This window comes from Diceros bicornis, chromosome 13, assembly GCF_020826845.1.
Source record: "Diceros bicornis minor isolate mBicDic1 chromosome 13, mDicBic1.mat.cur, whole genome shotgun sequence".
Lineage (NCBI taxonomy): Eukaryota > Metazoa > Chordata > Mammalia > Perissodactyla > Rhinocerotidae > Diceros > Diceros bicornis.
This window is the reverse complement of record NC_080752.1, coordinates 14,995,171-15,239,051: the sequence shown is the minus strand read 5'-3', so window position 1 is coordinate 15,239,051 and position 243,881 is coordinate 14,995,171. Positions and strand designations below refer to the sequence as shown.

The 243,881-nt window shown below is 40.6% G+C and overlaps 4 protein-coding genes and 1 long non-coding RNA gene across 16 annotated transcripts; 2 read left to right on the top strand and 3 right to left on the bottom strand.

Moving 5' to 3' along the window:
* Nucleotides 1–391: 391 nt before the first annotated feature.
* On the bottom strand, nucleotides 392–22,808 carry LOC131412632 (uncharacterized). The gene is made up of 3 exons (XR_009221819.1): nucleotides 22,627–22,808; nucleotides 8,768–9,034; nucleotides 392–808 (listed from the first exon to the last, which is right to left on the bottom strand). It is a non-coding gene; the product is annotated as an uncharacterized LOC131412632 (long non-coding RNA).
* On the top strand, nucleotides 4,169–28,038 carry ECHDC2 (enoyl-CoA hydratase domain containing 2). 2 transcript variants are annotated; one of them, XM_058552443.1, is made up of 10 exons: nucleotides 4,170–4,631; nucleotides 12,952–13,019; nucleotides 13,102–13,189; nucleotides 15,689–15,775; nucleotides 16,624–16,716; nucleotides 18,477–18,533; nucleotides 18,752–18,939; nucleotides 25,008–25,058; nucleotides 26,493–26,540; nucleotides 27,388–28,038. In XM_058552443.1, exons 1-10 carry the CDS (start codon nucleotides 4,499–4,501, stop codon nucleotides 27,463–27,465), a joined length of 891 nt encoding a protein of 296 aa, XP_058408426.1. In that variant the 5' UTR covers nucleotides 4,170–4,498; the 3' UTR covers nucleotides 27,466–28,038. The 2 variants fall into 2 exon arrangements, with proteins under 2 accessions (XP_058408427.1, XP_058408426.1); XM_058552444.1 differs by lacking the exon at nucleotides 16,624–16,716 and having other exon boundaries at nucleotides 4,169–4,631.
* On the bottom strand, nucleotides 22,824–95,008 carry ZYG11A (zyg-11 family member A, cell cycle regulator). Of its 10 annotated transcripts, XR_009221818.1 has the most exons (15): nucleotides 94,781–95,007; nucleotides 81,581–81,746; nucleotides 64,311–65,062; nucleotides 52,817–52,957; nucleotides 50,772–50,948; nucleotides 48,247–48,311; nucleotides 46,961–47,060; nucleotides 46,820–46,873; nucleotides 41,922–42,083; nucleotides 41,802–41,846; nucleotides 37,486–37,680; nucleotides 34,721–34,782; nucleotides 34,258–34,355; nucleotides 29,810–30,317; nucleotides 22,824–22,936 (listed from the first exon to the last, which is right to left on the bottom strand). XR_009221818.1 is itself a non-coding variant. In XM_058552433.1 (14 exons), the coding sequence occupies exons 1-14, from the start codon at nucleotides 94,868–94,870 to the stop codon at nucleotides 30,139–30,141; spliced, it is 2,286 nt and encodes a 761-aa protein (XP_058408416.1). In that variant the 5' UTR covers nucleotides 94,871–95,007; the 3' UTR covers nucleotides 26,231–30,138. The 10 variants fall into 10 exon arrangements, 9 of the variants coding, with proteins under 9 accessions (XP_058408416.1, XP_058408419.1, XP_058408418.1 ...); XM_058552433.1 differs by lacking the exon at nucleotides 22,824–22,936 and having other exon boundaries at nucleotides 26,231–30,317; XM_058552436.1 differs by lacking the exons at nucleotides 22,824–22,936; nucleotides 41,922–42,083 and having other exon boundaries at nucleotides 26,231–30,317; nucleotides 94,781–95,008.
* Nucleotides 95,009–118,758: 23,750 nt separating this feature from the next.
* On the bottom strand, nucleotides 118,759–200,572 carry ZYG11B (zyg-11 family member B, cell cycle regulator). 2 transcript variants are annotated; one of them, XM_058552430.1, is made up of 15 exons: nucleotides 200,430–200,567; nucleotides 178,206–178,371; nucleotides 168,896–169,650; nucleotides 161,232–161,372; nucleotides 158,709–158,885; nucleotides 157,760–157,824; nucleotides 149,882–149,981; nucleotides 149,577–149,627; nucleotides 145,850–146,011; nucleotides 145,697–145,744; nucleotides 136,840–137,037; nucleotides 136,657–136,709; nucleotides 135,433–135,530; nucleotides 133,696–133,740; nucleotides 123,707–123,754 (listed from the first exon to the last, which is right to left on the bottom strand). In XM_058552430.1, the coding sequence occupies exons 1-14, from the start codon at nucleotides 200,430–200,432 to the stop codon at nucleotides 133,706–133,708; spliced, it is 2,052 nt and encodes a 683-aa protein (XP_058408413.1). In that variant the 5' UTR covers nucleotides 200,433–200,567; the 3' UTR covers nucleotides 123,707–123,754; nucleotides 133,696–133,705. The 2 variants fall into 2 exon arrangements, with proteins under 2 accessions (XP_058408415.1, XP_058408413.1); XM_058552432.1 differs by lacking the exon at nucleotides 133,696–133,740 and having other exon boundaries at nucleotides 118,759–123,754; nucleotides 200,430–200,572.
* Nucleotides 200,573–222,608: 22,036 nt separating this feature from the next.
* LOC131412627 (cytochrome c oxidase assembly factor 7) lies at nucleotides 222,609–238,879 on the top strand. Its single transcript, XM_058552429.1, has 3 exons — nucleotides 222,609–222,757; nucleotides 225,734–225,874; nucleotides 238,134–238,879. Exons 1-3 carry the CDS (start codon nucleotides 222,652–222,654, stop codon nucleotides 238,580–238,582), a joined length of 696 nt encoding a protein of 231 aa, XP_058408412.1. The 5' UTR covers nucleotides 222,609–222,651; the 3' UTR covers nucleotides 238,583–238,879.
* Nucleotides 238,880–243,881: the final 5,002 nt, after the last annotated feature.

Here is a 243,881-nt window from a genome sequence, read left to right as displayed (position 1 = left end):
TCCTATTTCTGAAATTTCCTCTGAAAACCCAAGGAAGTTTCTAAAGGAATCTAAAAACAAAAGCAAGTTGCTGGATTCCCAGCCCTGATTCCAAAAGTAATCTGAAAACCAAAAAATAACTCCTAGATTTTCAGCAAGCCCGAGCTTCAAAAGGAACTGTACTACTGCTTCAGAAAATAACAACTGAGTACTCACTAAGGATGAAGCCTTGAACCTAAGGACAGAGCCTTGAACCGCGAAGGACAAAGTCTCTCCTCTAAGAAGACAAAAGCTCTCCCAACCCCAAATAAAGTCAGAGAGCTCAAAATGCAAGGAGAGCTTGGAATCTGAGAGAATACTTACCAAATGGAAAGCAGGCAGGAACTCAACAGAAGCAATGAGCATAAGGGCTCAGTGTGGGTACCTCAACTGATTCTGGGGGTCACAGTCTCTCAGGGGGGTCACCTCCTTTGGATCCCACTTCTGACACCATATATGTCAACTTAAAAAGCAAATTTGCCAGTTATTTTACCCTCAAAACAAGTTTATTCGGGAATAGCCAAAAGAATTGCAATCGAGGTGTGCATGCTACAGCAAATTCCGGGAGACAAAAGAAGGGGCTTGCTTTCATAGAGCAAAAGAGGGAGTAGGGAGGGACTTTTTTGAAAGTCCATTGGAGGAAAGTAACAGTTCTGGGTGGTAATGGCTTCTCATTGGCTGAGCTCCGGTGTTTCTCATTGGCTGGGCTGTTGCCAGATGTGAAGAGAAATCTTCCTTCAGTAGTAAAGTAGTTGTACTTCCTGTGGGAGATGCAAGTGTAGGTGTCTTCCTGTTTGGAGCAATTGATGATGTATGTTAGTGCATGAGAGCTCCCCCTATAGGCCTTCCTGACTAGAATTTAGTTGAGATTTTGTTTATTCATTTCACAGGAGAATGGTAGTTTTTCTTTTAATTTTATATCCATCTGTACTGTTTGAATGTTTTGACCTTGTGTATGTATTAGTTTTATTTTTACTATATCATGTCTTTAATTTTTGTCATTGTGTTTTGTTTTCATTTTAATTATTTTTTCAGTAGATAATATTGAACACATGAATCAAGATTCAAAAAGTACAAAAGGTCAAACTGTAAAAATTCTCCCTCCCACTTGTATTCCTAGCTCCCCAATTCCTCTCCTCCATCCTTTCAGAAATATTTTATGTAAATACCAACAAATATATACATGCATACCTAAGTAATGCTATCCCCCTTTGTAACACAAATTTTAGTTTTCTTTACACATTATTCTGCCATCTTGGTTTTTTCATATTGCAACAGACTGTGAAGATCATATCAGTGCATAAAGAGCTTCCTATGCTTTTTCATGGCTGCATAGTATTCAATGTATGGATGTACCATAACTTATTTAACCAATCCCCTACTGATGCATATTAAGACTGTTTCCAGGCCGGCCCCATGGCCTAGTGGTTAAGTGCGTGCACTCCACTGCTGGCGGCCCAGGTTCGGATCCCGGGCAAGCGCCAACACACCGCTTGTCCGGCCATGCTGAGGCCGCGTCCCACATGCAGCAACTAGAAGGATGTGCAGCTATGACATACAACTATTTACTGGGGCTTTGGGGGAAAAATGAATAAAAAAAAAAAAAAAAAAAGACTGTTTCCAGTCTTTTGCTATTATAAGCAATGCTGCAGTGAATAACCTTGTACATGTGTCATTTCACATCTGTGTGGGTATATCTGTAGGTTAAATTCCTAAAATTGGAATTTTGGCGTCAAAGAGGAGATGATTTATAGTTCTGACAAATATTGCCAATTGCTCTCCACTAAAGACTTTCCCATTAGCAATGTGAGTGCTCTACATTTATTGCTTTTATACTAAAACAACGGTTTTTCAAATTCCTATTATAGTTCAGAGATTACTGAGGGATTATTTCTGCTTAAAACCAGCAGGATTAAAAAGGAGAAAAAATGTTCTTATGAACTATAGCCATATTGTTACTACTGCTGCTTGTGTCCTACCTCCCTTGCTCTTTTGCTAAGCTTCCTTGGAGTCCCAGGAACAATAATAATATAGAGAAGAGAGGAAGCACCTTGTTATCTTAAGAACCAGACACTAGATTTCCTCTTAGGAAAAGAACTTTCTTTATTTGGTGTATTGGTTTGCTAGGGCTGCCATGAAAAAGTATCATAGACAGGGTGGCTTCAACAATAGAAATTTACTTTTTCACATTTCTGGTGGCTAGAAGTGCAAGATCAAGGTATTGGCAGGGTTGGTTTTGTCTGAGGCCTCTCTCATTGGCTTGTAGATGGCCATCTTCTCCCTCTGTCATCACATGGTCTATCTTCTATACCCATCTGTGTCCAAATTTCCTCTTCTTATAAAGACATCAGTCATATTGGATTAGGGCCCACCCTAATGACTTCATTTTAACTTAATTACCTCTTTAAAGACCCTATCTCCAAATACAGTCACATTGTGAGGTACTGGGAGGTAGGACTTCAACACATGAATTTTGGAGAGACATAGTTCAGTCCATAACAGCACTAGTATCTTTAACTATGAGAGGTGAAGTCTACAGTTGCTCTCCCACCTTCTGTAAAAATCTTTCTCATGCCGTCTCGTCTCTGTGATTCTTTAAGGAGAGAAGGAATTGGAGTTGTGTCCAGTAATATAATAGAAAAGGGACATGGAGGGATGGCCAGATGATCCATAACCTGAATTAATTCATTGGAAGCAACAGTGAGGGGTCAGAAATGACCAGGATTGATATAAACCCCAATTAATCTTGATGGTCACAGAGAGGAACTTACGAGTTTCTCACCAGACCCAGGAAGCAAGTTAGAGCCTTTTTGTGTGTGTGTAAGACTGGCCCTGAGCTAACACCTGTTGCCAATCTTCCTCTTTTTGCTTGAGGAAGATTGTCGCTGAGCTAACACCTGTGCCAATCTTCCTCTATTTTGTATATGGGACGCCACCACAGCATGACTTTTTTTTTTTTAATAATTTTTATTTATTTATTTTTCCCCCAAAGCCCCAATAGATACTTGTATGTCATAGTTGCACATCCTTCTAGTTGCTGTATGTGGGACGCGGCCTCAGCATGGCCGGAGAAGCGGTGCGTCAATGCACGCCCAGGATCCGAACCCGCGCCGCCAGTAGTGGAGCGAGCGCACTTAACGGCTAAGCCACGGGGCCGGCCCACCACAGCATGACTTAATGAGCAGTGGGTAGGTCCACGCCCGGGATCCAAACCTTCAAACCCCAGGCCGCCACAGCGGAGCACATGAACTTAACCACTTTGCCACTGGGCCAGCCCCTAGAGCCCATTTTTTTTCAAATCTTAATGGACATAGTGATGACCCCACCAAGCACCAGCAACTTCAAAAAGAGAGAATTTTATTTCTAGATTGCATAACACTGCAGCCATTGGTTGTAGGCCAGGATCATTAGTGGCTTTGGGGTCTACAGCAAGTGGAAGGTGGGGGAGGGGACTGCATTCACTGAACACTCTTTATTGATCCACCCAGAATGAACTAAAGAAGGCCACCGATGACCTCTACAAAAGCAGTTTGGGTGGACAGTGGGGGCAGAAGCTAGGGATTCACATTCACAAATATTTTTGCAATCATTGAGTATAAAATTGGGATGAGTTGAGGTGCAAATGGGAGGTGAGGCAGTGAAGTCCATGAATGTAGACAATGCTAGAATGAACGAAATGACATTTTAAAAATGACATAACATTTATTGAGCATACATGTAAGCAAGGTTCACACACCCCATTCAATTGTTATAATACCACCATGACATAGTGACAAAGATTCTCTCCTTCACCAAACTCTAGCCAGGCTCCTCTGAACCCTCTTCACTAGGCCTCCACCTTGGCCTATAAAGACTGAAACACTAACATATTTTCTAACAGCTCAAGGGCACATCCCTAGGATGACCCTAGTCCCACTTAAAGTGCCTACCTGAGAAAACTCCAGGCTGCCAAAAGAGTTGACTGTCTGTTCCAGCCAACACCTGGCTGAGACCTGCCCGTCTCTGTGGGAGCCTAAGCTTGGATAAGCACCAGTTAGCAAACCCAGATGGGTTTCAGATGGACTGACCCCGCCTCCTTCCTGCCTTTTGGAATGTTTCACTTCCCTTGACACTATACAGTCCCCACTCACCCACCTCCCTATCCCCTCTCTCCCTTTAAAACTCCCAGTCACCTCTGTACAAATCCAAGTGGAGTTTAGGTCCAGCTTTCTTTATCGTTGGCAGTAGTCACTACTATTATCCCTGCTTTACAGATTAAAGCATTGACGCTTAGAGAGGTTGACAGTCTTGTCCAAACCACACAGCAGAGCTGGGCTTTCCTCTACCCAGGTCTCCCGGTCTCCAACAGGGGCAGAGAGCGGCATGGCCTCTCGGCCCATAGGTGGAGCAGTTTGCGAAGGCCTCGCGGCCGAGCAGCGAACTTCCAGCCGGAGAGGAGGCGGCGAAGGGGCCCATCGGCACCTTCCCAGCCTGCGCCCCGATGCTGCGCGCCCTGACCAGTGTCCTGCGCCTTCCACGGCCCTGGAAGCCCCTTCGGACCCGCGGCTGCGCCTCCGACGGGGCGGCCGGGGACCGGGAGATCCAAGTGCGCTCCCTGACGGGTCCGGAGCAAGGTAAGTGCGCCCAGGAAGCGCTGGGACGCACCCGGGCCGCGCTGAGCAGGATACGCCTGGCGCCGCCGCCAGGGCCAGCGCGCCCATTGCACGCGGAAAGACTGAGACCAGCACCGGGAAAGCGGGTCGCTCAGTGCGCTTGAGGATTTGATCCCAAATCTCCTGCATCCCAGTCTAGGCTCTCCAAGCCTCCTGAAGGCCCGAAAGGTGGGTGACCACCTACTGGCCACTCCGACCCTTGTTGGGGTGGGACTCTGTGTCAATATTGGTCCCGTCAGTCCCCTATTCGGTGGTCTGGGGCTCTGAGGAAGGGGAGAAGAGTCGCTCAGGGGCAGGACTAGGTACTAGCGCCTCCCATCCCCCAACAGGAGCTTTAAAAGGCCTCTTGGGCCAAGAGGGAAAAGTTCCAGGGGGCCGAGGCGGCGGAGCCAATCCGGCTTGCCGTGCAGGGCTGCGATGGAGGGGAGGGCAGAGGAGGAGTGGGAGGGGAGCCTCCTCTCGGAGCGCTGGCCCTGCGGCTTCTGGCTGACTTTTGCGTCCCGCTGACTCAAAGGGTAAAGTTCGCACTGGTCACTAGCAGAAAACACCTTCGATTGCGCATTGTGTTGCTGGGTTCTTCTGGGACTTCAAGTGCATTCGATGGGGTTCCTCACGCTCCTCAGTCCGCAGCGCGTTGCCATCGTGGCAAAGCCCTTCTTTTGTCTTTACTTTCTCCCCAATCCGAACCCGTCTCTGCGCTTGATGTAGCTTCCTTTGTGTCCGAGTTTTAATTTACACAGATGGCAGTCCATACATCTCCTATTTCTTCCTTTTTTCCCACTTCATACTAAATTTTGAAGAGCTGCTTTGCCATAGAAATCTAGTTCCTTGCTCCCTGCTGTTGCATACTATTCTCTAATGTGCATCCCCACTTTTGATGGATGTGTAGGGGCTGCCAGCGTCCCACTACATCACTTGGTGAGAATTTCTCTGGCCATGTGGGATTGCTGGGTCTTAGAGAATTCCCCTTACTCTCATGCTTAGTTCATTGCCAAACTGGCAACAGCACTTGCCTTGAGATAGTTATAATTATTCTCCCCACTTTACAAATTAAGAAACTGAGGCACAGAAAAGTTATGCAATTTGAACCAAGGTCTGATTTCAAAACCTGTGTCCTCAACTATTAGGTTATCACTGTCTCTTCTGATAATTCATTGACTCATAACACAGACTTGTACATCAGTAAAAAAAATTATCACAGGTCATAGACCTTAAGGCTCCCTTGCAAATAGTGGAAAGTTTTATCCAGAAGTAACAAGGATCAACAGATTACGCCTGTACGCCAAGAGACTCCCACACGAGGACCACACCCCACCCCGACCCCCCAAATGCTTTGGGGTCATTTGATGTTCATGTTCGAAGCCACAGGTTCTGCCTTCCACTTGGGCTGATGGCACCAGAGCACTGTCACATTTTACCTGTTGCCCTTGTTAACCACTCTTTTTACCTGTTGCTTGTTAACCACTCTTCACTCTTCTTTATGGCTTGACTCCACTCCTTGGCAGGGCATTCAAGGCTCTCCACCACAACCCAACCTTTCCATTTTCTCTCTTCTACCAATGGGTTCATTTTAAGCTGCCCCAGCTCTGTGTTTTGTTCTAGCTATGCCCAACTTGGGTCACCTCCTTTCCTGCCTATGGAAATCCTCCTGGAATTACCATTCCCCACTGTCCCTTTACTTTCAATGTGTCTGGACTTGTCTCCCTCATGGGTTGTTAGCTCTTTGAGAGTGAGGACTGCTAGCTGGGTTCAGCTGTTAACTTAGGCAAATTCTCTTCTTTTCCGGGCCACAGTTTCACTTCTATATGGTAAGAGGTTGTTAAACTGGTTGGTCTCCTTATTACCTTCCAGTGGTTTCTGTTGACTCCCACCCACATCACCTAGCCTGTGATCCAGGCCATGCAAACAGAAGTCACCCTAGGACAGCTGCTAAGGAAATCATCAGCCAGTGGCATGGTGGGTTTGGTAAGAGGAGGAGGTTGCAGTGCAGACCCATCCCCACTGCTGGGGCCCAGAAAGGGCAATGTTCCCAGAATCAGGGCTCAACTAAAAAGTCAGAGACCATGGCTGAACCCTTTCTATTTCTCCAGGGCCTGGCATGTGGTAGTGCAAATTGAATAGTGTCAGATGAATGAATGAAAGCCAAAGACACCCTGCCTGGCTCCTCAGGGCTCCCAGCTTGGAGTTCATACCTTGTGGGTCGTAGACTTTCCCCAGCATCTGTGCATTCTCCCTGCTCACTGTACCCACAAACTCTGGCTAAGCACTTATGTGCGTTATCTCTTTTAATCCTCATAACAACCTTCTTCTTATTTCTATTTACTGATCAGGAAATTGAAGGGCAGAAGGGTAAATATTTGCCCAAGGCCATGGAGCTGGTGTGTGGCAGAGCTGTGGTTGGAGCCAAGCACCTTAAGATTTGGCAGCTAGTATTCTGAGAGGGAGATAAAGATGGAGAGAGGAGATAAAGATGAAAGATAGGAGAGAATTAGCCAGAGAGAAAGGCAAGACAGAACAGGAAAGCAAAGACGAGAGAAGAAAGTTTCTGTCAATCACAGACGTCATGACTGTATTAGTTTTCTATTGCCACATAAGAAATTACTACACACTTTGTTGTTTAAAATAACACACATTGATTGTCTCATAGTTTCTGTAGGTCAGAAGTCCAGGCCCAACTTAGCTGGGTTCTCGGCTTCAGGGTCTTACCAGGCTGCAATCAAGGAGTTGGCTGGGGCTGTGGTCTCATCATAGGCCTGACTGGGGAAAGATCTGCTTCCAAGTTCCTCATGTTACTGACAGAATTCACCTCCTGTGTTTGTAGGACTGAAGTCCTCTTTTCTTGCTGACTGTTGGCCAGGCCGCTCTCAACGCCTACAAGCTAGGCTGCCCACAGATTCTTGCCACATGACCCTCTCCACAGGTCCACTAGTTTCTCTAGTTTGTGCTGGCAAGACAGAGTCTTATGCACATCATAACCTAATCACAGAGGTCACACCTCATCACCTTTGCCATAGAATTGAACCTTATTTTGGAAGTGACATTTTACAACCTTATCTGTATTCTGTTGGTTAGAAGCAATTCACAGGTCCTGCCCACACTCAAGGTAAGAGGATTATTCAGCATGTGAACATGGGGGCCACTCCAGAGTCTGTCTGCCACAGTGACCTAGGGCCTAGACTGTTTTCCTCAACCCCTCTGATGAGGTTTCCATCTACCAGGTTCCCTTCCCCAAAGTTGTAGCATTTTCTCTTCTGGAGCACCAGAGCTGGAGAAGACCTTGGGGACATCTGAGTTCCTCTGTGGGACTTCTAGACCTGCTGGGCTCAAAGAGCTCTTTAAAGGTTTCTGGGGAGGCTAAGGAAGCCCACCTAGCCTGAATGTTACAGTTCTCTGTCCTGGACCACAGTTCTCTAATTCCTGATTGAAAACTCTGTCCCTTGAGAGCCCTGAAATTTCATTGGCCCTTCTCTGTGTCACAGATCAACTCACACTGAGAATACCATCTTAATAAATACTGCTTGTTCCACAGACAAAGCTGAGAACTCTGGGAGAAAATAATAACGGGCCTTTGAAGGCAAAAGGATTGGTAAATACTATTCTAGTCCATCCCCGACATTTTACAGGAGGGGAAATGGCTGAGAAGGGATAAAAGTATTTGAGCCCCTGCCCAGAGCCAGTCTCTCTTCCCCAATACCTGGCCCAGATTAGGGGAGTGAGTTGAGGCCAGAGTGGAGTGTAAGGGTCAGATTGTGGAGGGCTTTGTGGGTGGTATTAAGGATTAGACTTTATTTTGATGAAAAGGGGAGAGGAGAGACATGGTAGGATTTGGGTTAGAAAGATGACTCTGACCCAAATGAAGGAATGAATGTGGAGGGAGGAGGGGGAACAAGACTGAGGGCAAGAGGGCCAGTTGGGTGATCCACGTAATAGAGGAAAGAGCCAGCACCAGGTTAGTGGCTGCAAGGAGGAATGTGAGCTGAAAATCTGAGATCTATTTAAGAGTTGAATTGGCAGGCCTCAGAGACTGAGTAAATTTCAAGGGTGAGGAAGAGGGAGGCAACAGGACGCACTTCTGGGTCGATAAGTCATTCACTCACCAAGGGAGCAGGACAAAGACTGGTCATCTTCGGACACGTTGGTTGAGAAGTCAAGTGCGTGGCTGGATATTCAGGCTTGGAGCGCAGAGGAGAGTTCTGGGCTGGCCAGGTATGCAGGGCAGTCGTGGGTATACAGGAGGCAAACACACGGGAGACACGGGAGGAGGAGGAGAAGGGGCAGCAGAGCAAGTGCAGGCTCTCCTGACTCTCCTGCTTCACCTCACTCCACTCTGCCTTTGCTGTGAACTCCTCCAGTTCTGGAAGACACTGAAAGGTGGCAGAATATGTCCCCTCAAAATATACCACTTTGGCATAAGTATTATTTTGAGCTAAAGGCGCTTGAAAAAACAGCAGATACAAGAAGGGCATTCTAATCTCCCCTTTTATTCCTGAAAATAGAGGATAAAAACTCCCATGTGAAAGACGCCCTCCCCGTACCAGGAGAAAAGAAACATTCTTTGAGAGGCAATCCAAGTCAAGAGAATTCTGTACAAACAGAGCTTGTTAAAATAATTCTTATCTTCCTTTAGCCTCCCCACATAGTTTAGTTTTCCACAATTGCCTCTCTTGATCAACCTACTATAAAAGCATGTAGGTTCTACCATTTCTGGGGGGTCTTCATCTCCTTAGGAGGGCTACAATGTCACATAAAACTTATATAAATTTGTATGCTCTTCTCCTGTTAATCTGCTTGATATCAGTTTAATTCTCAAGTCCAGCCGAAAAACCCTAAGAGGCCCAGCTCTACAAATTTTGTATTTTGTAGAATCCTTCCTACAGTTCCCTGCTCTACCACACTCAGGGCCCTCACCCGTGCTCCCTCTATCTCGCAGCTCCTAGCTTAAAGGTCACTCACTTTCCCCTCCAAGAAGTCATCGCTGACCTTCTCCACTAGGGTTCCCCTCTGCCCATTCTATACCTCCCACCTTCTTGTCCTTGTTTTCTGTGCTCTCATCACAAACAGTAATTATTTGTTGAATCTCTGTCTTCTCTGCTAGATTGTAGGTTCCGAGAGGACAGCGACTGGGTCTGCCCTGGTCTCTGGAATCACAGTGTCTAGTACAGAGGCCAGCATGTGTTAAATACATAATTGTACAAATGATTGAATAAAGAGATACTGGATTGAGCTTTCAAGAACTTTGACATTAGGGGCCGGCCCCATGGTGTAGCGGTTAAGTGCACGCGCTCCGCTGCTGGCGGCCCAGGGTTCAGATCCCGGGCGCGCACCGACGCACCACTTGTCAAGCCATGCTGTGGAGGTGTCCCATATAAAGTAGAGGAAGATGGGCACAGATGTTAGCCCAGGGCCAGTCTTCCTCAGCAAAAAGAGGAGGATTAGCATGGATGTTAGCTCAGGGCTGATCTTTCTCACAAAAAAAAAAAACTTTGACATTAAAAAACTGGGTAGTCCCTTACCTGTAGTATTTTTCCCACCACACCTCATCCCTCAAATGAAAATTTTCACCTATTCTTACTTTGCTCAAATGCTTCCACCTATGAACTGCCATCTGTAATCCTATTACAGTACTTTATGTACTTAGCTTACCCATGGCCTCATATTATAATTTACCTGTATTAGGCTGTAGCACCTTGAGGGCAAGCACTGTTACATAACTTGTAACTCCCACGGTTTATTATATATTGGAGCTGTTCAATAGATATGTAGGGTTTTGGGTTTTTTTTTCATCACCAACACTTGGTTTTTATTTTCAGTCTTTTTAGTTTTAGCCATTGTACTGGGTGTGTGGTCATATCTCATTATGCTTTTCTAGAACTCTCATTTATTTGATACTAAAATTAAACATCTTTTATGTGCTTATTGGCCATTTGTATATCTTCTTTTGTGTTATCTTACTTTTGTAAGAGTTGGTTTTTTTTTTTATTGAGGTATAATTGATATATAACATTATATTAGTTTCAGGTATACAACATAATGATTCAATAACTGTATATATTGCAAAATGATCACCACAATAAGTCTAGTTAATAGTTAACATCCATCACCATAGAAAGTTACAAATTTTTTTCCTTGTGATGAGGACTTTTAAGATCTACTCTCTCAACTTTCAAATATACAAAACAGTATTATTAACTGTAGTCACCATGCTGTACATTACATCCCAAGGACTTATTATAGATATGTGTTGAATAAATTAATTAAGAATTTTAAAAAACAGGTAGAAGAAAACCTAAAAAAGAAGTGCAGAGGTATCACCTGAGAGGTAGGAGGCAGGCCAGGAGAATGTGGGGCCACAAGGCAGATACATGTTATTATACATTTGTCAAAACTCATCAAATGCACAACACTGAGAGAGAACCCATGTAAACTATGGACATTGGGTGATAATGACATATCTGTGTAGGTTTATCTATTGTAATAAATGTACCACTCTGGTGCCTGATGTTGATAGCAGGGGAGGCTATGCATGGGGTGGGGGGTGGCAGGAGAGCATATGGTAAATCTCTGTACTTTCTGCTCAATTTTGCTGTGAACCTAAAATTGCTCTAAAGGAAACTGTCTATTAAAAAAAAAAAACCCAAGGCAGAGTATGTCCAAAGAGAAGCATGTGTATGGTTAGCACAGTTGATTGTTTCTGAGGCTAGGACCTGGATGGAAACATGTTCCTTGGTTAGTGATGTGGTTGCGTTGGTCACTTTGGTGAGAACAGTTTCCACTGAGTGATGGAGGTGGGAGCTAGACTGGAGAAGCTTTAAGTTAATGGAAGGCAAGAAAGTGATTTATTTTTTTTTCAGGTACTTTTTTTTTTGTGTGTGTGAGGAAGATTAGCCATGAGCTAATACCCATGCCAATCCTCCCTGCCAATCCTCCCCTTTTTGCTGAGGAAGACTGGCCCTGGGCTAACATCCGTGCCCATCTTCCTCTACTTTTTTATGTGGCACGCCACCACAGCATGGCCTGACAAGTGGTGTGTCGGTGCACGCCCAGGATCTGAACCCAGGCTGCCAGTAGCAGAGCGCACACGCTTAACCACTACACCACCACGGGGCCGGCCCCAAGAAAGTGATTTAATGAGTACAGAAAACCCTTTCAAGAAGCTTGGCTGGGGGCCAGCCCCGTGGCATAGTGGTTAAGCGCGCGCGCTCCGCTACCGGCGGCCCGGGTTTGGATCCCGGGCACCACTGGCGGCCCGGGTTCGGATCCCAGGCATGCACCGGTGCACCGCCTTGTCAGGCCACGCTGTGGCGGCGTCCCATATAAAGTAGAGGAAGATGGGCATGGATGTTAGCCCAGGACCAGTCTTTCTCACAAAAAGAGGAGGATTGGCATGGATGTTAGCTCAGGGCTGATCTTCCTCACAAAAAAAAACAAAAAGCTTGGCTGTTGCTGGTGAAAGAACATCACGCAGGAGGGCGAGCGTTATCCTCTTGCCAAAGGGTACAGAACACGAGTGTGATCAAGCCTCTGGATTTAGTTGCTAAATTCCTATGACAGAGGAACCTGGCTGACTTGCCCCATGAATGCGCAAAATCCAGGCAGCAGGAAACCCTACAGGTCAAATGGCCCAGGCTCCTTAATAAGTAAGTTTTGAGGGAAAGACACTGCTAAAGGCAGAACCTGGGGATTTTAACAAGCTTTTAAAAGACACATCAAATTTTTTAAAATTAGCAAGTCTAAACTATATGTCTAGGGATTCACATTTGAATGATGAAATTGTAAAGAAATGCATGGAAATGATTACTATAAAAGTCAGGAGAGTTGTTACTTTGCGGGGGAAGAGGGAGCTATGATTGAGTCAGAGCATGTGAGATTTCCAGGTGGTGGTTATGAGGGTGTTGGCCTTTTATATCTATATAACTCATTAAACTCGAGGGGAAGAAGTCTGGCTATGAAGGGAAGAATAACGGAGGGAGCCATGACATTGAATGTGTGTGTGTCTAACAACGGCAGAAGCACGCGGGAACAACTGCGGTGGGCATTCTTGTCCCTCCTCATGTTGCTCCATGGTTCATAAGCCCTGCCACTTCTTCTTTGAGACAGGAAGGGCAAGGGTTATTCTATTTTATGGCTGAGAAAACTGAGGCCTGGGTGTGTGTGACTTGCCCCAAGTCACACTGCTCACCAAGGCTAGAGGCTGCCCAGAACTCAGGCCTCCTGCCTCCAGGCCCCAGCCCAGAAGTGAGCAGGCCAGCTTGCTCACCCAAGGCTGCCTTGTCCCCTGCAGGAATCACTGAGATTCTGATGAACAGACCGCGTGCCCGCAATGCCCTGGGGAACGTCTTCGTCAGCGAGGTGAGAAAGGCAGGCACTAGGTGGGTGGGCTGGGATTGGGCTGGGCTGGGCTGGGCTGGATCTGACCGGGTCTCCTCTGCAGCTGCTGGAAGCTCTGGCCCAGCTGCGGGAGGACCGGCAAGTGCGCGTCCTGCTCTTCAGAAGTGGTGTGAAGGGTGTGTTCTGTGCAGGTGGGTTTCCTCCCCTGCACCTACACCGGGGCTCAGCAGGGCTCCCACCAGCCGGCAGAGGTTAGGGGAGAACTTAGGTTAGCTCTAGCATAGGACTCATTATTCCCATTTTACAGATGTGAACTCAAAGACTCAGAGGTAAAATTCCTTGCCAAGGGTTACACAGCTAGTTAAGAGGTAGAATAGAATTCAATTTGAACTTGGCCTCTCTGACCCCCAAATCCTTTTTCTTTCTGCTACACTATGCTCTGTTCCGACTCTTCATTGAGGAAATGAGAAAACTGAGTCTAAAGCTGTGCACATGGTCAGTGGCCAAAATGGGACTCTGTGCCCCTTTGCATGCCCCCCCATCTCAGCCCCTCTCACCAAAGCTCCCCACTGTCCCTGCACCATTTGGTCCTCACAACAGGATATGCACCATGAATTTCCGTTTCAAAGATGAGAAATACCAAATCCCAGGCCCACAAAAAGAAGCAAGTCAACAAGAGCTGAGCTGAGCTGAGCTAAGAACCAACTCTGGGGTGGCTGGGGAGGGGCAACAGGGGTCACTGGGGAGGCGGGAAGAGGTCGTGGAGGGATAGGATGAGAAGCGTGATTTTCAGGAGTTGTCAAAGGGATGTGGCTCAGTGTCGAGGTCTGAGCTGTTGGGATCACAGTGCCCAGCTTGAGGTCTGCCTGACCCAGCTGCCCTGGCTGAGGCCCTCACCCTGCCCTAGCCTCTTCCTTTGGCTCCATTTCTGTCTGACCTCTCGATAAAGGTCACTTCAGGCCCTCTGTTAGCTCCACTCCTCACTCTCCCAGCCAAGCAGGGGGAAGTAAGGGGTCTACAGGAGGTCTGGGTCTGCCCTTGACTTGCTTGGAATCCTGGGTTACTGCCTGCCCTTCTCTGGGCCTCAGTTTCCCCATCTGTCACTGAAGGACTAGAACTAATCAAAGACTTCCAAGGGCTCTCCCAGATTTGACTTCCTATAGTCTAAGACTTGAAGAGACTATATTCACCCCTACTCCCTCCTCAGCCCCCTGCCATCTGGCCTCGATGACTCCACCATGGTCACTACTCTCACCAAGGTCCTTGGCCACCTCCACGCAACTGTATCCTGCGCTTGCTTCTCAGCTCTCATCTTACGTGACCTCTCAGCCTCCTTGGACCCCAAGGACCCCACCTTTTAAAAAATAATCAATTATACAGTGATGTATGTCAATTATTTCTCAATAAAACTAGAAAAAATAAATTTTTGTTATTTTATATATTTTAAAAACTATGGTAAATATATACATTTCACAAAATTTACATTTTAATGATTTTTAAGTGTAAAATTCAGTGGCATTAAGTATATTCACAAGGTTATGTAACTATCACCACTGTCCATTTCCAGAAATTTTTCACCATCCCAAACTCTGTACCCATTAAGCAACTCCTCCCCTTTTTCCTCCCCCGCTAGGCCCTGGTAACCTCTGTTCTGCTTTCTATCTCCATGAATTTGCCTATTCTAGGTACCTCATACAAGTGGAATCATTCATTTGTCCTTTTGTGTCTGGCTTATTTCACATAGCATGATGTCCTGAAGGTTCATCCATGTTGCAGCATGTATCAGAATTTCATTCCTTTTCATGGCTGAATAATATTCCATTGTGTGTGTGTGTGTGTGTGTGTGTGTGTGTGTGTGTGTGTATACACACACATTTTGTTTATCCATCCATCTGTAGATGGACACTGGATTGTTTACATCTTTTGGCTATTGTGAATAATGCTGCTAGGAACATTGGTGTGAAGTATCTGTTTTGAGTCCTTGCCATCAATTCTTTGGGGTATATACTTAGGAGTGGAATTGCTGGCTCATATACTAATTCTGCATTTAACTTTTTGAGGAATCACCAAATGGTTTCCACAGCAGCTGCATTATTTTACATTCCCACCAGCAATGCACCAGGATTCTCCACCTCCATGCCACACTTGTTTTTTATTGTTGTTGTTTGTTAATAGCCATCCTAATGGGTGTGAAGTGGTATCTCATTGTGGGTGTGATGTCCAGTTCCCTAAAGACTAATGATGATGGCCCTTTTTCATGTGCTTATTGGTCATCTGTGTATCTTCTTTGGAGAAGTGTCTACTCAAGTCCTTTGTCCTTTGCAGGTTTTTCTGTTGAATTGTAGGTTTGTATACATCCTAGATATTAATCCCTTATCAGATATGTGATTTGCCAATATTTTCTTCCATTCTGTGGGTTGTCCTTTCACTCTCTTGACAGTGTCCTTTCATGCACAAAAGTCTTTAATTTTGATGATGTCCCATTTATCCTTTCATTGTCATGATTGCACCTCTCTTTTTCTTGACCCCCACCTTCCCTTCTCCTCCCTGGTTTCCTTGACCATGCTTTCCTAGTGTTTCTCCTTCCCGACTGCTTCTCCTCAAGTCTCCTTTGCTGGATCCTTTAACAGCCCGGGATTCAGTAACGGGTTGTTTCCCAAGAGCTGTCACCAACCCCTCACCATCTGCAGGTGCGGACCTGAAGGAGCGGGAGCAGATGAGCGAGGCAGAGGTGGAGTTCTTTGTCCAGCGGCTCCGAGGCATGATGAATGAGATTGGTGAGGGTCCTGGAGTGGGGCAGAGGAGGGCATTCAGGGGCCCTGCTGATCCCCCACTATGCCCACCATCCTCTACTGTAAGAGAGGACGGTTTTTATTGTGAGCTCTGTGAGAGACAGATGACTCTCCCAGGGGGAATGGGCACAAGGATTGTACAAAGAGGAGGGTGACAAGAGTTCAGAGGGCATTTCTCCAGCAGGGAGCTCTGGCTCTTCAGCCTTTGCGCCCTTCTCGTACTGACCCCCTACTCCCGTGCCCTCAAGGTTCAAGCCTGGCCATTCCAAAGGAGTCAAGTTTCACGAAGCATTCTTTCAGGCTTTGACAATTGCTATTCCTTTTGCCTGGAATATCCCTCCTTGGCCGCTTGAACTTTTTACTCAAAGATCCTTTAAGACCACCAGTGCCGCCTCCTCCAGGAAGCCTTTCCTGACCCATCGTCCTAGCTTCCTTCATCAGAGCACTGATCACCCTAGGTCATCACTGCCTGTTTACAGGTGTGCCTTCCCCACGTCCGATTCAATTCTGTGTTCCCAGCACCCACCACAGGGCTTGGCACATAGAACGAGAAGGGAGAACAGAAAGGCCAGTCCCAGGGAAGAGAGCAGGAAAGTGGGCCTGAGCAGGGATCATCCAGCCCATCTCCCCACTCTGGTTCCCCAACTGATCCTGCAACTTTCCTGGATGGGAAAAGTGACTTCTAAGATAACCCAGCTGAGGTACCAGGTGAGGTCCCCAAACTTGGGACCAATGACGCCCTCTGTCCCAACCAGCTAGCCCCTCTCCAACCTAGAGTCCTTGTCCTGGTCCTGCCAGGGCCTTGCAGGCTGAGCCCTTCTTCATCTCCACAGCAGCCTTCCCTGCACCCACCATTGCAGCTATGGATGGGTTTGCCTTGGGTGGAGGCCTGGAACTTGCCCTGGCCTGTGACCTCCGAGTGGCAGGTACTGGGCAGGGGGAAAGGAGGGACAGGGTGGGGAGGGAAGGGTGAATGAAACAGGGTTAAGTCTGGGCATTCTGCAAAGACAGCCACTGCCCTTGGCTTTCTTGGTTTAGTTCAACAGCAGAATTAAAGACAAAGAGGAGTACACAGAGGGAGTTCAGGCGGATGCTGGTTCCCCTCCTCGCCCAGCCACCCACTGCTGTAGTACCCATCCATCACCTCTCAGACCCAGCTTCCCTCATCTCGGGAATGCTTCTCCCAACCCTAGAGCAAGTGCTGACAGGAGAGCAAAGAGCGCACAGAGAGAGAAGGCTGAGGACGGCAAAGATTAACGTGCAACCTTCCAGTTCTGTCCAAGCCAGGTTTATCTATCATGTTTTGAATAAAGGGGAGCTGCAGGGGCAGTCTGGCACCGGCCCAGCTAAACACAAACATGCTCAGGCAGGAACATTGTCCTCTGAGTCACTGGCACCAGCCAAGGTCTGCATTACTTGTTCAGAGCAACTGAGCTTTGAAGAGTGGAGGGAGGCGAGGAAGATAATTGACCACTTTTTAACCTTACTAACCTAACCTTGTTCCAGGTTAGGTGTGCCCTTCCTGGAGGCAGTTACAAAGAGTCTGAGTGCCATCATGGTGCTACTCTGATCCCTTCACTGCTTTCTCCTGCCATCCCAAGAAGAACATTTAAAAATGTGTAAATCCGGGGCTGGCCCGGTGGCGCAAGCGGTTAAGTGCGCGCGCTCCACTACAGCAGCCCGGGGTTCGCTGGTTCAGATCCCAGGCGCGCACCGACGCACCGCTTGTCGAGTCATGCTGTGACGGCATCCCATATGGGGTAGAGGAAGATGGGCATGGATGTTGGCCCAGGGCCAGTCTTCCTCAGCGAAAAAAGGGAGGATTGGCAGGTGTTAGCTCAGCGCCCATCTTCCTAACAAAAAAAAGAAAAGTGTAAATCCAAGCAAAGAGGTCACTTATATCTACACAGTGCATATCAAACAGAAAGCATCAAAATACCAGGTCAGGGGTCAGGCCATAGCCCCAACTCTGCTTCTCACCTGCCCATGTTTAGGGCAACCAACTTGCAGGGTTTTGGTGGATGGGACAGAGTGACTGTAAAACCCCTCATTGGCAGGAGTAATGGCCGTTCACTCCTGCCCACACCGCATGGCTCAGATGGCCTGTGCTGAGGAAATTGAGGAGAGAAGCCTGTGAGGTGGGAACTCAAGGAGGAAGTAGAACTCGGAAGGAAGATGTGGACTGGAACATAGGGAAATTTCAGGCTGACGAAAAGCTAGGAGGAATAACTGTGGCGGGAGCAGAAGTCATTGACACTCTAGGCCAGGCCAGAGCTAGGGGTGCATGAGACAGAGAATCCATTAACCCACAAATAGGTATTGGGAACCTTCCAGGAACCCCTTCCTTGTTCCAGGAACCATTACTTCACTTAATCCTTAGCAGCTCTCTGCAGCAGGCAGAAGAAGAGTAATCATTTTTACCACCTGTGAGGCTCAGAAAGGATAAGAGCCTTGCCTGGTGATGCACACCTCCACCAGAAGGGGAGGTAGGATGAGGGCCCGGGCCTTCTGACTTCCAGGCTAGGGATCTTCCAAAAGCAGAGTCTGCAGAGGTCTGGTGGTGGCCAGACCATGAGGGAAGTGGTTGGCTGGAGGGTTAAGCACAGCCCAGAGGCGGGTGTCTCTTCTCCCCGGGGATTGGCATTGGAGGACGGGGTCAGGGCTTCACTCTGTTTTGTTTAAGCAGCTTCCTCGGCTATCATGGGGTTGATCGAGACCACCCGAGGGCTCCTCCCAGGAGCAGGTAACCTCACCCACAGCACCCCTCCTTCTCTACCTGCTCAATTCCACTCTACCCAGGGTACCTCCCTGCTTTCCTCTTTTGCCATGTGTTCTGGGCTACGCCTTTCCATCCTAACTCAGAATCTGCTCCTCTGAGAAGTCTTGGCTAACACCCAGGCTGGGCCTTCTCTGGGCTCCTATTTCCTGTGTGGATTCACCATGCTGACTCTATCCTGGCAGGAGGGACTCAGAGGCTGCCTCGATGCCTGGGGGTGGCCCTGGCAAAGGAGCTCATCTTCACAGGCCGACGACTGAGTGGGGCACAGGCTCAGGTCCTGGGGCTGGTGAACCATGCCGTGGCCCAAAATGAAGAGGGCAACGCTGCCTACCACCGGGCACTAGCACTGGCCCAGGAGATCCTGCCCCAGGTATGGTGATAGCACACACAGGAGGGAGGGCCTGTGCCAGGACGGATGCACATGTGGAGAGACCAGGGGGTCAGGGTGTCCCGTGGGGCTGCACAAGATCCATTTACCCAGACTTATAAAATTAACCCTGTCTGGAGTTTTTGCCTCCATTCAGCCATCCTGTACCCAAAATTAAATCAAATTTTAAGTTAAAATGAAAAGTGAATTCTGAGGGACTGGAATAAAATGGGCTTGAAAATCCTCAGAACAACACTGTACAACAGAACTTTCTGAGATGATGGAAATGTTCTATACCTGTGCTGTCCACGCCACTAGCCACATGTAGTTATTTAAATTTAAAAATTTAGTTTCTCAGTTACACTTCCCACATTTCAAATGCTAATAGCCACATGTGGCTAGTGGCTACTGTATTGGACAGTACTGCATTAAAATGTCCCCAAAACAGAAAAAGCAAGACTCTAAAGCAGATAAAGAACTACCAGCCCATCTTTCCAACCATATTGCATGGTGGAGAAATTCTTGAAATACATCATGTAGGACTTGTGTTAAACCCATTAATTTTTTAAAAACCTCAAACAGCCTCTGCGTATAGTCTCCCAAAAGTTTTAGAGACCCAGGGAGTGCATTTAGGCCCTGCCTAGGTGTAATTCTACCAGCTGCCAGGCCCAAAGCCTTCAGCAGGACACCCAGGATCTGGCTGAAGGGGTCTCCAAGGACCTGAGAGGCTTTGCCAGCTTCTCACTACTTTAAGAGGACCCAGAGGGAAGTCCTAAATTTCCATAGAGATCTGAAAGCAGAGCCAGCCCTGACGGCCTAGTGGTTAAAGCTCGGCGTGCTCCACTTTGGGGCCTGAGTTCAGTTCCTGGGTGTAGAACCACACCCCTGGTCTGTCAGTAGCCATGTTGTGGCAGTGGCTCACACAGAAGAACCAGAAGAACTTAAAACTATAACTCTTTTTTTTTTTTTTAATAATTTTATTTATTTATTTATTTATTTTTTTCCCCCAAAGCCCCAGTAGACAGTTGTATGTCATAACTGCACAGCCTTCTAGTTGCTGTATGTGGGACGCGGCCTCAGCATGGTCGGAGAAGCAGTGCGTCGGTGCGCGCCCGGGATCCGAACCCAGGCCGCCAGCAGCAGCAGAGCGCGTGCACTTAACCACTAAGCCACGGGGCCGGCCCAGAACTTAAAACTATAAACAACTATGTACTTGGACTTTTCAGGGGAAAAGGGAAGGAAAAAAGGAGGAAGATTAGCAACAGATGTTAGCTTAGGGTGAATCTTCCCCTGCAAAAAAATAAAATAAAGATATGAAAGCAGCTGAAATGGAACTAGGTTTTACTAATTTATAATAAATACTGACTGACTTAGCCCACACATGGAGCACCCCCCACCCATCAGACACAATCCTAAGTCCTTTAATAGTGTCTCAATTATTAGAACAATCCAGTTGAGCTGATTATCCCTGTTGTATTTGTGATATAACAGACCCAGAAAGGTTAAGTGACTTGCTCATCAAGGTCACAAAAAGTGACTGCAGTACCAGAAAAAAAAAGACAATACTGGTGGGGCCGGCCCGGTGGCGCAAGCGGTTAAGTGCGCGCGCTCTGCTGCGGCGGCCCAGGGTTCGCTGGTTCGGATCCCGGGCGCGCACCGACGCACTGCTTGGTAAGCCATGCTGTGGCGGCGTCCCATATAAAGTGGAGGAAGATAGGCACAGATGTTAGCCCAGGGCCGTCTTCCTCAGCAAAAAAAAAAAAAGAGGAGGATTGGCGGATGTTAGCTCAGGGCTGATCTCCTCACAAAAAAAAAAAAAAAAAAAGACAATACTGGTATTTGGCTTTATTTTGCATAATACACAATACAATATAAAAACTGGTATTTTATTCTAAAGAGTGCAGAATATGTACAAAATTTTTAAAACTGTGAAATTAAATATTTAATGTATTTCAAATATAAAAATTTACAAACATGTTACATAACACAGTTAAAATATAAGTCTATAAAAATGTTAACCATGCATTGTCATTTTAATATTAACAACAAACAAAAGTATTTGAATTAATCATAAAAATAAGAAAAGAAATATTTTGGAAAAAAAATTCTTTCTCTGTCTCCCTTAAATTTAAATAATCCTACCTCATATTTTTATAACTTTCAGGTCTTCTTTGAGAGCAGGGGCGACAACTTTTAAAACCTGATAGTGAGTTTGGTTTAAAAGAAAGCACCTGTTTGTCTTCATGGTTTTTTTTTTTTCGTTTCATCACATATAAATGGACAGTGTGATGCTGATACCTGGACAATTGTAATGCTGTCAGGTTTCTATTACACTTGGTCAGAAAGTCTCCGAACTAATATAAAACTGAGTGACTCAAGGTAGTGGCTGACTGCACTTCCACAGAGGAGGCCTATCTAGCAAGACTTGTAGACTGTAGGGTTTGTCTTTTTGCAGAAACTGAATAACTGGGTCTTTGAGCTTGATGTCAAGATGATTCAGATTTCAGATTTTTGAATATACCGAAATAATGGTATTCCACTAATATAATCACTAGTACTTCAGTACTTAAATGTAGCTTTGTATACCAAAACACCAGTCTACCAAAACCTAGTACTACAATCAGCAATCCCGATGGTGGGACATTCTGATGCAACCTGAAAAACAAATCTTCAACTTCCGGCAGAGTCACTAGGTGCCCAGGATGAGAGGGTTCCCAGATGGGGTGAGTGCCAGGGATGGTGTGGTAGATGGCTGCCCTCTAGTGGACAAACTACCAAGACTAGGAAATCAAATGGTTCCAGAGATTAGAACCCCAAAAAGATTGTCAATAAAAGCAAGGTCTGCAACTTAACACTCAGATTTTCCCCTTAAATAGTAAATATACATTATCCTTTGAATATGGATTTGGTTCTGTTTTGTATTTGAACACAATAGGGATAGAACATACTGTGGCCACAGTGTGACCCACTGTTCCCATTTCCAAATAACATGAAAATTATGAATCATATTCCTAATAATTCTCATATATATATCCATGCTCAAAGATGTATGTTTTCAACACACATAAAACATATCTATATAGTTTTTAATTTTCTTTGGTGAGAAATCATATTAGGTGGTTACCTAAATAATAATAATACATATTCATAATAAGCAAATCAAATAGAACAGAAGAAAAAGAAGGACATAAGGTAAAAATCAAAAGCAGAGTAACCCAGGTGACTCTGTTTACCTGGGGCTGTCCTAGTTAAAAGCAAAAGTCCTATGTCCTGATAACCCCTCATCACTAGCAAACCGGGACTGCTGGTCACCCAAATAGCTCTCAATTCCCCAATCCCTCTCCAGAGAGATGACCATTGTTAACAGTTTGCATACTCTTCCAGAAATTTTCATTGCATATATAATACACATTATACACATATACAGGTTTTCTCCACTATCCAAAAGTAGAGCATTCCTATGAAACCTTTTGTAAGCCGAAATGGTGTAAAGCGAAGAAGCAATTACCATTAATTTATGTGGGAAAAATTTTTAAGCATTCCCAGACCCAAAAAATAACCTACCAAATCATACCAAATAACACATAACACCCAAAATTACGCTAACATATAGTGAAAGCAGGAATGATATGATAAATACACAGCATATAAAAGTAGAAATAACGTTATGTACAGTGTAGTTTCACTTACCAGAATCAGAAGACACCGAGTACGCTGGAAGGCTGAGAGGTGGTGGTGGTGATGATGGTGGGTTAGGCTGAGTCACTGGAGGTTGCGGTGGTAAGAGGTACAGGAGACTGGGCGCAAGAGGAAGAGGGTCATCTATTAACATCTCAATCCATCGGGGCAGGCAGGTCATTAACGTCCACGCCTTCTTCTGGCCTTCTTCTGTGTCTGCTTGCCTCGCCATCGAAGGTCAAGGTTCGTCATCTGCTGTGGCTGATGTGGAAGGCTTGAAATACAACAGTATGCTTGACTGTTTAGCCTCTGTAACAGCTTGCTGCAAAACAAAAGCTGAACGCTACTTTCGCTTTCATCGAAAAAACAAAAATCCTCTTTGGATTTTTTCGGTTAGCAAAAACAGGTACTAATGTAGGTCTTTGGTAAAAGCCAAGTGGCATAGAGCGAACTTTCAGATAGTCGGGGAAAGGTGTACTCACATATCTAAATAACTCTAAATTCCTTTTAAGGATGGTTTAGGGGACAAGGAACACACCTGTAGAGACTAATCCAGTTCTAAAAGACATTTTAAAACATGAAATTAAAATATGCATAAAGAATGCAAACAGCATGGAAAGATATAAAACAAAAAGTAACATTGTCCTGACCCCTCTCCCCAAAGGCGTGTCATACCAACACCTTTTAACAAATGGAATAATAATATCCAGACTAGTATGTACCCTGCTTTTTTCACCATCTTGGAGAGTTCCCCATTTCAGCATATACTTATCAACCTCACTCTTTTAAACAACTGCACACTTCTCCATTCGCGGTGTGGATGTGCTGTCATTACTAACCAGCACTCTAATGATGAAAATTTATGTTGCTTACATCTTTTTGCTACTGCAAAATAACTAGAGTGAATAACTTTGTACATCTTAGTGTACTTCTAGAAGTGCATCTGTAGGGTAGATTCGTACATGGAGTTGCAACCTCAAAAAGCAAATACATCTAACATTTGCCAGTTCTTGCCAAATTACGTTCTGGAAGCACTGTACCAATTTACTCTCCTATCAATAATGTATGCAAATACAGTCATGCGTCACTTAGTGATGGAGATATGTTTTGAGAAATGTGTCATTAGGCAATTTCATCGTGTGAACAGCACAGAGTGTACTTACACAAAACTAGACGGTACAGCCTACTACACACCTAGGCTGTGTGGTACTAATCTTATGGGACCACTGTTGTATATACATGGTGCGTCATTGACAGACACGACGGACACGTCCTTATGTGGCGCATGACTGGACCTGTTTCCTAAATCTCAGCAATAGTGGGCATTACCAACATTTTACTATTTACTGAGTCTGAGGTGAAAAGGGGCCCCTCAGTGTTTTGATTTGCATTTCTTTAAGAGTAAAGCTGAGCATCCCTTGTGTTTATATTTTTTTCTGTGAACCACCTTTTCATACCTTTGTGAATTTTTGTTAAATCAAGGAAATTCATCTGTCATAAGTATCAAAAATATATTTTCCCAGTTTTTGACTTTCGCCTTTTATTCATGGTTATTTTTCCCAATCTGAAGTTCTTCATTTTTCATTTATGGCTTCTATACTAACAGACTAAAACCATTATTTTTCCGATAAAGCCTTATTTACAAAAACTTCAAATAATACAATATAAATAATATAGGAAGTAAATACATTCCTTGCCTGGAAGTGGGGCTGGGGATGGAGTGCCAGGCCTGCTGTGGCACAAGTTAATTGGAAACTAGACCAGTGAAGTAAAGACAGCCACTTTGATTCCCTTGATTCCAAGTGGCCGGGCAAAATGCCCCCTTGAGATTTCAACCCAGGCCTGTCAGACTCTAAAGCCCAAGTTCCTAATCTGGACCTTTTGTTACTCTGCTGGGGTGAAACCTGTTTGCAGTGGAGGCTTCCATTTGCTGAGATGAAAGGGGTAGAGGAATGGAGCAGCAGTGGGAAAGGTAACTGCAAATCAAATTCAAGCTTCACCACTGACTCACTGGACAAACGTGGCTTTCACCTCCCTGAGCCTCAAAGATGGCACCACCCTGGAAGGGTGGGTAGCTCCATCAGACAAATCTGTGAATGGGATTTGTAAATCGTAGTATGTTGTACACGTTGGAGGGAAAGAATAAATGACAAGAACCCCAGATGGTCAGCTTCTGGGGTTTTCATTACAGAAAATGAGTATCAACTGAGAAGTAGTAGGTACTAATACTAAAGAAACAACACTGTCGGTAGAACAGCTAGAACTCAACCGAGACCTCTGCCTCCCCGTCCAGACTCTTCCCCCACCATGCAGCTATGTGCCTCTCTGTATTTCAACCCCCCCTAACTATTAGCACTGATCCTCTCCTCAACCAAGCTTTTTCTTTTTCCTAGGCCCCCATCGCTGTGCGGCTGGGCAAAGTAGCCATCGACCGCGGAATGGAGGTGAGAGGGTTCTGGGTCAAGATTTGGGTCCACTGAAGTCAGTGGGGTGGCTGGGAGGCAGTGCTTTCACAGCTCTCACAGACTGACAGCACAGCTGGAAAGAACTCAGGAACTGGACTCTTCTAACAGACTTTGGCCTCCCCCTTTTTGTACCTTAGTTTACACTTATGTACAAAATGGAAAGTTTGGCCAGGTGACATTCCGAATTACATTTTATCCTCATCTCTCTCTTGGAGGGAGAAGGAAACTGAGGTTCAGAATCCAGGGTCACAAAGTGAGTAATAAGAACCCAGGACTGTGTGGCTCTTGGGTTTGTGCTGGTGGTCAGTAATGTGGCCTCAAGGACAGGGCTCAGGGTACCTTGGGTGCAGCTAATCTGTCCCTAGACATCGGTTCATTCATCACACACTGAACCTAGACATGAGCTGCGAACTAGGACACAGAGATGAGTCAAGTATGGTCACTGCCCCCAAAGTGGGAAGGGGGGCAGATAGAGACAAAAATCACTGATAAAAGGTTAAGGGTACCAAGCAGACACTCTGGAGAGGCTAGATCTACACTGTCCATGTGGCTAGTGGCTATGGTATTATTGGGTAGTGCTGGGTCAGAGAATGTATTCTAGAGTTGGGCCTCGAGAAAAATGAGAATTCCAAAACAAATGGAAAAGTATGAGCAAAAGCACAGCAGTGTATAAATTAAGCAACTCGAGTGAATGGGAGTAAGAAGTGACTCAGATATAACATGGAGGTTAGGAGCATGGGCTCTGGTGCTGGACTGTCTGGGTTCAAGGACCTGCCGTTCCCCATGCTGTTGTGACCTCAGACAAATCACTTCACCTTTCTTGCTAATGCCTCAGGTTTCTCAACTGTATAGTAGGGATAATAACCCTTGTTGTGAAAAGTGACATTTACACACACGGTCGGTACTTCTCTTGCAACAATGTTTGTTGTAAGTGGTAGTAACAGTAAGCACTGGGCAGTAGAGGCTGGCAAGGTGCAAGGGGCCAGGACATAAAGGCCGAGAACTTTATTCCTGAGGGCAAGGAAAGCCTGCGAAGTTCACTAACAGGGGTGACAGGAGGCACAGTGAGGCAGCCAGATGGGGAGGAGCGAACACTGGCTGTGCAAGCACAGCTCATGCACGCCCTCCTCGGCTCTACAGGATGTGTGCAATCCCCCCCATTGTTCTCACGGCCCCCATCTGTCCCAGCACTATTTTATCACTGTTTCGAATGGTCTTCCCCCTCCAGGTAGGGAATTCCTTATCATATTCATCTCTGTTCACATGGACTGGCATACAGTAAACCTCAGTAACTCTTTGCTGGAGGATCCACGGAACAATAAGGAATGGTGCAGGCAGTAGGGCGGGCTGGTTCCCAGTGCACATGGAGTTGGACAAGGTCAGGCTGATCCAGGCACTACTTCTTTCTCGCAGGTGGACATTGCATCAGGGATGGCCATTGAAGGGATATGCTATGCCCAGGTATGTGGCTGCTGCCAGTCCCTGCTTGCTTTAAGCAGAGGCTGGGGTCAGAGTGGGGGCCTTGTGCAATATATGACCAATTTAGTAGGTTCCTCCCAACCCAAAAAGTCAGATTCTATGCCATTTCCTCCTCACAGCTGGCCTAGGGTGATCCCAGGGAAACCACACTGCTTCTCTCTGGGACTGTTTCCGCAGCCATCCAATGGTGGTGCATCCTGCCCCACTTAGTGCCCAGAGAAATCACACTTGACAGAGAAGAAGAATGGCTTCTGCTGTCTCTGGCCCAGTGGCCACTGTACAGGCTAGGCTGGAGCTGGGATGTCAAGGCCTTGGTTACAGCCTGCAGGCTGTGTGAGTTCAATGGTGGGGCAGTAAATCTGGAGCTGACCTATTTAGCCCCTGACTCCTGGGTGAGTCAAAAATACTGATCTCCAGGTTAGCAAATATCCAAAATACTCCTAAACAGGGGGTCTGGGACTCGTAGGACCAAGCGTAAACTAGCTACACACCAGATTCAAAGCCATTTCTCACTGCAAAGCCTAATCTTTCTTCTCTACTGAGCAGCCTCATATCAGACTGGTACAAGAGACTGTGAGCTCTCTGGAAGCATGTAAACAGTATGCAAGTAGAGGCTAATGTGACAGGCTACAGATGCTCGAGAGACAGCCTGCCTTCCCCACAACAAGGAGCCACTGAGGCCCCAACCTTTGCATGGCCCAATACCAGAGTCCAGAGACAACGGAAAGACGTGGACTCTGGCCTTGTCATGGGCTGGACAAGCTTGAACAAATCTTTATTGGCCTCTGGCCCTTCTCCCCCGAACCTAATACTCTGTATGTTGTTTCAGAACATCCCCACCCGGGACCGGCTAGAGGGCATGGCAGCCTTCAGGGAGAAGCGGCCTCCCAAATTTGTTGGCAAGTGACTCCCATTTAACCTTAAGGGAGATGCAAGCCTTAAAGGGCAGGATCCAGAAGGAAAATTTGCAGCGCAACTGCCTTCATCATTTTGCCTCTTTGGGCTTCAGTTTCCTCACAAGGACAATGATGGATATAAAATGAGTGGCATGGGCCTGGTATTAATGTGCTGACCATGCCACCTACTGCTTCCTTCATTATTCCTCACCCTGTCTAGATAATTACTGGGGTCGAGTTTGCTTTGGAGAGTACCCGCCTCTCCCTACTCGAATGATAAACTAAGGATTAAGATAGACCCCTCTGGGCTTTTGTACTGTTGGCTGTTAGGCCTGACCTCTGCCTCTCAGTTGTCAGGTGCTCACCAGAGACGGCAAGAGGTTGTAAGAAGCCCCCAGTTCCTTCCTCTGTAACAGATAATAAGGAAACCCTGGTAGTGCTTGAGCAGGCATCAGGAATCAGACTACAGATCCCAGCTCTCTGCCACTTACTCACTGCATGCCTCAGCTTCCTCATCTGCAGAATGAAACTGTAGTGAAGGTTAAAAAAAATAAACACCTCATGTTCCATAAATGTTATTATTAATGGAGTGTTCTTGTGAGAATCCAATGAAATCATCGCTGAGAAAACCTTTCATAAACTATAGGGTAAATCGTTGATGGCCACATTAAATAGCCTTCAGGAGCACTGAGAAGGGACTGATTAACCGATGGAGAGAATGGAGGGTCAGGAATGGGGCAGGCAACATTAGAGTTGAAGCCTAAAGGATTAATAGGCATTTGAGGCAAAGAAGAGGAAGGCTGAGGGGAACAGCATGAGGACAGGTGAGCAAAAGGATGACACACTCAGAAACAAAGCAGGGTTGACATGCACATATGCACGCTAGTCTCAGTGGCCCTCCTCCTGTACCAAGGCAGAAGAGAAGGCTGCATCTTAAGCTGTAGCCTTGTGGTCATTCTTCAACTGATCTGAGCTTCCTGAGACGACCCCTGGCCTAGAGTCACTAAGCCATGGGCATGGATACATGTCAACAACATTGCTGATTTGCTGCTAAATGCAAATGTGCCCCAAGGTTGTGCTCATTTCCTGGAAGGGAGAGTAATATAGAAGAGCCCAGGCTCTAGAATCAGCACCAACCGCATGAGCTATCACTATTCAGGAAAGTAACAACCTGACTGAACTTCCTTCTTCTCACCTGTTAAATGGGAAGAATAAAACTTACCTACCCCAGAGGATTGCTGTGAAAGACACAAAGCTTGGAGGAGTGCCTAATATAGAACTGGACCTTAACAGGCGCTAGTTCCCACCACATCCTCACATTAGCAAAAGCTAGTATCTGGTAACAGAATGTTCCAAAGTAGTAGAACCCAGGGCAGGAAACTAAGACAGCCTTTTGGAATCATGAAGAAGAGTGAATGGGAGAAAATATAGTGCAGTTTCAGGACTGCAGATGGAAGTAGGTTACAAATTCCCCTTATCCAGTGGGACACTTGGGAGCAATAGTTTTGAATATGGTTTAGAATAACAATAAGCCTCTTTTAATTCCAAAAGGTGGTATATAGCACTCCAGTTAAGGGTCTGGCCAGCTAAAAGCATAGAAATATAGTCCTAAAATGTGCTAAAATGATCAAAAGGAATGTACTTTGGTGCTTTGAAAAACTTAAACATATGAACGGCAAAACATCTTTTCACTAGTTGTCAAAAATAAAGCAAGGAAGGAGTTCATACTCTATTCCACAGAGGTTTGCAGAAGGCACAGACAAAAGCTTCTGATAGTCTATATTGTGGTTGAGGCTAGTTCTCAGAAAAGCCCATATCTTTCTTGTCTCCATGCTAGTTAAGAGTACCTCCTGAAATGTTTAGCAAAGTCCTTCTCTGGCCCTTCCTCTTCCTCTCCGTTTTGATCACCGTCCCAACTCAAATTAAAAATTTGAGGGATTGAGATTTACAATCCCCAAATAATCTTTCATTAAACACTCAGTCCTAAGTCCCACCATGCCCCTCCAGTATACCCATTATACAGAATGTTATACTCAGTCTAATGAGCAAAGTTGTAAGAATAACAGGCCAAAGGTAGAATATCCAAAATTGTAAAAAATATATTTCTCTTCCCTCCACCCCACAAGTGAAAGGTTCTTTGGTACCTATAAAAAAAAATTATTATTTTCTTTTTCCTCCCCTCCAACAAAAGTTCTGCTTTCCAAACAACACATTTATAAGCATAAACTTCTCAGAACTTTTTTCATGTACTTCTTTTCCAGTGGTTTCACATAACCAGGAATAACAACTTGGGAGATTCTTTCATATAGGAAATTTAACATAAATACCAAGGTCTCCCTGTAGGTCTTTTTTTACCTCTTCCTCTGACAAACTCCCAGAGTCAAGAAATTGGCCAGAGCTAGAGAAAAGTAACTGGTATGACTGTTCCAATGCAAGCTCACAGGTCTTCCCACGAGTCCAGGGCTTGATTTTTCAAAACTGTGGAAGCGGTGTTCCCAGAATGATTCCAACTTGATTTGGGATTATGGCTATCATACAAATCCAATCTTTTGTAACTTGTAGAAAATTAACAATAAAAGGCTAGTGAGGCGGCCAACTCACAAATTCCAACGACAACTGGTTTCGACATTCAATTGCTGACAGAAGACCTGACATTGAGGAACAGAGAGCACCTCTTAAGCCTCTTATGTTAAGGGCATTGAACATAGAGGGTGTCTCTGATAATTCACAAAATGCATTCTGAAGTCATCTAGAATGGAGATTGCAATCTTCTGTGCTTGGGGATCTGCCTCACTGTGCTCCCGGATGTCACACAAAAGTGGCAATCCTTCTTCTTCGACTAACATTTTGCAGTATTTGCTGGCTGAAAGAAAATCAAGCAAAGAAACTTGATGGAGAAATTAACATTTTAAATATTCCCAACATCCATTCACCTTTTTAAAGAAAGGGTACAAAGGTTTAAGCTCTTTGACACAGGAGTTAACAGATAAAATGAGTCAATTCAAAACCTAAATAATGCTTGGCTTGTGTAGTGAGAAGAGATGATTATTTTAGTATGTCTACTTCCAGACAACTCTATGCTTCAAATATCTTTTATCACAAAAAACACACATTTCAAGTTTAGGCAGTATGTTGAGCTAGATAACCTGAAAACACCAGAAAAAATTTTAAATGCACAGTTGAGTGTACAAAGCAAAGGAACTGTCCAGGAGCCAAACACAAAGAACATAAAGCACCTAAACTCATGTAACCTACCCTGGAGCTATCCTGGGGCAGAAAGCAACTGTCAGTTCCAATAATCTAGGAATTTAGATTTTAAACTTAGGAAGTTAGAGGAAAAATCAGTGCATAAAGCTGGTCCCTCAAAGGGCTAGGCAAAAGAAGGAATTAGGCAATGAAACATCTTTACCTTGGCCTGGGTTCTAGGTGGGTATATAGGAGTGGGGAGGAGAAGTCTTTCCTGAGAATTCATAACCACAGTCCCAATCGGGTATAGGGTTTCAATTTACACTACCTACATTTTCTGGGAACCTTTGAGCTGAGAAACTAATATAAATATTAGTCCAATCCCAGGGAAACCTCTAGAGCACTTGACAGAAGCAAATACAAAACTGTGTTGAAGGGACATGTCCACAATTCAGTCTAAAAAGGATTCTCTTAATCATTAGACACAAAGAGAGAAATAATGATTCAAAAACACATTTAAGGCTATTACCAAGAATAGAGCACAAAGAAACAAAGACATGGAAACTACTTTTTTAAAAAAGGTTACAGGATGTGTAGGATATAATGAGAGAAGGTACAAGATACTTCTGATAGATGTTCCACAAGAAAAGAATAGAGAGAATAGGGGAAAGGTAATATTTTAAAAGAAATGGCTGAGAATTTTCATCAATTTTGGAAAGTGTAACCATGACCTGAAATCCAGAGGCCATATAGCAAAAGCTTGACTTGTAAACACAATGAACAAAGTGAAGACAATAAACTCCTTCAAATTAGAAAGAAAAAGACCAACAGCAGACAGAAAGTGAACAAACAATTCAAGGAAAGGAAACGACTCTTGAAGAGAAGAAAAGATGGTAACCTCACTTATAACACACGTCAAATGAGACTATCACTTTCACCTGACATTGGCAAAATCAAAAAGTTCAATTAAATGTTTCTGCAAGAATGTAAGGAAACTGGCAAGCTCTCATACATTGCTGACGGGAATGCAAACTGGTAATCGACTCTAGTTGAGCAATAGCTATCAACATTACATATGTTCATAACATTCTGACTCAGCAATTCTAAGTATTCTGCAAATTAACTCATTTGCAAAATGATGTATTTTATTTAACAAATGCTAGGTACTGTGGTTGTATTAATACTATGCTATGTACAAATGCTAGTACTATGAGCCAAGCAATGTTTTAAATGCTTAACAAAAATTAACCCACTTAATTCTCATAACACCCCTATGAAATAGATATTTTTATTCTCATTTTATAGGTGAGAAAACTGGAGCACAAAGAGGTCAAGTAACTTGCTCAAGTTCCCACAGTTAGTAAGGGGCAGAAACTGGCAATAGAGCACAGATAGTCTGGTTCTGGCATCTGTCCTCTTAATTACCACACATGTGCACCTTTCCCTTTCTATTTTCACTTTATATATATATACGTATATGTGTGTGTGTGTGTGTGTGTATATATATATATAAGTCATTATTCATTGAACCAGTGTTGGTAGTAGAAAAGATCAGAAACAATGTCCATCTAAAGGAGACTGGTTAAATAAATTATTATATCAATATAGTGAAGAAATACTGAGCAGTCTAATTAGTAGTGGTGATCTGGAGTCAGATCACTAGGTTAGAACCCTGACTGTAGTTCTAGAACCAGCTGCTAACTTTTAAGTATGGGCAAGTTACTTAACTTCTCTGTGCCTCATTTTATCATCTGTACTAGGTGGATAATAATAATAGTGCTACCTCCTTCTAGTTGTTGTGAAGATGAAATATGAGTTACTCGTAAAGAGCTTACAACGCTGCCTGGCATACAGTAAGTACTCAACTAAGTTTTAGTTGTTGAGTTACTGCTGTTGTAACTGAATATACTGACGTCTATTTCAGGGCTATTCTGACCAACTGATCTGCCTATATCTATTCATATACCAGCACCATTCACAGTACTTTTTTATAATTTAAAGAGAAGTGTTAGGGCAAGCTCCTAAAAAAACATTTTTCAGGCCGGCCCCGTGGCTTAGCCGTTAAGTGCGCGTGCTCTGCTGCTGGTGGCCCGGGGTTCAGATCCCGGGTGCGCACTGACGCACCGCTTCTCCGGCCATGCTGAGGCCGCATCCCACATACAGCAACTAGGAGGCTGTGCAACTATGACATACAACTATCTACTGGGGCTTTGGGGGAAATAAATAAATAAATAAAAATTAAAAAAAAAAAAAATTTTCTTGGTCAGTTCTTTCCTGTTTATTCTGCCAGATTAACTTGAGAATAATTTTCAGATCCCTCATCACTCATTCACTTGAATTATATTATACCCATAAACTGAAAAGAATTGACATCTGTATCTTAATAAGTCTTTCTATCTAGAAATATAGTATGTCTCGTAATTATTTCAGGCTTTTAAATCATTTCTCACAGTTTTCTGCATATAGGTCTCATTACTTGTTAAAGCTATTTTTAGATATTTTATACTTATGTTGATAGCTAAACCTTTAATTCTAAAAGTTATCTCTCGGGGCCGGCCCTGTGGCTTGGTGGTTAAGTGCGCGCGCTGCGATGCTGGTGGCCCGGGTTCGGATCCCGGGTGCGCATCGAGGCACCACTTCTCCGTTCATCCTGAGGCCGAGTCCCACATACAGCAACTAGAAGGATGTGCAGCTACGACATACAACTATCCACTGGGGCTTTGGGGGGAAAAATAAAATAAATAAAATCTTAAAAAATAAAAGTTATCTCTCGGGCTTTTTTTTTGTTTTTTTCCCTTTTTCTTCCCAAAGCCCCAGTAGATAGTTGTATGTCATAGTTGCACAGCCTTCTAGTTGCTGTATGTGGAACGCTGCCTCAGCATGGCCACAGAAGCGGTGCGTCGGTGCGCACCTGGGATCCGAACCCGGGCCGCCAGCAGCGGAGCACGCACACTTAACCGCTAAGCCATGGGGCTGGCCTCTCTCAGGCTTTTTAGTATAAAATTATAGCTTATATTTCTTTTGTAATAAAAGTAAAAATTTTTACAATAATCCTTAGCAAAGGATATATGCCAAAAATTCTCAAAGGGTAATTTAAACCAGCAAAACATGCAAAAACATTTAATCTTGCTGGGAAACAAGTCCTGACCCCTGGCCCCCCAACCTCCCACAGACCATTACAGAGGCAGAGCTATGTATTACTACAGGAAAAGTATTCATGATAAACTGTTGGGGTGAAGAGAGCAAGCTATAGGATAGCATGCATAGAATGAGACCATTGTGTTTAAAAACATTATCATATTCATATACAGTATAAACTAACTATGGTATGCACGTATACAGAAAAGTATCTGGAAGGATAGTTCTAGTTATCAAATTATTAACAGTGCTCGCCTGTGGGGGATAGGAGTGGAAGCAAACTTTCACTCACTATGTTGCCTGACATCCAACCCCAGATATATTATAATTCTGCAGCATTTTTTAAACTAACAAAAACATTTTTTCAGTTTTGTTTTAAAAAGAGCTAAATTCAGGAAACAGGAACAATTTTTAAAAATTCCATCTTGAACTTCATCATTACACAGAAAAAGAGCTGGAAAACGGTTTTGAATACATACGGTTTTTACTGCAGACATGATACATAGCCCATAGTGCCCAGAGCTGAACCTCTGGTTGAGAGAAGTTGCCAAGAAGCGGGAAAAATGCCTTGAAGGATCTAAAAAGGTACAAAGAAGATTCAGAACTCAGGCTAACGTCAGGGATATAATAATAATTTTCAACCTTTTCCCCACAGGGTTAATTCCTCACTGAGACAGACATATTGTTGAATGTATAATGGGAGCTAGCATTTAAGAAACTGCATTCTGTGTTAGACACTCTATACATTCAACATCTCATTTCATCCTCAATCCTGCACACTGTCAGCCTCATTTTACAGCAGAACTAAACTGAGTCTCAGACATTTTCTAAAAGTGATTTTCCCAATATCACAAAGAAATAGGATTTGAACAGAAGGCTATTTGACTCTAATATTTTATCATGTACCATGTGTAAGAAAAGCACGACACCATCATGAAATACCTGTAGGTCACCAATGCTGTCATCTTACAACTTGAACTTGGCCAATTCTGGATGGTTGCATACTGTACAAAAAAAGAAACCAGGATTCTAGTATTGTATTCTATCATTTTTGAAAAATCATAATAGGCTGTTTCATGTCATTTATAATTATATATATATATGAAACAACATAAATTTTCAAAATATGGGAATGATTACGCAAATTTGGGTATACCTACTTGCCAAAATATCAATTAGATAACCATTATATATGTAGAATATGAACAAAGTCATGTGGAAAACAATGCAATAAAAAGGGGCTTCTGTTTAAAGATGGAGGACTGAGCATGCACCTACCCCTTCCCTAAATCCCATGAACAGAGTAGTATAAATGGTTTAAAAGAAAAGAAAGCAAACATACAAAGAACAAAGCAGAAGGAAAATGGTAACTGATTTAATAGATCCACCACTGAGGAAGGTTAAAAAACAAACCAATTTGAACAGAACCCCCAAGAGACTTAAAAATTTGGCACACTAGGTACTTCAGAAGGTGAGATTAGAGCTGGGGTTGAAAATAAGAGGACTGGTTGAAAGTACCAAAGAATCAAGACTCCCAGGTCTCCTTTTCCACCCCTAACAAAAATTTCTGGACTGGGCAACTCCATGAACAATTGAGGGTGAGAGTACCATGCTAAAAACAGAGGGCTGAAGTGAAAACCTAAATACTAAATGCTGAGACTCCTCTGCCCCCACATCTCTTCCTCTAGTGGGCTTTCAGACTGTTAGCAGCCAGGCTGATGGTTTTCAATCAGGAGAACAGAAGATTCTTCTTCAGGTACATTCCAACCAGTAGAGACAAAAGATCTAATGACACTGATATTGAGGGACAACTAGTCCAGATCACTTTGTAACAAAGCCCACAGTTGACAAGTTCTACCCATCTGCACACAGCTTCCAAACAGCCCCACTCTTAGATATGAATGGACAACTGAGGATCACCATACACTTAAAGAAAATCTGCAACATAAAGGAACAAAACAAATAGGAAAAAAAAGCAACTTGCAGGAAACAGACCTTGGAGGAAGAGGAAAACCTAAAACAAAGCAAAACTCCCAAACTATCATTAATACCTTTAAAGCGATAATAGATAAAACTACCATGAAACAAGAAAAAGATGCACTCAGAGAACAAAAATTGAGTTCCACAGGGCTGGCCCGGTGGCGTAGTGTTTAAGTTCACACGCTCCACTTCAGCAGCCCAGGGGTCACAGGTTCGGATCCCAGATGCGGACCCACACACCACTCATCAAGCCATTCTGTGGCAGTCTCCTACAAGCAAAATGGAGGAAGATGGGCACAGATGTTAGTTCAGGGCTGATCTTCCTCAGCAAAAAGAGGAAGACTGACAATGGATGTTAGCTCAGAGCCAATCTTCCTCGCCAAAAAAAAAAAAAAAAGAGTTCTTAGAAATTAAAAATATAATAGCAGAAATGCAAAATTCAATAGAAGGAATGGAAGGTGAAAAAAACTTAAAAAGGAAAACAGGGAATAGATAAGAAAAGATGAGTCTGGGAGGGCCAAGATCCCAGAAAAAAAGAGGCAGGAGGGAGGGAAGGAAGGGAGGGAGGGAGAGAAGAAGGCAGGCAATGATGCGAGAAGGAAAGAGGAAGGGAAGGAGGAAGTGAAGAGAGGGAAGGAGGAAGGGACGGGAGAGAGGATAGGGAGAGAGGGAGAAAAAAATTTCCTAGAACTGAAGGTAAGGAGCTTCCAGAGCAATAAGTAGCTAACGTAACAGGTGAAAATAAATCCACATCAACACCAAAGCATATCACTGTGATTTCCAAACACTAAGGATAAAGATCTTAAACCTTCCAAAGAAAAATGGCACAGCGTTTCTCAATAGTGATATAGAGAAGTAAGACAACAGAGCAATGATTTAAAAATTCTGACAGGAAAATATTTCAAAACTAAAATTCTATACCCAGCCATTTGATCAACTACATATGAAGGTAAAATAAAGGCTTTTTCAAACAGATAAGATCTCAAATTTTCTCCTTCATGCTTCACCTTCTTAGGAAGCTACTGGAGGCTATGATCCAACAGAATGAAAGAGTACACCAAAAAAACAGGAAGGCACACAAATCCACGCAAATCCAGGAAACAAGGAATCCAACACAAGAGCAGCAGAGAATCCCCAGGATGTCAGTAAAGGAATATCCTGGATGACAGCGGTATAGCAGATGTACAAAGAAAGCAGACCAGATGGCAGACAGACAGATGCTCTAGGAAAGACAACTCTGAGAAGCTGAAGTGGACAGCACATGCGTGAATGTACTAAAAAATTTACACTGGGAGTATAGGGAAGGGTGTGCATAGGAACAGTGAGAAAAAGAATCTTCATTTTCCAGAGTGGGAAAATGAATTAGTAGATAAGGCCTAAAACTGAAAAGTCAAGAAGTAGCAACATTTGTTATTTAGGGATATGGAGGTAAATAGCTTAGAAAAGAGCTGAAAGTGGGACAGAGAATTGGAATAAGCCATATACAACGGTTTGCATGTATAACTTTTACGAAAGAAAAATATCAGAAGGAATGCAACTAAATGTTAAAGAGAGGTTAGCTTTCGGTGGTAGGGTATGCATGATTTACAATATTTTCTTTACACTTTTCTGTATGTTTCCCATTTTCTACAATGAACACATATTTCTAAAACTCTTCTGATCTAGAAAAATAAGTGTTCTGCAAGAAGAGGTTACTCTGGATTTTGTAAAGAGGATAGTTCTTATACCAGATCTTGGAGAAGAGCAGTCCTCTGAAGGTCACGGGACATCCAGGGCTGGCTGTCAGATGTCAGGTGGGCTATGATGCCTGCAGCAAAATAGCTGACTTCCATTTCTTTGCTATGGAGCAAGCTGCTGACATGCTTCACCACGTCTTCTGTCACCAGCTTAGAAGAGAGTTCTCTGACTTCAGCTATGTTGTTCTACAGGTCAGATGGAGCAGAGAATATCAGGGACAGGAAAGGAGGGGAGAATCAGGAATTGGTTCCTCTCCCTCTCCTACTGCTCAGGTCAGATACATTCAGAACACTTAGTCCCATCCTCCTCCCTCTCAATTAGCCTAACACCCACAATTCCACCCCTTGATGATGAGGATGATCAGTAATAATAAATCACTGAGGAAGCACTTACTAAGTGCCAGGCACTATACTAGATAGACAAAAATGTCTTTATCTGCCTTACCTCATTTAATCTTTAAAACAGTCAAACAAAAAAAAAAACTCAGCAAGACTGACTTGTCAGATTCACACTGCTAATAACTGGTTGAACCAGAATACAAATCCAGGCCTGACTCAAATACTTAACATTCCTGGGGGCCTAATATATGTTTCATTAGCTTGAAATTTATCAGTAACAACGAAGGGCAGGTAGTATTTTCTTTATTTTATGTATGTATTAGTTTTCTATGCTGTGTAACATATCACCACCAACTCGGTGGCTTAAAACAACATACATTTTTTCCCTCACAGTTTCTGTGGGTCAGGAGTCCAGGCATGACTTAGTGGGTCCTCTACTCTGAGGTCTCAACAGACTGAAATCAAAGTGCTGGCTGGGCTGCATTCTCATCTGGAGGCTCCACTGGGGGGGAATCTACTTTAAATTTCACTCAGACTGCTGGCGGGATTCATTTCCTCGTGGCTGCAAGAATGACGGTTTCAGCTTCTTGCTGGAGGACACCCTCAGCTCCTAGAAGCTATCCATAGTTCCCTGCCATGCAGGCTTCTCCCTTCTACAACCACGTACTTCATGGCAGCTTGCTTCTTCAATGCAGCAAGAAAGAGTCTCCATCTAGAGTGTCTGCTAGCAAGATAGATTTACATATATATTGTAATATAATCATGAGAGTGATATCATATCCTCTTTGCCATATCTATTGGTTAGAAGCAAGTCACAGGTCCTGCCCACATTCGAGGGAAGGGGATTACACAAAGACATGAACACCAAGAGACTGAAATCACTGGGGGTCAACTTAGGATCATCTGTCTACCACATAGATGAATAAACAAAGGTTTAGAGGTGAAACACACAGTCAAAATGAACACAGCAGCCACTGCTCCTCCTGAAGCAGCTTTCAGAAAGTATACCCTACAGACTAGTATATTGAAGAAAGTATATGGCACTACACAGAAAATTGTACTGTTTTGAGATTCCCCACACACACAGTTTTTCCGACGACCAGCTATACCGCTCTTGTCAATAGCATGATTTCAGCAAAAACTGCACTGTTTTGAGGCCCCCCCCCCCCAATTTTTCCCACGGCCAGCTACGCACTTCATCAATAGCATGATTTCAGCGGTAGGTCTATCAGACGGTATTCCCAAACAAGGCGAGACAAGATGATAGATAGCTTCCTTAGCATAACTGAGACAGACACCTCAGTTGAGGCCCAAGACTTCTCTTATAAGCTTGGCAGAGGCTACTTTTATATTAGCTTTTTCTTTTTCTTTCCTTTTTTTTTTTTTTGTGAGAAAGATCAGCCCTGAGCTAACATCTATGCCAATCTTCCTCTTTTTGCTGAGGAAGACTGGCCCTGAGCTAACATCCGTGCCTATCTTCCTCCACTTTATGTGGGACGCCTCCACAGCCTGGCCTGACAAGCGGTGCGTGGCTGCGTGCCCGGGATCCAAACCTGAGCCACCAGCAGCGGAGCGCATGCACTTAACCGCTATGCCACGGGGCCAGCCCCTATATTAGCTTTTTCTTTCCAAGAGTCTATGGAACAAAATGTTGAGAAGATGGGAGCCACAGGAAAATGTGGGTCTTCTTCAGAGAAAGAAACAAAAAGGGCAACCTCATAAACCCTCAGCATTCTGAGAAGCTCTCAAAAAGATAAAAAGTAAAAGATCTCTTAGGTCAACTAGTAGGATACTTAGCACTGTACAGGATATATGAGGCGTCAATCCACCTGTCTCGTCTGGCCTGATTTCCCATTGCTTTTCTTCTTTCCACCTTCTCCCAAAATTCAAGATAGTCTGTTATTACAGTGTCCCTCAAATGATTACACTTTCTCATCTTCCCTAGCCAAAAATGACCTTTGTCCTCTACTTTCTTGTCCCTTCCTTCTACTTTTCTGCACCTTCCAGATTTCCAATATTAATCATGTATTCCTCTGTGTTCCAAGTCCTGTATGTGTTAGGGATACAAAGGAAAAGACATAGTCCCTGCTGTGAAGGAGTTCACGATCTATAATCAAAGGCTCCCTCTGGACTTTGTGCCTTTTTTCTAGTATTTACCATAAAGTCAATCTTAGAGAACTATTTGTATACATGTCTAAAATCACCTCCCCAACGTAACAAGCACCATCAGCTTGAAACATTTCATGCTTCTGTGTCTCCCAAAGCAACACCATGACAAACTGCAGGGGCTTATAGCATGTTTTCATTATTTTTTGTGAATCTTCACCTTTATCTTTAGGAAACAAAGAAATTCCTCAGTAACGAATACCCCGATTGAGAGGTAGTACAGAAGTATAAACAAACAAATTTCCAAAAAATTGATTGCCTTGTTAAAGAGGAAGTATAGTAAAGTGGTTAATAACAGAGGGTCTGGAGCCAGACTGCCTGAGTTTGAATTCTGAGTCTGCTTCTTACTACCTAGGTGACATAGGGTAAAAAGCATCTCTGTGCCTCAGATTCTATGTCTATAAAATGTAGATAATGTGTGGTAGAGTATAGAACATAACACAATTTTTCCTATCCCTGTGTATATGCCCATTAGCAATGTGACTCTGCTGCTCCTCCCCTCAAGGGGTAACCACCTCTTTTAATCTGGGCTTAACTATGGGCATAATAAGTAATATATTTGGTCTTTGTCCCCAGTTCCTGACACAGAGCTCTTAAATCCCTTGCAATTTCTGGAGTGATAGGAGCATCTTTATACGAACGAGGCGACTCTTGGCAGGTACCTAGCTAGCTTCAGAATGGGGGCTGGTTGCCAGAAATGCCAAACCTTGATTACAAGCCTGGAACTTTCAGCCCCACTCCCCAATCTCTGGGGAAGGTGGGAGGGGCTGAAGAGTGAATTAATAATCAATCATGTCTATATGATGACCCCATAAAAACCCCTAAATGATGGGGTTTGGAGAACTTCTGGGTTGGTGAACACATCAAGGTGCTGGGAGGGTGGTGTGCCCAGAGACGGCATGACGGAACTGCGCGCATCCCTCGTTCCTTGCCCTATGCATCTCTTCCATTTGACTGTTCCTGAGTTGTATCCTTTATAATCAATTGATAATAGTTTCAAGTGCCTTCCAGAGTTCAGTGAGCCATTCTAGCAAATTATCAACCTCAAGACAGGGTCGTGGAAACCCCCAATTTATAGCCAGTGAGTCAGCAAGTACGCATGGCCCAGGATTTATGACTGGCAACTGAAGTAGGGGCACAGACTTGTAGGACTGAGCCATTTAACTTGTGGGATCTGATGCTAACTCTGGGTAGCGTCAGAATTGAACTGACTTGAATTGTAGGACACCAAGCTGGTGTTGGAGAGTTAGAGTAGTAGTTGTTAGAAAACACCCCATGTAACCTAAGGCTTTGGACAATGAGACATTAGAAAATGTGACGTAAGCAGAGGTTTAAGAAGCTACTTGTATAGTGAGACTTGCCTCCTATTGCTGCCCTGAAACTGCCGAGTGAAGAAGCCCACAGAGACACAAGGCCCAGCTAACAACCTGTACCAACTGTCAGATATGAGAGTCAGGCCATCTTAGAGCATCCAGCCCCAGGTGAGCCACTAGATGACTGCAGCTACATGAGTAACTCCACATGAGACCAGCAGAAGCACTGTACAGCTGAGCTGAGTTCAAACTGTTGACTCACAGATTCATAAGTAAACAAAATGGCTGCTGTTTTAAGCTGTAGTTGTTCACAGCAATAGATGACTGATATATAATGGTATTTACTTTATAGGGATGATGTGAAGATTAAACAAGTTACTACGTGTAAATTGTTTACAAAAGTGCCTAGCATATAGTAGGTACTACGTAGGTGTTAGTTTTCTTATTTTTTTTAAGTATTTAGAATTAACTCAAAACAATTCACCTTACCAAAAGACCAAGTACTTTGCTTTGTATTGCTGACTCTGAAAAAGTCTGTCAAAAGAATATATAGGTTACTTTATCATGAAGACAAGAACTTGATATATAAACTCAATCCTATCTTCCCACCTCCAAGACTTGGATGAAGATTGCCAATCCTTGATTTTCAATAAAGTGCTTGCAGGCAGCTGGAGACTCATCTGTAAGATTCCAAAGTGCTTTCAAAGTAAACAAGAGGGTGACATCATCTAAATTCTCAGTAGTCTTTTGTTTTACTATTGCAAGAAGTTCCTAAAAACCAAAGAGACAGGGAGTTAGATGTCCTAATGACTGACTCAATTCCAGTATAAGGAAAGCAATAGTTAAGAAAAGTTTTAGAATCAAACCTGGATTCTAAACCCAAGTTCTACCACTTAATTGGCTTGTGATCCATTTTCTATGTATAAAATTAGTTGTACCTATCTCCTAGGGTTTTTATCAGGATTAAATTAAAAAAAAAGTTTAATGAGCACTTAATCAAGTTCTTGGTACTTGTTAATAAACCTCATAATCAAGTACATATCAGCTATTTCATTATTCATTTATTGAGAATGTTTAGTCAACACTTTCTGGAAGTCAGGCACTTAATTCAGGTAAAAGATATAGCATATAAAAAAGAGAGTTGGTTTTTCTTAACTAAATAAAAGAATTATAACTTTTGGTAAACACTGTGAAGGAAACAAATTTGAGAATTTACTTTAGAAAAGGTGGGAGACGGAAACCTCCATACAAAGGTAATATGTAAACTGAGACCAGAACAAAAAGAGGACAAGCCAGCCAAGCAAGGAATTGGGGGGGGCAGGATATACCAGGCAACGAAAAAGTCTGCTGTTCTGGGCCAATGCGCAGGTCAGTATAGCAAGAGGATATCACTAGTATTATAAGGATATGTCCTAACAGCTTAAAGAAACCACTGGCTCACTTTAACAGAGATTCCAACTTGCTATTTCAGATCAGAATATCTCTGGACACAAGTTAAGCTAGTATATATGCTTTCTTTCAGGCACATTAGACTGTCATGTGAGACTAAAAAGACAGCGAATTTTCACTTAACCAGCTAACGAAAGATACATAAAATATACCAGCACTAAACAAATCAGATTATGTCTATTTTCAGGAGGAATGTTGTTGTTAGTGCCCTTGAATCGATTCTGACTCCTGGTGACCCGTGTACAGCAGAGCGGGACCCTGCCCAGTATTTCTGTGCCATCTTCTTACATTCCAGTGCTATAGCAGACAATGGTGTTCATAGGGTTTTCATGGCCAATTTTTGCAGAAGTGGGTGGGGCCAGGTCTTTCTTTCTAGTCTGTCTTAGTCTGGAAGCTCTGCTGAAACCTGCCACCATGGGTGACCCTGCTGCTATTTCCAAGTCTGGTGGAAAGCTTTCAGCATCTTAGCAACAAGCAGCTGCCACAGTATGACAAGAGACAGACAGGTGCTGTGGTGCCCTGACTGAGAAATGAACCTAGACCACGGTGATGAGAGCACCCAATCTTAACCACTAGACCACAAGGGTGGGCTTCACGAGGAATGAGATGACCTCAAATATTTTACCCAACCAAGAGAAAATGTATCAAGAGATACATCACAAAATATCATCACAAAAATATAGCTGTGAGAGTCAAAAGGAGAATATAAGAGTGGTACACAACACAGGTAGCAATCATCTAGACAGCCAATAGGGTGAACGGCGGCAAGGCAAGGGAGGAAGCAGAGGAGGTGAGGCAGACCCTGAAAGTAACAACCACTCTGGCCAGGGCCAGGTTAGATGCTTTACCTATTTTATCTTAATGACACTCAAAATAATTGCCAAATATTACTCCTATGACAGATGTCTGTTTTTCAGGTGATGCCAGTTTTTCAGATGAAGAATCTGAGGCACAGAGGAGTTAAGTAAATTATCTAAGGTCTTACGGCTAGTGGTTGAACCTGGTTTGTTTTAATCTAAAGCCTGAACTTTTGGTACCACCACCTAAAATTGTTTCTCCAAGAACTACAGTGCTACTCTTCCCTCCATGTTATTTTCAATACTTGCTCTCTATATCAATATCAATATCTCTATCTCTACATGTATTCCTGTTAACATTCCCAGCAACCTCAATGTTCCTTCAACACATTATCTTGGCAAAACTCCTGCCTTAGTTAAACCCTACTTCATGACCCACCCCCAAACATCTGAATACTGAAAAGGACTCTGTCTTGTGCTTGAGTCTCACTTTCAATATCTGCCAAAAAATTTCAAAAGGGCATTCAACTGTACTTGGCAGTCCTACTATATTGCTCGATAAATTTGCTCCAGAGACTACTATTTCAGAATTCTCTCTCCTCAAACTTTAATTGCCATCTTTTTACTCCTCTCATTTGATCACTTCATCTAACTTTTCACTGAGAACTATAGCTATTCTTCCTAAAAATATCTACCAACCTACTTGCACTTGCATCATTGTACTCTGCCTTCCTTTCTGCTCCAATCAAAAGCCAACATCTTTACTTCTACTCCATATACAATTCCTGTACACACACAAAGATTTGGCACCAAAATTATTTCCCTCTGTCTTGCCTATTGCCATAAATTTTTCCCTCTTTTCAGAATTATTTTCATGAGCATAAAATACATCTTAATGTAATCTATCTTGAAAAAATAAACTACTGGCCCCACATAGTATCTTTATTTCTCTTTCTTACTTATTAAAATATACCAAAAAGTTATCTCCATTTCTCACCTCCCATTTGCTCATCATTGTACTCCAACCAGGTTTTGCCCCACTACTCCACTAAAATAACATAAGATGATGAATGATTTCCATCTTGCCAAATCCCATGGTTAACTCTCTGTCCTCATCTCACTCAACCACCCAATAGCATCTGACATGACTGCCCAATTTATATTAAAACATTTCTCTTAGATTCTAAGACACCACTCTCTCTTGGTTTTCTAATTCCTTTTGGATGCTCCTTCCCTATCTCTTTTTCTGGCTCCTCTTTCTCTTCCTATGTACCTATTTCAGCCCTTTTCTTTTCTTTCTATATACTCCAGATTTTCTAGATGATTGCATCCCACATCAGAACTAGGGACTCAAATTATTTCTCTAGCCCTATCCACTCCTCTGATATCAAACTGCCTACGTGACATCTCAAGCATCTCAGAAATGAACACGTCCAAAATCACTCTTGATTTTTATCCCCCAAACCTACTCACTAGATATCAAATACTCATTCTGCTTATAACTGCAAGGCAAAGGTAAAAAGCCTTAAGAATAAATGTAAGAAGTATACAATATCAACATGAAGAAAACACCCACATACTTCTGGGGGACACGAAGGACTGAATAAATGGAATAAATAATAAACATACACTGTTCTCAGAAAGGAAGAATCAACATTACAGAGCTGTCAATTCTTCTAAGTCAATCTATAAATTTAACACAATCCCAAAGAAAACAGGGTTTCTTTGTCCAGAAAACCAGACAAGCCAATTCTGGTGTTTACACAGGAAAAACAAACAGACAAAAAAACTGAAAGAAGGGGTCGGCCCGGTGGTGCAAGTGGTTAAGTGCGCGCGCTCCACTGCGGCAGCCCGGGGTTCGCCAGTTCGGATCCCGGGCGTGCACTGACGCACCGCTTGGCAAGCCATACTGTGGCGGTGTCCCATATAAAGTGGAGGAAGATGGGCATGGATGTTAGCCCAGGGCCAGTCTTCCTCAGCAAAAAGAGGAGGATTGGCAGATGTTAGCTCAGGGCCGATCCTCCTCACCAAAAAAAAAAAGAAAAAAAAACTGAAAGAAATCCAAGGAAATATCTTAACTATTAAAGGATTCATAAAGCCAATAAATAAAAAGTGTGATATCAGATGTAAATAGACATACAAATTAAGGGAATAAAGGCCAGAAATAGATGCAAATATATATGTGAATTTAATATACGATAAATGTGGCAATGCATAACAGTGGAGAAAAGATAAATCATTCAATAACAGCTCAGAGGCAACTGGGCAGACATATGAGGAGACAAAAGATCCCTAAACCACAAAAAAAAAAATCCCAAGTAAATCAAATATTTACATGTTAAAAGAAAGAAAAAGGAAACCATAGGTAAAAAAAAAATGAGGAATTTAAAAAAATACCCCATGGAGTAGGGAAATACTTTCAAAGTGTGCCATCAATCCCAGAGGCACAAAAGAAAAGAATAAATTGAACCACATAAAAATAAAAAATTATTGCATGGCAAAACAGTCCATAAATAAAGTAAAAAAACACGACTGAGGAAAAATACATGCATCTCATATCATAGTCAAAGGCTCATTTCCGGGCCGGCCCGAGGCATAGTGGTTAAGTGCGCACACTCCACTGCTGGTGGCCCGGGTGTGGATCCCAGGTGCGCACCATGCACCGCTTGTCAAGCCATGCTGTGGTGGCGTCCCATATAAAGTAGAGGAAGATGGGCACGGATGTTAGCCCAGGGCCAGTCTTCCTCAGCAAAAAGAGGAGAATTGGCATTGGATGTTAGCTCAGAGCTGATCTTCCTCACAAAAAACAAAAAAAGGATGGCTTAAGTCTCATCTCAAAATAAGAGAAGTGCAAAATAGAACGATGTACATTTTTTAGTGAGCAATGTTAGCATAATCACATTGTAAATACTGATTACTGATTTATCAAAAGTTGTGAGAACCTGTTGGGGGTTGGAGAAGGAGGTAGTTTGTAGAGACACATGTAGGACAGCTGGGTTCTTATTTACCATAGCAGCAGAATCAACAGATAACATCTAAAACAGATAAATTAAGAAATCGCAATTATAAGCATTTTATTTAGAGATGTGAAGGTAAATACCAAAAGAAATAGCTGTAAGATTAGAATATAGTTCCTTCTAGGGAGCAGGTCTTACAGATTTTTCATTTTATAGGCCTTTTAGGATGATTTGATTTTTTTTAACTATGGTCATAACTTACTTTTATGGAGGAAAAAGGTTATAAAAGTGACAGTCAACCTACTTTCACTGCCATAAAGAGCTCTTCTTGAAGTTGTGCAGTTTGCTCAGGTGAGAGCTATAAGCAAACAAAAAGCCGAGAGTGAAATATTAGACCTCCATCAAGACCAGGGAGAGAGAAATCTTGCCTTTAGCAATCACATACCTGCAGGGCTAGAATCGAAGTGATGCTCACTGCCATCGTTTGCATTTTGGGGTTTTCATGCTTACAGAGCCATCTCATAACAAACTTGGCAGCATCGAACCTGAAAAGCAGTACTTTTCTCACAATGAAGTTCGTGAAATTGTACATGAGGAGAGAAGTCACTTAGCCTCCCCAACAAATCCTGTAACAAAACTAGTCTTGGACTTCTAAAGTCTCAGCTACGAAAACCAAGAGCATTTGGCAAAAGGAAGAGAAGATCAGAAGAGGAAGAGGGCAGCACGCAAATGTGAGCACAATGAGCAGGATTCAAAGAAAGATGGACAGATCTAAGAAAGACTTATTTTTTTTAGCATTCAGTTTCTACTATGATGGGTCTGAAAAAGGAAAGAAGTTCCCTGAGAGGTAATTTGTAAGCTGAACTATCGATAGTGCTAAAATGCCACAGCAAACAAATCACTTAGCTAGAAAGAATTTATGCTCTTTTATAGGGGCAGTTGTTACTCAGCTCCAACTGATGACTGCTATGCAGAAAGGAAGACTGAGTTGAGAAAGATCTTCAAACTTTTCAAGAGAAGGTGGAAATACAGACTTTTTTTAAATGAGGAAGACCGCCTTCCCTATTGTATTTTTAAAAGTCAACTCCCATTTTAAATACACATTTTAATTAGATTTGAGAATGGCTTAGTCTACAACCCTGCACCCACAAATCATAGGCTTTGTTCATGTCGGCCTGTGCTTAATCTTCCTGCTGTCAGAAGCAACTATTATAAATGTTTTTGAACTCATGAATATGGGAGATTACAAAGGCCTCTAAGAGGAATCCCTCTGGAGTCTAGGATAATGATTTTTTTTAAATTATTATCAATGAAATAATAACAAAAAGAATGAAGAATGTTTAGAACAGCCTGTACTTCTTAAGCTGGGCACTGTGATAAGTACTTTACAAACATTATCATATCTAATCCTCACAAGAGTTACTATTTTACAAATAAGGAAAGATGCACAAAGGTAATGTAAGGGCTAGAACTTGAATCCAAGTATGTTTGACTCTGGAGCCCATGTTCTTACCACCCATTGCCCTGAACTAGAATCACACTTTGGGAGACAACATTTGCAAGTAGGGTACTTCCAATCACGTCTGTGGAAGAGGCTCAACACAGCATTCTCTCCAAATACCTTATCCCAGCCTTAATCAAGCCCTTGCTAAGCTAATAACCAAAAACCAACAATGCTCAGAGTAACACTGGTCAACACCCCAAAACCACATGACCAAGTTTTATACTTGCCTGTCAAATGGGACATCCACAAGAATCCTGGAATTGGTTAAGGAGAGAAGACAATTCTTCTGTAACTTTAAGAGGATAAAGAAAAATAATTTTGAGCAAATGTATACTCCACTCTAAATAAAAGTTCTAAGCATTTGGAAGGTGCTACCAGTAAACTTTTCTTATTGAAAGCTCACTGTGTACCTGGCCCTCTCCAAGTTCTCCACTTAATCTTATTAATAAACTTTGTCTCATTCACCTCTGCCTAAAGAATAATCTTCCCCTTTCTTGGCAAAGAGGAGGTCTCTTCCTCCTGAACCCTAGAAGGATCTACATGGAGAGAGCCTGTCTGTGTGTCAGTCCAAATCAATTACCTGAAGCCTGGCCCATATACTGAAAGACAAATGTCCTTACCAGATATCTCATAACTAACTCTGTGACAGAGCTTCCTCTACATTCTACCTAAGATTGGTAGGGGTTGAACAGGACCTTTACAGATAAGAAAGAAAGAAAGAAGGCCTCCCGGGAAAGCTATAGGAATAGAAAAATCTCTCTTTGAAAGGCTATGAGTAAGCCAGTATGACAGAAGTATAGTGCATGGGCCAGGGGCAGCAAATGCCAACAGGAACTATGCGGTAACATAAACAAGTGAAGAGAGCTGAGTGTGAAACAATAGGAGAGAAGTAGGAAGTATGGCAAACTGAAGAATTCATGCCCTTTTATAGGAGGAGTTATTACTCAGCTCCAACTGATGATTGCCATGCAGGTATTAAGACTGAACAGAGAATGATCTTCCAACTTTTCAAGAGAAAGTGGAAATATAATTTTTTTTTGATGAGGAAAGATCACCTTCCTTATTGGTTTGTTTGTTTGTTGGTTTTTTCCTGAGGAAGATTCACCCTGAGCTGATACCTATTGCCAATCTTCCTTTGTTTTTGCTTGAGGAAGATTAGCCCTGAGCTAACATCTGTGCCAGTCTTCCTCTATTTTGTATGTGGGTTGCCACCACAGCGTGGCTGATGAGTGATATAGGTCTGCACCCGGGATCTGAACCCATGAACCCGGCCTGCCAAAGCAGAGGACACCAAACTTAACCACTATGCCACAGGGCTGGCCCCTTCCTTATTGTATTTTTAAAAATCAATTTTCATTGTAAGTACACACTTCAATCAGATTTGACAAATTTATAGTTGTATAAAAACTACCACCACCATCAGCACAATCAAGATAAAAAATATTTCCATCACCCCAAAGAGTTCTACTGTGCCCCTTACAGTCAATCCTGACCTTGCAACTCCAGCCCCAGAAAATTACACTGTCATCATAGATTAGTCTTTTCTAAAGTTTTACATAAATGGAATCATATAGTATGTACTCTTTTGTGTCTGGCTTATTTTGCTCAGCATATAATGTTTTTGAGATTCATCCAGGTTGCTTCTATCAGTACTTCATTTCTTTATTACCAATAGTATTTTCTTATATGAACATACCAATTTATCTATTCACCTATTGTTGGACTTTTGGGAAGTTTTCAGTTTGGGGGCATTATGAATAAAGATATTATGAACATTCATATATAAGTCTTTATATGGATATATGATTTCATTTCTCTAGGATCAGAATGATTGGGCAGTACCCGAAGGTTTATGTCTAACTTTAAGAAACTTTAAGTTTCTTTAAAACTACTAAACTGTTGAACTGGTGGTTGTATCATTTTACATTCTCAACATCAACATATGAGAATTTCAATTGCTCCACATCCTTGTCAACACTTGGTATTGTCAGTCTTTTAATTTCAACCAATCTAGGGGGTGTGTAGTGGTATCTAGGTGTGCAGTGGTATCTCACTGTGATTTTAACTTGCATTTCCCTCATGACTAAAGATACTGAGCATCTTGTGATGTGCTTACTTGTCATCTGCATGTTTTCTTTGGTGACATGTCTGTTCAAATCTTTTGCCTTTTAAAAAAATTGGTTTGTCTTGTGTTACTGAGTTAAGAGTTCTTTATAGTCTCGATAAAAGTCCTTTGTCACATATATAAAATGAACATTTTTCCAGGCCCATGGCTTACCTTTTCATTTTTTAATGTTTTTGTGTATGTGTGTGTGTGAGCAGACATTTTAATGTTGACGAATTTATTATTTTTCTTTGATGACATGTACTTTTTGTATCCTAAGGAAACTTTGCCTACTTGGAGATCACAAATATTTTTTCTATGTTTATTCTAGAAGTTTTATGGATTTAGCTTTTATATTTAGAACTATGATCAATTTTCACATACGATGTTAAGACTATAAGGATGTACCGAAGTGTTAATAGTAGGTGTTTCTGGGTAACTGGCTTCTGAGAAACTTAAAACATTTATACCCTATTGCTTATCCATATTTCCTATTTTTTCCACAACAAACATGAATTCTTTATCTATTCTCTCTCTCGTTCTCTTTTTCTCTCTCAGGTAGGATGAAAAATCAGAACTAAATAATACATATTTTTCATATATTTGTCCTGAAGTAAAAAGCATAGTCAAGTATTCAATTCAAATTACCTGCTGATAATGGGGGAAATTTTTCAGAGCCTTGAAAAGTAGACAGGTGACTTCTGACAACAGGCGAACAGGCATCCCCCTGGCCAGGCCCTGGCGTGTTAAGTTGAGGGCGCAAGCACTGGCTGTGAACTGCACTGGCAAATCCAATGGATGATTCCTCATTCCTACAGCCACAAGCTGAAGATGAACTTGTTTTTAGTGGCATATGATGACATTAGCATTCTTTACACCATCTTATTTTTGTGTTAGTTAGCAAAAATATTTTCTCTGGGTGAGAAAATAGAAGATTTTCCTTATCCTCAGCATATATTTTTTTAGGACATCAGCAATACCTTCCAATCCAAATGCAGCCATTAACTAGCTGTCTGACTAGGTTAGTCACTTCCCTTCTTTGGACCTCCATTTCCTCATCTGTGATTTCAAAATCATTTAGTGAGCCTGACTCCATACAAGGCATTGTGATAAGCACTGCAGAGGACACGAACATGAATCACTTATACCCTATTCCTTAGCATAAAACCTTGTGAGAGAAATAACGTATGTAAACAAATAACATTGTGAGGGATGTCAAAACATGAAAATGAAAAGAAGCACCATAAAAGAGGTAAAGTGCTGCCTTTATTTATAGGTAGTTATGGAGGGAGCAATCATTTCTCGTATGGAATCAAAAGGCTTCATTCAGAGAGCACATTTAGGCAGGGTCTCACACAGGATATAGACAGAGGGGGTGGAGGTGGAGGTGGAATGAAGAAGGGATTCCTAGGGAAGGGAAATGTGATAAGGAAAAACACAAGGTGGACAAAAGGATGGGATAAATCCACCCAAAGAGGAAGAAAAAATTTGAATTTGAAAGAATTTAAAAAGGGGTAGAAAATAACATTAGAAAAGTAATTAGAAGACAGACTGTGGAAGACCCAGAACACAAATGTAAAATGAAGGTATCAGATTAGCTAAGACCACACCTCCTCTAACGCTAAGGGACAATGTGATTTGTTCCATCTATCAAATAGGGGTAATCATCCTTACCAACCTCAGAGACCAGTCGGCTAATACTTGCATGAGCCATGATTTTAAGAGACCAGAGCCCCTCTGACAGCTGCATGAACTCATGGAGCCTAAAGAAAGACCTGAGATATACTTCTCCCATGGAAAATGATTTTTTTCTATATTGCTAAACTGCACCATAATCTGCAATTTAAAATGCTGAAACCAAAACAAAGATGATTTTCAAAAAACACAGAATCTTAGTTATGAAAAGGATTTTTCAGAACATCTAATTCAATCTCCTCATTACAGATGGGAAAGAAAGGTCCAGAGTTTTTTCTTTATACGGTATTTAAGTTATGAATAAATCTAATCTCCCATGGTGCAGAAATCGCCATATTTTTAAGGAACTGCAAAGAATTACAAATAATAAAGACAAGGTGACTTTCAGACTCTTCATTTTCATGTTATATTTAATTTTATATAATCATAGCTTTTTTCCCCAAACCACTTAATACTTCCAATACAGTTAAAATAAATTCATCCTTCCATAAACCAAAGCAAAGTCTGGCCTTATCAATACTGGTAATTTTACTTTATTCACAAAATACTTTATAGGGTAGATTTGGCCACCTTCAATTATTGCTATTTTGTTCTGTTCTTGTTATGGACACTATTGTTGTTTTCTTTCAGAAAACCAGATGTTAAATTTTAAAAAGAGTAAATGAATGAATAAACAAGAAACAACATTTAGGGCAAAGTGATTTCATGTTTATAGATTACTATGTCCTGTTTTAGGCAAAATAGTGAAATGGTCCTATTATCCCCTTCTCAGACCAAATTCAAACAATCGGATGATTCAAATTGATTCAGATGCTCACAACAAGAGATGAACTAGCAGTTAAACCTAACTAACACTGTTTTCCTTTCTTTATGAGGACACTTTGACTCGGTGTAGAATAAGGCATGTAAGTTACTGTATTCGGTGTGTTCAGTGAACAACTGTAATTGAACCAAGTAAGAAAGTAATAATAAAAACTACCTTTCTGAGGTGTAATTACCTTTAAAACTGCAGGCATGGTTACCTGCATAGAAAATGTCTCTGTGAATAGCCTGTAGAGGGCCTCCTTCATAAAACATGACCTATTCCTGTATCGGCTCAGTGCTTCTGAAATCTGTCTCATGTTGACTCCTCCAGCAACCTAAAAAACAAAGATATTGTTACCAATAGGTTTCACCATTCATCTTTGAGCACAGGCTTTTAGGGGCCTTAAGTGTTTGAAATATTAACAGGTGTTCAATTAAAGGTTTCAGGTGCTTTACAAAGTTGTTCTCATTCAATCATAATTCTAACAGGTAAATGTTCTCCTCAACCTCATTTTTACAATGGGTCCAGAGAGGCAAAGTAACCAACCAATTAAGTGGTGGAAGCAAATTCAAATACCATGTCTCTACAACTATATTGCAGTTAAGACCACAACTGAATAACAGAAAACATGTTAATTTTTAAACAACCAATAACAATAAATGTATTTATCTTCTAAGTACTCATACAGGACAAATGAGATAATAAAAGATAGGAAAAAGGCCACATAAAATAACTAAAATGAAAAAGGAGTTGACCTTTTCTAGTAGTAGTATTATTCTGTTTATCATTCATTTAATATTAATATAATTCTTCCCTGCTACCACTGAAGTAATAATCTCAAAGTCTATGTACAGACTTTGAGTCTGGAAGATAATGGTACCCTCCTGATCCAAACCATAAAAATCAACAAGGAAATGTAAATAAAACGAGATCTGACCAGTTTTCAGCATTCCTGGCAAGTGAAGGAAAAGAAGAAAATAAAGGGCAAAAATATAAGATCTTGCAAAATGAAAAGAAAAACCCCTTTTCCACTCCACCCTGACCAGTAACATCAACCATCATCTATTAAAGAAACCTCCCATAATTAAATTGATGAGTGCTTTTGAATTAGGAACCCTGTCAGTTAAATGCCAAGAAATAAAAAGATACAAACCAATTCCATACAAAGCTACTATAAGAAATTTTAAAAAAGCAAATCTACACATTTCAGCTGAGAAAAATTCTTCCTATAAACCAACAACAAATCAGAAGAAAACTGTAACACAGTACTTTAAAATGAATTAAATGGGGCCGGCCCGGTGGCACAAGCAGTTAAGTGTGTGTGCTCTGCTGCGGCGGCCCAGGGTTTGTCAGTTTGGATCCCGGGTGTGCACCGACGCATTGCTTGTCGAGCCATGTGTGTCCCATATAAAGTAGAGGAAGATGGGCATGGATGTTAGTTCAGGGCCAGTCTTCCCCACAAAAAAAGGGGAGGATTGGCATCAGATGTTAGCTCAGGGCTGATCTTCCTCACAAAAAAAAATAAATAAAATAAAATTATAAAAAGTAAAATGAATTAAATATTTTCAATAAGCATTTTGGGATATAAAAAAATACCTTCAACAAAAAGATGAAACAAGGAGTGATTAAACTCAAAAAAGACAAAATCACATCAAATATAAAAACTAAGTTGCAAGGAAGGATAGATTTGAATAAAAATTTAGTAAGGGGAAGAAATGCAAGAAAAGAAACAAGAGACGGAAACTTAAAAAAAGAAATTAAGAAGGATCTAAAATCAAGTGTTGATATGGAAAGAAGACAAAGACCCAACATACATATACTTGAAGTTCCTGGGGGAAAAATATTTAAAACTACTACCAAAGTGGGGCTGGCGCAGTAGCTTAGTGGTTAAGTTCGCACGCTCCGCCTTGATGGCCCAGGGTTCATGGTTTTGGATCCTGGGCATGGACCTACACACTGCTCATCAGGCCATGCTGTGGCGGCATCCCACATGCAAGGTAGAGGAAGACTGGCACAGATGTTAACTCAGCGACAATCTTCCTCAAGCAAAAAGAGGAAGACTGGCAACAGATGTTAACTCAGAGCCAATCTTCCTCACCAAAAAAAAAAAAAAAAAAAAAGAACTACTATCAAAGGAAAACTTTCCAGAACTAAAAAAAAGACATAAATCAATACACTGAAAGAACCCACCAAATACCTGGGAAACCTGACCCAGATCAAGTCTGAGACATATCACAGCATAATGAATAAATTTAAAGCTAAAGAAAAAAATCTTTACAGCCCCCATGTAAGAAAATAAATAAATTACACAGAGAATTAGATTGTCATCAGAATTAATAAGCAATATACAAAGCAAGGCAACAGTGGAGAAGCATTTTCAAGAAACAAAGAAAGAAAAGGGTAAGCAAAGGAGTTTATATCCAGCCAAGCTATCCTTCAAATATCAAAGCTATAAAAGACTGAACTCTAAGAACTTAGAGAATATGGACACAAATCCACGTCCTAAAAAATCTACTAGAGGATGAGTTTCACATAATCAAGAGATGAGTGGGGAAACTGGCAAAAGAACAGACGATGAGCATTTAATGTATTTAATTTTAGATCTTTCCCCCACTCCCCAGCCACTAGCATGTGCTCCTAGAACAGCTTGCACTTAGCTTGTGGGAGCCAGGGTGGGGAAAAGGACTCTATCCTCCAAATAGAGGGATCTGTATTCTGACCGCTGAGTGCTGCTTCTGATAACAGGTGCAAAGAGGTGGGCAGCTACTGTTGTTGCACCTCCTCAACTGTTCAAAGCCCCTCTCCCTCCAGCTAAAGTGACTTCCAGGGAATTTAAAGGACCGGTATCCCTCCCGCTCCCCCTCATCATTTTACTCATTTTCCCATTTGAGGAGCCAGACATTAAAACCTAAGACATTCAAAACAACTGCATATAAAGAGGAAACTCCAAAGTGACTGCACTTTGTGCAGTCCACTCCAAAGTGAATGCCCAAGAAAAGGCTCAGAAGAGACCTAAAAAGACATTCAAGTTTATACCTCAGGCTGATCCTCAGCACAGATCAAAAAACCAAAACAATAACCAAAACAGCAAACTCTAGGGAAGGGAGAGAATCTGATATTCAGAGTTGCCATAGTATTAGTTTCAAATGTCCAACTTTCAACAAAAAAAAAATCACAAAGCCTACAAAGAAATAGGAAAGTATGGCCCATTCAAAAGGAAAAAGAAAGCACCAGAAACTGTTCCTGTAAAAGACCTGATGGCAGATCCACTAGACAAAGACTTCAAAACAACTGTCTTCAAGACGTTCAGAGAACTAAAGGAAGACATAAAGTCAAGAAAATTATGTATGAACAAAAGAGAATAATAGAGATAGAAAACCTAAAAAAGAAATCCAAGAAAAATTCCGGTGCTGAAAAGAATAATAACCGAAATCAAAAATTCACTCCAGGGATTCAAAGGCAGATTTGAGCAGGCAGAAGAAAGACTCAACAGACTTGAAGATAGGACAATGGAAACTGTAGAGGAATAGAAAGCAAAAACACCAAAAAAAAGTGAACAGAGCCTAAGGAACCTGTGGGATACCACTAAGAAAATCCACACACACATTGTTGGAGTCTCAGAAGAAGAAGAGAGAGAGAAAGGGGCAGAGAGAATATGTGAGGAAAAAATGACCAAAAATTTCCCAAATTTGATGAAAGATATGAATATAAACATCCAAGGAACTCAAGGAACTCCAAGTAAGATGAACTCAGACTCACACCAAGACATGTTATAATCAAACTTTCAAAGGCCAAATACAAAGAGAGAATCTTGGAAGCAGCAAGACAGAAGTGAATCATCACCTAAAAAGGGATCCTCAATAAGATTATCTGCAGATTTCTCACCAGAAACTTTGAGGCCAGAAGACAGAGGAGCCAATATATTCAAAATGTTAAAAGAAAAAAACTTAAACTAAGAACCCTATATCCGGCAAAACTGTCCTTCAAAAGTGATAGAGAGGGGCCGGCCTGGTGGCATAAGAGGTTAAGTGTGCATGCTCCGCTTCGGCAGCCTGTGGTTCGCAGGTTCGGATCCCGGGCGCACACTGACACACCACTTGTCAAGACATGCTGTGGCAGCGTCCCATATAAAATAGAGGAAGACAGGCACAGTGTCCCATATAAAATAGAGGAAGACAGGCACAAGACGAGAAATAATAAGTGTTGGAGAGGATGTGGAGAAAAGGGAACCCTCATACACTGCTGGTGGGAATGCAAACTGGTGCAGCCACTATGGAAAACAATACAGAGACTTCTCAAAAAACTAAAAATAGAAATACCATATGATCTCGCTATCCCACTACTGGGTATTTATCCAAAGAACATTAAATCAATAGTACAAAGAGATCTATGCACCCCTATGTTCACTGCAGCATTATTCACAATAGCCAAGACATGGAAGCAACCCAAGTGCCCATCAACTGATGAACGGATACAGAATATGTGGTATATATATACACAATGGAATACTACTCAGCCATAAAAAAAGACAAAATTGTCCCATTTGCAACAACATGGATGGACCTTGAGGGTATTACGTTAAGTGAAATAAGCCAGACAGAGAAAGACAAACACCAGATGATTTCACTTATATGTGGAAGATAAACAAACGCATGGATAAAGAGAAGAGATTAGTGATTACCAGAGGGGAGGAGAGTGGGGTCGGGCAAAAGGGGTAAACAGGCACCGATAAAAACTAGACTATTGGTGGTGAGCATGGTGTAGACTATACAGAAACTGATATATAATAATGTATACCTGAAACTATACAATGTTATAAACCATCATGACTTCAATAAAATACTTTAAAAAAAAAGATTTGTTCAGGTAAGAATCATCAATGGACGCTAAATCTAGATCAGAAAGCCTGATGAGGATCAAGATATGTGACAGCCTTTGATTATCTTATATATTGCCTATTAGTTGCAAGAGGAAAAATATTATCTATATAGTGTAGAAACAATACTATATAGATAATATTTTATGTATACCTGGATATTTTACCTAGTATCTGAACAATACTTTGACTATGTGATGAAAAGTACCATGACTAATGAGGGGGAGTATCTGCTTCAGGATGTGATATTCTTTTTTTTTTTAAAGATTTTATTTATTTATTTTTCCCCCCAAAGCCCCAGTAGATAGTTGCATGTCACAGCTGCACATCCTTCCAGCCGCTGCATGTGGGACGCGGCCCCAGCATGGCCCGAGAAGCGGCACGTCAGTGTGCGCCCGGGATCCGAACCCAGGCTGCCAGCAGCGCAGCGCATGCACTTAACCGCTAAGCCACGGGGCCGGCCCTCAGGATGTGATATTCTTAAGAAGGACACAGCATCCCTTATATGGTATACCAGCTAGAGATGAAGAACATGAATTTAATTATGAGGAAACATCAGACAAACCCAAAATGAGGAACATTCTTGAAAAAACCAACAAAACAAAGCTGGTCTATATTCTTCAAAAATATTAACCTCTCAAAAGACAAGGAAAGGAACTCTTCCAGATTAAATTATAAAGACAAATGACAATTGAATGCAAAAATGATCCTAGACTAAAAGGAAAAACATTTTACAAAGGGCATTATTGCGATAATCAACACTGCAAATATGTGGAGTAGATTATTTTTATAAAAGCATTGCATCAATGTTAAATTTCCTGAAATTTGATAACTGCACTGTGGTATTAAGAAGAATATCCTTGCTCTTAGGAAATACAAACTCAAGAACTAATGAGTATAGAGGGGCATGATGTATGCAACCTACTCTTAAATGGTTCAGAAAAAAATTGTGTGTATGTAGAAAGAGGTGTATGTAGAAAGAGGATATGATAAAACAAATGTGGCAAAATTTTTAAAATTAGCGATCTGCAAGTTAAAGATTATTTCAAAAATGATTTTTAACTACTATACATAGATCAATTGCCCAAGGACCTACACATTATTAAGAATCTAAGGGGGGCTGGCCCAGTGGCATAGCAGTTAAGTGCACGCACTCTGCTTCAGCAGCCTGGAGTTTGCAGGTTCGGATCCCGGGCGTGGACCATTGCACCACTTATCAAGCCATGCTGTGGCGGCATCTCATATAAAGCAGAGGAAGGTGGGCCCAGATGTTAGCCCAGGGCCAATCTTCCTCAGCAAAAAGAGGAGGATTGGCAACAGACGTTAGCTCAGGGCTAATCTTCCTCACACACACACAAAAAAGAATCTAAGCAAAGCATATATTCTAAAATTTAAAAAAGTTCTGTGATCATCCAGATGTAAGAGCTGAAAGAGAAACAAAGGATAAGCCACAGCAAGACGAAGCAGAAGACCAGACAGCTGCTTGCATCACCCTCTCTCTCCTTAGCTTCCTGCAGATGCCATTACAAAACAGTCCTCATAAGGGATTCTTACTATACCCCACCGGTGGATCAACAGGATTTCCTAGCAAATGAAAAACGTTGCATGGCTTTTAATACTAATGGTGGGTGCCCTTTCCACCCATTTTAAAGGAATTAAGTACATGCTGCCCATTACAATTTGAGGTGCAAGAAATAACAACTTGGTTGAGTTTGAAGGTTATCGCTAACATTTCATTTTATCCATTTTAATGTAAGCAAATTTTTGATCAACCCAAACAACAAAAATACCTAGTATATTTTGCATCTGATTTGAAAGATATACATATATTCCTATTAAATAAAAGGTTTTCTGAAAATGCACCTTTTAAACTTACCATACCTTACACTCCACATAAAGCCAGTTTAAGATCTTTAGTGTTTATTAGTACTGGGAAGACTGTGGTCTCTCCTCTCCATCCCATAATATCCAACACTGTACATAATCCATAATTTTAAATTTTCAAAATAAACTAAACTTACATGTATACTAGGCAAGTTTACTGAAACAAAACTTCCCATTTTCTTTTGGTGTACTTGCTTTGATAGCATCTTAACTACACGCATAACCCCTCTATAGAACATTCCAGCACTTGTCCCACATTATTGTATATGCCAAGAGTTTGTGCTAAAATCTTTTTTTTTTTTAATCACTGTGGTCTTTTGATCATTGTGACATTAAATGCTCTTAATCTGAAACAGGTCTAGGTGTACATTCCTGGTAAACAATTCTCTAATACACAAATTGAATCTGAAAGTTCAAATTATATCTCTATTTCAAGACTAATGATGTAACTGATGGTTTCCACATTCGTTAGAGATGCTAGAAAATTAAAAGGGCTTTAAGAAATGATGGCTATTTTCAAAGCAAAAGAATAAAATGTAAAAGCAACTAATGATCGCAAATCACTTTACTCTCTCACTCTAGGAAGAATTACATGGGGTATAATTATAAAGAAAGGGTTCTTGTAAAGCAGTGGTTCTGAACCTTTGTTACAAATTAGAATTACTGGAAAGCTTTTAAAATCTTGATGCCTAGGCCAAGTCCCAGAACAGTTAAATCAGAATCTCTGGGGGATGGTACAGAGGTATGAGCATATTTTAAAACTTCTAAAGTCATTACAATGCACAACTAAGGTAGACAATCACTGTTTGTAAAAATATTCAAGTGATGACAGAATCACGGCAGAGTGGGCTCTTTCCTTAGACTCTCCCTGCTAAGATACAAGGAAAAGGACATTCATATACCAACAGAGGACATTCACACAACACAAAAGACGTCTGAGAGACCCACTCAGCCATACATCTGAAGGTGGAGGTGCTGGACAGCCCCTAGGAGGAAGTGGAAGGAGGTAAGGGGATCTCCTCTCCCTCTCCCAACGACAGTGACCCACGCTGTGGGACTGCGGGCAGCTTTGGGAGAGGAGGGGGCAGCCCTCCACGGGAACACTGCTGCTCTCCAAGTTCCCTCACAGCCCATGGGAAAATCCCACACAGATGTGACTAAGCTACTGTGGGAGTATCTTCATCAAGCCAGCACCCCAGGAGAGCAGATAGCAAGGGCAGAGCAAGAATGCCCCCGGGATCATGCAGGCGAAAGAAAGCACCCCTCCTCCCACCCGGCACACTAGTTCAGCCGGTTGGCCAGAGTGCCTGCACATGCGATAGAAAAGCAGCAGCTGTGAGCGAGGGAGCCAGCGACTGTGGCGGGCTCAGAATACACAGCTCTTGAACCCGACCCAGTGGCAGCAGGTGGAAGCTGCCACCAGATACTATCACTATGCGGAGGCACAAATCCATGCAATCAAACAGTATGCAGAAATATATTAATACTCCACACCAGAAGGAAAATAACAAGGACCCAGAAATCAATCCTGAAGGCACAGAAATATATAATCTAAACGACAGAGAATTCAAAATAGCTATCATAAAAAAACTCAATGAGTTACAAGAATATACAGATAGTTCAATGAAATCAGGAACTTCAAAAAAGAGATTGAAACTATAAATAAGCAACTATAAAGCAGAAAAACACAATGAATGAGAGAAAGAAAAATCTGGACTCCCTAAATAACAGAGCTGATATTATGGAGGAGAGAATCAGCAGTCTGGAGGACAGAAATACAGAAATGCTTCAGATGGAGGAGGAGAGAGAACTAAGACTAAAAAGAAATGAAGAAATTCTCCAAGAAATATTCGACTCAATTAGGAAATGCAACATAGGGCCGGACCGGTGGCTTAGTGGTTAAGTGCGCGCGCTCCGCTGCTGGCGGCCCGGGTTTGGATCCCGGGCGCACACCGACGCACCGCTTCTCCGGCCATGCTGAGGCCGCGTCCCACATACAGCAACTAGAAGGATGTGCAACTATGACATACAACTATCTGCTGGGGCTTTGGGGGAAAAATAAATAAATAAAATTATTAAAAAAAAAAGGAAATGCAACATAAGGATTACAGGTATTCCAGAGGAAGAAGAGAAGGAGAATGGAGCAGAAAGTTTGTTCAAAGAAATAACAGCTGAGATCTTCCCAAACCCAGGGAAGCAGGTAAAAATACAAGTGAAAGAAACTAATAGAACTCCTAATTATATCAATGTAAAAAGACCTCCTCTGAGGCATATAGTAGTAAAGCTGGCAAAAGTCAATGACAAAGAAAAATATTAAGGGCAGCAAGGCAGAAGAAAATAACTTACAAAGGAGCTCCTATCAGGCATTCAGTGGACTCTTCAGCAGAAGTCCTATAGGTTAGGAGAGAGTGGAATGATATATTCAAAATTCTGAAAGACAAAAACTTTCAGCCAAGAATACTCTATCCAGTGAAAACATCCTTCAGATTTGATGGAGAAATAAAAACTTTCCCAGATAAACTAAAGCTAAGGAAGTTCATCACCACAAGACCCCTCCACACACAAGAAATGCTCAAGAAGGCCCTCATACCTGAAAAAAAAGAAAGGGGTTAGAAAACCTTGAGCAAGGAGATAAACAGACAGAATCAGAAAATTGCAGCTATCAGGACAGGTTAGCACACAATTATAACATTAAAGATAAAGGGAAGGAAACATCATAAAAAAATACAATCTCATTATTTTAACCACAAATTCACAACACAAGATGGAATAAGTTGTGACAGTAATAACTTAGACAAGAGGAAAGGGACAGAGTCAGCTTAACTCTAAAGAAATAAGAGACCATACAATGGAGAAAAAAAATTCTATTCAATAAATGGTGTTGAGAAAACTGGACAGCCACATGCAAATGAATGACAGTAGACCACTATCTTACACCACACACAAAAATTAACTCAAAATGGATCAAAGACTTGAAAGTAAGACCTGAAATGATAAATTTTCTCCTAGAAGAAAATACAGGCAGTATACTCTTTGACATCAGTCTTAGAATAATCTTTTCAAATACCATGTCTACTCGGACAAGGGAGACAAAAGAAAAAATAAACAAGTGGGACTTCGTCAGACTAAAGAGCTTCTGCAAGGCAAAGGAAACCAGGACCAAAACGAAAAGACAACCCACTAACTGGGAGAAAATATTTGCAAATCATATATCTGATAAGGGGTTAATGTCCAAAATACATAAAGAACTCACACAGCTGAACAACAACAAAACAAACAACCCCATCCAAAAATGGGCAGAGGATAGGAACAGACATTTTTCCAAAGATATACATATGGCCAACAGGCACCTGAAAAGATGTTCAACATCACTCACTATCAGGGAAACGCAAATCAAAACTACACTAAGATATCACCTTACACCTCTTAGAATGGCTATAATCACAAAGACAAAAAATAACAAATATTGGAGAGGATGTGGAGAAAAGGGAACCCTCAAACACTGCCGGTGGGAAAGCAAACTGGTGCAGCCACTATGGAAAAGTATGGAGATTTCTCAAAAAATTAAAAATAAAAATACCATATGACCCCACTATCCCACTACTGTGTATTTATCCAAAGAACTTGAAATCAACAATTCAAAGAGACTTATGCACCCCTATGTTAACTACAGCATTATTCACTATAGCCAAGAAGTGGAAGCAACCCAAGTGTCTCTCAACTGATGATTGGATAAAGAAGATGTTGGTGTGTGTATATATATATATATATACACACAATGGAATACCACCCAGCCATAAAAAAAAGACAAAACTGTCCCATTTACAATGTGGATGAACCTTGAAGGTATTATGTTAAGCGAAATAAGCCAGACAAAGAAAGACAAAGACCGTATGATTTCACTCATATGTAGAAGATAAACTAACACACAGACAAAGAGAACAGTTTAGTGGTTACCAGAGAGGAAGGGGGTTGGGGGTGGGATCAAGGGGTGAAGGGGCACATTTATATGGTGACTGACAAATAATAATATACAAGTGTAATTTCACAATCTTATAAACTATTATGACCTCAATAAAAACAAAGAAATATTCTAGAACATAAATATTTAAATATATGCTGCTTTAAAAATAGCACCATAGGGCCAGCCCCACAGTCTCGTGGTTAAGTTTGGCATGTTCCGCTTTGGCGGCCCAGGTTCATGGGTTCAGATACCAGGCACAGATCTACACCCCTTGTCAGCCATGCTGTGGTGGTGACCCACATACAAAATAGAGGAAGATTGGCACAGATGTTAGTTCTGGGTGAATCTTCCTTAGCAAAAAAAAAAGGAAAAAAAAAAAACACCATAAGCGCCTACAAATTTATTCTGGCAATGTTCAAAACTTCTTTCTTAAGGGTTTTTTAAAATTGCTTTTTGTCATATGTTAACCAAAAATGGTGTTAGCCATGTTGATCACCTGCCTGATTAATTATATTTAGCTGTTAATAGGGGTAAAGAGCACAAGTGTTAAGAGTCACAAAGACTTGGATACCAGTCCTAGCTCTACCATTTAATAGTTAGTTCTATGATTACAGATAAGTAGCTTAACCTCCCTGAGCTTCCATGTCCTCATTTGTAAAATAGGAGGATTAAAGTAGAAAACAACATGCACAACGTGACTCCTGGCCCATAGGAGGTAATGTATAAATGGTTGTACTTATCATTATCAAGTAGACTAGAAGTCACAGAGGCCAGGACTGTATCTTGTTTAAGGTTATATTTTCACAACCTATCACATAGTAGCTACACAGTAATTATTGTTAAGCTCCTCAAGGACTTTTTATCTGTCTTTGTAACCCTTATACCTCATACAGATTCTGACAAAAAACAAGAGCTTAATAACGTTCTGAACAAACAAAACAAACATTTCAGATAAGAACAAACCCTCAAGCCTTGCTTTGTAGTAAAGAAGTCAGAATAACCAGCATCCGTAGCCAAAAGTCCCACAAACTGCATCGCAGGCCGCTGCCGTATAAACAGTTCTACGGCTCCATCGGTGATGTAACTGCCACCCGAAATATCCAGTGACACAACATTAGGCAGAATATCCTTCTGCTGCAGCAAATGAAAAGCCAGATCTGATTTGAGTTGCCTGTGATCAGAAATATCAAGGTGAAGCAGACATTTAAGTTCTCTAATGACTGCGAGAATTTGCGATTTGGTCATGGTCAGGCATTTTAGATAGTGCATTGTGAGAGATTTGAGTCGATTCTTACAGGTAAGGAGGGCAGAGATGTTAGTGACTAGAGTATTAGAGATATCCAAGCTTTCCAGTTTTGGTAACTGAGAAACATTAGCCAGGTCTTCACTATGAAAACAAACATTGAAAACACTTAAAATGCGAAGACCAGTGAGCTGACCAAAGTATAGCACTCTTGAATCTCGAGGGATGCTTGTTGAGTCCAACAGGAGACACCGGAGGTTTTGCTGGATCCAGCTATTGCTGCAGAGTCCACTTATGATGTCTGGGACTGGGAGGTCAGTGTGCACTGCAGTAGCATCCAGTTCAATGAGTCTGTGATGGCAGAAGGCTTTTATGAATGCAGCTGTAGAGATTTTAGCTTTCTGAATATTGACCAGCTTCAGTTTCATTTGGTTGCCCCGGAAAATGCTCGCTGTTCTATCAGTCAGCTTTCCTATAAGAGAACCAGAACCACCTTGTAATAACAACTAAATCTCATGTCTTTTCCAGGAGGCATTGTGGCCAATTAACTATGACAGATGCTAACAATAACAATAATGACTACATTTACTGCTTACTCTGTGCCAAGCATTGTTCTAAACCCTTTACTCAGATTATCTCATTTACTCTTTGCAATACTACTGTAACAGAACTATTATTATTACTATCTTATAGCTGAGGAAACTGAAGCTTAAAGAGGTTAAGTAACTTGCTCAAGGTCAAAACGTGGCAGAATCAGGAATCAAAGCCAGTTTGACTTCAGAGCTCACAGTTTTATCCGTAGTAACCCTGTTCACAGAAAAAAAGAAAAGAAAATGGATGAGTACAGGATATATAATATGCAAGTAACACTACTATATAATATGACAAGTCACCTCTCTGGGACTCTTTTTCCTCACGTGTAAAATAAGTAGGCTGTACTAGATTTCATTTAGAAAAGATTTACCAATGCACCTTCTATGTGTGAGATCCATGTTAAATAATGGGCACACAAGGTAATTAAACACCTGTGACCACAAGGAATTCACAAGGAATTGTGTCTAGGAAGACACATCAGGTAAATAAATGATTACAATAGTGTATTACATCCAGTAGTGATTTGTACACACCAGGTACTGAATTAGTACAGATGAGATTAACTCTGGGGAAGGTCTATTTTTTAGGTGAGGAAGATTGGCCCTGAGCTAACATCTGTGTCAATCTTCCTCTATTTTTTGTATGTTGGATGCCGCCACAGCAAGGCTTGATGAGCAATGTGTACGTCCACACCCAGGGTCCAAACCCACAAACCCCAGGCCGCCAAAGCGTAGCATGAGAACTTAACCACTAGGCCACCAGGTTGGCCCCTGGGGAAGGTTTTGAAGACTAAATATCAGTTTGCCAGGGGGAAGGTGAAGGGTGGAAAAACATGTCAAAAACATGGAGGCCTATAACAGTAGATTATTCGAAACAACCCTGAATAGATCAGCACTACTGAAACATAGTGTACAATGGGAGGCAAGGCTGGAAATGAGAGTGGAGGGAAAGGTAAAATACAGATGGGGCCCGTACACACAGCTAGGAAACTCAGACTTCTACCCTATGAAAAACAACTCAAAATTTTTAAGCAAAAAACGAATGGTCATAATTATATTTTTAGAAAGTCCAATTATGTGACAATGTAAAAGAATTAGGATGGTGTTTGATGGGAGTGAGATGGGGCAAGAGATTATTAATGATTTTAACGATGAGAGATGAAAATTTAAACTCAGGCTGACAGAACATGTGGCTGAACAGGCTGAGGGAAAGGGCTGAGGAAAAAGGTATATAAACTGATTCCCAGGTTCCCAGTTTGAGTTGGGCTGTGCTACCAAGACAGGAGGAAGGAAGCCCCCATACTTCAGTCTTTGAGGAGGAACTTAGTACACTCATTCATACAATTATTTAACAAACATCAAGAGCTCACTGTACACAAAGTGCTATGCTAGATGCCAAGAATGGTGAATGAGACAGATATGGCTCCTGCTATCATGAAGTTTATTTACATTCTAGAGGGAGAATACAGATACAAGAAAATACAAAACAAACAGAATGCTACCAACATTAAAAATGTAGTAAGTGTTCTAATGGAAACAAACAAGAACATAATATAGGGGTGGGGAGAGGGAGAAGGAAGACAAGAACCTTCTGTCTCTGGGGTTTGAGGTGGTAATATTTAAGCTGAGACTGAAAAGATGTGAAAAGCAAAGGTAGTTGTCATTCCAGATAGAGAGAAGAGCTAAGATCCTGATATGGGAAACAGCTTGGCTTTTTCTATGAAATGAGAGAAAACCAGTATGGCTGAAGCACAGCTGGTGAGGGGATACCAGCATCTGACAGGTTAGAGACAGAGGCAAGAGTCAGCTCTTGCAGACCAGGGTAAGTAAGAGGCATTTTATCCTAAGTACAAGGAGAAGCGTTTAAAGAGTGACAGAGTAGTGGACAGATCTGATTACAGTACAAGAGAACTGTTCTCTGCTGTGTAGCAAGCAGAGTTGGGCGAGGGGCAAAAAAGTGAACCACCTGAGAGGCCAGGGGACAGGAAAGAAAAAAGGTGTCACTGACGGGCTAGGAAGAAAAGAATGTTTGAGTTATATATTTTGAAAGTAGAAAATGTTTCAACAGAATCAAGGGGAGAGGGAGGAGGCATGAAAAATGACTCCTAAGTCATTGAACAACAAGGTAGATAGTCAAGCCATTTTGGAGACGGGGAAATGGCAGTGTAGTGGGTGCTTTAATGTGACACCCAGACCTCCTTTAGGAACAAAGGACTTAGTACTTGAGCTGATGGAAATGCCTCCAGATGACAGCCCCCATCTACGTGGACTGCATCAGCTGAAAAGAGTTGCCTCACCCAAAGTCACACCACTTTCCCATGGAGACCCACAGCCAAAGACTGAGTTGGGAAATATAAAGATCCAGCACTCACACCCCAACTCAACACAGGTCTGAGTAGTTATTCCACCTTCAGGACTCCCCAAAAGATCAGCCAAGGTCTTCTAGATACTATATACTTTAAATCTACAATGAAGTAAAAACATCTGGAATTAATTGGCATTGAGACAGTGTTTAAAACCATGGGAAGGGATGACCTATAAGAAGAAAAGGAGCAAGGACCAAGTACTGTAAGCATCTACATTTAAGGTCAGATAGTAGAATGAGGATTAGTCATGATAACAACTAACAGTTACTGAATATTCTAAACATTTTAGATATATTAACTCTCTAAATCCTCATAAAACCCCAATAAGGTAGGTATTATTATTAGTCACATTTTACAGATGAGATGAGGCATAGGGAGTTAAGTAACTGGCCCAAGGTAACATATCTACTAGTCAAGACAGTGTACAAACCCAAAGAGTCTGGCACCAGAGCCAAAGCTCTTATAACCTTTAATCTGTATTGCCTTTCAAAGGGAGCTGGATAAGGAGATAGATAAGCAGCAGTCATTGAGGGAGAAAGAAAACTAGAAGAACATGATGACTCAGCAGCCCAGAGAAGAGTTACAAGATACCCAGGAGGCACCCTGGATAGTGGTTCTGGAGCTTAGAATAAAGTCGTGCACTAGGAACTCTGGGGAATCCAAATATAAGTGGTAGCTAAACCAAAGAAAATTACCCAGGGAGTGTACAAAGTGAGAAGGGTACCCAAGATGGAACCTTACGGAACATAAAACATTTAAGTGCATACAGAGAAACAGAAGCATACAAAGGAAAGTGGGAAAGAGTAACCAAGAATACAAGAAAAAAATAGTACTCTAAGCCAGGAAGGTCAAGAGCAGCAGTCAATACCAAAAGTCAAACCTACAAGAACACCTGATGATTTAGTGAATCTAAGTAATCACAAAAATCACAAAACCAACCAGACAACCAGACTTTATTAACCGCCTTAAGGAAGTTGAGGGCACTACCAAAAAAAAAAAAAAAATCAAACATGAATCTGATCAAGCCTCTACCTCTAACTTCTAATCTATAGGAATTACAGGGATCAGAGGAACACGCCAAAATTATTGCACAAACAATGGCAAAATCCAGGTTCTGGGAAACTCTACAGAACAACCAACCACAGTTTCTTTAAAAAAAAAAAAAAAGAAAGAAAGTGGAAAATCCCCAAATACGTGTAGATTAAACAACACGCTTCTAAATAACACAAGTCGAAGAAATCTCAAGAAAAATCTTAAAATATTTTGAACTAAATGAAAATGAAAACACAACTTTATCAAAATTTGTGAGAGGCAGCGAAAGTGCTTAGAGGGAAAATTATAGCACCGAATGCATACATTAGAAAGTAAAGATCTAAAATCAATAATCTAAATTTCTACCTTAAGAAACGAGAAAAAGAAGAACAAATTAAATCAAAAGGAAACAAAAGAAAAGAAATAATAAGAATTAGAGGGCTGGCCCCGTGGCTTAGAGGTTAAGTGCATGCGCTCCGCTGCTGGCGGGCTGGGTTCGGATCCCCAGCGCGCACCGACGCACCGCTTCTCCAGCCATGCTGAGGCCGCATCCCACATACAGCAACTAGAAGGATGTACAACTATGACATACAGCTACCTACTGGGGCTTTGAGGGAAAAAAAAAATAAATAAAATTAAAAAAAAAAAAAAGAGTAGAAATCGATGAAATTGAAAATCTGAAATCAATCGAGAAACATCAACAAAACCAAAAGCTGCTTCTTTGAAAAGATCAATAAAAGCAATAAGCCTCTTGCCAGGCTAACTGAAAAAAAAAAGGAGACAAATTACTAATATCAGAAATGAAAGAGAGGACATCACTACAGATCCCATGAACATTAAAAGGATAAGAAAGGAATACTAAGAACAACTCTATTCCCACATATATTGATAACCTAGGTAAAATGGACCAATTCCTAGAAAGACACAATCTGCCAAAACTCACATACGAAGAAATAATTATCTAAATGGGCTTAATAGATAAGAAATTTAATCAATAATTAATAACCTTCCAAAAGAGAAACCACCAGGCCCAGATGAATTAACTGGTGAATTCTACCAAACACTTAAGGAAGAAATTATAGCAATTCTCTACAATTTCTTTCAAACGATAGAAGCAGAGGGAATACTTTCTAACTCACTCTTTGAGGCCAGCATTACCCCAACAGCAAAACCATATAGATACTACAAAAGAAAACTACAGACCAATCTCTCTCATAAACACAGATGTAAAAATCCTCAACAAAATGTTACCAAGTCGAATCTGACAGTGTATAAAAAGAATTATAGGGGCCAGCCCGGTGGCGCAAGCGGTTAAGTGCGCGCGTTCCACTGCAGCGGCCCGGGGTTCGCCGGTTCGGATCCTGGGCGCACACCAACGCACCGCTTGTCAGGCCATGCTGTGGCGGCGTCCCATATAAAATAGAGGAAGACGGGCACGGATGTTAGCCCAGGGCCAGTCTTCCTCAGCAAAAAAGAGGAGGATTGGCATTGGATGTTAGCTCAGGGCTGGTCCTCCTCACAAAAAAAAAAAAAAAAAAAAAGAATTATAGGGGCCACCTGGTGGTGCAGTTCCACTTCAGCAGACCGGGGTTCACAAGTTCAGAGCCCGGGCACAGACCTACGCACTGCTCACCAAACCATGCTGCGGTGGCGTCCCATGTACAAAACAGAAAAAAATTGGCACAGATGTTAGCTCAGGGCCAATCTTTCTCAAGCAAAAGAAAAAAAAAAAAGAATTACACACCACAACCAACTGGGATTTATCCCAGGTATGCAAGGCTGGTTCAACATTCAAAAATCAATTAATATAATCCATCACATCAACAAACTAAAAAAGAAAAATCACAGATCATATCAATAGATGCAAAAAAAAAAAAAAAAGCATTTGACAAATCCCACATCCAATCATGATAAAAACTCTCAGTAAACTACAAATAGAGGGGAACTTCCTTGACTTGATAGAGACTATCTATAAAAAATCTACAGCTAACATCATACTTAATGATGAGAAACTCAAAGCTTTCCCACTAAGATCAGGTACAATCAGCCCTCTCTGTCTGCACCTTCTGCATCCATGGATTCAACCAACCACGGATCAAAAGGCCTACAATGGCTGCATCCGTACTGAACACACACAGACTTTTTTTCTTGTCATTATTACATTACCTAAACAATACAGTATAACAACAATTTACATACCTTTTACATTGTATTAGGTATTGCAAGTAACCCAGAGATGATTTACATTATACAGGGGGATGCATGTAAGTTATATGCAAACCTATGACATCTTATATAAGGGACTTGAGCATCCTCGGATTTTAGTATCTGCAAGGGGATCATGAAAATAATACCCCACAGATACCAAGGGAACAACTGTTATAAGGCAAGGATATCTCCTCTCACCACTCCTTTTAAACAGTGTACTGGAGGGCCGGCCCCGTGGCTTAGGGGTTAAGTGCACGCGCTCCGCTACTGGCGGCCCGGGTTTGGATCCCGGGCGCGCACCGACGCACCGCTTCTCCGGCCATGCTGAGGCCGCGTCCCACATACAGCAACTAGAAGGATGTGCAACCATGACATACAACTATCTACTGGGGCTTCAGGGGACAAAAAAAAAGGACGAGGATTGCAATAGATGTTAGCTCAGAGCAGGTCTTCCACAGCAAAAAGAGGAGGATTGGCATGGACATTAGCTCAGGGCTGATCTTCCTCACAAAAATAAAAAATAGTGTACTGGAAGTCCTTGTTAATGCAACAAGAAAGGGAAATAATACAAAAGTCAATCACTTTACTACATACCAACAATGAAAAGTGGAATTTGAAATTAAAACCACAATACCATTGACATTAGGACCCCACAACAATGAAATACTTACATATAAATCTAACAAAAAATGTATACAAGATCTATATGAGGAAAACTATAAAACTCTGTAAACAAAATGAAAGAAGAACTAAATAAATGGAGAGATATTCCATACTCACAAACAGAAGACTCAGTATTGTCAAGATATCAGTTTTTCCCAACTGGATCTACAGATTCAATGAAATCCCAATAAAATTTCCAACAAGTTATTTTGTGGCTATAGATAAACTGATCCTAAAGTTTATATGGAGAGGCAAAAGACCCAGAATAGCCAACACAATATGGAAAGAGAAAAACAAAGTTGGAGGGCTGACACTACCTGACTTCAAGACTTACTATAGGGGCCGGCCCTGTGGCTTAGTGGTTAAGTGCGCGCGCTCCACTGCTGGCAGCCGGGGTTCGGGTCCCGGGCGCGCACCAATGCACCGCTTCTCCGGCCATGCTGAGGCCGTGTCCCACATACAGCAACTAGAAGAATGTGCAACTATGACATACAACTATCTACTGGGGCTTTGGGGGAAAAATAAATAAATAAAATTATTAAAAAAAAAAAAAAAAAGACTTACTATAAAGCTACAGTAATCAAGACAGGGTGGTACTGGTGAAAGAACAGACAAATACATCAATGGAACAGAACAGAGAGCCCAGAAACAGACCCACATAAATACAGTCAACTGATCTTTGACAAAGGAGCAAAGACAATTCAATGGAGCAAAGACAGTTTCTTCAACAAATGGTGCTGGAACAAATGGACATCCACGTGAAAAAAAAAAATCTAGACAAAGACCTTACACCCTCCACAAAAATTAACTCAAAATGGATCATACACCTAAATGTAAAACACAAAACTATAAAACTCCTAGAAGGACCAGCTCAGTGGTGTAGTGGTTAAGTTCAGACGCTCCGCTTTGGCAGCCCAGGGTTCGCAAGTTCAGATCCCGGGTGCAGACCTATGCACCGCTTATCAAGGCATCCTGTGGCAGGTGTCCCACATATAAAGTGAAGGAAGATGGGCACGGATTCAGCTCAAGGCCAATCTTCCTCAGCAAAAAGAGGAGGATTGGCAACAGATGTTAGCTCAGGGCTAATCTTCCTCACCAAAAACAAAATAAAATAAAAATTAAAAAAATAAAACTCCTAGACAATAACATAGGAGAAAACCTAGATGATCTTAGGTATAGTGATGCCTTTTTAGATACAACACCAAAGACACAATCCATAAAATAAATAATCGATAAGCTGGACTTGATTAGAATTAAAAACTTGTGCTCTGTGAAAGACAATACCAAGAGAATTAAAAGACAAGCCAGACTGGGAGAAAACAATTGCAAAAACATATCTGATAAAGGACTTATCCAAAATATACAAAGAACTCTTAAAACTCACCAATAAGAAAACAAACACCCCCACTAAAAAATGGGCCAAAGACCTTAACAAATGTCTCCCCACAGAAGACACACAGATGGCAAATAAGCATATGGAAAGATGCTCCACATCATATGTCATCAAGGAAATGCAAATTAAGACAACAATGAGATACCACTACACACCTATGAGAATGGCCAAAATCAAGAACACTGATAGCACCAAAAGCTGGAGAGGATGTGAAGCAACAGAAACTCTCACACATTGCTGGTGGGAATGCAAAATGGTATGGCCATTTTGGAAGATGGTTTGGCAGTTTCTTACAAAACTAAACATATTCTTACCATATGATCTAGCAGTCGCATTCCTTGTTATTTACCCAAAGGAGCTGAAAACATATCCACATAAAAATCTGCACAAAGATGTTTATAGCAGCTTTATTTACAACTGCCAAACCTCGGAAACAACCAAGACATCCTTCAGTAGGTGAATGAATAAACCGTAGTACATGCAGACAGTGGACTATTATTCAGCACTAAAAAGAAATGAGCTATCAAATAAAAGACATGGAGGAACCTTAAACACTTATTACTGAGTGAAAGAAGCCAATCTGAAAAGACTACATGCTGTGTGATTCCAACTATGCAAAACTATGGGGACAGTAAAAAGATCAGTGGTTGCCAGGAATGGGAGATGAATAGGCAGAGCACAGAGGATTTTTAGGACAGTGAAAATACTCTGTATGATATTATAATCCTAGATATGTCATTACACTTTTGTCCAAACCCACAGAATGCACAACATCAAGAGTGAATCCTAAGGACTTATGGACTTGAGGAAATTAGGATGCGACAATGTAGGGTCATCCTTGGTAAAAAATGTACCATTCTGGGGCTGGCCCCGTGGCGTAGCGGTTAAGTGTGCGTGCTCCGCTACTGGCGGCCCGCGTTTGGATCCCGGGCGCGCACCAACGCACCGCTTGTCAGGCCATGCTGTGGTGGTGTCCCACATAAAGTGGAGGAAGATGGGCACAGATGTTAGCTCAGGGCCAGTCTTCCTCAGCAAAAGGAGGAGGACTGGCATGGATGTTAGGCTCAGGGCTGACCTTCCTCATACACACACAAAAAAAAGTACCATTCTGATGAGTAATGTTGATAATAATGAGGAATACTATGCATGTGTAGGGGCAGGATTAATGAAAAATCTCTGTACATCCCTCTCAATTTTCTTGTAAACCTAAAACTACTTTAGAAAAATAAAGTCTTTAAAAAAAATACAGACACACACATAATAAACATATTGCAAAATAATACAAGAGATAGAGGGGAAGCCTATGGATAAGCCTATCAACAAATCACAACATACGGACCTCATCTGGATACTAATTCAAATAAAAGTTTTTAAAAGTTCTAAGACAATCAGTGAAAATGAACACTAACTGGACACTGGATAATAAAGAAATTAATATTAAAAATGTTAAGTGTGACATTAAAATTGTTACATATATTTTAAAAGTCCCCACTTTTAAAATTTACAGTTGAAATGATATCTAGGATTTACTTCAAAATATCCAGGGTCAGGGCAGTGATGGGTACAGGTATGGATGATACAAAATTGGTCATGAGGGCCAACCTCGGTGGCCTAGTGGTTAAGTTCAGCATGCTGTGCTTCAGCAGTCCAGGTTCAGTTCCTGGGCGCACACCTACACCACTTGTCTATTAGTGGCCAAGCTGTGGCAGAGGCTCACATACAAAGTAGAGAAAGATCGGCAACAGATGTTAGCTCGGGGCGAATCTTCCTCAGCAAAAAAAAAAACATTGGCCATGAGTTGATAATTGTTGAAGCTGAATATATTAAGGTTTACTTAGTTTCTCTAGTTTTGTATATTTAAAATATTTACAATAATGTTTTTTTAAATCAAATCTACAGTGAGATTAGAAGGTTTAAATTTATCTTCTTCTCTTCCTAAACTCTATGCCTTCACTCTGAAGAATACATAATGCTCCAGCGAAAATGCCACAAGCATAGAATGCACCTTCTTCTACTTAATTTTCTGTAAAATTTATTTAACTAGTGATATATAGCATCTTTATGTTAAAACTGAATATGAAAAATCTGGGGGAAAAATCAGACATGAAGCAGCACTCTCGGGGGTTCCTTGAGGGCAACAGAGCTAAGAGTTTATTTTCATAGCTTTAGCTCCTAGCACAGTGTCTGCTGAGTAGTAGAGACTTAATAAATAAGAAATGAAAACAGCTATAAGCATATAGTTATTTGTAAGAAATTTGCCACAAGTCTCATGAAAAGGTTATCAAATAGTCACCCAATAAAATTCTGGACAAACAATTCAACATATTAAGTGAACATATTAAGGCATAGCAGGGTAGTTAAAAAAAATACAGTCTCTGGAGCCAGAGTGCCTGGGTTTGAATCCTAACTGCCACTTCTGAGCTATATGAGTGTGGACAAAAAGTCACTTAATCTCTCTGATCCTCAGTTTCTTCATCTATAAAAAGAGATAATAGTATGTATGTAAAGTTCCTAGTACAGTTACAGTGTCTGCCAAAGTGTTAGCCATTATAACTTTAATGACTTTATTATTATTATATAAACTTAACATATGACTGATATATTGCTCATCTCCTCAACTGGGGAAAATTGATGTTTTCTTGGGTTTTTGTCCTTAGTTACCTATTAATCAAACCACAGAGCAAAAGTTTCCAGTCTCAGTGTGTTACCAGATCTCCAGGAGTTTCACCCTTGTGAGATTATCTTATGGATTCTCAAACACCAAACCTATTCTGTCTCCGCCACAAATAAACTCTTGAGTCAATAAACATTGACTTTACAAACTGGTTATCTCCAACCTCAAGTGGAAAAATAAATTTTATTTCCTTCTTTTTATCACCTCCCCTCAGGCAGCAAACAATCTAGAATCCTTCAGAATGACTTTCCTCCCCACCAACACCAAACACAGCTCTTCTCCCACCCTCACTACTCTCTTGTCTTAGTTTAGTTATCTGTCATTTATTCCTTCTGAGGCAAACCCTATTCACCAGGCTTATGATTCTAGTCCTTCAGTTACCTCCAGTACTTTGGGGCATCAATTTTCAGCTCTTATATTTTTAATATTTCCCTCCTCATTGGCCTTTTCCTTTCTGTATACATGCAGAAGGGTCCATGCTATCCCTTCCCCCACCTGCACCTTCATAAAAAATTACCACCTCATTTTTTTCTTCTTCTCAGTTAAATTTCTTAAGAGTACAGCTATATTCTATTTAGCATGAATAACAAAAAAAATTCAAAAACTTTTTCAATATAGAACTAGGCAAAAAAAACCCAAGGAAATAGAAGATTAGAACATTACAAGCCAACTAGATCTAACAGAAATCTACAGAAAACGTCATCCAATAACAACAGAATATATATTCTTCAAGAGCACATGGAACATTCTCCACAAGAGGCCACATATTAGTCCACAAAAAAAACTCAATAAATTTAAAAGAATTAAAATAAAACAAAGTATGTTCTCCAACTACAACGAAATAAAATTAAAAATCAGGGGCCAGCCTGGGGCATAGCAGTTAAGTTTGCGCACTCTGCTTTGGTGGCCTGAAGTTTGCAGGTTCAGATCCCGGGCACAGACATATGCACTGCTTATCAAGCCATGCTGTGGCAGGCATCCCACATATAAAGTAGAGGAAGATGGGCACAGATGTTAGCTCAGGGCCAACCCTCCTCAGCAAAAACATGAAGACTAGCAATGGATGTTAGCTCACAGCCAATATCCCTCACACACACACACACAAAAGTCAATAACAAAGTAATCTGGGAAAAGCACAAGTATGTGGAAATTAAACAATACACTCAAAAAACCAATGGGTCGGGGCCGGCCTGGTGGCGCAAGCAGTTAAGTGCGTGAGCTCCAATGTCGCGGCCCAGGGTTCACCTGTTCGGGTCCCGGGTGCGCACCGACGCGCTGCTTGGTAAGCCATGCTGCAGTGGCGTCCTATATAAAGTGCAGGAAGAGGGGCATGGATGTTAGCCCAGGGCCAGCCTTCCTCAGGAAAAAAAAAAAAAAAAGAGGAGGATTGGCAGATGTTAGCACAGGGCTGATCTCCTCACAAAAAAAACCAATAGGTCAAAGAAAAAAATCAAACAGGAAATTAGAAAATAATTTGAGATGAATGAAAAATGAAGACAACATACAAAAACTTATGGGATGCAGCTAAAGCAGTGCTTGAGGGACATTTATAGCTCTTATTACATATATTTAAAAAAAAAAATCTCAAATCAGTAACCTAAACTTCTATCTTAAGACACAGGAAAAAGAAAAGCAAACTAAACAAAGTCAGTAGGAGGAAGGAAATGATAAAGATTAGATAGAAATTAATGAAATGGAGGAAAGACAAGACAATAAAGAAAAAAAAAAGTGAATGAAACCAAAAGCTGGTTCTTTCAAAAGATCAACAAAATTGATAAACCTGTGACTCCACTGACCAAGAAAAAAAGCAAGAACTCAAATTACTAGAATGAGAAATGAAAGAAGAGATATAACTACTGACCTTGCAGAAATAAAATGGATTATAAAAGGATACTATGAACAACTGTATGCTGATAAATTATATAACGTAAATGAAATGGACAAATTTACAGAATAACACAAACTACCAAAACTACCCAAGAAGAAATAGACAATATGAATAGACCTATACCAAGTAAACAGACTGAACTCACCATCAAAACACTACCCACACAGGGGCCAGCCCCGTGGCTTGGCAGTTAGGTGCGCGCGCTCCGCTGCTGGCGGCCCGGGGTTCGGATCCCGGGCGCGCACTGACGCACTGCTTCTCCGGCCATGCTGGGGCCGCGTCCCACATACAGCAACTAGAAGGCTGTGCAACTATGACGTACAACTATCTACTGAATAGATATAAATAAATATATTGCAGTTGCAGGAAAAGAAATAAATAAATAATTAAAAAAAAAAAAAAAAAAAAACTACCCACACAAAAAGGCCAAGCGGGCTTCACTGGTGAATTCTACCAAACATTTAAAGAATACATACCAATTTTTCACAAACTGTCCCAAAAAAACAGAAGAAGAGGGACCACTGCTCAACTCATTGAGACCAGTATTATCCTCATGCTAAACCCAGATAAAGACTTCACAAGAACGGAATATTACAGACCAATATCCCTTAAAATAATGGATGCAAAAGTTCTCATCAAAATATCAGCAAACCTATTCTAGCAACACACAAAAAGAATTACACACCATGACCAAGTGAAATTTATCCCAGAAAAGCAAGGTTGGAATTAACATCCAAAAAGCAATTAATGTAATCATATTAATAGAATAAAAAACAAAACCCACCTGAGCATTTCAGTAGAGGCAGAAAAAGCCAACACCCTTTTCCTGATGAAAACATTCAATAAACTAAAATAGAAGGGAACCTCCTCAGCCTGTTAAGCGCAGCTACAACACACCCAAAGCTAACTTCATACTGAATGGTGAAAAACTAGATGCTTGCCCCCTAAGATAAGGAAAAAACAAGGACGTCTGCTTCAACACTTCAACTTCAATGTTCAATACTTCAACACTGTATTGGAGGTTCTAACAAGGGAAACTGGACAAGAAATAAAAGACCTCCAAATTGGAAAGGAAGAAGTTAAACTATCCCCATCTGCAGATGACATGATATTGTATATAGAAAATTCTAAGGAATCCACTAAACAACTATTAGAACTAATACACGAGTTCAGAAAGCTTGCAGGAGGGCCGGCCCCGTGGCTTGGTGGTTAAGTGCACGCGCTCCGATGCTGGTGGCCCGGGTTCGGATCCCGGGCGCGCACCGAGGCACCACTTCTCCGTCCATCCTGAGGCCGAGTCCCACATACAGCAACTAGAAGGATGTGCAGCTATGACATACAACTATCTACTGGGGCTTTGGGGGGAAAAAATAAATAAATAAAATCTTTAAAAAAAGAAAGCTTGCAGGATATACAATCAACCCAAAAGATCAATTGTATTTCTGTACACTAAAAACAATCCAAAACTGAAATTAAGAAAGCAGTTCCATGTACAATCAAAAGAAAATACTTAGAAATAAAAGAAATGTAAAAAGAAGTGTAAAACTTATAAACCACAAAACACTGCTGAAAGAAATTAAAAACCTATTTTAAAAAAACAGATATCCCACGGGGTCCGGCCTGGTGGCGTAGCCGTTAAGTGGGCGCGCTCTGCTTCGGCAGCCCAGGGTTCGTGGGTTTGGATCCCACGCACACACCAATGCACCGTTTGTCAAGGTGCGTTATATAAAGTAGAGGAAGATGGGCATGGATGTTAGCCCAGGGCCAATCTTCCTCAGCAAAAAGAAGAGGACTGGCATCGGATGTTAGCTCAGGGCTAATCTTCCTCACACACACACAAAAAAATAATAAATAAATAAATAGACATCCCACACTTATGAAAGATTTCAGATTGTTAAGATGGCAAAACATTGGTGAAAATAATTAAAGATGATCTAAATAAACAGACATCATGTTCACAGATCAGAGGACTTAATACTGTTAATGTGGCAATACTCTCCAAATTGATACACATATTTGATGCAATCCCTATTTGAATCCCAGCTGGAGTCTTTGTAGAAACTGACAAGCTGATTCAAAAATTCATATGGAAATATAAGGAATCTAGAATAGCTAAAACAATCCTGAAAAAGAATGAAGTTGAAAGACTCACACGTTCCAACTTCAAAACTCACTACAAAGCAACAGTAATCAAGACAGTGTGTTACTGACATAACCATAGACATATCAATCAATGCATTAGAATTGAGAGTACAGAAATAAACCCCGTGCATCTATGGTCAACTGATTTTCAATAAGAGTGCCAAGACCACTCAACAAGGAAAGAATAGCCTTTTCAACAAATAGTGCTGGGACAACTGTACAGCCACATGCAAAAGAATGAAGTTGGACCCTTACACCTCATACTATATACAAAAATTAACTCAAAATGGACCAAAGACCTAAATGTAAGAGTGAAAACAACAAAACTCTTAAAAGAAAATATAGGTGTAAATTTTTAGGACCTTGGATTGGCAATGGATTCTTAGGTATGATACTTAAAAGCATAAGCAACAAAAGAAAAAATACACAAATTGGACTTTGTCAAAATTAAAAATTTTTGTGAATCAAAAGACACTATCAACGAAGTGAAAAGACAGTCCACAGAATGTGAGAAAATAATTGCAAACCATGTAACTGATAAGGGTTTTGTATCTAGAATATATAAGGTGGCATAGTGGTTAAGCTCACACGCACCGCTTCAGCAGCCCAGAATTTGCGGGTTCAGATCCTGGGCGCAGCCCTACACACCACTCAGCAAGCCATGCTGCAGTGGCATCCCACATACAAAACAGAGGAAGACTGGCACAGATGTTAGCTCAGGGCCAATCTTCCTCACCAAAAATATAAATAAATAGAATATATAAAGAACTCTTACAACTCAATAATAAAAGACAACCTAAATCTAATTAAGAAATGTACAAAGGATCTGAATAGATACTTCTCCACAGACATACAAATAGCCAAAAAGCACATGAAAAGATGCTCAACATCAGTGATCGGGGAAATGCAAACCAAAACCACGATAGATGCCACTTTACATTCACCAGGATAGCTATAATCAAAAAGTCAAATAATAACAAGTTTTAGTGAGGAGAAACTGCAACTCTTGAACATTGCTGATGGGAACGTAAAATGGTGCAGCCACTTTGGAAGTTCCTCAAAAAGTTACAGAGAATTACCATTTGACTCAGCAATTCCATTCCTAGGTATACACCCAGGAGAAATGAAAACATATGTTCACACAGAAACATGTACATGAATCTTTATGGTAGCATTATTCAAAATAGCCAAAAAGTAGAAACAACCCAAATGTCCATCAGCTGATAAATGAATAAAATGTGGTATATTCCTACAACGGAATACTATGCAGCTATAAAAATTAAGGAGTGATTGAGTCTGCAAAATGGATGAACCTTGACTATATTATTGCTGAGTGAAAGAAGGCAGACACAAAAGGCCACATATTGCATGATACCAATTATATTTAATGTTCAGAAAAGGCAAATCCATAGACGTAGAAAGTAGATTAGTGGTTGCTTAGAGTTAGGGGAGATGGGTAAGGAGTTTCTTTTTGAGGTGATGAAAATATTCTAAAATTGACTCTGATGATGGCTGCACAAATCTGTGAATATACTAAAAAAAATCATTGAACTGTACACTTTAAATGGGTGAATTATATGGTATGTGAATTACATCTCAATAATTTGTTACTAAAGAAAAAAATTTTTTCATTAAGAAAAAACTGTAACATGGCAAATTAAACACAGCCCTTTGAAAGCCCCACTACAATGGAAGGTAAAGGAAAAAATGTTAAAGGCTCACATTCACAATGAAAAGAATGGGAGATGAGACTACAGCAACAGCACTTCCGAAGCTAGAGAGCAGACAGATGAGTGGCAACCTGACTTAGTTCTCCACTACTGTCACTCTGCAGGGCAAGCCTAGAAGCAAGACAATTTCCATCAAGGGATCCCAGAACTCTGAGACTCAACACCCACACAAATAAAATGGGAATAATTTCTATATTTCCCACCAGGTTGTTGTGAGGAGCAAAACAGGAACTATATGTGAAAGTGCTTTTCACATAGTAATGTGCTCAAAGAGTACGCTATACAGGAGCCTTATCATTACCTTGCCAAGTCATCACCCCAAGGAATCGATCAGCTACTTCCTGAGGGAAACTCCAATGCTCCGGAAGGCATAGTGTTCCATCAGATCTTTCAGAACACAGTTTCTCCAGGTTAGCAATCAGGACGTGCAGGCAGATGTTGACCAAAGAGTAGGGAGATGCCTCCTCCTAGCAAACAAATCCCCAAATAAACTTTGTTAGAATACATCCACAAAAATTCAACATAAAAGCAGCCATGCCATATATCAAACTACTGGATGAGGATATCTGAAGATACATTCTCCTCATTCAAATAATAATTTACATGTAACGAAACCACCTTATTCCAACTGTTAACTGAATGGAAGATTTTATCTGATGTAGCTTCTGTTGTATTTTGAAAAAAAATAAGTTCTCTCAATCCTTCACTTATCGCCTGTTCTGTGCCAGCCACTGAAAACACAGGGATGAGTAAAATATAGTTTTAATCCGTTTGGAGCTAACAGTTTAGTGGAGAATACAACCAAGAAATCTGACAACTCCAATACAACACAAAGGACTATTCAAGCAGAGATCACATGGTCATTCATTCAACAAACATTTATTCAGTGACTACCATGTGCCAGAGGATAAGAAGGCCCACCTAGTCTCACCCTCAAAAGTGTTCACAACGTAAAAGGTTGCCACACCCAGAGTGCTGAAGAGAGTAAGAACTGACAGAGAGGTGAGACTATCAAAGCATATGGTCCCCTTCTCCTCTAAGAGAGACTGGCATTTGTTCATTCAACAAATATTTGAAAGGCATGGCACTGTATTAGACACAAATAGAGAGTGACAAGCCAAACAAAGATTGCTATCTTTGTCCAACATTTAACATGCAATAATTCATTGTCCTCCACACTACTTTCAATTGATTAAATTCCTTCCATGGGCCAAAGTGTAAATTTTGTTGTTGTTAGTGCCCTCGAGTTGATTTCAACTCCTGGCGCCCCTGTGCACGGCAGAGTGGAACCCTGCCTAGTCTTTTTGCTCCATCCTCTCACCTTCCAGCACTGTATCAGACAATGCTCCACTGCTATTCACAGGGTTTCATGGCCAATTTTTTTCAGAAGTGGGTGGCCAGGTCCTTCTTCCTAGTTTGTCTAGTCTGGAAGCTCTGCTGAAACCTGTCCACGATGGGTGACCCTGCTGGTATTTGAAATACTGGTGGGATAGCTTTCAGCATGAAAGGAACACACAGCCACCACGGTATAACTGACAGATGTCTGGTTCCCAGACCAGGAAACAAACCAGGGCTGCCAAGGTGAGAGCGCCAAATCTTAACCACTAGACCACCAGGGCTGGCTCAGTATAATTTACTGTATAAAATAAAATATAAATTACTCCTTGCTCCCTCCTCCATTACACTCTCCAGACAAAACTCCATTCCTGGAAGAACTTCACTATCCACGTTTTTGTGGCAACACCCAGCAGCTAATCATCTACGGAAAGGGGGAAGATTCACACAACATAGTATGTCATGGCAAATTCATAATCGTGAACTTCAAATGAGCCCTCAGTAGCTGGAAATCCTACAAGATCTCTTCAGACAGAGCACTCTCCTGCCATGGGGCAAGAATTATGTCATGCCTTCTACTTGTTCCTCAAACCCATTTTACGCTGATCTTACTTCACTGAGAAAAGTGAAGCCAACTCACCATCAAATTTAGCTGGAAACTACAGGCATCTTTTCCTCATTCTCTTCTTATATGGAAAATGTGTACCTCCTTGCAAAGACCAACACTTCCACACTTCCTTGGCCTCTCTCCTGTTATTTCTTCATTCATATATACATCTTCAAACTCTCCTTCTCAAATGGGTCACTCTTAACATACAATTTATGCTCTATTATTTGCCTTAAAAACAAAAAACCCCGGGGCCGGCCTGGTGGCGCAGTGGTTAAGTGCCGGTGCTCCGCTGCGGAAACCCGGGGTTCGCTGGTTTGGATTCCCGGCGCGGACCGACACACTGCTTGGCAAACCATGCTGTGGCGGCGTCCCACATAAAGTGGAGGAAGATGGGCATGGATGTTAGCCCAGGGCCAGTCTTCCTCAGCAAAAAAAGAGGAGGATTGGCAGATGTTAGCTCAGGGCCAATCTTCCTCACAAAAAAAAAAAAAAACCCTCTGTTGACTGCCATATCCTCTTCAATTACTCTTCATAACCAAACTTCTCTGATAAGTTTACATACTGTAATCACTTTCCTTCTCTTCATTTTTGTTTTTGTTTTAATTGAGGTATAATTTACATATAGCAGAAAAAAATTATTTTGGTGTACACTAAGTTCTACGAGTTTTGATGAATGCATACAGTCGTGTACTACCACCATTATAAAAATAGAGAACAGTTTCATGACTCAAAAATTCCCTAGTGTCCCTTTGTAGACAACTGCTCCTGCTAACCCCAAGCAACCACTTATCTGTTCCAGAGTTCTGCCTTTTCCAAAATGTCATATAAACAGAATCATACAGTATGTAGGCCTTTAGAATCTGGCTTCTTTCACTTCACATAATGCAATTGAGATTCATCTATGCTGTTGCATGTTTTTTGTAATTTATTCCTTTTTATATCTGAGAAGTACTCCACTGCATGAATGTAGCACAATTTCTTTATTCACCAAGTGAAGGGCATTTGGATTGTTTGAAGTTTTTGACAATTTTAAAGAAAGCCCCTATAAATATTCGTGTAAAGGTTTGTGTGAACATAGTTTTCCTTTTTCTTGGGCAGTTACCTAGGAATGAGATTCCTGGGTCCCTGGAGTTCCACATTTCCTACATGTACGTGTGTACTTAACTTTACATAAGAAAATGCTAACCTCTTCTTGCAAAGTAACTGTACCATTTTGCATTCCCAAGAGAACATATCAGAGTTCCAGTTGCTCCAAATCCTCACCATGTCAGAACTCATGTCAGAAAAGAGGCAAGGAAGCAAAGAAATTCCCTGAAACAGTCTCAGCAGACTTCTACTTGGGTCTCAAAAGCCAGAAGTGGTTCATATGCCCATGGAAAAGGGAGATTATGCTTCCTGTGGGTAATTTCTATAGATCTATCTTCCGGGTCACTATTTCTATTTCTCTATTCAATGGTGTTTAGTTCTTCATAGACTAATTGTATACCGATCTTTTTTCATTTTTATTTTATCTTTTATTTCTTTAATAAATTTTAAATATATTTATTTTATAGTGCTTCAGTAATTCCATCTCCTGAAGTGTCTGGGAATCTAATTCTGTTAGTTGTTGATTCTGTTGACTCTTACTCATCGAGGTTCATGTTTTATAATTTAAAATTGTGAGCTGGTCTTTAACGAGAATTTATTTGTAGGACTCCTGTGAGGAGTGGGTTGAAGACAGGTCACATTAGAGAGATTCTGCTAAACGCTAGTTACCCCAGGGGCATTACCAGGGATCACTTTGATAATTTCTCAGCTACAGATTTCCTGTACCAAGCAAGAAATGTCAATTAAAACCCTAAATTTGTGTGAGGACAGGCCTGTGATAGCAAATTTTTAGGAGATATTCTTCTCATTCAAAATCCAAGCCAAAACTGACAAGGTTTCCTGTTTCCCTTTCCCGTAAGCAGATTTTTTTAGATCTATCATTTCACTGAAGTATAGTCAGCCTTTGTTAGCCCATATTAGTTATATATTATACATACAGTTATAGTTTATAGTCTCCATTCAAACTCCCTACCTGATTTTGGCAAACGCCTAGTCTCTAATCCCTGGTTATTGACAATGGTAAATGTCAAAACTTTAGGGCCTGCTTACGGACCTGATTTCTAGCTTCTTTGAATTGGGTGGGGTAGCTGGAGATTTCCTTTACTTTGTATTTCCAAGAATGTTTGTTACATTTTATCCAGAATATTTAGTTTTAAGACTTTATGATATTATTTGCCATATTATTGGGCATAGCAGCCCCATTTAAAAAATATAATACATTAAAGATTAAATTCACATAAAAGGTATTGGGAACATGTGTAACATATTTAAATAATATGATAATAAAATATAAAATATAATTATTTTAAAAACACCCTTGTATTCACCACATAGCTTAATGAATATACCAATATTTTTGGAGTCCTTTATGCGCCCCTCCCTGACGCTATTTCCCATCCCTTCACCCAGAGGTAATCATTATCCTAAATATTGTTTAGTTCTGCATGTTACTGAACTTTATATAAATAGAATTATATTAGAGTAGTCTGCTACTTGTTTTTGTTTTATAAATCAATAGTATGTTTCAGAGATCCTTCCTATGCCATTCATTCTTCAAATCACTCTATCTGGCTTCCATCCCCCACCAAGACCAGTAATGACTAATGACTCTGCCTCTGTAATATTTGACTACTGATTACATGACTCTAAATATTATCTATAACCCCAACAAATTCCAGATTATTATCTCCAGGTCAGATCTCCCTTTAAGCCATAGTCTTAGACAGCTACTTGCCTCCCTGACGTATCTACTTAACTGTGTCACAAATACCTCAAACTCACCATGTACAAAACTGAATTTTTCTAGTGTTTCCCCGCTCAGTAAATGGCATCACATCTATTCAGTTGCTTAATCTTGACTGAGACTTCCTTGTCATTAAGCAACACTGCCCCCCACACACACCCCTATCCAATACATTAGCAAATCATACTGGTTCTAACTGTGTCTAATAGCTTCCATTTGCCACCTACCTCCCACCCAGATCCACTCCTTAACCTTCTCCACCCTGCTCTCTACTCCTGGAGATGACCTGTGTGGATCCTATGAATAGGTTCCCTTGTCCTCTGGTTGTCAGTTTGGTTCCAACAACATGCAACTCTCAAAAAAGACAGGAGGGAAGAGAATGAAGTTAGAATAGAACATGTATCAGTTTCCTAGAGTTGCTACAAGAAATTACCACAAAATTGGTGGCTAAAAACAACAGAAATTTATTCTCTCACAGTTCTGAAGGACAGAAGTTCAAAAATTAAGGTGTGAGCAAGGCCATTCTCCCTCTGAAGGTTCTAGGGAAGAATTCTTTTTTTTTTTTTCTTTTTTGTGTGAGGAAGATCTGCCCTGAGCTAACATCTGATGCCAATCCTCCTCTTTTTTTTTTTTTGCTGAGGAAGATCTGCCCTGAGCTAACATCTGATGCCAATCCTTTTTTTTTTTTTCCCCGCTGAGGAAGATTGGCCCTGAGCTAACATCCATGCCCATCTTCTTCTACTTTATATGGGATGCCGCCACAGCATGGCTCGACAAGCGGCGCATCAGTGCACGCCCGGGATCTGAACCCACGAACCCCGGGCCACCGAAGTGGAGCACACGCACTTAACCACTTGCGCCACTGGGCCGGCCCCTAAGGAAGAATTCTTTACCAGTTTCTGGTAGCTCCTGGTTTTCCTTAGCCTGTGGCAACATAACTAATCTCTGCCTCCATCTTCACATGGGCTTCTTCCCTGTGTCTCTATGTCTCAAATCTCCCTCCCTTTCTTTTATAAGGACACCACCAGTCACTGGATTTAGGGTCCACCTAAAATTTAGGACCCTAAATCCAGATGATCTTCTCAAGATCATCAAGTTAATTAAATTTACAAAGACTCTATCTCCAAATAAGCTCAAATTCAAAGCTTCCAGGGGTTAGGACTTGGACATATGTTTTTGGGGGACACAATTTAACCCACTACAGATTATTTCCCCAGCTGTCTTTAAGGTTGCCTTGGGCTGGCTGTGTCCCAGCAATCACTCCTTTAAAATCAACCCTCCAGGGGCCGGTTCCGTGGCTTAACGGTTAAGTGCACGCGCTCTGCTGCTGGCGACCCGGGTTCGGATCCCGGGCGTGCACTGACGCACCGCTTCTCCGGCCACGCTGAGGCTGCATCCCACATACAGCAACTAGAAGGATGTGCAGCTATGACATACAACTATCTACTGGGGCTTTGGGGGGACTAGATAAATAAATAAAGTTAAAAAAAAAAATTTTTTTTGAATAAAATAAAATCAGTCCTCTGTCCTTGCTATAAACTGAAAGTTTGTGTTCCTCCAAAATTCTTATGTTGAAATCTAACCCCCAATTTGATGGTATTTGGAGGTAGGAACCTTTGGGAAGTGATTAGGTCATGTGGTAGAGCCCTCATGAATGGAATTAGTGCCCTTAAAAAAGAGAGCCCAGAGAGCTCCCCTGCCCCTTCTGCAATGTGAGTAAATAGCAAAAAGATGTCTATGAATCAGGAAGTGGGCTCTCACCAGACACCAAATCTGCCAGCACGTTGATCTTGGACTTCCTGGCCTCCAGAACTGTGAGAAATAAATCTCTGTCACTTATAAGTCACCCAAGTCTATGCGGTATTTGTTACAGCAGCCCAAATAGACTAAGACACTCCTTCTGGGAGGTCCACTGAACCTAGGGGTGGTAATAGATGCTGTTACTAGACACGGAGTACTGCATTATTGTGGTTTTCCATTCCTTATCTTTGGAAGTAGTCCCTTAATTAAACTCCTACTGAATTATGCCTATTCTGAGTGTGCCATCTGTTTCCTGCTGCCAGCATGATTGTTAAACGCCCCCAATAAATTTCTAGTTCATCCCCTTCTTTCTAGCTCCACAACCAATTTCCAATATAAGTCACTACCATCTTACCTAGAACACTGAAAAACTCCAAATTAGTTTCTCTAGTTTCTCTCCTAATCCTTTTCTAAGCCATCTCTACCCAGAGTCTAGACTTATCATTTCTAAAATATAAACTGTACTATATAACTCTCCTAATTAACATGTTTTAAGGGGTACAAGGTAAAAAAGCAAAACAAACAAAAGCTGTGTTTCTATATGCAACCAACAATTAATTGGAAAACTAAATTTTAAGATATTGACAATAGCCTTTTTTAAACATCAAATATAGGCCCTACTCAGGAAGATAACAAAAATCTAGCTACTCAAAGTAGCATCCATAAAGTTCAGCTTACAATAAAATATCAGACATGGTAAGAAGCAGAAGAAAAAAAAAAATCAGTCAATAGAAACAGATCCAGAAATAACTGAAATGACATAATTAGCAAAGACTTTAAAACAGATATTATAATTCACAGACAGAAAGGAGAACATGAACATAATGACAAAATAAATATGGAGTCTCAACAGAAAAATGGAAGATCTGAAAAAGACCCAAATGGAACTTCTAGAGTTGAAAAATGTGTTATCTAAAATAAATAATACATTAGATGAGATTATCAACAGATCAGACACTACAAAATTAGAGATAGTGAAGTTGAAGGCAGTGTAATCAAAACTAAACTGAAACAGAAAAAGGCTGGGGAAAAAAAATGGAGAGGCATAGAGCCCCAAGGGACAATCTTAAGCAGTCCAACATAAATGTGTAATTAAAACTCCAGAAGAGAGGAGTTATTGGAGAAGAAAAAATATTTTAAGAAACAATGGTCAACAAGGACAATGTCCTATACTTGCAATCTACGAAACTGCTTTGTAATTTAATATTTAGTGAATTACAGTTAATTCACTGGGTACAAAGAATAATAAAACAAATTTGATGGCTTTCTTAAAAAAAAAAGTCAAAAAATGTCCAAATTAGATACAAAATATAAACCCACTGATTCCAGAGCAAAATGTACCCAAAGCGAAATAAATAAAAGACACCACAACACAGCAAATTGGCTAAAAACCAATGATAAAGAGAAAAATCATAAGATGGGGTGAGGGGGCAGTGAATACAACAACTGACTTTTCATCAGAAGCAATGCTAGCCAGAAGACAACGAAATAACATTCTCAAAGTGTAGTAGGGGGGGCCGGCCCCGTGGCTCAGCAGTTAAGTGCGCGTGCTCCGCTGCTGGAGGCTCGAGTTCGGATCCCGGGCGTGCACTGACACACCGCTTCTTCGGCCATGCTGAGGCCGCATCCCACATACAGCAACTAGAAGGATGTGCAGCTGTGACATACAACTATCTACTGGGGCTTTGGGGGAAAAAAATAAACAAAATTATTAAAAAAAAAAAAACCGTGTAGTGGGGGGAAAAACTAAGTGGAATGAAAACATTTTAAAAAAATAAAGGTGAAATAAAGATATTCTCAGACAACCAAAAGTAGAGAGAACTTGTCACCAGCAGATCTACACAGAAGAAAGGTTAAATGTTCTTTAAGCTGAAGAAAAATAATACAGGATGGGTATCTGGGATCTAGAGAAAAAGGAAGAGTACTGGAAACAGGAACATGTGGATAAATATAAAACTTTTTTTAATAAGAAATATATGTAAGAAAACTAATTTCTTTAGGAAATAACTGATCAAAGCAAAAATAAAAACAATATATTGTGCAATTTATCACATGGAGAAGTACAATGTATTACCTCAACAGCACAAAGGACAGGACTAGAGGAGGGAAATGAAAGAATACTGTTCTAAGGTGAAGTGATATATTTAAAAGCAGACTGGTAAATCAAATGTGTATTTTAAAACCTAGAGCTGTGGCTCTCAAACTTTTTGGTCTTAGGACTCCTTTATACTCTTAAAAATTGGGTTATACCTACCAATATTTACTGCATTGTAAGTTAAAACTGAAAAATCTTTAAAATATGTATTAATTCATTTAGAAATAACAAAATTTAACAAATCACATGCTGACATAAGGAACTTATTTTTTTTTTTTTCGGTGAGGAAGATTGGCCCTGAGCTAATATCTGTGCCCATCTTCCTCTCTTTTGTATGTGGGACGCCGCCACAGCATGGCTTGATGAGCTATGTGTATGTCTGCGCCTGGGATTTGAACCTGTGAACCCTGGCCCACCAAAGCGAAGCGCATGAACTTAACCACTATGCCAGCGAGCTGGCCCTAAGCCTTCTCTATGTAGTATCTGTATAGCTATATAAGAGTTCTAGAAACTGTATGAAGTTCCTAGAAATCGGATATGTCCTGGTATATCAGTTAACCACTGTATTTTCAAAAAGAATTTTTAAAAAGTTTAGTGACAACAACAGCACTGTTTTACATTTTGGAAATTTCATTAACGTATGGCTTAATGGAAGAGAATGGGGTGTTAGGGACCCCAGAGGTCCTGAGTCCACACTTTAAAAACGGCTATCTTTGAGTGACCATGAAAGAGGGAAAGAAAAGGACAGAAACAACTAGTAAGTCAATAGAAGAGAAAAAATGAAACTTTAAAAATAATTCAAAAGAAGTCAGGAAAGGAATGAAACACAACAACAAACAAGACAAATAGAACACAAATAGCAACACACTAAACTTAAATCCAACAATTTTGATAACTACATTTACTCTAATTTAAAAGGTACCGATTGTCAGACTGGATAAAAAAGCAAGACTGCTGTTTACAAGAGATGTGCTTTACACATAAACACAACACAGGGTTGCTTAACACTACTCAGAAGGAAACTGGAGAGACTATATTAATGTCAGAAAAAGAAGGCTACAGGACAAGAATATTACCAGAAATCAAGATGAACGTTTCACAATGATAAAAGGGTCAATTCATCAAGAAGACATAATTCCTAAATGGGTATGCACTTACTAACAGCTTCAAAATTCATGAAGCAAAAACTGAATGAGTAAAAAGAAAAATCCACAATTACAGTTGGAAATTAACACTCATCTTCAATAACTGATAAAAACAAGTAGACGGAAAATGAGTAAGAATATAGAAGATTAACAATATCAACCAAGTTGACCTGACAGTCACAGAATACTATGCCCAATTATACAATACATATTCCTTTTAAGTGCACATGAATATGCACCAAGATAGATCATATCTAAGCCATGAACAAGTCTCAATAAATATAAATGGATTGAAATCAGAGTATGTTCTCTGACAACAATACAATTACATAAGAAGTCAATTAAACAAAAAGATTCACAGAATATCCACAACTCTTTGGGAATTATGCAGTACACTTCTAAATATCCCAAAGAAGAAATCATAACAGAAATTAGAGAATATTTTGAATAACACATCAAAATTTATGGGCGTTAACCAAAGCACTGTTAGAGGAAATGTATAGCTCTAAATGTTTATATTAGAAACAAGACAGGACCAGCCCGGTGGCTCAGCAGTTAAGTTCACGTGCTCCAATTTGGTGGCCTGGGGTTTGCAGGTTCAGATCCCGGGTGCAGATGTACACACAGGTAGTCAAGCCACATGTGACGGCGTCCCACATATAAAATAGAGGGAGATGGGCCCAGATGTTAGCCCAGGGCCAATCTTCCTCGGCAAAAAGAGGAGGATTGGCAACGGGTATTAGCTCAGGGCCAATATTCCTCACACACAAACAGAATGATAATAATTTTTGTCAATAAATTTGATGAGGGCCAGCCCCGTGGCTTAGCAGTTAAGTGCGCGCACTCCGCTGCTGGCGGCCCGGGTTCAGAATCCCGGGCATGCACCAACGCACCGCTTCTCCAGCCATGCTGAGGCCGCGTCCCACATACAGCAACTAGAAGGCTGTGCAACTATGACATACAACTATCTACTGGGGCTTTGGGGGAAAAAATAAATAAATAAAAATTTAAATACATAAATAAGTAAATTTGATGAACAATTTCGTTGATAAATTTGATAATTCAGATGAACTAGGATGGCACATTCCTTGGATGACAAACTACAAAAACCGACAATCTGTTAGTAAGTGCATACACATTTAGGTATGTTATGTCTTCTTGATGAATTGACCCTTTTATAAATATAAAATAAAATATATGAATAGCTCTATATAATTAAATTCCCTGCCCAAGAAATAGATATAATTAAAAACCTTCCCCCAAACAAATTGAAGACTCAATGGCTTCACTGGAGAGTTTTATTAAACATCTAATAAAGAAATAATACCAATCCTCCACAAACTAAAAAAATTGAATAGGGAACACTTCCCTATTCATTCTTTGAGACCAGTATTATCCCAATACTAGAACTTGATTAAATATTTCTACAGAGTAATTTCACTCATAAACATGGACATAAAAATACTTAAAATATTAGCAAATAGAATCCTGCAATATATAAAAATAATACCTCACGACCAGGTGGGGTTTATTGCTAGAATGTACAGTTAAATTTACAATCAATAAAATCCACCAAACAGAATAAACAAAAACATACGATCTTAATAAATGTTGAAAAAGCATTTGACAAAATTCAACACACATTTCATGATTTTAAAAAAAAAGCTCTCAGCAAACTAGGAATAGAATAAAACTTCCTTAATTTGATAAACAGCATCTACGGAAAAATCTATAGCCAGTATCACATTTAAAAGTGAAAGATCTAAAATACAAACATGTCTACTCTCACCGCTTCTCTTTAACAACCTACAAAAGGTCCTGAAAAATGCAATTCAAAAAAAGGAAACAGGGTCGGCCCCTGGCACAGTGGCTAAGTTCACGCGCTCCGCTTGGGAGGCCCAGGGTTCGCAGGGTTCACAGGTCCCGCAGGTCCCGATCCTGGGCAGACACCTACGCATCACACATCAAGCCATGCTGTGGCAGCATCCCACATACAAAATGGAGGAAGATGGGCACACATGTTAGCTCAGCGCTAACCTTCCTCAGCAAAAAGAGGAAGATTGGCAATACATGTTAGCTCAGGGCCGATCTTCCTCACCAAAAATAAATAAATAAACAAACAACAAATAAATAAAAAGCAGAGTGAAAGGGAACGAGTAAAGCTGTCTTTATTTGCACATGACACGATTATGAAGATATTAAGAAATCTTCAAAAAAAAAAAACCTACTAGAGAAAATAAGTGACTTGAACAAGGTTGTAAGAGCCAAGATCAATATACCAGAAAAAAAGTGTATACGAAGTTTTTAAAAATATTCACAGTAGTATCAAAAACAGGGATGAATTCAACAATGTAAAAGACCTTTACACCAAAAACTACAAAACACTGCTAAATAAAATTAAAGACGGCATAAACAAATGGAAAAATATATATTATAGGGGAAAATGTATTCACGCCTTGAGTAATGTAAAAACTAATTGAAAATAAAATCGTACAAAGAAAACGAGCATACATATAGTACACGATGGAACCGGACAGAAAAAATGGATTGGTCTGATCGCTTTTCTAAAGAAAATCTTGTGTTTCAATTGCAATCAACAGAAACAAAAAGTGTGCTTGACACACTGTGCTAGTACATCGTTAAAACCCAGCTTTTAAAAGTACGTCCAAAAGAGTACAAGGAGTACAGGCTAGATCTTTGCAGGGCACAAAAGCCTTCCAACAAGGCGTTAGTGTGTAAAGCACAACCTCAATCAGAGTATTTCCTTCCCTCCTTACTAATTTTGGGTTGAGCATTCACAGGATTTTGAGTTCCAAGAGGGTGGTCCTTTGGGGCACTGTAGAATGTGGACTGGTATCAGAACACCAGAGGTCAAGTTCAAGTTTATGAGCAAATTAACTAACTTGCAGTTTTCAACTTCACTACATGCCACTAAAATGGAGACTATCAATGCCTACAAAAGACCAGAGATGACCGGATTACTTTAGAAATGTGATGCTTAACGCACAGTAGGCGCCGAACACACACCACTTTACTCTGCATTTTTCTGAGTTTAGTTTAATTGGCATGGGGGGAGGGGGCGAACACGTGGAACTGAAGGAATTTCAGTCTTCAGTGTTCCAGTTCCCACAACCGGGCTGAGGAGGGTCTTTCTGTTCCGGTCCCCCGGCCCAATGCCTCGGGTAGCAGTGGCCGATGAGCCACGGCCTCTGGGGAGCACCACGTCCACGACGCACGTGGGGGAACGGTCGAGGTTTGGGGCATTTGGGTTCATTATGACAATAATAAGCGCCAGCGTCTACTACCGTCCAGGCTAGCGTAACGTCCAAACTTACACTACCCTGCAAAACAGCTGCTGCCTTTAGCAAGCACAGGTGCAAGTCAGAGACCAGAGGCGGGGACTGGCCCCAGGGCACGCGCGGGGCGCGCCCCGCGTCCACCCGGCTGCACAAGGTCGGCGCGCTCGGCCCTGAGGCTGGGACGCCCCGGGCAGAAACCTCTCCTTCAGCATGCACTTCCCCGGCGACGAAGGGAGCCTGGCAGGGCCTCAGCCTCTTCAGGCTTTACCCCCGCATCGACCAAACGAACCAACAAGAGCCTCGCACAGTCTCCGACGACTGGCTGCGCTCGCCCGGGACGGGGCGTCCCGCCGGGGTTCGCGTCCCCGACGCCGCCCCGGTGCTCACCTGCACCACGCAGCTGCCCAGGGCATCCTTCTGAGCGTCGGGAAGGGCGATGGTCCGGGGCGACAGCCCCGGGTGCAAGAAGTGAACCATGGCGACCCCCGCCGGCTGGGCGTCGAGGAGAAAGCCGGCGTCGAGCGGGAGCCCGGATCCCGCGAGAGGTGGAGTCGTCGGGCGCGCAGAGGCAGCAGAGCAGAGCCGGCTCCGTGGGCCGCGCACGCAGCGCTCGCACCGCCCGGTCCCGGCCGCAAAGCTTTTGAAACGCCCGGCGTGGCGACGCGCACGCGCCCGCGCCCGCCGCAGCCTCGCCTTCCGCCCGCGGAGGCCGGCCCGCCGCAGACCCCGCCCTCAAAACGGGCCCTCCCCACCCCCACCCAGGCCCACACCTACTGCGCCCCATCGATGCCGAGCTGTCCGATGCCCCAGAGACCGACGTTAGCCTGTCCAGCGACTCACCCAGCTCCTCCTCACCCTTCTGAGACCAACCTCTCTCAAGTCCACACGTCAGGGATGGATACCACGTTGCTGTCGCCCTTCAGGGGCATGCCCAAGGACCAGCTCTCTAGAGTTGGGAAATAGAATATATATTTTTAATACTTTAAAATATATTTTTTAAAGATCTTTCTCCTAAAAATCCGGCAACAGCACCTCTCATATCAGTGCTCTCTGTTTCAACTCCTACTGACATGGAATGAATCAAATGTCAAAACCACTTCTGGCCTCATAAGTACACAAAATGAACTACTCAGCTTTCTTGTGACCTGAAAAGTACCAAGAAGACCCTTGTAACTTGCTCCAAAAAAGAAGCCCTGAGAGAGCAGTAACTTAGTACACTTTAGCTAATTTAAGAGAAAAATATGTCTTGGGAAAGGGTAGTTAAGAATAGGAGCCTTGGGGGCTGGCCCCATGGCATAGTGGTTAAGTGCGCGCGCTCTGCTGCTGGCGGCCTGGGTTCGGATCCCCAGGGTGGCACCGACGCACCGCTTCTCCAGCCATGCTGAGGCCGTGTCCCACGTACAGCAACTAGAAGGATATGCATCTATGACATACAACTATCTACTGGGGCTTTGGGGGAAAAAAATAAATAAATAAAAATTAAAAAAAAAAGAATAGGAGCCTTGGATTTGAATCCTGGCTTGGAATGCTGGCTCAGCCATCCACTAACTTGTGAACCTTGGGGAAGATTCTTAATTTCTCTGAAGCTCTACTTCCTCATCAGTAAAATGAGATGAGAATGTGTTATCTCACAGAGTTAATGTAAGGATTAAATAAGATAATGTATGTAAAACACATCACAATGCTTGGCACAGAGCAGGTACTTGATAAGTGGATTCAAGTGTTAAAATTATTTTTCAAGTACAAATAACTTTGCAAAATGCTTCCCTTTCACCTTTATTCTTTTATTTAATCCTCATACCAAAAAAAAAAAAACAAATCCTGAGCAGCACCTATCATGTCCATTTTACTCAAAGAGAAATAGAACACCTAAGAGGTTGAATAGACAAGTTAAATTTTACCCACCTGATGAGTGGAAAACCTGGGAGTCAAAATCAAATTTTCTGACTCCAAGTCCAATCAACATCCTTTTTTTTTAAGCGGACTACTTCCTATCTTCTCTATCCTCAAACTTCCAACACCTCCTCCTCCAACCATACTCTCAGCTTCCTCTTTCACTGAGAAAAGAAAAGCAATCAAAAAAGAACATCCCAAGCTCCCACCATCACGTCTATCCACCCATCTGTATAGGCTCTCTCCCTTTGTTCTCTCCTATTACTATGAACTATTTATACTCTTATCGAAGGCCAACCCCTGGATTTGTACGCTAGATCTCACCCCCTCTTGCTTATTCAAAGACGTCATCCAGCAAAGTTCCTTCTTTCTCTTGCATTATCATTTTTCTCCTTTTTCTTGGATCATTGTCACCAGCATATAAATAAGCTGATACTTTTCACATAATTAAAGACAAAAAGTACTTCTTTTGACCTAATTTCTCTCATCAGGTATTGCCCCCATATCTCTTCTATCCTTTACAGTAAAACTTCTCCAACGTGTGTTCTATCCCTGCTGTCTCTAATTTTTCTCCTACCATTTTATTTCACCTCTACCACTCCACTAAACCATTCTTGTCAACTTCCAAGTTGCTAAACTCAATGGTCACTTCTCATTCCTCATCTTATTTGACTGTTTAACAGCATTTGACTCAAGTGATCATTTCTTTTCCCCTAAAATACTTCTTCATTTGGCTTCCAGGACATACTTCAACATGTCCAAAAGTAAACTCCTGATATCCTCTCCTTACCCTGCTTTTCCTACAGTCTTCCCCATTTCAGTGTATGGCAACTCCTCCCTTTCAGTTGCTTATGACGAAAACCTTGGAATCATTTTTAACTCCTCTTTTATTCTCGTATCCCATATCCTATCCGTTAGGAAATCCTGTTGGCTCTATCTTCAAAATATATGGACAAACTGTCTATGTCTTACCTCTTCTATCACTGCTGCACTGGTCCAAGTCCCTGTCATTACCCACTTGGATTTTTATGATATCCTCCTCTCTGGTTTCCCAGCTTCCATCCTTGCTCCTTAAAATCTACTCTCAACACAGCAGCTAGAGTGATCATTTTAAACATGTCACCCTTCTGCCCCAATTCCTCCAATAGCTTCCCATCTCACGCAGAATTTTAAAAGTCTTAAGTGGGCCGTCCCAATGGTGTAGTGGTTGAGTTCGTGTGCTTTGCTTTGGCGGCCCAGGGTTCACAGGTTTGGATTCCAGGCACAGACATGAACACTGCTCATCAAGCCATGCTGTGGTGGCATCCCACATACAAAAGAGAGGAAGATGGGCACAGATGTTAACTCAGGGCCAATCTTCCTCACCAAAAAAAAAAAAAACGTCTTAAGGGTGGTACTCTAGAAGGTTCTATATAATGTGTTCTCTCCCTGCCCTTCTCTCACCTCATCTTCTGCCACTCTCCCCTTTGCTTATTCCACTCCAGCACTATTGGACTCCTTGCTATTCTCATGGCTGTCTCTCTTACTTTGGCTACCCTCATGGCTGGGTCTCTTACTTTCTTCATGTTTTTGCTCAAGTGTTGCCTTATCAATAAAGACCTCCCTGACTGTAATACAGTAAATAGCAATCCTTACCACCATCACCACACCCTCCCAAAACTTCTTGTCCCTTTTGTTCTGCTTTCATACTTAACACTATTTGTCATGCTATATATTTATTTTATTTCTGTTTGTTTTCTGCTTCCTGCTACTAGGAAAAAATGTAAGCCACGTGAGTGCAAGGACTTTGTTTTATTGTATCCCTAGGCCTAAAACAGTGTCTAACTTATAGAAGGTAGTGTAGAGGAGGAAGACCTATCCTCTACCCACTCTGGGTCCCTTCTGGCTGGGCTACCAATTAAGTTGACATGAGACAGAATAACAGGAGAAAATCAAACAAAGCTCTATAACATGTATACGTGGGAGAGACCCAGGAAAAACTGGGTAACTCACAAAAATAGCAGAGGTTCTCATCTTAAATACTATCTTCAGCTAAAGACAAAGGAGGATGTTGGGGGTGGAGGGAGTCACCAGAAAAGTACACTAAACAAGAGTAAGGTTAATACACAGATTTAAGTCCTTGCCTTCCGCACTGATAAGAGTTTCTAGAGATAAGGTCATCTTCCCTTCTTCCTGGTACAGAGAGGGAGATACCTTTACAAACGGATTTCCCTTATAAATGTAAATGTCTCTTACAAAGGATAACTTCTTCCTTTACTTGGTTTTCAGAGCTTTGATAAGAAGGGGCTTAGCAAGGACCCTCCCAGTCTATCCATACCCAGAGTTATCTATGGTGATGGCCTGTCCTGGAGACAGGCCTTCTATCTTAAATTCTTTCAGGCAATTTGGGAGAAGGCCAAATTTTCTTCTGAATCTTCTGAGCCTTTATTGTCTTCAGCTCGAAATAATCCACACATCAGAGTGACACATCTTGGGGCGGCCTGCCCCACACCCCATCAGTAGTCAATGATATTTGTTGAAAAAATACATGAGGGGGCCAGCCTGGTGGCATAACGGTTAAGTTTGTGCGCTCTGCTTTGGCAGTCTGGGTTTCGCAGGTTCAGATCCTGGGCACAGACCGTCGCACTGCTTGTCAGGCCATACTGTGGTGGCATCCCATATAAGGTGGAGGAAGATAGGCACAGACGTTAGCCCAAGGCCAGTCTTCCTCAGCAAAATAGAGGAGGATTGGCATGGATGTTTGCTCAGGGCTGATCTTCCTCACAAAATAAATAAATACATAAATACATAAATACATAAAGTAGAGGAAGACAGGCATGGATGTTAGCCCAGGGCCAATCTTTCTCAGCAAAAAGAGGAGGATTGGCAACAGATGTTAGCTCAGGCCTAATCTTTCTCACCAAAAAAAAAAAATACATGAAATGGCTACCTGGAAAAAACAAGTTGTAGCCACACAGGGATTCTCTCTGAAATCGGAGTCAAGGTTGCAGCTATTTGCAGAGAGGCAAATTTGTGATAACCTTTTCCTCTACTCCTTCCTCTCCTAATCTCCTGTATGCCTATCCTCTACGTATTCTTCAATTTTCTGCTTCAATTTAACAGTTTCTGAGGATTTAGTCCATGCTCCTGATTAATCTGTTACCAGACTCATCCATTCCAATTCTTTATCCACTTACAGCAACTGCTCTACCCAAAATACGAATCTGGTTGCCTTTCTCCCCAGTTTAAAACATTTTCATGGCTCTCCATTGCCCTCAGAATGGAATCCAAACTTCTTAGGATGGTTTTACATGGTTCTTCATGATCTGGCTCCTGGGTACCTCTCTAATTTAAACCATCAGTATTCCCATTGTAACCTTTCCTTTGGCCACTATGTACTGAAATTGTTTCAGTTTTAGAAATGTACTTTTGCACATTCATTGTTGTTCACTCTACCTCCCCCTACTAAGTAATTCCTATTAGTCCTTCAATCTCACTTAAACGGCGCTTCCTCTAGAAAGCCTTCACTGACATCCCCTACCCATTTCCTGCCAACTCTGAAGAATAGGTAGGGGAAGGATAGTGCAGATACAGATAAATTGGGAAGTTTAAAGAAATTAAACTTCTTGGGGCTGGCCCAGTGGCATAGTGGTTAACTTCACATGCTCCGCTACAGCTGCCTGGGGTTCATCGGATCCTGGGCACAGACCTATGCACCGTTCATCAAGCCATGCTGTGGTGGCATCCCACATGCAAAATGGAGGAAGATGGGCACGGATGTTAGCTCAGGGCCGATCTCCCTCACAAAAAAAAAGAGAAAGGAAGAAATTCAACTTCTTTTTTTTTTGGTGAGGAAGATCGGCCCTGAGCTAACATCCGTGCCCATCCTCCTCTTTTTGCTGAGGAAGACCGGCCCTGGCTAACATCTATTGCCAATCCTCCTCCTTTTTTCCCCTTTTTCTCCCCAAAGCACCAGAAGATAGTTGTATGTCATAGCTGCACATCCTTCTAGTTGCTCTATGTGGGACACCGCCTCAGCATGGCCGGACAAGCTGTGTGTCGGTGCTCACTCAGGATCCGAACCCAGGTCGCCAGTAGCAGAGCGCGTGCACTTAACTGCTAAGCCATGGGGCCAGCCCCAGAAATTCAACTTCTGAAATGACATTAGAAAACCATAGTCAAGATTTCTTTAAATTATGGTTGGATTTCTTTAAGAACTTTGTAAAATTTCTTAGGCTTTGTTACCATGAAGTATAGGGGAAAGGTCATGAGCTTTGATGTCAAAAAAGCCTGAATTCAAATTCCATCTCCATTTCTCCTTTCAGCAGTTACTTTAACCTACGAGACTTGGTTTCCTTTCCTGAAAAATGAGATAAATAAATAAATACAAACTGGTAGAATTTCAAAAACTACAAGATTTTCTTTTTTGTGTGAGGAAGATCAGCCCTGAGCTAACATCTGCCAATCCTCCTCTTTTTGCTGAGGAAAACTGGCCCTGGGCTAACATCCATGCCCATCTTCCTCCACTTTATATGGGACGCCGCCACAGCATGGCCTGACAAGGGGTGCATCCGTACACGCCCGGGATCCAAACCCGGGCCGCTGCGGCGGAGCGCGCGTGCACTTAACCACTTGCGCCACCGGGCCAGCCCCAAGAAACTACAAGATTTTCTAACATCTCATGTGTTTTGTCTTCTCAAAAAGATGGGCTGCTTTCTAAGGGAAGGAGTCATGTGATGCTCTGTGACTTGGAGCAAGTCCTTGTCTCTGGGCATCAAAAACTAGCTATTAAGATTTGTGATTTACCCATACCTGTGTCTATTAGCTTTGGTTTATTTCTCTCATTGTAGGGATCAGCAGTAAAACCTTTATTAGGGAAAGAGCCAGCCCAGGAAATAAAGAAAGGAACTGGAATCACAGAGGAGTAGAAAGTGTCAGCAGCCCTGAACAGGAAAGGATCAGCCTGGAGTTAAGAGGTCTCCCTGGAAGATTATTAGTGAAAGGTGACACACTGAAGTAGTGAAATTGGAGAAAGAGAAACTGTTCCTGGGGAACCAAATTAACTAGGGAAATGGTTCTCTAAGGCTGATCCATAGACACTTGCTGTCCTTTTTTAAGTTATCACAGGTAGGCAGAAAATGAGTAAAATAGGGCAAATCATACATATAAAACTAAATGCATCCATTTAAAGGACTGTCCTTGGGCCGGCCCCATGGCTTGGCGGTTGGGTGCGCGTGCTCCGCTGCTGGCGGCCCGGGTTTGGATCCTGGGCGCGCACCGACGCACCACTTCTCCGGCCATGCGTTCCACATGCAGCGGCTAGAGGGATGTGCAGTTATGACGTGCAACTATCTACTGGGGCTTTGGGGGGAAAAACAATAAATAAAAAACATCTTTAAAAAAAAAAATAAAGGACTGTCCTTGGGGCCAGCCCAGTGGTGTAGCAGTTAAGTTCTTGTGCTCCACTTTGGCGGCCCGGGGGTTCACAGGTTCAGATCCCAGGCACGGACCAACGCACTGCTTGTCAGGCCATGCTGTGGCGGGGTCCCATATAAAGTGGAGGAAGATCGGCACAGATGTTAGCTCAGGCCCAGTCTTCCTCAGCAAAAAGAGGAGGATTGGCATGGATGTTAGCTCAGGGCTGATCTTCCTCACACACACACACAAAATAAATAAATAAAAGGGAAGTTTTATCATCACATGTACTAGCTGGTATAAGCAGGTATTAGCTGGCACCGGCTCAGTCTGAAAACATGCTCTCACATACCTCGCATGTTATGCTAATCAGCCCTGGGCTCCTCCTAGGGCGGAGAGGAAAAGGGCATCTTCAGGTCATCTGCGCAGGCGCTGCTCTTGCAGTGGAGCTCGATCTGGTTCAGGCCAGTTGATGCTGGTATCTCTTCCCGACACAGCTCTGAAAAACAACCTTGAGGGAGTGTTAAGCACCTTTAAACTTCCAGCTGCTTAGGGAATGCACCTGTGACAACTACACTTGCACTTTGGGGTCATTATTAAGTAAAATAAGGGTTACCTGAATACATGCACTGCAATACCATGACAATGGATCTGATAATCAAGATGGCTACTAAATGACTAATGGGTGGGCAGGTAGTGTATAAGCATGGATACGCTGGACAAAGGGATGATTCATGTCCAGGGCAGGACTGAGCTGGAAGGCTTGAGATTCATCATGCTCCTCAGAATGGCACTCAATTTAAAATTTATGAATGGTTTATTTCTGAAATTTTCCGTTTAATATTTTCAGACCTCAGTTGACTGCAGGTAACTGAAACTGCAGAAAGTGAAACCACAGATAAGGGGGGACTACTGTACAATTATTTTGTAATGTCCTGGTACCCAAGGTGGGTGTCTCCCTGACTGGAGACCTCCTTGGAGGCGGGGTTTGTGGCAGCTGACTCTGTTAAAGCTCTATTCTAGTCAGATAAGGGATGTTTAAATAAGATCTCTTTCTGCATTTTCTGTAGCTCAGATGCTTTCACATTGAAGTAATCTCTATACCGGTTTGGTGGGTTGTTGGTCTCTTTAGCCCCATATTTTGGGGATGAAATTTTCTCCCCAAATCTGTAAAATCTTATGTTCTAGTGTAGGAGCCACTACAATAACAACACTGAGGGCCAGTGAGGTTGAAAATCATAAACTTGGGGCCGGCCCGGTGGTGTAGTGGTTAAGTGTGTGTGCTCCACTGTGGTGGCCCCGGGGTTCACAGGTTTGGATCCCAGGCACGGACCAACACACCACTTGTCAAGCCATGCTGTGGTGGCATCCCATATAAAGTAGAGGAAGATGGGCACAGATGTTAGCCCAGGGCCAATCTTCCTCAGCAAAAAGAGGAGGATTGGCATCAGATGTTAGCTCAGGGCTAATCTTCCTCACAAAAAAAAAAAAAAAGAAAGAAAGAAAATCATAAACTTGGAAAGCTGTCAATGGGCTCAATTCTTTGAGACAGGCCAAAAGAGTGCATGGGAATGGCCTAAATGGTTAAATTGGATTTGAGACTGGCCTTAATGGTTAGATTGGACTTTTCTCCTTTATAGCATAGTGATTAAGAGCATAGATTTCAGGGCCCAACAGACATGAGTCTTATGTGTGACTCTAACACCTACCTAATAGCTTGTGACCTTGGCAAAGTTATTTAATATCTCAAAATTTCCTTATCCATAGAATGAAATAATTATCTTCTTCTCAAGGTTGTTGCAAGGCTTAGCTGAGAAAATATACGTTAAAAAGGCTTAGCATAGTGCTTGCGTTGATATACATTCTGGCTACATTGGGATTCCAAGTCAATCATTGGAATCTACTGAATAAAGGGTGGTATTAATGCTGAACCTCTTAATCTCACGTTCATGTGCCTGATGCACAGTAAGCCAAATACTGAGACGTCAGTGCTTGGAGACAGAGAAAGGTTTATTTGAATTGGCCAAATCGAGAAGGTGGGAGCATGGGTTTGCTCAAATCCACCTTTTTTTATCTTGTTTTTGTTTTTTTTGCTCTTTTTTTGTGTGTGTGAGGAAGACCAGCCCCAAGCGAACATCTGACGCCAATCCTCCTCTTTTTTTGCTGAGGAAGATTGGCCCTGAGCCAACATCCGTGCCCATCTTCCTCTACCTTACATGGGACGCCGCCACAGCATGGCCCGAGAAGCAGTGCATCAGTGCGCGCCCAGGATCCAAACCAGTGAACCCCGGGCAGCCACAACAGAGCATGCGCACTCAACCACTTGCACCACCGGGCCAGCGCCCAAATCCACCTTAACAAGAGCAGAAAACAGGGTTTTATAGAGCTAAGGGGCTTGACAGGAGGCGCTTTGGAGAAACAAAAGGGTCACTCCCAATAAGTCCCTGGGCAATCTGACATCTGGGCTTCAACGGCTGCTGGGGGCCAGCCATCCAATGATTGCAACCTCCCCAAAGGCGTTCTCTTTTATCAGCAAAACAAGCTCACAAATCCTCAAGATCCCTGAGTCACCTCTCAAGTTAAACAAGAAAACAGCTAATTGACAGGATTCATCTATGTCTATGCTGGGAACAAGGTTGAAAGGCAATCATGTTCTTACTGAATATCCACAGTAACCCTCAGGTACCTGGCTTCAGTATTTGAAATTATAGACCACTTCTTACAATAGTACTTGGCACATAGTACTAACTGATTGACCCCAAATCCTAAACTATAGTTTATCTGTTTCCATAGGTCTTTAAAGGAGAAGACTCTTTAAATCCACTGCTAGTACCTGCAAACAATAGTGATGTGATTTATTTCATGAACCAGTTTTGGAGGGCTTTTAATTATACCTTGTCTTCACATTCAAAGACATTGATACCGGCTCAACACAAGGTTGACATGAGAGAAGCCATATTGTAGAAAAGAAGCCCTATTGTAACTTTGAATGACCTCTGACAAACTAACCCAGCTGGATATGCACCCTCCAGGAGATCTAACTGCTCTGTAGATTTTACGACCCCTGCTTATGCATGTACCTCCCAGCTGTGATAAGATGATAACTTTGTTCTTTTGAGTTCCTTAGGAATGTGATGACCCCCCAAACAGAGAGTCTATGCTGATAGCCATCATCAGTGAAAACTGAAAGATCTGGTGTGGCACTCCCAGTCTGTACCACCAGAAGGTCAACATTCCTAACCCCTCCCCCTATAACCCCATGGCCTACATAACTGCTGTAAGATTTTGTGTCCCCTTAAGATGGTTCTTTGAGACATCAGTCAGCCATCTTCCCCCTTGCTAGCAAGCTGTAATAAACTGCCCTTTCGGGCCGGCCCCATGGCTTAGCAATTAAGTGTGCACGCTCTGCTACTGGCGGCCTGGGTTCGGATCCCAGGCGCGCGCTGATGTGCCGCTTCTCCGGCCATGCTGAGGCCGCATCCCACATACAGCAACTAGAAGGATGTGCAACTATGACATACAACTATCTACTGGGGCTTTGGGGAGAAAAAAAAAAGGAGGAGGATTGGCAATAGATGTTAGCTCAGAGCCGGTCTTCCTCAGCAAAAAAATAAAAAAATAAAAATAAATAAATAAATAAACTGCGCTTTCTTTTCCACCATCTTCCCTCTTGACGATTGGCTTTTGTCTCGCAGCGAGCAGATCATGCCTTTTGTGTGATAACAACATCACTACTGAGATTGTACAAAGCAGCAAAGGTTCTACAAAGAGTGGGCATGCTGGTGTCAAAACAATGTCTAGGTTCAATCTACAGGTTCCTCTATTTGCTATCTGTGTGATTTGAGGCAAATCATTTGACCTCATTAGGCTTCCCCTCCTCTGTAAAATAGGGAATTATCTTCCCGTATGAGATGTTTGAGGGTTAGATTGAACAGAATACTTGGCTCCTTATTCGTATTTACAGTTTTGAAGGGCTTCAAGACTGAACTGACGAGAGGATAATCAGGTGGAAAATGTGTTTGGTAACTCCTTAATCTCCATATTCAAATATGACAATCACATTCTAGGTCTGTGATTGAAAATGTCTCCTTTTATAATGTGTGTTGATGTAAAGTGACAGGAGAGTTAAGGTTTCTTGTTCTTAGCTCTTATATTCACATCCCATGCTAGGAGAGACACTCCTTAGAGATGGTCCTTGACTGAGTTATTGCAAAACCATTTTAAACAGCTGTCCTATTGAATGCATGAGAGTAAGCCATTCATCTGCAACATCTGGCCACTGGTGTCATTTCCCCAAACCTGCTCCAAAGGCTGACTTCTGGAGGCCTGAGAGCTCACTGTGGGCACTCCCATCCTATGACTTGCTCTTTCATAGCGGCCTGTGTAAAAGCCGAATTTTGAAACTGCATTAGAATCTTAAGTTATAAGAGACAAAAACGATTAATTTTGAGTGCTCATGTTTTCTGTCATTCGCCCCCCTTCTCTCAATTTGATGAGTTATGCAGTTAGTCAGACCAGTTCATTGGACTTTTATGATGCAGATTGAGAACAGGGAATAGGAGATGGAAGCGTAATCAGGAGGAAAGAAAGAATTTAACCAAGAGAGACTGGATCAATCTACATAACAAAAACAGAAAATGAGAAAGGGTGGGGGGTGAGGAAGAACGGAGGAAGTCTTTTAAATTTTTGCTCTTTGAAGTATTGGCTATAGACAACACAGCTCAACAACTTGTTTGGTTAAATATTAGCCAAAGGTATTTATCTTCCTCAATATGTTCGGCTCATAGTAGTACCATGTTACTAGTAAGTGAATTATTGGACAGACAATGAAAGGTTAAGAAAAACTCATCCTGGTACCTGAAGCCCTTCTGGGAGAAATTGTTAATCACTATGGGAGGGAAGCCACCTTGCAGTGGATCCAAAAGGTATTTAATTGGTCTGAATTTGCAATAGACAATTCAGAAAGTTACCCAACAATGTGTTTCATCTGCACCAAAAAACAATCCCAGGACAGGGCCGCACTCCTCGGACAAGGGCATTTGACATAGAGGAGTGCCCCCCCCCCCCGGCCCCCGCCATGAGGACTGGCAAGTGGACTTTATCACGATGTTTTGAGCCTCTGGGAATGTCAAGATTCGTAGATGCTGTCACAAGGTGGACTGAAGTTTTCCCTTCCAGAAACGAGAAGGGCACTGAAGTGACCAAAGTTTCGCTAAAGGAGATCATTCCCAGGTATGGACTCCCACTGTTGATCTAGAGTGACAACAGAGCCACGTTTATCTCCTAAATAACCCAGGAAGTATCGAGAGCCTTGCGGATCACCTGGAAACTCCACACCTCATGGCAGCCCCAGTTGACAGGAAAGACTGAAAAGATGAACCACATATTAAAGAAGATGATTGCCAAAATTGGTCAGGAAACTAATTTAACTTGGGATAAGGTGTTACCTTCTGCACTGTTGAGGATCCACGTAGCAGAAGGAAATAGCAGTCGGGCAGCACTTAAAATTTTTAAATGAAATTCTAACTTTTGTTCATGAGTTTGCCTCACAGGTCCCTGTTCCTGTCAGATGTTCCACTTCACCACATCAAGGCAGGTGACTAGGTTCTCCTTAAGTCTTGGAAGGAGCGTGGACTAGAGGATCAACTAACCCCCAAGTGGAGCAGGCCTTATGAAGTCTTCCTGACTACCCATTCGTCAGTCAAGTTGGCTGGAGTCAAGCCGTGGATTCATCACACCCGAATGAGGCTTGCCCCGCCATGACCAGAGCACTCAGAAACTGAAAAGAAAAAAACTGGTCTTGTGAGCCGCTGAAAGACCTTAAGCTGCTGTTCCAGGTTAAGACAGCTGACACCAAACAGTCAGATAAGTAAAATGAATGGGGTTCTTGCATTTTGGGTTCTGGAAATTTGGGTTAGTCAAATATGGAATGTCAAGTAATGATAATGCAAAATGCAAAATATAGCCTGGTACCCGAGAGTATTTTCAATCCCAGGTTGAAAACTTGCCTTCCTCAGTTTCCCCATCTTCACCCCCTTTCAGCAGGAAGTAGCCAGAAGGATCAACACCTTGCTTCCTACAAGAATGAGGAAGGGAAAAAAGACAGTGGGGATTGAAGCCGGGTATCTGAGGAGTACTGTAGATATTAAACCAATTTGCTGTTTTTCCTGTTTAACTTGAGGGGTGACTCAGGGGTCTTGAGGATTTGTGAGCTTGATTTGCAGGAGAAAGAGAATGCCTTCGGGGAGATTGCGATCACCGGATGGCTGGTCCTCAGGTGCCACTGAAGCCCAGAAGTCAGAGTACCCAGGGGCTTATCAGGAGTGACCCCTTTGTTTCCCTGAAGCCCCTCCTGCCAAGTCCCTTGGCTTATAAAACTCCCCCCCCCCCCCCCACCGACACACACACTCTGCTTTCTGTTCTAGGGGAGGTGGATTTGAGTGAACCCAGGCTCCCACCTACTCGTTTTGGCCAATTTGAATAAATCTTTCTCATCTCCAAGCACCAATGTCTCAGCGTTCGGCTTGTTGGGCATCAGGCACACGAACTTGAGATTAAGAGGTTCGGTATCAGGGTCCCTCATTCAGGAAGATCCGGTGTTAAAATTCCTTCCCTTCCTCAGGAAAAAAGTTTAGAACCCCTTCATGAGGCCTGACCCGTGGCATAGCGGTTAAGTGCATGTACGCTCTGCTGCTGGCAGCCCGGGTTCGGATCCCGGGGGTGCACTGACGCACCACTTGTCAGGACATGCTGTGGTGGCGTCCCATATAAAGTGGAGGAAGATAGGCAGAGATTTTAGCTCAGGGCCAGTCTTCCTCAGCAAAAAGAGGAGGATTGGCATGGATGTTAGCTCAGGGCTGATCTTCCTCACAAAAAAAAAAAAAAAAGAACCCCATCATAAACGTTTAGAACATCATAAATGTTTAGAACTTTACTGTAAATACCTGAAGCCCAACAATCAAAACCTATCCCACCAGCACTTCCGTGTGCCAACCTGTTCTCCCTAATCTCTTAAATTTTGTCCCAAATCCTGAATCAGGGAGACAGATCTGAGCGCACATGCCCCCTGTCTCCCTGGAGATCGATCTTGCAGAATAAAAGCTGATTTCTCCCCTCAAAGGCTGGTGCCATAATTAATTGGCTTGTTTATGCACATTGGGCAGAGAACCCCAATTTTGTGTGGTAACAATTGATGACCATGAAAGGACTAGGTCCTGTGACCGCCCACCCAAGGCTCTGGAACCCCTGGCGGGGTGTGGGGTCTTTTCATGGACCCTGAGCAGCCGCCTAGACAATTTTTTCTAGAGGCTGGACTGATTGGATTCCAGTTTCCCAGCTCTGGCGTTCCAGGCCCAAAGGCGTTTTTTTTCCTTTGGGAGAAGAAAACAGCTCCAGGATCAGACGTCTTTTGGGTGAGTGACCTCGTTAAAATGCGCCTGTGCCTAAAATTGTCCAATATCTTGTTAGGATTGTGTGTTAGAGGCCCCACTGGTGAGATTTGGTTGCTGAGTAAAAGTCCCAAGGCTAGGATTGTGGGTTTAAGGGAGACAATATAAAAGGGTTACAGCTGCTGGGGCACTCAAAAGGATCCGGTTAGAGTCCCAAGCTCTGGGGTAGGGAACCGGAGTATTGGATTTCTGTGTCTATGTTTGTCTGTTTGACTGTGTTATTTGTTAAAATTGGCTGCTTGGGTACTGAATTTCTCAGTGACCATAACAAACTGCCTTTTAGACTAATCTTATGAGGGTCTTCTGACTCTGAAGAAAAGAGGCACTGTTCCCTCTGGTCCTTCGGGACGTTTCTAGGTGACTGAGGACTTAACAGAGGTGTCGAGGCGACTGCCCATGACGTGCAATGGCCTCATAGGGACCCCATCTGAAGAACATATCTTACTGGGCCCTTATTGTTTATGGTGAGGCAATCAGCAGCTGCAGCTTGTCCAGGGCTTAAATCACCTGAACTTTGTGGGTGCCAGAACACGTAAGAGAAAGAGCCGACCCCTTGATTATTCTTGGGGGAGCTGTTCCCACAAGCACACCTTAAACACCTTTCCCTAGAAAGACCTTGTTTGTTGCGGCCACCTTGATAAAAGCCCCCTCAAAATGGGAAATAAAAATAGTATACCAGAATGTACCCCACTGGGATACATTCTTCAAAATTGGGCAATGTTCAGTTATAAGCCCATGGAGAAAAAGAAAATGATTTTCTTTTGTAATACAAGCTGGCCCCAATACTCATTGGAGTCAGATGAGGTACGGCCACAGAAGGGGTCTCTGAACTATAATACCATCTTGCAACTAGACCTATTCTGTAAAAGAGAAAAGAAATGGGATAAGATCTCTTATGTGCAGTCTTTTATGTCTTTATATCAGAAGAAGAATTTGGAAAAAAGATGTAAGATCATGATTCAGAGGAAGGATCCACAGAAAAAACCTGTTCTCCCAGAATCAAAGTCAGATGATGACCTTGTCTTTCTGCATTTGCTGTCTCCTACAGCGCCCCCACCGTATGCCGGAGGCACAGTGGGAGATAACCAGGAAGGGCATAATGATCCCCCTGAAGCAGCTGGCTCAGCTTTATACTCCCCTTCATCTAATAGTCAAGACAGGAATGGTTTCCCTGCCTCATACCAGTTGGGGTATCCAGTTCGGCCCGGGGCATGCTCCACCCCAGGCAGGGCAATTCCCCCTAAGGCAAGTCCCTGCAGGTCTGATGAACAAGGCCAACCCAGAGGGTTTTTGTATGTGCATACTCCCTTTTCAACTTCGGACTTATACAACTGGAAAAACAACATGCCTGCTTATCGAGATGATCCCCAAAAGACGGAAAGTTTATGTCTATCTTTGCTACGCATGACCCCAACTGGGCTGACATTCAGGCCCTTATGAACACCCTCCTCACCATAGAGGAGCATAGGATGGTACTGGACAAAGTTCATCAGGAGGCTGAGAGACTCCATGAATAACAACCTAACAATTCAATCAGGGCTCCAGCAGTAGAGGCCATACACAGAGTTGACCCAGGCTGGGACTCCCAATGACCCCGGAGGCCAGGCAAGGTTAAACCATTATAAAGCATGTTTAATAACTGGAATGCAGAAGGGGGTCCCAAAGCTGAAAAGCTTAAATAAGGTCCAGGAGGTACAACAAGGGCCAAAAGAAAATCCTTCAACCTTTCTGGAGAGAGTCTTTGAAGCCTACAGAAAGTATACTGACATTGACCCAGAGAATCCAGATAACATGAGACTGATCAACATGACCTTTATCAGCCAGAGTGCCCCTGATATAAGGAAGAGTCTGCAAAAATTGGAAGGGGGATTAGGGATGCCCATCTCACAACTTGTTGAGATTGCGTTTAAGGTGTTTAAAAGCTGAGACCAAAAACAAGAGAAAGAAAAACAGCGGGAGATGCAGAAGCAAGCTACTCTACTCACTGCAGCCCTCTGTCGCAATCTGCCAGGGCCAATGAGAGCAGAGAGACAGCCATGGGTAAGACCCCTGGGGCCCCCACCTTCTAACCACAAGAGGTACTCAGGCCTGGGGCCAAGACAATGTGCCCTTCGTAGGCAGGAGGAATACTGGAATGTCCCAATCTTCCTCGGCAGGCCGGAAGGGAAAGAGGCTTGCCTCAAAGCCTCCTGCCAGATGCTGCAGCTTGCAGATAAAGACCAGGAATGACAGTGCCTGGGGGCTCCTTTAAACTCCATTAGCTCCATCGACATTTCCCACAAGGAACCCGGGGTAACAACAGCAGTGGGAAAGAAACTGATAGACTTTCTAATTGACACTGGAGCTACTTATTCTGTACTAAACACCAGGCAGGGGCCCCTCTCCCCCAAGACCACATCCATTACTGATGTATCTGGGGAAGTCTCTCATAAGCCTTTCCTACAACTGCTCGAGTGTCACATAGGGAAAATGTATCTAAAGCACAGCTTTCTATATATGCCTGAGTGCCCTATCCTCCTGTTGGGGTGAGATTTGCTGACAAAATTAAATGCCCAAGCAACTTTTTCACCAGAAAAAATAGACATTAAAGTCCTCCCAAATCAAGCTTGTGCCTTCCAAACAGCGCTGTTACAACTGGGAGAAGAACCTCAATCAGAAGTCCCTGAAGGGGCCGGCCCCATGGCTTAGCGGTTAAGTGCGCGCGCTCCGCTGTTGGGGGCCCGGGTTCGGATCCCGGGCGCGCACCGATGCACCGCTTCTCCGGCCATGCTGAGGCCGTGTCCCACATACAGCAACTAGAAGGATGTGCAGTTATGACATACAACTATCTACTGGGGCTTTGGGGAGGAAAAAAGGAGGAAGATTGGCAATAGATGTTAGCTCAGAGCCGGTCTTCCTTAGCAAAAAGAGGAGGATTAGCACGGATGTTAGCTCAGGGCTGATCTTCCTCACACACACACACAAAAACTAAGGAAGCTTCAGACCAAAATACAATCCTTACTTTAAACTTCCTGGCAGAAAGGGGATATAAAGCCTCTAAGAGAAAAGCACAAATTTCTCAACCGACTGCCAAGTACCTCAGATTTGAGTTACCAAAAGGACAAAGAAACTTACTGCCAGATCAAAGGGAGGCATTAGCTAGGGTGGCTGTGCCCACTACCAGAAGACAGTTGCGAGGGTTCCTGGGCATGGCAGGATTCTGCCGTATCTGGATCCCTAACTTTGGACTGATAGCCAAGCTCCTCTACGAGGCTCTCAAGAGTGGAGACAATGAACCCCTTAATTGGACTGGAGAATGCCATAGTGCCTTCCAAACCATTAAAGAAAAGCTGCTTACTGCACCTGTTCTAGGACTCCCAGACATTAGAAAGCCGTTTGACCTGTTTGTCCCTGAGAGGCAAGGAGTTAGCATCAAGGGTAACTCAGAATTTGGGTAACGTGAGAAGGCCTGTTGCCTACTTCTCAAAACAGTTGGATATAGTGACTAAAGGATGGCCAGGGTAGAGTTTCCATCAACCCGAATCAGGTGACAGTATAGACCAGAAGGCTCTGCCATCTCTGATGAAATAGCATAAGTGAGAAATAAACTTTGGTTTTGTTAATCCATGAGATTTCACGGTTAATATTACCACATCATAAAAATAAATAAATAAGTAAATAAAGGAAGGAAGGCTGGTCTGCCTGTGGGTAGTAGCAGCCACCTGTGACTTGTTACAGGTGGCAGAAAAGTTTACTTTGGGTCAGCCCACCACTGTGCACACTCCTCACAGTGTACTTCCTCTTTTGGAACAAAAGGGAGGATATTGGCTCACCTCTGGGAGGCTACGCAAATATCAGGCCATACTACTAGACAACCTGAATGTAAAATTAAAGGTGGTATCCACCCTAAATCCAGCCACGTTGCTTCCCAGTACAGCAGGAGAACTTGTCCATGAGTGTATACAAATAATTGAAGCAGTTTATTCTACCAGACCCGACCTGACGGACCAGCCTCTGGAGAATCCAGATATGGAAACATTTACTCACGGGAGCAGCTTCATGGACCATGGACTTTGAAAGGCTAGGTATGCAATAGTAACTCATCAGGAAGTCCTAGAAGCAGAAGCCCTCCCTCCAGGTACATCTGCCCAGAAGGCAGAACTCATAGCCCTTACGAGAGCCCTGCATCTTGGAGCTAAGAGAAAGGTAACCATTTATACTGATTCTAAGTATGCCTTCTCTGTCATGCATGCACATGGGGCCATGTGGAAAGAGAGAGGTCTACTAACTTCAGGAACAAAAGAGATTAAACACACAGAAGAGATACTGGCCTTATTAGATTCTGTTATGATGCCAGAAAAAGTGGCCATAGTACATTGCCTGGGCCACCAAAAGACTGATAGTTATATAGCTAAAGGAAATAATTTGGGCCAGCCCCGTGGCTTAGCGGTTAAGTGCGCGCACTCCGCTACTGGCCGCCCAGGTTCGGATCCCGGGCGCGCACTGATGCACCGCTTCTCTGGCCATGCTGAGGCCACGTCCCACATACAGCAACTAGAAAGATGTGCAACTATGACACACAACTATCTACTGGGGCTTTGGGGGGAAAAAAAAAGGAGGAAGATTGGCAATAGATGTTAGCTCAGAGCCGGTCTTCCTCAGCAAAAAGAGGAGGATTAGCATGGATGTTAGCTAAGGGCTGACCTTCCTCACACACAAAATAATAATAATAATAATAATAATAATAATAATAATAATAATTTGGCTGATCAGGCAGCAAAACAGGCAGGCAGAACCAAAACCCCAAATCCTAAGGCCGTAGCACTCATCCCGAGTATGGATTTGTCCCTGTTTAAGCCTCAGTATTCAGAAACGGATTTAAACAGAGCAGACAAATGGGGACTTCATACAGACTCTCGAAGAGCAGGTGGTAATCAGTACCAAACAACTAAAGAAGGCTGGCTTTATAATGAACAGGGACTAGTGCCTATATCCAAGCACTTAATAGAAAAAATCATTACTCACCTGCATCAGGGAACCCATTATGGGAGAGATGCAACCTATCATTGGCTACAAAAGTTTATTGTTGGTCCACAAATGCAAAGGACTATCCAGAAGGTAGTACCAAATTGCTTGATTTGTGCCAGAAACAATCCCCAAACTGGGCCACCACCAACAATCGAAGGGGTGCAAACCCGAGGGACAGAACCAGGAAATGATTAGCAAACAGACTTTACTGTTATGCCCAGAGCCATGAGAAATTATAGATATTTGCTGGTATTTGTGGACACCTTCACAGGATGGGTTGAAGCCTTTCTGTGTAGGACAGAAAAGGCTTCCGAAATAACACAAGCCTCACTAAAGGAAATTATCCCTCGTTTGGGGCTGCCTCTGTCAATTCAAAGCAACAATAGAGGAGCTTTCATAGCCAAAGTAACACAAGAAGTGCCTGGAGCCCTCGGGATACAATGGAAGTTACATGCTTCATGCAGACCTCAGTCCATAGCAAAGACTGAAAAGGTGAACCATACCTTAAAGAAAACAATTGCTAAAATATGCCAGGAAACCAGCCTAACATCTTGCCAGTTGCCTGGTTTAGAGTAAGAGTAGCCCCTAGAAGTAGGCTTCAATTAAGCCCTTATGAAGTGTTATATGGGAGACCCTTCCTTAAGACTAAGTATTATTGCAATCTTGAAAATGGTCATGTTGTAAAAGAATTGGATGCTATAAAACGTGTACAGTCTCTAGGTGCTACTTTATCTGCTATACATAAACATGCTTCTAGCCGATTAACGTTTCCTACCGACGTTCCCCTGCATTACATAAGCCCGGGGGACTGGGCTCTCCTCAAGACTTGGAAAAGTCAACACCCTGAGGACCAACTGCAGCCTAAGTGGGATAGACCCTATGAAGTCCTTCTGGTTACACATTCTTCAGTAAAATTAAAGGGAGTTAAGCCTTGGGTACCCCACTCATGAGTAAAAATAGCACCCACTCCCAGCCAGGACCTCCCTCGTCCCCTTTATAATTCTCAAACAGGTAGCACCCTTCGTGGACAGCAGGAGACGGAAGGACCGAATCATGTAAACATTGGGTGGGCACCGAGGCCTACAGCTAGCAGTTCTACCCAAGAGTATTCCTGTGAATCTCTAACTAATCTTAAGTTACTTTTCAGAAAAAGTAACAAAAACTGAGGAAGCTCTTGGGTCTCCAGGTACCAGGCAGAGTGGGTTTCAACTCCCTTTCTGACACCTGACTTCAACTGACCAATACAAATATCTCCAAACCAGAATGAGAAGACGACATCTGTTGTAGACAGCTGTCCCAAGACTCTGGACCAGGCCTGTATTCTTAACCTTATATCTCTTCATTTACATCCTTGTGACATTTAGACTCTATATAATTGCTAAACAATTAATTTCTCGATTGCCATACTTTTTACCTACCCCAATACCTTACCCCTCCAATTCTATAAGATAGATTAGAACCTGATTACAAAACCCTTTTTGATTAATCACAAAAATGCCATTTAAGATTTTCCTGATACTATGTTTTTCCAATCCACATCTGAATGGGCCTCTAATGGCAATGTTTTTTTACAATGGGCTCACTCCTTTGCCACACACAAAAATCAGTCCAATTGTTGGATATGTGGCCAACTTCCCCTTTCTAGTACATCTGGGGTTACGGTGGTGGATTTCTCCCTTACATGGTACGGACTGGAAAGCTTTAAAGCAATTTATTATGATGGAAAGATCTAATATTCATAGTACGTCCAATATTACTAATTATGATCCTGATACATGGCCAATAGCCCACACTGTTAATGATACAGGGCATGGCTACTCTTTCTCTCTTACTCGGACTATACAATTATCCCAACAACTTGCAAAGAGACGAAAGAAGATAGATAATACTGTGAGAACTATGGGAGGTTTTACACAAATGTGGAATGGATATGTTTGGCTTACTCCTAGTTATGGATCTTTAAATGCACTGGGACCCTTATGTGGGGAACAAAGAAATCATTCCAAACAAAATTTTCCAAACTGCACTCAAAATATGGGACGGATATCCTCCAAGTCATGTCAAAATACTCTCATACTTAAAGAAAGTGATTGGTTTGGAACAGACTGGTCTCAGTGGCCAGGCATTTACTGGGTGACTCCTAATAGAACTCAATTGTTATTGAAACAAACCTCTGGCCTTGGCTACTGCCTGGATGGCTAGGACACTGCACCCTGGGTTTCCCTTGGATGCAGGGAAGGTTTCACCCTGAGCTAACATCTGTTGCTAATCTTCCTTTCCTTAAGGCCAGATGGGTTTGTTCAGTGTTCCACTGGTATAATCACCTAGCGGCTGTATTTGCTCTTCCCTTGGGGCTAGAAGATGTCATAACACATGTAAAAGCTCTGAGTAAATTTACTCAACAAGCCCTAAACGATAGTCAAGCAGGAATAGCCTCATTAAATACTGAAGTGTCTTTAATGAGGAAGGCTGTCCTTCAAAACAGAATGGCCTTAGATATTCTAACAGCCTCTCAAGGCAGTACATGTGCAATTATTCAGACTGAATGCTGTGTCTACATACCTGACGAATCTTCCAATGTGTCATCCCTGTTAAAGCACATGAGAAAGTAAGTGAATGCCTTGAGCGATCCCACACCCAGTCTTGATTTATTTGGTTGGCTTTCCTCAGGTATCGGTTCCTTTTTGAGATCTAGATTACAATTTCTATTTCTATCACTTCTTGGAATTCTTGTATTAGTCATAATATTCAAACTAATTACTGTTTTCTTTACTCAGTGTTGTAAGACTAGTATGCAAGTTAAAGTAATGATGGCTCAACAACTCGAGATGGTCGATCAATTTTATGACTGGACGAATTTCTCCTTCTGATAAAGACTATTTCTGATAAAGCTTAAGAACTTATTTTAAAACTAGTCTTTTCTATAATTATAGGCAATGTAATCATAAAGAGTCGCAAAAAGCACATGTACAATGCTTGCACAATAATCTAAAATTAATTTTTAGGGGCCAGCCCCATGGCTTAGCAGTTAAGTGCGCGCACTCCGCTACTGGCAGCCCAGGTTCGGATCCTGGGCGCGCGCTGACGCACCGCTTCTCCGGCCATGCTGAGGCCGCATCACACATACAGCAACTAGAAGGATGTGCAACTATGACTACAACTATCTACTGGGGCTTCGGGGGAAAAAAAAAAAAAAGAGGAGGATTGGCAATAGATGTTAGCTCAGAGCCAGTCTTCCTCAGCAAAAAGAGGAGGATTAGCACGGATGTTAGCTCAGGGCTGATCTTCCTCACAAAAAAAAGTAATAATAAATAAAAAATAAAAAAATAAAAATAAATAAAATTCATTTTTAAAACATATGACAAGCTTCCTCTGTTAATATGTATATATACCTATGCTCGTCCACTATTTCCCCCCAATGTAGATAACTAGGCAAACCAATGGATAAAGGCCTAGCACCAAGGGACTTGAGGGACCACATGCCCCTGTCTCCCTGAAGATCGATCTTGCAGAATAAAAGCTGATTTCTCCCCTCAAAGGCTGGTGCCATAATTAATTGGCTTGTTTATGCACATCGGGCAGAACCCCGATTTTCATAAACAAAATCTCATGCTAGGGCTGGCCCCATGGCTTAGCGGTTAAGTGTGTGCGCTCTGCTACTGGCGGCCCGGGTTCGGATCCCAGGCGCGCACCGACGCACCGCTTCTCCGGCCATCTGAGGCTGTGTCCCACATACAGCAACTAGAAGGATGCGCAACTATGACATACAACTATCTACTGGGGCTTTGGGGGGCAAAAAAAAAAAGGAGGAGGATTGGCAATAGATGTTAGCTCAGAGCCGGTCTTCCTCAGCAAAAAAAGAGGAGGATTAGCATGGATGTTAGCTCAGGGCTGATCTTCCTCACACACACACACAAAAAAATCTCATGCTATTAGGCTACAACACGGTAGGGAGGGAGGATCCACTGGATTGGAAGTTTGGAAATAAGAATTGTAGTGTAGAGCCTGTCACTGATTTGCTGTGTGACTTGGGAAAGCTCATTTTACCTAAGACTTAACTATAAAATGAGGTTTCTGAAACCAAAATCACTAAGGATTCTTCCCACCCATGGGGTTCATATATTATACTTTGTTTTTTGGCAATCTCCCTCACTAAATGCACTTAAACAATACAAATTATATCAGTTAATTATCTCAATAGTTTTGTGAATGAATGTCAACCCAGATATTATGTTCTCTAGGAAGTCTTCTTGGACTGTCTAATGGGTGCCCAGTTTGGATTAGATGTGGTCTCTGTGCCTCTATAACAAGCATGGTGGAGTGTCTATTATTCAATGTTAAATAATATTTATCTGTTTACTTAATATTTCTTCTTCTCCACAAAACTGTAAGTTCCCTGAGAGATTTATAAAATATATAAGTTCCAACACTTAAACAGTCCCTAGCATACGTATTTAATGAAATGAATGAATGGAGTTCCAGTACTAGAAACATTTGTAGTAAAACCACTGGACTTTTTCAAAACGCAACTGTTACAAGTGGATAACTAAGTAATCTGAATCTTGCATTAGTATTAAATTTTAAAGCAAATGTCTAGAATCAAAGTAGACAAGACACATTACATAAAATTTTACATTTATTTAGGCAAAAAAAAAAATCCCCCAAACAAAAATCTGTACATACAACATTAATACCTAAGTGATGTCCTGATTTAAAATATAGCATGATTCATGTACAGAACACTCCCATTCATCTGGCCACAGTGAGGACAGCGCCTTCAGTCCAGATAATTGAGAGAGAGCCTTTGAAACGTACACACATTACACTTTCCAATGAACTTTTCATATCTTTTGAAAGGAGTTAAACTCTTCCATCAGAATTGAAGCAAAAGACAACTTTTCACACTCACAAGTCAGTGAGAATTTGACGGTGGGAATTCTACAAAAGTCAGGGATTTTTTATTTTATTCTTGCAGATTATCTGAGAGCATAAATCTTGATATAACATCTTTCCATATTTAAAGGGAAAAAATGCTTTTAAGAATTTCCTGCTTTTATGAAAGTGTGTCTCAGCTTTCATTAGCTAAGTCGCTTCTTGCTTCTAAGCTGATTAAAATAAGCTTAAAAGAACCCAATTCGAACAGTTTTCCCAAAAGTAAGTCCCAAATTAAGCACATACTATTAAAGAACTAGATTTATGATTTCCCATACAATAATTTTGATAAATTTGGGATTCTCTAAATATTCTTAATAAGCAGTCTGTCTAGCTATAAAGTTAGGTTGTGCTGTTCAAAAGAGCTTTGCTTCATCCAGAGAAATGAGAAACAGCATTATTTTCCCATAATTTACCCCAAAAAACTGGGGAGGGGAGAAACAGGCAGAGAAAGCTCTTTCTTAGGCTACCAACCAGTTGACAAAGAGTGTCTTAGGTTAAGATTTGGAAATCAAAGAATGCATAATTAGGAGTGTACCGTGTCATGCAAAGTCTATGAAATGCTAAAAAAGATAAAGCATTTACTCATTTTACTCATTTAAAGCACATTCAGCAAATTTTTCTATCATATTGCTATTCTCATCACTGGATGAAGGCTGGATTTGCATTATTCCTAAAATGAACAGTTCATGAGTTAACACTAAAAGTTAAAAATGTGTCAATACAAAGCAAATGGTAAAGATTAAACATCCAATATCCACACAATCATCTGAAACTGCTACAATGGATTTGAGAGGGAAACCTTAAGTTTGCAAACCTCTCTGTAAGCTGTCTTAAAACACTACTCTGAGGCCCTAGCCATATAATGTCCCCAAATAAGTCACATACAGATAAAACTGCCCACATCAGCTGACAGTATGATACTGCCTTTAACTTACACCTTTAGTTTAATAATACTGTTTATCCCAAGATAAAAGTTGCACAATAATCAAATAATGTAAACATACCATTAGAAGGAGGAAAAGAGTGGGTTTCAACGTACACAAAACAGTAAGCTTCTTATCCCTGCTACTCATGACCTCTTTTCAACCTTGCATACTGCTGCACATTGTTCTATGGTGGGCGGGTGGGTGGCCGGCCCTCATGCATTTTAAAACACTAAGCCAAAAGCATGGTTCATTAATCTAATCTACCCTAATTTAGCACATAAAATATGTTTTCATTAAAATGTGCTCCAAAGGGCTAGAAGATGGCCCAATGCTATCTTGACACATGGCATAATTAAAAACACAGTCATCAAAGTGACTGGGAAGAAAAAGGGCCAACTCAAAATGTCCCATTAGTAACAGCAACTTCCTAGGCTGGATATATAGGACTGATATTTTCAAACATGAATATTTGATTCCTTGGAAGTTTGCATACAAAAGACATCATGAAATTAAGTTCCCATAGCAATCTTATGGTGATTCACCTCCACCTTGGGTAATTCACTTAAGTTGACTAGTGCCACTAAATGGCATTACTGTCCAGGGGTGAGGAGCAGCAATATTTAAGGTCAATTTCTGGAACTGTGGGTCTGATATGATTTTAAAATCCTCAACTAAGATCAGCAGCCACTGAGTCCTTGGCCAGACAATAAACTAACCCCTTATTATGACTTGTTTCATATTTCTTTTCAACTGCAAAAAGAAAAAATGATTTTTTAGAGTATAAAGACCAGAGCAAAACTTACTTGATGGAAAGAATGAGATGTCTTAATTATTTCTGCTTTAATTTCACACTGTTCTTGTTTTATTCAATGATACCAAGAACGCATCATTATACTCTAAAATGTCTATTTCCTTTAGTAGATCGAAAGGATCTTGCTGTTGCTTGTGGACTGATGTAGTGATATTTTACAATATCTGAGTGCACCAATGATTTGAGCAATGAGTGGTTCAACCTTTGTCTAAATTGTGCTTGAAACAGCACCTCTAAGCCACTGAAGAGGTAACCCTTGAAGGCACCAAGTACTGTTACATTCTAGTATACAAATGCAAAAGGGAGGCCTAATAGATTCTAACTGTAGAGAAGAGCCAGTTATGCCTCATAATTTCAATATATACATCTACTATACTTTAGCAAGATTCAAGACTTTACAGACAATTCTGTGCCTTAAACAGATACACAATTTTAAGAACCATCCCAACCACAAAGGCACTACAATTTTTATATATTTGGGATGTGATCAATTATTTTGCTTTTAAGACTCCGATGTATCTGGCCATTATCAGTGCTCAAAGTAGTCAATTTAAATTTAACTTCAAATACTTTTGAGTCTTCATCTATCAACAAGTTATTCTGAGTAATGAAAAGATTTATCGCTTTCTGTACATTTTTAGCCATTTCTGAAAATAATTTATAAAGACAAAAACCTAGGATTAACCTACAAGGAACATGCACTTTTGTCTTGAACAGGATACAAGAGAAACTTGAAGCCAAACTTCTCAAATAGGCTTTCCCTTAACCAGGCAGGCTAGAAGACTTGGAAATGGTTAACATAGCTAGCAACATCCAAGCTATTGTAGGTATCCTATTTTCTACATTTTGCCTTAGACATTAAAATTCAGACAAAAGGGGAAAAGCTTACAAGAATTTTCCATTTCCTCTGAAATAAGACAATCTGTGAAAATTTATCTTGCACCTATAAAAATTCCTTACACCAATTAAGTCAGAATTAACCCACAATTTAAAATGGTTTTTAATGGTTCTAAATACCTATTTTCTTTTGGTTTAAGTTTTCACCCCTTTGAAGGAGTACCAAATAGTTCAAGTACGATTATTGTGATAGTGGTAAGAAATGGTAAGAAATGTGTATGTCAAAAATCTTATCAGCATACTATTAAGCCAGCTCCTTTCTAAACAAAAATGCTTCTGAATAATCACCATAATTTAAATACACCATTTAAAATCTCTACTGAAAACACTTTGGCCATCTATGAAAAAGATGCAGTCATTTGAGATTGCAATTAACCTTATTCATAAACTAAAATTTAAAATGGGAGCCAGTTCTGGTGGTCTAGTGGTTAAGATTCAACACTCTCACCACCGTGGCCCAGGTGCATTTCCTGGTCATGGAACCACATCACCCATCTGTCAGTTGTCATATTGTGGCAGTGGCTCACATAGAAAATTAAACTAACAACTAGGATACACAACCATGCACTGAAGCTTTAAAAAAAAAAATTTTAATGGAAATTAAGTTATTTGGTGACTTGCTGCCTCCCAGCTGCCATTAATATAATAACTGATTCTTTACTATACTGTCACAGGTATCTTAAAGGAAAGACAATTGTCTAAAAAATAACCCATCAAGAAACATTTCCTTTTATGCACTGCAACTAGAATCATTACATTTAACAATAGTCTAATTCTTCTCATTCATTTTTGGCATGAGATGTGGACATCTTTCTCTAACATGAAAACGTTGAGATACATGTATTTTGAAACAAAAGGAAATAACTTCTCATGGCAAAATTTACTGTTGTTAATTGTATTTTAACTGAGTAGGTAACATCTTGTGTAGTCTATTCCACTAAACAAAATGACTGAAATAGAGGGAAAAGAATGGTCAGTTCTAACAAGAGACAATTTTTTTAAATTCACATTTTCACAACAATATGACATATAGAGATTCAGAGAGTTAATCTTTAACACAGAATGCTGTGATATTTTACACTGTGATGCTTGAGGAAACATTTCTAGAGAGTAACCAGCAGTCTGTGTAGGAAGCAGCAGCCCATGCTTCCAGGAATAAAAAATGAAGAACAAACTACTGGTCACTGTCTCAGGAGAGGTGGGCTAAAGAAGGATAGCCTGTCCCAGTTTAAAAACTATACATACCATAAGAGCAGACCATTTCCCAGTTCCTAAAATCTATTCTTCCTTAAGTTTTCCTTTTTAATATACTTTTCTGTCAGCCATCCGGGCTCCAACCAGTGAGTAGCTTTCCCATGGAGAGGACTCAGATTTCCATTCTTTCACACTAAGAAGGACATCTTATAAAAGGTACACAGACAGAGAATAAAGGCATTTTATACAGAAGCAGTATAAAATTTACAACTGAAGCAGTGCCAGAAATCAGGCTAACAGCTTATCTAAAGCTGCAAATTGACTGGAAGGGACTTTTAGATCAAAAAAGTTTGGCCTAAGGGTTCGTGCAAACTTTATCATAAAACTGTAGAATTTCAAGCACAGGTAAGTTCAAACACTGAAAGATGTGGAAAATTTCCTAAAAGGCAATGACGAAGGAAGAGACCCTTCTTGCCTTGTAAGTTAAAAATCACAAGACAAATTAGAGACTGTTCACATGGGCAGTACTGTACATTGTCAATCCCAAACTGAGCTTATGACTCTTGTCATAGAAACCCCCAAAACGTCACAGAGGGTAAGATATTCCAAATGAACCTATCACAAAAAGGATTCCTGTGATTCAATTATCCAATTACCTATGGCTATCAATTTAGTCTGGCCTGGGGCTGCTTTTTACAGGGAGGTGGTCTCCCATGACGTACAATGTGTTTTTCTAAGCTGTCCAGAATGGCCACAGCAATCTGTTGGACGTGGGGATCAGTCTGTTCATGTTCTTTGATGTTGTATAAATGCTGCAATCCTCCTTCTTCAATCAGCATGCTGCAATACCTTGAGGCTGAAAGAAAACAGGAGAAAGAGCTTTTCTTAAAACACTTAAAAATTATCCCACAAAAAAAATCAGTTATTTTTTGCTTAAATTTTAACTTTCTCATTGACCACTAACATATACTACAGCTTGATAAATACCTCTGTGATGATATGTCTATGCTGCAAGGCCCCACACATAAATAATACACGTCATATATATATATATTTTTTAATCATAACCTTAAGACATAGACAATCTGGAAAGAAAATTTGTTTGACCCAAAATCATAGGTAAGATAGAGACTACACTTTTATGCATTTCCTATGTTTTTAAAAAATTTAATGGCACTCATATTGCACATGCAAATTTCTTTTTTCTTTTATTATTTTATTTTTTAATTTTTTCCCCAAAGCCCCAGTAGATAGCTGTATGTCATAGCTGCACATCCCTCTAGTTGCTGTACGTGGGATGCGGCCTCAGCATGGCCGGAGAGGCAGTGTGTTGGTGCGCGCCCGGGATCCGAACCTGGGCCGCCAGCAGCGGAGCGCGAGCACTTAACCACTAAGCCACGGGGCCGGCCCAACAATTTTCTTTATTTTTAAATATTTTCTTTGCCTTTTGTTTTAAAAAATATTTCTTTTTTGTACACACCACTTTTAAAGTTTTTTTAGTTTTAGTCATATTTTTAAAAATATAATTTACACACAATTAAATACACCCAATGTAATCTATAGTTTGATGAGTTTTGCCAAATGTACACAGGTATACCTCATTTTATTGCACTTCACAAATATTGCATTTTTTACAAATTGAAGGTTTGTGGCAACCCTGCATTGAGCAAGCCTATTGGCGCCATTTTTCCACAGCATTTGCTTACTTTGTGTCTCTGTGTCACACTTTGGTAACTCTCGCAATATTTCAAACTTTTTCATTATTATTATATGTGTTATGGTGATCTGTGATCAGTGATCCTTGACGGTACTATTATAATTCTTTTGAGGCACCACAAACTGCACCCATATAACACGATGAACTTAATCGATAAATGTTGTGTGTGTTCTGACTGCTCCACTGACTGGCCGTTCCCCTCTCTCTCTCCTGCTCCTTGGCCTCCCTATTGCGAGACACAATAATATTGAAATTAGGCCAACTAATAACTCTACAATGGCGTCTAAGTGTTCAAGTGAAAGGAAGAGTTGCCCATCTCACTTTAAATCAAAAGCTAGAAATGATTAAGCTTAGTAAGGAAGGCGTGTTGAAAGCCAAGATACGCTGCAAGTTAGGCTTCTTGCACCAAACAGCCAAGTTGTGAATGTAAAGGAAAAATTCTTGAAAGAAACTAAAAGTGAACACACGAATGTTCAAAAAGTGAAACAGCCTTATTGCTGATATGGAGAAACTTGTAGTGGTCTGGATAGAAGGCCAAATCAGCCACAACATTCCGTTAAGCCAAAGCCTAATCCAGAGCCAGGCCCTAACTCTTCAATTCTATGAAGGCTGAGAGAGGTGAGGAAGCTGCAGAAGGAAAGTTTGAAACTAGCAGAAGTTAGTTCATAAGGTTTAGGGAAAGAAGCTGTCTCCATAACATAAAAGTGCAGGGTGAAGCAGCAGGTGCTGATGTAGAAGCTGCAGCATGTCACCCAGAAGATCTAGCTAAGATAATCAATGAAGGTGGCTACACTAAACAACAGATTTTCAATGCAGACACAACAGCCTTATATTGGAAGAAGATGCCATCTAGGACTTTCATAGCTAGAGAGGAGAAGTCACTGCCTGGCTTCAAAGCATCAAAGGACAGGCTGACTCTCGTTAGGGGCCAATGCAGCTGGTGACTTTAAGTTGAAGCCAATGCTCATGGACCATTCCGAAAATCCTAGGGCCTTTAAGACTTATGCTAAATAGGGGCAGGCCCAGTGGCGTAGCGGTTAAGTTCACGCCCTCTGCTTCAGTGGCCCGGGGTTCATCACGGGTTCAGATCTTGGGCATGGACCAACACACCGCTTATCAAGCCATGCTGTGGTGGTGTCCCATATAAAGTAGAGGAAGACAGGCACAGAAGTTAGCCCAGGGCCAATCTTCCTCAGCAAAAAGAGGTGGATTGGCAACAGATGTTAGCTCAAGGCTAATCTTCCTCACACACACACAAAAAATTATGCTAAATAATTCTGCCTGTGCTCTATAAATGGAACAACAAAGCCTGGATGACAGCACATCTGTTTACAACATGGTTTGCTGAATATTTTACGCCCACTGTTAAGATCCACTGCTCAGAAAAAACGATTCCTTTCAAAATATTACTGCTCATTGACAAAGCACCTGGTCACCCAAGAGCTCTGACAAAGATGTACAATGAGATTAATGTTGTTTTCATGCCTGCTAACACAACATCCATTCTGCAGCCCAAGGATCAAGGAGTAATTTCGACTTTCAAGTCTTATTATTTAAGAAATACATTTTGTAAGGCTATATATAACTGCGATAGACAGTGATTTCTCTAATGAATCTGGGCAAAGTAAATTGAAAACCTTCTGGAAAGGATTCACCATTTTGGATGCCATTAAGAACATTCATGATTCATGGGAAGAGGTCAAAATATCAACATTAACAGGAGTTTGGAAGAAGTTGATTCCAACCCTCATGGATGACTTTGAGGGGTTCAAGATTTCAGTGAAGGAAGTATCTGCAGATGTGGTGGAAATAGCAAGAGAATTAGAAGTGGAGCCTGAAGATGTGACTGAATTGCTGCAATCTCATGATAAAACTTTAATGGATGATGAGTTGCTTCTCAGGGATGAGCAAAGAAAGTGGTTTCTTGAGATGAAATCTACTCATGGTGCAGATGCTGTAAAGATTGCTGAAATGACAACAGAGGATATAGAATATTACATAAACTTGCTGGATAAAGCAGTGGCAGGGCTTGAAAGGACTGAGTCCAATTTTGAAAGAAGTTCTACTGTGGGTAAAATGCTATCAAACAGCATCGCAGGTACAGAGAAATCATTTGTGAAAGGAAGAGTCAGTCAATGCGGCAAACTTCATTGTTGTCTTCTTTTAAGAAATTGCCACAGCCACCCCACCTTCAGCAACCACCATCCTGATCAGTCAGCAGCCATCAACATTGAGGCAAGATCCTCCACCAACAAAAAGATTACAACTGGCTGAAGGCTCACATGATGGTTAGCATTTTTTAGCAATAAAGTATTTTTTAATTAGGGTATGTACATTTTTTTTAGACAATGCATTTGCACACTTAACAGACTACAGCATAGTGTAAACATAACTTTTATATGCACTAGGAAACCAAAAAATTTGTGTAACTCGCTTTACTACAATATTCACTTTATTGCAGTGGTCTAGAATCAAACCTGCAATATCTCTGAGATATGCCTGTATATATATATGCGCGTTGTAGATGTGTGATATTTTTCTACTTCTGGATGGTATTATCAAAATTAATTTATAAAAAAAGCTTCATTTGATTGGTTTAAAGAAAAATAAGTGCTTATATGAATTAAGTATTCTTAAAATTCTAAGAAATATAATAGAAATTAACTCAAATGCTTCTCAGGTTCATCTGATCTGGGAAAATATTCAGTATTAAAGCTAATTTAAGTTGTTGGTTTATATAAAGACATGTCTATTTAGAGTTATCAACATTATAAATGTAATGCCAACATACAACTTTTATTCTACCTGGGTTTATAAGTCAAATAAGTTCATGTTATCCCTGTTATGAAATTTGTCATCAAGAAAAATAACCTGGTCTTTATAGTATGCCTACTTAAAAATAGTTTCCAAATCTTTTTGGTAACCTAAAACTTTAAAGTTTCGTTAAGTTAAATTAAATGATGGCTAGTCATTAAATATCTAGATTATTTCAAAATAAGATACTGAAACACTAAGTACTGAACATAAGTTTATCCACTTTTGGTTTCCTTTTACAGAGACACTAAAGATATTTGGGTCTATTAGTAAACATGTTTTGTGCCACACTGAAAAATTTACTAGAAGAAAGCACATTTCTAGAAATTATAAAAAGTACTTATAAATTTGCCAAGCCACAGAATGTTAACATAACAGTTCACAATTGTTTATCTCTTTATTTTCACTAGAAATTAAGCTTTTTAATAGTTAAAAACTTTAATATATATAAGCCACTAGAAATAATAAGGGAAACATCTCTGTACGCAAGACAAGTAGGACGTATGTTTTCAGTAAAAGAAGGTACAAGGAATAGAGACGCATTTTGTTGAGGGAAAAGAAAATAATTTTGTCCTAAAATGAGGCTGGTTATTTCAGAATAGGAAAGAGAAAAAAACATAAGACCAAATTTGAATGAAAAAAAGGAAAGACGCTGGAGACCTCTGAATCAAATTGATGAGAAAGAGAAATAGCTGACATTGATGTAGACTGCTTCCACCCAAGATGCCAGATCAAGACTTCATACTTCAACTAAACATGAAACCCTTTCTTCTTCTCTTTCTTTCCTTTATTCTGGCATTGGCTTGGAGAGATAACATCATCATCCATATCTCCCCGGCCATTGCTAAAGGGGATAACCTTTTAGACTGCTGGATTTGCCATAAAAACCTCTGATCTGTCCATTAACAGTGCCACCTTAGCATGAGTGGTTTGTCCCCCAACAGAATTTATCTTGATGTGTGGTAGTTATCATTCTCCCTGGGCCTGTGAACACCTAGATGGCTGGTGCATAACCGGGCAATGCCTTCTAGGTTACCTTACTGTGCCCCTAACACAGACTGAGACATCTCACTGGTCAACAACCCTGATTTCACACCATCAAGTTAGAAAGGACCTACCAGGAGGCTTTCATGATTTGGGATTTGCTTCCTTTGGCAGGTCCCTACTTCCCTAGCTAGGAATGAGAACAAATGAGGCTACGATTAGGAATCTCTCCTTACCTCTGGAAAATATTGCAGAATCTGTTGCAAAAAAGCGATAGCTGCCCAACAAAAATCCTTAGACTCTCTGGCCAAAGTTGTCCTTGATAATAGGATGGCCCTTGATTATCTTTTAGCTGACAAGGAGGTGTCTGTGCTGTGGCCAACACCATTTGCTGCACCTGGATTAATACTTCTGGGGAAGTTGCAACTCAGCTACATAATATCAATGAACAAGCCACCTAGCTTAAGAAAGTGACTCCTTCATTGGGGTCTTTCTTTGACTTATTTGATTCTGATTGGTTTGAATCTTGGGGACCATGGCTCCAAAGTACACTCCACACATTATCCTGCTTACAATAATCATAGTAGTCTATCTGCCACGCTGTATTTTCTCAAAAGCCTTAAATGCATGTTCGCAGCTGCTAAACACCAAGCAAATGATCTCCCTAAGACTGGAACACCAGAAAAGGAATGAAGAAAATGACTGATTAAAAAATTGTGAGCCTAGGGGCCAGCCCGGTGGCATAGCAGTTAAGTTTGTGCACTCCGCTTCGGCGGCCTGGGGTTCGCAGGCGCGGATCCTGGGTGCAGACTGACGCATCGCTTGTCAAGCCACGCTGTGGCGGCATCCCTTATAAAGTAGAGGAAGATGGGCACGGATGTTAGCCCAGGGCCAATCTTCCTCAGCAAAAAGAGGAGGATTGGCAACAGATGTTAGTTCAGAGCTAATCTTTCTCACCAAAAAAAAAAAAAAAAAAAAAAAAAATTGTGAGCCTAGGGCTGCCCTAGTGGTATAGTGGTTAAGTTCATGCACTCTGCTTTGGCAGCCCAGGGTTCATGGGTTTGGATCCTGGGCGTGGACCTACATACCACTCATCAAGCCAGGCTGTGGTGGTGTCCCACATACAAAAAAATAGAGGAAGATTGGCACAGATGTTAGCTCAGGGCCAATCTTCCTCACCAAAAAAAAAAAAAAAATTGTGGGCCTAAAGTTGTGACCTGTAAATATAATAGAGATTCAGAAAAAAAAAAATCATGGCCTGTGAATATCACACAGAGGATCAGTAAAAGATGCAAGAACTACAGAGCAGTAGCTGAGAGTGGTGCTAATGCCTTAAACTTTGATCACATTTCTCAGGTAGGCTGAGAGTCTGATCAAAAGGGGGGAATCATTAAAAAAGAAACAACAGGCTCAAAATGGATTAATTTGTGCTAAGCCCCACATCAGCAAACCAAGACTTAATACCTAACCTAACTGCAGTTTCAGCCTCTGCCAGAAATGTAATCAGTCAATCTGGAATTACTTGGTCAGCACTAGTAAGGTAATCTGCCTGCAAGACCCCCATCTTCCCCCACAGGAAGATGACCTTGCCTGAAACTTTCCACTCTTTGTTTGAATAACCTCCTTGCCCCGCCTCCTTCTGCCTATAGAAGTCTTCCATTTTGTACAGTTCCTTGGAGCTCCTTTCTATTTAGTAGATGGGATGCTGCCCAATTCATGAATCCTTTAATAAAGCCAATTAGATCTTAAAATTTACTCAGTTGAATTTTGTTTTTAACACAATATTCTAGGGCCTTTGCACTTCTGTATGAATTTTAGAATCAGTGTGTCAATTTCTTTTCAAAAGCCCGCTGGGATTTTGTAAATCTACAATCAATTTGGGGAGAATTGCCATTTTAACAATATTAAGTCTTCCAATTTACGAACACAGTAGATCTCTCCACTTAGTTACGCATTCTTTGATGTCTCTCAGCAATGCTTTGTTTTTTTCAACATACAGGTCTTGCACATCTTTGTCAGTTACATCCCTAAGTATTTCACAGTTTTTGATGCGATTACAAACGTCACTTTTTCATTTACATTGGTTGTTGCTGGTATACAGAAATGCAACTGATTTGTGTGTATTGATCTTGTATCCTGGAACCTTGCAAAACTCACTTAGTAGATCTAGTTGCCCTTTTGCAGATTTCTTGGGATTTTTCTACATAGATAATCATGTCATCTACAAATGAAAACAGTTTTACTTCATTTTTTCCAATCTGGATGCCTTTTATTTGTTTCTTTCCTGATCATACTGGACAGAACCTCCATTATAATGCTCAATAGTGGTGAGACTGGACTTGCCTTGTTCCTGATCTTACGGAGAAACATTCACATTCAGTTTTTCACTATTAATTTTGACGTCAGCTGTAGGATTTCCTTAGATGTCCTTTTATCAGGACTGTATGTTGGATTTTGTCAAATGCTTTTTCTGCATCTATTGAGATGATCAGATTGCCTTTCTTTCCTGGTCTGGTAGCAAGATGAAACACATTGATTTTCAAATGTTAAACCAACCCTGCATTCCTGGAATAACCTCCCTGGTCCTTTTTATAAACTGTTGGGCTCCGTTTGTTAAAAAATTGTTAAGAATTTCCTCATCTACGTTCATGAGAGAGATTGTTTAGTAATTTTCTTTTCTTATGATATCTTTAACCTGGTATTGATACCAGGGTAATTCTACTGTTTGGTTTTTTTTTCAGCTTTCTGTCTCTCTAAGCTTCAGTCTGTATAGTTTCTATTGCTGTGTATTCAATTTCACTGACTCTTCCATGTTATCTACTCTTAAGTTCACCTAGATATTTAAAGTTTTAGCTCTAGCATTTCTATTTTTTTTTTTTATATTTTATTTTTCTCCTCTTAATATTCATTTTTCTTTAAAATCTTGGATCATATCTATAAATAAATATTTTGAAGTTCTTTTCTGCTAATTCCATCATTACCATGATTTCCGGGTCTGTTTCAATTGTCTGATTTTTCTCCTGGTTATAGGTCACATTTTCTAAGCTTCTTCCCTCATCTAGCAATTTTTATCAGATACTAAACATGTTGTTGAGTGTCTAGATTGTGTTGCTGTTTTTAAAAGATTGCTTAGTTTTTCTCTGGCAGATAGTTGATTTGCAGAGCAGCGTGACCATTTCAAGCCTTGTTTTTAAGCTTTGTTAGGGTTGCCTTAGAGAAGCCTTTATTTTAGGGCTAATTTAATCTCTTCTGGCTCTTCTGGAATCTATATTGAATGCCTTGGGTATTAAGTTCTTTCCACTGTTTAAATTCGAGTACTTCCCAACCCTGTGTGAGCACCTTCAGTGAGCAGCTCCTTGTTCTTTTCTAGGCCTCAAGGAATCTCATCCTAGACTTGCACAGCTTAGTATTCAGCCAAAGACTCAAGAAACCCTTATGAAGATTTCTGGAGTTCTTTCTAGATGTAGCTATCACCTCTGCATTACTCTGCCCCACAAATTCCAGGCACTTCTGTCTTGCCAAACTCTGATTTCTGTCTCCTCAGTTCAATGAAATTGCTGTGCTATACTTGGTTCCCCCACTCTTCGCCTGGTCTGGTAAATGCCCCCAGGAAGAAAGCCAGGGAGACTGTAGAGCTCATCTCATTTGTTTCCCTCCTTTCAGGGACTGGAATCCTTGCTGCCTTTTGTCTAATGTCTAGAAAAAGCTGTTTCAAATTTCCCCCCAAGTTATCTATTATTTATGGCTGAAGGGCTAGTCTGGTACAGTTACTCTGTCATGGCCCAGAGTATAAGTGTTTGCTTATATAATTTCTGTCATGTCTTCTTCACTTATAATGATATGCAAATATTCCACTGTCTGGATATTCCAACATTATTTAACATTTCTCTATTGCTGGACCTCTAGGTTATTTAGTTATTTGCTATTATAAATAATGGTGCAATGAATATCTCTATAAAAACAAGCATTTGAGTATAATTTTATTTTATTTTTTTAAATGTTCATTTATTTATTTTTTTCCCCCAAAGCCCCAGCAGATAGTTGTATGTCATAGCTGCACATCCTCCTAGTTGCTGTATGTGGGACGTGGCCTCAGCACGGCCGGAGAAGCGGTGTGTCAGTGCACGCCTGGGATCCGAAACCGGGCCGCCAGCAGCGGAGCACGCGCACTTAACCACCAAGCCAGGGGGCCGGCCCCTTGAGTATAATTTTAAAATTAAAAGGTAGACTACCTAAATGTTCATCAATGGGGAAATGGCTACACAAATTATTAAGTTCATTTAATAAATGGATAGCCATATGTTATGGATTAAATTGTGTCCCCCCACAAAAGATAGGTTAAAAGTCCTAACCCTCAGGATTTCACAATGTGACCTTATTTGAAAACAGGGTTGTTGCTGATGTAATTAGTTAAGGTGAGGTCATTAGGGTGGGCCCTAATCCAATATGACTGGTGTTCTAATGAAAAGTGGAGATATGGACACAGAAACAGACACACACAGAAGATGATGTGAAGACACACAGGGAGAAGATGGCCACCTGACTAGAGTGATGCCTCTACAAGTCAAGGAATGCCATGAACTGGCAGCAAACACCAGAAGCTAGAAAAGGCAAAAAATGATTTTCCCCTAGAGCCACCGGAGAAAGCATGGCTCTAGTGACATCTTGATTTTAGACTTCTAGCCTTCAGAACTGACAGACAAAACATTCTTTTGGTATTAAGCCACCTATTTGCAGCACTTTGTTATGGTAGCCCTAGGAAACGAATATACCATACAATAAAGATTACGTGATTATTACAGATCATGTTGTCAAAAACTTGCTAAAACATGGAAAAATGCTCATTATAGTGTGAAATAGGTACTATTATTATTCCCGTTTAACAATGTGGAAACTGAAGCCCTGGGCTTAATAATTTTCTCAAGATGGCATGCATAGTAAGTGGTGGAATACGATTTGAATCCAACAGATTCCCGTGTGCTCTTAATCACTATGCAACACCATTTCTTAATTATTAAAAGCTGTAAGCAGCATTAAAACTTTTTAATGCAAACTGAGAAGTAAATGCCATTTAAATATAAACAAAATAAGCCAGGAGAGCACGAAAGTAGGAACCTGAACTTCCTGAATTGAGATAAAATATTCCAACATTCCCCCAATTACAGTGCATTTTAGAATAAATTCTTCAGGGTGGTCATTCCATAGAGTAAACTTGAAAGAACACAAACACCTAAAAGTATTCACAAAAATAAACAGTTATATGAAAATGCAGTATTACTTACTTATTATGTTTTATTTTCTCCTATGGAACTGTGAAAAGTCCATTCCTTGAGTAATGAGGAAAGAAGCCTAGATGTTAGAGGCTTGGTGTAAGATGGGATAGACTATTAAGAAACTAGGGAGTTCTCAGAACCTGTTGGTTCAGTAAAAGAAGAAAATTTTTAGGGCAGAGGCAGTTTAATATAGCTAATCAGGCAGTCTTGTGTTTATGAATGAATAGCTCTGCTTCTGGGGAATTTAATAGGAGTGGCCAGAAAAGCTTCCAGGTGGAATTTCAGGTGGTTACAAAGCAGTTTTCTCTGTCACAGCCCATTCCCTAAACCCTCCTCCTCTGTCCATCTGAGACAGAAGAACTTTTGCTGAGTTGCCTTTTTGTGGTATGCACTGACTTTTCATCAAAGAATGCAACAAGAAAGAATCTAACAAAATGTTACTGCTATTTGCTATAACACTATTGTTAAAAACAACTGTCACGTTTCCTATATAAGGTCATTTACAATATGGCCCCTATTAAGGTCCATAAAAGGAATTTAATTTGCAGGTAATTGCTCAGAAAAGCTTTACTTCCCCCTGAGGATATGGAATGTTTTTTCCCCCTTATACAGAAAGAGAACCATGTAGCTGATTATTTGCAGCCCAGCCACAAAAAAGTATATGAATCACTATGTATGGCCTACGTATCTATATTCTACTATTTTCCCTCCAATCTTTAACTTTTTTTCAAATTATTTTTCCTTGGTCTTGACTTTTAATTAAAAAAATTTTAATTTATATTTTACTATTAAAGTGTTTCTTGTGCAATGTTTCAAGTCATTTATGGAATGAGTTTATATTAATAAATAATTGACAGAGTTCTATCACAACCATCAAAAAAGAATGATATGGAACCTGATCTAAATGCTTTGCTTCTCCACAGACCATGGGTGCTGAGAGCAATGTCTTTTTTTTTTTTTTTAAAGATTTTATTTATTTATTTTCCCCCCCGAAAGCCCCAGTAGATACTTGTATGTCATAGCTGTACATCCCTCTAGTTGCTGTATGTGGGATGCGGCCTCAGCGTGGCCGGAGAAGCGGTGCGCCGGTGCGTGCCCAGGATCCGAACCCGGGCCGCCAGCAGCGGAGCGCACACACTTAACCACTAAGCCACGGGGCCGGCCCGAGAGCAATGTCTTAAACAATGGAATTTTGTGGGGATGAGGACTGGGCACTGGAACGTACTATGAACATTGGATCTCCTTAAGACCTTTTGCTCAAATGGACTCACTGTAGGCTCCTAATCTTTATATTCCATGCGGTTAAAACAGTGTAAGTCTCATTCACCACTGTCATTCAGTAGCTAGTACTGTCAAGCTCATGCCAAAAGAATAAATTTAGTTTATAACCTAATATTCTCTAAATTGTAATTTTTAAAGTCCGCGTCCTTAAAAATCACTTCAACGCACAATTTAGAAATGGCTTTCTGGGCCGGCCCCGTGGCTTAGCGGTTAAGTGTGCGCGCTCCGCTGCTGGCGGCCTGGGTTCGGATCCCGGGCGCGTACCGACGCACCGCTTCTCTGGCCATGCTGAGGCCGTGTCCCGCATACAGCAACTAGAAGGATGTGCAACTATGACATACAACTATCTACCGGGGCTTTGGGGGAAAATAAATAAATAAAATTAAAAAAAAAAATAATGGCTTTCCTTTGTAAGGGGAATTTCTCCTGACAAAGAAAAAACATAGTTCTCTTTTTGGTACATACGATTTTTGCTGCAGACATGTTGCATAGCCCAAACTGCCCATAGCTGGACTCCTGGTGTTGCAAAACAGCCAAGTAACGGGAAAAATGGATTAAAGGACCTAAGGGTCAAAAGAAAAGAATAAAAGTTACATCCTATACTTAGTGTTATTTCCTAATGCAATGATTCCATTCTAGAAATTACATCCTACTATTTTAAACCAATATAAAAAAGCTATAGAACATATTTGCTTTGTCTTAGCCATTTGAAAAAGGATCACATTCAGACAAAAGTCCTGGTACAGAAGACAGAAGGTGATCAGAACATGGTACTAACAGAAACAAGTATTTTTTTCAAAAGTACTTTTTTGGTCTTGAAGATACACATTTGAAGAATAGCAGACCTTGGTTTGAAAACTTAGAAAAGGAGAAGTTAGTTGATAACTAACTGGTAGAACACCATGAAGGAGGTCTAGAGTTAGTCTTTCTATTTCTACTGGTCTTCTGCCCCAAAACGGATAGAATGTAAGTTGGGGAAATCAAAAATGTTGGCAGCATCAGCATTTATGAAGTAGGCAACAAAAATAAGTTGTAATAATATTTATGCAGCAATCTGGAATACTTCATATAACTAATAACTTAGCTATCAAGTCACCATATTGTCATAAACAGAGTTAGGCATCCAGCACGCACTTTAATAAATTATTACAAACTGTTTCCCCAAACTAATCAGGTGCTACTGCTGGTTCTTTCAATGTGTCATCTTGTTTTAGCCCTCCCCACATTAATACATTGTTTCTCTTTCTAAAATCTTCTGCCCCTACTTAATTCTCTCTCAAAACAGCTCACAGTCCACTTCCTCTGGATTTTCCAGTGCAGATTTAAGTACTCTCCTCTTTAATTTCATAGCACTCTATATACATAAATAGTACAATAGTGAATTATATGTGATTTACATTTGGTCTCTCTCACTAGGCTGTAAGGTTCTTGTATGCAGGCACCACATCTTACTCATCTTCGAATTTCAAGAGTATAAAAGAAGTCTCTGGCACTTGTTGTCAAGAAATGTGGAATGAAGGAAGGACTGATGAATGATAGGTAGCACAAAAAAGTAAAAACACTTTGCTTCTTTTAAAGCCAATTTGAAGATAGATGCCTGAAGGAAAAACTATACACCTAGTGGGAATGATCTCTAGGCAAGCAAAATGACTAGATTACTGGCTTAACATTAATTATCTTGCTAATTACCTGTATGCTACCATCTCACACTCTGGAGTTGGCCATTTCAAAATAGCTGAATGCTGCAAGACATAAGACACAAGAAAGGATTAAATATTAATTTAGCACTACATTATTGCATTATTAGGCTGTGATAGTTTAACCACTATGAATGTTCTCTATATGCTTCCAGAAAACACAAAATAACCCTACCAGATCATCCAGAAGAGAATTTCTCTGGCTACGGCTCAATGTCCAAGCTTGTTCACCTCTAGATATTAAATGGGCAATAATTCCAGCTGCAAAGTAACTGACTTCCACTTCAACACTATGTAGAAGGCTACTGATGTGGTCTATAAAATCCTTCCACATTAATTCAGAATGCAATTCTTGTACTTCAGCTATATTGTTCTGGAAAAAAAGAAGATAAAAAAATTAAAGTAACATGTATAGTAAATGGCTAAATGATCCTTAGCATTCTAAGAAAGAGCAGAGACTGCAATGATTTAAACACGTAGCTGCATATGGACAAAAGGTGAAGACTGTTGCTATGTTAACACAGTGGGATTATGGGTGATTTTTTCCTCTCCTCCCCAAACAATAAAATAAAGAAACAGTTCCTTTTCAGGCAAAACGGTGAACTAGATAACCTAAAAATTTACTGCTATAAAATATCTATAAGTGCTGGGTGAAAAACAGCTAACAACTTTTAAATATGTAACTTTACTTGCTGGGATAAAAAGCAAACAGGGAGCCAAACTAGAGCAGTAATGGGCCATCACTGACCTGCAGGCGCAAGAAAACTGGGTTTAGTAGGCATGCAAGAGCAGAAGGTAAGGGCTAGAAATTGGAACTAAGACTTCGTATGCAAGGTAAGGACTTTCAAAGCGTTAAACATCAATAAAAGAGACATGATACATGAAATAGATACATGAAAAAGAAGCTTATTGTAATCTGGGCTCTGGCCTAAAGGTAAAAGTTTTCCCTTGTAATTTATAACCAAGGGCCTGCTCTCATGCAAGACTACAGTTCAAATTTATACCATCTGTGTGGTCTGGAGAAACTCCAAGCTGAAAAGCAACAGCAAGAGAGGTAGGAGGAAAACCAGAAAAGTTGGGTATCTAGAAAGCAGAGAGGGCTGAGTGTATCAAAAGACACAAGGATTAGCTATTCTGAATAACGTGGAGAGCCTAAGTAAGATGAAGACAAAAAAGCATCCACTTGTTTGAGCAATATGCTGATCTCATGTCTTAGAAATTTCATAGCCTTAGACCTCCACTGAATGCCCAAGTTTGCCTGCTGGCCTACAGAAGGTAGGTGTTTTATCTAGTAGGCTTCCCTAGGCAGTACGTAAGGAAGACCTCTGTTCACAAGGGAAACAATTGAGGGGTTTCCAATTTAGACTATGGTTGATTTCCCAAAGGATCCAACATCTAACTTATCTCACTACTCTGAAGATTAATTCTTATTCTTAAAACTTCATTTGATCTACTATGAAATCATAATTCTCTTCCTAATACATTTATTCTATTTCTTAGAAACCAAAAACCCTAGCCTTTTCATTGGTAAGAGACTATTCAGTCCCCAGCTTAGATCATTCTATAATAAATGAAAATGAAAGGCATCATATCCAAATATATTCTCTGTAATAACCGACAAATTTTCTTCTCCAAAGGGTAGAAGAGACAAGTTTAACTACACTCACTAATAATCTTGTATTTTTCCATCAGCATCAATGATTAATCAAGGTCTCCTATGCCCCTCTCTAATCTCACATATTTAAACAAGAAAAGGCATTTCATGTTCATTTTTTATACTCTATTTATATTTTTTACACAGCATGTATCATTTTTATAGTGACAAAAAAAGAAAGGAAGCATATACCATTTAAAACTAAAAAAAAAACATAGTCCTCCATTTCCTCCAGGCTTGGGGAATCTTGGTAGAAAGAAATACAAAGATCCTCTGAGAAGGACACACCTTGAACTCAAAGCCCACAGAAGATGACACATCACAATGCTAAATTACAATTCACAGTGAAAACAATCCATAATGAGTGAGAATCATCGAACAATAGTGGATAAGATCCCCCAAGAACCTCATATAATACAACTACAAGATGGTAACTGATAAAAAAAGTAAATACACACAAACAAGAAAACGCAAAGACACCACTATTGAAACAAAAAACAAAAAGGAAAGATTTAGAATAGAACAACAAAAGAATTATGGCTATGGGGCTGGCCCGGTGGCGTAGCAGTTAACTGCGCGCACTCCACTTTGGCAGCCCGGGGCTCACAGGTTCGGATCCTGGGTGCGCACCGACGCACTGCTTGTCAAGCCATGCTGTGGCAGCATCCCATATAAAGTAGAGGAAGATGGGCACAGATGTTAGCCCAGGGCCAATCTTCCTCAGCAAAAAGAGGAGGATTGGCATCAGATGTTAGTTCAGGACTAATCTTCCTCACACACACACACAAAAAAAAGAATTATGGCCATTCTTTCCTGCTATAAACAAGTTACCAGAAAGCAAGACAAAATATATGAGAGAACTGGTTTCAGACAGTGGGTAACAGGCTACACCGGAATGTGATCCCTGAGAAAAGGTATTCAAATGTGACAGTTTCCAGATTGCTGGGCATGTAAGGGGAACCTAAAGAGAAAGAATCTTGCAGTTTTGCTGAGTTGAAGAAACAGAGATCAGAGTTTAGGGTGGTCAAGGCAGCAAAAACTTGTAGAACAGAGTACTGAAACGGAAGAAGCTCGAGAGAGAGAAAAAGAGAGAAAGACACCTACAGAGGGATCCCCTCAAATCTTTGGTTCAGTATTGATACGGGGTGAAACTCCATGAGGCTACGGAAAGAATCACCAGAAAGCAGTACATGAACAAATCCCAAAGTCACACAGGATTAGGAACAGTTCACAAGTGAAGAAATCTCATAATAAACAAAACATTGGATAGTAGTGGGGCTAAATTACATATCAGTCCTAGAGTAAAGACTGATCTGAAGCCACTCTAACAAAGCAAATAAATAAGCTTTGAAAGGAACAACTTGATCCGTAAGCAGCTTAACTGTATGTCAGACAAACCCAAGACTGTTTAAAGGAAAACAATAAAATCCAGCAATCAGCAATGTAAATTTCACAATGACTGTCATCCAATCAAAAATTACCAGGCATAGAGAGCCAGCCCTGATGGCCTAGTGGTTAAAGTTCCATGTTCACCGCTTCGGTGGCCCAGGTTTGCTTCCCGGACGCGAACCACACCACCCATCTGTCAGTTGACATGGTGGCAGCAGCTCACATAGAAGAACTAGAACAACTTACAACTAGGATATACAACCATGTACTGGGGCTTTGGGGAGGGGGAAAAAAAAACAAAAGAAGAAGATTGACAACAGATGTTAGCTCAGGGTGAATCTTTCCCTGCAAAAAAACAAAATGAAAAAATTACCAGGCACACAAAGATCATGAAAATATGACCCATAACCAGGAGATAAATCAGTCAATAAAAATGGACGCAGAAATGACAGAGATAATAGAGTTAGCAGACATAGACTTAAATCAAATACTATAAATGTTATAAATATGATTCAAGATGAAAGGAAAACATAAGCCGAAGGAGAGAAAATGAAGATATAAAAAAGATCTAAATGTAACTTGTAGAAATAAAAAAAATACATATATCTGAAATGAAAAATATACTGGATGAGATTAAAAGCAGATGAGATGCTGCAGGAAAAAAAAAATCAGTGAACTAAAAAACATAGCAGTAGAAAACATCCAAGTCAAAGCACAGAAAGAAAGGAAAAAAAAAAACTGGGAAAAAAGTCAATAGGTACTTCCGTGACCTGTGAGACAATATCAAGCAATCTAACATATTTGTCATTAGAGTCCCAGAAAGAGAGGACACGAGAAAGGGTACAGAAAAAAATATTTGAAGAAATAATGGCTAAAATTTTTCCAAATTTGATGGAAATTATCAACCTAAAAACCCAACAGAAAAAAATACCCACAGGCGAGCAAAAATATATCTTTTGAAAATGAAAGCAAAATAAGACTTTTTCACGCAAACAAAACCTGAGGGAAAATTCATTGCCAGCATACCTACACTAAAAGAAATTTTTAAAAAACTGAGTAATATGGGAAATATGTGAGTAAATATAAAAGACAAATTTCTCATTTTTAAATCTATCTAACGGAAGATTGATGAGGACTCCTGCTTCTAGCAAAGATGGAGTAAAAGGGGCCAGATTTACTCTCCTATCTGAAACAACTGAAAAAACACAAACATGAAACAACAGTTTTCAAGATACTGGACATCAGGTAATAAAGGACAGTGACCTGTAAAGATGGAAAGCAAACAAGATAACATACTGCCTTGGAGAGTTTTCAGGCTATGGCACAGGGATACAGAACTGAAGCAGAGCCCAGTGGACTTACGGAGCTGAAGAGATGGAGCTGCGAGTCCAGGGAGACCACAGCAACTCATAGGACAGAATACCAGAGAGAAGAGAACTGCACAGAGGGAGATCCAGAGAGCTGCAGAGAGTACCTATCTATCCAGCAGAGTACTGATCAGAGCACAACTGTGAGGAAACTATTTGAGGGCAGGAAAGGAACCATCAAAAAAGAGTAGAGAGAAGTTCCCAGCACTCACACAGGGCCGGGAATAGTGCTTGTTCTTACCATCCAGTCTGGAAAAACTCTTCATTCTCAGGGCATTGGGTAGAGTACTCGGGAAGGTCTTGTCTCAGTAGTACAGAATAATTAGCCCTAGCCTGAGCACTGCTCTGAACCCTCCTAATAAATCATAAAAGCAAAATCCAAAATGATTAAACTGTTTAAAAGTTAATTACATCCCATAACAAAGTTCAAGAATATTTTATAGGAAAACAAAAATATCCAGCACCCAACAAGGTAAATTTCACAGTATCTGGCATCCAGTCAAAAACTACCAGGCATGCAAAGTGGCAGGAAAACACAACTCAGAATGAGGAGAATAATGTATCATTTGAATTTGAATAGATGTTAAAATTAGCAAAGAAGGACAGTAAAACAGTTATTACAAATATATTTCATATGTTCAAAAAGTAGAAACATGGAAGACATGAAAAAACCCAAATTGAACTTCCAGAGAAGAAAACAACATCTAAGAAGAAAAATATACTAGATGGGATTAACAGCAGATTAGACATTGCAGAAGAAACTTAATTAGAAGGCATAACAATGGAAACTATCCAAACTGAAACATACATAAAACAAGAATAAAGAAAATTAAAAGAGCACCAATGAGCTGTGGGACAATCTCAAGCAACTTAATATATGATAAACTGGAGTCTCCAAAGGGCTCCAATGGGTTGGGGGCAAGGGGAGTGGTGTAAAATATTTTTTTTGGAGAAATCATGGCCAAAAACTTTTCAAATGATGAAAACTATAAACCTATAGATCCAAGAAGCTCAATGAATCCCAAATACAGGAAACATGAAGTAAATTACATCAAGACACATCATAATCAAATTACTCAAAATCGTTGCTAATCTTAAATCCAGGAGATTTAAGCAGCCAGGGGAACAAAATCATGTACATACAGAGCAACAAAGATAATGATGACATCAGATTTCTCATTGGAAAGATGCAAGTCAGGAAAACGCTAATCAACATCTTTAAAGTACAGTCAACCTAGAATTCTTTTTGTGTGTGTGAGGAAGATCAGCCCTGAGCTAACATCTGTTGCCAATCCTCTTCTTTTTGCTGAGGAAGACCGGCCCTGGGCTAACATCCATGCCCATCTTCCTCTATTTTATATGGGATGCCACCACAGCATGGCTTGATAAGCGGTGCATCAGTGCGAGCCCAGGATCTGAACCTGCTGCAGCGGAGCACGTGCACTTAACTGCTGCACCACCAGGCCGGCCCCTCAACCTAGAATTCTATACCTGGCAAAAAACACCTTTCAAAAAAAAAAAAGGTTAAATACAGATGTTTGCAGACATATAAAAGCTGAAGAATTCATCAGCAGACCCACACTACACGAAACGTTAAAGGATGTCTTTTAGGCAGAAGGAAAATGATACCAGATGGAAATCTGGATCTACACAAAGGAAAGAAGAGCATCAGAAATAGTAACTAAGAAATAGTAACTATTTGGGTAAACATATAAGTTTTTAAAAATTATTTAAATATCCTTAAAAGATAATCGACATTTTAAACAAAAATGACAATGTTTGTGTGGTTTATAACATATGTAAAACTAAAATGCATGACAATAATAGCATAAAAGAGAGAAGATCAGAAATGGAGGTCTACTATTATAAGGTTCTTACACTATATATGAAATTGTATAAAGTCACTTAAACTGTGATTAAAGATGTATACTATAAACCCAAAGCAATCATTAACATAACAAAGCAAAGAGTAATATCTAATAAACCAAGAAAAGAGATCAAATGGAATGATAAAAAAATACTCAATTAAACCAAAAGAAGGTAGAAAAGGAAGAAAAAACAAAGAGATGGGACAAACAGAAAAATATCAACTTGATGAATTCAAATCTAACCATATTAATAATCACATTAAATGTAAATGATCCAAATAGCCCAAATAAAAAGCAGAGATTATCAGGACTGAATAAAAAAGCAAGATGCAAAGTATATGCTGTCCACAAGAAACACACTTTGAATATAAAGACAAATATAGGTTAAAAGTAAAAGGATGGAAAAATATAAACCATGTTAACATTAGACAAAAGAAAACTGGAATGGCTATATTAATATGAGACAAAGGAGATTTCAAAGTAAAGAATATTACCAGGGATAAAGGTCATTTCATAATGATGAAGGTGTCAATTAATCAAGAGGGCATAACAATTCTGTTTATGAACCTAATAATAGAGCTTTAAAATACACGAGGCAAAAATTGATAGAACTGTAAGGAGAAATAGACAAATCAACAATTATAGTTGGAGATTTCAAACCCCTACAAATAATTGCTAGAACAAATTGGCAGAAAATCAGTAAGGATATGGTAGACTTGAACAATATCAATTGACTAGACCTAATTAACATTTATAGAACACTATATCCAACAATGGCAGACTACACATTCTTCTCAAGTGCACATGGAACATTTACCAGGACAGACCATATTCTGGGCCATACAAAAGTCACAATAAATTTAAAAGGACTTAAATCAAACAAAGTATGTTCCCTGACTAGAAAAAATTAAATCAGAATCAATATCTCAAACTAAACTATTGAAAAAAACTTCAATCACAAAGTAATGGAGAAAAATATGGAAGGAAGCACATGAGGCTGTATTAATATTAATTACCTTGTGCAGATGAAACTGATGTAAGGTTGAGGACAGAGTTTTTTTTTTTTTTTTTTGTGATGACTTTTTTTTAAAAATTTTTTTTTATTGTGAAATTTTTGTTGTACATTATTGGTTATCAGTCACCACATAAGTGCATCCCTCCACCCCTTGTGCCCACCCCTTACCCCCCTAGCCCCCGGCAACCACCAAACAGTTCTATCTGGGGACAGAGTTTTAAACTTTTTAAATACATTTTTGCACTGTTTCACTAGTTATAATAAGCACGTATTCTTTTTGAAATTTAGGGAAAAAAAAACATTTTTAAAGCACTATGAGATATCTCTGAATCCTTAAAATAAATTCCCCTCTTCTTCTAATGACTTAAGCCAACTTCTGTATCTAATAATCCTATGAACTCTGAATAAAACAATCAAATACTGTAATTTATTTAATACTTCCCCACTACTAGGTATTTAGGTCATTTTACATTTTCTACTTTATATAACTAAAGCTATAGTGAATAGACAGGTCCTCCTGAAATGCCAGCCCTCAGCTTTCCCAAAATCCATCTCTCATTGCTCAGTATCTCATACTCTTGCATCTGGAAAACAAACACTAATCTATTTTTTTTTTTACTCACTAATCTAATTTATGCCTCCTATGATCTCATTCCTCCAGAGCAGAGGTCTGCTCTAAAATGGCTTTTAACAAGTAGTAGTAGGCACTTTGCCTGTTGCAGTGGTTAAAGGTGATAAAACATTTGATCCTTCATCTTTGCCTCAAAATCCTAAAGAGCTCATTTTAATCTATATCTAATATATTTATGGAATATCTTATTTGTTAAGCAGTCTTTTAAGTAGTAATTATTAATTACCAAACATAGTATTTAAGAACACTTGTAGGTTAGCAATATGTTTTAATGAGATCTTTCTTTTCTGATTATAAAAATAAAACATGCAGGGCTGGCCTGGTGGTGTAGTGGTTAAGTTCACGTGCTCTACTTTAGTGGCCCCAGGATTCACAGATTTGGATCCTGGGCGCGGACTGACGCACCACTTGTCAAGCCATGCTGTGGGAGCGTCCCACATAAAGTAGAGGAAGATGGGCACGGATGTTAGCCCAGGGCCAATCTTCCTCACCAAAAAGAGGAGGATTGGCAACAGATGTTAGCTCAGGGGTAATCTTCCTCACCAAAAAAAAAAAAAAAAAAAAACATGCTCACAGTGAAGCTTTGTACTATACCAAAAAATATAAAAAGTATGTAATTTGTATTTTTCCTTCTAATGTGGTGAAAATCTTAATATGTATATATAGTTTTATAGCCTGCTTTTTCACTTAATTATACTGTGTGTATATATATATATATTTTTAATATATATATATATATATATATATGTATTTTTTGTGTGTGAGGAAGAGTAGCCCTGAGCTAACACCTGTTGCCAATCCTCCTCTTTTTCCTAAGGAAGATTGGCCCTAGGCTAACATCCATGCAGATCTTCCTCTACTTTATATGGGATGCTGCCACAGCATGGCTTGACAAGCGATGCATCGGTCTATGCCTGGGATCCGAACCAGTGAACCCTGGGCCGCTGAAGCAGAGCACACAAACTTAACCCCTATGCCACTGGGCTGGCCTTGTATATATTTTCTAATGTCATTAAGTGTTTATAAATAGAGTAACAACTTTCAATGTATTACCTCAGATGGAAAATAATTACAGCTTGGAATTTAGCAGGAAATGCTTTTATCTTACCAAAAGTCCTAGGACTTTCTGTTGAATGGATGACTCGGTTGGGAAAGACTGTAAAAGGAAAGAGAAACCTATAACCATCTAAAGAACCAAATATAATAAATAAATGCTTAAATCAATCAATGCCAAAACTGTAGGCTAAATTTCCATTCTAACCTCTAGAACCCTCATGAAGAGTTCTAACCCTTGGTTTTCAATAAAGTGTCTGCAAGTGGTTGGCGATTCATCTGTGAGGTTCCAAAGTGCGCTCAAAGTAAATTTCAAAGTAGTGTCCACTGAATTTTGATTGGTTTTCTGCTTCACTATTTGAAGAAGTTGCTGAAAGAAGGAAAACAGAATTAATTTCTCATTATCGAATGGTTATTACAATTAGTGCTAATAACTGTAAGTCCATGAAGATTAGTCTCATGAAAACATTTCCTATAAAGGTTTTTATAAGTACAACAAACAGCCTCTTGGATCAGATTTTTCTAAGAAAAAAGTATAAAATCTTCATACATATTTCTGTATTACTCTGATCATACCTATAATTTAATTGCCTGTAAATAAAATGAAAAGCAAAATGATTAAAGCTTAGGACTGACTGGCTTACCCAATTGGTCACAACATACACTCATTTTAGGTCCTGGGATAAAAATGGTGGAGGGGGAGAAAGGGGAATGAAGCTAATATTTATTAAGCATCAGCAAATTATATCCTATATTGTAGTATTGTTATTCTCATTTTTCAGGAGAGGAAATTTTGAGTCTAAGAAATATTAAGTAATTTGATCGTAGTTAACTTAGTAAGATAAAGTAAGAATTGGAAGTCTTATTCTATCTAACTCCAAGTTTTCCTTAAGAAAAAAAGAAAGGACAAACTACATACAATAGTAAGAGAATTAAAGTCTATATTGGATCTAAATAAGATATAGCTTTGAAATTCCATTTGTAAATTATTTCTATCATACCATTAACCTAAGAAATTTAAGTTTGAAAGATAAATGTTTTAAGACCTACATAAGGCATCCATAATTTCATTTTTAGATTACACTTTTGGATGTAAAAGGGAGCTCTACTAAAATATATACAAGAAAACATTAATGAACACTATTACTTACAGATACATACAATTCAGGAAAAAATGTTAAGAAACACAAACACCTAGGTGCAATTATGTAACTTAACAGCATAGTGGCTAAGATTGTGTGGCACTAGAATCAGGCTACCTGAGCTTAAATTTAATCTCTGCATCTAACTTCATAACCTTGTTTGCCAATTTAACCCTTGTTTCCTCATCTGTAAATTGCAGGTCATAATTAAGAGCTAAAAAAAGAAAAAAAAAAAAAAAGGTAGCTATCATCATCATTACTACCACGACTACCAAATCCTGCTTAAACTAAGCTTAATTTTCCCCTAAAGCATACGAGTGGACTACTTTCTTAAAATCTCTGAATATATCCCCAGCCAAAATTACTGAAACACATATCTAGCAATAAAAAGTCATATTTAAAACTACAATATCATTCCTGAAAATAGTGAAAATAAATAAAATCAGCATCCCTTTCTAGTCATCTAACATATACTGTATTTTGTGCTAGGCACTTAGCATATATTCCTTTAATTAGTCGTTTTTTCCTTTTCATTTAATCTTTTTGTTTTTTTTTGAGGAAGATTGGCCCTGCGCTAACATCTGTTGCCAATCTTCCTCTTTCTCTTTTTTCTCCTCAAATTCCCAGTATATAGTTGTGTATCATAGTTGTGGGGTTGCAGCTCTTTTACATGGGACATCATCTCAGCATAGCTTGATGAGTGGGGATTAGGTCTGCGCCCAGGATCTGAACTGGCAAACCCTGGGCCGACAAAGCGGAACATGTGAACCTAACTGCTAGGCCACTGGGCCGGCCCCTTCATTTAGTCTTCATAATAATGGTATGAAGTATTTTTTACCACTCCTAAGAAAATTTATGTGGGCCAGCCTGGTGGCATAGTGGTTAAGTTTGCGTGCTCTGCTTTGGTGGCCCAGGTTCGGTTCCTGGATGCCAACCTACGCGCCACTTCTCAAGCCATGCTGTGGCAGGCGTCCCAAATATAAAGTAGAGGAGGATGGGTATGGATGTTAGCCCAGGGCCAATCTTCCTCAGCAAAAAAAGAGGAGGATTGGTAACAGATGTTAGCTCAGGGCTAATCTTCCTCACTAAAAAAAAAAAGAAAATTTATGTGACTTGCCCCAAATTACACAACTAGTAAGTGACAGAAGTGGGAATAATCCCAGATATGTCGATGCAGAATTTCTACTCTTTACATTATACCACCACAGCCTTCTCTCTTCATTATTTTTTTCATTCGTATCTCTATTATTATACTTATTAGATTGTATTAGATTATCTACATAGCTATTTTCTCTACTATACTGTGAATTTCTTTTTTTGGTTTGTTTTTTTGAGGAAGATCAGCCCTGAGCTAACATCTGATGCCAATCCTCTTCTTTTTGCTGAAGAAGATTGGCCCTGGGCTAACATCCGTACCCGTCTTCCTCTACTTTATATGGGATGCCATCACAGCATGGCTTAACGAGCAGTGTGTCAGTGCATGCCAGGATTCAAACCTGCGAACCCCGGGCCGCCAAAGCAGAGTGCACGCACTTAACCACTATGCCACTGGGCCGGCCCCCTATACTGTGAATTTCTTATGGACAGGAATTATAGACATAATTCAGTGTGAATCCCTGACATCCAGTAAGGTGGTATGTGCCTGATGAGTATTCTATACACATTTATCAAATGACTGACTGACTTTCTCATTACATGCATAATTTGTAAGTCATAGAAAAAAGGAGTCTCTCATTTGACTTTTCCATCTACTATTAATGTTAAAACACCTCATGCCAGGATTGTAACAGGAAGCTCCCAAGTGGACTTTTTGCCTCCAGTCCTCCCTAAGACACTGCTAATATTTATTCTCTTTAAAGCTTTTTTGGTGTTTTTGCTTGAGGAAGATTAGCCCTGAGCTAACATCTGTGCCAATCTTCCTCTATTTTGTATGTGGGTCGCCATCACAGCATGGTTGACAAGTGGTGTAGGTCTGCACCCAGGAACCGAATCCTCGAAACCGGGCTGCCAAAGTGGAGCGTGTCGAACTTGACCACTACGCTATGGGGCCGGCCCTGTTTAAAGCTTGTTAACTTTTCCGCTATTATTTCCTCAACTGAGTGTAAGCAAGCAAAATCATATATGAGCTATTTAAATTATTTTCTTCCCCAAAGCATCTAGCATAATCTTAAGCCTATAATATTGTCTCTACATTTTCTTTATAAATAACAAAATCACAGAATTTTAGAGCTAGATAGAATCTTAAGGCTTATTTAGGCCCCTATGCTTCAGGTAATCTGTCTAAATTCACAAAGTGAGGGGCCGGCCCGGTGGCACAAGCGGTTAAGTTTGCGCGCTCCGCTGCAGCGGCCCAGGGTTCGCCGGTTTGGATCCCGGGTGCACACCGATGCACTGCTTGGCAAGCCATGCTGTGGCGGCGTCCCATATAAAGTGGAGGAAGATGGGCATGGATGTTAGCCCAGGGCCCATCTTCCTCAGCAAAAAAAAAAAAAAAAAAAGGAGGAGGATTGGCAGATGTTAGCTCAGGGCTGATCTCCTCACAAAAAAATAAAATAAAATAAATTCACAAAGTGAGTTTACAAGTAAGATCCTAGGTCATCTGACTCCTAGTTCAGGGATTTTTCCATCTATAGTAAGGAATAAAGCTGTCTCTATGAAAAGAAATGAATACACCCATTTATAAGTAACAAAAATAATTTTTAAAATATAAAATGTCAGAAGATATACAACACTACCTATAAACAATAAAATAAAAATGTCTAGTGGTCTGCATAGAGGAGATAACAAACTTACCCTGACAATGAAGAGCTCAGCACCAAGCTGTGCAGTTTGTTCTGTAGAAAGCTGCAAGCAAGTGGAAGACAAAGTAAATGCCCAAGAACTCACTAGTGTGAGTTAACATCATTCACTGTTACAGACTCCAAAGGTCAGATTAAAATCTCCGAACAACTTAGAATTCTCCAATATTGAATGCAGCTTGAATAAGCAGGCCGGCAGAGAGGCTTACTAATCTTTCTGGCACACAGATTTTGGGAAAAATGGTAACTGTAATGGGAAATAGTTGCCTATTGAAAATTATTCAGCAAGAGTTTAGGTACCTTGGCAGCCAGGATGGAAATGATAGCAACTGCCATCCTTTGCATGTTTTGATCCTCATGGTTGCAGAGCCACTGCATGACAAGCTTGGCTGCCTCAAATCTGAAAACACACAAAGGGTTTCATGAATTAATCCTGCAGCCCCAGCTACAGTTTCACAGTTCCAGCTGGCAATCAATGCTACAATTTAGGTGGGTGAGAAGGAAAGGGAAAATTCCTCTTAACTGATAAAGAATAACAATTACACTTAGTGTTTTGGAGATGGGTGCCTCATTATTAATTCTGACAACACTTTGTAAAGAAACAAGAGCTTGGAAAACATGGTCAACACTATCTGGCACTCATCTTCTAGAATGATAACATATTTCTAGTCTATATTTCTATTCTATAGTGATTTTTATACTATAGTAATAATTTAAGTATTTTCTGGGCTCTTCACAGTATCTAGCACCATGGGAACATTCATCATTCAGAAACATTTACTGAGCCCCTGCTTTGTGCCAGACAGATATTGTTCTTGCTGCTGGAGACAGAATAGTGAACAAAACAGAAAAATATTGCTACTCTTATGCTCTAGTGGGGAAGACAGATAATAAATCAGATAAATAAGTAAAATATATGGTATGATTAGGTACTGACATATGCTAGAGAGAAAAAAATAAAGCAGGAAAAGAGAGGATATGAAATGTTGAAATTTTATGTAAGGTGACTAGGGAAGGCCTCACTGAGACTTTTGAAGAAGTCAGAAGCTAGCCATGTGGATATCTAGGGGAAAAGCATTCCAGGCAGAGGGAATGCGCAACACAATGACCCTTAAGTGGGAGTGTGCCTGGAGGTTTTGAGAAACAGCATGGAGGCAAGTGCAGCCAGAGCAGAGAGAACAGGGGAAAGAGTAGAAAGAGTAGTACTAAGAGATGAGGTCAGAGGTAACAGGGGAGCTAGATCACATAGAGTCCTAGTGAAGAATCAGCTTTTACTCTGAATGAGATGGAAAGCCATGGAAGGATTCTGAGCAGAGATATGACAAGCACTGACATGTTTTTTTTTTTTTTTTTTTTTTTTTTGATTTTTATTGATATTTTAATGGTTTCTAACATTGTGAAATTTTGGGTTGTACATTTTTGTTTGTCCATCACCCCATATATGACTCCCTTCACCCCTTGTGCCCACCCCCCACCCCCACTTCCCGGGTAACCACAGTCCAGTTTTCTCTGTCCATGTGTTGGTTTATATTCCACATATGAGTGAGATCATACAGTGTTTGTCTTTCTCTTTCTGGCTTATTTCACTTAACATAATACGCTCCAGGCCCATCCATGTTGTTGCAAATGGGACGATTTTGTCTTTTTTTATGGCTGAGTAGTATTCCATTGTATATATATACCACATTTTCTTAATCCAATCGTCAGTCGAGGGACACTTAGGTTGCTTCCACTTCTTGGCTATGGTGAATAATGCTGCAATGAACATAGGGGTGCATAAGCCTCTTTGGATTGTTGATTTCAGGTGCGTTGGATAGATTCCCAGTAGTGGGATGGCTGGATCATAGGGCATCTCTATTTTTAATTCTTTGAGGAATCTCCATACCGTTTTCCATAGAGGCTGCACCAATTTGCATTCCCACCAGCTGTGTATGAGGGTTCCTGTTTCTCCACATCCTCTCCAACATTTGTTGTTTTTTGTCTTGGTGATTATAGCCATTCTAACGGGCGTGAGGTGGTATCTTAGTGTTGTTTTGATTTGCATTTCCCTGATGATTAGTGATGTTGAGCATCTTTTCATGTGCCTATTGGCCATCTGTATATCTTCCTTGGAGAAGTGTCTGTTCATTTCCTCTGCCCATTTTTTGATCGGGTTGTTTGTTTTTTTGTTGTTCAATTGTGTGAGTTCTTTATATATTATGGAGATCAACCCCTTGTCAGATGTATGTTTTGCAAATATTCTCTCCCAGCTGGTTGGTTGTTTGTTCATCTTGATTCTGATTTCATTTGTCTTATAAAAGCTCTTTAGTCTGATAAAGTCCCACTTGTTTATTTTTTCTTTAGTTTCCCTAGTCTGGGTAGGCATGTCATCCGAAAAGATTCCTTTAAACCCAATGTCAAATAGTGTGTTGCCTATATTTTCTTCTATGAGTTTTATAGTTTCAGGTCTCACCTTCAGGTCTTTGATCCGTTTTGAGTTAATTTTTGTGAATGGCGATAGCACATGGTCCACTTTCATTCTTTTGCATGTGGATGTCCAGTTTTCCCAACACCATTTATTGAAGAGACTTTCCTTTCTCCATTGCATGTCCTTAGCACCTTTGTCGAAAATTAGCTGTCCGTATATGTGTGGTTTTATTTCTGGGCTTTCAATTCTGTTCCATTGATCTGTGTGTCTGTTTTTGTACCAGTACCATGCTGTTTTGATTACTATTGCTTTGTAGTATGTTTTGAAGTCAGGAATTGTGATGCCTCCTGCTTTGTTCTTTTTCTTTAGGATTTCTTTAGCTATTCGGGGTCTTTTGTTGCCCCATATAAATTTTAGTATTCTTTTTTCTATTTCTGTGAAGAATGTCATTGGGATTCTGATTGGGATTGCATTGAATCTGTAGATTGCTTTAGGTAATATAGACATTTTAACTATGTTTATTCTTCCAATCCACGTGCATGGGATATCTTTCCATTTCTTTATGTCATCGTAGATTTCCCTCAATAATGTCTTGTAGTTCTCATTGTATAGGTCCTTCACCTCCTTGGTAAGATTTATTCCTAGGTATTTTATTCTTTTTGATGCAATTGTAAATGGTATTATCTTTTTGAGCTCTCTTTCTGTTAGTTCATTATTAGCATATAGAAATGCAACTGATTTTTGTAGATTGATTTTGTACCCTGCAACTTTGCTGTAGTTGTTGATTGTTTCTAACAGTTTTCCAACAGATTCTTTAGGGTTTTCTATATATACAATCATGTCATCTGCAAATAGTGAGAGTTTCACTTCTTCGTTACCTATTTGGATTCCCTTAATTCCTTTTTCTTGCCTAATTGCTCTGGCCAAAACCTCCAGTACTATGTTGAACAGGAGTGGTGAGAGTGGGCAGCCCTGCCTCGTTCCTGTTCTCAGAGGAATGGCTTTCAGTCTTTCCCCGTTGAGTATGATGTTAGCTGTGGGTTTGTCATATATGGCCTTTATTATGTTGAGGTACTTTCCTTCTATTCCCATTTTATTGAGAGTTTTTATCATAAATGGATGTTGTATCTTGTCAAATGCCTTCTCTGCGTCTATTGAGATGATCATGTGGTTTTTATTCTTTGTTTTGTTGATGTGATGTATCACGTTGATTGATTTGCGGATGTTGAACCATCCCTGCGTCTCTGGTATAAATCCCACTTGATCATGGTGTATGATCTTTTTAATATATTGTTGTATTCGGTTTGCCAATATTTTGTTGAGGATTTTTGCATCAATGTTCATCAGCGATATTGGCCTGTAATTTTCTTTCTTTGTATTGTCTTTGTCTGGTTTCGGTATCAGGGTGATGTTGGCCTCATAGAATGATTCAGGAAGTGTTCCATCTTCCTCTATTTTTTGGAATAGTTTGAGGAGGATGGGTATTAAATCTTCTTTGAATGTTTGGTAAAATTCACTGGAGAAGCCATCTGGTCCTGGACTTTTATTTTTTGGGAGGTTTTTGATTACTATTTCAATCTCTTTACTTGTGATTGGTCTATTCAGATTCTCCATTTCTTCTTGGTTCAATTTTGGGAGGTTGTATAAGTCTAAGAATTTATCCATTTCTTCTAGATTGTCCAATTTGTTGGCATATAATTTCTCATAGTATTCTCTTATAATCCTCTGTATTTCCATGGTATCCGTTGTAATTTCTCCTCTTTCATTTCTAATTTTATTTACTTGAGCCTTTTCTCTTTTTTTCTTAGTTAGCCTGGCTAAGGGTTTGTCTATTTTGTTTATCTTCTCGAAGAACCAACTCTTTGTTTCATTAATCCTTTCTACTGTTTTTTTGGTCTCAATATCATTTATTTCTGCTCTGATTTTTATTATTTCTCTCCTTCTGCTGGCTTTGGGCTTTGTTTGTTCTTCTTTTTCTAGTTCTGTTAGGTGTAATTTAAGGTTGCCTATTAGGGCTTTTTCTTGTTTGTTAAGGTGGGCTTGTATCGCTATGAGTTTCCCTCTCAGGACCGCTTTTGCTGCGTCCCATATGGTTTGATATGGCATGTTATCATTTTCGTTTGTTTCCAGATAGTTTTTGATTTCTCCTTTAATTTCATCAATGATCCATTGGTTGTTCAGTAGCATGTTGTTTAATCTCCACATTTTTGTCACTTTCCCAGTTTTTTTTTCCTGGTTCATTTCCAGTTTCATAGCCTTATGGTCTGAAAAGATGCTTGTTATGATTTCAATCCTCTTAAATTTATTGAGGCTTGCTTTGTTTCCCAACATATGGTCTATCCTAGAGAATGTTCCATGCGCGCTTGAGAAGAATGTGTAGTCAGCTGTTTTTGGGTGGAGTGCTCTGTATATGTCTACTAGGTCCATCTCGTCCAGTTTTTCATTTAAGTCTAATATTTCTTTATTAACTTTTTGTCTGGATGATCTATCCATTGCTGTAAGTGGGGTGTTAAGATCCCCTACTATTATTGTGTTGTTGTTGATTTCTCCTTTTAGGTTTGTTAATAGTTGTTTTATGTACATTGGTGCTCCTATGTTGGGTGCATATATATTTATAAGTGATATGTCTTCTTGATGGAGTGTCCCTTTTATCATTATATATTTCCCTTCTTTGTCTTTCTTAACCTGTTTTATCTTGAGGTCTACTTTGTCTGATATGAGTATGGCAACACCTGCTTTCTTTTGTTTGCCATTAGCTTGGAGTATTGTCTTCCATCCTTTCACTCTGAGCCTGTGCTTGTCTTTAGTGCTAAGATGTGTTTCCTGAAGTCAGCATATTGTTGGGTCTTGCTTTTTAATCCATCCTGCCACTCTGTATCTTTTGATTGGAGAGTTCAATCCATTTACATTTAGGGTAATTATTGAAATATGAGGGTTGAATGTTGCTGTTTTGTCACTTATTTTCTGGTTCTTTTGCATTTCCTTTGTTTCTTGTCCCATTTGTTTTGGACTGCCAATTCAGTTTGGTTGTTCTGTCTTATGATTCTTCTAGTTTTCTCTTTGTTTATCATATGTGGTTTTTGATAGGATTATTATATCAGCTGTATTTAGAATAAACTTCAGCAGGGCAAAGACAGAAGGAAGGAGAGCAGTTCAGAGGCTACCACAATAATTCAAGAGAGAAATCACTTTTAGTCTAGCCCAAGTGGTAGAAATGGAAGTGAAGAGAAATGGTCGAATTCTGGATATATTTTGAAGATAGAGCTGGATTTGCCAAAAGATTGAATGTGGCATGTGAGATAAGGAGAGAAATCAAGGCCAAGGAATATATCTGATTATCTTACCTATAACTTCATCTTTCAAGACTCAGCTCAAATATCACTTCCTTTGAGAAGCTTTACTTGACAAGTTTATCACTGCCTTCTCACTGCTCCTTTAGTACTTGTTTGTAACTCTGTCAGAGAGCCGTGATTATCTGCAGACTCACCTGAATCCCCTATTGGCCAGTGAGTTCCTTGAGGGAAGGGACCATATCCTATTTAGCCCTTTATGCCAAGAACCCAAGATAGTGCTTTACACACAGTTTAATACAAGTTGGCTGAATGATATAACTTATTTTATCATGTGAGGCAATGCAGTCAAGTTGTTAAGAACATAATACACTTTGAAGTCAGTGTGGATTAAAATATCTCCTCCACCACTTACTAACTTTGGGACCCTGGGCAAGTTCCTTAATCTCTCTGAACTTCAATTTTCTCATCTGTAAAATAATAAGATCTATTCCATAGGATTGTCCTGAGGATTAAATGATATCACATATAAAGCTTAAGACTTAGTACAGAACTTGGCACATACCAAGCATTTGATAAAGGTTCATTTTTACTAGTATTAGTATTGACTTTCTCTATGCCTTTATTCATGCAGTTCCCACAACATGAAACAATTGGTTCAACCAGCTCTAATCTTCAAAGCAATATAGCATGGAGGTAAAATAGAGGCTCTGGAGTCAGTCTGGATTTAAATCTAAATTCTGCTACTTACTATCTTATCACCTTGAGCAAGTTACTAAATCTCTCTGTGCCTCTGTTTCCTCATCTGTAAAATGAAGATTACAAGAGTAACAATTTCACAGGACTGCTGTAAGGACTGAATAACCATATGTAAAACACTTAGCACAGTGCCTGGCAATAGCAAGTGCTTCACACATGTTAGTTGTTATCTTTATTATCTCAAATGCCATCACTAACATGAAATCTTTAATGATCACCAATCAGATGGAATCTTTCCCTCCTCGTTTAGGGGCCCAATGCCTTCTGTCATCCTCTTTTATCAGAAACTCTGTCTTCTATTTACTCATTCATTCATTCATCCATCTATCCATCCATTAAATACCCACTTAAGCACTAGAGACAAAGAAATTAACCAATCACAGTCTCTGACCACAAAGAAGCTCATTTCTAGCACAGTGCATTGGCTACCTCAGAGGTAGGCAAACTATAGCTTACCTATAGTGATTTTATAGCTGTGGGCCCAGCTGCCTGTTTTCTATAGTTTTATTAGAACATAGTTACCCTCATTTGTTCATATATTGTCTATGACTGCTTTGGAGGTACAATGACAGAATTAAGTAGTTGCAACAGAGACTCTATAACTCACAAGCCTAAAATACTTATTATCTGGCTCTTTAAGGAAAAGTTTGCCAACCCCTGGGCTAGTTTACAATTTTCTTTAGGGGAGCAACTATGTCTCTCCTACCTATGACTTCATGTGATCAGTACAGACGCTCAACATTTATAAAATAAAATTAGTAATCTACATGAGATACATGTAGTTATATTTTTATCCAAACTATTTATTTCAAATAGTAAATAGAACACCTCATTCCTCAGCCATGCCAGATAACAGTGTACTGTTACCCAAATAAAAGTAAATCACAGTAAAACTGCTGCTTGAGAAATATACTTTTCATTACAACATACTTTTCTTTTTCAAAATACCATTATTAAAAAATTATATTTTAAAATAGTAAAATGAAAAATCACCTTTTTAGCTCCTAAATCATAACATCTCAGAAAACAAAAGAACCCTTTATACTTACTGGAATCCAGCCAATGGCCTCTTTTAACCTCTGCTTAAAAAGCTTCTTCTATCATTCAATAACAAATAACAATAAGAGGTATGATACAAAGGAAAGAACACTGGACCTAGAACTAGAACACGGGAGTCTTTCTAGCCTTGCAGTTACTAGTCAAAATAGCATGGGCAAGACACTGAATCTCTGTATGCCTCAGTTTCTTCAGCCCACAATATTCTAAAAAATATATTTAGTGGATAGTCTAAAAACTATAATCAACATAAATTCTTAAGCAAAGGGCTACGTAAACAGGGGCCAATCTGCTATCATGAATGTCAAAGCACTAATTTTTTTTTTTTTTGGTGAGGAAGATTGTCACTGAGCTAATATAAGTGCCAATCTCCTCCACTTTTTTGTATATGGGATGCCGCTACAGCATGGCTTGATGAGCGGTGTGTAGGTCCATGCCCAGAATCTGAACCTGTGACCCCCAGGCTGCCAAAGCAGAGTATGCAAACTTAACCACTAAGCCACCGGGCAGGCCCTCAAAGCACTAAATTAGAGAAAGTAGATTCAGCATTCTATAAAGCAACACAATCCCACCCACTTGAGTAATTGTACACCAGGGATATCTAACTGGTAAGAATTGACCCAAGACAGATTTTGCCCCATTTTAAATTCTAGAGCTATCACTTGCCTGTTAAATGGAACATCTTGAAGGATCCGGTCACTGCAAAGTGAAAGGAGGCAATTCTTCTGTAACTAAAGAACCAAAGGGAGAAAAGAAAAATCTTGAATAAAATATTGCTTTGTTATTTTTTAACCAGGGATAGCCTCTATAAAAAAGGGAAGAAGACTGATGAAACACCACTTATTTCTTACAACCTTTATTCTGCCCACCTACTGTTGAAAGAGTGACATTTTTTTTTTGCCTTTTCCATTAGATGAGAAATAGGATAATAAATAGGATAATTCCAGCTAATCTCCCTCCCTTCCAGTGGCCTTTGGATGGACGCTGCTTTGTCTTCTGCCCACCTGGCTTCCAGAGGCCATGAAAACCAAAGCCTAAAGTTCATCTAGTTTGGCAATTGCCCTCAATGAATGAAGCTGGCCTTAATAATCTACTCACCACTCTGAGTTGGCATTTTTACTTGGTTTTCAGCCTCTGAGTATTTTTTGCTAACTTGCCAACTCATTGCTAAATTTTAAGAGTTAAAAATATAATTCAAGCAGCATTTTTAGTTTTCATCCCGAGGATAGGACAGATTATGTAGTCTACCATACTGCTAGAAATGGAAAATCCATATCTTATTCATTTCTGTATCCCAGTACTCGACAGTGTCTGGCCCAGAACAGATGCTCTATGCCTGTTTGCTGAAATTATCACAAACTCAAGATCTGGGTGGAAGATGAGTTTATATGGCTTGCACTATTTCCCTCAACATTTGGATTTAAATACTTTTAAGCAGAGAATGCACTCTTTAGTTTTCATCTTCTCTGTTCTCCTACACTCAGTCATACCACAAATTTATTATTTGACAGACTTCAAAGGCATTTGAATTTCCAGCCTTGGTCTACTAAATTGAACTGTATGGAGGTAGGAGACACTAAGAGGACTATTTGAATAGGAATTCCCACATGCTTACCTGCTGGTGATTGGGAAAATGTTCCATGGCTTTGAGCAGCAAATGGGTCACATCAGCCAGGAGTCGGACAGGCATTCCTGCAGCAAGATCCTGCTTGGTTAAGTTAAACACACAGGCGCTTGCAGCAAGCTGCACTGGCAAATTCATAGGGTGGTTTCTCATCCCAGTAACCACAAGCTGGAAAAAAATTAGTTCTCTTAAGCCACCTTATAAATACAAGCCCTCTTCACATAGCAACATTACTTTTGTTGATCTATAATAATTTTTAAGATGTCTTAAGTATATTTTTTTTATCCTCATGTGCAAAGAGCCTACGACATAGCAGTTACTCATCAATATTTAGTTCCTGCCCACCTGGTTGAGGTAGGTATCAAGTTGTTCATGTCCAGAGATGTTTCTGTCAGGCTAATGAATCTTTCTTATTCAGGTAATCTCATCTTTGTATTTCTTTCTTTCTTTTTTTTTTTTGGAGGAACATCAGCCCTGAGCTAACATCCATGCCAATCCTCCTCTTTTTTTGCTGAGGAAGACCGGCCCTGAGCTAACATCTGTTGCCAATCCTCCTCCTTTTTTTCCCTTTTTCTCCCCAAAGCCCCAGTAGATAGTTGTATGTCCTAGTTGCACTTCCTTGTAGCTGCTGTATGTGGGATGCCGCCTCAGCATGGCCGGACAAGCGGTGCGTCAGTGTGCACCCAGGATCTGAACCCGGGCCGCCAGTAGCAGAGCGTGTGCACTTAACGGCTAGGCCACAGGGCCGGCCCCCTCATCTTTATATTTCTAAGACCTAGTACAGCGCCTGTTATATGCTAAGCACTAAATAAATTCTTACTGACTTGAATAGACTAAATCAGTGGCAAACTTCACTTTCAAATCCCAATATTCACTTCTTTGAGAATACCACTAAAGTTAGAGTACAATAAAATCCATTCACTTCCCTCAGGCCTAGATAACTACATCTCACTTTTCTTCTCTCCTCAAACTCCCAACAAAGCCTCCCCATTCCTATCAGCTGAAGACCTTGCTTCCAACTACACTGAGCAAACTGAAGCAATCAGAAAGGAACTTCAGATTCCTACTACCGCGTGTACTCCCTTACCAGCAAACACACAGGCATATGCTGCCTTCCTGTCTGTTACCATAAATGATCTTTTTGGGCTCCTCTCTAAAGGTAATCCCTCTACTTATATGCTAGATCCTTCCCTTCTTATCTACACAAGGACACTGCTTCATCTGTTCTCCCCTCTCACTCCTACATCAATTTTTTATTTTGTACCAGATCATTCATATCAGCATACAAACAAGCTATATTTTCTTCCATCTTAAAAAAAAAAAAAACCCACTTTCTCAGCCAACTATCATCTTTTTGCTTTGCTCCACTTTGCAGCAAAATTCCTTAAAATAATTGCTTATATTATTTTCATTTCTCTCTGCATCATTCTCTGAATGAATGAATGAATGAATGAGTAAATATTCCAGATCAGGACTAGAGGTCTAGTCTTTTGTTGCTCAGGTTCACAGTAACCAAAACAACAAAAAAATGCATAAAGCAAGCGTGAATATCCTATGGTACGTATGGAAGGGGTGACAGGTGTTGGAGATAACATCTTAGGGACTGAAATGTTACTGGTGCCTATCCAAGCACCCCGTTCTCAAAATTTAAGATACCTGGGAGGTTGTCATTTCTGGTTCTGCTGCTAACTCATTGTTACTTAACCTCACAGACCCTCAGTTACACAACCTGTAAAACAGAAGATAAAACTTATCTCTTGGGACTTTTGTGCCCACTCAATGAGGTACCAAATATAATATAGTCCTATATTCACTGGTTTTACAATTGAATGTGCATAAAGATTATCTTGGGAGATTATTAAAACGCAGATTCCTGTACCTCACCCAGCCCTATTGAATCTAAATTTCTTGGGTAGGGTTCACAAACATGCTTTTTAAAATAAGCAACATTTCAGACTTCTGGTGGACAAAGGACCACATTCTAACAAACATTGCCCTAAGCAATCAACAAAATTAAGAATCTTCCTTTTTTTAAAACCCTTCAAAAGCTGTCTTGGTTAAAATGCCTTAACTGGGGAATAATACAGATTAGTTATGAAAGCACAGGAGGTTCATAAATGATATTGAAAAGTGCCTTCTGGAAATCCAATACTATATTTCTAAAAAGAGCCTATATGGAAGCAATACAAGATGAATACACAATGCAGTATCCTGATTCCAGTCATATACTTTTTCTGCTACAGCTGGTGAGAAAAGATCACAATAGTCACACGTTTTAGGTAGTTAAATATGAACTAGAAAGCACTTATATCGCTTAATGAGACTACTATAAAACTTCAGTAACACTATGTAACTATCTTCTCTCTCTCTCTCATTTATGGCTAATAACAAAAATCACACATCATCAACCCTGTTACAAAGAAAAATCAGACTAAATGCAAATTTTCTTCACAAAATCCTCATCTATCCAGGGAGATAATTTCAAAATTTTTGTATCCAGTTTCTTATTCTTACCTTTAAAATTTCCGGCTTTGTTTTTTCCATCACATGAGTCAGGCTAAACAGGTGAAATAGAGCTTCCCGGACAAAGAATGCCCGTTCACTGTACCGCTTTAATGCTTCTGCAATCTGAGTTTCATTGGCTTCTCCAGACACCTTTGAACATAGCCAGAGATTAGCTTTTAGGTTTCCCTTCAACTTTCTACCTTTCTCTACCCAAACATCACTTCTATAGATGGCATCCAGGGTAGCTATGTAAGGCTTGAAACAAATGGGAATGATTACTTTCCAATCCATCCAGAATAGTCATCCTGTGGAGGTGTACATATGCTAAAGAGATGTATTTTAGATAGGCTCAGAGCCTACTATAAGCCTGTGGGTAAAATTTTATATACTGTACCTAAAACAAATCTCAAGATATTGAACACTATTTGTAAGGTCTTACTATGTGATTAGGCTCCTATTTGCTTCTTAAGGTAACCCTCTCCCCTAACTCACAATATTATAGCTACACTGGCCTTTTTCTCTGATCTTTCAATAAGCCAAGCTCTTTCCCAGGGGAGGGTCATTATATGTAATATCCTCTCTGACTGAAATCTTCCTTTCTTTCTTTGCCGACTAATTTCTACTCATCCTTCCCAATTCAAGTTAAATGACACTTCTTTAAAGAGACCTTCCCTGACTCACCAATCTAAATCAGGTCCCCCTGAAACATCTCCTTCATAGCTATCATCATAATCCCCTTCTAGACTGACCCATTCACCACTGTACCCCAACAGCTAGCATTATGTGCAGCTCAGAATAAGCACTCAGTAAGTATTCATCAAACAAATGTATTAATTAATTTCCCCAGATTTATCAAGCTCCCATTCAGTATTAAGAGGTTCTGTTCAAAATTAAGTCTATCTAGGAATTTCCCATTTACACAGGTTAATATACTTATCTTAAACTGTGGTTCATGTACCATTGGGTAACCAAACATATATAATGGGAAGTGGCTCTTAATAACAGTAATCCAACTAATAAGTGAAAAAGAAATTATTAGAATATCACCATGATCCCCAATGAATTAATGGAACTTGGTATTAAGTGTCAAAAACTGCAAACACACAGAAAGAAAAACAACTAGCCATTATGTACTTCTCTAACGAAACAGCACAACACCTAAGGGTCCTGCTGAAGGGATCAAACACGAGTCTGATTAAGCCTTCAAATCCAGCTACCAATTTGCACAAAATACAAAGAGAGAGAAATATGTACCATGAGTATACAATCAAGAAAATCCAGATTGAGGGAAACTTTACAAGTCAAAAGAGCTAGATTCTTTAACAGACAAATTATAAGGAAAAGAAACGGATGGAGACGGAACCTATAAATTAAAAGACATTCAAAAGAAATATAATTTTGAAAAATGGGCAAGATTAACTAAGTGCCTGGAGATAAACAGTTGGGTCATAAAACTATAAAGAAAAGCAAGGACATGATTATTATTAAAGTTAGGATAGAGCCAGCCCTGATGGCCTCGCAGTTAAAGTTCAGCGCCCTCCGCTTGGGTGGCCTGGGTTCGGTTCCCCGGGCGTGGAATCACAACACTTGTCTGTCAGTAGCCATGTCGTGGTGGTGGCTCACATAGAAGAACTAGAAGGATTTACAACTATGTACTAGGGCTTTGGGGAGGAAAGAAAAGAAAAAAAAAGTTAGGATAGAGGTTACTTTTGTGGGGAAGGAAGGAGCTGTGACCAGGAAGGGTCACATGGAAGAGCTTCAGGGTAGCTGACCGAGTTCTCTTTACTGTATTAACCTGAGTGATGGTTGCAAGTGTGTTTACCTTATTTTCAGTCATTAAGCTGTACATTTGTTATTTACGGTCTTTGTATCTTATTTTACAATAAGGTAAAAAAAATTTGCAAAAAACACTGTCGTTCAGAGAAATATAATCTCATTAAGTTGGAAGACTGAGTCTTTTTTGGCAGTAGCATTATACAGGGTGACACAAAAATAAATACTTTAAAAATATATTACTCAGTAACTAGGTTTTATACTAACATATAGTATTCAGGTAGGAATACACAGCTTTGAGGAAATGAAGGGCTGCATCATGGCTGACATTTCAAACACTGAAGTGACATGCTACAAAGGTCTAATATGAATTATACTACAGTACAGATGTGTGCCATGTGACACAGGGCACATACTGAGCATTTGTAAGACTGTAGAAATAACAATGGAAATTTCTTTACAAAATGCTTTCTAAACTATCTATGTGTAATACACATACATACCCACTGGTCTTGACTATGCATTCCCATATATAAGCAGTTATTGTGTAATAAAAATTTTCCAAGTGTTCAGTTCTTTTTAAATCACCTTGAACTTTTTCTTAGATTATCTTAGATTTGGAAAGACATTGAAATATTATGTGGAATAAAAAAGATTGTAAGATGGAAAATGTATAACAATGATCTCACTCAGATGTCATTTACCCACATTCAGTTGATTCTAACAGCTTTATAATATCTTATATGAAATACAGCCTCAAGTTACCTTTGAATATAAAATTAAAAAACTTTTGTTGCTGGAATGTTAAATGCTCTAAACCAATTTCATTGCCTGTATGTTTTATTCAGTGATCAATACTTCTCTAGTCAGTGATAAACACTCAAATCAAGCAATCTGGCTCCTCAAAGTATAAGCATCTTCAATTCAATCATTTCCATATGCTAGATAAAAAAACCAAGTGTCTCTATACATAAGTTTCTGCAAACAATTTAAAACAGAGAAAATGTCCTTAATCACTAAATTGAGCCTTATTAGTATTTAATATATGGATTAAAACTAAAATTTATATTTTAAGGAAAAATTTTCTTATAGCACTTTGTACATAACTCTATTATAGCATCTCTCACACTGGATTAAGGCTATTTTTAAATTTGTCTGTCTCCTCTCCACTAGACTAGAATTCCTCAAGAGCAGGGGCACTAACTCAGATATCTTTAAAAAGTACTTAGTAAATGTTTTTTTGAAATGGATCAACTTTTCTGCTTAAAAAACTTATATGTACCTTCACTGGATGTTGATAACTGCAGAACTAAGACTCATATATTGGAGTCTTAGTTCAAGGGAGAAGTCTAGGCTGGAGATATAAATTTAGCAGTCACCAGCATACAGTTTTAAGGACAGAGGCATGGAACACTCCAATATTTAGAGGCCTAGGAGATGAGGAAGAACCAAAGGAAATTGAGACTGAGTAGTCAGAAAAGTAGGAAAAAAAAAGACAAGTGTGATACCCTAGAAGCTAAGTAAAAAAGAGTATTTCAAGAAGGACAAGATCAACTGTATCAAATGCCGCTTTAGATCAAGACTGAGAACTAATACTGGGTTTAGCACATTTCCAGCGATTCTCAGGAACTGGGAACCACAGCTTGGTAGACAACCCCAGAATCTGGGAATGAGGTGGCCAACAAACATAATACTACTACTTGTGGAGAAGTGGAAGGTTCAGGAAACTGATGGTGACAGAAGAGCAAATTGGGTGGGGAAACAGCAATGACAGAGTTGGAAATTCTATGGTACGAAAACCCTCCGTGTTGGGACTAGAAACTGAGAGGAAAAGAAAGAACTAAGATACTCAAACAGAGGCAATGAGATGTAGTGGAAAGGCCACATGCTTTGGAACCAAACAGTCTGAGGACACAAGGGCAGGCTCTAATATCAGCTGTTTGCGACCCTTAAGAAAGCCATTCCCTCTCGCTGAGGATAAGAATATCTCCCTCACAGTGTCAAGAGATCAAAATAAGTTATCTATCTATCTATCCAACTATCTATCTATTTTTTTTTTGGTGAGAAGATTGGCCCTGAGCTAGTATCTGTTGCCAATCTACCTCTTTTTGCTTGAGGAAGATTGTCGCTGAGCTAACATCTGTGCCAACCTTCCTCCATTTTGCATTTGGGAGACCGCTACAGTATGGCTTGATGAGCAGTGTGTAGGTCCATGCCTGGGATCCGAACCCATGAACCCGTGAACCCTGGGCTGCCAAAGTGGAGCACGTGAATGTAACCACTACGCCACAGGGCTGGCCCCCAAAATAAGTTATCTATATCAAAGTGCAATAAACAGACCGTTTGTTCTTATAACCACCCACTCAGAGTACCATATAATGCCTTATAAAGAATACTGCGGAGTCACACTGTCTCTATGTCTTGCATCCTTTAGTGTGGCCTAAAAAATTGAGGCATATAAAGCCAAAAAGTCAATCTAAACTAATTTAAAGCATCACAATACTAAGACAATCATTTCAGACAAGTTTTTCATCAATGTTGCAATACTGGACAATTCTAGAAAAGGAGACATGGCCATCTCAGCTTTCCTCCCTTACCATGACCTATTATTTTTCAGCTCTCAAATCAAGAGTCAAACAAATAATTTAAAAAGAAGACCAATTTTTATATATAGTCGAATAAAGGGCAAAGTTCCAATGATCTCTATTTTAAAAAAAATTATTTTAAAACAATAATTGTCAACTTTGGTTGCATACTGCAATCACCTAAGGAGCTTTAAAAAATACTGATGCCTGGGTCCCATCTCCCTGTGGTTCTGATTTAATTGTCCAAGCTCCCCAGGTGATTTTTTTTTTAATAAAAAATTTTTTTTTCCAGCTGTATCAAGATACAATTGGGGTTGGCCCCATGGCTTAGCGGTTAAGTGTGCCGCTCCACTACTGGCGGCCCAGGTTTGGATTCTGGTTGCGCACCGACGCACCGCTTGTCTGGCCATGCTGAGGCGGTGTCCCACATACAGCAACTAGAAGGATGTGTAACTATGACATACAACTATCTACTGGGGCTTTGGGGGGGAAAAAAGATACAATTGACATATATAACATTGTGTAAGTTTAAGGTATACAACATGATGATTTGATACATGTATATATTGCAAAATGATTACCATGATAAGGTTAGTTAACACATTTAGCATCTCACGTAATTACATTCTAGGCGATTTTTATTGTAGTCAAAGTTGAGAATCGATGCTTCGATGTTTACAGAGGTGGAAATTAGATAGTGACAGCAAATAATAGGGCAATGATTTCAAAGCAATAACAGTTCCATTTGTGAAATCAAACTGTTCCACAGAAGCACTGTGGAATACACATGTCTCACTAGCCTCAATTTAAAAACTTAGGCTAATTCACTCTAGACTTTGCTGGTTGTAAGAAGAATCAGCAAAAATCGTACTGCTCTGGGATCACAACTATTATAGGATCTTTGCCTTGAGAAGATTATTTAGCTTAATGGATCAGGGACACATTTCTTTCACCCTTCAGGACACAGGTCAAGCTTACCTCTTCTGGGAAATCCCTTCTCAACTACCAGCACACAGGGATTTATTCTCCTTTAATTTTTAAAATTCTTTACTATCTGATCCATTTGTTAGGCAGTTAAGTAACATTAAAATAGTAATTTACATTTTTATGCTTCCTTCATCAAGCCCTGTGCTTGAAATCTATCTTGCTCCATAAAAAGTTGTTAGGCAAGTTCCTTACACTTCTTGTGGCCCTGTACCTCGCTTACATGACCTTGCCAAGTCTGGCCCTGGGACCTACTTCTCCAGCCTCATCTTATCACTTTGTGACTTTCTACTGTTGAGCTCTAGCCACAGTTGCCTTCTTTCAGTTCCTTGGATATACCATGCTCCTTCCAACTACATATCCGCATATATTATTCTCTCTGCCAGGAATGTTCTCTACCAAGCTGCTTACCCTTAAGATCTCCACTCATTCATCAATTTCTCAGAGGACACTTAAACTGAGTCTCTCTGTTAAATATTCTCATATATAGCATTGTATATCTTCTGGATTCTTAGCAGTTTAAAGCATACAAGCATATATATATACAGTTTAAAGCATATATGTGTGTGCATATATAATATATACATATGTATGATATACATATATATATCTATTTAAAGCACACACACAGCATATATTTGATTGTCTGACTCCATCACTAAATTATAAGCTCCATGAGGGCAAGATCATGTCTGTTTGGCCTCACCATCAAATCCCCATGTCCAGCATAGTGGCTAGTGCACAGAGGTACTTGATAAAATATTTACTGAATGAATGAATAAGAAAGTGACTCAGGGGCTGGCCTGGTGGAATAGTGGTTAAGTTCGCACGTTCCACTTGGGTGGCCTGGGGTTCAGGGGTTCGGATCCCGGGCATGGACCTACACACCATTCTTCAAGTCATGCTGTAGCGGCATCCCACATACAAAATAGAGGAAGACTGGCACAGATGTTAGCTCAGCGACAATCTTCCTCAAGCAAAAAGAGGAAGATTGGCAACGGATGTTAGCTCAGGGTCAATCTTCCTCACCAAGAAAAAAAAAAGGAAGTGACTCAAAATCATTTTTTACTATCTATTTTTTAAAGTCTAAATTGACAAATAATCTCAGAACTGAGATGTTTGTAACTAACCTTTCCTTCTGTTTTTTTTTTTTTTTTTTTTTTTTTTTGGTGAGGAAGACTAGTCCTGAGCTAATGTCTGTTGCCAATCCTCTTCTCTTTGTTGAGGAAGATTGGCCCCAGGCTAACATCCATGCCCATCTTCCTCTATTTTCTATATGTGGGACGCCTGCCACAGCATGGCTTGATAAGCGGCGTGTAGGTCCGTGCCTGGGATCCAAACCTGCAAACCCCAAGCTGCCGAAGTGAAGCATGCAGACTTAACCACTGGGCCAGCCCCTCCCTCTCCTTTTTTGAGATCAGTGATGGTTGCTCAAAAGATACCTTGCCATTTTGGTGACAATATCCACTTCTAGGCCCTGCCTGACTCTGCTCCAGGTAGGATCAAAGGATGCTTCTGCTTAAGTGGTATGTATATGTAGTAGGGGAAAAAAAAATGGAGCTCCGGAATAAGACTGATGTAGATCCAAATGTTGGTTCTAACTATAATAAATCATATAATTTCTATGAGTCTATGTTTTTCATCTATAAAATGGGGTTAATACCTATCAATAAACAGCATCTAGAGGATACAGAGTATCCTTATTTGTGATCATATCACCACCATTCTATTACACTAAGCTCCTTGAAGGCAGATCCTCTATCTTTTTCATCTTTGAATCCCAAGCTGTACCAAGCCCAACAGATGTTTGCTAAACCGAATTTAAACCATGAGGCATGAAAAACCTTAAGAAAAGAAAAATTTTACCATTTCTACAGTAGAGATCTCCTTGGAGAACTTGATCCCCCATTAGATACTTGATTCAATAAGGAGTTTCTTTGAAGTGATCCACTATAAATAGTATGTTTAAGTGGTTCAAAATACCTAAACATTATCATCATGAGAACTATCATTTATCCAGGGCCTACTATGTGATTTGTACTTTACATATATAATTATTAATTTTCAGAAGAATTCTGCAAGGTAGAAATGATATCTATTTTATAAATAAAGAAATGGAAACAAAAAAGTTACATCATAGTTTGCTTTGGGTCATGAAGCAAGTAAGCTGGGATTTTAATTAGGACTCTCTGACTCTAAAGCAAGGCTTTTCCACTATACAATGACCGGTTTCATGAACATATTCCATATATTAGACATTCATCTTAATGCAGTCTCCTGCAACTAAGACATTGGTCAGCTTGACAAAATAATACATTTTTAAAGTCTAACCTTCAAATGTCCTTCGCCTATGAGGAATTCTGAGTAACCAGCACCAGTGGCCAGCAAACCTACAAACTGCATGCTGGGTCGTTGTTGTATAAAGGCTTCAACAGCTTTATCTGTCACGTGCTTTCTCCCAGAAACATCCAGGGAGACAAGGTTGGGTAGGATGTCCTTTTGTTCTAGTAAGCGAAGAGCTATGTCTGATGTAAACTGTTTATCATCTGAAATATCAAGATGATTCAGATGTTTTAGTTCCCGAACAACATCCAGTATCTGGGTAGTTGTCATTTTTAAACATTTCAAGTGGTGCATGGTTAGAGACTTGAGTCGGTCTTTGCAAGCCAGCAGAGCCGTGATGTCTGTGATTGAGGTGTTAGAAATATCCAGGCTCTCTAACCTTGGTAACGAGGCAACTTCAGCCAGGTCTTCATTATAAAAGAGAACGTTGGTGATGCTTAACGCTCGAAGGCCAGAAAGCCGGCTGAAGCACCGCTCATAAGGATCTTCGAGGGAGAGAGTTAATGAGTTCAGCACTAGGCACTGGAGATTTTGCTGGATCCATTTGTTACTGCCAAGCCCACTGATGATGTCTGTAATTGTGATGTCAGCATTCACACCTGTGGCATCAAGTTCTACCAACTTGTGGTGGCAGAAGGCTTTCCGGAAAGCAACAGCAGAGATCTTGGCTTTGCGAATGCAAGCTCGCTTTAAGCGCATTTGGTTGCCCCTAAAAATACCTACAGTTCCATCATTCAGTAGGCCTGGAAAAAAACAAGCAGCACTTTAACTTCAAAAAACGGTTCAGGAATAGCTAAAATTTCCAGCATACTTTACATTTCCAAAGCACTCTCATAACAATATTTCATTTAATATACATAACAATTCAGTGAGGTAAGAATATTATTATCTACAATTACCTCAAATGAGTAAAATGGGGCTCAAGATCACAGAGCTAGCAAGTGGCAAACATTACTGATATTCACTAACATCTGGTTCTCCTTGCCTTCCTGGATGCATGGACAACTACATGTCCCAGCCCACCCTTGGAGTTAGATGAGGCCATGTGCCTAATTCTGGCCAGTGGGCTGCAGGCTGAAGCACCTAAGAGCCAGTGCATGATTTTCCATGCTATCTTTTCCTGCTATGACAAATGAGGAGCCTTCAAGTTCTAGACAGTGTAGCTTTATGACAGTGGAGCCTCCACAAGCCTGGATCCTGGGGCAACCATCAAGCAGTACTCTCCATGGACTTGCAGTGTTTATGCACCATGAGTGAGGTATAAACTTTGTGTTAAGCTACTGGATTTGAGGGGTTTAATTTGTTACCAATGCATTTCTAGCCTATCCTCTAAATTCACTGTAATACATTATTATATACACAAACACATATATACACACACATATTAAGCACAATACGTCTATAATTCATTATTAAACCATTAGCTAGACCTGAAATCTTATTAAAAGGATCTAGAGGTTATAGTCTCTCCCTGTCAGATGAATTCAAATAAAGTGGACACAGTAACCTCTTGAAGTCCCTTAGAGATCTACCTGACTACCAATTAATAATGCCAGAAGCATACGATGCTTTGGAGCCACATCTATCCCAACAACATCACATATCAACTAAACAACATTTACTGTGAAAGAAATAACAGCCTTGCCAATAAAAGGTAGTTTAAGAACAGTCTGGGGTGAGTAAACAGTTGGGACCAGGTAAATAAATAGCCTGGAGTCGAGGGAAGAACTCTAAGTAGCACCTCAGCAGACCCATCTAAAGACACAGCTCAGGATTCCAGCAAGGCACCCTTAAAGTAGAACTAAAGTATTCTTTTTAAGGGAACACTGCCTTCTAGTGGATTTTCAAGACTTAATTATCTTTGAAGAGTTAAAATCAAGAAAAACCTTTACAAAACCTGTCACAATGGACAAAAATGACTAATTATATATTAAGAATTCCATTATTCTAGAGCTATGCTGTCTAATACAGTAGCCACTAGTCACACACAGCTGTTAAGCACTTGAAATACAGATAGTCCAAATTGAGGTATGCTATAAGTATAAAATACATGCCAGATTTTGAAGATTTAGTACTAAAAAGAATGCAAAATATCTCATTAATAATTTTCTATATTGACTGTATGTTGAAATGGTATTTTGGATATACTGGGTTGAATAAAATTATTAAAATTAGTTTTACCAGTTTCTTTTTACTTGTTAAATGTGGCCACTAGTAAATTTAAAATGAGATATGTGGCTCACATTTGTGGCTCATGTTCTATTTCTATTGGCAGTGCTGTCCAAGACAGCCTTTTAAACTACCTGAACTCTATTTCAGGGGAGTAAATTTCATGGTGGGGTTCCATCTATCAAATAGTTATTAAACAATTACTATATGTCAAACACTACCAAATGTTGTGGCTACAAAGAAAAATGAAATATGTCCCTACACTCAGGGATACAAATTTCCATAGAGCAAAAAAGTCTCAAACAGCAGTAAATCTCAAAATGAGATATATGGTATATCAGAGCCAAGTACAAAGTACCATGGAAGCAAAGAAAAGGAAGCAATCCATCATGCCTGGAGATCTGGGAAAGATCTGATGGAAGAAGTGATCTTGGAGTAAGCCCTTCAAAGATGAAGGAAAAATTCAAAGATGGAGGGGGCCAGCCCGGTGGCATAATGGTTAAGTTCGCGTGCTCTGCTTCAGTGGCCCAGGGTTCGCGGGTTCAGATCCTGGGCACAGACCTACCCGCCACTCATCAAGCCATGCTGCGGCGGTGTCCCACATACAAAACAGAGGAAGACTGGCACAGATGTTAGCTCAGTGACAATCTCTCTCAAGCAAAAAGAGAAAGATTGGCAACAGATGTTAGCTGAGGGCCAATCTTCCTCAAAAAAAAAAAAAAATCAAAGATGGAGAAAGAAGGTGAGGGGTATTAAACGAAGAATAAAGGGTACAAACAAAGCCTTAGAATACATTTATCGAATCATTATGTTGTACACCTGAAACTAATATGTCAATTACATCTCAATAAAAAAATGCAAAAAAAAAGATCTTAGAGATGTGAAAGCACATCACATAGTTAGAAAATGGCAAGTGGTTCTATACTGCTTGAACATAAACAGCTAGAGCTATAAGATGTTTCTTTCCCTGATAAAGAGGGGAAGAAAAACATAGGTAAAGACCTAAATATGAGTGAGAACGTGGTGCATTTCTAGAGATTTAAGTACGCAAGTGGGTTGAGACAAGAAATGAGGCTGAGAAGGTGAGTTGGGGCTAGATCACTCTGAAAGGTCAAGAGAAGAATATAGACCAGCTAAGGACCTTGGAACACAAAGAATGACATGGTGGAGTTCTTGGGTTTTTTTCTTGCCCCATATATCCCAGACTTCAAGTTGAAGAAGTCAGCAACCCAGAAATGCCAACAAGCACTGACAAAAAAAAATCTTCTGACTCTAGCCAAAGTATCAGGAAAGGGGCAGTCTAGCATGACAGAAAACTTTTAGAGTGACTACCTTTCTTCAGCCAAACACCATAGAAAAAAAATGTGGCCCCACCCTCACTCACACCAGCAAATGCCAAGAGGGGAGCCTAGACTTTCACTCTTGCTGGGCTTTAACTAGTTGCCCCAATCTCCCAACGGGAAGGTGTTAGAGAAGGCATAGTAGGGAGCCAGGACTTCCACCCCTGCTGGGTGGTAAGAACCACTCTCTCCCGTGTGATGTCAGTGGAGCCATCTGGCGATCCTGGACTTGCACATCCATCTGGCAGTAATGAGGTGCTCCTCCCCTTCCCTGCTGGGGTAGTGTCATAGGAAGCCTAGTGGTGAATGAAGACTTTCACCACTGCCCAACAGTAATGAGGCCACCTTGCCCCAACATGGTGTCAGTGGAGGCCAACTGGGAAGAGAAATGAGGTACTCATATCCCTCTCAGCTAGGGAGGTATCATTAGAGTCCTAGTAGGGAAGCAGAACTCCAACCCCTGCACAGCAGTAATGTGGAGCCCCATGTCTTGGGTGTCAACAGAAGTCAAGTGGGGAACCAGAACAGTTACCCTAATCTGGCAATAACAAGGCAGTGCCTCCGCCCTCCACTGCTGAAGTGGTGTCAGAGACACAAACTAGAGCAGAAGAGTCTCATAACACAGTACCCATAACGTCCAGATTTTAATCAAAAATAATTCATCATACCAAGGACCAGTAAGATCTCAAACTGAAAAAAGACAATCTATAGATGTCAACACTGAGATAACAGAAAAGTTAAAATTATTTGACAAAGATTTTAAAGGAGCCATCAGAAAAATGCATAAGCGAGCAATTACAAACATGCTTGAAACAAATGAAAAATAGAAAGTCTCAGCAAAGGAATAGAAGATATAACGAAGAATCGAACGAAAATTTTAGAACTGAAAATACAGTAATGGTTGGGCTCAACAGAACAGAAAGAAGAGAGGAAAAAATCAGTGAACTAAAAGATAAAACAACAGAAATTACCCAAATCTAAACAACAGAAAAAAAAATAGACTAAAAAATATTGAACTAAAAAATTTGTCACTGGAGTCCCAGAAGGAGAGGAGAAAGAGGGTGGGGTTGAAAAAGTACTTGAAGAAATAGCTACACACCTATTAGACTGGCTCAAACAAAAAAATAGTAATAACACCAAATGCTGGCAAGTAGGTAGAGAAACTGGATCAATCATATATTGCTGGTAGGAGTGTAAAATGGTACAGCCACTCTGGAAAAGAATTTGGCAGTTTCTTAAAACATAAACATGCAACTACCATACAACCCAGCAATAGCAGTCCTGGGTATTTATCCCAGAAAAATTAAAACTTATGTTCACACAAAACCTGTACATGGATGATTACAGTATTATAGTATTCATAATATTAGATATTATATTCATAATAGCTAAAAACTGCAAACAGCCCAGATGTCCTTCAGTGGATGAATGGTTATACAAACTGATGTATTCCATAACATGGACTTCCACTCTGCAATAAAAAGAACAGACTATATACAAGACAATGTGGATGAATCTCCAGAGAATTATACTGAGTCAAAAAAAGCCAATCCCAAAAGGTTCTATACTGAATGATTCTATTCATATAACATTCTTGAAACGACAAAATTATAGAAATAGAGAACAGCAATGGTTGCTGGGGGTTATGGAGAGGGAAGGGGCAGGAGAGAAGTGAATGTAGCTATTAAAGGGCAACATAAGGGATCCTTGTGGAGACGGAAATCTTGTCAACCATATCATGTCAATATCCTGGTTGTCATATTGTACTACATATTGCAAGATACTACCACTAGAGAAAGGGGATCTCATCTATATTATTTATTACAACTTCATGTAAATCAACAATTGTTTAAAAAATACGAAGTTTAATTTTAAAAAAAGAGATCACTCAGGAAAATTTAAAGGTGTGTTGACAGGGAGTTAAGGGAATTCCATCTGATGGCTTCAACTTGCTTGCCAAGAGTAAATGGTAGCAAGTCTGAGAAGAGCAACGAACATCTGAAACAATTGTTAGGAGCATTGGGTAGTTGATCAGAGAAATACTCAAGAATTCCTGGGCTGAGGAGCCCCATTTTTATATTACTGACTTGCCTCCTTATGCAGGTCTTGGCCTAGTTATCACCTTCTTGGAGAAGCTTTCTCCGACCAGCCAAGCTAAAGTAGATGCCTTCCTTTAATTCTCCCTGAGAGAACCATGTTCGTTTCCCCTCGGAGAATCTATCACAAGTTGTAATTGTGTATGTGTTTGTTTCTTAATTATGTCTCCCACTGGATTATATGCTCCATAAGAGCAAGATTCATGTTGTGTTCAATATTGTACACTCAACACCAAACATAGTGCCTGGCACACAACAGGTGTTCAACAATTTTCTTCTTCTCTGGAGCTTCCTTCGTATACATCTTACTTTTATTCTTCTGCACTCACCAGTAACTCCTTTCAAATATACGTTAAGGACCTTCTGTTAAGGACCCTTGTAAAAACCAAAAATGCAAATAGACGCTGAGTTAAGATCAACGTTTTCCTTGTTTATGCCACAAAATAAATTCACACCTATTTTTAAATGTTAGTTTTGCTTTTTACAGCTGAAACTTCAGACTCCTCAGTTAATTAAGACTGATTTTAATCTTATAGTGACTATCACAGTGCCTTACAAAATTTGCTTTCAAATTTTGATACTGTATACACACATTTAGTAAAATGGGTAATTCCTGGCCTCTTGGGTCAGTCTACATTAAATGAATTTTTCTAATAACTAAGTTTAAATGTCTACATTTGAGAGTAACAGAATTAAAAGAGAAAGGAATTGAAAAAAAAAAAAAAGAGCATGAGATCTAGAAACTAGTCCTGTGTTTGAGTCCTGGTTCCAACATTTATTTGCTATTTGCCACTAGACAAATCTCTCCACAAGTCTAAGATTCCTTATCTGTAAAATGTGAATTATATGTCCCTCACAGGGACTGCTGTGAAGATTAAATAAGACAACATACATAAAAAGCATCTTGCAAACTGAAAGCACTACACAAAAGTCATTAACTATACCTGAAGGAAATCTTTCTAGATTACCTTTTCTTTCTTTCAAAAATAAACATACTGAAGAATCATCTACCTTTCTCCATGACCAATAATTGTACTTGCTACAATGTATTTAAGCTAAATCTTCCTTTGCTGTCATACTATCCACTTGGGTTGTTAGTTGGCAGCCTGTCCCCTTCAGATTATCAATTCTTAATTTGCTATGGTCAGTGAACCAAGGTAATTAGAACTGTGTATATTTAAGAATCAACAGGCTCTAAACGAGTGTTTCTCAAGGGCTTCTTTCAATGAGTAAAGTACAGAAGCCTAAATACAAAGATTTTGCCCGGAAGTATTTTTCTTTCTTTCTGGTTTAGGCTATAGACAGCTGAGGTGACCAGCAATGTGACCTCCAAATAAGTGGTCAAATAAGTGACCTTCAGATAAGGAGTACTAGTCTGGGGTATAAACCTTCAGTCACCCAGAGAATCTATTTTGCTGTTCAAGAATGCAATCCACAATGTTTCAAAAGGTACTACTCTTTTCAGTTTAATCCCAAACCAGAAGGCTGAAAATGTCAAGGTGTATCAATTTAGATTAGGTAGACAGAGTAACACAGAGACATTATCATTAGATGGCAAAATTCTTATTCTGATTCCTAGCTCTTATACACCTTTTCTGGTAAATTTTTAGCACTGAGACACAGATAGAACGAGCAAAGGTTATGACATGAGAATCATATATCCCAATAAATAAAACTTTTCAGCATCGGGCCTATTTTAATAAAGACTACTACCAGTATCAATAATCCTTTGAAATGGGCAAATAAGTAAAAAATTTTAAATGTAAATAATATGTTAAGTATTTTCTAAAATCATTATGTTATTTAAAAAATATATTACCAATTTTAAAAGCATTCATGGAACAACTTTTTCCCCAAACATTTTACTATGAAAATTTTCAAACATACAGAAAAATTTATGCAACAAGATTTAAACTGTGACAAGAATAGGCAATATATCCTTTTGCATATTATCAATAGTATCCACTCTTGATTGTTTGAAGATGGATATGATTTTTACAAAGAGATTAAATAATTCAGAACACTTGTTGGTGAATAAGGCAAATAATCACATTGCAGTAACACAAATAGGGGCAGCAAGTTATTTCTCTGACCCTCAGTTTCCTCATCTGAAGGCAGCTTGAAAAGAAGTAGAAAACACATTTTGATCAAGCATATAACCTCTCCAAGACACTACTCGAGAGGACAACTATTTAGTTACACTTACTTAAAAAAACTACTTCCATTATTTTATCCATTTAAAGCATCTGCCACAGTGTCTGGTATATGGTATATAATAATAAACATTCAATAAATGTTAGCTGCTATTATTAGCTATCAGTAGTTATTTCAAAAGGGATCTGGCGAAGTTAAAACTTCAGTTACCATTTATTCTTTTGATTTACAAGACTTGTTATATGTACATATATTTAAATTGAATATGCTAAGCATTATCATTAAATTGAGACTAGAAAAATGTTAGCACTGGCATAATCTCTTAAATTGTTGTGCAGTTTTGTAAGGGACCTTTAACTTTAACACATATAGTATCTACTGAAATTTACCCTAGCTCCTTTGGCAGGTTGGAAGAATTCAAAGAGACTACAGACTTGAGCAACTTAGTGAAAACCAAGGGATGTAGATGTCTTCTTCTTTCTTAAATTATTCCAAAATGCCTCAATTGCAGCCTTATTTCTCTCACCTTTCCTTGGAATGCATTATCTGCATTCACGATTGATATGTGTATGTGTGTGTGTGTGTATATATATACATACATAAAGTTACAACACAAGTCTATACCATTATCTGGCCTCTAGGAGCAGGGATATCTTTAATGTAGGTGTAGGAAGGTTGTATGGCACAGTGAAAAGAGCATAGATTTGGAATCAGACATATTTGCATCTGAACCAAGACTCCACCATTTACTAGCAGTGTGACCCTTAACAAGTTACTTGTCTGAATCTCAGTTTCCTTATCTGTATATAAACGGGATAATAATAGCTACTTTATAGGACTTTTGAGAAAATTCAAGGAAAACATATAAAATGCCTGGCATGTAACAGGCAATCAATAAATGCTAATTATTATTATTGCCACATTTTCATTCTATTTTATAGTTGTAGACAAATTATATTTCCTACTTGTAAGAGTTGACAAACACTAAATATAAAGGTTATTGTATCTCTTTCAACTTAAAATTCAAACAGAAGTAACAAAAATCCTCAATACTCATAACCAGAATTTCACAGATAAGACTTTCTCAATTTATTTTCAGAACTTGTTTTTGAAAACAGAAGTACTAAATTAGCTATGATTTCCCATTTCAAAGGTCAAAAGCAGAAACTAGTTTTCCATAATAGTATTTATTGATTCTCCCACTTCCAAATGAAGATGTAAGGTATTTTATACCAGCAGACTTCTAAAGGGATATTTTGGAAGGTAGAGAAGTTATTTTTGCCACGAGAATGGCTTCTCAAAGCAAAAAAAAAAAAAGAAAAAAAATGATTTGCCCAAATTAGAAAAGAAAAATGCTTATTTCAAATCACATAGTAAGTGGCAGGATAGGCAAAAATAAATGAATTCCTTTTCCTGGAATCAGGCTCATCTGGCCTTTTCTGTTATTTCTAAGAAAATAATTAAATGGCCACAGCAGTACTTCAAAATCCAATGCCAATTAACAGCACATAATTTTTGTTTCCTCTGTTTATTTTTTACCATGAAAAGCCATGGTCTGAAGCAGTCGATCAGCCACCTCCTGTGGGAATACTCCAGGTTCCTGCAGACACAATGTTCCATCTTGTCTTGCTGAACAGAACTTCTCAAGGTGAGTAGTCAGGAAATTCAAGCAGATATCAAGTAAGGAATAGGGAGATGCCTCCTCCTTGGAGCCCAGGTAGAAACATAAAGGGAACACAAAAACCAACAAGTTTAGTTTCCAAAAAAGTAAAGAGCAAAACATTCATTTACTCATTCAACAAGTATTTTTACTCAGTGTCTATATGCTAAATACTGTGTTTTTTTGGTTTGTTGTCAGTGCCATCGAATCAATTCTGACTCCTAGCGCCTCTGTGTACAGCAGAGTAGAACCCTGCCCAGTCTTTTTGTGCCATTCTCTCACCTTCTGGTGCTACATCAGACAACGCTCTGCTGCTATTCATAAGGTTTTCATGGCCATTTTTTTCAGAAGTGGGTGGCCTGGTCCCTCTTCCTAATCTATCTTAGTCTGGAAGCTCTGCTGAAAACTGTCCACCATGGGTGACTCTGTTGGTATTTGAAATACCAGTAGCATAGCTTTCAGCATCATAGCAGCACACAGCTGTCATAGTAAGACAACCAACAGATGGGTGGTGTGGTTCCTTGACTGGAAATGAACCCAGGCCACAGCTGTGAGAGCACAAAATCTTAACCACTAGACCACCAGGAGCTGGTTAGATATTATGTTAGGCAGTGGGAATACAACATGTAAGCCCATGTTCTCAACAAGCAGAAGTGAAATATTTAAACAAATATTTACATAAAGATTATTAAGTCCAATAATAGAGGACATATTAGGTTATGTAAGCACATAGCAGGGTGCCCTAATCAGTCAAGGATGGTGAGAGAAGACCTCAGAGGCACAGCAGATTAATCTTCCTAAATTACCACCATGACCCTCCCCAGCTCAAATCTTTGATGGACTCCCATGGGCCTGAAGACAAAAGGCAAAATTCTTAGATTACACTGTTGCCCAAGTCCTTCCAAGATCTAGCCCCAATTTACTTTCCAACTTGTTCTCCCACAAAATCCCCATCCCAACCTGACAGTTCAAATATGATAAATTTATTTGCGTAAAAGAATTTGGAGGGGCTGGCCCTGTGGCCTAGTGGTTAAGTTCGGCGTGCTCCACTTTGACGGCCCAAGTTCGTGGGCTCAGGTCCCAGGTGCGGACCTACACCATTCATCAGTCATGTGTGATGGTGACCCACATATAAAATAGACTGGCACAGATGTTAGCTCAGGGCAAAATTTCCTCAAGCAAAAAGAGGAAGATTGACAACAGATATTAGCGAATCTTCCTCAAGCAAAAAGAGGAAGATTGGCAACAGATGTTAGTTCAGGGTGAATCTTCCTCACCAAAAAACCACCCCCCCAAAAAACAAAAAAACTGACTCAGGAGCACAACTCTTAACCACATTATACTACACATGGTGACATTTTAATGGCTGAATAACATGCAGGCTTTAAAAATTACAGTTCAAAGATATATTAATCGCATAGAAAAATGTTTATAATACAAAGTAAGATACAAAAAATAGTTTACAGAACTTTCTCAATCTTATAAAGGTCATGTGTGAAAAACCCAGTTAGTACCATACTTAATATTGAAAGTCTGAATATTTCCCCCTAAAATCAGGAATAAGACAAAGACGTTTGCTCTAACCACTTCTATTCAACATTGCACTGAAGGTACTAGAATTAGGCAAGAAAAAGAAATAAAAAGCATACGGATTGGAAAGGAAAAGTAAAACTATCTCTATTTGCAGATGACTTAACCTTGTATAAAGAAAATACTAAAGAATTCACACAGGGCCGGCCCGTGGCTTAGCGGTTAAGTGTGCGCGCTCCGCTGCTGGTGGCCTGGGTTCGGATCCTGGGCGCCCACCGATGCACCGCTTCTCTGGCCATGCTGAGGCCGTGTCCCACATACAGCAACTAGAAGGATGTGCAGCTATGACATACAACTATCTACTGCGGCTTTGGGGGGAAAAAATAAATAAAATTAAAAAAAAAAAAGAATTCACACAAAAAAACTATCAGAGCTAAAAAAAAAAAAAAAGTTCAGCAAGGTTGTAGGATACCAGATCAATATAAAAATATCTATTATATTTTTATATACTTACAACATACAATCTGAAAATGAAATTAAGAAAACAATTCCATTTACAATAGCATCAAAAAGAATAAAATACTTACGAATAAATTTAACAAAGAATTGTAAAGTTAAAAAATTAAAGATCTAAATAAATGGAAAGATACCCATATTCATGGTTCAGAAGACTTAATATTATTTTGTTTTGTTTTATAATTTTATTTATTTTATTTTTATTCCACCAAAGCCCCAGTAGATAGCTGTATGTCATAGCTGCACATTCTTCTAGTTGCTCTATGTAGGACGCGGCCTCAGCATGGCCGGAGAAGCAGTCCGTCGGTGCGCGCCCAGGATCCAAACCCGGGCCGCCAGCAGCAAAGCACGCGCACTTAATCACTAAGCCATGGGGCCGGCCCAAGACTTAATATTGTTAAACTGATCTACAGATTCAAAACAATCCCTATTAAAATCCCAACTTCCTTTTTTGCAGAAATTAAGAAGCCAATGCTAAAATTCATATGGAAATACAAGAGAACTAGAATAGCTGAGACAATCTTGGAAAAGAAGAGCAAGTTGGAGAACTCACACTTGTCAATTTCAAAACTTACTACAAAGCTGCAGCAATCCAAACAGTGTACTGGCATAACGAGAGACTTACAGATCAATGAAATAGAATTGAGAGTTCAGAAATAAACTCTTATATTTATGGTCAATTGATTTTCAACAAGGATGCCAGGACAATTCAATGGGCAAAAGAATCAGCTTTTCAACAAATGGTTCTGGGACAACCGGACATCTACATGCAAAAGGATGAAGATGGAGTCCTACCTCACATCGTATATAAAAATTAACTCAAAATGGATCAAAAACCTAAATGTAAGAGCTAAAACTATTAAGCCCTTAGAAGAAAACATAGGTATAAATCTTTCTGACTTTGGATTATTTTCTTAGATATGACACCAAAAGCACAACCAACCAAAGAATAAAACAGATAATTTGGACTTCATCAAAATAAAAACTTTTGTGCTTCAGAGGTCATCACCAAGAAAGTGAAAAGAAAACCTACAGAATGGGAGAAAATATTTGCAAATCATATATCTAATAAAGATTTTGTATTTAGAATATATAAATAGCTATTACAACTCAATAATAAAAAGAACTCAATTAAAAACAGGCAAAGGTCTGAATGGACATTTCTCCAAAGAAATACAAATGACCAATAATCACATGAAAGATACAAATCAAAATCACAATGAAATAACACCTCACATCCACTAGGATAGCTATAATCAAAAAGACAGATAATAATAAGTGTTGGTGAAGATGTGGAGAAACTGGAACTCTCATACATTGCTGGTGGGAATGTAAAATGGTGCAGCCACTTTGGTAAACAGTCTAGCAAACCTAGCAATTCCACTCTCAGGTATATACCTAAGAGAAATGAAAACATATGTCATACAAAAACTTGTACATGAATGTTTACAGAAGCCTTATTCATAATAGCTAAAAAGTAGGAACAACTCAAATGTCCTTTAACTGATGAATGGATAAACAAAATACAGTATATACACACAACGGAATATTATTTAGCAAAAAAAAAGAATCCTGATACATCATACAACATGGATAGACCTTGAAAACATTATGCTAAGTGAAAGAAGCCAGTTACAAAAGACCACATGATTCCATTTGATTGATGATTCCATTTGTATGAAATGTCAAGAATAGGCAAATCTATAATAGAGACAGAAAGTAGATTAGTGGATACCTAGGGCTGGGGGAGGGAGGGTTAGAGGAAAATGGAAAGTGAATTCTAATGGGTTCAGGGTTTCTTTTTTTTTCGGGTGTTGAAAATGTTCTAAAATTGATTGTGGTTATAGTTTCACAACTCTATGAATATATTAAAAACCACTGAATTAGATATACTTTATTTATTTATTATTTATTTTGTGAGGATATCAGCCCTGTGCTAACATCTGCCAATCCTCCTCTTTTTTTGCTGAGGAAGACTGGCCCTGGGCTAACATCCATGCCCATCTTCCTCCACTTTATATGGGACGTCACCACAGCATGGCTTGCCAAACAGTGCGTTGGTGCACGCCTGGGATCCGAACCGGCGAACCCTGGGCCGCCACAGCGGAGCACGCGCACTTAACCGCTTGTGCCACCAGCCTGCCCTGAATTAGATATACTTTAAATGAGTGAATTGTATGGTATGTGAATTATATCTCAATAAAACTGTCAAAAAAATTAGTCTATAAAAGTGTAAATACGAGACTTAGAAATAAATACATCTAGGGCCGGCCCCGTGGCTTAGTGGTATGGATCCCTGGCGCGCACCAACGCACCGCTTGTCTGGCCATGCTGAGACCACGTCCCACATACAGCAACTAGAAGGATGTGCAACTATGACATACAACTATCTACTGGGGCTTTGGGGGAAAAAAAAGGAGGAGGATTGGCAATAGATGTTAGCTCAGAGCCGGTCTTCCTCAGCAAAAAAAAAGAGGAGGATTAGCACAGATGTTAGCTCAGGGCTGATCTTCCTCAAAAAAAAAAGAAAGAAAGAAAGAAAGAAATACATCTAAATGTTAACAGTAGTTAACTCTGAGTGATGTGCTATCAGTTTTCTAAATAAATCAAACTTTCTATACATGATGTGATTTCCATCATCAAAAAGTTATTAAAATATTTACATGTTATTTTACAATTTACAAAGTGCTTTCACATTGACATATATGATACTGTAGTAACTGAGTAAGGTGGGTAAAAAAGACACTATTTTATAGATGAGGAAACAGACTTTATAAAAGTTAAATGGTTGGCCAATGTGGCAGAGACTGTTAGCTACCAACCCTAATATCTCTTCTTCTCTTCCTCCACATTAATAACACCTTTTATTTTTACCTGAGCACATAACCAGCTGTAATAAATACTACATATTCCAGTCTCCTCTGCAGCTAGACGTAGCTAGGACACATTAGAAAAAGTTCAGAGGAAATAATTCATCAAATTCAACTTCTGCCTCATAGAACTTTGCCTATTCTGTCTTATTTTTTCCTGAATTGTAACTATGAATTCTTTCTGCTTTTTCTACTCTTCATTGTATCACCTTCCTAAATGTTTAAAATTCATCACCCAGACGGTAAATTTCACCTTTCACCTCCGTTGGTAAAATTCAAAATAATCTATTTTGCAGAAGAGAAAATAAATGAAAGTTGGGTAACTGTCAGAGAGGAGATACATAAACCTTCTGAGTACATAATTTTTACAAGTCATTTTAGCAAAACAAACCCAGGCAGTAATACACAAACTTAGAATTTTTAATTAATCATTCCAAAATAATTTTTTTCCAATGGGTGAAATATGTTTAACAAGGAACAAAAGCAGGTTTTTGGACCCCACAAATTTTTTCTTTTCAAAGAAATTCCCCCTTATCTCTATGTTAATTCCTATTAGTAAGCATTAGACTTTTCTAGTCAGCTGCTCTTCTGTTGGGAAGTGTATCTGCCTATTAGTTAATAACCTGGGCTTTGGAGCTAGAGTGCAAATCCCAACTTTTCACTTGCTAACTGTGTGACATTATACAAGATACCTTTCTGTTCCTCAGTATTCTCATAATATAGATAATAATACCTACCTCATAAAGTTGTTGAGAGGATTAAATGAGATAAAACAGGAACCAGAGAACCTAGAATAATGGCAGTACGTCTGGAAACACACAGCTTGTAAGGGGCAGAGCCAGGAAATGTGGCTCCAGAGCCTACGCCCTTATCTGCCGCAATATACTACCTTTTCAACTTTATATGCCAATTCCAAAAATGTTATCTCACCTGATACTCAAAGCAAGTCTGTGATGTGAACAAGGATAATCATCCCCATTTAAAGATGAAGAACAGAGAGGTTATACATCAAGCCAGTGACAAAACTAGAACTGTACTCAGGTTATCTGAGATCTACTCCAAAACCTATACTGCCATCATGATTCCCCAAATCCCAGTAATTTAAGCTAACACAGAAGTACTGAGAGATCAGTGTTTCCTATTTTATTTTTAAACAAATAATAGCAGCACAGGAAGACTAAGAAAGAAAGGATAAAGCAGAAGCTGGAAATCAGTGTCTAAACAATTCATCTCTTGGAAATTCCTGGTCAGATTTTTTTCCTTAACCAACTAGGTATGCCCCAGGCAGAATAAAAATAAAGCTCCTACTGAAAAAGCAGATGAGAAAGGAGGTCAAGTCTGACTTCATTTGGATCAAAGACTAAATAATTCCTAGGAAGAACAAACAGGAAAGTTCTTTTTAATTAATTGAAATGGCTTTTACTCAATCTGGCCCAATCCAGCTCCTTATTAGCACAGCTCTTATCCTATCACTCTTTTTCTAAAAAAATGATCTCACTGACAAAACTGCTAAGACCAGGCAAGGGATTATTTCCTCAGAGGAATTTGTTATCTTTGTTTAGGCAAGAACAGAACAGGAATAAGAACTGAGCTGAATATACAGATTTAAATATCACCCCCTAGTGGTGACAGCTGAGTAGTAAGAATAGATAAATTCTCAGAGGCAGCGATCAGAAGAAACAACTAAGCCCTAAAATTAACCATCACAAGCACAGCAGGCAGAATGACACGGTCCCTGAACAATGGCTGAAAAAATATCCTATGGCAAACAGGAAAAACAACAACTCCAGTCTGAAAGAACAGCACAGCTCTTTATTTTTTTGGTTAACATGGTGTTTTCTGGAACAAGATATAATGCTAACATTGTGAATCATTCAAATAAAGTTTGTCCAAATTGGTCTTCTCAAATACTGCTGGTGAGAGTGTAAATTGGCACAATTTTTCTGGATATAAAAGATTTAATAAAAATCTTTAAAAAATACCTATACTCTTGATCCAGTACTACTTCATCCAAGAATTTATTAAAAAAAAAAAGGAAATAATCAGAGATATTAACAAATGTATTTACACAAAGAGATTAATCACAGTTTTTCTGATCAAAAAAAAACCCACACTAAAATAGGGGGAAATGGTAAGAAAATTATGGTATATCAACTTTATAGAATATAAATATGCAATATGTATGTTTATGAATAACTTTTAATGACATGGCAAAATGCTAAGAATAAAATATTAATCTAAGCCAAAAAAAAACTGTATATGCAGCAGGATTTCAACTAAACATCTATACTGGCACAGGAAATGATATTGCCTGAAAAGTTATTTCAGAAGATTAGAAAGCTACTTCTAAATTAAACAATATGTTGTGGTAAATCTATAGAGGAGAACAAGGGAAAGATTTAAAATAAAAAAGGACAGTGGATACCTTGGAGGTGGGGAAAATGGCATAGAGGAACGTGGCACATAGGAAAAAACATGGCAGTGGTCATGTTCTGTTTCTTAAGTTGGATGCTGGGTTTTTATGTATTTATTTACTATGTTCTACGGCTTACATAAATGTTTCCTACGGTCTTCTGAATACATCAAATTATTAAATGGAAAAAAGACAAAAATAAAAATTTGTGGAAATAAAAAAAAAGCTGTGTTCATGCTTCTGCTTTTCAAATATTATAAGATAACCAAAAAAACAGTTTCAGTTTTATCAATGATGGTCATATTTTTCAATAATATATGTATTCAAACTAGTAAGAATAGACTTTACTAGATTCAATAAAATTATTTTAATTTTGAACGAAAATGTGCTTGTATACACACACACACTTTTATTTCTCCTAAATTTGCCATAATGTAACTTCTCACCACTGCTGTTACACCCTTTTCCTATATTCCCGAGAGGTTTTACCATCTGATGATGAACTGGGTTGGAAAGGGAGTCTTGAGAGGTTTTCAGGGGAAAGGCAGGGAAGCAGCTGTGATGAATAAGGGAAGTAGATAGGAATAAAGAGGGAATTTTGAGAAGCATATCTGTGAACTCTATTATACTTCAAAGTGTTCCAAAATTTGCAGATAAAGACTTTGAGTTATTTTCAAATGACTTTTTGGCTGCAGGATTATGTTCCATGGACTATGACACTACTCTGTGACTAGGCTACATAGGTCACAACTTAAATAGTTATACATAAGCAATTAAAGAATTTCTCCTACTATTAAAGCTAGATATATACACATATCTTCTCTTCTGCTCTTGCCTTTAGATATCACAGAGCAAGGCCTTGAAGGAGCAACAATAACAACAACAAAAAAACAAAAGAAAAGAATCACTAGACTGAAAGTCAGAAGAGGTCTTGACATGACACTACCTAGGGGAGACACAGAATACTCTCGAATGTTGGAAAAAAAAGAAAGAGGGGCTGGCCTGGTGGCATAGTGGTTAAGTTCGTGTGCTCCGCTTTGGGAGCCTGGGGTTCACAGATTCCGATCCCAGGTGCAGACCTATGCACTGCTTATCAAGCAGGCATCCCACATATAAAATAGAGGAAGATGGGCACAGATGTTAGCTCAGGGTCAATCTTCCTCACCAAAAAAAAAAAAAAGAAAGAAAGAAAAAAGTAAGTAATAATAAGGAGAATCTTCATCATTAAACATCTGTCTAGCACTTTAATTTACAAAGCCTTTTCAAAACAATCATTATGACTCAGTGAGGTAAGGAGAACAGAGATTATTTTTGTTGAGAAAACTGAGGTTCAGAGAAGGAAATGTTACCAGTGGTAGCCATGCTGCCCTTTCTTTATATATGCTGTTCCTTCTCCTTAGAATGCTGTTCCCCACCTGTCCACCTATCAAATTCCTACTCATAGTACAGGAGGCAGTATATATGTTCTCTCCTCCATGAAGCTGTGCCTCATATCCCAAAACACAGGCAGATATAATCACACTACACTTTGTAGATAGTTCTATTACAGTTGTCTACTATCTTTCATTTGTTTGGATGGCTGTCTCCCTCTCTAGACTATGAGTTCAAGGAATGTTAGTAGTTCTCAAACGTTTTTTGTCTGTAGCCTACCTAGGTGGGGCAAAAAACCACATAGCTTACCTATCTCTCTTGGTTCCCAAGTTTCAGTAGAAAACATTGTTAACAATGAAGTATCGGGCTGGCTCCGTGGCTTAGCAGTTAAGTGCACGCGCTCCGCTGCTGGCGGCCCGGGTTCGGATCCCGGACTCGCACCGATGCACTGCTTGTCGGTCCATGCTGTGGCGGTGTCCCACATAAGGTGGAGGAAGATGGGCACGGATGCTGGCTCAGGGCCAGTCTTCCTCAGCAAAAAAAGAGGAGGATTGGCATGGATGTTAGCTCAGGGCTGATCTTCCTCACACACACAAAAAAAAATAAAATAAAAACAAACAAACAATGAAGTATCACTACAAGGAAATTTTATAGACATCTGCTTTATTTATTTACTACTTTTTTTTTGTGAGGAAGATGAGTCCTGAGCTAACATCCGTGCTAATCCTCCTCTTTTTGTTGAGGAAGACCGGCTCTGAGCTAACATCTATTGCCAATCCTCCTCCTTCCCCCGCCCCAAAGCCCCAGTAGACAGTTGTATGTCATAGTTGCACATCCTTCTAGTTGCTGTATGTGGGATACGGCCTCAGCATGGCCAGAGAAGCGGTGAGTCGGTGCGCGCCCGGGATCCAAACCCGGGCCGCCAGCAGCGGAGCGCACCCACTTAAGCCCTAAGCCACGGGGCCGGCCCTAGACATCTGCTTTAACAACAAGAAAATGCATGTTTCTTATTTGAATAACAACACATTGTCAGTCTAAATTTAGAACTTTTTATGTCAAAAGTATTATTAATGCAAATATACATCACCACACACTAGATTAACCAAATAAATCACAAGCGATAGCAATAATAAAGTTAAATTAATGATAATTCATAATTAAGATACAAAACTACCAACAATAAAAAAGTACCACCAACTAGGACAACACTCCTGATGCACAAATTACAAAGCTCTCTTCTAAGAAATCCCAGGAATTCCAACAAGCTACATTTGTACACATGTAGTAGGAGCTTTGTAACACTTCCAAGTGTGAGACAGACTTCTTCATAAAAGGCTCGAGTCCTCAGTGAACTCTAGTAATCTACTAACTTTAGCTTTACGATTACTAAATTGTAGTAATTCTTAATAATTCACTAAGTAGTTCTTTAGTATGGAGCCCTTAATAGTATATAAAAATTAAAAGTGTGGAAAAACGCATCATTTACCAGCCCCTAGGAGTTAAGGAAAGGATTTTTAGAACAGTTCATCATCCATCAGGAGGAGATCTGTGTCCCACACATTGAAAACCACTGGGGTTAGGACCCATGCCTTATCCATTTCCGTATCCCCTACTCTGGCACAGTGTCTAGTGAGTAAGTGAATAAATGAACTACCTATAAGCAGATTCCCTGCTTGTGAACTACTGCTTCTTATAAGAACGTGGCACACCTGGCGGCATGGGGCAATGAAGACAGGGAAAAAAAGGAGCAGAATAGGTCCTCAAAGCAGCTTTTCCATTTTACTACTTTTTGAGGCAGGTACTAATTTCTAATAACAAGAAAATGTTGTCTCTCTCTCTCACACACACACACATACTCCAGAAAAGACACACATGCACTTACAGCAGTATATCTTTTTGGTTGGCTCTCCATTTCTTCAGAACCCAGCTCCTTACCTCCCTGACAACACAGATCACTACCTATCTATCGTTCATTAAAATTCTAGGTCCAGTATTCCTCTTACTAACCACAACGCCTCTGGAGAAGTTACTTCATTTTTGTGCCTCAGCTTCCTTACCTGTAAAATGAAATTTGTAATATTTTTCCTTTCACTTCATAAGGTTATTGTATCAAATGAAATAAAGGACAGGAATATGCTTTGTTTACTGTTAAGACATTGTTACATCATCCATAAAGTGTATTTTTCCTTGTGATTAACCAAAAGAGAGATCTCATTGCTCAGAGGTTCTGAAGGCCACAGGGTCTGTCTTTAAGGAATCTCCTATAGACACTCACTAGCTCTTCCTAAACCTTCTCATGGCTTTCTTTTAATCTCCCTTATAATTTTTTTTTTTTTTTTTTGCTTTCTTATACTCTCCTTCCTTGAAGTATTTAGTCATCTACCCACCACTCAGCTAGAGGCATTCTCAGTCACTTGCCTATGACTTAGTTGTCTATTTTGTTGGTTAGTTTGTTTTAGATATTTAAAAGCTTCTTCTGTTACTGTACTGCCAGGGTCATGGCAAAGGAGCATTACAACGTTCTAGGCAGTGGCCCATCCATTTCTACCAAGTGGGGAGGTGGAGGACACTGGGAATTGACTATTTATAGAAATTACAGTCTACTGTTGGAGGGGACCAGGGCTTCCTTTGCTGCTGGTATGACAAAAAATGAAATAGATCCTCATAGATCAGGTATCTTTGATACTTGGGGACTGAAGCCCCATAAAATGCAACCAAAAAATTATCTGTTGAAAGAATTAGTAAATTACTAGATGCTAACATCTCAAAACTCATTTTACTTCTCCTCATGAGACACTATTTCAGGAAACATCTAATATAAAAAGTATTAAAATTGCCTAGGGGCCGGCCCCGTGGCTTAGCAGTTAAGTGCGTGTGCTCTGATGCTGGCGGCCCTGGTTCTGATCCCGGGCGCGCACCGACACACTGCTTCTCCGGCCATGCTGAGGCCGCGTCCCACATACAGCAGCTAGAAGGATGTGCAGTTATGACATACAACTATCTACTGGGGCTTTGGGGAAAAATAAATAAAATTATTAAAAAAAAAAATTGCCTTAATTCCTCAAGACAGACCTTGTGGATTTTAGAATCACTGAGTAATGAGGTCTCTCTTTTGGTTAATTACAAAGAAAAATACACTTTATGGATGATGCTGGTAACAATATCTTATAGTAAACAAAGCAAATTTATATCCTTTATTTCATTTGATACACACAATAACCTTACAAAGTGAAAAGAACAATACAAATTTCATTTTACAGATATAGGGAAGCTGAGGCACAAAAATGAAGTGACTTTTCCAGAGGCATGTTGCTAGCTGGAAGAATACTGGACCTGGATGTGAATTCTAGTGGTGTTACACTGCAAATTATCTAGCTTTTCTGACCCTCAGTTCGGTCCTTTGTAGAATGGGGATAATATTAGAACTTGTCTCATGATGCTAATATCAGGATGAAGTGATGAAGTGTGTTTAAAGCCCCCAGAACAATGCTGGACAGAGTAACTACTCAGCAAATGTCCCCTAATAAGTGGGAACACTTATTAGCCATGATCTTGCACAGGTAACATAAACGTAAGTTTCGGACACATAGGACAGCAGGTTGATTGTTGTAAATTCTTAAGAGAGACTTTTCCCACCCAGAGTCCATGTAAGGCAAACAAGCTTCTTTGTCTCCCTACACCATCAGGCAGATATTTTTCAGTCTACCTTTTCACTAAAGGTGTAGGCATTTTAGGGTCTCGGCTTTATGTGGTTGGCAGTTCCAACTCATATGAATCAGGCTCAAAAATCTCACCTCCTACCTCCTAAGACTGACAAATCCTCCAACAGAAGACAATGGCTCTGACAGTGCTCCTTTTTTTGTACCCCTGGATGATATTTTTCTAAAGATTGGGCCGGAAACCAGGTAACTACAAAGATTACAAACTTGACAATTTCATAATTAGAAATAAAATTTTTATTGACATCTCTCTGAAGGACTATGTAATACTGTAGAGTAAAATGTGGGCTTGGGAGTCAGATTGTCTGGATTAAAATGCCAGCTCTACCACTTAGAAAATGATATAACTTTAGGCAAGGTAATTAATCGCCCTACACCTCAGTTTCATGATCTGTAAAGGCAGACAATAACAGTACCTACATTATAGGAGTATTGTCAGAATTAAATAAAGTCTAAGTGCAAAACATTTAGAATAGTGAGTGGCATATATTAACTGCTCAATAAATGTTAGCTATTATTATAGAATATAAGTTCCATAGAACAAACACTATGTTTTGTTCACTGCTGTATTCCCAGAGCCTAAAACAATGCCTTCTACACACTGGGCACTAAATGTTTATTGAATGAATATATGAACAGTCAAGCACAAATTTATTGTTAAGTGTATTTAAAATACTTATTTGCCCCTAGAGAAAGGGACTATATGTCCAGAGAGAAATATTAAGTCCCAAGTCTAGCTCTGAAAATAAAGAATAAAATTGAAAGGCAGACATGTGTCATTTGAGTTCACAGGTATAAGAAACTTCAGATATTGGACAATCTTTGACTCCTCATTTTAGTAGTACTCCATGGGAAATCTCTTCTCAGTTTATGTGGGTTTCTTTCCCTAGTATTTTCTACTACTGATTCAATCAAGGCAGACTTCTAGGAATAAACACCTAATATAACCTTAGATGTGATCTAATCCCTTTACCCTCTCCTTCCCCAAACATAATCATTTTACAAATGAGGAAGAAGGTCAAGAAGGCAGTACCAAGGACACAGATACACTGTGCTCACGGGTACAGATATATTGAACTATTTGGCATGGACTGTAAGGAGTTGTTGTTCTTTTTTAAAAATCACCAACTACTCTTCAGAGACCCCCAGAGGCCAAATAAAAATGCAGGTAAGGCAAGCTCCTTGCATGTATCACTCCAAGGTCTAGTCAGTGAGGCAAATGGCTATGTGCTAAAGGGCAAGGAGCTAGAGTTCTATCTAAAAAAGATCAAGGCCTGGAAAGGTAAATAAACCCCCTTTCCTTCCATCTTAGCTCATGTCATAAAGCCATTCTAAGAAACAAAACAAAAATTCAGGTCAGTAATCACTGAGCAGATGAGCAGATCATAAGAATCGTTAACGCAAAGAGATACTTGAAGCATTATTTTCCTCTTAACTACTAGCATGAGTTTTGAAATATAATACGGTAAACAGAGAAGCTGGGTTAATAATGGAAAGAGCATTGGGCTTTCAGTCAGTCCTGGCTTTGCTACTTACTAGCTGTGTGACGTTAGGAAAATAAATTAACTTCTCAGTTTTCTTATCTGTAAAATAGACGCTAAACCTCTATCTTGACTACCTCACAAAATAGTAGTGAGGAATAAATGGAATGGTAGGAAAATACCTTTAAAATACTAAAGTACTATGCAAATATTAACATAATTGAAAGAAGGGTTTCTGGTATGAAAAGTTCGGTAATATATTCACAGAGGTAAGATATCAAGTTTATACAAAATTTAAACCTATAAAAGCAGCTTGCCCTGATCCCACAGTACTATAGCTAATAGAATGTACCTACTATAATACTTACCTTTAACTTGCTAGAATCTTACTAGATTTTATAAGAGGTGGAAGGGATCATGGAGAGGATTTAATACAACCTCTTCATTTTAGAGATTTAAAAATGGAGGCATAGAGAGGTGAAATGATTTGCCAAAGGTTATAAGGCCTATGAAAAGAAAATAACTGACATTATATAACCAAGAACATTCAAACTTTTTTTTAATGCCCTTAGAAAAGGAGAATATGACATTGAACAGGCATTAAGACGCTGGAGGGCTAAGAAAAATGTTTATACAAAGAAGAACTGGACATAGGAAAAAAGAAAAAACAAAAGATCTTTATATAGAACTAACAAACATTTAAATAACTAACCACCCTTCTACCAGAAACTGACTCTTTATTATCTGGGTTTAAATATTCTATTCTCTGGAAGCACAACTTCACAAATTATAGACAAGTAATTTGCAAGTATTTATACAAAGGGATATTGCTTTGCAATACATCTTGAAATAACTTGGCTTCCTCCCCAACTCTTCCTGCTGAACTCTTCTGGACAGAAACATTTATCCTAGGTCAAAAGTACCACTCAGGCTAGTAAGAGAAACTACCTGATCCAACATTTCCTACCCATCAAACCTCTTTTTCCCCTCAGGGTACCTGTACAGTGTGTTCACCCGTTTTTTCCCCCTCTTTCATAATTCATATCTCAGTTAAAATCACCTTATGCAATTCTCTACAAAATACACACATTTTTTTCACTCAACAAATATTTATCTACTTACTATGTCTCAGGCATTATGCTAACTGCTTAAGACATGAAGTTGAAAAAACACAGTACTGTCATTGTCCTCAGAGAGCTCACAATCTGGAGAGACAGTCATCCTCTATAAACAATACCACCACCACAGAGTAACTGCTGTAACCAAGGCACATGCAAAGTACAGGAGAGAGACACGGAAAGGAGGAACTCAACTGCCTGGAGGTAAATGAAGGCTTCACAAAGGAGGTAGGGCTTAAGGGGACACTTGAAGGTTAAATAGCCAAGAAGTCACAAAGGGGGACAACATTCTAGTCAAAAGGAACAGTGTAAGGAGAACTCAAGAGACAGAAAAAACAGCATAATGTATACTCAGTCTTACTGAGCATAAAATGCAAAGACTTTTTCTCATAAAATGATTACATCATTAAAGGATTAGATCACAAAGGTGCTAGTATACTAGCAAAACAACTACTTGCTGAGCCCCTCCTATGTGCTGGATACTGCCAAGTACACAGGATACAGATCTTTGCAGACCCACTGCTGTCCATATGTATGGTTTACCTGAGTTGTGCAGTACAACCTGTACGGCCACAGCAGCCCCATAAGACCACTGTAAACTAGCAGGGCCTAAACTGCAGGTTCCTTAAGTATCATGAAGAGTCCACAAATTCATATGCATACAAGAATGCTCTGTACACAATAATATCTTGAAATATACACTATTTCAATGCATAACAGATGCTGTTAGAATTAGCATGTAGTACCATTTTTAAACAATACTAAATTGCTACCAGCCTTTTGCCTTTTTCCCCCCAATTAATGTATTCTAAAAGTATATTCCTGTCATGTCTCCCAAGTTTTTCAATGTTAAAAAGGTATCTAAATGCTAAAGACAGAATGCCACCAATATCTGATATTCTCCTTCAAGCACTTTATAGAAGGTCATTTGGTAACATGGATCAAGAACCATAAAACTGTACACTCCCTTTGATCAATTTTCTTTCAATAAATATGAATTACTTTTATAATGAAAACAATGGTACAAATATTTTAAATGCCTGAATTCAGTTTAGATTCCTACAACCTCATAGAGTCCAGGGAAAGTAATAGCACAGGCTTAGAGGTCACACAAACCTGTGCTTGAATCCTGCTTTGTCACATATTAGCTATTTGACCAGAGGAAAGTTACTTGATTTCTGAAAGCCTCAGTTTTCTTATCTGTGCAATGAGAAAACATCATCAACCTCATGGAACTGTGAAGATTAATTAATACATCATCTGATACATTGTGTGCTCATTAAATGAAAGCTACTGTATGAGATCATGCTTCTCTTATTTAAATAAATGTCCCAGCATCCAAGAATATTGTTTTAATGTTATTTTTCTATTTTAATTATTAGCCTTAAAAATGTCTTTTATTCCACTGCAAATAAAGACAACTGCCACTTAAATGTGGTTTTTTTTTTTGTGTGTGAGGAGATCAGCCCTGTGCTAACATCCGCCAATCCTCCTCTTTTTTTTTGCTGAGGAAGACAGCCCTGGGCTAACATCGGTGCCCATCTTCCTCCACTTTACATGGGACGCCGCCACAGCATGGCTTACCAAGCAGTGCGTCGGTGCGCGCCCGGGATCCGAACCAGCGAACCCCGGGCCGCCGCAGCGGAGCGCGCGCACTTAACCGCTTGCGCCACCGGGCCGGCCCCTAAATGTGTTTTTTAAGGGCTAGGTTTAGAACCTATGAAAAAAGTAGGGTTCTAGTCAGTATTTCCCAATTCATGGATTGCTCACGTCATTAAATTCAATATTGATGTCTATTGCAACTTGTATATTTTTGACCATTTAATAAAATAATTATTTAAAATTTTCTCCTTTAAAAACAAAAGAAGTTTGAGAGTATCCAAAAATATACCTACTGAACATGTGTGAATTAGTGGAAATTAGGAGACTGGCTCATGATATTATAGTCACTCAGTTGTTATACCTTTATCTGAACATTAAATGTCACAGTAGTTTTAAATTATTTTTATTCTTATAACGAACTGTTGGTTAAAGACAGAAAACATAAGCTACACTGATGACGAAATAAGACTAAATGAGTGCATTTATCTGATCAGAATTCTTAAATGGTACATCAAGACACCTCAGTATTTTTTTAAGCATTAAAAAAATGAAATCTGGTGATAGTTATATCTAATTTGGATTTTCATTTATTCAAAATGAACTATCCATACTTCCAATGTTTTATTTGTGAAGACAGGCTCGCAAGTAGCAGCCTGGAACCATTCCTTTTATTTTGTCATTTAGAAACAAAACAGAACAATTATAGAAACCTGTTGATTTTTTAAATACAAAAATGCAAGAATAAAAAAGTCAGTTCTTATCTATTTTGATGCCATAGACACAATTAATTTCAATCCACATTGTAATATATATTCATTTACAATATGAAAAATGCTTTATCTTATGTTAATGTATCATTTGTTAAACAAGGTTGAAATTTGTTTTAATGTATTTTGTTCAACATATTATTAAATGAACTATATATGTAACTTAAAAATAAAATATATTTTACTTAAAATTACTCCTTTCTCATACCACACAAAAACTATTTAAAAAACTAAATAAGGTTGGGCAGCCGGATTCTCTCTACATGACCTAATAGATGACCTTTGGGAGACCAGTTTGTAAACAAAGCACTCTGGTATGGTAAACGTACTTTGTTATAACAGTCTCATAAATCCCTAAAGGCAGCATATGTGAAAACTGAGGCCCAGTGAGCAAAATCGCCAAGCTATTAGTGATTCTGTGTTCTACAACTCCATATTAATGCCTCTATGGAAAACTCACTTAGCCAAAAAGTAGTGTGCCAGACCTTCATATTTCATTTCCCTAACAGTCTCCTTCCTCCAATTTAAATCACCACCACCATATCAAGGTTAGGGTGAAAGTCCACACACTTAATTTTCACCCAGACTAGTGTAACAGCTCTTCTCTCTCCAAACCATATTTCATACTATGTAAAGTGACCATCCTCAAAATCTCTTAATTATGATATTATTTCACATAAAAAAACCTTTCAAAGTACTCAGGGTCTTTACAATGAGGCCAAAACTCCTGAGCCTATAATTCAACGTCCTCCATGATCTGACCCTAGGCTTACCTAGTTTCATCTCCCACTGTGCTCTCAATGCTAGATTCACCCATTTCCCAGAATACAACATGCCTGCTTCTGTCTCAGCTTCTATGCTCAAGCTGGTCCTTTTGCCAAGAATGGCTTTCCTTCCCAAACTCTTACTGAATAAAACTTCACTTGTTAAAGTCCCCAATCAAATGTCCCCTTCTCAACAAAGCCTCCCTGACTTTCTGATCATCCCCAAAGTCATTCATTCACTCAACAAATATTTACCGAGCACTTACTATGCACCAGGCACTACATAAGTGTTAAAGATACAATGATGAGCCAAATGATCATGGTCTCTATCTTCATAGAGCTAGTATTTATCTCACTGGGTTGCTAGAAGAATTACGAGATAAAAATACGTAAAGCACTTAAAACAGGGCTATACACAGTCATGTTCAATAAATATTAGCTATTAGCGTTGCTGCCTAACCATACTATCTAAAATAGTTGCTACACACACATATATAACATCATTTTATATTTTACCCTGATTTATGTCTTCTTAGCACTTATAACTACTTCTCATTATATATTTTTTATTGTCTACCCTCCCCACCACAGACCATGTCTTTTTTTAACCACTGTAACCCCAGTGCCTAGAACATCGCCTGGCCCTTAGCTGCTGGTCACAAACCACCTCTATAACAATGATTTTTATAGTCTGGGGGTGGAGACAGATATTAAAGCAAATAATCACAACAAGAAATATAAAATTACAATTGAGGGGCCGGCCCTGTGGTGTAGTGGTTAAGCGCACGCATTCCACTGCTGGTGGCCCGGGTTCGGATCCTGGGTGCGCACCAAGGCACTGCTTGTCAAGCTATGCTGTGGCGGCATCCCATATAAAGTTGAGGAAGATGGGCACAGATGTTAGCCCAGGGTCAGTCTTACTCAGCAAAAAGCAGAGGATTGGCATGGATATTAGCTCAGGGCTGATCTTCCTCACACACACACAAAAATAATAAAATAAAACAAAATAAAATAAAATTACAATTGATATGTATTCTATGAGAGAGAGTTACATAATAGAGGAGTATGACTTAGGCTTTTTTTGAGGAATAGGCAGGACAGATGGGGTTTCCTTGAGTTCCTTGAGCTGAGAACTCCAGGATATGCAGAGTCAAGCAGGCAACAGAGTACCACCACAGGCCATTCACATATGCTATTCCTTCTATGTGGTTTTCCACAACAACTCCTATAATTTAATCCTTCAGTTTTCTTCCTGTAAGTAAGATCCTCTGGGCAGCCATCCCTGACTACCCCATACCATGATCCCACAACTTCTTCTTTCTTAGCACTCTTCACATTTAAAATTACTCTTTTTGCTTAATGTCTATATTGTCCACACACGTAAAATACAAAAAGACAGGGACTACATTTGTTTTATTATATGTAATATCTCCAATGCCAACACAGTCAATGGCACTCAAAAAAAAAATTGTTAGATGAATAAAAAGACTACATATTAGACCAAAGTTTGGTTCACAGACCAGGAACATCAGCATGACATTGGCACCTGGTAGAAATGCAAACTCTCAGGCCCTACTCTAGACCTAATAAATCAAACTCTGGAAGCGGTGGCCCTCAAATCCTCCAGGTGATTCTGATTCACGGTAAAGTTTGAGAACCCCTGTCTTAAACATCTCAATTATTCAAAACACAACATACCAATGAAATTTTTGACAAATATAAAATACAAAGCTTTATAATAACATCCAACTCTTTTTATTGAGTGTCTGCTAAACACATTGCACAAGGAAATTTAAAAAAAGTAGCCTCTACAGATAATTCTCAGCTCATAAGCTAATATTTTGCCTTCTCTTCACCTCCCCCACACATACACTCTTACTCTGTGTGTGTTTTAACAAGGAAAAAATCAAGCTGGTCGGAGGCAAAGTCTAAACCAAAATCATGCCTAATATATCTTTCCAGTCTCATTTCCTACTACACATCCTCATTCCCGCATCTCTCCACACTATATAAAGGTAATCCTGCAATAAATCCTAATTACTTTCTACTCACATTCACCACGAAGCATCCTTCCCTTCCCAAAATGATCTATATAAATCCTAGTCATTGTTCAGGCCCAACTCAAATGACACTTATGGACCCTAAATAGCCAAAAAGGAGTTCATAACTTCTCTGTATTCACATATTCATTCCCTGTGGGAGGGCCAATACTTCCAAAAATCAAGCTATTTGGTGTTTTAGGTAGGACAGCTCTTCATTCTGAAGAGAAGATCATCACATCTTACTAACTTTCCTTTTTCACCAAAAATAAGATTCTCAAACTCACTCTTTCTGTGTCGTCCACTGGTTGCCTCAAATTTCAGTTAAAGATTATACTTGTCAGATAGGAAAATGAGACCAAAAAGTGAATCATTCAAGCACCTACTTGGCATCTTGGGCACTGGGAGTAAGTAAGGCACAGTTGCTGCCTAGAACTCACATTTCAGGGGGAGAAACAGGTTAACACACAATGACAGTGTGACGGGTTGTGAATGTGAAGGATTGTTGTGGAGGCAGATACAGCAGAATGACAACCTAAAAATGCAGAGTCGGTGAGTTAGGGAAAGTTCACAGGTTAAATAATTTTATAATAAACCATCCCTTCCTGAAAAAGAGAGGAGGGAAAAACAGAAACTGACTAACCTCCTAGAAGAACATGAGTACCAGGACTTTGTTTTCACTAGAAGGTCTTATTCCTCCCAGAGACCAAAATTTAGATTGCTGCATAAGACAGAGCAATGTGTTCATCAAATGTACCGCAAGCCATGTGTAACCCAACTCAAATGAAAAACCAGCTGAAGCCTCAAGCTATTTTGAAACAGGAAGGAGAAAATTTGCAAATATAAGGGTCTCCCGCCCGAATAAAGGCAGAGAGGGCAAAACAAAGAAAGGTATTAGAAGGTATGAATGAGACTGTCACAATCTGACTGCCAAGCTGATTTTCTGTCTTCAGATGTCCCGGTCTCTGCCTCCAAACAAAAACAAACCAATTGCTCCGAGTAACAGCCAAGCCTGTACATAAACATTTTAAAATTTCCCAAACTGTACTTCCACATTAAAAGATGCTCAAAATAAAAATACATTTCAAAACATTTTTAGTTATTTCTGTCAAAAGGCTAGATATCTCATAAGGTCATAGCATGCATGTCACCCCATGTCTCACTCCATCACTCCAAAACATACTATCACTCAGGTTTTGCAATCACACTTGGTAATAAGGCTTCCAGGGTCTGCCAATACCTCCAATCTCCCCCTTCCCCTCTACATAAAAGAAAAGGAAGAAGAAAGCTTATGAATGCCCATCTGCCCGCCCTACATTTTCTGGGAAGCAATCGCCTTCAAATTGTCCCTGCTTAGACCCCTGAAGCCCGCAGAAGGAAATGGGGACAGCTATGAGAGGGGGGAAGCGAGGACATCCCACCAGGGGGAGAGGAAATGTGGATGGTAGAGGACGAAGGGGAGAAAAGATCCGGAGAGGAGGGGGCAGGGGAGACAAATGATGAAAGGGGGTAAGAAGCGAGAGCAAAGAGCAGGAACGAAAAATAGGGAGGAAAAAGAGGGAAAGAGTAGAGATCCCCAAAGAGAGAAAAAGGCAAAATGGTTGAGGAGAAAAGGAAGGTCGGGTTAAAGGACGAGGAGGGGGCGGCAAAGGGGACCGCGAAAGAGGCTGTCACAGGGGTGATAAAAAAGGGTGTCACCGGGGAGGAGAGAGATTAAGGGGGGTGGGGGGGGGTGTGTGTCACCCCAGCAGGTGGCCGGGGAACACCGGGAAGGAGGCGCGGGTCACGAGAGGGCGGTAACAAGGGGGTGAGGTAAAGGCAGGGCGCAGAGGGGGCACCAGAGCTGGGGAGGCGCAGGCCCGAGGGGGCCAGGCGGCGGGCGGCTGGGGCTCGGGCAGGCCTCTCTCCCTCACCATGGCTGCGCCGGCCTGGTCCTCGGGCTTGCAGCCTCTGTCCTGGGTTTGGCGGCGGGCCGGGCCTGAGCCCGCCCCCAGGCTGAGCCGGCGCGGGGGCTCCAGGAGGCTCCGGCGAGCGGCGGCTCCGGCCTCGGCCCAGGCCTCGGCCTCCTTCCCTCACAAGCTGAAAAAGCAGCAGCCGCAGCCGCAGCCCGATCCGGAGCGCAGACTCCGCCCCCGTGAGGCCCGACCCCTGCCCGCGAGCTCACGCTTGGCCCCGCCTCCGCTCTCACTGCGCAGACTCAGCCGAGGAGACACGATCCCCGCGCCCGACCTCTGGCTTCTCCGTGATCTCAGGCCCTTAAAGGAGACACCCCCTCAAATCCTGTCTTCCGTTTAAAAATAAGAGCTTTAAATATTACGTCATAACAGGAGACTAGAGCACTCACTCGTTTCAGTCACCTATAGATTCCTGTGCTTCAGGTTCATTGTCATTCATTACTATTGTCATAATTCTTGGCGATTTCAGTTCTCTTAGATGATTCTTCCAATGCCCTGACCTCTCGGTTCCTCTCCTCTAGGGATCACGCTCGCCTCAGCCTCTCATTTCCATACTCATACCTTAGAGCTTCTCGTTTCTAATATTTGTAACCCTTCTATAATCTCAATTTTAATCATCCAACTCTCACGACAACTTCCTTCTTTTCTAGCTCTCTTTCTGTAATACCAGACTCCAAAAATTCTTCAACTCCGCCAAGACTCAAAATCCACTGATCCTACTACTTTTTCACTATTCCTCACACTACCCTTATGTCCTCACTTCCTTCCTTGAACAGCTTAGATTCTATTGTCATCATGAAAATCATTCTTTCATTTCTCCAGTCCTGCTCTTTACTTGTACTCGCCTGACAAACTCTAATCCTGAACCTGCAGCAAAATGGGGGAGAGTGGAGGAAAATCCAAAACCATACTCACTGGTCTCCCTCTAAATTTGATATCATTATCCTTAAATAGACCCCTCATGCTTGGCTGTGCTACTACATTTCCCCAATTCCATACGCTCTCCTGCCCTACTAGATAACTATTTCACATCTCTCTCTTCAATCCTTCCTCCCTCATCCTCACTTGACTGATGATTTTGCTGCCAATTCACTGAGAAAATGAAGCAAAAAAAAGAGAACATCTACAAGTTCACACCTGCCACCATGACTTCCAACCTACATCTGGCTCTGCTCTGCCTGTAACCCTGCTCCTGTGCTCCGCCTTTCTTTCCTTACTATAAATGAATGATTTGTCTTTTAGCTGAGGTCAAACCCTCCTCAGTTCCTCTCAAACTATCTATGCTAAAAGACTTGGTTTGGGTTTTTTTCCCCCAATCAATCACAAACCTATATTTTTGTAAAATGCAATAAAAATTAATAACTAGAAGAGTTAAATTTAAAAAGACATTCAAAATGCAAGCCCAGATTTTTTTTTTACCATCTTAATCATTTTTAAATGTACAGTTCTGGCCGGCCCGTGGCTTAGCGGTTAAGTGCGCGCGCTCTGCTACTGGCAGCCCGGGTTCGGATCCCGGGCGCACACAGACGCACCGCTTCTCCGGCCTTGCTGAGGCCGCGTCCCACATACAGCAACTAGAAGGATACAGCAACTAGAAGGATGCGCAACTATGACATACAACTATCTACTGGGGCTTTGTTGGGGGGGAGAAGGAGGAGGATTGGCAATAGATGTTAGCTCAGAGCCGGTTTTCCTCAGCAAAAAGAGGAGGATTAGCACGGATGTTAGCTCAGGGCTGATCTTCCTCACAAAAATAAATAAATAAATAAATGTACAGTTCAATGGCATTAAGTACATTCACATTGTTGTGCTACCATCACCACCATCCAGCTCCAAAATTCTTTTCATCTTGCAAAACTGAAATTCTGTACCCCTTAAACAATAACTCATTCGCTCCTTCCCCCAGCCACTGACAACCACCATTCTACTGTCTGTATGAATTTGACTACTTTAGGTCACATTTTTTTATTATTAGATCCAACAGACGTAACACTTTTCTGTCAAATTGCTATAAAAGTTTCTAAATATTTACTCTCAATTTCTGCCACCACCTGATGACAAACTGTTCATAGACTATCACTAGTCCACAGATCACGCTCTGAGTACCAGAGTGTCAGGTCCCATACTGTTTCATTTTCTCAAAGATATATATCCAGCACGTCTTCCTCTCTTCTACATCATCATTCTTCTGTTTTTCTTTCCCACTGACTTACCAACATTAATTTATTTCTTCTATTTCAAAAAAAAAAAAAAGACACCTCTCTTGACCCAGCTTGACCGTCCATCTACTGCCCCATTTCTCTGCTCTCCTTTCCCGCAAAATGTCTCACCAAGGTGGTCTGGACTGTACTTGATGTCCTGATTTCCTTTTTCCCATTTTCTGTGGGACCGTGTCCAGCTACACTTTCACCTCCACCGCTCCACTGAAATGCTCTTGTTAAGGCCACCGGTGACATCCATTTATTAAGAACAGTCAATTCTCAGTGTTACTTGACCTACCAAGAGCACTAGACACAGGTGATCATTTCCTCCTTCTTGGTTACCATGACACTCCACTCCCACATTTCTTTGACCTCTAAATTACTGCAGTGCCCCAGTCAATACTTTGACCTTTTAGCTTTTCCATTTATACTCACTCCTGGATGATCTTATCCCATCAGATTACTTCAAATCTGATCTATGTAGTGATAATCCCCCAAATTACACCTCTATTCCAGACCTCTCTTCTGAATTTCACATTTATATTTCCAACTGCCAACTAAACATCTCCCCTTGTATGTTTAATAGATTTCTATTATTCCTAGTAGCCATCCAATAGCCTTCCCCTCAAGTCCTATTGGCCATGAATAAACCAACAAATAGCAAAGTGAATAAGACCACCAATATTAGCTTAGACCAAAAATGTTTTACACTCTGTGTCTGATTTGGGAGTCATCTTCCCTGAAGACCTGGTGGTAGTGGAGGAAAATCACCAATAAAAAAAGCAGGGTTCTGCCATCAAGAAAGAATGGGGCCACAGTTGATCTGTAATCAATGAGACAGAATAGAAAGTCCAAAAATGCGTCCATATGTACATGGGAATTTATTATGATAAATGTAAAATTTCAAGTCAGTTAAAAAAAAGCTGGAATTATATTTGGTATTAGAATAACTGGATAGCCATATAGAAAAATTTAAATTGGATCTACACCTCACACTATTCACCAAGATAAATTTCAAATATCTCAAAGATTTAAATGTAAAAAAAACAAGTGAAACCAAAAAATACTTGAAGGAACCATGGGAGAAGTTTTTATAATCTCAATGTGAGAAAAGTCTTTTAAAATACAAAACAAAACCTAAATGCTATAAAAGACTGATAAATTAAACTACATAGAAATAAAAAATGTCTGTGAGGTAAAAGCCACCTTAAGAAGAAGAAGGTGACAAATGACTCTCTATATATATATGTTTACATTTCATATCATAGGAAAATGGATAATTTTATATTTATATACAGAGCTGAAATCAATAAGAACTAAAGCACAAGGAGAAAAGTGGGAAAAAGACAAACTGATAGTTCACAGAAAAAGAAATAGAAATGGCTCTTCAATGCTCATTCTTACTCATAATAAGAGAAATGCAAATTAGAATTCCTTTGAAATACTATTTTTCACCCATCAGATTGGCAAAGATCTATAAGACTAATAAGATACCATGTTGGAGGGGGAGGTGTAGTTTGACAGGTACTCACATATTTTGTTGGTGAGAGTGTAAATTGGAACAACTTCTATGGAGGACAATTTGGTGGTGGTATTTATCAAATTTTAAAATGCACATTCCCTTTGACTCAGAAGTTCCACTTCTAAAAATTTAATCTACACACATGTTCAAGCATATGTACAAGCTTTGTTTGTAGTAGCCAAAGATTGGATACAATTTAAATGTTTATTAATAAATATTAATAAGCAGTTTATTAATAAACTGCTTAAATATCAGTGTATTCCTACAATGCATACTCTGCAGCCATAAAAAAGACCAAGAAAGTTCTTTTTTTTTAAATAAATTTATAAATTTATTTATTTTTCCCCCAAAGCCCCAGTGGATAGTTGTATGTCATAGTTGCACATCCTTCTAGTTGCTGTATGTGGGATGTGGCCTCAGCATGGCCGGAGAAGCGGTGCGTCGGTGCGGGCCCGGGATCCGAACTCTGGCTGCCAGCAGCGGAGCGCGTGCACTTAACCGCTAAGCCACGGGGCTGGCCCCAAGAAAGTTCTTTGTGTACTGATATAGAATGATCTTCAAGATCTATCATTAGGGCCGGCCCCGTGGCTTAGCGGTTAAGTGCGCGTGCTCCGCTACTGGCGGCCCAGGTTCGGATCCCGGGCGCGCACCTACGCTCTGCTTCTCCGGCCTTGCTGAGGCCACGTCCCACAAACAGCAACTAGAAGGATGTGCAACTATGACATACAACTATCTACTGGGGCTTTGGGGGGGAAAAAAAAAAAGGAGGGGGATTAGCAATAGATGTTATCTCAGAGCCGGTCTTCCTCAGCAAAAAGAAGAGGATTAGCATGGATGTTAGCTCAGGGCTGATCTTCCTCACAAAAAACAAAAAAACAAAAAAAGTAGTACTTTAAAAAAAAAAGATCTATTGTTAAGTGAAAAAGCAAGGTCCTAAACAATGTATATTGCATACTCTCATTCCTATAAGAAATGATGGTAGCAATATATATTCATAATTGCTTATATATGCAGAAAATATCCCTGGAAGAATTAAACAGAAACCAATATCATCGATTGTCCAATTGCTGCCAGGGATGACAACTGGATGGCAGGAGACAGGTAGGAGGGAGACTTTTCATAATATAGCCTTTTGTATATTTTCATTTTTTTAATCATGAGAATGTATTATCTATTCTAAAAGTAAGCAAAAATTTAAAAGATAATCATTTGGAGGTACTTATTTATTTTACAAGTAAAATAATTTTTTACAATGAGGAACGACTTTATCGATGTTCCTAATTTCAAGAGATTCCTAACAGACATTTATTCTTGTTGAGTTAATTACGGCTACAACAGTAGTTATTCATCACAAGTTTGGTGCATATAATCAACCTCCTTTGGCAAACAGAGTTTATAACTTTAAGTGAACAAATATCGTTTTCTACAACAAACATTCTAACAAGTGTAGTTTCCCATAACAATTCATAATCTCAAGATTACAAATCGAAATTCTTTGGAACTATTAAAATAAACCTTTTGATACTATTGGGAAGCTCTGCTCCTTTTGATAAAGATAGAAACTCAACTTTATGAGGAAAGATTCAGAGTAAGTATAGCTTTAACTTAAATTCAATGACAAATGGTATATAATTATATACTATTCTTCCCTCTTATCTATGTAAACAGAAGTTAATGGTTAATTCAGTGCTTTGCTCTCTCAAAAACACTTGTGCCCTTTCAGAATTCCTGCTATTGAAGCCTGTGGCCTTTGGTCTCAATCTAACTATAATCAAGGGCTGAATCTAAGGAATTCAGGGCTTACGATTATTTATTTTTACAGCAAGTCAATTGTTTACAAAATTTGGAAGATTCTTTTATATTCTTGAGTGATAGCTGTTATTATTATTATGAAGAGAATATCAATTTGTTCCATTTTGCTCTAGAAGATAGAGCTAGAGGCAAAGAGGGGATGGGAAGCCATAGGAAGGCAGATTTCAACTTAACAAAGGGAAGAACATTCTAAGAGCAAGAATTATCCCACATGGAATGGGCTAATAGTAAACTCTTGATCACCAGAGATGTCCAAAAAGGGGCCAACTGACAATGTTGGGAATAGATAGAAAAGAGTTTAAAAATGAATTTGATGATTGCTCAGATTCCTTCTAATTCTGAAAGTCAGTGGTTCAAGAAAGTTAAATGGGAAAAGGCAAAAGCAAAAGATTAGGAATTTCAACACAACTCACTTATTTCCGAGGCAGGATTTCCTGTTATTTTTAATATTCAGTGCCCTTAATCTTTAAGGGAAGGGATCATTGTAAATGTCTACTGTCTTTTGTACTACTCTGTTGGATAATGAAAAAGACTCCAGGTTACAAACAAACAAGCTCCGTCTTAACAATTCAATAAGGGGAAAACAAATTGCTGGGTGTGATGAAATTTCATCTGGCTGCTCCTGAGCATGAGGTGCTGAGCTGCGTTCCAACCACTCAGAACCCGAGACTCAGGGCAGAAGTTTCCAATAAGCATCGTCTATTAAGAGAAGACCTCCCTGGTTGGTGGCTGGCTAATCTCTGTGTAGAGCTAGGGACTATCAAAGAGATTTTTTCAGGGCTGAAAGTAGCTATCCAGGTACTAACTCTAGCAATCCCTCACAAAGTCACAGCAGACAGTTTTCAAGAAAGCAGTTATCAGCCAGCCTCACATTTAATCCTCACAACCATCCCCTGGCGCTGGTAGAAAGGGTTATTATCCCACCTGATAGATAAGAAAACACAGGCCCAGAGATAAGAAACCTCAAAAGCCAGCCGTGGAAGAGCTAAATCTGACCCCAGAGCTCATGCCACTACTTCATAGCCTTGGATAGGACTGTAATTTCTCTCCAGGCTAGGGAGGACCAGATGAACGGGAGGTCTTTCTAATGTGGAGTTAATTTGTTATTATAATGCATGGTAAACTTCAATGTCTATCAGAATCAGCTGGAGCTCTTGTTAAAACAGTTTGCTGGTCCCTCCCCCCGAGTTTCTAATCTATTAGGTCTGCGTTGGGGCTCAAGATTTTGCATTACTAGCTCATTCCCAGGAGATGCTGATGATGCTGGTCCAGGAAGACATTGGTAGAGCCACTTTCCTACGCTATCCTTCCTACTGTCTTCTACCAGATGCCAGAAGGCAAACAACGATGATTTGAGCAGAAAAACAGAAGGGTTTTCCACCTCTCTAGACTACTGTTGAGGCACAAGTGTACTATCTCAGGATGAGACTGAGGAGCACTGTGCCAGGAGTCGGAAGAGTTGAATTCTAGTCCCTGGTGCTGACACTGGGGAGGTAGGATTTGATACGTTTAAGGCCACTTTGAACCCTGAGATGCTGAGGCCCTGGGCAAATCTTTTCTCTCTCTGGGGCAGTTTGGTCATCTGTAAAATGTCCTGAGGAGGCAAATGGTCAGGAGGAGTGACCTCCAAGGTCTCTACCAGTTCTGTCATTCTGGCTCTGTACTTGTCTAGCCAGAATCTTGATTTCTCTAGTTACTTATGCCTCCAGGCTGGGCAGAGAGTGGCTAATATTTAACATGGGCCACAGGAACTCTGAGAAATCAGAGTATGCACGGAAAATCCTCTTCACATGATGGCATCAAGACTTCATGGGGGACCTGGTGAGAACTCCTGACTGTGGAATCAGAAATTATGTCTCCAGAGAAGAGAAATGTGTATTAAAAATCAATTAAGTATCTTCTTGTCCTGCCTTTATTAAAAAGGAACAATGAATAGAGGGTTTTGTACACAAAGGAAACAAACTCCTTGGACCTATAAGTACAGTGATGTAAAATGAGCCTTCTTTTTTTTGGTGTGGAAGATTGCCCTAAGCCAACACCTGTTGCCAATCTTTCTCTTTTTGCTTCAGGAAGAGTGGCCCTGAGCTAACATCTGTGCCCATCTTCCTCTATTTTGTATGTGGGACACTGCCACAGCATGGCTTGATGAGTGATGTAGGTCCACGCCCGGGATCCGAACCCACAAACCCAGGCTGCCAAAGTGGAGCACACTGAAATTAACCACTATGCCACCAGACTGGCAAAATGAGCCTTCTTATGTGACTAATTGGGCTGAGCAGAGGTCTCTGGTAAGATTACATTTTACCATGCTCTTTTAATATAAATTACAAGTCACTCCTAGATTTTCCTGACTTCTAATGTAAATAGATAAAGTTAACTCCTAAAGCTTGTAAAATGTGTTTCAGCAAGTTGCATAAAGACACAAAACAAGTTTATTGTGAGAAAGATCATTAGTTTGAGAAATATGCCTGGTATTATTCATTTAATTTATAAACGACCGGGCCGGCCCCGTGGCTTAGCGGTTAAGTGCGTGCGCTCCGCTGCTGGCGGCCCGGGGTCGGATCCCGGGTGCGCACCGAGGCACCACTCCTCCAGCCATGCTGAGGCCGCGTCCCACATACAGCAACTAGAAGGATGTGCAGCTAAGACAGACAACTATGTACTGGGGCTTTGGGGGAAAAGTAAATAAATAAATAAATAATATAAAAATAATAATAATAATTTATAAACGACCTCTTTGGTGTTTTCTTTTCCTTTTCCTTTCTTCATTCCCCAACACATAGTGAAACCTCTGAGGATAGAAAGCAGTTTGGCAGTTCAGTCTTCTTTTTCATCCTCAAGTTGCTGGTTTTAGAATAAAGGTGTCTTTAGCTGTTTTTGACTCAAACATCAAAGTGACGTGTATTCCATTGAATAAGGGATCAAAGCCCTAGGATGCAGAGCTTAAGACTTTAAACCAAGGAGGGGAGATGAAGGCTGCCCAAACTTCCGGTGTACAGGGTAGGGAGAAGTATGTGCCCAAGATGGACAAAGAACTGACCATCAGGGGAACTGTCCAAGTGTCGGGGCCACATTCTAAATCACCTCTTTAGGGTTGGTATCTCTCCCTCTTCATTCTGCTATCAGCTAAACACATTCATAGAAGACGTTGGCACCTGACCCAGTCTTTGCTCTATTGCAGTAATCATCACAGTGGGGTTCCCAGACCTCGAGTATCAGCATCACCTGGAAACTTGTTAGACATGCAAATTTTGGGCCACCAAGACCAACTAAATCAGAAACTCTGGGTATTGGGCCCAGAGATCTGTGTTTTAACAAGGCTTTCAACCAATTTTGATCCACACTAAAGTTTGAGAGCCACTGGGCTATTGCAGTTCTACAACAACAACTTCACCTCAATGACTTATCTGGCTCTCTGGCCTCTCTACTCCTTGACCTCCTCAATTTTAATGACTCTCCCTTCCACTTCAGCCACCCACTTCCATGGCTGCACCATAGACCTTGTCAAACTCTTCATGGCTTTGATGGCTTCAGACAGGGTGAGGCCAGCCCCTCATTCCGATGAGTCCAAAATTTTTCTCCCAAATCTTTCTCCCAAGCTTCAGACCTCCACATCCGATGCCAAATGCAGCCTCCCCCTGGATCTCCCACTGTATCTCCTAACAAGATAGGTCAAGGTCAAAAGATTAACTCCTTATCTTTCCCCAAATCTTGTTCCCTTTCTTGTGTTCCCTATCTCAGGAGCAGATGTCCACAGGTGAGTTTTTAAGGGTGATCTGGGAGTGATCCTTGACGCCTTCCTCTCCTTCACCCCTTACAACCAAGCGATCACCCAAATTCCACCAATTTTACCTCGTAGGGGGTCATATATAATTATTAATTTATCCTACAGCAGATATTGAGGCTTTGCAAAGCTCTGCCCAGAACAAGAATTCTATGGGTGATTTCTCAAATCTGTTCCCTCCTCCTTGATATCCCTATCACAAGTGCCTATGTGGTTCTCAACTCTGACTTCACGTTAGAATCACCTAGGAAGCTTTCAAAACTACAAGGCCTTCACCTCCCACCCAAATAGTCTAATTTAACCGAACTGGGCTGGGCCTACAGAATAGGAGTTTTTGTTTAAAGACTTTTTTTTTTTAGGGAAGTTTTGGATTCACAGCAAAATTGAAAGGAGGGTCCAGAGATTTCCCAAATACCCACTGCCTCTACACTTGCATAGCCTCCCCCATTATCAAAATCCCCTCTGGTGTGGGATTTTGATAGGTGTCCCAGTGGATGTGAAATGGTATCTCATTGTGGTTTTAATTTGCATTTCCCTAATGAGTAATGATGTTGAATATCTTTTCCCATGCTTAAAATCTGTCTCTAGTCTTAAACTTCTACTTCAACTCCTTTTGCTACTAAAATTATCTTTCTAAACCTTGTTGGACTCTTGTTTGGAATTTTTCAGTGGCTCTATATCTCCTACAGGATAAGGGCCAAATCGATTAGTTTGACAACTGAGGCACTTCTCCACCTGGCTTCTATCTATGCCTTGGGCAACAACACCTCCATTCCACGTCGCCTAGCTCTCTTCTAGCCATACTGAGCTACTCATAGTTCTTGGAATATATAGTGCTATTTCAAGCCCCTGTGCCTTTGCTAATAACATTCCCTCTGCCAAGAAATCCTTTCTTGCTTTCTTCAAATATGTTTTCCACTTGCTCTCTGATACTAGACTCCTGTGTCTCCTCCTCTGGAAGGCCTTTCCTGATCAATCCCTCCATAATTAAGTTAGATGTCCCTTCTGAGCTTCCCTCCATAGCAGTACTACATTGGAGTTGTCTCTTTTTCTCGTCTCTCCAACTAGGCTGTGAGCTCCTTGAGAGCATTGACTAGATTCGCTTTATCTCTCTCATCAGGGCCCAGAACATGTCCTGACTGGAGAAATTAATTTTATGGGATCCTCTTGTCCCTCAAATGCCCTCTGGCGGAAGTGCTAAGAGCTTGTTCCAGTTCCTCAGGAGAAGGCAAAGCCAGCTTACCTTTAGGGCATCTTAAAATAGCCCAGACTACTCAGAACACCTTCTTCCAATTGCAGGAGTATGTAATAGTTGAAAGATAAGAAATTTTTTTAAAAAGTAATATTAATAATGGATTAATATTAATCCATTTGGGGCCATCTCATCAGCTACAGGTACTGGATTACCTTTCTTTTTTTTTTTTTTATAATTTTTATTTATTTATTTTTTTCCCCCAAAGCCCCCGTAGATAGTTGCATGTCACAGCTGCACATCCTTCTAGTTGCTGTATGTGGGACACGGCCTCAGCATGGCCAGAGAAGTGGTGTGTCGGTGCGCGCCTGGGATCCGAACCCGGGCTGCCAGCAGCGGAGCACGCGCACTTAACTGCCAAGCCACGGGGCTGGCCCTGGATTACCTTTCTTACTGTCAGAATGTATTATGCGCTACTATGGGCCAGACACCTTCACTCACACAATTATCTCATTGAAGAGGCAACAAAGAGTATAACACTGGGTAAGAGCATAGACTGGAGTAAGCCAATCTGCTGGGTTTCACTTCCACCTCCATACTTGCTAGCTGTATGATCTTGGAAAGGTTAGATGACATTTCTCTGTCTCTGTTTCTTTATCTATAAAATTGGTATGAAAATTATACTTACCTCATAGAGTTCTAGTGAAGATTAATTGAGTTACTGTAAATATAAAGCTTTTCAAACAGGACTTGGCAGGATATAAGTATTAACGATTATTGTAAAATCCTCCTGCCAATCCTGCAAGCTAGATATTATTATCCTCATTTTTCAGATGAGAAAACTGAAGTTTAGAGAGAGGAATGACTTGTTCCAGGTTATAGAATTAACTTGACTCCCAGGTCTGGTTACTGACCCAGGTCTCATACTTGGTGTGCACATTTTCTCGTCTTTAAGCCTTCTGCCATTCTCTGTCGGGGTGGGAGAAAGGAAGAAGTGGCAGCTGGTTTGGAACAGTCACCCCAATCAGACTATTGAAGCCTTGTCTCCAGGGTACCCTTCTGTAGAGGGTCATCTGTCCATGTCCTACAAATCATGCATCTGTCATGGACAGTATATGTGTGGATGTGTGTTAAATTCCACTTCCCCAGGCATCCTTGTCTGTCATCTACTTTTCACTGTCCTAGCCCTTTCCTAGGAGGCCACATGCATGTAAATAATTTATTCTTCAACAAATATTAAATGAGGCTTTGCAAAACCCTTCTTAAACCTGGACTTCTATGGGTGGCAAATTCCCTAGTGATAACTCGTTTGTTGTTTTTTTTCACTGAGGAAGGTTAACCCTGAGCTAACATCTGTTGCCAATCATCCTCATTTTTTTTTTTATTTTGCTTGAGGAAGATTAGCCCTGAGCTAACATCTATGCTAATCCTCTTCCACTCCATATATGGGTCACCATCACAGCGCAGCCAGTGAGCAGTACAGGTCCGCACCCGGATCTGAACCTACCAACCTGGGCCACTGAAGCAGACCACACTAAACATAACCACTACACCACTGGGCTGGCCCCGTGATAACTCGTTTACTCTACATTCTTTCCACTGGATCGTGTGCCCAGTAAATACTTCTCCTTTGTGTCATGCTATATGCTGGCCACTAAGGACACAGAAATGAATAAGACTCAGTCCCTGCCCTCAAGGTGCTCAAGTCTTGAGTTGGGGGGGAAAGATAGACGACAGCAAAAGAATTTGATCAGTACTCCTATAAAAAGAAGCATGGCACCTACCAGAGCACAGAGGAGGCATCCAGCCCAGTTGAGGGGTCAGGGGAGGCTTTCTAGAAGAGGTGCTACTTGAGCTGGGCTTTGAAAGACGAATAAGAATTCCCTAAATAAGAGAGAAGAAAAGAGTATTCTAGGTACAGGGAACACGTGTGTGAAGGCACTGGCGCGTGAAACCAGACGATGTGTGTAGGCTCTACAGTAGTTTGGGATGAGGCACAAAGAGTATGTATGAGAGGGGAAGAGACAAAGCTGGAGAGGCAGGCTGGGCCGGATTACAGCAGGGCTTGGCGCAAAGGTAAGGAGCTCATATTTCATCTTTAATGCTATGTGACATTTGTTTACAGCTCTCTTCCTGCACAACTGCTTTCTTCTTTTTCTTTTTTTTTTTTTGTGAGGAAGATCAGCCCTGAGCTAACATCCATGCTAATCCTCTTTTTGCTGAGGAAGACCAGCTCTGAGCTAACATCTATTGCCAATCCTCCACCCTTTTTTTTTTTTCCCCAAAGCCCCAGTAGATAGTTGTATGTCATAGTTGCACATCCTTCTAGTTGCTGTATGTGGGATGTGGCCTCAGCATGGCTGGAGAAGCAGTGCATCGGTGCTCCCCCGGGATCCGAACCCCGGGCCGCCAGTAGCGGAGTGCGCGCACTTAACCGCTAAGCCACGGGGCCGGCCCACAACTGCTTTTTTCTGACAGTAGACATTCAGCTACATTCAGAAGTCCAGATTAATTTACCCATTTATTCAGTTATTCACTCATCAACATGTACAGAGCAGCCACTTGTATCAGTTCTTATACAGCGACAGGAGGCCTCAGGAATAGACTTTTGGGGGATGACCCCCAGAATCTTCAAATCTTGTGAGTTTTTTAGAAGGCACTAAATCTCAGCCCAAAGTTGAGATGATTCACCCTGAAACCTGATCCCTTCCTTGTCCCTGGTGTTGCAACCCGTTGGGTCATTTGGACTTTCCCAAGCATGCTGCAGTGAACCAGGTCGGGGGGCACACTATGGGAATGGCTATAATCGCAACAGCTGAATCCGTCAGCCTGGGTGGTGAATACATGCCTACTGTGCTCAGGCACGTGGAGCCTCATGAGTGAGATGGAGAAGGAAGAGAATATCAAGTCTCTGCTCTCCAGGAGTTCACAGTCTAAAAAGGCAGAAATTTAGACCTGGACGACACCTTAGAAATCTAGTCACATGGGATAAATGGAGCGCTTACAAAGTGCTGACTATGTGTTGGGACCTGAGACCTGGTTCCTATCATTAAGGATTTCACAGTCTGGTAAAAGGTAATGTAGAAATAGGTAATGATCACAGTGCTTCAGGAGGTGGAGGAGATCTCAGCTGGCTAACCACAGCCCACTGTCAACCAGTAACAGTTAGGAAGGTGTCCTAACAAGGTGTGATGTCTGAGCTGATGTCAAGGGTGTCATAGTCTGGGTTGAGGCTAGAGGAAGTGGGAAGAGCAGCCCACATGGAGAAAACAGCCTGTGTTGTTCAGAGAAGAGGAATGGGTCAGAGTGATTGGCTTGTCTAGCAGGTGGGGAAGTATCAAGTGGAGTGGTAAGCAGGGGCCAGATGAGAGGGCCTTGACTGCTGAGCTAAGGATGTGAGCATTGTGGAGCCATCGGTTTCCAACATAGGGGCCACACAGTTAGATCTGCCTTTTAGAAAGACAAGTCCCTGTCATTGCTGGGCTCCAGTGTACTCATCTGTAAAATGAGGGAGTTGAAGATGATCTTTGAAATCTTTTCAGTGCCTGTGTCCTATGAGTCTGATTTAGAGCAGCGCTTCTCAAACTTGATTGTGCATTCGAATCACCTGGGGATCTTGATAAACTGTAAGTTCTGGTTTAGTAGACCAAGAGTTTGTATTTCTACCAAGATTGCAAATGATGCTGATGCTACAGATCACAATTGCAGAGGCAAACGTTTAGAGTTGTTTCCAACCTGTAAAATCTATCACTTGTAAATTATCTGATTAGAAATAGTATCTTAATTTTTATAATGTTTTAAGGTCTGCAAAGAGGTATACCTGCATTATCTCCTTTACTGCTTTCAGCAGTTCTTCCGGAGAGGTAAGATAAGGAGACAAGATATTCTTGCTTGTGTGAAGCATCCTTAAAACTCAGGTATTAAAGTTAGTTTATCTTCTCCCAGCGTCATGGTGGGGTGGGGATTGTGAGTCCCATTTTACAGATGAGAAGACTGAGATCTGAAAAGAAAATGGACTTAGTCAAAGCCAAACACTATAGAAGTAGCAGAACAGGGAGTAGAACTGAAGCCTCCTGCCTATTCCAGTGCTATTTAAGCGTGTTTCTATGCTGCTTCAGGCATCCATTCATTCACTCAATACAGATTTATCATAAACCAACTACATTTCAGACCTATCACAACATGTGAATGCGGAGAAAATTACCTTTCAATAACTGGAAAGAGTGAAATATACAAATGTAGGGGGAAAGAAAGGCTTATTGGAGAGTATGGTTTATTGTTGAGCTGTCAGCTCTAAAGATGGATTATAAAGGAAGAGAGATATCAGACAAGAAAGATACCAATATTAATCTCTGACTTTTGTACATACATTCATCAAATATTTACCAAGCCCTACTCTGCACCAGGCCCTGTGTTAATTCTGATGACACAGGCATGAATCAGACAATTCTCAGAGAGTTCACAGCTTAGTTTAATAGAGCGTTTCACTGCTTACAAGCCCTTTCCCCACCATTAATAGCTGCCATTTGCTGAGTGCTTAATATCTGCCAGTGTTGTACTAAGCTTTATACATCATCATAATTATCTTAACTAATCCACAAAAATCTCTTTAGAATGTACACTACACGAGGACAGGGATTTTTGTCTGTTTTGTTCACTGATATATCCCTAGAACCTAGCAGAATAATTATCACATAACAGGTACTCAAAAAAATTTGTTGAATGAATGTATAAACAACCTTTTTACATAGATAAAACAATTACCCCATTTCACAGATGAGTAAACTAAGGAGCAGGTAGATAAAACGCTTTGCTTGAGGCCTCCCAAATGGTAAAAGGCAGGATTAAGATACTTTTAGAAGAACCCAGAACTGTCTGACACCAAACCCAATGGTTTTACCCTGTGTATGCTAGTGGTTCTCAAACATTAGCATCATCGGAATCACCTGGAGAATTTATTGAACCACAGATTGCTGGGCCCCAGGATTTTCAATTCGGTACATCTGGGGTGGGCCGGGAGAAGATTCATTTCTAGCAAATTTCCAAGCGATTCTGATGCTGCTGGTCCAGGGACCATATTTTGAAAACCACTGCTCTATACCAAAATGCCTCCCAATTTCTCATTTATTCCTATAAGGTAAATAGAGTAGAGATTAATATCCCATGGCAGATGAGGAAAATAATGCCAGAAAAGTAACACAACTTGTCCAACTTCCCACACAAGCGTGGGATTCCAAGGTTAGTGTGCTTCTCAAGTCCTTATCACTCTTGATAAACCTCATTGCCTCAGATGATGGTACACGGGCAAGGGCACAGAGGAAACCTGTGGCAGGGAGGAGCCGGGGTATGTATTTGTCGGGAGGAGGTGAAGATCAAGTTGGAAACGTTACCGTCCAATTTGCTGCCCTGAAAGAAGAGTCCATGGCTCTGCCATTAACTGGCTGTGTGCCCTGGGCCAAGCCCCGTACTCTCTCTGAACCTCAGTCCTCTTCTCTGTAAAGCAGGGGACTTTGCAGCTGCCAGCACAGCCCAGGAGCCTCAAAGACAGGGAAGCTGAGGTTGCATTGCATCCTGTTTCTAATTGCTTTGTGCTGGCTAGAGGCCAGGCAGGTCATGCGGGGACTATGCTACATGCAATCACCGCTGCTGAAACCTGAGTCAGAGCAGGGCGGACACCTGTCACGGCCTCTCCCTGTCTTCCGTAGGAGAGATGCAGGGAGGGAGGGCTGCAGGCTATGCAGGCACGGGCTTGGGGGATTACTGGCCACAGCAAGAAGGGCAGGGTGCCTACATGGCTAACCCACCCGATGCTGAGGGTCCCCATGGGACCTGTAGAGGATGGAGAACTGGTGCCCCCTGGGGCACCTCCAAGAAAGCCAAATCATCCCGAACCCCCTGCCACCCAGCAGCTGTACCAGCCGGCTCAGTTTAGACACGAGCACCAATCCCAGGCCTTCAAAGTGACCTCACAGCAAACGTCATTGGTCCTGTCTCTCCGCACCAGAAGGATCTTGTCTGCTCACCGGACTCCTAACATTTGCTGGAGGCTTGGCGGGCTGTGTGACCTTGAAGAAGTCACTTTACTTCTCTGAACCTCCTTTATAAAAAGGAAATATTAATACCTACCCGGAAATGACCCATAAGACAGTGAACACGTCTAGGGAAGACATCGTGTCTTTAAAAACTACTTTTATTATTTTGTCTGCTTACAAAAGTGATATATGATTATTATAACAATAAAGATGGAATACAAACACTGGAAAGTCCCCTGTATACTATTCCTTCCCTCCTTCCCAGCCCATAGTTAACTACTAACAGTTCAGTGTATATTCCCTTGGAATTTTTTTCTACGAATATACAAAAGGTTATTTTTTAAACAAAAAGTAAGTTATACTATACAACTTTTTTTTCACTTAACAATGCATTTGAACATCTTTCAATGTCAGTATAAACAGACCTATTTCATTCTTTTCAATGTCTACATTGTATTCAAATCCCTATTCTTGGATATTTGTTGTTTCTATTATAACAACCAAGCAGCAGGAACAACAACAAAAACTACAGCAAATATTTATTTGTGTAAGAATTTCTGTAAGATACATTCTTGGAAGTTGAATTTCTGGCTCAAAAATATAAGTACATTTTAATGACACCAAAAGCACAGACAACAAAAACAAAAACAAACATATGGGACTACATCAAACTAAAAAGCAGCTGCCCAGCAAAGGAAAAAAGTAACAGAATGAAGAGGCAGCCTATGGAATGGGAGGGAATGTTTGCCAACCAGATACCTGATAAGGGGTTAATCTCCCGGATATGCGGAGAACTCCTACAACTCAATAGCAAAAAACTAATAACCCGATTTAAAAATGAGCTAGGGACTTGAGTGTCATACAAGTAGCCTATGGGTATATGAAAAGATGCTCAAGCCAAGGTCACTAATCATCAGGAAAATGCAAATCAGAACCACAATGAGATATCATCTCACACCTGTTGGAATGGCTATTATCAAAAAAACAAAAGACAACAAGTGTTGTCGAGGATATGGAGAAATTGGAGCCCCTGCTCACTGTTGATGAGAATGTAAAATGGTACAGCTGCTATGGAAAACAGTATGGAGGGTCCTCAAAAAATTAAAAGTAGAACTACCATATGATCCAGCAATCTCACTTCTAGGTACTTATCCAAAAGAATTGAAATCAGCATCTTGAAGAGATATTAGCATCCCCATGTTCATTGCAGCACTATTCACAGTAACCAAAATGTGAGAAGAACCTAAATATCCATTGACAGATGAATGGATAAAGAAAATGTGGTATGTACATACAACAGAATACTATTCAATCTTAAAAAAGAAGAAAATTCTGCAATTTGCTACAACGTGGATGAATCTTGAGGACATTATGCTAAGTGAAATGAGCCAGTCACAGAAAGACAAATACTGTATAATTCCACTTGTATGAGGTATCTAAAATAGTCAAATTCATAGAATCAAAGAGTGGAATGGTGGTTGCCAGGATCTGGGGGAAGAGGAATTGGGGAGTTACTAATCAAGGGCATAAAGTTTCAGTTAAGCAAGATGAATAAGCTCTAGAGATCTGCTGTACAACACTGTACATTGCACCTATAGTCAACAATAATATATTGTACACTTAAAAATTTTTTAAGAGGGTAGATCTCATGTTAAGCATTCTTACCACAATAAAATAAAATTCAAACAAACAAAAATACAAAGTGGCTACAGCATTTTGCATTCTGACCAGAAATGTACACCAGGGTTCCAGTGTTTGTTTTTTGTTTGTTTTTTTTTGGTGAGGAAGATTGGCCCTGAGCTAACATCTGTTGCCAATCCTTCTCTTCTTACTTGAGGAAGATTGGCCCTGAGCTAACATCTGTGCTAATCTTCCTCTATTTTTTCTATGTGGGATGCTGCCACAGCATGGCTTGACGAGTGGTGTGTAGATCCACACCCGGGATCCAAACCTGTGAACCCCAGGCCACTGAAGCAGAGCACACGAACTTAACCACTGTGCCGCTGGGCCAGTCCCATGGATTCCAGTTTTTTTACATCCTCATCAACACTTGGTATTTGTTTGTCTTAATTACAGAATTCTAGTAGTTGTGTGGCAATATCTCATTGTGGATTTTTATTTGCATTTCCCCATGCTCAGTGCCTTTTGTGTGCTTGTTGCCCATCCATATGTCTTCTTTGTTGAAATGTCCACTCAAATATTTTGTTTAAAAAAATTTTTTTTTTTTTTTTTGGTGAGGAAGACTAGCCCTGAGCTAACATCTGTTGCCAATCCTCTTCTTTTTGCTGAGGAAGATTGGCCCTGGGCTAACATTTGGGCCCATCTTCCTCTACTTGATATGTGGGATGCCTGCCACAGCATGGCTTGATAAGTGGTAGATAGGTCTGCACCTGGAATCCGAACCTGCAAACCTCAGGCCACTGAAGTGGAGTGCGCGAACTTAACCACTATGCCACCAGTAGTGGCAGCCAGCCCCTAAAAAATATTAAAAAATAATTTTTAAACATTGTCTGCTGATTGTTGAGTTGTAGGAGTTCTGTATGTGTTCTGGATGCAAGTCCATTGTAGGATAGATGGTTTGCAAACATTTTCTCCCATCCCCCCCCCAAAATATATAAGCACATTTAAAATGTTAATAAATATTACCAAGTTGCACTCCAAAGAGGAGGTGCTAAGCTTTATTCTCACCAAAAGTGTATGAGAATGCTGGTTTCTCAGCATCCTCACAAACATAAGATGCTAAACTTTGTTAATCTAAGAGATGAAAAATATCACACTGTTTTTAATTTGCCTTCCTTTAATCATTAGGAAGAGAATCTCATCAAATGTTTATTGACCAGTGCTTTTCCTCTTCTAAGAGTCGCATGTTCTTGTTGAAACCTTGTGTTTTTCAATTTTGCATCCCTTAAGCCCTGGTCCTTATTAAGCTTCCAGGGAATGTTTGCTGAATGAATGAAGAATGATACTGTGAAGAATAAATGAGATAATGTATCTAAAGTACTAAACTAATAATTAGTAATCAATTAATATTAGTTGAATTTAAGTCTGGAGTCAGGAGGTGAGCGCTATAATGCTCTTGAATTCTTCCCCCCAGGATTTGGAACGGTTGTTGTGAACTCTAGGATTCCAAGAGGCCTGGTTTCTCCCAGTCCTCTCACTGTGTGTTTTAGGGTAAATCGCTTAACTTCTCTGACCTTCAATTTCTCTGCAACAGTCTGAACAGTGTCTACAAGCTGCATCATGCTTATAGAAAAGGGTTACTGGGCAAAAAAACATAAGATTGATTTACAATAAGCATATATTCATGTATTACTTGAATAATTAAAACAAGATTAAAAAGTAAATGTGAACATTGTAAAAATAAAGGGTCATAAACCTAGAGACATAAAGACAGGACTAAAAAAAGAAGCTGGCTGCCCTTTTGATGGCCTTAAATTTCCTTTAAAAATATGTGACTTCATACTTGGCCCAGCCTCTCTTCCACCTTTCCCCCAACCCTCTATCGCCCTCTATTGCTCAGGTGGTCTCATTTCAACGTAGTTCAACGCAGCAAATATGATTAAGGGAAAAGTATCATTTGTGGCCAGTCCCTAACTATAGTTATCCACATTACCCTCACCAACCCCGACTCTGTTCTTGGCTCTGTGACCAGCACAAGGGACATAAAGATCACAGTCTGGTGGGGGACACAGACCTTCATGCCATTATGGGAATGACAAGAAACATTTCTGGAACAGGAATGACTCTGAGCCAGGCACTGTGCTAAGCACACTGCATGCATGAACTTTTAGTCCTACTGACAGCCATACAAGGGATCTGCATTTACAGAAGAGGAATCAGGCTCACAAATGTCACTGGATCAACGTCACAATTTAGTAAACATGGGACATGGATTCTGACTAAGATCTGTCTGCTCTCCAAAGCCAGTCCTTTCCTACCACATCATATCAGAATAAACCAACTGGTGGGGAACACTGACATGGGGGCATCTAAATCTACTTTGGGAGTGGGTGTTGTTGCACCTGGGAACACTTTATGGAGGAGAAGATCTCTGATTTGGGCAGAGAAGGGTGGTCCGGGCATCAAGAGCAGCAGTAAACAGGGACACAAACCTGGGACCTGTTCAGAGAACAGATGGTTGGGTGGGGTGTGAGGAAAAAGAGGCAGGAGACAAGGCTAGCATCAGATTGCACAGGGCCTTGAAGGCCAGGCTAAGGAAGGTGAACTTGAAATCAAAGGTCAGGGCTTCCCTACCTGGGGCGCATGTACTGGGGTCTCACAAGGTCATCAGGGGTGTGAGAAACCACAGGTAAATATGGCATATCACCTGAAATGTCGATTTTACTCAACAGCTTTGGGAAAAGGCAATCTTGTGTTATCCTATGAAAGATGTATTATAGAATTGAACGTAAAATTATATGAATTTTAAAAATAAAACTGGGATTTCAAAGACATTTCGCAGTTGCAGTAAGCTGCTCCCCAATAAGGAAGTGGTCGGAAGTAGCCCAATCTCCGATGCCATCAGGGATAGGTTAACAGTGGAGCCACTTGGGAAGCCATGGATTGAGCTCTCTGAGGGCTCTAGACTAGGGCTGGATGGGATTCAAAGATGCATAGAAACTGTCTTTGGAGGGCTTTCAGTCTAGGCTTTATGGAACTGATGATTCTGAGCAGAACAAGACAAAACCACGTGAAGTTCCTCTCTCTTCCCCATTTCCTTGACATGTTCCTCTTATACCTCATTCACTATTTTATTCAAAAAATATTTATTGCACTTCCTGTGTGACTTCGGAGAAGTTACTCAAACTCTCTGTACCTCAGTTTCCTCATCTGCAGAATGAGGATAATAATACCTACCCCACAGTGTCACAGTGAGTGTCACAGTGAGAATTAAATGAAAATTTGTATAGAGCTCTTACAGTATGGAACATAGTTCAGCACTGTTTAAGCGTTAGCTATTATAACAGTATTATCACTACAACTCCTGCAGCTACTGTGTTCCGGTCATCTTCTCCCACAGCCATTCATTCTTTAGGTCATTCGTGTTGGAGGCAGGGATTCTGGCAGGAATACTATGCAGACGAACCCGACTGCTCATTGCACTTGTACAAACTTATGAATATTGGTTTGTTCAGCTACACTTGGCACATAGTAGGTGCTCAAAGTGCTTGCTGACTGAATAAACAAATGTCTTCCTACTAAACTTCACGCTCTTTAAAGGCAGGGACCATACTTCCCAGCTGTTGTCTTACTAGAACCAAGCACTTGGTGAGGCACACAGTAGGCGCTTAGGGATTACGGAACTAACGAATGAATGGCTAGAGAAAGGGATAAATGACTGCAGGCAGAAAGTCATTAAGGCCACAAAGCTGCCACAGATAAAGCGCTGCAGAAAAACCGCCACCAGCTTTAGGAATGGGCTCAGCAGAGGAACAGATGTGACGGCAGAAGACCTTAACAACCAGGTAGAAGCCCCGGTTCGCAGCGCCGGCCTTCCGGAACACCCCGGCGGGCGAGCGCGGACCCCGGCGGCGCGCCCCGCCCAGGCCCCGCCTCGCCGGCTCACGTGACCACGGGGCGGGGGTGCGCGCGACCGGGGCTGAGCGGCTGGGTAATCGCGGCTTGGCAGCGAGGGCCATGGCTGGCTTGGTGGACTTTCAGGACGAGGAGCAGGTCAAGTCGTTTCTGGAGAACATGGAGGTGGAGTGCCACTACCAGTGCTACCGCGAGAAGGACCCGGACGGTGAGCGCCGCCGGCACGGCTTGGGGGCACGTGGGGGCACGTGGGGGAGTGGAGGGACGTGGTGGGGGGAGGGCTTGACGGGTCACGTGGGCGACCTCTGAGGGGATCTGGAAGGGCTCTGTGGGAGGCTGACGACGTTGTGTGTGTCGAGGAGGGGCGGATTGGTTTCCACGAGGGCCTGCGGGACTCGCAGAGGGGGAACGCTCCGCTGCACCGAGCCTAGAGGCCGGGGCGGGGTAGGAGGGGCAGTGCTTGGACCTTTAGGGTAGAGAGACTGGGGATACATCAGTGCACAGATGAAATCCCCTGTCCTCATGGAGCTTACATTCCAGTGGGAGGAATTGGACAATAAACATAAGGAAATAAATGAAATAGTGTGTTAGAAAGTAATATATGCAATGGGAAAAAGAACTGACTGAGGGGTCTCAGGAGTTCAGGAGGGCATTTTAAGTTAAGTGGTCTGGGGAATTATTGAGAAAGTGACATTTGAAGAAGATCAGGAAAACTTGTGCCAGCGGCAGGTAATAGCTAGTGAAAAGGCCCTGGGGCATGGATCTGCCCCGTGTGTTGTGGGAACATTGAGTTGAGTTGAGTGGATGGTGGTGTCCAGAAGGGGCCACCCAGAGCAGCCAGTGTCTTTGGGTGGTTTTCTTCTTCCTGCTTTATTTTTATAAAGGAAAAAAAAAAATGGCACTGGCCCTATCTTCTAAAAGCTTGCAGTCTGGTTTCCAGAACATGATATAGCTATTTCTTGAAAGTAATCAGCTACACCGAGTTGCTCTGCGGTATGATGACTTAAATAGAACCCAGGGTTGTTCTTTGAGGCCTGGCCCATGTCCTAAGTGTAGAGAGAATTCACAGGATTTGGCGTCACTGGGGAGCAGGATGGTTGGGGAAGACTTTTGGGGGAGGTCAGAGGAACAGGCAAGTGTTGATTAAATGGAGGAGAGGGTGGGAGAGGGAAATGCTGTCTTTTGGAGGTTGAAGTCAGAATGTCATGAGAAATAAGAGTGAAGAGGGAGCCTGGGCCACAATGTGTCAGGCTTTGAATGCCAGGGTAAGGCGTTTAAACTTTATTCTGTAGGCAATGGAGAGCCATACGTGTCTTGAGGAGTGAATTCATGGTAGTGTACTCTAGAGAATATACCAAGCAATGGAGTGGGGAAGGGTAAGCATGTAAGGATTGTCTGTGGCGCTTTAGAAGGAGAGCCTGAGAGGAGGCTGTAGTTACTATAGCTCCTGGTACAGTAGTTTCCTTCAAAGTCACCATAATCTCTCACCTGGATTACTGAAATAGCCTTCTAACCTGACTCTCTGTTTGCATCCTCACTCCTTTAAAATCTGTTCTCTGGGCCGGCCTGGTGGCGTAGTGGTTAGGTTCACACGCTCCGCTTCTGCAGCCCAGGGTTCGCAGGTTCGGATCCTGGGCGCAGACCTACACACCGCTCGTCAAGCCATGCTGTGGCGGCGTCCCATATAAAGTAGAGGAAGATGGGCATGGATGTTAGCCCAGGGGCAATCTTCCTCAGCAAAAAGAGGAGGATTGGCCACAGATGTTAGCTCAGGGCTAATCTTCCTCACACACAAAAAAATCTGTTCTCTTCTTGCAAAATGATACTTTAATTTTTATTTTGTTAGCAAAAATGTTTGTTTATTAGATTTTTAAATAACGAAAATTACACATTTGTTATTATCAGTGCTGGAGTGTGTCCCCTCATGCACTTTACTTCCTCCATATTCATCCAGGTATGTACAAACATACATACCACAGTAACCTTTTAAAAAGGCACATTGGATCATATCACTGCCCTTCTTCAAACCCTCCAGTGGTCTGCTGTTGACATGGAATAAAATCCTAACTCCTTTCTGTGTTCTCCAAAGCCCTGTGATCTGGTCCCTGCCTTCCTCTCGTTTCCTGCCCCTTTCCTCCTTGATCCAGCCTCATTATACCTTATTTGTGTCAAGCTTATTCCCTCTTTTGAGTTTTTTTGCTTACTCTTCCTTGTGCCTGGGACTTGCTGCCCCCTTCTCATTTCATTGTCTGTAAATAGCTTGTTCATTCTTGTTATTCACATCGCAGCTCAGACCTCAGTCCTCAGTGAGGCTCTCCCTGATCATCTGATCTATGTTAACCCTTCCCCCAACATGCACAGCAAACCGTCATATCATCCTGTTTTATTTCAGTCATAACATTTATTACTGTTTGAATACATCTTGTTCAGCTGTTTACTTATCGTGTTTCCTCCTCTAGAATGTAATTTTTAAGAGGGCAAGTGATTGCATTCCCAGCATCTAGAACAGTGTCTGGTACATAGATGCACATAGTTGCTCAAATATTTGTTGATTGAAAATGAACAAGAGATGAGTGTTATGGGGAATGAAAAAGAAGGGACAGAAGGAAGAGATATTAAGGAGAGGCTTGCTGGGACTAGAGACTGCCAAGGAGAGAGAGTATTTTCAACTCTGGTAGCTGCCATTTCTACTCTGTCTTTGGGCTTCATGTTCCTAGCCTGGTGAAGGAGGAAAGTACAGTCATCAAAGCACCCCTTTCTTGCTGCTGCAAAGACTAGCCCATCCCATGGGCCCTTTTGGTTTTCGGTGTTTTACTGCTGAACTTCCTGAGAAGTTCCAAAGCTAGCAGAGTTTCCATCATGGAAATCAGTGGGTCTTTGGGCCTGGCTGATAGGGAGCAGAAGGGTGCTACCAGAAGGGCTGGTGAGTGATGGAATCAGTGCAGGGCCCAAGGTCTCCCCAGTCCGAACATTGCTCAGTCCCCGGCTAAGGGCAGACAATGCCATTTGTAGAAATGGCTGAACGCTACCTGCATTCCTTGTGGTAAGGTCATCTTGCCACACCTCGGGAGGAGAGAGGCTGGTCCTAAATAAAAGACACATTCTGGCCTGCCACACCTGGACCCTCCCCCTTGCTGAGCAGCAGCCCCAGACACGAATGACAGCTCTTGCCCTTTCCTCACAGGTTGCTATCGGCTGGTGGACTATTTGGAAGGGATCCAGAAGGATTTTGATGAGGCTGCCAAGGTGTTGAAGTTCAACTGTGAAGAGAACAAACACAGCGATAGCTGCTACAAACTGGGGGCCTATTATGTGACTGGAAAAGGTAAGGAGGGGCCTGCTTTCTTTGGTCCTTGTCATTGATAGTAGTGCTGGCATCACATTCCTGGGCCTGATACTGAGCCCTCTGTGCAGAAGGGTCCTCACAGGCACAGAGGAAGCACGTTGTAGGAAAATTTGGAGACAGGAGTTCAGAGTGATGAGGGGAAGAGCACAGTCTTTCAAGTTAGGCAGACCTTAGGGAATGCTATTTGGAAGTAGTGAGACCTTGAACCAGTCACTTTAACTCTGTGCCTCAGTTATATCACCTGTAAAATGGAGAAAAAATAGTACTTGCTTCATAGGGTTGTTTTGAGGATTAAAGAGGATAATGTAGGTAAAGGCATCAGCATGTGCCTGGCACAGAGGAAGGGACCAATAATTAATTCCCTTCCATCTATCTTTTCTCCTCATGCCCTAATTGCAGTTATCGCTGGAGTAGCAAGTAGTGTTTGTTATCTATTGCTAAATAACAAAATATCCCAACAAACATTATTTCACATAGTTTCTGCAGGTCAGAAATTTGAGAGTGGCTCAGCTGTGTGCCTCAGGATCTCTCATGGTTGTAGTCAAGACATTAGCCAGGGGTCTAGGGCTGCAGTCCTTTGAAGACTTGAGGGGAACTGGCGTTTCCAGTTCTAAGATGGCTCCCTCACATGGCTGTTGGTGAAGGCTTCTGCTTCTTGCCAGCTGTTATCAGGAGACCTCAGTTCCTTGTAACCTGGATCTCTCCGTGAGCTGTTTGTGAATCCTTGCGCCGTGGCAGTTGACCTCTCCGGAGTAAGTGAACCAAAAGAGAGAGCAAGGTAGAATCCATAGTGTCTTTTATGACCTACCCTTGGACGTCACACGTTCTTCATTTCCATCACATTCCATTTATTAGAAGTGAGTCAGTAAGTCTAGCCCGCACTAAGGGGAGAGAACTTAAATTCCACCCCTTGAAGGAAGGAATATCAAACCACCACCATAGGGAATATGACATTTGACAGGCAGCTAATTGTTTTTGCTCACTAGATCATGAGCTTCCTAAGGATGATATGATTCATTCATCCCTTGTTCCTGGTGCCCAGCCAAGCTTGGTTAGAAAGATATTCAGTGAAAGTTTGATGAAGAAGATGTCTTTTTAATTCTCTGGAGCTGTGTGGACTATTTCTGCTTTCATATGGGACATGGGGTCTGTGGTAGTCTCTATTTTGAAGAAAGTTTAGCATCAACAGGAATATCAGCTTTCCTTGCTAGAGCAGAGGAGCATTTCTTTGACCTAGTAATTCTCCTACTGTCCTTTCCTAAGGAAATAACTGGAAATGCAAATAAAGATAATGTGCCGAGATACTCACCCCAGCATTATTTATCTGGCAAAACTTTATTTCCATTAACATATAACATATAATATGTAACTGCATTATATTAATTATTTTTTTAAACCTGTGTGCCAACAGTAGCAGCTTAGTTAAATAAATGATGCTACTTCCATTGGATGAAATGTTATTTAGCCCATTAAAAAATAATGTTTCTTTTTTTTCTTTTTTTTTTTTTTTGCTGAGGAAGATTTGCCCTGAGCTAACATCCACAGCCAATCTTCCTCTTTTTGTATGTGAGCCACCACCACAGCATGGCCACTGACAGATGAGTGCCTGGGAACTGAACCTGGGCCACTGAAGCAGAGCACGCCGAACTTAACCACTATGCCACCAGGGCTGGGCCTAAAAAATAATGTTTCTAAAAATTTTTGTTGATATGGGGAAAAGCTTATGATATAATATTCAGTGAAGAAAGCTGAATACAAAATTATATATGGTGTGATCTCAGCTATATAATACAGTGTGCAAAACCAGAAATGTTCCTAGCTATTTGGTGTCTGGATTTGTGTCTTGGTAAAGTTTTGGGTTCCTTCTGTCTTTATAATATTTTACTATATTTATTTTCACTAGTATTTACTATATTTATTTTTACTAATATTTTACTATATTTTCCACAAGGAGAAAGTTCCTTATTGAATGAGGGAAAACAAAAGAGGCTGTGAAATTATTTTCCCTTCTCTTATTAGACAAACTTATGTGATTAATGATTGTGTACTGAGACGTTTTTTTGCTTAAGTGCTCCTTTGTTGAGCAAACTTTTAGTATCTACTATCTGCAGTGAAGCAATGAGTTAGATATGGACCCATAGCAGGGAAGAAATATACTAACACCTGTTATACCTGGGAGAGCTTGATAAGCATCTTCAGAGAGAGAGAGACATGTAAAGTACTGTGGGCGTTCACTGCTGGGAGCGTGTCGTTATCAAGGAGTGCTGTCATAGAGGAGGAGCCATTGAAACTAGTCCTTGAAGGACAGAGCAGATTTTGTTTGATGGAGATGGAATAGTTATGTCTCAGGCAGGGAGAAGGTGAACAGGTGTGAAAGAACACAGTGTTTGGAGAACAGTTCTTAATCCTCTGTTAAGCTGACATTCTTAAATACGTTTCTCCAGGTGTTTAAACCAAAGTGGTTACAGAGGATCCTGTTAGCTGATCTTTGCTACTCAAGCTGTTCTGGATTGCTGTTTAGCAGCCCTTGGGCCCTGCCATGTCTAAAAGCCAGTACTTTTGACTCCCCCTGCCTAGTTCTGAGGCAAAAGATTTTCCAGTCTTTTTGGTTTTGTCCATTGTTCCTGAAAGCACACCCAGTGTCCTTTCTTGATAGAGACTCGTTAATAACTCCCCTTTTACCAAGGATAGCTTGGGACATGGGAAAAAGTGAGAGTCCAAGGAACACGCTTTTTTTTTTTTTTTTTTTTTGTGAGATCAGCCCTGTGCTAACATCTGCCAATCCTCCTCTTTTTTTTTTGCTGAGGAAGACTGGCCCTGGGCTAACATCCGTGCCCATCTTCCTCCACTTTATATGGGACGCCGCCACAGCATGGCCTGACAAGCGGCGCGTTGGTGCATGCCCGGGATCCGAACCGGCGAACCCCGGGCTGCCGCAGTGGAGCGCGCACACTTAACCGCTTGCGCCACCAGGCCGGCCCCCCAAGGAACACACTTTTAGTCCTGAGCACTAATTGACAGTGTGGCATCAGGCATTTTCCTTACCTGAGCTACAAATTCCTCATTGACAAAATGAGAGTAATAAGGTCTGCTCATACCTTCTTCATAGGATTTTTCTGAGTGTCAAATGAATCAGACGACTGCTTTGTTAAGCTGTAAAACATTCTGTCAGTGTGAACAGGTGTGTTTTGTCTTGGTTGCTGCAGAAGTTACTTTGGATTGCACACTTAGATGACCCAAGGAATGTTTTGGCGAGATGTTTTCATCTATGAAATCAACTTTATTTTTGCGAAGCAATCTAAATGTCCTACAAAAGGAAATGGAAAGTAACTCTCACACACAGCTCTTTGATAAAATATTATGCAGCCAATAAAACAGATTTAAGAAGGGTTTCTAGTGAAGAAAGCTCATGATTACAACATGTAAAAAGAAGACCAAACTGCATAGAAAACATTCTAGGAGGAAATACACCAAAAATTAAATAGTGATGGTCTCTAAGTGTGGTAACAATGGATGATTTTTTTTTTCTTTCTATTCAAGTTTTCAATTTCCTCTTCTAAAAAGTAGGATTACTTTATGGGGCTGGCCCGATGGTACAAGTGGTTGAGTGCGTGCGCTCCGCTGTCAGGCCATGCTGTGGCAGCGTCCCATGTAAAGTGGAGGAAGATGGGCATGGATGTTAGCCCAGGGCCAGTCTTCCTCAGCAAAAAGAGGAGGATTGGCAGATGTTAGCTCAGAGCTGATGTTCCTCACAAAAAAATAAATAAATAAAAATAAAAAATAAAAAGTAGGATTACTTTAGAGGAGGAAATGAAGGCTCAGATAAGTTAATGATGATAATTGCAAAAAAATATTTATCTCTGGTCAAGATGGCTCTTGTGAGCTCCAGACTGCATATAGCTGACTGCTTACTAGACAGTTCTACTTGGAAGTTCCCACAGTCGCCTCAAACTTAACAGATCCACTATGGAATTCTTAATTGTTTTCTTCTCCCAATTTATGCCCCTGTTGTCTTCCACTTTAGCAAGTGGTTTCTCTCTCCACCTAGTATCTCATGACCAGTTTATCTTCAAAATATGTCTCAGATCTGTCTTGTCTCTCCCTCTCCTGCTACCATTCTTATCCAAGCCACCGTCCTCTCCTGCTTGGATTACAGTTAGGAGATTAATGCAAGTCTCCAATCTTCTTTCCATAAGGCAGCTAAAATGAAATTTTAAGAATATAAACCATAGATTAGATAAAATATATGAAGCAACTGTTTTCAGACGTTGGACAACAGGCAGTACAGTACTGTGATCCCTGAGAAAAGGGAAACGCATAAGGTGCATCCCATCCAGGATTGCTTTGGTTTTCTTTTTTTTTTTTTTTTTTTAAAGATTTTATTTATTTTATTTTTTCCCCCCAAAGCCTCAGCAGATAGTTGTATGTCACAGCTGCACATCCTTCTAGTTGCTGTATGTGGGACTCAGCCTCAGGATGGACGGAGAAGTGGTGCCTCGATGCGCACCCGGGATCCGAACCTGGGCCACCAGCATCGCAGCGCGCGCACTTAACCACCAAGCCACAGGGCCGGCCCTTTTTTTTTAACTTTATTTATTTATTTATCCTCCCAAAGCCCCAGTAGATAGTTGTATGTCATAGTTGCACATCCTTCTATTTGCTGTATGTGGGATGTGGCCTCAGCATGGCTGGAGAAGTGGTGCGTCGGTGCGTGCCTGGGATCCGAACCCAGGCCGCCGGCATCAGAGCACTCGCACTTAACCACTAAGCCACGGGGCTGGCCCCGGATTGCTTTGGTTTTCTGCCTGGAGACACTTTCCAGATTGTGCACAAAGAGGTGGAAGCCAAGTAGAGCGTGATATAATAGTCTTGCTGAACTGATGAGACAGAAGTCAGAGTTTCTGGCCACTGAGGCAGCTGCACTTTGCAGGACAGGATACTAGAGAAGAAGGAGCTACACAGAGAAGGAGATCCAGAAATCCACATAGGGGTGCTCTTAAGTCTTTGGCCCAATGTTAAGCTGCACATGCAGAGAGGGAGACCCTGAGAGACTTTGCAGTGAAAAGTTGGTGGGGAGCTGTGAACTGAGAAGCGATTCCAGAGGTTCACAGTGCTGGGAGTGGTTTGAATTCCAACCAGCCAGAGTGGAGAGACCTCATTGAACAACACAGACATTCACCTGAGACTCCAGAAAGGCCATGCCTTAGTAGTAAGACTATTCTGGATCTACTCTAACAAAACTTAACAGCAAGCCTCAGAAGGATCAGGCTGATTCATCAGTAAATTAGCTACCTGCCAGAACAAAACTCAACAGTCTTTAAAGGAATACAGCAAAATCCAGACTAAACAAAGTATCATCTGCAATGTCCTGCATAAAAATAAGAAATTACTAAACAGAAAAAAAGCAGTCAATTGAAACAGACCCAGATATGACAGAGATGTTGGAATTAACAGTGAAATATTTTAAAATGGGTGTAATAAATATGTTTAAGGGTTTAGATAAAAGATGGACATAATGAAGTGGAGAATCTGAATAGACCAATCACAAATAAAGAGATTGAAATAGTAATCAAAAACCTCCCAAAAAATAAAAGTCCAGGACCAGATGGCTTCTCTGGTGAATTTTACCAATCGTTCAAAGAAGATTTAATACCCATCCTTCTCAAACTATTCCAAAAAATAGAGGAAGATGGAACACTTCCTAACTCATTCTACGAGGCCAACATCACCCTGATATCAAAGCCAGACAAAGACAATACAAAGAAGGAAAATTATAGGCCAATATCACTGATGAACATAGATGCAAAAATCCTCAACAAAATATTGGCAAACCGAATGTGGCAATACGTTAAAAAGGTCATACACCATGATCAAGAGGGATTTATACCAGGGACACAGAGATGGTTCAACATCCGCAAATCAATCAATGTGATACACCACATCAACAAAACAGAATAAAAACCACATGGTCATCTCAATAGACACAGAGAAGGCATTTGACAAGATACAACATCCGTTTATGATAAAAACTCTCAACAAAATGGGTATAGAAGGAAAGTACCTCAACATAATAAAGGCTATTTATGACAGACCCACAGCCAACATCATACTCAATGGCGAAAGGCTGAAAGCCATTCCTCTGAGAACAGGAATAAGACAAGGCTGCCCACTCTCACCACTGTTATTCAACATAGTACTGGAGGTTTTGGCCAGAGCAATTAGGCAAGAGAAAGGAATAAAAGGAATCCAAATAGGCAATGAAGAAGTGAAACTCTCACTGTTGCAGACGACATGATTTTATATATAGAAAACCCTAAAGAATCCATTGGACAACTATTAGAAATAATCAGCAACTACAGCAAAGTCGCAGAGTACAAAGTCAATCTGCAAAAATCAGTTGCATTTCTGTATGCTAATAACGAACTAACAGAAAGAGAGCCCAAAAAGATAATACCATTTACAATTGCATCAAAAAGAATAAAATATCTAGGAATAAATCTTACCAAGGAGGTGAAAGACCTATACAATGAAAACTACAAGACATTATTGAAAAAAATCAATGATGACATAAAGAAATGCAAAGACATCCCATGCACATGGATTGGAAGAATAAACATAGTGGGGCCGGCCCTGTGCCTTAGCGGTTAAGTGCACACGCTCCACTACTGGTGGCCCGGGTTCAGATCCTGGATGCGCACCGACGCACTGCTTCTCCAGCTGTGCTGAGGCCACGTCCCACATACAGCAACTAGAAGGATGTGCAACTATGACGTACAACTATCTACTGGGGCTTTGGGGAAAAAAAAGGAGGAGGATTGGCAATAGATGTTAACTCAGAGGCGGTCTTCCTCAGCAAAAAGAGGAGGATTGGCATGGTGTTAGCTCAGGGCTGATCTTCCTTACAAAAAAAAAAAAAAAAAAAAGAATAAACATAGTTAAAATGTCTGTATTACCTAAAGCAATCTACAGATTCAGTGCAATCCCAATCAGAATCCCAATGACGTTCTTCACGGAAATAGAAAAAAGAATACTAAAATTCATATGGGACAACAAAAGACCCCGAATAACTAATGCAATCCTGAAAAAGAAGAACAAAGCTGGAGGCATCACAATCCCTGACTTCAAAACATACTACAAAGCAATAGTAATCAAAACAGCATAGTACTGGTACAAAAATAGACACACAGATCAATGGAACAGAATTAAAAGCCCAGAAATAAGACCACACATATACAGACAGCTAATTTTCAACAAGGGAGCTAAGAACATACAATGGAGAAAGGAAAGTCTCTTCAATAAATGGTGTTGGGAAAACTGGACAGCCACATGCAAAAGAATGAAAGTGGACCATCTGCTATCGCCATTCACAAAAATTAACTCAAAATGGATCAAAGACCTGAAGGTGAGACCTGAAACTATAAAACTCATAGAAGAAAATATAGTCAACACACTATTTGACATTGGTTATAAAGGAATCTTTTTGGATGACATGCCTACCCAGACTAGGGAAACTAAAGAAAAAATAAACAAGTGGGACTTTATCAGATTAAAGAGTTTCTACAAGACAAATGAAACCAGAATCAAGATGAACGGACAACCCACCAGCTGGGAGAAAATATTTGCAAAACATATATCTGACAAGGGGTTAATCTCCCTAATATATAAAGAACTCACACAACTGAACAACAAAAAAACAAACAACCTGGTCAAAAAATGGGCAGAGGAAATGAACAGACAATTCTCCAAAGAAGATATACAGATGGGCAATAGGCACATGAAAAGATGTTCAACATCACTAATCATCAGGGAAATGCAAATCAAAACAACACTAAGATATTACTTCACGCCCGTTAGAATGGCTATAATCACCAAGACAAAAAACAACGAATGTTGGAGAGGATGTGGAGAAACAGGAACCCTCGTACACAGCTGGTGGGAATGCAAACTGGTGCAGCCTCTATGGAAAACGGTATGGAGATTCCTCAAAGAATTAAAAATAGAAATACCCTATGATCCAGCTATCCCACTACTGGGAATCTATCCAACGAACCTGGAATCAACAATCCAAAGAGGCTTATGCACCCCTATGTTCACTGCAGCATTATTCACTGTAGCCAAGAAGTGGAAGCAACCCAAGTGTCCGTTGACTGATGATTGGATCAAGAAGATGTGGTATATATATATATACAATGGAATACTACTCAGCCATAAAAAAAGACAAAATCATCAAATTTACAACATGGATGGGCCTGGAGAGTATTATGTTAAGTGAAATAAGCCAGAAAGAGAAAGACAAACACTGTATGATCCCACTCATATGTGGAATATAAACCAACACATGGACAGAGAAAACTGTATTGTGGTTACCAGGGGCAATGGGGGTGGGGGTGGGCACAAGGGGTGAAGGGAGACATATATATGGTGATGGACAAACAAAAACGTACAACCCAAAATTTCACAATGTTATAAGCTATTAAAACAACAATAAAAAAAAAAGATGGATGTAATGAGTGAACAGGTGGGAAATCTCATTAGAGAAATTGAAACTATTAAAAAGAACCAAATGAGGGGCTGGCCCTGTGGCTTCGAGGTTGAGTGCATGCGCTCCGCTGCTGGCGGCCCCGGTTCAGATCCCAGGCGCGTGCCGATGCACCACTTTTGCGGCCATGCTGGGGCCACATCCCACATACAGCAGCTGGAAGGATGTGCAACTATGACATACAACTGTCTACTGGGGCTTGGGGGGGGTGGGGGAAAAAAAGGAGGAGGATTGGCAATAGATGTTAGCTCGGAGCCAGTCTTCCACAGCAAAAGGAGGAGGATTGGCATGGATATTAGCTCAGGGCTGATCTTCCTTACAAAAAAAAAAAGAACCAAATGAAATCCTGCAGTTGAAAAATGTAATATTTGAAATGAAAAGTTCACTGGACAGGCTTAGCAGCAAATTAGACACTTCAGAAGAAAATCATCAATGAGGTTGAAAGATCAGTGAACTTGAAGACAGGATTATAGATATTATCTAAACTGAAGCACTAAGAGAAAAAAAAAAGAACAGAGCCTGACTTGTGGGGTTCAACACCTATCAATCTGACATACATGTATTGGAGTCCCAGAAAGAGAAGAGATTGAGGCAGCAAAAATACTTGAAGAAATAACAGCAGAAAAATTTCCCAATTTGATGAAAAATATCAGTCCACAGATCCATAAAGCTCAGTGAACCCAAGCAGGGTGACCATTGAAAATTACACCTAGACACATTATTACCAATTTGCTGAAAACCAGAGAAAGAGAAAATCTTAAAAAGCAGTTAGAGAAAAAGATATTGAGGGGAACAAGGGTGAGAACACTGACTTCTCATCAGGAGTAGTGTAAGCCAGAAGACAAAAGAACAACATCTTTTAAATGCTGAAAGAAAAAACTGTCAAACTTGTATTCTACTTTAAGCAAAAAGATCTTTAAAAATGAAGATGAAATTCATTTTCCGATAAACAGAAGCTGAGAGAATGAGTCACTGCAGACCTGTGCTGTAAGAAATGTTGAAGAAAGGTGTTAGGGTTAAAGGAAGATGATAAAAGATGGAAACTAGGATCCATACAAAAGAATAAAGCACACTAGAATGTGTGTGTAAATATAAGACTTCCTTATTTCTAATGTCTTGAAAAGATTGTTTAAAGCAAAAATAATAGCAATATATTGTGAGGCTTATAATATATATAGAAGTAAAACAAAAGAGTAATATATATAGAAATAAAACATGACAACAGTAGTCCTAAGGATGGAAATGTGGTAAATGAATGCAAGTATACTGTTGTGAGTTTCTAACATTATAAGTGAAGTGGTATAATAGTAATTTATGGTAGATTGTGATAAGTTAAGGATATATATTATAACCACTAGATGAACCACTGAAAAAAGTATAATTAAAAAGCCAATGATGAGAATGAAATCGACTATTAGAAATATACAATTCAAAAGAACACAAGAAAAAGGAGCAAAAAACCTTTGAGACAAATGGGAAAAAATGAGATTGTAGACTTAAACCCAGTAATATCAATAATTGCTTTAAACGTAAGTAAACTCTCCAGTAAAAGGCATAGATTGTCAGGCTGGATGTGAAAGCAAGAGCTAACTATATACCGTTTAAATATAAAGGTGGCAGGAATACATTTTCAAAACTAGAAGGACTCAGGGAATATAGAATCTATGAGCTTTTCTAGAAAAGTCTATCTGAAAACCAATAAAGAAGTTAATCAAAAGAAACAATTCAGGAATGGAGAAGCTCTTATGAAAAGACTGGTGATGAGCAGAATCCATTTAGAATGAATACTGGGCTAATTAGGGTTACTGGATGGAATGTAAATAATATAAACCTTTAGGGCACGAAAACACCATAACATTTACTGAGCACTTATTATGTGCCAGGCTCTTGTAAGAACACATTTAAGCTTCCAACATATGAAGTAGATACTATTATCCTTACTTTACAGATGAGGAAAATCTTTTAGAGGTTAAGTAATTTGCCTAAGGTCACACAGCCAGCAAGTAGTGGAGCCAGGACTGGAGTCTAGGTTTTCTGGCTACAGAGCCCAGGCTTCACTAACCACTGTGCTATACTGTCTCCCTAAGTTGAAATAACATGACCAACAGAAAGTAGAAGGTGGGGAATGAGAGATGGGGGGAAGTATGAGATGCCAGTATCTTCACCTCTTATAGTTGTGAGGCAATACTGTCTAAAATTTCATTAAAAAAATAAAAACAATGATTCTAACCTTTTAACATATTAAATAATCTCTTTATACCTCCAGGGGCCCATTTAGGAAATTTCTCTGTTGAAGAAATATTCATTTGAAGTTGAGCAGTTTCTTCAATTTTGCTTCAGTTTAGTTTTCTTCTGATAAATTCAAGTAAAATGCAAGTTAAAATTGTTATTTACAAATAGCATATGTAATCCAGTTTTTCAGAGTATTTCTATCTAGCTGTCCATTCAGCCAGCCAGCACTTAATCTGAATGCAGCTGCAGAGATGACGGGAATGGGGTTCTCTAAATGATAATGATGGTTATTTCCAGGTGGTGGATTTGGAGTGAGTTCTTTAAAAAATAATGTTAAAAGATAGTTAGGATGTTTATATTTTTTGAGAATGGGTGATGGTACATGGGAATTAGAAATTTTCCATTAAAAAAAAAAAAAAACTGGGCCGGCCCCGTGGCTTAGCGGTTAAGTGCGTGCGCTCCCATGCAGGCTGCCCGGGTTCGGATCCCGGGCGCGCACAGACGTACTGCTTCTCCGGCCATGCTGAGGCCGTGTCCCACATACAGCAACTAGAAGAATGTGCAACTATGACATACAACTATCGCCTGGGGCTTTAGGGGAAAAATAAATAAATAAAAAATTAAAAAAAAAAAAAAAAAAGAAAAAACTGAGCCCTGTCACCACCTCTGCTTAAAATGACCCATTAGCAGTTTCCCATTGCTCCTAGGATTAAGTATAGGGTCCTTAATGAGACGCAGCAGACCCTGCATGATCTGGCCCCTGCCTGCCTCTCCAGCCTCCCTTCTCCAGTGATTTCTGAGTTCTAGCTACATGGGCTCCTTTTCTCTTGATGTCTTATTCCTGCTGCCTGGAACAACCCTCACCCCCTATTTTCTTTTTCTTCTTTTTTCCATTAATGGCACAGCTCGAATGTTGCTTTGGGGAAGCTTCCTTGACCTCACCCCCTAGTCTAGGTCAGAGCCCTGGTACATTCTCCTAGCACCCTGTACTTTTCCTCCTTACACTTGTCACACTTACACATTTATTTGTGTGGTTGTTTAATGTCGATCTCATTAGACCATAAGATCCACAGGGGCAGGGGCAGTGTCTCTTTGTTCCCCAGAACCTAGCACGGTAGTTGGCAAATAATATGCATTCAGTGTGTATTTAAATTAACGAACATTTAACAAAGTGCTTATAAGGTGCCATGTTCTCGCTGTAACCCTATGAGGTCGCTATTATTATCATTCCCACTTTTCACCTCCTTTACCTGTTTGGGCTTCTTCATAGGATATCATTTGAACAAAAGATTCCGTGGCTAAAAAAGCTGGAAGGTCTGTGCATTATGCCAGGCCACCTTCCTTTCATGCTGCCTTAGCTCAAAGCATATGAACTTTCTTCGGGAATTGTTCCCTAACTTTGGCCTGAGACGTTTAGGTTCTGCCCTGGCATGAGTTTACTTTTTTCTTCCCTTTCCTTCCTCCCAGGTGGACTGCCTCAGGACCTGAAAGCTGCCTCCAGCTGCTTTCAAATGGCATGTGAGAAGCCCGGGAAGAAATCTGTGGAGGCGTGTCACAACGTTGGTCTCCTGGCGCATGATGGACAGGTCAATGAGGATGGCCAGCCTGATTTGGGGAAGGCCAGAGACTACTACACAAGGGCCTGTGATGGCAGCTATGCCTCCAGCTGCTTCAACCTCAGTGCCATGTTCCTGCAGGGCGCCCCTGGCTTTCCCAAGGACATGGGCCTGGCGTGTAAATACTCAATGAAAGCCTGTGACCTGGGCCATGTCTGGGCCTGTGCCAATGCCAGCCGCATGTACAAGCTGGGGGATGGTGTCGATAAGGACGAAGTCAAGGCTGAGGTGTTAAAAAACCGGGCCCGGCAGCTGCACAAAGAACAGCAGAAAAGTGTCCAGCCTTTAACGTTTGGGTAGAGTGGCCCACCCTCTTCTCAACAAACAGCTTGAGGCTGGCACCTCTTCTTTCTGATGCAGCTCTTGGAGGTCAACCTGCTGGAGCAGGAAGACTGGAAATTTGGTATCAGGAGCTCTGGTCACCTAGACCCATTGCCCCAGGGTGTCATCTACTGGGATGTAGCCTGAAATGTTTGTTTCAGTCAGTATTCCTTTATCTGGTGTGTTCTGTGATGACACTCACGTTTATGGGGTCTTAGTTCTCAAACTCTTGTAGCTCTGTGAAAAACAGCAAACTGGAGAGCCATAGAGATTGGGGTGGGGTGGGGAGGAGAGGCAAAGAGCAGGAAGTTGGGAAAATCAGCAGCCACAGGGCCTGAAGGAATCAGACATTATTATTATTATTAGTTGGGAGGGTTTGAAAATCAGAAAGTATATCTTAACTTACATATTAGAGCGCTTAAGGAGCTGAGAACATTTAACTAGTCCCAGCTGCCACCCTCTGACATATGTAATCATTGGTGTGGGCTCCCTTTCTGCCTTTAGCATCAGATCTTTCAATAAATTCATAGAGATGAATGTGCGACATAAGGAAGGGATGTGCGACATAAAAGTTAAAGGTCGTTGTGCTTCAGAGTTGTTAAAGAAGGTGAAACATAAGTCTTCACAGTTAAAAGTTAGCATCCCCCGTCCACTCACCTGGCTCTGCTCATCATACTGAGGGAGCAGATTATTCCCAAGGCAACTTCAGCTGGGAATTTGTAAGCAAGGACGTTGTGACACATTTTGTCCCTCAGGACTGAACCTTCTTAACTGTCCCTGTAAATAAACTATTTCGATTGATTAGTAGTTTGTGTTATTAGTGTTTTCTCCACATTCTGGGTAGGGTAGAGAATATGTTCTTCATAGTGGTTGTGACTTTTAAGAGCCTTTGCTTTTTCTATTTTCTCCCTAACTTGTCACCAGGGGGCGAGCTTGTCATTTTCCTGCTGATAACAGGGAGATTATTTCTGTCACCACCTACTGTTTTTGGGCTTCCAGTTTTGCAACTGTCGTGGAAGGAAGGCTTGCTGTATGGATGAAGGTTTTTGAGCACAGTTGATGGTTAGAGGAGAGGGACTTTCCCAAGTGCAGAGAAGTTTTAAAAAGCTAATTTATTTTAAAAATATACAGTAGCTTCTGTTGTGTTAACTCTGTAGGCCAACAAGCATATGAAAAGGTGCTCCCACATCACTAATCATCAGGGAAATGCAAATCTAAACCACAATGAGATAATTACCTCATACCTGTCAGGATGGCTATTATCAAAAAAAAAAAAACAAGTGTTGGCGAGGATGTGGAGAAATTGGAAGTCTTATACGTTGTTGGCGGGAATGTAAAATGGTGCAGCCACTATGGAAGACAATATGGCAGTGCCTCAAAAAATTAAACATAGAATTAACCATATGATCCTGCAGTTTCCCTTCTGGGTACATATCCAAAAGAATTGATAGGGTCTCCAAGAAATATTTGTACACCCATGTTCATAGCAGCATTCACAATAGCCAAAAGGTAGAAGCAACCCAGATGTCTATATACAGGTGAAGGGATAAACCAAATGTGGTACATACATACAATAGAATGTTATTCAGCTTTAAAAGAAGGAAATTCTGACACACGCTGTAACATGGATGAACCTTGAAAACATAATGCTAAGTGAAATAAGCCAATCACAAAAAGACAAATACTATATGATTCTACTTAGATGAGGTATTTAAACTCATAGAGACAGAAAGTAGAGTGGTGGTTGCCATGAGCTGGGGGAGGGGGAAATGGGGAGTTGTTTAACAGTTTCAGTTTTGTAAGATGAAAAAGTTCTGGTGATTACTTGTACAAAAATGTGAATATACTTAACTGTACACTTAAAAATGGTTAAGATGGTAAATTTTATGTGTATTTTACCACCATTTAAAAAAACTAAACATTTAATTTTTTAAAAATGCAAGATATGAGATTTTGGGTTATAAAATTAATATGTTCTCATGAAGTGCAGTTTGGAACACAGCAGAAGAAACAATTACCCCTCACTATCCTTGACCACCTACAAGCATTCTTTGGCCCAATAATGTTGTTTAACCATTTTTTAAGAATCACATCTTTTCAATTAAATAATGGGTTTTGTAATTTTGAAGAATTAGGTTAACTTGCTTTTTGGTGGCAGATACGCTGGATGATTTTTTATGGACCAGTTTGTTCCTGGGACCCAGGGTGCTTGCCTTCCTTGGATCACATACTGAGGTGGGCTGGGAACAATGAAGTGGGCATTAGTAGTGTCAAAATGTTGCATTTCACAGAAGTTACTAAAATGCACAGAATAATAATTTACTGTCCAGAAGGGTCGAAGGCCATTTCATTCCCAGGCTGCTGTGGGGAGAAATGGGTTAAGAGCCAGCATTACTGAGTTTCTCACTTTTGTGCAACCTTGGAGGCAAAGTTTGAAAATGGGTTTCCAGACTCCGGTCACAGCAGGCAGTATCATTACTGTGGCTTCTGGCCAGCAGGCATTTGAATCTTCATTAGGAACTATTTCCAGCATTTTTCCACCATGCCAGTCTTGGGCTGGATGGTCTAACGGAGAAGAAGTTTTAGAACTGACTAGTGGTTTGTGTTCTTGTTAGTGTTCTCACTAAAATCTGACAGTGCAGTGCTCAAGTGCTAAGAGAAAGGGAAGCGGGAGTCCCAGAGAAGGAGGAGAGGCCGGACGGTCTAGAGATTTGGGTTGTTTTTTTTTTAAAGATTTTATTTATTTATTTTTTCCCCCCAAAGCCCCAGTAGATAGTTGTATGTCATAGCTGCACATCCTTCTAGTTGCTGCATGTGGGATGCGGCCTCAGCATGGCCGAAGAAGCGGTGCATCAGTGCACGCCCGGGATCCGAACCCAGGCTGCCAGTAGCGCAGCGCACGCACTTAACCGCCAAGCCACGGGGCTGGCCCTGAGATTTGGATTTTATCTTGTGAGTCATGCAGAGTCACTGAAGGGTTTTGAGCAGGAGAATGAAATGATCACATTTCGAAATTAGATCACCCTAGTGTGGAAAATGGATTGGAGAGCTGTGTGGGGGTGGGAGAAGGGTGGAGTCGGTCATTGGGTTAAAAGAAAACCCAGATTTCTATCCTGGGCACCTGGGTGGAAGGGTTGATTGATATTGATTTGGAGCCTATGAGATTGAGATGCGGACTAAAAACTTTTTTGAGCTATTTGGTAATTTTTTAAAAAATTTCGAACTATCGAGGCTGGCCCGGTGGTACAAACGGTTTAAGTGTGCGTGCTCCACTGTGGTGGCCCAGGGTTCGCCAGTTTGGATCCCGGGCGCGCACTGACGCACCGCTTGGCAAGCCATGCTGTGGCAGCGTCCCACATAAAGTGGAGGAAGATGGGCATGGATGTTAGCCCAGGGCCAGTCTTCCTCTCAGCAAAAAAAACAGATCCACCAATCCTCCTCCTTTTTTTTTTTTTTTTTTGCTGAGGAAGACTGGCCCTGGGCTAACATCCATGCCCATCTTCCTCCACTTTATGTGGGACGCTGCCACAGCATGGCTTGCCAAGCGGTGCGTCAGTGCGCGCCCGGGATCCAAACTGGCGAACCCTGGGCCACCACAGTGGAGCACGCACACTTAAACCGTTTGTACCACTGGGCCGGCCCCATAATTTTATATTTTTAAAAAGCATCCAGTAATCACTGCACAAAAAAATGAAAATGTTTTTGGCTTCCTAATGTTCATTTTTCAGTTTAGATCTCTTTTATTTTGAATTCTACATTAGGGTTGGGGGGCACCAGACTCTTTCTGGTTCTTAGGTCTAAAGGTCTTAACCTGGGTTCCCAGCTGGGTTTTGCCTTTTATTGGCTGTGTGACCTTGGGCAAGTCTTGGTTTTGTCTCCTCTCAGATGGGGATGACAGTGCCTTCTAGGGTTGTTAAAAAGATTAAATAGTAGCTCTTATCATAGAATAATAAATGTTTCTTTAAAAAGATTTTTATGGGGCCACATTTTACAATTAGATAATTATTTTTCTCTCTAAGTGGCAGTGTTCTGCTTGTGAAGGAGACTAGCTTTTAAAACAGGCTGCTTTTGCTCCCATTCTTTTAATGCCCGGGGAGCTGATGGTGAGGCTCTCCAGGGGTATTCACTGCATAAAACAGCTGCAGGAGGCAGGCCTGATGAGGGGTGGGTGGGGCCTGCCTCCTGCCTCCTCCTTCTCTGTTGCCCCAGCAGAGACAGAGTTGGTGAGAGGACTTGCACCTGCTGGGGGCCCAGAATGGAAACTATTCCCAGCTGGTGCCCCTCCCCAGGCTTAAGGAATGATGATTATATTACAGTTTATAAATCAGGCCTCCCCACTGTCTAAGGGGAAAGGCCAAAATTCTTTGCCCAATGTGTAAGTCTCCCCACCCCCATGATACAGTCCCTGCCTCCATATTTAGCCTCATCTTGTTCCTAGCTTGAGCTTCTGCAACAGGGAACTGCTTGTGGTCTCTGCACCATGCCAAAAAAAAAAAAAAAAGAGTAACAAGAAAAACACCCGGGCTCTTTCTTACTGCCATGTGTTTGTGATGCTGGTTCATTTCTCTGGAATGCCCTTCTACCTTTTAAGTGGAATGCTCTTCATCTTTTGAGGCTTGGGAAGCTGATCACACTGTGTTGTCGTCTGTGTGTTGATGGTCTTCGCTGCCCGTGAGACTGAGTTCTTGGAGAACAGGGACTCAGCTTCATCTCTGTCGTCAGTGAGGCTGGGCGCACGCTGGGCCATGAGGGGCTGCTTTCAGAGATGAACAGCGCAGAGTGGCACCCTAGCAGCCTCCCGAGCACCCCAGACAAATCAGGCCCAGGCTGCTCTTGAGGCTGCAGGGCTATACTGGTTTTGAAACTGCTTCTCAAGGAATGCTCCTGTGTAAGCCAGAGCGGGCGCACGAGGGATCAGTACTCTTGCTTGAGCTCTGTCAGGGAAAGTGTCTTTAAAAAAAGGTTTTTGAAATAATGAAGGAAAAGGACTCAACACAGTTCCCCCTGGCACCCTAAAGTACATGCTCAGTAACTTAATGCCAACAAAGCAATATGAATATCCTCATGGCTAAAGAATCACAAGTCCAAGTATGCCACATTTTTTTCTTGAAATACTAAGAATGTCTTTCTTGAAATACTAAGAATTAATGGTCTTTGCTCATCGTCATAATTACTTGTTTTCATGTTTGTCTCTCTGATTAGTCTACGAGGCTCCAAAGATCAAGAATTCTATCCTCTTTGAAATCCTTCAAAGATTTCTTGTCCTTTCATCAGTGAT

Coding starts and splice junctions, on each gene's coding strand:
- ZYG11A (XM_058552433.1), bottom strand. CDS start 94,870: ATGGTTCACTTCTTGCACCCGGGGCTGTCGCCCCGGACCATCGCCCTT. Junction 52,958..64,310: donor CTACAAAGCAAGGCTTGAGG/GTTTGTTCTTAT, acceptor TTTGTTTTTTAG/GTTGCTGGAGGAGTCAACAT. Junction 34,356..34,720: donor ACAGCATTGGTGACCTACAG/GTATTTCATGAT, acceptor GTACCTTTTTAG/ATCCTTCAAGGCATTTTTCC.
- LOC131412627 (XM_058552429.1), top strand. CDS start 222,652: ATGGCTGGCTTGGTGGACTTTCAGGACGAGGAGCAGGTCAAGTCGTTT. Junction 222,758..225,733: donor CCGCGAGAAGGACCCGGACG/GTGAGCGCCGCC, acceptor CTTTCCTCACAG/GTTGCTATCGGCTGGTGGAC. Junction 225,875..238,133: donor CTATTATGTGACTGGAAAAG/GTAAGGAGGGGC, acceptor CCTTCCTCCCAG/GTGGACTGCCTCAGGACCTG.
- ZYG11B (XM_058552432.1), bottom strand. Junction 161,373..168,895: donor TAGGCGAAGGACATTTGAAG/GTTAGACTTTAA, acceptor CTATGTTCAAAG/GTGTCTGGAGAAGCCAATGA. Junction 136,710..136,839: donor ATTCTCTTCTGGATGATCTG/GTAGGGTTATTT, acceptor TATGTCTTGCAG/CATTCAGCTATTTTGAAATG.
- ECHDC2 (XM_058552443.1), top strand. CDS start 4,499: ATGCTGCGCGCCCTGACCAGTGTCCTGCGCCTTCCACGGCCCTGGAAG. Junction 4,632..12,951: donor CCTGACGGGTCCGGAGCAAG/GTAAGTGCGCCC, acceptor TGTCCCCTGCAG/GAATCACTGAGATTCTGATG. Junction 13,190..15,688: donor GAAGGGTGTGTTCTGTGCAG/GTGGGTTTCCTC, acceptor CACCATCTGCAG/GTGCGGACCTGAAGGAGCGG.